This window comes from Maniola hyperantus, chromosome 12 (assembly GCF_902806685.2).
Source record: "Maniola hyperantus chromosome 12, iAphHyp1.2, whole genome shotgun sequence".
Classification (NCBI taxonomy): Eukaryota; Metazoa; Arthropoda; class Insecta; order Lepidoptera; family Nymphalidae; genus Maniola; species Maniola hyperantus.
Window position 1 is genome coordinate 10,808,682 of NC_048547.1, and position 234,402 is coordinate 11,043,083.

General features: G+C 37.5%; 10 protein-coding genes across 28 annotated transcripts; 7 read left to right on the forward strand and 3 right to left on the reverse strand.

Annotated features, from left to right (window-relative positions):
* Positions 1–2,884: 2,884 nt before the first annotated feature.
* LOC117986793 (synaptic vesicle glycoprotein 2C-like) lies at positions 2,885–22,357 on the forward strand. Of its 2 annotated transcripts, none has more exons than XM_034973660.2 (11): positions 2,885–3,233; positions 11,945–11,998; positions 13,137–13,298; positions 14,902–15,064; positions 15,643–15,764; positions 16,303–16,544; positions 17,260–17,465; positions 17,911–18,173; positions 18,973–19,132; positions 19,882–20,009; positions 20,650–22,357. In XM_034973660.2, exons 1-11 carry the CDS (start codon positions 3,230–3,232, stop codon positions 20,703–20,705), a joined length of 1,560 nt encoding a protein of 519 aa, XP_034829551.1. In that variant the 5' UTR covers positions 2,885–3,229; the 3' UTR covers positions 20,706–22,357. The 2 variants fall into 2 exon arrangements, with proteins under 2 accessions (XP_034829551.1, XP_069358382.1); XM_069502281.1 differs by lacking the exon at positions 2,885–3,233 and adding an exon at positions 11,612–11,829 and having other exon boundaries at positions 11,943–11,998.
* Positions 22,358–25,171: 2,814 nt separating this feature from the next.
* On the reverse strand, positions 25,172–29,443 carry Vps60 (vacuolar protein sorting 60). 2 transcript variants are annotated; one of them, XM_069502290.1, is made up of 6 exons: positions 29,261–29,443; positions 29,024–29,175; positions 27,933–28,098; positions 27,234–27,357; positions 26,792–26,973; positions 25,172–26,552 (listed from the first exon to the last, which is right to left on the reverse strand). In XM_069502290.1, the coding sequence occupies exons 1-5, from the start codon at positions 29,327–29,329 to the stop codon at positions 26,810–26,812; spliced, it is 675 nt and encodes a 224-aa protein (XP_069358391.1). In that variant the 5' UTR covers positions 29,330–29,443; the 3' UTR covers positions 25,172–26,552; positions 26,792–26,809. The 2 variants fall into 2 exon arrangements, with proteins under 2 accessions (XP_069358391.1, XP_069358390.1); XM_069502289.1 differs by having other exon boundaries at positions 25,172–26,973.
* A 2,218-nt stretch (positions 29,444–31,661) lies between these two features.
* LOC117986933 (thiamine pyrophosphokinase 1) lies at positions 31,662–38,147 on the forward strand. 2 transcript variants are annotated; one of them, XM_034973891.2, is made up of 7 exons: positions 31,662–32,129; positions 32,852–33,002; positions 33,902–34,068; positions 34,382–34,468; positions 34,947–35,226; positions 35,691–35,813; positions 36,506–38,147. In XM_034973891.2, the coding sequence occupies exons 1-7, from the start codon at positions 32,103–32,105 to the stop codon at positions 36,511–36,513; spliced, it is 843 nt and encodes a 280-aa protein (XP_034829782.1). In that variant the 5' UTR covers positions 31,662–32,102; the 3' UTR covers positions 36,514–38,147. The 2 variants fall into 2 exon arrangements, with proteins under 2 accessions (XP_034829782.1, XP_069358386.1); XM_069502285.1 differs by having other exon boundaries at positions 32,855–33,002.
* A 10,648-nt stretch (positions 38,148–48,795) lies between these two features.
* On the forward strand, positions 48,796–62,826 carry Vha100-2 (V-type ATPase subunit a family protein Vha100-2). Of its 2 annotated transcripts, none has more exons than XM_034973888.2 (14): positions 48,796–48,937; positions 54,552–54,728; positions 55,336–55,496; positions 55,898–56,078; positions 56,516–56,692; positions 57,343–57,555; positions 58,057–58,207; positions 58,667–59,040; positions 59,563–59,672; positions 60,067–60,194; positions 60,986–61,206; positions 61,338–61,572; positions 62,081–62,252; positions 62,589–62,826. In XM_034973888.2, the coding sequence occupies exons 1-14, from the start codon at positions 48,821–48,823 to the stop codon at positions 62,680–62,682; spliced, it is 2,511 nt and encodes an 836-aa protein (XP_034829779.1). In that variant the 5' UTR covers positions 48,796–48,820; the 3' UTR covers positions 62,683–62,826. The 2 variants fall into 2 exon arrangements, with proteins under 2 accessions (XP_034829779.1, XP_034829780.1); XM_034973889.2 differs by having other exon boundaries at positions 61,368–61,572.
* Positions 62,815–78,453, reverse strand: LOC117986927 (tetratricopeptide repeat protein 21B-like). 2 transcript variants are annotated; one of them, XM_069502260.1, is made up of 13 exons: positions 78,207–78,453; positions 72,102–72,208; positions 69,735–71,573; positions 69,359–69,644; positions 68,716–68,909; positions 68,166–68,558; positions 67,178–67,282; positions 66,647–66,818; positions 65,927–66,113; positions 65,182–65,385; positions 64,325–64,423; positions 64,021–64,139; positions 62,815–63,531 (listed from the first exon to the last, which is right to left on the reverse strand). In XM_069502260.1, the coding sequence occupies exons 1-13, from the start codon at positions 78,304–78,306 to the stop codon at positions 63,293–63,295; spliced, it is 4,044 nt and encodes a 1,347-aa protein (XP_069358361.1). In that variant the 5' UTR covers positions 78,307–78,453; the 3' UTR covers positions 62,815–63,292. The 2 variants fall into 2 exon arrangements, with proteins under 2 accessions (XP_069358361.1, XP_034829775.1); XM_034973884.2 differs by having other exon boundaries at positions 69,735–71,789; positions 72,102–72,205; positions 78,207–78,375.
* Positions 78,454–80,087: 1,634 nt separating this feature from the next.
* LOC117986928 (serine-rich adhesin for platelets) lies at positions 80,088–176,856 on the forward strand. 8 transcript variants are annotated; one of them, XR_011237394.1, is made up of 23 exons: positions 80,088–80,284; positions 124,139–124,316; positions 124,766–124,868; positions 127,260–127,381; positions 128,482–128,636; positions 130,120–130,293; positions 133,469–133,517; positions 134,156–134,320; positions 135,198–135,490; positions 135,978–136,129; positions 136,598–136,818; positions 137,623–137,959; positions 138,347–138,504; positions 138,948–139,061; positions 140,022–140,160; positions 141,020–141,226; positions 164,853–165,027; positions 167,748–167,774; positions 169,176–169,307; positions 170,684–170,803; positions 171,228–171,283; positions 172,117–172,757; positions 174,261–174,370. XR_011237394.1 is itself a non-coding variant. In XM_069502266.1 (23 exons), exons 1-23 carry the CDS (start codon positions 80,183–80,185, stop codon positions 174,267–174,269), a joined length of 3,228 nt encoding a protein of 1,075 aa, XP_069358367.1. In that variant the 5' UTR covers positions 80,088–80,182; the 3' UTR covers positions 174,270–174,404. The 8 variants fall into 8 exon arrangements, 7 of the variants coding, with proteins under 7 accessions (XP_069358367.1, XP_034829777.1, XP_069358362.1 ...); XM_069502266.1 differs by having other exon boundaries at positions 172,718–172,757; positions 174,261–174,404; XM_034973886.2 differs by lacking the exon at positions 172,117–172,757 and having other exon boundaries at positions 174,261–176,856.
* A 2,059-nt stretch (positions 176,857–178,915) lies between these two features.
* Positions 178,916–189,859, forward strand: LOC117986931 (uncharacterized). Of its 2 annotated transcripts, none has more exons than XM_069502062.1 (9): positions 178,916–179,055; positions 182,065–182,196; positions 184,802–184,945; positions 185,702–185,922; positions 186,006–186,539; positions 186,630–186,971; positions 187,508–187,748; positions 188,204–188,503; positions 188,873–189,859. In XM_069502062.1, the coding sequence occupies exons 2-9, from the start codon at positions 182,085–182,087 to the stop codon at positions 189,205–189,207; spliced, it is 2,229 nt and encodes a 742-aa protein (XP_069358163.1). In that variant the 5' UTR covers positions 178,916–179,055; positions 182,065–182,084; the 3' UTR covers positions 189,208–189,859. The 2 variants fall into 2 exon arrangements, with proteins under 2 accessions (XP_069358163.1, XP_069358164.1); XM_069502063.1 differs by lacking the exon at positions 178,916–179,055 and adding an exon at positions 179,321–179,473.
* A 520-nt stretch (positions 189,860–190,379) lies between these two features.
* LOC117986929 (exosome complex exonuclease RRP44-like) lies at positions 190,380–213,639 on the reverse strand. The gene is given in 16 exon segments (XM_034973887.2): positions 190,380–191,029; positions 191,274–191,414; positions 192,351–192,519; positions 193,323–193,543; positions 194,049–194,255; positions 194,793–194,963; positions 205,602–205,726; positions 206,084–206,339; positions 207,046–207,161; positions 207,718–207,856; positions 207,858–207,889; positions 210,063–210,336; positions 210,757–210,983; positions 211,477–211,673; positions 212,918–213,246; positions 213,452–213,639. Coding segments are annotated over 16 exon segments (3,267 nt in total). The 5' UTR covers positions 213,506–213,639; the 3' UTR covers positions 190,380–190,420.
* An 8,103-nt stretch (positions 213,640–221,742) lies between these two features.
* On the forward strand, positions 221,743–224,350 carry LOC117986935 (uncharacterized protein C15orf61 homolog). 5 transcript variants are annotated; one of them, XM_069502023.1, is made up of 4 exons: positions 221,751–221,873; positions 221,970–222,149; positions 223,326–223,509; positions 224,205–224,350. In XM_069502023.1, exons 2-4 carry the CDS (start codon positions 222,009–222,011, stop codon positions 224,330–224,332), a joined length of 453 nt encoding a protein of 150 aa, XP_069358124.1. In that variant the 5' UTR covers positions 221,751–221,873; positions 221,970–222,008; the 3' UTR covers positions 224,333–224,350. The 5 variants fall into 5 exon arrangements, with proteins under 5 accessions (XP_034829784.1, XP_034829786.1, XP_069358124.1 ...); XM_069502024.1 differs by lacking the exon at positions 221,751–221,873 and adding an exon at positions 222,769–222,944 and having other exon boundaries at positions 222,008–222,149; XM_069502025.1 differs by lacking the exon at positions 221,751–221,873 and adding an exon at positions 222,769–222,944 and having other exon boundaries at positions 222,008–222,149; positions 223,331–223,509.
* Positions 224,351–228,189: 3,839 nt separating this feature from the next.
* Positions 228,190–232,670, forward strand: LOC117986917 (odorant receptor 67c-like). Of its 2 annotated transcripts, XM_034973877.2 has the most exons (6): positions 228,190–228,814; positions 229,462–229,663; positions 230,088–230,187; positions 230,465–230,569; positions 230,904–231,065; positions 231,804–232,670. In XM_034973877.2, exons 1-6 carry the CDS (start codon positions 228,610–228,612, stop codon positions 231,861–231,863), a joined length of 834 nt encoding a protein of 277 aa, XP_034829768.2. In that variant the 5' UTR covers positions 228,190–228,609; the 3' UTR covers positions 231,864–232,670. The 2 variants fall into 2 exon arrangements, with proteins under 2 accessions (XP_034829768.2, XP_069358456.1); XM_069502355.1 differs by lacking the exon at positions 230,904–231,065.
* Positions 232,671–234,402: the final 1,732 nt, after the last annotated feature.

Consider the following 234,402-nt stretch of genomic DNA (forward strand, 5'->3'; position numbering starts at 1 on the left):
CAAATCACGATGCTCACGAGTTTTATTGATTTAGACCAAAAAGTGGCTAATAAAATAATGATGGTTATAAAGTGACGAGTGAGAGACGCGCGGGGCGTTCCCCGCCTCATACCCCGATTGCCTTCTCAATCTATCGCGGACAATAGGTACTTGTTTTATTTAAGTAGAGCTGATTTTTGAATCGCATTAGTATACCAAAAATTTTCAGACGCGAATGAACAATCCGCCCTAGTATTATTCGGAGGCGCGGAGGTACTTATAGTAAGTAGGTCAGTAGGTACCTAGGTACCTATATCAGACAAATAAAAAATTAAGTCTACGCCCATAAATCTGCCCTAACTATATCAGCTATTATAAATCCCGCAAATTGCTATTGCGCTGGAATCATGTCTAATTAACATCGAAATGACGTCATTTTCACGTCAGCCGAAATAAAAATATACCATCAGTTTGAAAATTTGCGGCCACGCGCATTAACAATTTGCGGGACTTATATAAGTAAGCTATGAAAGAATAAATACAAAAAATTGTTAAGCGAGCGCTAAAATCGGCACACTTAGTAAGTATCTACACTCAAACCCCTATAATTATGAACCTTTTTCATGATGAAAATATCTACCTACTCCGTTATTAACGAAGACCTCGATCAAAGGTCATGGCGGTAGTTAGTCTCTGGAGGTATTTAGTTTAGATAGGGGTTCGATGGAATGGAATGCTTAATATTATAATATCCAATCACGAATGTATTCCTTTTCCCTTTTAAACCATAAAATAATAAATACTTATTTAATATTTTCATAATATAACTTCAGAATAAATAAATTAAATCACACCACATTACTTACTTATCACAAAAAATTAAATGACAAATGAAAATTGAATTTATTTTTTATTTATTTCATTTTCATGTGTCTTACATCATTTAATTTTATTTGTAAACTCCATACTTCTTGCAGACAAAGTCTTCGAACAGTGCGTGTTGACAGTGATGACCATATGGATCCGAGACATGGGACTCGCTAACTAAGTATGGGCCTCATAAACGCTCAGAGCCACTCAGCGGGCGATGGTGAGAGCTATGTTTGGAGTGTTGTTATGTTTATCTATGTGATCTATTCATAGGAGAACCAGAGTGATCAACATAGCTCAACGGCTTGCAAAGCTGAAATGACAATATACCCGATATCCCCGATTTTATCGATCAGAAACCCGAGAGACGTTAGGATCCCAAAGTGCTAGAATAGCGACCTCGCACCGGAAAGGGCAGCGTTGGAAGACCCACCACTAGGTGGAAAGACGACATCAAACGCGTCGTAGGGAACCGCTGGATTCAGTGGACTTCATAGATCGGTTGAAAATGATGATGATGATGATATCCAAACTGACTGCTGTATGTTTATCATCCTAATTATTATTGTTTTCCATTTTTCATAAAATTTGCTTCACTAAAAGTCACTTCTACAATATTTTTTTAATTAATCAATTTCTACAAGGAGAACAAATCGCCTTATCGCTGTATTCATTAGTTGCTCCCAGCGCTTTTAAAGCTCGCTCCCGAGGGAGGTCTGCTCTTAAGGCTTTAATAACTTTCATGATTAAAAAGGGATTCTACAATAACAATGACTTTTATTATTTTTTACTAGCTGATTTCCGTGACTCCGCGTGAATTTGCATAAATAAAATAAAGAAATAAAAATCTTTTTTATTCAAATAAACATTTACAAGTACTTTCGAATAGTCGGATGCATCTACCACTGGTTCGGAATACATACCAGCTTCCCATCACTTTTGGGCAGGTTCGACTAGATAATATTATGTTTTCTGGCTATAGGCAACAAGGGGATCCCGCAAACGTGTTTTATTTTTTCCTATGTTACCATTTTCCTGAAAAACTACTGCTTTTAGATAAGATTTTAATATGGTTTTTAGGGTTCCGTACCTCAAAACGGAAAAAAGGAACCCTTATAGGATCATTTTGTTGTCTGCTTGTCTGCCTGCCTGTCGTGTCTGTCAAGAACTATATAGGGTACTTCCCATTGAGCTAGAATCATGAAATTTGGCAGGTAGCACACGTAAAGGGAGTCCGAAAACCGTGAATTTTTGGTTACAGACCAAAAAAAAAAATTAAAATGTGTTAAAGAACAAATTTAGTCTTTTCAACTTTTAAAGTAAGATTACTATACCAAGTGAGGTAGCATAAAGGGCTTTACTTGTACATTGTAAAACAGATTTTTATTGATTTTTTATTCATAATAGTTTTTGATTTCTCGTGCAAAATATCGAAAAAAACGACTGCAGTACGGAACCTTCCGTGCGTGAGTCTAACTCGCTCTTGACCGGTTTTTTGTATTACACAGACTCGGATATTAACTTCATGAGTTTCTTACATATTATGTTTTAAAGGCACCAGGGCACACTGGTCGCTGCCTTTCCTAGTGGGTTTTTAAAAGTTATTTCAATATTAGTATTAATACCCAACTATGTTTCGCAAGGATTTCCGACACCATTTTAAATTCGATTAAGAATAGGTACCATTTAGGTAGGTCTTCTTAATGGCAGGTTTCGGCTGCAGTTTACCTACTAAATGAGAATGTGCCAAATGTGCATACTTTAGACTGCATTTGGAGAAAAATTGCAGCAAAAGAAAGTACTTAATGTAAATATTATTATGATACTGCGATAAAATTTTGAAATGCAAAGAGTATATTATAAGGAAGGTATATAAAGGCTACGTTAGACTATTAAACAGCACTTGAAAAACATGTGCCTCTTCAATCGGATTACAGAAATAGACGTTATCATATCAAAAGTAATTAAATAAGTACAGCATTTTATGAAGTGACGAAAGCAAATACAAGAACTGAGATCTAGCTTCTGAACTTACGTAGTGACTGAGTAGTATTTAGTTACGTAAGGATTAGTTAGTAAGTATACTTAGTCGCAAGAAATGGCCTAGAAGTCATGCGAGGAGATTGATCGTGGTCACCGTTTAGATAACACGAGATGAGCGATCGACCGACCTTATCGTTATCAGTATGGAAGGAATCTTCGGTAGGAGCCGATAGCGAAGCGACATTCGCATAGAAGCCTCAGCGCGCAATACGCGACATCCTTGAGGCTTGCGTCCGCGCATTACTACCAGGGGAAACAATGCAACACCGGTAGGCGATATTATCGTGATTGATCTCAACCGGACTTTTTTTTAATAGTGAAGTGATACTTTTTAAACATGGGTGAGTTTAAGTTTTTTTTTAACTTAGGACTATTGTAATTTTGTGCAAGTTACATTCAAATTGTGTTAAAGGATAATTATGTTAAAGAAATTAATGCAGGATCGTTTTATAATAAAATGATATATTTTATCAAAAATTTAAAAATTTAGACAAGTATATTTTTTGCCAAATTTTTAGTATTAAAATCTGTAAAATGACACAAAATGACAAAAAAAACCGTGAAATATTAATAATGAGACAAAAAAAATCAGTAATATTTAACAATACGTAAAAAAATAATTAAATAATAATTTTAATAGGTTCTACCTACTATACTACCTACTTAAAAATACGAAACAAACGTCTTACTATAGTGATACATAAACGAAACGAACGCCTAATTGTGACTATTATTTATTTATGTTAAATTAAAAAAAAATATTATACTGAAAAACAAATAGGTATATACTTATAAATTAATTAGAAGGGAGTTTACCAACTGATTAATTATTATTCATGAATCTGCAAAATCATTAGTCATTACCAATCGCACTGTTGTATGGATGTGAGTTGTAAAGTCAAGTTCAGCAAGTTTGCCCGCGCACAAATATACTGACAATACCTGCGGAAAATTCACTTGTTAAGTACATAAATCGGAAGGCACACGCCTGCCACTCACGAGTGACAATGTTCAGGATTTTTCTAAAGTTCCTGCATGTTACATTTTTTTGTAAAAAATTAGTCATGGGACATCGCTCCCAAATGAGGTTTTATTTTATGAAAAAGGTGGTTATTACCACCAAGGAAATCCATACTGTACATACTAATCCATACTTAATATTATAAATGCGAAAGTTTGCCTGTCTATCTGCTAGTTTTTCACGGCTAGAGTTTGAAAAATCTATATCAACGCGGGCGATGCCGCGGGCATAATCTAGTACCTCATCATCATCATCATGATCAACCCATCGCCGGCTCACTACAGAGAACGGGTCTCCTCTCAGAGTGAGAAGGGTTTTGGCCATAGTCTACCACGCTGGCCCAGTGCGGATTGGCAGACTTTACACACCTTTGAGAACATTATGGAGAACTCTCAGTCATGCAGGTTTCCTCACGATGTTTTCCTTCACCGTTAAAGCAAGTGATATTTTAATTACTTAAAAACGCACATAACGAAAAGTTAGAGGTGCGTGCCCGGGATCGAACCCCCGACCTCCGATTGGATGGCGGACGTCCTAACCACTAGGCTGCCACAGTTTCATCTAGTACCTATTTATTTATAAATGCGAAAGTGTGACCGTACGTACTTCTGTAAGTAGGTATGAACGAAATATATTTCTTTCTTTTTAATAAACGTAGATTTATCTTTTTGTTACCTACTGAGTAGCAAATAACTGACACCTTATTAGTCACGAATTCAACGCGTGGTTTATTTTTATGAACAATTATTAACCGACTTCAAAAAAAGGAGGAGGAGGTTCTCAATTCGTCGGAATCTTTTTTTAAATGCCAAGGATAAAATATCTAGAGGAATTTCGCACGAGGAATTCGTACGTTTGTCGATATTTCGAACAATTCGATATTTTGTCCGCGCACATATCTAATGAATAGAAAATTAAAAGGAATTTAGGATGTAGGCATAATTTTATGGTCTAGCGAGATATAGCGCTACGAAACCGTGTAGAATCTAAATGCTTAGTGGGAAAATTCGTAGAACCCAGGATAGGTATAGTTAACCACGAGAGGAGTTAGCTCGGTTTGCTTCTTACCCGGCTATGATACCTTTAAACTTCTGAACATTTCGTAGTATCCCACGAAAAAGTCAGGCCACAAACGCCGCTCTGTCACTTTTCGTCGGACCAGCGTGGGCGTCATATAATATGGTTGTAATACTATTTTAACTAGTTAAATATTAAGGTATTTCATTACTCATAGATGAGGCCGTAGTGACTGTATTCCACGGAGCCAAGTATTTGTGGCTGTTTTCTTACACGCTTTTAATACTTTTACGACTGCATTTTCCGATCAAAAAGGACGTAACCGCACTTATGAATCGATAGAAACGATTCGTTTCCGTAGAATAAAGTCCTAAGGGACAATTTTTATAATTGCAACTGGATAAAAGTCCAATAAACCCCTTTATAATAACCCTAACACCCTTTACCAAAATTTCTCAATGACATTTAACGCCAGGTTTTTGGTGTTGTGCGTCTAAACGACTGCTACTTGGTCTCGCTAAACTACTAGGTAAGTACGTGTTCGTTTTTGTCTTCATAAGTTTTCTCAGATAAATAATTCGACCTAGATTCCCCCCTCCCACTATTTTACTATCAGACCGCGAGGCATCGTAAAGGTCTGCAACCCTACATAGTTGAAATTTCGCGGGCTTGTATGAAGCGATTTGCTTCCTCTTTTATTACAAACTGCTTGAATACGGAATGCCGTTCCGGCTTCCTATTTCACACTAGTTGCAATATTGCTACCTTCAAAAAAAGAGAGAATAGGCACTTTTGGGCAGGTGCGCTCTTCCTAAGGCTGCATCATCACCATCATTATGGTGTGATCGCAGGCAAGCGCAACCTAAATAGCCTAAAAAGCCATGACAAAATATTGGTGCACAATCATTATGTTAATATACATATTATAGTATAGGTATAGCATGCTATAATATATAATAGTATGCTTTCATTACAGCTGTGGTAGCCTAGTGGTTAGGACGTCCGCCTTCCAATCGGAGGTCGGGGGTTCGATCCCGGGCACGCACCTCTAACTTTTCGGAGTTATGTGCGTTTTTAAGTAATTAAAATATCACTTGCTTTAACGGTGAATGAAAACATCGTGAGGAAATGCCATGCCTAAGAGTTCTCCATAATGTTCTCAAAGGTGTGTGAAGTCTGCCAATCCGCACTTGGCCAGCGTGGTAGACTATGACCAAAACCCTTCTCACTCTGAGAGGAGACCTGTGCTCTGTAGTGAGCCGGTGATGGGTTGATCATTATGATGATGATGATGCTTTCATTCGGTTTAGTATTTTCCCAATGTTAAACCCATGGTCTAACTTATTATTCCAACCTAGTATAAACAATTGACATAGTTCTGGGTATAGGTAGGTATAAAGCAGTGATTGCCTTGTACACCGTGGACATTAAATCATTGCCTACCCACTACTTAAATGAAATGATATAGCCTTCAATGAACTTTACGACAAAATTTCTATTCAGCAGTCGAAAAGTTTCCTTAAATAAATCTGTAAGTAAATTTTTTTTTTTTTTAATTACCAACATAAGGAATGTTTAACAAATCCAATTTAGTCACAGCAAAAAACCACGAACCGTCTACTTCTTAATACATAATAATAATAATAATAGTGTTTCTATAAACAATTTGCATTGTTTATAGAAACACTTACATTACATTTTATACAAAATACACATACAATAGTCACAGATTAGCGAAAAAATAGATATCTACTTACCTAACAACACTAAAATAAATACTTAAATAAAATAAAATAAAATATCTTTATTTAACAAAAACAAGTTATTTTGGCGTCGGTTACTAGTGGTCTCCACACTAGGTTAAACCTGTGACGTGGAGACCAATAGTTCATCATCATCATGATCAACCCATCGCCGGCTCACTACAGAGCATGGGCCTCCTCTCAGAGTGAGAAGGGTTTTGGCCATAGTCTACCACGCTGGCCAAGTGCGGATTGGCAGACTTCACACACCTTTGAGAATATTATGGAGAACTCTCAGGCATGCATGTTTCCTCGCGATGTTTTCCTTCACCGCTAAAGCAAGTGACATTTTAATTACTTAAAAACGCACATTACTCCAAAAATTTAGAAGTGCGTGCCCGGGATCGAATCCACGACCTCCGATTGGAAGGCGGATGTCCTAACTACTAGGCAACAACAACGATAATTACAGTTTACTAATTCTAAGCATCCAAGCATATCCAAGTCTTTGTACAATATCCGTATTATCGAGAACCTGGATTACCTCGATATTTTATGTAATGATAAAAGCCAGTTCGATAGGCTTATTTTTTATAGGCACATAATATAAAGTCACTTACGTTTTATCTTTCCGGTGAATATCTTTTCTTTATTCATTGAAAAGTGTACAAAATATACTTACCTCCATTTCATTAAAAATATTTGATTTTTAAAATAATATCGGTAGGTACTTACTCTGAGCTCAACTAATAGAGTATTTGCAGCTTTTTCTTACCAATGTAATAAGAAAAGGACAGGCAAGCCTACTTAATTTAATTTACAGCTGTCCAGACCTGTGCAGCTGTCAAATCTCGTGACTTCAGATGCCAGTTGTGAGCCTACTTAGTTTAAATTTGTAAAGTGCTCTATAAAGCATTTAAATTTAAAATTCATTTTCCATCGTTTTTAGCTATATTAAACAGAAAAAGATGCAGATACTCTAAACGTAGTTTAAAGAAAAACCATCGCAATCAACGCCATATCTACTAATACTTACTAAGTTACTAGCGTAGGTTACGTCGCTTACCTATGTCCAGCAGTTGACGCAAACAGGCTGATGAATTGGATTGGATTGGAAGTATAGACGGAAAAGGAACCGACGATATAAAAAATATTTCTTTTCTTTTTTATATTTCTATATATTACACATACATACACACACACATAATTACAGATTTGCACACACAGAATTACAGATTTGCGCACACTAGGTATGTATAAACTTTAATTTGAAAAATTACGTTAGAGCCTATTTAGTTTTGTTAGCTCGGAAAATAAAAAATCGGCAATTTTCTAAAGTGCGGTGTGTACACGGCACTTAAGATTACACATCAGATATTTCTACATCTATAATATAAAAATTAATCACCAAATGTGCTGCTCGTCGCAAATCTCGAGAACCGCTGAACCGATTTCGCTAATTCTTTTTTAATAATATTCCTTGAAGTACGAGGATAGTTCTTATGGAGAGAAAAAATTAATTCAACCTCCCCCTCAATTTTCTAAACTCCACCCGAGCGAAGCCGGGGCGGTTCAGCTAGTACCTAATATTATTATCGAGGTACCTTACTAGAATAGTGATGTGAGATGTCCAAACTGAAGCAAACGGGAGTCGAATGCGTGGAATTATTTTACTGCGTTTACGCGATTAATCGTACCGCCGCGCCGCGCCGCGCCAGCGAGTGGGGTTGATGCATCTTTTAGTAAACAATATTTATCAAAACCAGTTTCGAAAACGGATCCTTGGCGTACTTATACTAATACAATGCCGTATAGCGACTGTGTCACTGTCACACTTATTTGCGCAGTAAAGCCAAGCTCATACTGATAACGCGCGCCGATGTTTAGACATGTCAACGAGCAATTTATTTACGAGTTTTACAACGGTAAAACCCTTCATCTTGTTTCATAAAATTGATTAATCATGACTATGAGTTCCAACAAATAATGCTACTAGTGTAATAAGATAAGATAACGGTGAGTGCTGGTTTATTTAACACTAGAATTTAGTGTGAATTAAAACTTAAATAGGAGTAGGTAATTAGGTATCTAGAGATCTTATGCTTATTTTTATTATTAGCTTTTGCCCGCGCTAACGTAACGTAAAAGAAACTCTGACTTTAAACCTGATTAATTAATAGTAATAAACCAAATATAACATTTGGTAGTAAGTAGGCACTTACCGCAAGATTTTTCATGAATAAAAATAATAATATAAAATATATGTATATTGTATAAATAATACTGAAGAACCTGAAGTTGCAATATGACGGTTTGTACAGGTCACTGTTTTTATAGAATGCGCAAGCGCACCAAGTTTAATGGAATAAGAGCCAGCGCGTGCCAGATCTTCGTTATTTTATAAAAGCTGAAAGTATATCTGCGTATTGTCTCCAACACTGGAAGGAACATTTTGTTTGGATGTTTGTTTGGATCATGGTGGCTTTGGGAGATAACAGGTAATAAAAGTGTAAAAAATCTTACGTCAGAGTATAAAGTCTATTTTTTTATTTCTTGCAGAATAGTATCTATTCGAAATCCCTTAATGCATTGCCAGTCACCTAGTATCATGGAAATCCCCAGTCAGACACCCTTAAAGTTTAAAATTTACCAATACAATACGCAGAGAAATGATCAGCTTTTATAAAATAACGAAGTTCTGGCATTTGCTGACTCTGTCTCTGTAAATAACATCATGTCTAACTATTATTTCACAATCTTATAAAACAATTCCGTTTCTAAACGAACAGCATTTTATCAGATTTGAAAACAGAAAAGATAATCTTCATATTCCAAGTGCACTTCACAAACTTCGATAGCAGATAATTTATGGTCCAAGCCGCTTTGTACTCATACCACACTTAACTGTCAAATAGTTTATCTCAATCATTGTTAGGGTTCCATATCTCCAGAGAAAAAAAGAAACCCTTAAGTACACTTTCTTCGTTGTCTGTTTATCTTTCTGTCGTGTCAAGAGTCAAGACTCGTAAAGGGAATCAAAATCTATTCGGTACTTCCCGTTGATCTAGATCCTAGAATAATGCTGGGTATTGCACAAGTAATGGGAAAAATCCGAAAACCGTGAATTTGTGGTTACACAACAAAAAATTAGGTGTTATATTTTCTTGTACGATGGTACGGAACACTATGTGTGCGAGACCGACTCGCATTGACCGGTTTTGTTTATGCCCTTGACTGAAAAACACAAAAAAAATATAAATGTTTTCCTTTCTTACCGAATAGATGTCGAAAGAAACTATTAAAATGAACCCCATGAATTGTACTTACCTTGTATTGTACCTATCCATAGTCCATACTAATATCATAAAAATGCGAAACTGTGTCTGTCTGTCTTCTGTGTTCACGGCCCATCCCTTTGATCCATTTTGACAACGAGGCAACTGTACCAAATAGATGATGTCCGCAACTTCGTCCGCGTGGATTTTCTTAGGTTTTTAAAAATCCCGGGAGAACTCTTTGATTTTTCGGGACAAAAGGTATTCGTATTTATGATATTATGTACCTTAATTACTGGTATATATAGAAGATTAGGTGTTTTGCGGAAGAAAGAATACAATAAGAGTAATGATTATTAAACTTATTTAAGTAAGTAGAACTACTCGTAAATAAATAAAATAATTTGTAAGTAAGACTACCATTAGATTTTTTTATTAAAATGTTTTATTTATTTAGTCAGTGTCCTTAGCCCGATGCTTAACTATTAAAAAACGCGTAGTATTGTGAAGATTGGAAAATAAAATTAATAATTAATCAATATTGTGACATGTCTAATAGGCTACTTGACAATTTTTTTAAGTTGGTCTTAAATGGTTAATATTTGTCCTATTATATCAAAAAAATTAACACTATATTTTTTTGCGCCCTAAAAACCGTAAAACTTTAATTTAAAAAAATATTTTTCTTAGACAGGTGAAAACACTGTCGGCCATGTTTGGCCGATAGATTATCTGTGCTCTGACGTCATGCATTTGTAAACAACAGTATAACCCCATGTTTGGCCGATAGATTATCTGTGCTCTGACGTCATGCATTTGTAAACAACAGTATAACCCTGTGGTTATACTGTTGTTTACAAATGCATGACGTCAGAGCACAGATAATCTATCGGCCAAACATGGCCGACAGTGTTTTCACCTGTCTAAGAAAAATATTTTTTTAAATTAAAGTTTTACGGTTTTTAGGGCGCAAAAAATATAGTGTTAATTTTTTTGATATAATAGGACAAATATTAACCATTTAAGACCAACTTAAAAAAATTGTCAAGTAGCCTATTCCTTAGGTATTATAATTATTATCAAACCTATAGTAGGTATCCTGAAATTAGACGTTAGATACTTAAAAATTAACTATAGTGAGTACCTACTTAATAATAATGAAACTGTAAAATCAGTAAGTACCGTCTAAAATATAAACTGAAAGTTAAGTCATTCGACTGGTTATAGTCTGTTTATAAGTAGAAGAATGTTTCTAATCCTAAGTAAGCCTACCGACCTACTTACTATTTAGTATTTACCTGTATACTTAGAGCTAGCGCGCACACCGGTGCGGCGAGTTGTAGTGCGTTTTAATATCCGTAAATTTGAATTTAAATCTATGAAAATCCGGTGCGGAATTAATTCCGCAGTCCGCCCGCTTCTATATAGTTCTATAGTTCACAGATTTTGCAGGGAAAAAACGTACGGAAATTTACCGTGATGAGCGCCTAGCTCTAAAGTGTCTAAAATTATTTTTTTGAAAATATCCTACGTGTAAAGGAAAAATCGATGCTTTATAGTTTATGCGCTGTGCTGTGGCCTATGATGAACATAACTCTGATAGAAACATGTGCGCTTGACAATCAAAAAAATGCGGGTAGATTAAATAAATTAGTTTTGACACTGTCATAGGTATTTAACCAATTTTTCGGTGACATTAAGTGAACCGTGGGTGAACCGAACCATACGTGATTAAAAATAGTACATAAATGAACAAAAGTTTCAACGTAGTTTTAGATCTATTGAAATGTAACCTTCTTTACTATTACAATTACGCGAAACCTAAAAACATGCAGGTTGAAGTTCATATGACTGTAACTAGAACTATTAGGCCAGTGTTATCAGTTAAGTACTCCACACATTGTGATAACTAACTAATCAAGTGAATGTAATAATGTTATACGTATTTATTAAGTGTTTTATATTGTAATATGTATGTGGTTTATTCGTTGTTATAGGTTTAGACTTCTTAGAACATGGGGCGGACTTCGAAGCCGCAATCTCGGCTACCGGTAAGTCTGAAACATTTTGTAAATAATATCTTTGAATAGTTTCATAATTTATCATCATCATGATCAACCCATCGCCGGCCTACTACTGAGCACGGGTCTTCTCTCACAATGAGAAAGGTTTAGACCAGAATCTGCCACGCTGGCCCCGTGCAGATTGACAGACTTCACACACCTTTGAGAACTAATGTTCTAAAAGGTGTGTAAAGAACTCTGAGGCATGCAGATTTCCTCACCTAGCTAGTGGTTAATAAGCCAACCTTCCGAATAGAAGGTCGACATTTTATTAACCACCATTCTATCACCGCTTGACATCATTTACTTTAATAATTATTATTATTAACTAAATTCTGCATTCTCCTTCAAGCCGACTGCTAAATTGCAATTAAAATACGATTGTAATGCAATTGACCCAACTGCAATATTGCAGTCTGCTTGACGCAGACTGATTGCAATTATTGGACTTAGTGTAGTCCGTCTGTCTACTTATATACAGTGTGTTTTTAAGTAGGACAGTATGATGAAGTCCAGAACCATAGAAGATGCAGGGAAACTGTCTTAGGAACTTGTGAAAACTCTTTGGTATCATAAATTTTTTGGTCACGCGTTTTGTTTTCAAAAAAATTTACGTATAGGTTCCTATATACAGTTTCCCTATATCTCCTATGGTTTTGGACTTCCCCATACTGTCCCAGACCAAAAACACACTGTACATACTTTAGATTGTTACCTACTCAGTCCCTAAGTGATGTAATTTTATATTCCATGCCTACTCTAACATGGGATTTTGGTAAGTTAGGATTTTAGTATTTTGTCTGGTGGGAGGCTTCGGCTGTAGCTATTTACCACTAAGATGGGACGCATGTATCCAGAAGATGCCATTCACTTTTGTTTTAAAGATACCCCGATTATAATTGGTAGGAAACACGGATCGCCGAATGGTATTCTAAACCTTAGCCATTTGTATGAGGTATGATGACGCAAAACGTTTCTTGCGTGTAGATGGAATATCAACGACATAAGGATGGAAACTCGCCCGACGTTTGCGGTTCGGGGGTAAAATGGTGAAGGGGGGACAAGATCGAAAAGTTCCTGAGCACTCTCCGAAATATACCCTATCAAACACCGATTTGTTATTCAGGTTTCGGGCGCTTCCATTTCTGTCTCCTGGCCATCGCGGGCCTCATCTACGCCAACACAGCCATCGGCATCACGATAGTGTCGTTCGTGTTACCGTCCGCGACATGCGACTTCCAAATGACGTCTGCTGATAAAGGCTGGCTCACAGCCGCCCCTATGTTAGGTAAGTTTCTGTACCATGATATTACACTGGTTCTTGCTGCAAACGACGAGCGCGCGTTAACTTTACTTGTGGTTACGTCGTATACACGGACATTGCGTACAATACGTGCTTTCGTGTCGGACCAATCAGTTACGAGCAAGCGCTCGCAAACGCACACATTTATTTTGCTTTACTGAAGTACTATACCGATACACTGGAATTTATAGTCAAGTCATGTGTCATATTCAACCTTAATGCATTGCATAAAGGATGAATATGAACATGTCATTGTCATCTGAACTCTGAACGGTTCCCTAAAGAAGCCTCGATCTTGACTATGAATGATTCAAGTAGTAAACACAAGCATGAAGCACGCGCACACGCCGCAAGAACTAAACCTATTTTAATGTAGTTACCTACCCCCTGAACATAAAAAGCAAGTCGAAAAAAAATTTTAGTTTACCATAGACCTCATTAAATAGCTATTTTAAAATCATTATGAGGTTTCTTAGACAGTTTTTGGAAAATAGTTACCGTTTACGAAATAATGATCGTCTAAGGATTTAGCAAGTTCTATAACTAAGGTTTCCAGCATCACTACAAATTACGGCACCATACCATAGGCGTGTTCTGTGTTCTTACATAGATTTTTTTTAAACTTTAATTAACTATGTACCTACAATAAAATAAATAGATAAGTAGGTACTTAGCATAAAATATAATGACACAAAAATAGCTGTACCTACCCTAGTAGGTACTTACCTGTCTAATTATAATCATCCCGTTATCTTCCGGGAAAAGATTGGGTGAACCCAATAATAATTTCTTGATTAGTGGCGTTTTCCCATCGAGTACTTCCCTACCTATTGTTTCAACTCAAGTGCCAATTGACTTGTTTCTTATTAATATGATTACCTATCTTCATTAATTTCTAGAACTGGATTTATTTACATCTTAGTAGATACGTTCATAACAAGCTGAGTCAACCTACTTGACTGAACTAGGATCTATGTCTGTAAACGCCGAAATACTGGCACGCTTAAATTTGCCTATGCAATCCTCAAGGTATTAGTCAAAGACCAAACTTTCGACCTTTGTTGAGCGAATTTTTTTGTAAATCGTGGAAGTTTCGAAAAATAAATAGGTACTCAATTTTATGAAATCGGTTTTTGACTTGGCTAACCTGAATTATTAGGTATAGGTAGATAGGTATAAGAATGTATTAATTGACATCCTTGACATCCTTTTCATCTCGACTTCCATGAAGATAGGGAATAACATATTACGCAAAAAGAAATCGGATCACCCACCTCCACGTAGGTATGTTTGTCCTACTCGTAGACGTAGGGTGTATTCGCAAAGCACAGTCTTCTAACGTACCAGTTCACCAAGCGACAATAAAAGAGATAAAAAGACTTCGACGACACTTTGTTAGCGTGGTATAAGATTTAGCGAACTCTAGCAATTGAATTTACTTAGTATTTTAGTTTTTAGCCATAATTAATGATAAATATATGTAACTCTGTAGGTAATTGGGCGTTGTTACAAAATTTCTTTAATTCTTTAACTAATTTTCTACAAATACATCAGTAGATATTCAGCGGGACTTAATCTTTACTTTCAGGTATGGTTATCGGTTCATACTTCTGGGGTTGCTTAGCGGACACGAAGGGCCGAAAAGTGGTGTTGGTGTCAACACTTCTACTAGATGGCTTCATCGGGATTTTATCTTCGTTCGTCCAAATTTTGCCCATTTTTATGGCGTGCAGATTTATTAATGGTTTCGCGTAAGTACCCACCAATCCTGTACCCTATACCTAGGTGCTTACCTAAATAGGTACCTAGTTACCTAATAGTAGGTATGGTAGTAGATATAAGATAATATAAAAAATACAAAACTTTTAAGGCATGGTTGCAACGTGTTGCATGAAAAAACTATTTTGAAAAGAGTGATTGAAACTTAAGTCAAGTTTCAAGTCGAAACTGGAATTTAATTTACTTAGTATTGCATGAGTAAGACGTATCTTACAGCATCGGATCTAACTAGATTTCTGCTTTCTGTTGTAAATAATCTGAACTCTAGATCGTTGACTGCGGGACCGAATAAGGGACCTGAAGACCTTCTACTGTATGACTGTGTCAATGAAGAGCACACGATGAACAGCTTTATATTATTAGGAATCTTCTAAAGACCTTTGATCTCCTTGCTCAGGCAGTTACTTGGTTAGGGGATCTGAATATCCACTTACAATAATTATTAATGATTGATGAAGATGATTAATCTACAAAGTCATGGCAAAATACGAAAATAACCAGGTCTATGATCTATCTATCTATTTAAGCATGTATCTACTTTAATTTTTAGTGTCGCGGGCGCTATGGGAATCTGCTTCCCGTACTTGGGAGAATTCCAGCAGACCAAATACAGAGAGAAGATCCTCTGCTGGATGGAAATGTTCTGGACACTCGGTGTCATCTTACTTCCATGTCAGTTTTAAATCATTTCACCTATCTATTCTTTATTATACTTACTTGTTCTTACTTCATGAAATGATCGCTTCATAAAATTGTACAGTAATTAATAACGCCAAAGAAATACCAATCTCTATCCTAAGAAAATGATAATGTAAGTACTGAAAACTGCACTAACCTCAATCTCTGCGTCGTATTCCTCATTGCTGAGGGGCACGACCCTACCGTTACCATACCTATGAGTATACCTTTATGCGAATCTTACGACACACCTCAACTAAGAGTGTGATTTTTAATATTATTAGAGTTAACGATTATTATCAGATGTTAATGATAACAATAATTGGGACCGCGCGTCGTGTACCTTCTCTTCGAGCACATGAGTAGATAAGGAAGACATGATATTCTCTAGTCACCGATCCAGTTGCTGGCTTGGGTTGATTACTCGATGTTACTTAACCAACGCAGTCTACTGATATGTACTTACTGTCACAAGTTCACCACTAGGCCACACATGTCACAACATTTCACAATATTTGGATTCATTTTGCAGTGATCGCTTGGGGCATCATTCCGATCCAGGGCATCCGCATAGAAAGTGGAGTCTTCTCATACGACTCGTGGAACTGGTTCGTGGCAGCTTGCGGGGTGCCCTCGCTCATGCTGGGCTTCTGGCTCTTCTCGTTCCCCGAGAGCCCCAAGTTCATGATGGAGTGCGGCGACTACGACGAAGCGCTCGCTGTCCTCAAGTCGATATACAAGCAGAACACCGGAGACGATCCTGATAACTACCCTGTACGTGTACCTATTATACTAAGTTTTGTTAGACAGTAGCCGTCACGTATAAACATGACTTTTCAACCTGTGCAATGGGATTGCTCCAATTTGTGCGACGGTGGGAGGCGTCGTCAATCAACCATTCAGTTCTGTCAGTCCCGCACTGTGAGAAAGTACAGCATCCATGCTCAGACACATCTCCTCAAGTGACTGTCGTGCATGCAGAGTATTTGAAGCCGAACTGCACAAAAATTTCGGGTCAATCTTTGCGTAGTGACGGTCCATTTCTACGACCAAAAGTGTTAGGTATTAAGTGATAAATAAAACTTATAGTTTAAACACTGATGTCGAAGCCACCCCAAGCTGTTTTTCCGTCTGTTCAGAAAAGGTTTAACACCTGTTCTGTTTGAAAAGGGTGGAACTCGGGCAATCAATCCAATAATTCGATAATTTGTTACTGAAGAAATACATACCTAGCCATTTTGTTGAAAGCAGCTCAGCAATTTATTTCAAGAGATGAATATTGATTTAATTTAGAAAATATGTCCTCGGTATGCTTATAGCGACGCCAAATCGCACACCGAGTCAGAGGTTACGTAGTTTACCAAATTCATTAAAAGTAATAATATTAATTAGGTACGTCCAATTGTTGGTGCTGAGCAATCAGGCCATTGTTATAGCACAGGTTATATGCAGGTACCTACTAGTTTACAACATACCATTTTAATTTCAGATTAAAAGCCTCAAAGAGAAAGTAAGAACTATATCAGTGGCGTCGCAGAGCTCACAGAAATCTGTAAGGAGTTTGAGCATGCGCAAGCCCAAGGATTTGAGACGACTGTTCAGCGAGATCTGGGTCCAGACCAAAGCGCTGTGCCGACCTCCGTACCTCAAATACACCGTTCTCACATGTCTTATCCAATTCGGATTAACTACCAGGTAAAGTGATTCATCTCAACCCATCGCCAGCACACTACCTACAGAGTACAAGACGTCTTCTCTCAGATTAAAAAAGGGTTTAGGCTATAGTCCACCACGCTTTCCAGATGCGAATTGACAGACTTCATGAACTTTCAAGAACTTTTTATTTTATTTTATTCAGATACAAGTTAGCCCCTGGCAGCAATCTCACACTATTATATATTCTGTGATGTCACCTGCGGGTAGTGATGATGCAGTCTAAGGTGCAAGCGGGCTAACCCGGAAGGTTATTAAACCCATACCCCTTTGGTTTCTACGTTGTGGGTTTTCCTGCACCATTACAGCAAGCGAAACCTATTTAAGTTAGGGAATGTAAGAGGCACTTGGCCGGTACCTTCCAAACCCCAGACTTTAAAATTTTATTTTCAAATATTGCATCTTAAAATAACTATTTACATTTCAGTTACTACACCCTCATGATCTGGTTCCCTGAGTTGTTCAACCGGTATGAAGAGTATGAACACCGTTTCCCCAACACCTCTGCGTCAGTGTGCGACGTGTCCAGCATCGTGGTGAAGGATGCCTCCAGCACCGATCCCTACGACTGCGACAAGTCGATCGACCAGAGTGTGTACATGCACACGCTCATCGTCGGCCTTGCGTGTATACCGACGTCGCTGTGGCTGCCGCTCTGTGTACATCGGCTCGGCGCTAAATTCTTCCTCAGTAAGTTTCTTCTTCTACCTCTGCGTCAGTGTGCGACGTGTCCAGCATCGTGGTGAAGGATGCCACCAGCACTGATCCCTACGACTGCGAGAAGTCGATCGACCAGAGTGTGTACATGCACACGCTCATCGTCGGCTTTGCGTGTATACCGACGTCGCTATGGCTGCCGCTCTATGTGCATTGGCTCGGTGCTAAATTCTTCCTCAGTAAGTTTCTTCTTAGATATCTAGTATCTATAAAAGAATAAGGGGAATGATTGATCTATCAACGAACAGCTCAAACTACTGGGCGGGTTGGGCTGAAATTTGGCATGCAGATAGCATGATTTTTGAAAGTTCAACCCGTAAGGGAGTAAGTAAAATAGGGGGTTAAAATTTTTGAAGTTCACGCGGACGAAGTCGTGAGCATAAGCTAGTAAATATATAAAAGAAAAAGGTGACTGACTGGTCTATCAGCGGACAGCTCAAACTACTGGACGGATCGGGCTGAAATTTGGCATGCAGATAACTATTATGACGTAGACATCCGGCAAGAGAGGATTTTGGAAAATTTAATCCCTTATGGTGTAAAACAGGGGTTTGTTTGTATATTCCACGCAGACGAAGTCACGAGCATAAGCTAGAGATGAAGTGAAATGATTATGTAGGAACCTATGATCTGATGATTACTGAGGTTCCGTACCCAAATGGTAAAAACGGAGTCCTATTAATAATATCACTCTGCTGTCTGTCTGTCTATCCGCGTGTCATGTTCTCTAGTTCGCAGACGAAATGAATTACCTGAATTTTTTTCTTTACAGTTTTCTCACTGAGCTTCGCTGGTGTAGTCACAGTGGGCCTGTACTTCGTGCAGAACTCAATCCAGAATTTGGTGCTCTCCTGTATATTTGAAGCGCTCACTTCACTGGCCATCAGTCTTGTGTTCTGTGTGCTTGTCGATCTGTTCCCTACGAATCTTAGGTGAGTGAACGATGGTCGATGATTAATAAATATTGGTGTATAATTTTTGTAGACTATTTCATCAACACAATTTAGCCTATAAGGTACGAGAGACCACATCATAGAAATCACTACTTTAAATGCCATTATACCTAAATGCGAAAGTGTGTTTCTTTGTTGGTTTGTCATTCAATCACGCTGCAACGGAGCAACGGATCGACGTGATTTTTGACCGTTAAAGACCAGCGGGGTGATTGAGAGTGACATAAGCTACTTTTTGTAGAGGAAAATCAAAGAGTTCCCACGGGATTTTAAAAACCTAAATCCACGCTGACGAAGTCGCGGGCATCAGCTACTGTTGATATATTTCTGTTAGACCGGATAATTTTAAAAATGGGTCTCATAGCTTACACATAAGACCTACTGTTCGTGAAAAGGTTTACAAAAGACAAACTGTAACACAACCACAGACCATCACCTATAGACGCCAAATCGCCCCCCCCGATCGCCAAGCTTAGGCAGTTGCTTAGCAAAAAATTCGGCCCACGCCCGTTCGATACCCTCATTCCGCACATTGTCTTGATTACGTGACTTTTGAGTCCACCAATCACAACAAAGCATTCTCCCGTGTCCCCCGCCACCATTTTACGATTTTGTTTTCATTCAAAACCTTGTATGTACTCTTGAGGTCGAATTCTCAGTGAATACAACACAGTAGGTAACATCACCAACTTTACACTATTTTAAAAGTGATGTCTTAATTTGTGCAGGGTAATGGCCGCCGCGCTATCACTGACGGCCGGTCGAGGAGGAGGTCTTATTGGCAACTTATCCTTCGGTTACCTCATAGACATCAACTGCGTTATACCCATCGTGGTCTTCTCAGCATTCCTCTTCAGTGAGTATATTAAAATTTACAGTACGGATATCATCTCTATATATAAAAATGAATCGCTGAATGTGTTGCTGATCGCAAATCTCGAGAACGGCTGAACCGATTTCGCTAATTCTTTTTTCATAATATTGCTTGAAGTACGAGGATGGTTCCTACGGAGAGAAAAATTAAAAATAATTGAATCGACTGTTAGGCGGTACGAAGTTCGCCGGAGCAGCTAGTAATAGGATAAAGGATGATACTATTGTTTTTAATCCAAATGTAATTATATCAATCCGCAATTTTTTTATTTTATCATCATCATCATCATCAACCCATATCTGGCTCACAATTGAGCACGAGCCCCCTCTCAAAGTGAGAAGGGTTTGGTCATAGTCTATCATGCTGGCCAAGTGCGGATTGGCAGACTTCACACACGTTTGAGAACATTATGGAGAACTCTCAGGAATGCAGGTTTCCTAACGATGTTTTCCTTCACCGTTACTTCCCGAATAGGAGGCCAACGTCTTAATCATTAGGCTATCAATTTTCTTATTTAGTTCTTTAGAACTAAGAATTCTTTTTAACCAACAGACTACAAAAAAGGAGGTGGTTCTCAATTCAGCCCGTTTTTTTTTTACTCAAAAATTTCTTTCTTTTTTAGTTGCTGCAATACTTTGCTTCTTCTTGCCAAAGACAGGACAAGAAGCTCTCGACTAGATCCAAACTTACTTAAAACTAGATAGTACAATTAGAAATGTCGGTGTAGAGACCATAAGTGACGTTGCTGGAGGAGCACGCTGAGGGCGTTTTAGCCCTCCAAGAGTTTACAAGCTACAACTATATGGAGAAGATGAATAAGATACGGGTGAAAAAAAAATGAAGAAGAGATACGGATAATTCTATCCACTACTTTAGATAAAAAAGTGGACTAAAGAATTTTTGGGGAAGGCGCAAGTGGGATGAGTTGTGAAGATTGCGCAAGTTGTGAGCCTTGCTACAATCTCAATAGTTGTGAATGGCTGGATCTATGGTATTCATGCCGCAATAGTGCTTTGGCGAGTAACGAAAAAGTGTTTGTTAGTCTGAGGTGATTAGGATTGTCACTGTAGCTGTTAAACAACAGCAGTCGACACCCAGAATGTCATGATCACCAGTGTGTTGGATCCACTGACATCTACTAGTATACAAGTACCCTGGACTTGCGATTGGCGACCTGTTTTTGAAGCGACTTGACGATTTTCGCTATTCTAGCACTGATAGCAGCAATGAGCGTCATGTGAGCGTACTCGGAACTAAATGGTAATGAGACATCTGTCAACATTGTGTCAACACGAAGATAATTCGACACAAAGTGCCAATTTTACTTCCCGTACGCTCGGTGGGGTGCATCGAATCGGCAAGAAAAAGGAGTGTAATTTTGTATGGCACACCTTTTCCAGCGTACTTGTATATGTCTATTACAGTGATTGGATCCTTGTCGTGGTTCATTTTAGTGTTGAAAGAACATTAGTTAAGTAGAGCATCGAAAATGAATTAACAGTGTCAAGTGTTGCACATGGTTTGATAAAAAAGTGCCACCAACCCTAGTGACGTCACAGATTCCGAAAAACAAATGTACATAATAAGATGTAAATATGTGGACTAAGTAGGTACCTATTCTTATTTATTGTCCGTTACGGCTTTTACTGTGCTAAGCGGGTTTGGGACGTAGATTTCGTGTGGGCATATATGCAAGGATATCCCATTTAGGATAAAGTTCGTCCGCGTCAAACTATCATATTCCGGTACTGATATCAACTAAGTATATGACGTCAGCAGCTACAGGAGTTGCAGCTTCTATCGCCGCGTCAAAGAAACATCATCACTACGCACCGCAATTATTTATTCGACGAAGACGGCTTGTTTGTAATGTGCGTTCGGAACAAAGGTATCTGTTCACTGAAACAACTGAAACAGAGCGAAGAGGAGATGTTAAGTAGACAAATCAGATTATTGTTTAATAAAATCTGATGGATTTGCTTAACACATTTCAGCTCCACTCCATTTCAGTGAACAGGCGCCATAGACGAGGATTCCCCGATGATTTCAAAATAGCTAATGCGGGTAGTTTGTTTGTTTGATATATCCACCGTGATTTTACGGACAAAACCCGCTTAGCAGAAGAGCCTTTAGAATATTATTTTGTCGAGTCGGGCATCGTGTCCCCAACCCTGTTACCAATTAATTACTGTTATTCAGTATTCAGCTATTGAATGTAAGATTGAGAAACAGTATTTTAGAGTTGACTGTATAATATAATAATAATTTTAATTGTCCTTAAATTATTAATTAATAATTGTTATTAAAGGTTTAATTTGCCTTCCATGAAATTAATTGTTTTATTTATTGATGTCGTTGAAACTTAAGTGTAATAAATAGTTCATAAAAAATATCGGCTTTTCTTGTTTTAAGAACGCTTTTTCCATTCCTTTTATCCGAATCATAGCGATGCTCTTTTCAAATTGTATCTTTGACGTAACTACATTGTGTAAGGTGAATATTATATTGACAGCTAGGTGAGCTAGGACAGCCACACATTTGATTGGTCGAAAACACACATCTCCGCTCCACTCCGGTTCAGTGGAAACACACCCTTAAATAGTTTTACCAGCAAGATACGATTTGAAAAGTATTATTTCGATTCAAGCGAACACGCCGGAATGAGCGTGTCGTGATGGCAATCAGGGTATGAGGCGGGGGGACGCCCCGCACACCCGCACTCGCCCGCGCTAACCCGGTGCGGTTAGCGGGGGCTGTGCGGGTGTGCGGAGTGTTCGCTTTCCGATAAAGTTAGTCCGCTAAGTATAATATGTAAGAGCAAAATGTAGCGTGTGTAAGCGGCGCGTATGTAAAACGCACACGCAGAAAATGCGACAGTCTGAAACCACTCATCAATACCCTTATTATAAATGCGAAAGTGTGTTTGTTTGTTGGTTTGTCCTTCAATGACGTCGCAGCGGTGCAACCGATTGACGTGATTTTTTGCATGGGTATAGATAAAGACCTAGACAGTGACATAAGCTACTTTATCCCGGGAAATCAGTTCTCACAGGATTTTTAAAAACCTAATTCCACGCGGACGAAATCGGGGGCATCAGATAGTAATAGAATAATTATTTGAATAATGAGATAATAATAGAGTAAGTAACAGTTTTATTAGCAAAAGTGTAATTTCTTAACGAACAAAGGTACATAGTATGTATTACACAATAAAAACTAATGTTAAGCAACAAATATTTTTATAACGGCAATTATAATAACGTAAATAGAGAAATTAAATCACATTTTAGAGTTACCTAATTTTTAAAGTTTATCAGTTACTCAGCATGTATGATTTTAACACGATAGTTTTCTATAAACTAGTTATCAAAACTACATATTTTACCCTTTAATTTCATACATTTCATTCCGACTTGAGTATATACTTTTTATGAAGAATCGATAATCAATACTTATAATAAAACTGTAACAGGTCAAATTCTGAACATTGAAGATATTTTGAAAATTTTTTTTCGAGGGCACTCTATAATCGATACTGAACCCAAAACTGTAATTTTTTTCATTTTTGTCTGTCTGTCTGTCTATCTGTCTATCTGTCTGTCTGTCTGTCTGTCTGTCCGTCTGTCTGTCTGTATCACGGCCGCGCATCACGCTGAAACTACTGAATGGATTCCAATGAAACTTGGTACGATTTGAGGTATGACCTATATGAGGAAGAATATAGGATACTTTTTATCCCGAAATTCAGCATGGTTCATGGGAGAGGGGATGAAAGTTAAAATGTATACCTACCGAGTTGTAATTCATTAACGCGTAGTCCGATTTCATTCATTCTTTTTTTGTTAGAAAGGGGATATTTTAAAAAAAAATTTACAAAAAAAATAAAAACCGACTTCGTTACATAAACACTAAAAATTGAAAAATAATTTAATTTATTACCGAATATATTATGTATACAAGAGTTAATATAGTTCCATAATAATACTTTTTGGTGCCGGTGCCAATTAGCTTTAGCTGCGCGAATCGTCTAGACTTCATATTTTTATGGGACTCCACAATGGCACCTCATTGGCACCGACCCCAAAAAATATTATTATGGAACTATATTAACTCTTGTATACATAATATATTCGGTAATAAATTAAATTATTTTTCAATTTTTAGTGTTTATGTAACGAAGTCGGTTTTTATTGTTTTGTAAAAAAAATTTATTTCACAATTTTTAGTGGCCCCATGGAATTATGCTATGACTGGTTAAAAATCTACTGTTTACTAAGCTATTACACTGATCGCGAGCAATTTACTCTTATCCGTTGAGGAGTTCCAGTATCTATCTTCGAAGATGTTCATCAGATCTTCACCAAATTGAAATGGGACCAACTTTGAAGTATACCCTTTCAAACAAAAAAGAATTTTCAAAATCGGTCCAGGCGTTTTTGAGTAATCGGGGAACATAGATAAAAAAAAAAAAAAAAAAAAAAAAAAAAAAAAAAAAAAAAAAAAAAAAAAAAAAAAAGATTCCGACGAATTGAGAACCTCCTCCTTTTTTTGAAGTCGGTTAAAAATTGTTCCGTAAATATTTCAAGGTCATTGGTTTTTAACCGACTGTCAAAAAGGAGGTGGTTCTTTTTTCTACATCGATTTTTTTTAAATCAACAAAAAAAGTTTTCGTGGTGTTCACATAAAAAATTCTGGATTCAACTCCTTAATCCTGATGCTGCAGGGTTACTGCCCGCCTGAGTTATCAAGATTCAGGAAGTGTTCATAGTGAATTCATATTGTAGGTACCAAGCAACGACTTTATTCTCAGACTTCAAGTCTCAACTCCTCAACCCTGATGATGTAGGGTACAGCACTCCTAAACTACAATGTTTCAGGAACTGCGGATGATGCAAAATTATTTTAGGTACCAAGCATAGGCTACATCATTGAACTCCTCAATCCTGATGCTGCAAAGTACTGAAGTCCTAAATCAAGGGGATTTTAGAATTTCTGATAGTGAATTGATATTTTTAAAAAAAATTAGAATCGACTGTTAGGCGGAACGAAGTTCGCCGGGTCAGCTAGTACAAAATATATGCAGAAATTATTAAGGCCTGAGTAACTATGGATAGGAATACAGAAAAAAATAAGACCCATGAAAATTCTGACAAAATAATGTATAAATTTGATCCAAGATATTAATATTATATTCGCTTATTTGCATATTCATATTTGCTTGCATTTCTCTTCTATATTAATATTTCTTAGAGCTACATACATAAAATTTGAAACTAATGAAAAAATATTGTAACTGTGCATAATATTATTATAATTAGAATAGTTAATATTAAAATTCTTAACGCAAATAGGGACAGACAAATACAGTGCTAGAGAATAAAATCTACCAGAGAATAATAATCATAGTACGCTACAGGTCGAGACAGCAATCGGGGAGGGAACGCCCCGCACATCCACACAGCCCCCGCGCTAACCCGGTGCGGGCGAGCGCGGGTGACGTGCAGGTGTGTGGGGCGTCTCCCTGCCTCATACCCCGATTACCATCTCAACCTGTCGCGGACTATAAGTATTTATTTATAGCAAAGTTTTCTTGATGACAATCATGCGCAATAATGAGGTCTAGTTAAGCATGTTTGCCTAAAACCCTAGATGATGCTTATTCACTTTTGCCTTGGTATTAAATTTTAAATTAAAATTGACCCGAAAACAAGACTTACTAACCATCCAAATCGCCTGGCAGTGCAGTTGACAATGCCGCAGGCGATCCGTCGACTAAAGAGAAAGCATAGTACTGGATAATTAGCTGAGATTCATGGAGTTTTCCCGCTGAGGCAGTTGTCTCCAATCACGCCAATCTATCCTCTAACCAATCTGCTCATAATCTACCGACTGATCGCATGATAAGGCACAACAAAAAAAATTGACCCGCCAAATGCTGCAGTATTTCATTAAAATCACTTAATCAATGCATAATCCACTAGCACCCTATTTTATAAGCCTTTATTTTATGATTTGCTGTGTCCAACTGAAGCTGATTTTTCATTAAAAATTACAAAATCCAAACAGTTCATATTTACATAGCTTTTTAACATCCAATTTAAAAGAAGTCTCCACACAAGGCAGCAATTTGGACTCACAGTGACTCCAAATTGCTCCCTTATCCAACTATTGTCTTACAGCCGTACTCAGAGTCGCTTAATCGTTACTTAAGTTTAGTTAAAACGAGACAGAGCTATATCTCTCACATAAATCTGTCTCGCTTTAACTCAATCTTAAGTAACGATTAGCGACTCTGAGTACCGCGGTTAGTATATTTTGTTATTTGACTTTTTTCTCTCACAGATTTTCTCCTATAAAACAATACATTGTTACATACAATAAATTGGGACTTTCACAAAAATACAGTTACCTTATTCTTATAATATTCTCTTTGTTGTAAAATAAGGTTAATCAAATGACATAAAAGTAGGGTAGTAAAAACTAAAAAATGTACACGATTTTTTTTAACCATGCCTGAGTGGGACACTAAAGTAAAGCAGCCTGCAGCAGGCCGAACTAGTCACGGGCATGCCATCCTTGTTGCGCACGCTGTCGGCACCCGGCATTTTTATAAAGCAATATTGAGACTTTCATGAAAATACAGAAATTCCTATAAATATTCTCTGTTGTATTAAAATAAAGTTAAACAAACAACATAAAAGTAGGGTAGTAAAAAAATAAAAAATGTACATGAAAAAAATTTTAACCACACCTCAGTAGGACACGAAAGTAAAGCATAGTTATCAACGCGTGGTCTGCGCGGGCACCTGCGGCAGGCCGAACTCGTCGACGGGCACGCCATCCTTGTTGCGCAAGCTGTCGGCGCCCGGCTCCCTGTCGGGCGCCGCAGGGGCCTTCACTACATCGTCGAGGTACGACGTGTCGTCGTCAAGGGCTATCTCGTCGCCTGAAAGTTAAGTTATAAATTGATGAAATAGGGTACATACACACAAGCATACGAATTTGTCTTGAATTTTCCAAATTTATATAATATTTATATGAGCTTTGCCTGTTTTTTTTTTTAACAGATATAGCGAGCAAACGAGCAGGCGGGTCACCTGATCTGGTCTGTCTAGGGTTTTATAATATCTTTGGTTATAATTTCAAAAAATAAACCAAGTGGCACCACACAGCGATAATACAGAAGATAGAAATACAAATTGTTACCTAGAGCATCAAGTTCAGCGGCCAATTCATCGTCATCCATTTCTGGCATGCCATATTGGCGACCTAGTGCCCCTTGCACCTCGTCCGCTTCCTCCAACATGTCGGCCAAATCATCATTTATATCCTGCAATTTAAGAATTGAAGGATAATGCAGATAGCTACATAGGCTTTGATGCATCACTCATGTGTTGTTAGTAACGATACATGTGTGATGCATTAAAGCCTATGTAGTTGGTAACAACTCGTTACCAATTCAATATAATATAGGTATATAATATAATCACAACAGTTATTGTTACTATCAGATTAGGACAAATTCCATATAAGCCCCAACCAACCAGCTGCTAACATGGATCATTTTATTCAGATACAAGTTACCCCTTGACTGCAATCTCACCTGGTGGTAAGTGATCACCCCAGGCACAACTGACGGAAACGTTTAAGTGCGGAAACCAGCCCAGAGTGAAGAAGTGATCACTCCGCAAAGATGTTTCAATAAATAGCAACTCTTGTCTCTTGTAATGACACAATAAAGTACAATTCAGCTGCCGCGGCTGCCTAAAATTCATTAAATGCCTCTCTTTCTATAGCATGAACTCTTGTCTCTCTCTCTCGTAGGTTACAAAGAGAAGCCCTCATGAAGGTAAGAACTTGACCAAGTTAGCCCAGCGTATTGAAAGATAAAAGAATACTAAATACCTCAATTTCATCAATGTTAATTTTCTTGAATTCTTTTTTCATTGAAGTAACACCATCCTTCATGGCAGAAATAGTAGTGTGGGTGTCTTTGAGGGTCTGAGTGGCATAGTTTGCCTGCTCCATGTTGAATGATTGTGCACGCAAATTGTCCAGCTGTTGTTCATACCTACAAGCATTAATGTTATTGAGACACAGGTCCTGATTAAAGATAAAACTTTATTTATTCTTTATTTATTAAAAAATCCAGCCAAGTGCGAGTCAGACTCGCGCACTGAGGGTTCCGTATTACAATCGTATTTTATCGACATTTTGCATGATAAATCAAAAACTATTATACCTAAAAATAAATAAAAATTTGTTTTAGAATGTACAAGTGAAGGCCCTTTCATATGATACCCCACTTGATATAGTTATCTTACTTCGAAAATTGAAAATATTAATAATTAGTTTATGACCACAATTTAATTTTTTTTGTGTGATGTGACCACAAATTCACGGTTTTCAGATTTTTCCCCTAAAGCCAGCTATAAGACCTACCTGCCAAATTTCATGATTCTAGGTCAACGGGAAGTACCATGTAGGTTTCTTGACAGACAGACAGACAGACAACAAAGTGATCCTATAAGGGTTCCGTTTTTCCTTTTGAGGTATGGAACCCTAAAAATAAATAAAGAACACAACTGTCCTGCCAAAAATTGGTTTAGTGTGAGCAGAACTCACACACAAAGGGTTCCATACCATCACACAAAAAATTGCATTTTTAAGTACCTATTATTTTTGTGGTGGCCATTTTGAAGTTATTTATATTTGTTGTTATAGCGGCAATAAAAATACACATTCTGTAAAAAATTTCAACTCTCGTCCTATTACAATTCAAGAGATACAACCCACTGAGAGACAGACAGACAGATGGCACCCTTCGGATACAGAACCCTAAAAATAAAAATAAACACTTTTGAAAACAATACAACTAATTGAAACTGATTTTTTTTCAAAAAAAATTGTCAGTCTCTCTGGATGGTGAGAGAATTCAAAAGATACTCCATACATCCATCCATATCTATTCAGGCGTCATCCATATACATACATACATTTTTTTCTGTTTTAACACCCTCATTGCCTTTTGTTTAACTGAGTTTTTAGAAGGACCCTCCCGCATTTTGGACATTTGCTCTTTATATTTTCTTAGTTCGGCATCTAACTTTTGAATTTTCTGCTCTATACTATCTGCTCGAGTATCAACCTGAAATCATAATTATATTTATTGCAGCGTCGGTGATTCATTCTAACAAAACTGTTGTGTAAAATAATTGAGTAGGTAAACTTACATTGCTTATGCAGTCCGCAATGCTGGGTCCTGGGGTTTTCGGTTTACCTCTACCAAATAATCTATTCATCTTGCTTTAATATAATATTGGTCAGAGAATAAACCAATGTTAATGTTTTAAACTACGAAATATATTGTAATTTGTAGAAATCACGTCAAACGCAAACCACTATCACATCCAGTGTATTACCACAGAGTACATTGAATATACGGGTATAGAGTCATCAGTCCCTATTTTTTGGTAACGCCATCTATTGAGCTAAGTTGCAACTACAGGATCTGCTATATATACTAATCCCTATAGGTACAGTATATACGCTACCTAGATAGGAACCTATATATAGGTTTTAAATTTTCTTTTATTTCTATTTTTCTATGGTTAATTTCAATAAAACACATAAATAAGGTAATAATCTTTTATTTATTTTTATAACTGGGCACACACTTTTTTTCTGTTATTACAGCAAATCGTAGTCCGAGAAACGTAGTCGGGGTTATATTAGTTAGGTACTTATAGAGCTCTTCTTTTTTCTTGTTTTATGGCTTTTTCCATCACATCCAGATCAGCACAATGCACTGTAAATCCATACTTTGCAGTTCCGAATAGCTAAAGAGGTACAAAGAAATAAAGAAAGTTGCTCGGTAGAGTTGTCAGAGTTCAAAATAAAGCACAAGTCACTTCACTATAACAGAATCACCAAAATCCAACTAACAAAGTCAAGTCGTTGGAAAATATCACATAAACACCTTGATATAATGGAAAACCTCGGAAAAAAGTGGTTGAAAATAAATAATTTTTAATAGACACAGACCACAGACTTGACAATTTGTGACTGTGCCAGTGTTTCCATATGTAAATCAAGAATTACCGTGTTGTAAGGTTAAAAATACGGTGTTTCTTGATGAAATTACGGTGGATGAGCTAAAAGAATACCGTGTAAATTACCGTGTAATTTTTAAAAAGAAAAAAAACGTTACGAATTTGCTTTTTAATTAATTATTAATATTATTCTGAGTCTGACTCTCCTAGCATAGCAATGTCTTTCCATATATTTTTTTTATTGCATTCATCCATCACATTTAAGAATTTTTACATTTCACTTCTTGCTAATTGCTTGAATAAGGACGAAAATAGATTGCCAAGATTAATAATTGATACTTTAACTGTGTGTGCGTGAGTGTGGCGATAGATTAGAAAAATAATAAGATAAGATAAGTGGGGCGATAGATTAGAAAAATAATAAGGATTTCCTTGAAATCTGCCACAATCTACCACTTTGTTAAATCGTCAGCTTTTTCTGCCAGAGTTAAAATTTAGGAGCCAAATCTGCCCAAATGGCAGAAATCTGCCACAAACGGTCACACTGCTGACCGGCCACAAAATTTACAAGTAGTGCCACCTGTTGCGCGTGGTTGGCAACAAAACTTACTACTAGTGCCATCTGTCGAGCTAAGTCTGAGTCAATGTACCCTGTGCGATTTTGTACTGTGGCTAAAATGTACTGAGTGAAAAGACCCTGTGTATTACTTTACTCTATGATCACATCACTATTTTGACAGTCATAGAAATTTTTTTTTCTGTTCCACAAATTAATAGAGGATTCTGTTCCCTTAGTGATTAGGTTTGTACTCTTTGTTCGCTAAGGATCTTAGAACCATAGTCCATAGAGGCATTGTCGAGGCTTGCCAAGCGTGTAAATGTAGCATTAGAGTATATTACATTAATTAGGTACCTATCGTATAATTCATACAGTGCGACAAGGCTCTCTTGGCGCTTGAATGACATTGACAGGGGGGCGCTGTTTGAAAACAAAGGCTTAGCATATTCATGGAATATTCAAACAAGAACAAAGGGGACACCTTAGATGAATGGGACACTGAGGAAGTTTCTAGGCTACGTTCCATAGATTATCTACTTTATTACTAGCTACCTTCGTTCGATAACATTTTCATAGATAGTGCTGAATACGCGTGCACTGCAATTTTCCTTACGTTTCTTTTCTTCCCCATACCTATAAAATCTGTGAACTATTATAATCGGTAGGGCGATTGTCTAAAACCTGCATCAATCATTATTACAAACTCAATTGTTGTGATTGGCTGAATTTGTGCGATTCTTGTTGCAACAATGCATTGTAGCCAATAGTGAGTGAGCGTCAACCAATCAGAGATGATTGCGATCATGGCATTTGTAGCTGTCATTCTCAATCGCGCAGCCAAGCGCGCACTATAATGGAATTGTAATTTAAATTGATCCTTTTTTAAGGACCTTTCATCCCGTCTCGCGGGATCCACGGGGGACCGGAGGGCTGGCAGATAGTAGATAATCTATGGCTGGCAGTTACCTCGGTCAGCATATCCTATATGTTATTGGTCTGTGGTCAGCATATTAGTCTGGGTCTGGCCATTCAACGAGGTAACGCTGCCAGCGTTCTGGGCACGTTCTGGGCACCTTTTATCTTTTATTTCTGGTCGGTGCTGGGCACCCTGCCTCGTTGCGGTGGTTTAGATGATATTTTCGATTTGTAATTTTTATGTTCTAGAATAAGTTTGGTATTTTGGTTTTTGTATTTTATATTAGAATAGAATAGAATATGTTTATCTTAATGTTTAATTATTAAACTATAATTTGAATTGTATAAGTCATGTCCACTTATCAAATGTCAATGTCAAAAACACGTCAAAAAATTAAATAGAGTGCAGACAAAAATATTTTTGTAGGTTATTTTCTTCAGTTTGTTATTTCTGGTCGCGGTGAATTTGGTAAATTTAAATAATTACCTATTAAATTTCAACTTGAATGCTTAGTTTACTTAGTACTTACATAAATTAAGAGTGAAAAAATGGCAATGAATGGTATTTTGAATAAGGTAAGTTTTTAAAAAAAATACATTAATATTTTCAAAATCCCGTGGGAACTCTTTGTTTTGCTGGGACCAAAAGTACCCTTTGCCCTTTATCTCTGTACCAAATTTCATCTGTTTAACGGGTGGACCTTGAAAAGCTAACAGACAGACACACTTTCGCATTCATAATATTGGGTATGGATTTAAGGGGAGTAAGGGGGTGCACTAACATATTAACACCCCAAATGTCAACGTCACCTGCACGCGGTGCCCCCTGCGAATCAGCGAACGAGGATATGACGACCGAAGAATGGCGGGATAACCATTCCAAATGGCTTGGGCATGGGCATTACTTCTAATGAGCAGCGCCAACAGACAAAGGCCCCCAGTTCCCGGCAGCCCTGCTATTCCCGATTACAGTAAGGTGGTGGGGAGCGGGTGGATGAGGAAGGCTGAGGACCGTATTTGGTGGCGTGCTTTTGGAAAGGCCTATGTCCAGCAGTGGACGCAAACAGGCTGATGGATTGGATTGGATTGGTACCTATAGTGAGGCGTTTCCTCCCCGATTGCCATCTCGACTAGCCGCGTACTAAGCGCGTAATATACGAGCCGCGTTAATTTGGTACTAGAAATAAATATATGTATTTATCTGTGTCGATTTTCTTGTAGGTGCCTATCTAGATTTGTAGTTGCCTATATACATAAATATGTAGGTGAAAAAATCACTAAATGTCTTCTATGTACAGCAGGGTCCCTGTGGCCACTCTTGCAGCGTGGTGAAATGTTGCAAGTGGAATGTCAATGAAATATTTGAACACCACAGTAAATATGCAGTTGTTGTTCTAAATCGCACAATAACTCAGAATGAAGAGGTGATTAAAAGGGTTTGGAATAATGGTAAGTAGGTATATTTACTAAAATACTTTTACCTATTTTTTTTTTTAAAGAATATTAGCCATGTTAAATGACTAATATTCCCCTCTCCAACTAAGTGTCAAGCTTGTGCTAGGAGTAGGTACGACAATAGTGCAACGGGCGGGGTTTGAACCGTCAACCTTTCGGTTTTCAGTCCACTCCTTTACCCGTTGAGCTTCTTCTTCTTCTTCTTCTTCGCTCTGGGCTGGTTTCCGCACTTAAACGTTTCCGTCTGTTGTGCGTGCATTGCCCCTCCCCGCTGAAGTCTTCACTCCAGCCATCCAAGCTCACTCCAGAAGCCGAGTAGACCGCCCAGGTTGCCGAGGGCTTCATGGAATGAGGTCGGGGAACCCAAATGGCGTTCGCGTTGTTGAGCTATTGAGGCTTTAAAAACCTATATTTGTATATTTTTGGTCCATTGCATTTTACCTATATTACTTAAAATTATTTAAGTATTTATATAAATCCTGCATCCAAAATGATGTACCTAGTACACTTCTTGATCAAATTACTTTTTTTAAGGTTATCCAGATTTTTTGGCCCCCTGAATACAAATCTGATCACATTTTCAAGCAAACCAGTCTAAAACTGTACTGAAATTGAGTCCTAAGTTCATGATTTTGATCACTGAATCCGAAGTTGTTTTTTCGTTCCTGTAAAATTTTATTTCGTGTAATTAAACTATACCTATAAACCTTCCTCTTGAATTACTCTATATATTGGTGCAAACCGCATTAAAATCCGTTGCGTAGTTTAAAAGATCTACGCGTTAATACAGACAGCGGGAAGTGACTTTATTATACTATGTAGATATTTTAAGATTACTACTCACTCAAGATGAAACTTTATCTTGGTTATCCAAACATAATTTAAATTTTTAGCTTTGTTAAGGATAACAGTTGATGGAGGGACAGTGCATTGGGACAGGTTTATCAACAGTTTATCAGAAAACGACCAAACGATCATGAAAATACCAGACCTAATCACAGGAGACTTTGATTCCATTACCAAAGATGTTTTGCAGAAGTATAAAAAGAAAGGTTGTAAGGTGATAGTGTGATAAATAAATATAATGAATTCATTTTTGTAAATTTTTTTATGTGCAGTTCTAATTTATATTTTTACACAATCTCTTAAATAATAAGTAAAACAAATTAACAGTAAAGTTATAGCAATCTCTTTAAGCATGGTCAAGTTAGTTCTGACATAATACTATGTGATAGAAAAAACTGTACATGTTTTGATTACACAGTCATAGTTTGTGCCCTTTTATGTATTTGAATCATAAAATTGAAAATTAAAAATTGATATTTTTTGTATTTTCTAATAACTCCTTGAAATAATTTTTGAATATGTTTTAGACGATACACACTCCAAACCAAGACAACACAGATTTCACGAAGGCGTTGATTGAGCTAAATAATTATTGTGAAGAGCATCAAACAAAGGTAAATTGTAGAGCATAGTCCAATGACTTCCAATCCAACCATCCAGATCCAACTCGGTTGGGCAGCGTTCAAGAAGCTTCGAGATGTCTTGTCCAAAATTCCTAAGTGCTTGAAGACCAAAGTCTTCGAACAGTGCTTGTTGCCAGTGATGACATATGGATCCGAGACATGGTCTCTAACTATGGGCCTCATAAGAAAGCTCAGAGTCACTCAGCGGGCGATGGAGAGAGCTATGCTTGGAGTTTCTCTACGTGATCAAATCAGAAATGAGGAGATCTGTCAAGTAGAACTAGAGTAACCAACATAGCTCAACGGGTTGCGAAGCTGAAGTGGCAATGGGCAGGGCACATAGTTCGTACAACCGATAGACGTTGGGGTCCCAAGGTGCTGGAATGGCGACCTTGCACCGGAAGACGCGGCGTTGGAAGACCCCCCACTAGGTGATGATGATCATGATACATTTTATATATAATTACAGATGGATGACGTATTAGCCATAGCACAGACTTCAGGCAGATTAGACCAAATTCTAGGCAACATAGAAACCTTGCATTTAGTCAAAGTAAATCGCCTCGTCCACCCAAAGACTAGGATCTACATAATGTCAGACGACAGTTTATCTTGGCTGCTTCAACCTGGTGATCATATCATCGACATTCCAGAAGAAAGTAGAATACGTAAAAGAGCAGGGTGCTCTTTGATACCAGTGGGGGAGCCCTGCACCAGTGTCACTACTAGTGGACTTCAGTGGAATTTGGGTAAGTACTCAGTACACCATCAAATAATAAAGTTGAAAACTAAAACCCAACTATACTAAACCCGGCCTCCCGAATAGCCACCACTAGTAACCACTAGGCTGTCGAACCCTGACTCAATAAACCAATTACAATTTATTTATTATTATATATTATTTATATACATATGTATAATATTATGTGTATTTACTTTCTTAATTAAGTACACCCCTTCCGATTTCTTTAATTTTTATAATATCCTCTTCCCTAAGCTTGCCTGGAAGAGATCGCTATTTTAGCGGTAAGGCCGCCTATTGTTAGTTAACAAACATAATATTGTTGTTAACAAACATCTTTGTTATATTTCTATTGCTTTGGTTTTGGTATACAATAAAGAATATTTAATTTTTACTTTTACTTTTACAATAATCGAGACTCTTCTGCAAACCACGACATTTTCAGCGAATAAATTTTATTCTTGGTTCTAGATAATCAAGAGCTAAAGTTCGGTAAACTGGTGAGCACGTCTAATGCCTTCGACGGATCTGAACAAGTGAAAATTAAGTGCAGTCACACATTACTGTGGACCATGAAAGTTCCCAGTTTAATAGGTGAGTAGGTTCTTCTTCGATTAATTAACATGTCTAATAGAGATATAATTTACAGTAGCTGGCAGAAAGTATTGTAGAATCGACCTTTAGAAAGAGATAGAAGCGGTTTTGCAGAGCGTTGTCTCTGTCGTTGAGACCGTCAAAACGACACACATGTATGCGTGACAGAGACAACGCTCTACAAAGCCGAAACCTCTTTCTAATAGTATAGAATATGTATAAAATATGTAACAATATTTCCTGCCGGCTACTCTAAATGAGTATTATATGTCCAAAGCATGAATGTATATATATTATGTCCAAAATTGGGCAAATAAATAAGGCGAATTCATTTATCGAATGACGTAAAGCCAAAAATGATGGTCATTAAGGTTTAAAGCTGACAACACTTGGTTAGTGTGGTCCTGCTCATGCTGGAAGGCGATCCGTGCTCTACTGAGCACGGATCGCCGCATGGATGTGGGCCGTTGATGTTTTGAGATGATAAGCATGTTGATGATGTGCTTAAAAGTTTTTTTCAGTCCCAATTGTCTATAAAGTATGGTAGTTTTTACAAAGTGTCTAGCTATCCCTTTCCTCAAAGAGCATTATGAAAGGGATAACAGTCCATGTAGACCTATCTAGAGATTGTTTACAATAGAATTGCTGGCAAATGCATTTTCGTTCATCAGTATTATCTTTGTTTGTTGCAGGCAAATAAATCCAACTCGTTTATTATTCGAGAACTTTGGCTTCGCCGAAAGCTCGTACGTTTTTTTATGTATACTCATAATATATAAGTTTTATGTATAAGTCATACTGCCAGTGCCAATATTTACTTGTATGACTGCATGATGATTTTAGCTTCTGGAATATATTATGAACTCATATTTAATTAGTAATTATTTAATAGATACTAGTTTGTGTATCAGTCCCCTGTCCCATATACACATTTTGTTGTATTTCTAGTAATTGAGCAATTAAAATGTAGGTATTAGGTAATAATATCTTGACTTTTTGTGATGTATAATACGCATTCCCTAAAACATGTAGAATATGGCTAATTCTGTTGTACATAATATTATGTTAACTAAATTGACGGGTCTATACCCTATTCGTGAAAAGAAGTTAGTACAACCCGTCGGAAGTATCTGAGAACTTGGCTTAATGACGTCATGCAACGTGCTTGCGTTGGTAACGTTACTGGCACTGGTACTGGCAACAGTACTGGTACAACTTAGTGTTCATATACCTACTCTTTTGGTACTGGGTAGGCGAAAATAGGCGAGCTGCGGAAAAGCGCGAGGGAAGCGCATTCCAGTGAGGTGCGAGATATTTCCGACGGGTAGTGCTCTCTCGTTACGTAATCGTATACAAATGATAGAGCCAAAAATCTCCGTGGGCGTTAAACATTTTGAGTTATCAACCAACGACAATTTCGAATGTTTTTTTAAAACATTTTTCAATTGAATTTCGAATGTTGAACAAATGCTGGTGATTGGTTGGTGGCTCAAAATGATTAGCGCTCATTGAGATTTTTGGCTCTTAACATACAAATGATTATGTTACAAAGAGAGAGCTATACCTATTAGCTTCTTTCTGCGGATAGGGTATAAATCTGTGGCTATCCCTTCGTAGTATACAACAGAATTTGCACCATTTGTAGCTTTTTTCCATCGTGTATTTGTGCAATATTTGTGTTATATTTCTTGCATTTCACGAGGGCGAGTGGCTCATGCTTGTGTGTAAGTCGTATCGGTATAATAAATGTACACTGAATGTGTGCGTTAGCGAGCGCTTGCTCGCGACTGATTGGTCTGACATGCACGCACACTTACGCAGTGTTCATGTATACGACGTAACCACAAGTAAAGTTCACTCGCCTTCGTGACTTCCAAGAACCATACCTATTCAGGTTGTGTTTTTATAATTATTATTGTTTTAATTCTGATTTTGGTTGTAATTATGTTTTATTCTTTATTGTACGTTTTAGTTTAGTTATCTGCTAAGAAAGGATTTTTGGAAATTCAACCCCTAAGGGCTGAAACAGGGGGTTGAAATTTGTGTAGTCCACGCGAACTAAGTCGCGAGCATAAGCTAGTCTATAATAATTATTGTTCGTCCAAATTTCAAAATCGATGTCCTGCACCACAACTTTGGTTGCGCTTTTCTACGGAAGCGAATTTTCCCGAAGCGACTTATAAAAGTGGTAATCAGTTTTTGAAATAGATACAAAATGTGCATTATTTCTCTCGCTTTTATAATATTTTTCCTGGTATGTGTTTTTAGGCTAGTGGTTTAGGTACATAAGTATCTAGGTTGTAAAAGTGATAAATAAACGGGTATTTCCAAGTTTGCAATTCTATTTTATTATTCTTTTCTAATTTTCCTTCCCAACCTTCCCAAATTCCCAACTTGAATCAAATACAAAAACGTCTCTTTGCGCTTAAGCGCGTGACTGATTTCTCATTTTTATCCATATGACATAACTATACTTCGTCCGCATCGGTTTTGGTTTTTCTAAATCCCGAGGAAGCTCTTTGATTTTCCGGATAAAAACCGGCCGAGTCAGACTCGCGCACTCTAACCCTAAAAATGGTCTATGTCCGTCTTGATTTATGCCAATAACTGCTCGTATGCTATCTCTGTAGGTATAGTACGCGACAGGTCGAGATGACGATCGGGGTGGGGACGCCCCGCCCATCCCCCGCGTTAACCCGGTGCGGGATAACGCGGGTGTGTGGGGCATCTCCCGCCTCATACCCCGATTGGCATCTCGACCTGTCTTGTACTATAGGTACCTACCCACCCATCAAAATCGGTTAAACGGATGGGCCATGACAAGGTATCAGACAGACTATTTTGTGAAAAGCTAATACCTAAACTGGCTTATGTATGTGGAATCTGGCATCAGAAGGCATAGAAATAAACACTATAATATATTTATGTAATAAATTTTCTTAAGAGGCTTAAGATAAGGCATGCCTATTTTAAATTGGGCATTAACTTAATACGGAATCCCAAAAATGCTAAATCTAGGTATGTCTACTCTCGACGTCACACAAATTTAGCACAATAATTTTACTATTTATCTATTTTTATATATAAAAGCGAAATACCACTGACTGACTAATCACGAAATCTCAGAAACTATAAAGCCTACAAACTCGAGATTTGGAAGGTAGGTTCCTTCTGGGATGTAGGTGTCAGCTAAGAAACGGTTTTGATAAAATCATCCCCTAAGGGGTGAAATCGGGGTTGGAAGGTAGTATGAAAGTCCTTTGTTTTTGAAAATCGGCATTTAGATTATCAGCTTTAAATAATGAAAACCTGTATAATTTTGGAACCCCCCTCCCCCCCCCCCCCTTGAGGGTGGTAAAATAGGGGATGAAAGTTTGTATGGATAGTTTTAATCAGTGCTAACTTGAAATTTGGAAGATAGGCTCTTTGTAAGGGGTAAGTATCAGCTAAAAAAGATATTGCTAAAATCCACTCCTATGGGGGTGAGATGGGGGTTGAAAGGTTATATGAAAGTCCTATTTTTTGAATTTAGAGATGTGAGTGGGTAAGCAAGGCCTTTTGCAGCGGGAGAGAAACCAGAAATTTTATGCGGACGAAGTCGCGGGCAACTGCTAGTAAGTTATAAGTAAATAGTAATGCAATAGATACGAGTTTATTAAACCAGCAATGTATGGTACCTATTGTTTACACAACCGCTCGACGAGGTCACGGAGGCTGCGCAGGAGTCGCCCCAGTGCTGCCAACCGCGCGATCACGAGATGCCTCCCGTCTTCCTTATCATCAGCTGATACGATAACTATAGATTCACGATTTACACTTCTACTTATTAATGGCAAATTCAAAGGACTTTCCATGTAAGTACTTTTTTAGTTTATTCTATTTTGATTAAGTGATTAACTTACCTAATCACTAAATCATTTAATTTGCTTTGACTTTAGACAGTTAAATTGAAGTCGGTACTGCTGTTTTCCGTTTTTAACTGCCAGTATCTATTTAGGTCTCCCGCAAACTAGAGATTTTTGATAAACACTGACTTTAAAATTCAATGATATGAAATCGGACAACAGTGACCCCGACCTTTTAATCTTTATTTATATATCACTAGCTGATGCCCGAGACTTCGTCCGTGTGGACTTAGAATCTTTAAATTCCCGTGGAAACTTGATGAAGCAAGCTATCTCTGTACCAAGTAGTTACGTATAGCTGTTTTTTTTAACAAAAATAGCAAGCTAACGAGCAGCCGGGTCACCCGATGTTAAGTGATTAACGCCGCTCATGAACATTTGCAGCACCGAAGGAACCGCCAATGTGTTGCCGGCCTTTCAGGAATTTGTTAGTCCGCCCCTTGAATAACCCCATGTTTTAATCTAGTGGGAACACCGCCGCGCCAAAGGAAATTGATTCCGCCACGATAAGTTGAGGTGATGCTTAGATCGTCGTCCATGTGGATTTAGTTTTTTTTAAAGCCTATGTCCTTCCCCGGGATGCAAGCTATCTCTATACCAAACGTCAAAATCATTATTCAATCATACATTTCAGATAACCGAGGTATTCAGACCTAGGATATCCTCATTCCTAACCATTGATGGTTGGAGTGTGACAGATCGAAATTGATTCTAACCCAATGATGCTACTCCGAAATACATACTTCGACACATTATTTTTCAGGGATTAAAGATTTCCTTCACTATCTTCGAGGGCGTGTATCTACACATCCTGGAAGTAACTAGGTAACTTTGAGACCTGTATAATGAAAGTCATGTACAAAGTGTCGACGGCTTAAATCCCATAAACACCATATACCTACCTAATATTATTACTAGCTTATTCCGCGTAGACTACACAAATATCAAACCCCTATTTTACCCTCTTGGGGGTTGAATTTTCAACTATCCTTTCGTAGCGGATGTCTACGTCATAATAGCTATCTACATACCAAATTTCAGCCCAATCCGTTCAGTAGTTTGAGCTATGCATTGATAGATCAGTCAGTCAGTCACCTTTGAATTTCTAAAGTTTATTGATTGACTGTCTAAAGTTTAGATAATAGTACACAATATGCAGGCCTTGAAATAGCTGTGTCTTAAGGACTTACTTAAAGCTATGTACAGTTACTTTATCTTACGTATAGGAAGCAGGAACCAGTGATTCCTAATCGTGAGGGAATCTCCAATAAAACAAAACAGTACGTTTCCGATTCCCCTGAAAGGCCCTATGAAAAAGGATCCCTGATGGGTTCGAAACTAGTCAGGCTAACGCCGACTAAATACGTTAGTAAAGCCGGTTTGTCATCAGTACCCATATTATAAATGTGAAAGTGTGTTTGATTGTTTGTTTATTGGTTTGTTGGTTTGTCCTTCAATCACGTCGTAGCAGAGCAACGGATCAACGTGATTTTTTGCATGGGTATAGTTAAAGACCTGGAGAGTGACATAGGCTACTTTTTATCCCGGGAAATCAAAGAGTTTCTACGGGATTTCCCGCGGGCATCGGCTAGTAGACCTACATATATAATTCAGCCGATCGTTTAGTCTTTAGTCTGTGGGGTACCTAATGTTAGTCAATGAGCAATTTTCGTTGATCGTGAACGAGCACGGGAGCACGGTCACAGTCACATGGCGCGGCGGCACCAACATCACAGACCTATTCAATTCAGTTTCTTCTCGCGCGTCCGTCGCGCTCAACGTATTGAGTGAATTCCAAGCTGAATACACGGACTGGTGCGTTTTTCTTTACAATTTTCCTACTTAATCATATAGCAATAAAGTTCGTTTTCAATTGGAATGTGAGTTAATTACTATTTAATTGCATTGATGTTTGAACTAAGTTATGCCCGCGCTCGTACCTATGTTATGCTATCAGTATTCTGTCGTGTGCTTTCTACAAAAAATTGCACTTCAAGCATCCTAAGGCAGTGCAATGTTATGCAGGCTATGCTTGGAGTGTAAATTTTTGATCAAGTCTAATTGGAATTTTCAATCTCGGTTTTAAGTTAAAAATATTTTGTTTTGTAAGTAAGTAAGCGCTAAGTTATTTTTCTGTTGCACAAGTCCAAAAACTAGCAAGTAGAGGTGCGATTCGTTCACATTGATATTTAAATAGATTTCTATGGTTAGGTAGTGCCTTGTTGCCTTTATGAAGTTACAATTGCGCTGCCTTAACAACGGCTAATTTAAACTTTACCTTGCTTCTTTTTATTTTATCATGTTTTCAACAACATCATAAAGATAAAATTAAGTATCGGGCCAAATGTTCAAAACAATTTATTAGGTAAGTTACACTTGTTTTGCTAAGTAGGTAGGTACCTACCGGTATTGTAGGTATAGTATACCTACCTACCTGCAGATAATATTATGCATGGTCTACGCCACAGAATACCAACGTCATAATAGTGCCTATACGTACCTAGTAACTTAGAGCAGCCATACAGGCAGCTTGAGCAGTTGACCTTTGAACAAACGCCGCAAACGAATCGTATACAGACGTGGTTCCATGTATGACAATGAAAGTAAGAATAAACCTAGTTCGCTATGCAGGCGCAATGATTCCTACACCAGCTGCTCGTGTATTGCGACTATTAGGGCCTACGCCCACAGACGGCACGGGTTGGTAGACTTCACACAGCCTTCAGAACATTATGGAAATTTTCCGGCAGTTTCCTCGCGATGTTTTCCTTCTCAATGCCCAATATCCAAAGAAATTATACTAAGTAGGCCTATAAATTCCTTAATCGGTATTATCCTACATATCTGCCATAGTTAAACTGTTTTAATTCATCATTACCAACTCATCAATGTCGAACTTACCTGTCCGAATTCAGATATCGAAAAGTCAAGTGAATCTACCGCTAGTTCTCAAGGCCACCTGTTAAGATATTTTTGTATCTAACACCTATCTGTAATCTCTGGTAATCTCCATATCTTGAAAGAGAAGTAATTCATCTTCATATGATGTCACAATCTGACATTGCTTGGAAACTCTCATTGAAGACTGATAAGTGTTATCGGCGACAGAACAGCACGTTTGACGGCAATGATTTGTTAAGATCTTACGTAAGGTCTAAGGTCTTAAACCGGTCCTAATCTTAAGGAAAATGATCTAGAAATTAATAATGTTCCGGTGGGCGCAGTATAGATACGCAAGAAATAGAGCCTAGCTAGGTAGGTAGGTATCTAGAAATTACATCGTAGTTACTTCCTTATCTACGACAAAAACAAAATGACCTTTTTGTGGCTCCAATAACGTCGGTTTTTTCTGAATTCGCTAGCAACAAACAGAATGACGATCGTAATCACGATTAATTGGCTGAAATTCTTTGTGATCGGCAAAATGCATGACTCAGAGACGCCTTTTCCACTCTAAGCGTAAAGCTTGTGCTAGGACTTAGGAGTAGGTAGGTACGACAAGTGCAACGGGCGGGGTTTGAACCGCCGACCTTTCGGATTTCAGTCCACCCTTTTAACTACACTACTAGGCTAAGGCTTTTTCTACCTAAACTACCAATAGGTACCTACGATTGAACTTAACGATAGCTAAACATAACGTAAATCCCAGTAGGCACTGAAAAAAAAAATATATATATATATATATCTTTATTTAACAAAAACACGTTATTTTGGCGTCGGTTACTAGTGGTCTCCACACTAGGTTAAACCTGTGACGTGGAGACCATATATGATTTCCTAGTGGGTTTTACTGAGGACTAGGAAAGTTTAGCGGTTAGAATATTTTATATAATATTACTAATTACAGTTACAAAGATACAAACAAATATAATATGATGATGAATGAGAGGAGTGATAAATAAATAAACAAATATCTATTTATAATATTATATGTACAATAAACAAATAGACATTTATAATATTATATTTATTGCACATTAGGTATTTAGGTAGGTTACAAAGCATAAGTAGTATAGTTTTAAATAACATATTATATTATAGCTTTTTTGCCGAAATTATTTCGGCAAATTAAATACTCTCAGCATCATTATAGTGATTAGTGATTATAATAAACGTAGGTTGTATGGCTACAAGTAGTTTTTAATCTTATCATAATAAAATACTGAACTCAGTATTCTTTGTCAGTAGGTACTCATTAAACGAAATCATGTGATAAAATGTAAGATAGAAATGCCGGTAAAATTTTTGTTAAGATTCCTCTGAATCTTTGAAATTCCTACTGTCTTTTATATACTTACCTACTCATCTTTCAATTTTCGACTTTGAACGAGAGCTTTCTTTCATGTTACTTTATCTCTTCTTCACAATCAATCAATCATCAATTAATCGTATTTTATTTGTTGTAAAAAAAATACTTACTTTTGATTGAACTGTTATCGCAATAATAAATAATCTTCTTTCATTCATCTACTCTTCTTCATCAACTGAATGATGTATCTAACTTGATAACATGGCATCATTTCCGGTTACTTTAAAAAACAACTAGACTAAAAAATCATTAATTTGATCATCATCAAAAATGACTAATGTTGTAGCCAACTCAAAACAAATATTGGGCTAAGGTTCGGCACAGTGATAAAATATGCAAACACCTGGCACAGATTAATTTCTACCGCTTTTTAGGGTTCCGTACCCGAAGGGTGCCAACGGGACCCTATTACGTCCACCAAATACCAAAATTTCAGGTTTGTCGCCTCGTTAACGAGCTAGAGACATCTGTGGCACGCGGACAGATAGACAGATAGACAGCAGAGTGAAACTAATAGGGCTCCGTTTTTACCCTTTGGATACGGAACCCTAGAAATTGCCCTAATATTTTAGTTATATTATGAAACCTATAGATTACGTAATTGTGCAATAAGTAAACATGCGATAATCTAAATAACTGCTAATGTTTGCCCATTATTTTGCCGTCATCGTATAGGTATAGTCCGCGACAGGTCGAGATGGCAATCGGGGTATAGGCGGGGGGACGCCCCGTACAGTGCACGTCACCCGCGCTCGCCCGCACCGGGTTAGCGCGGGAGCTGTGCGAGTATGCGGAGCGTTCCCTCCCCGATTGCCATTTCAACCTGTCGCGTACTATAGATACCTATCCTACCTAATCGCCTAGATTTAAGTACCTAGTACTGATTTTAGAACACTAACCAATTGTTTACCTACCTACCTACTGGTGCTTTGTTTATCGTTGAAATTTACACATTCAAATGCATCGGAATTTTCGCTTTTATACTTTGTTACCTACCATTTGCAACACTATCCATACTCATATTATAAATGCGAAAATTTGTCTGTCTGTCTGCTAGATTTTTACGGCCCAACAGTTTAACCTCCTCATTTCTAATTTGATCAAATCCATGTTACGACACGACAATATCCAAAAGGATCTGATAATCATCATCAACAACCGATAGACGTCCACTGCTGGACATCGGTCTCTTTTAGGGACTTCCACACGCCACTGTCTTGCGCCGCCTGAGTCCAGCGGCTCTCTGCGACTCGCCTTATGTCGTCCGTCCACGTACTGGGGGGTCTTCCAACGCACCTCGCACTGGAAATCGCCATTCCAGCACCTTGGGACCCCAAGGTCTATCGATTTTTCGAACTAAGTATGCGCCCTGCCCTGGCCCAATGCCACGTCTTCAGCTTCGCCACCCGCTGAGCTCTGGTTCTCCTACAGATCTCATTTCTGATTTGATCACGTAGAGTAATGCCAAGCTTAGCTCTCTCCATCGCTCGCCGAGTGATTTTGAGCTTTCTAGGAGGCCCATAGTTAACGGCCATGTCCTGGATCCATAAGTCATCACTGACAACACGCACTGTTCTAAAACTTTGGTCTTCAAGCACTGATTGATGATCTGATAATAGCTTGCTATTTTTATAGCTCATTTGTTTTTGATGTAAAAGTTAATTTAAAAAGCTTGTTTTACTAAAGGACTAGTGTAAAACAAAGGTCAGTAGGCATGTCGGAAGCGGGAAGTCATGCCGGAAGCACACTTTATGGATGGCTGGTCTGTACACGCGTGAGACCGTGGCCTTTCAAACATTGTCACACTCACATCCAATATGCATTTTATATTTATGATACCAGGAACCACCAGCTAAATTTGCTATAATCCACCAAAATGGATGTATGGTTTAACGTTCAGGATGCGATATGCACCGCCCGCCCTTCCACTACTTTAAAAGCAGGAAAATCAAGCAATATGCACTACCAACACACAACACCAGACAACTCTTCTAGAACACACTCAACGCACGTTTCACTCCGACAGCTACCATCTGGCTGATGAAAACACTCCAGTACCAATCCAATCCATCAGCCTGTTTGCGTCCATTGCTGGACGCCTTTACAAGAGCGCGCCATCAAACACGGTCCTCTGGCTTTCTCATCCGTCCACTCCACACCACCTTCAGGTTATCGGTCCAGCGAGCTGAAGTCGTCCCACACTGCGCTTACCGGTACGCGGTCTCCATTCCAGAACACGTCTGCCCCATTTGAGTGATTTTAAACGTATTTTCAGGAGTAAAAAGCGATTTGCAAGTTGTCACGACAGAGTGACTTAACAGCAAAAAATGGCATTGGCCTTGCATGAGGTTGTGATAATAATTCCTGCTTCGCTGACTGACCAAAGAGGCGTAAGAATGCCATAATAGAGTGCAACGTAGAGTTACATCGAATCATATTAAAATACACACTAGTTGAACGCCGATCATGCAGCAGTTTCCAAGCTACATATTATTAAACCCTACACAACGGATGCGAATACAATGAAATTCTACATCGCGCTACAGAAGTTTTCACGCTTGAACGATTGTACAACTTTCGACTTTGGTAAAAAAAAACAGTCTGAGCAGCAGAAATGTATCTCGAGTGATGTTGTTATTTGGCACCAAAAATATTGCAAAGACGCATTTGAATGGAGTGGAGCTGAAATTACCAAAAATTAAAAGAAGCGGATTTAGATAGAGAAATTTTCGCATGTCTAGAAAATTCAAGTTCAAGGATAGTAGGTACACGATGATGACGGTATAGTGCAGACTATAAATAGTCTTCCGGGAGAACCAAGTATACCCTCCCTGTCCCTTACATGGGATGCAGTCATCCAGTTCATCCTTGCGTCTCGGCAAAGCATAAAGCTAACAGATTACACAACGAAGATCAAAAGTCACCTGGATTTTACCTAAAGGTACTTACTTATTATAAGGTAGAGTCTGGCTAGCGAAAGAAGAGACTGGAAAAGCGCGGTAAATTTAAAAAATATATGGATGGCAGCCCCAAAATTAGTATGACAGACCTGGAATAACCTACTTTGATACTTTAGGATCGCTTAATTTATTTATGTTCTTCCAGGTCTTTCATACTAATTCCGGAGCTGTCACACTGATATTTTTTAAATTTGCCGCGCTTTTCCAGTCTCTTCTTTCGTTAGCCAGACAGGAAATGTGAAGTAATAAGTAATCTGGTAAACAAGTTTTCGTTACGAGATTCCTTGAACAATAGAGCAGCTGGTATCTGTCTACGAACGTTTGATTATTATGAGAGATTAATTCAAGCGAGATAAATCATCTTTGGCATGAGTATAACAGATTTCATTGCGGCACGGGATCTATCAAAGGGGATCCTGAAGGCCAAAGTCCCCGTTGAAATATTTAGTTGAGGTATTGTCATACACACAGTTACGGATTATCCCTAAGGCAAACTAGGCACGTGCCTAGGGGCACGAGATCACGAAGGGGCGCGTGCGATTATGTAGAGTTGGGTTTCTATGCAAAATCTTGGAGTGACCGCCTCTTCTTTGATATAGCAAAGTGTGAAGTCTTCACTCGTTCACTACGTATAATTACCAACTACCAGCTATGCAATTATAATACGTGACAGGTCGAGATGGTAATCGAGGAGGAAACGCCCCCACACCCACACAGCCCCCGCGCTAACCCGGTGGGGGTGAGCGTGGTTAAAGTGCGTGTGAGCGGGGCATCCCCCCGCCTCATATCCCGATTGACGTCTCAAGATGTCGTTGACTAAGTAAACACGATTCATCGTTCTTTCGAAATTAGTTAGTATTTTTTTATATGGCTGCTAGAGGAGCACCCATGAGATGCTTGCCTAGGGCGGTCTCGACATAATCCGCCTCTGCATACACACTTACTACCCACAGAGTAGGATTTATATACCTACCTACTACCGTCTGCCATTGAGCGCATTGCCTAACTGCGATCATCTCAATCGAAGTTGTTAGGTACATTGTTATCAAGTCTAACTTATGTACGAGTTACCTACATTGAGTTAAAAGTTAAATAAAAAAAACAAATGAAGCAATTGCTAACCTTGAGCCCTCGTGATGCAGTAAGGTGATTCGCTTGGCAATCTTGCTCTTATTCCGATAAGTATGTTAGTACCTACCTGCCTATATCTTGAACTAGAAATTGCTTTGAAGTGTACAGCGGTTGTTGACAAGGTTGCACAAGGATAAGGTATTGCAGTAGGTAATAGAATGCCCAACTCGTAAGAGGTCCTGAATCGCAAAATATTTTCTAATTAGTTTTTTCTCATGGTTTGGAGTCCAAACCTCATCAAGCTTTATTAGGCATGATTGTCGTCAAGCGCAGAGACTGACTTGACATGGTCATTTTTTTAATGCAAGATGCCTATGCATTAAAAAAACGAGTTTCTCTGAGTCTGTAGCGTTGTGTAGCGTGCGTAACCGTGTTGGTCTAAAAATCCACCAATAAATAATTTATATGAAATATTTCGAAGTTAACGATATTATGTTTCCAAGGAGAAAAACCTTTGAAGTTTGAAGCTGTTCCAGGCAGGTGCAAAAAAATTGGGCACAAAGATAAATTCCTGTTGTAGGTATAAATTATTCACATAACATTAGGTGACGCGGCTGTTTGTTTGCTCGATATTTTTATTTTAAAAAATCTTACTAACAACCTATCTAACGACTTTAGAAAAGGGAAAAGTTCTCAGTTCGAATTTTTATTTAAGTTTTTGTTGCAGAACCTTGAACAAAGGAGGCAGTGTAGTCCACCAAGATGGGGGCGATGTTCCGGAGCGAAGAGATGGCTCTGTGCCAGCTCTTCATTCAACCCGAGGCTGCGTACACCTCCGTCTCCGAGCTGGGTGAAGCTGGCAGCGTGCAGTTTAGAGATGTGAGTATTCTTCTTTTCTACCGCTAATGTGTTTAGGGTTGCCACCTGCCACTTCTTGATTTAGGTACGGATTACCAGCATCAAAAATACGAGTTAAAGATTTTTTTACTAACTTTGTTGTTTTAGTGATTTATTATATTCCAAACCTATAGCGTGCAAAACTTACTTAACTTACGACGTGGTATTGACTCCGAGTGGCCTACTTACGCAACGTTCGTTGACCTCTAGCGTCAGTCAGATGTTTTATCTAATGAAGCAAAAATCTCTAAGTTAAGCATTGAATGATACCTACTATTAGGGCATAAAAGTCGTAAACTTAAATTTCACTACCATATTTATATCTCTTTACGAAACCTGCCAATAATCTAAGCTGCCAACATAAGTTACGAAACTTCATCTTATTTGGAGCTGACACATTTTTAGAGTTCCGTACCTCAAAAGGAAAAACGGAACCAGCTTATATGATCACTTTGTTGTCTGTCTGTCTGTCTGTCTGTCTGTCTGTCAAGAAACCTACAGGGTAAGTACTACCCGTTGACCTAGAATCACGAAATTTAGCAGGTAGGTAGGTCTTATAGCTGACATTCGGGGAAAAATCTGAAAACCGTGAATTTGTGGTTACATCACAAAAAAAAATTAATTATGGTCATGAACTAAAAATTAAGTAGTATTTTCAATTTTCAAAGTAAGATAACGTCTATATCAAGTGGGTCATAACTATATCATATGAAAAGCCGTTAACTGTGCATTTTAAAACAGATTTTTATTTATTTTAACCGACCCCAAAAAATATTATTATGGAACTATATTAACTCTTGTATACATAATATATTCGGTAATAAATTTAATTATTTTTCAATTTTTAGTGTTTGTGTATCGAAGTTGGTTTTTATTTTTTTTGTAAAAAAAAATTATTTCACTATTTTTAGTGGCCCCATGGTATTAAAATATGCTATGCCTGGTTAAAAATCTACTGTTTACTAAGCTATTACTCTAAGCTCAATTTACTCTTATCCGTTGAGGAGTTCCATTATCTATCTTCGAAGATGTTCATCAGACCTTCACCAAATTTAAATGGGACCAACTTTAAAGTATACCCTTTCAAACAAAAAAAGATTTTTCAAAATCGGTCCAGGCGTCTTCGAGTAATCCGGCAACATACATTAAAAAAAAAAAGATTCCGACGAATTGAGAACCTCCTCCTTTTTTTGAAGTCGGTTAAAAACAGATTTTTATTTATTTTTATGCATCATAGTTTTTGATTTATCGCAAAATGTCGAAAAAATACGACTGCAGTACGGAACCCTCCGTGCGCGAGCTTGACTCGCACTTAGCCAGTTTTTTAATAATATGACATCAGCAGTGCAGATATTAATTAATTAAATATTCGCTTTAGTCCCCAGCCCAGTATGTGAGTAAATAGATCTCATTTGGCATTGAATTCTGCGAGCACTTTCCTTATCTTAGTTACCTGTTCTAGAGACTTCACTATTTATTTGGTCTTTGGTTGTCAAAACTAAATTGCTTAAAAACACTCAGATTTAGCAAAAAATACTTTTCTGTATCTATGATACTTGTAGCTTTTAAATAAAAAATAAACCAATTTCGCGTTTAGTTTGGTAGCTTTTTTGTTACTAGTAACATTTCTAGACCGTTATTAAAAACTATTTTTAACCGACTTCAAAAAAAGGAGGAGGTTCTCAATTCGTCGGAATCTTTTTTTTAATTTATTTTATCATTTTGATTCGTTAAAAATGTTTGTAGGCCGAAAGTAATGTACATCGGCCTTTAGAATGACATTTCGCATTTGTAATTTTGTAGAGCGTTGTCTGCGTCACTTATACCTAGGAAGTTTAGGAACTTAAATTTTGAAAAATTGTCTTGGTAGCTTAGGTCAGTGCGGCGGCACCTGATAAATTATGGTAAATTTCAGAATTCATTCGACATTGCAATAACCTCGATTGATAAAGTCAGTTAGCCATAACTTATTCAAAATCCTCTAATCTTTTATCGTTTTGTATTTTGTGTCTTGTTTCTTGTACCTTTATTTGTATTTAAATTTATTATTAATCATCTAGTTAGTGTAAGTGGCACTGCCGTTCTAATAAGATATAAAAATAAATAATAAATAAATAAATAACGTTGAATAGCAATTAGGTTATGAATGAAAAGGTTTGTGTACCATTGGCTGATGCCTTATCAATAAAGCCTTCAACAGAATAATTATAATATGAATACAATTAAATTACTTGATATTTTTAGGGTTCCGTACCTCAAAAGGAAAAACGGATCCCTTATAGGATCACTTTGTTGTCTGTCTGTCTGTCAAGAAACCTACAGGGTACTTCCCATTGACCTAGAATTGAAATTTGGCAGGTAGGTAGATCTTATAGCTGACATTTGGGGAAAAATCTGAAAACCGTGAATTTAGGGTTAGATCACACACAAAAAATTAAATTGTGGTCATGAACTAATAATTAATATTTTCAACTTTCGAAGTAGTGACTATATCAAGTGGGGTATTATATGAAAGGGCCTTCACTTGTACATTCTAAAACAAATTTTTATTTATTTTTATGCATCATAGTTTTTGAATTATAGTGCAAAATGTCGAAAAAATACGACTGTAGTACGGAACCCTCATTGCGCGAGCCTGACTCGCACTTGGCCGGTTTTTTTTAAAATAATATTATCAACTCATGCAATGAAGGTTTGCGTTTTGTCACTAGTTCGCCTTGTGCTACTATAAGAGCATCCCGACAGCTGCTAGCGGCCACAGCGAGAGGTTGACCCTGGAGAAACGGGATCCGTCGTCGGACCAAAAAAACCGGCCAAGTGCGAGTCGAACTCACGCACGACGGATTCTATACCATCCATACTAATACTAATATTATAAATGCGAAAGTGTGTCTGTCTGTCTGTCTGTCTGCTAGCTTTTCACGGCCCAACCGTTCAACCGATTTTGATGAAATTTGGTACAGAGTTAGCTTATATCCCGGGGAAGGACATAGGCTACTTTTCATCCCGGAAAATTTATGAGTAGGTACTCACGGGATTTTTAAACAACTAAATCCACGCGTACGAAGTCGCGGGCATCAGCTAGTTATCTATAAAAACGGCAAAAAAATCACGTTTTTTGTATGGGAGCCCTTTAAATATTTACTTTATTCTACTTTTTATTATTTGTTGTTATAGCGGCATTAGAAATACACATCTGTGAAAATTTCAACTAACTATCACCGTTTATGAGATACAGTCTTGTGACAGACGGACAGGCGGACCGACAGACGGACGGACAGCGGAGTCTTAGTAATAGGGTCCCGTTTTACCATTTGGGTACGGAACCCTAAAAACAGCTTCGAATGATTAAATAAATTCCACCGCCAGAGTGGTTTGCTCGGGTTTGAAACCTTCAATATTGTTAAAACGTCTTTTATTATAAATTATTTTTAAACAGCGATTTATAGTACTTAGTTGTGTATTTTTACGATTACGTCAACTGGCGTGAAAAATTATTGAAAGCGTTTTTTTCCCATTATCATTGCGCATGTTACAGTAGGTAGGTACCTACCTGATTTGTTACACGGAAAAATACCAAGGGCTTGTATTTATCTACGCAGGACGCGATTTAAACCTAGAAAGGGAAAGGAGGATTGGCATTTTTGTATCGACCCTGGCCTGATAACCAATAGAGTTCTAATGTATTTTAGTTTATTGCTTATTATATGATGTCTGCGACTTCGTCTGCGTGAAATCATGATTTCTAAAAATACCGTAGGAACTCTTTGATTTTCCGGGCTAAACGTAGCCGTCCCCAGGATGTAAGCTAACTCTGTACCAAATTTTATCAAAATTGGTTAAATTGTTGGGGCGTGTAAAGCTAGCAGACAGACAGACTGACAGACAGACAGACAGACTGACAGACAGACAGACAGACAGACGCGCACTTTCGCATTTATGATATTATTATGGATAACCTACAGTTACTGTAACGCAACAGTTTATCTCAAGAAACCACCGGGTATGTACCTACAGTCGAGGACATAAAAAGTTATATTTTTGTGACGATTTTTTAAATTGATGAAAATTCAATAAACAATAGAGAATTGCATGCTGTGCTGCATTTTTCGTCAGTTTATCACTTGGTTAATTAATCTTAGAGTAATATTAATTCCACACGGAAGAAGTCCCGGGCAAAGGATAGTAGTAGTAGACACCAATAAAATAATAATGGCAATTGTGAACGTTCTGAATACCTACGTTGAAAATTGCTTTCTGATACTACCTAATGTTATTATTCGTTGTACCTATTGTATAATATTACGCTAAATGCGTACTAATATTTTCTTTTTCAGCGATTACTCATGTTCTACTACTGGGTAGGTATACGTTCTACACTGCACCACAAGCCAACGAAATGAATGCTAATAATATTCTTTGTAATTACCTTTTGTTTTACCTTCTGGCTAAGTACACTTTATGGGAGGTAAATTAGCCATAAAACTCATAGCATATAAATTGCGAAATTAGAATCAAATCACTGTAGTATTTCCACTTAGGTACCTATCTGTCTAGTTATTTGATTTAACTTGAGGATTATGACTCTTGCTTTGTTATTCATTATGATCTAGATCGGAGGTCTGGGGTTCGATCCCGGGCACGCACCTCTAACTTTTCGGAGTTATGTGCGTTTTGATCAATTAAATATCACTTGCTTTAACGGTGAAGGAAAATATCGTGAGGAAACCTGCATGCCTGAGAGTTCTCCATAATGTTCTCAAAGGTGTGTGAAGTCTACCAATCCGCACATGGCCAGCGTGGTAGACTATGGCCAAAACCCTTCTCACTCTGAGAGGAGACCGGTGCTATGTAGTGTGCCGGCGATGGGTTGATCATGATAATGATGATCATGATCTAGATAACGAAATATCCAAAACGTAAAATGAAAAACTTTGTCCTACCTAACAGATTCATTTAACAGGACTAATGAATATGAATATAAAATGGCGATAATAACGGTCGAGGACTTAGATATTGCACCTATATTTAATGGACTTGATAACATACCTACCTATTAGTAAAAATGTAAAAAGCTAAGTCCAGGTCAAAATGTATACCTAGGTACTTAGAAGTTAGAACGCAACTGCGCACTATGTTGCACAGAAGGCTCACTCTGCAAAGATGTTTAAATAAGTAGCGACTCTTGTTAAAACGCAATAAAGTGCAATTCAGCTCGCACAACACTACGGCCTAAAATTAAACAAACGCCTCTCTTTCTATCACCCGCCCTGCTATAGGTAGATTTAGATTTAGATTTATTCATTTATTGCATGATTGTAAGTATAAGAGAGATGTTACATAGATTATTAAGTAGATACATGTCACAATCTGCCATGCAAATTGCAATGGCGTACAATATTAAAGTAAAAAAATACATTATAATTTAAGTATAATCATTGCATACAATAGAAAATTTCATAATTGTACGTTTGCTACTACATCAAAACTCATTAAGGATGAACAAAATTGTCGCGGGTACCACATTTAATAAAATATTAGTATCCTCTTCGCCATTTTAAACAGTTTTTCACAATATCTCTATCTCTTATTTCAGCTAAATGCCGAAGTGAACGCCTTCCAACGAAAATTCGTGAACGAAGTGCGTCGTTGCGATGAGATGGAGCGCAAGCTGCGGTACATCGAAGCGGAGGTGCATAAGGACAAAGTGCCAGTGCCACAGGTCAAGGATATGCCCCGTGCGCCCAACCCTAGAGAGATCATTGATTTGGAGGTAGGTCTCTTAGAATAGCATACATCGTAGCTTGGACCGCCGCGCTGGCCGCCGGTTTTATAATAGTATGTAGTTGAAAACGCATAGTAAATAAAAGCCGGTGATCTTTGCAACGATGCAGTCATATAAGTTACCAACTTTAGCTATACATGAAAAATGGAAATGAAATCATATTTAGAAACAGAGTGTATGAAATCACAGGTTGATCGACTAATACTTTGAAGCTTGGATCCAGTGCTAAATCCCACTTCTGATACAAAACCCAAACCTTCCTTTGCGCACATCTCGTAGCTAAGCTGTATTAAGGAAACCTAACCTAAACAAATTAAAGCCCTAGATGATCTCAAAGAACTGTTGGATAAGCTACCAACGATATTAACTAATTTTACCAAAAAATAATAAATTTTAAAGCATTTCCATACGATATGCTAATTCAGGTCCTAAGACTTTTTTTTACGTGTAGAATTTTAGTCTCTTGAGACATACCTACTAAATGTCTTCATATACCTGCAGTCTACACGTCAAATCCAAATCTTTAAATGGATTGTAACCAGAAATATGGACGGCATTGCGTCTATATTCAAAATATTGTCTTTCCCATTTTCAGGCACACTTGGAAAAGACCGAAAATGAAATCCTCGAGTTGTCGCACAACGCCATCAACTTGAAACAAAATTATTTAGAGCTGACAGAATTGAAACATGTTCTCGAAAAAACCGAAGCTTTTTTTGCTGCCCAAGAGGAAATAGGAATGGATTCCCTGACCAAGTGAGTAAACGTTCCTTACTTTCCTTAGAAGGAATAAGAGATTGGTTATATTATGATATATTTTTTCAGTTTGTTATAGACACACTCTTGCAAAGCACGATGACGCCTGATGGAAAGTGATGACATCGCCTAAGATGGCTTCCTGCGACTCTATATTGTTGTACCTATACTACTACTTACTACTATAACACTTAGTAAAGCATTCTTCCAACACTGCAATAACCGGTGCGAGGTTGCCATTTAAGCACCTTGGGAGTTGGGACCCAACCCAAGGTGCTGGAATGGCGATCTCGCACCGCACATCTATCGGTTCCAACTTTGAACCATTTACTCCACACGTTGCCACTTCAGCTTCGCAATTCGTTAAGATGTGACTGTAATCACTCTTAATGGTATTTTAGGTCGCTGATATCGGATGAAGCTGGCCAGCAAGCCGCCACACGTGGTCGTTTAGGCTTCGTGGCCGGCGTGGTCCAGCGCGAGCGAGTGCCGGCCTTCGAACGAATGCTGTGGCGTATTTCACGTGGAAACGTGTTCCTGCGCCGCGCCGAGCTTGATAAGCCTCTTGAAGATCCCAACACTGTAAGTTCCTTTTTATGCACAATTTACATTCTTAAGTAAGAATTTTGGTAATATGCTTCAGATTTAGAGAGGTTTTCCAAAAAATGTAGATACCTACATTCGGTTTTGCACAATTAATCAGTTGTTTAGTAAAATAAACAGTTTTTAAGTAATAAACTAAAATATAAATTCATGTTATTACAATTTTTAAATCGAGTCCATGCAGCAAAGTTTTTCTGATTCCAATTTTAACTGGAATTTTAGTAATATGATCAGCACCAATTGTCTATACTTAATACCAAACTTGTGATTTATTATGTGGTTTCCTTTTGAGTTTCAATTAATTTGCATTGCAATTTTTAACTGTCATTACGAGGCACTTCTGTATTGGGGTATTTGCCTGTTTATATTTTGAAACAATAACAACGTTGTAGCCATTCTTTTTTTCCATATCCCAGGGTAACGAGATCTACAAGACGGTTTTTGTCGCGTTCTTCCAAGGAGAACAACTCAAGTCTCGGATCAAGAAGGTGTGCTCCGGCTTCCACGCGTCGCTGTACCCGTGCCCGCCCTCTAACACCGAGCGACAGGATATGGTCAAGGGTGTCCGGACTCGTCTCGAGGATCTTAACATGGTATGCCCCACAACCCAGAACTCATTGTTAAAGGAGATCTTTTCAAGTTTCGGCGTCCACGCGTCGCTGTACCCGTGTCCATCTCCCAACACCGGGCAACAGGACATGGCCAAGAGTGTTCGAACTCGTTTCGGGGATCTCAAGCCTCAACATGATATGCTCCACAACTCATTGTTAAAAGAGAGCAACTTGAGTATCGTATCAAAAAGGTATACTCTGGCTTCCATGCGTAGACAGCGATACGGCAACACTACGGGTTCGGACAAACCCGTGCCCGCTCTCTAATATACTTAGCGACAGGCCACGGTCAAGGGTGTGTGGCATCGCCTCAAAGAACAAAACTCCATATCACTCCATGTAGGTGTACTCCACAAGTCATTGATAAAGAAGAACAATTTTTTTGATTCATTATAGGCAAACGCTTAACCACGATCACACTTGATGTAAAGTGAAGATGTGGCTTAAGGTGGGACACGTTTACCTAGAAGATGCCTATTCACTCTTGTTTTAAAGATACCCGGATTGTTATTGGTAGGAAACACAGACTGGTGGAGAAATCAAATATCGCATCAAAATGGTGTGGCTCAAGAATACAGCTTGGCTTCTGTCGGATGTCCCATCATCTCATGGAATTTTATATTTAATTACAGGTGCTGAATCAAACTCGTGACCACAGACAGCGCGTGCTGGTGAGCGTGGCCAAGGAGCTGGCGAGCTGGTCCATCATGGTGCGCAAGATGAAGGCCATCTATCACACGCTCAACCTGTTCAACATGGACGTCACAAAAAAGTGCCTCATCGGCGAGTGCTGGGTGCCCACTGCGGACTTGCCCAACGTGCAGAAGGCTTTGGCGGATGGATCTGTGAGTTTAGACGTAGACTTTTATTTAACCTTGAAGGTGCTTTGTTCTGCTACGAAACATGAAATCTCTCCATGGATCGAGCAAAAGTTATAAAAATTTTCTATAGCTAAGTTAGCGGTGTCACATCCCCGCGCATTGGAGAGCACATAAAGCTCTTGCACCTGATCTCTCTCCGGTCGTGTCGGATTGCCGTCCCATTGGACTATGAGAATGAGGGAATAAACATTGCATACTTATGTGTCACTTGTGAACGCTTTTGGCGTAACACGCAAGACAGTCGTAAAATCAGCAACACCAGGTAAATTTACAATGCAATGCCAGCTTCTAAGAAATTGTTTATCGCTTCCCTGCAGATCTAACATGCGCCCCGCGAGAAAATTTTGTCTACGCATTATCTCGTGTTTTTTCATACAAATAAGACGAGTAAATGCGTAGACAAAATTTTCTCGTGGTGCGCATATTAGGCGTGCTGGATAACTCTATTTTGTTTGCAAATTTCAGAACGCTTGCGGAAGTTCAATCCCATCTTTTCTGAACTGCATCGAATCCGACGAGATCCCGCCCACGTTCAACCGCACCAACCGTTTCACGCGCGGATTCCAAAACCTCATCGATGCTTACGGTGTTGCTTCCTACAGGGAATGCAATCCAGGTATGGAAAAGCGATCATAACCGAGCCTTGTATACGTTAGGCCATGTTTTGAGGAACTTGGACTAACATGTTAAAGGGTTTGACATTTAGAAATCCCCGGGGGGATTAGCACGAAAATTGTGATTGACCTACAATTAAATTCATGCTTGTTTTTAATAATTGTTTTTCCTTGCTAATTAGTCGCGATCTGTGGTCTCTCGAAATTGTATTATTGACAAACTAGCGCTGTCAGCATAACAACTTTCTATGGAATAAAAGTCTTGTGCAAGAATTGCGAACTTAGTCTAATAAGACCCTTGAGAGTTGAGCTACAAAAAGTTGATTCAGTACGCTTGCCCAACATTTATTAGAGCCAAACACTAAATCCCTGCACTTAAAGTAAAGTCAAGCAGTAAGTACTACTCGATTTATAGTAATACTTTCACTCACCCTTTAAAAGTATTCTCTTTTCTCTTCCAGCACTCTACACCATTATAACATTCCCATTCCTATTCGCTGTGATGTTCGGAGACTTGGGCCACGGCTTGATCATGGCACTGTTCGGCTTCTGGATGGTCATCAAAGAGAAGTCCCTCTCCGCTAAGAAATCCACCAACGAAATCTGGAATATTTTCTTCGCCGGTCGCTACATCATTTTACTTATGGGCTGTTTCTCCATGTACACTGGGCTCGTGTATAATGACATATTCTCCAAATCGATGAACATCTTCCAATCGTCGTGGTTCTCTCCATACGATGACCACACTCTAGAAAATAATAAGGCCTTCACACTGGATCCTAAAGACTCGTATATTGACACGCCGTACTTCATCGGTATTGATCCTATATGGCAGGTAATTATTTCACGATGAATATTATAATAGAATAGAAAAGTTTTTTATTCAATGAACTTTTACAAAGTGCGTTTGTGTTGCTTTTTCCTGCCGAGTAGAAACCAGCGATAAACTCGGCGGCTTCCCGTTTAAAAACTACGATGCCGAGCGGTGTAAGTGACTTCGGCGTTATTTTGGATGGATAAATCTTTATTTCATAAAAGTTACAATTCCATACTATTACGGCAAGTAGGTATAAGCTTTAGAGCCTTAGTGATTACGGGCTCTGATCACCGATACGATACGCACAAGGCGCAAAAGTCGAGCGCAAGCATTCTTCAATACTGAAAATTCAGTCAGTTCAGTCGAATCAGTCGGTCGAAAAAGCTGATGACTTTAAACGTCGGCATACTTCTGCTAACGCATTTCTTTGCCATCTACTAACGTCGCAATACGCACTCAGTAAGAAAAATTGCATAGCGATTATCTTTGTTCTGTGGTATTACAAGAGCAAGATGAATAAACGTTTTCTATTTTTTTCAGACTGCCGAAAACAAAATCATTTTCCTGAACTCGTACAAAATGAAACTGTCCATCATTTTTGGTGTCGTCCATATGATCTTTGGGGTCTGCATGAGTGTCGTTAATTACAAGTGAGTGTGCTTTATTGATATACCTTATTAATAATTAATTAATCATTTTAAAGAGTCGGATAGATTAGAGATTTGAAATGCACATCAGGAACATCGAAAATGTTGTCGATATTCAGATTTCTCTACATTTTTGATCGTAGACAAGATTTGACTAAATAAAAATTTTGTAACAAATCTGGTTATAAAAGCAATATTATTTATGTGTTAAAAGATACCGTTTTTGCATAACGTCAACTGATAGATGTCCATTGTCCACTGCGGGATATTGGTCTCTGGGATTTAAACATCGCGGTCTTGTGGTCGTCCAGTACCTTGCGATTTTCTTTTATTAATTAATTATATTAATGTTAATAATAGAAGAACCAAGAATATTAATAAAATAAAAATTTAACAGCTTCTTCAAGCGTCGCTATTCAATCTTGCTGGAGTTTCTACCACAAGTGGTGTTCCTGCTCCTGCTCTTCTTATACATGGTGTTCATGATGTTCTTCAAATGGGTTGCCTACAGCACTTTCTCTAAGGGTAAGTTAATTTTTTAACTTTGTTCAGAATCAGATCTCGCCAGCCTACATTGAGTATGGGTTTTTCTCAGATTGAGTAGGGATTAGGTAGTCCACCAGGTTGGCCAAATATGAATAGGGATTTTGCACACCTTTGAGGACACTATGCAGAAGGCTTGCAGCTTTCCGTACGATATTTTCCTTCACCGTTAAAGCAAGTGATAAATGCTTAAAACGCACATAACTCCGAAAAGTTAGACCGACGTCAACCAGTAGATTAAATCACAAAGTTATTCTATTACCCAAATGTAGAAAATGTAACCCAAGATTGATCGTTATCATTTATATTGTACATATGTATTGTAAACACGCACAACAGACGGAAACGTTTAAGTGCGGAAACCAGCCCAGAATGAAGAAGAAGAAGAATGTATTGTAAATAGAATCTTTGAAAAGAGCAACCGCAGAGTTTCTTGCGGGTTCTTTTCGGTAAAAAGGGCGTTCGGAACCAGATAGATTCTTTTGGCGATTCAAAAACACCTGTAAAACCTTATTTGCAAAATCATTTTATTTTTAGGGTTCCGTACCCAAGGGTGCCAGCGGGACCCTACCACTTAGCCTCTGCTATCAGTCAGCGTTAGCGGGCTGTATCTAGATTCTCGTAAACATAATAGGAAAAGAGTTGAAATTTTCATGGAATTTAAAAAATGCCATGAAAATTTAAAAAATTAAAAACTGTTATTTCTGGTAAGACAGTACGGAACACTTTATGTGCCCGTCTACCTCGCACTTGACCGATTTTTATATCCACAGAACAAGCGTACACGCAAGGCTGCGCACCATCCGTGCTAATTCTCTTCATCAACATGATGCTGTTCTCAAGTACTGCGCCGGAGGAGGGCTGCAATGAGTTTATGTTCGAAGGCCAGGGCACCATCCAGCGCGTGTTCGTTCTCATCGCGCTCTGCTGTATACCGGTCATGCTGCTGGGCAAGCCCTTATACCTTCTGGCGGCTAAGAAGAAACAAGTTAAGGTTGGTATTCTTTTACCATCCAGATTTTTTTAATTGCGTGATTCGTGCAGGCTTACGCTTGAAAAGAATCATGCTTAAAAATTGACATCACTTTACGTACTAAAAACCTTCCCAAAACTTGACAATTTTAGCCTCAGCAATCTAACGGTAACGTGACCCAGGGTATCGAACTGCAAGAACAGACCGACATCGGCGATGCGCAGCCCAAGCCTCAGCCGGCATCTACCGGCGGCCACGACCATGATGAGGAGCCCTTCAGCGAGATCATGATCCACCAAGGCATCCACACGATAGAATACGTGCTCAGTACCATCTCCCATACGGCCTCCTACCTTCGGTTGTGGGCCTTATCTCTTGCTCACGCAGGTAAATGCTGTTTTTGCTAGATTATTTTCATAGTAGCTTTTTAGGAATTTAAAACAAAATTTGGTCGGACCACGTTACGACAAATTCGTCGAGTTGTCTTCTCAAAAAAGTATTACATATAAAAATATGTAAACATAAAAAGTATAGTATATTCATAACTATAAGATTTTTTATATATATATAAATCCTCTACACTACTACACCTGGCATCGTGTAGGCTTTCTTTTTTTTGTGTATAAAAAATTGACCTGGGCATATTTGAAACTAGCCCTCTTCCCCGAATTGAGTCTAATTAGTTCCTAGATTTTTTATATAATTACAAGAGACTTGCGCTTATTAAGTCATGTTTAATGTAAAGCAATGATGAGGTCTAAAAAGCGCGCTCGCCTAGAAGATGCATATTCAATCTTGCCTTGAAGATACGTAAGTTGTAACACGGATACTGAAAGGATGCTCCATTACTTAGCGGTACTCGTACTTCGTAACATATTGTTTTATTTCTTCACAGAGTTATCGGAAGTGCTGTGGAGCATGGTGCTGAGCTTCGGGCTCAAAGACCACGACTACGTGGGCGCCATCAAACTGTATGTGGCGTTCTTCTTCTGGGCCTTCTTCACGCTCGCCATCCTCGTCATGATGGAGGGCCTCTCTGCGTTCTTGCACACATTGCGTTTGCATTGGTAAGCACATTTATTTATATTTAACGACCAAACGGCCACAGTGTCGACGGAGGCAACTACGCAGTAGATATTATAATGCCCAAGTTTACACACAGGTGTACTTTTAACTCCTCACTCTCATAGTCCGATGGGACGGCAATGCGATACGATCGGAGAGTTCAGGCGCCGAAATAACGGGATCAAACCGAGAGTTCCCTCGCTCTAGTTCACTCACATCGGTCTATGAGAACCCAGAATACAGATTGACCTGAATTTTTAAAGTCGAGAAAAAGCCAGTTTATATTAGTGAACCCCCATATTGGTTACTTTTAATTAATTCAATATATTTACTTTCAGGGTGGAGTTCATGAGTAAATTCTACGCGGGTCTGGGTTACATCTTCCAGCCATTCTGCTTCAAGACAATCCTCGAACAAGAGGATGATGAATAAATTCATTATAAGTGATTACATATTTTAAAAAAATCTTACGTAGATTGCAACAGTATTGGCATATGATTTGTATGCAAAATAGGTGCAAAGGTCACAATATGCAATTATGCATAGTCGTTACATAAATAAATATTTGTGCATTTTTTTGAATGTTTTATTTTGACTACTCTAATCAGTAATGGAGTCTGTACATATAAATATTTAAAAAAAATATTGCTAAGGTGACATTATTCGAGTAATTTATGAGCTATTTTTTGCATTTACAAATTAATCAATAGGTTTATAAACTCGTACCAATGCAGAGATTATTCAAAAATGGTGGTTTAAATATTTTCAACTCACTTACACACTAAACATGTGAATAGTGTGAGTAAGATGGAATGATTATCGCCACTTCGTTTCGATTCGTTTCTTTATCGGCACAAGTTACATACTTTTTTTATTTGTGCTTATGTATGGACAAAAATGTTATGAAAAACCGCTATCTTAAATGCAATAACTAGAAGAACTTCAAATAAATTCAATTATTAATAACCTTTCACTGTACCAAAATATGGTATTAAAGAAGAGAAAAAGAGTAAATTGATAAAATAGGTTATAGATCTCAAACCTATGTCCTTAAGTTAGTTTTCGCCTTCTCCAATATTTCCTTTTTAAGTTTCGGATATTCCGGGTGAATCTTCAAGATGTGTCGACTAACCACTATACATTCAGGGTACTTCTTCAGCTTCAAATATGCGTAGGCCAGTTTGTAACCGATAGCTAAGTCGTTCTTGCCCGTGTGTACCCACGCGTTATCGTAGTTGTGCGCTGCGCTTTTATAGTTTTGATCCTTTTCTGATAGGAAACCTAAAATAAAATGTATGTTTAACATACTACTACTAATATTATAAATGTGAAAAATTTTATGTGTTTGTCGTTCAATGACATCGCAACGGGGCAACGAATCGACGTTTGGATGAATATAGTAAGACCTGGAGAGTGGCATAAAGTACTGTCAGCTACTTTTTATTTCGGGATATCAGAGTTCTCACGGGTTTTAAAAACCTAAATCCACGCTTTTACGATAGAGATTGAATAGCTAAAGACTTTATAAAGAACTGCGCATCGCCAGAGATGTGGCGGGACGAGATCTCAGATCTGTCAAAAATGTTTTTTGCACCGCCAGCCTCGTGACACTAACGTCTGCTAATATTTTGGCATTTTTTAAATTATCTTGCTTCTTGGCACGATAGTTTTGGTGAGCCGATTTAACTGGCTTATTTTTCTTGTCACCGCATTTTTAGAAAAGCCACAACTTTGAACTATAAAATTTGATTTCAGTAATTGAAGACTTACCTAAGTATTGATATGCCGCTGCGCAGGAATTGTTGTGATTCAGAACTTTAGTAAGAATTTCTTTCGCGGCCTCCGTCCGACCAGAACTTATTTGACTATCCGCTACTTCTAACCAGCACCTAAAATGAATTATGACGAATATTATGGTCAACTAAATTGATTGGAAATAGGAATACTAGTGCCACCTTCACTTTCTTTACAACTTCGAAAGGACAGCATTTTTAGTCCTGCCTGTTTATTTGTGCTGAACTAAATTAGCACCAATTTTCTGAACCTTTTTTAGCTAATAATTGGTAATACTTACTTCTCCAGACCATCAGCTTTTTCTGGTGTCCAAGGAATGGATGATATGGTTCTTTTGAGTATATTCTTAGCTCGAGTTGGCTGTTTCATAATGTTGTACCTGAAATATTAAAGGCATTTCAATAAATTAAAAGAATGAACATACCATACGTGTATTCATCGCCCAGGATCGAACCGATCCCCCGAATATGAAGCCGAGGACGTCTTAAACACTAGGTTATCGCCGCTTCCTAAGTGCTAAGTGGCTAATGGCCGAAATCAAATCGATAACTTGTAATTTAGCAACGTTGTTAAGTCATGTTGTATGTTTTTTTTTGACAAATAACAATGCTGTTAAGCAACTTATCGGATGACTAGCTTAGTCTCGCGACTTCGTCCGCGTGGACTACACAAACTTCAAACCCCTATTTCACCCCCTTAGGGATTGAATTTTCAAAAATCCTTTCTTAGGGAATGCCTACGTCATAATAGCTATCTGCATGTCAAATTTCAGCCCGATCCGTCCAGTAGTTTAAGCTGTGCGTTGATAGATCAGTCAGACAGTCAATCCTTTTATATATTTATAACTAGCTTATGCTCGCGACTTCGTCCGCGTGGACTACACAAACTTCAACCCCCTATTTCAAAAATCCTTTCTTAGCGGATGCCTACGTCATAATAGCTATCTGCATGTCAAATTTCAGCCCGATCCGTCCAGTAGTTTAAGCTGTACGTTGATAGATCAGTCAGTCAGTCAATCCTTTTATATATTTATAATTTCAGATTTCAGATGATTGATTTGATTTCGAAGTGATATAATTAGGTATTATCTACTTTTCATCCTGGAATTTGAAACTTATCAGAAATTGGAATACTCACGCATTTGCTATGGCAAGAATAAGATACGGGTCATCTTGATAGCCGTCCTCGGTGGCTAGGGGCAAGATGTCTTGTAAAACTTTGTCCGCTTGCGATTTGTGCTTAGTGGCCAGTTGCAGGAGGGCTTGTAGTGATTTACGATCTGTGTGCGCTACTTCTGCTAGAAGCTTCTCCGCCGTTCTTAGCGCCAGAAGACGTGTATCGCTGGAAAAAGTATACTTATCTGATATTATGATCGAATATAGGGTTGCGTTTATAGCAAAATTTAAAAATTTTAGCAGACCGGGCTCACTCGAACGCACTCCTTCCTTCAAAAGATAAGTATCTTTTATAAGAGAGAGAGAGAGGAAGATAGATAAGTACTTTTACGCAATAGAAAGGGAAGAAACTCAAAACTGACCAATCTATGTAAAGTTCATAAAATGACTGACAGTCTCCTCCTGAAGAAACAAGTCCTGGATTGATCACAACTCTGGCTGTGGGGCCGCTACCCCGGTACCTATTTTTCTTATTTTGAGTGTTTCTCTTGTATAAAGTTTTTATAGAACAAAACAATTAGCAAAATCCTAATCGTTACAGTAGCCCAAAAGTAGTAACTTCAAATAAACCTGGACCTGGCGCTTATTTGAATATGGTAAATTAATTACTAGCTCCTGACCTTCAATTGAGAAAACTTATTTTTAAAGAAATACAAAAGTCATCAAAAACGTTAAACTAGAAAATGTAAATAATAGTAAATACGTACGAGTCATCGTTTGCAGTCAAGCTATCTTGTAAAGTATCAGGAGCATGTTGCGAAAGGCACAACAGTACCATCCTTTTCGCCGCGTTTTGTCCCCAAAGAGGCGAACGTCGCGCTTGGTTTAGTTGACGTAAGGCTGCATTCACTTTTCCCTCGTACGTGGAGTACAGACCCAGACAGTATGAGTAACCTGATAAAGTTGGATACGTAAAGTATACCAAAGAAACCAGAAAAAATTATGTGTTTAATTCTTTAAGTCCCATCCCCAAAAGTCAAATGTATCCTGTTGAGTTAACAGCTTTACTATAATTTTTTATAATTATATTATTATTAGTGCTACGGCGTTACAGAGTGTGACTGTCTCCAGAACTCCAGTATGCAAGCTTCCTTCCTCACTATCAATTTTCATCAAGATCAGTTCAGCTGTTTAGCTTTGAAAATAACACAAACCGATGGACAAATATATTTAGCATTTATAATCCATACTAATATTATAAATGCGAAAGTGTGTCTGTCTGTCTGTCTGCTAGCTTTTCACGGCTCAACCGTTCAATCGATTTTGACGAAATTTGGTACAGAGGTAGCTTGCAACCCGGGGCATAGGCTACTTTTTATCCCGGAAAATTTAAGAGTTCCTACGGGATTTTGAAAAACCTAAATCCACGCGTACGAAGTCGCGGGCATCAGCTAGTATTGATATAAATCATTGTGTAGGTCGCTTACCGGGATCATCTTGATTGTCCAAGCTATTTTTGGCCGTGTCCAGCGTCTGTTCCACGTCACTCAGCTTGCCGCGCCTCCACTGCACTTCGATGAGCTGCGCGAGCGCCTCCCAGCTCGTCGCCTTCACAGACAATATTTGCTCCAAGTGACGTTGGGCCGTCTCGAAATCAACCTGTACAATGAAAAAAAATATACTTTATTAGCTAAGCGGGGGCCTTCTCTCAAGTAGAATTTGCGAAACAGTAAAGGGTGGAATTTCCAAAAATCTTGAAACATGTACTTTTTCATTTTTGACCGGAAGACCAAATACTAAAGACATAATAAATAATTGAACTACGGAACAATAAAAATTACGGACTTTAACACAAACTTTTATCCTTTATTAAACCCCCTTGAGGTATATAGAAAAATCCTTTCGTAGACCCAAAGCACACCGATGGAGTGGAATTGTTATAATGAGAATAAGCAAACTGACGCAGACTGAGCCCCTGACCAATCTTGAAAAAGTTAAAACATTAATAAGTTATTTACCTTACGGAAAGCTAAATCTGCCATCATTACTGCAGCTGATTCGTTATTTGGGTCTGTGTTGAGGAGAACAGCGCATGTTTGCTCACATCTTTCTGGATTGTTCATCTAAAATTATGTTTTTTTTCAAACTTATTAACAGGAAGTTATAACAAAAAAGTACCAAACCAGATTTAGATCTGGTTCATCATCATCATCATCATCAACCAATAGACGTCCACTGTTGGACATAGGTCTCTTGTAGGGACTTCCACACGCCACGGTCTTGCGCCGCCTGCATCCAGCGGCTCCCTGCGACACGTCTGATGTCGTCCGTCCACCTAGTGGGGGGTCTTCCAACGCTGCGTCTTCCGGTGCGAGGTCGCCATTCTAGCACCTTGGGACCCCAACGTCTACCGGTTGTACGAACTATGTGCCCTGCCCATTGCCACTTCAGCTTCGCAACCCGTTGAGCTATGTCGGTTACTCTAGTTCTCCTACGGATCTCCTCATTTCTGATTTGATCACGTAGAGAAACTCCAAGCAAAGCTCTCTCCATCGCCCGCTGAGTGACTCTGAGCTTTCTTATGAGGCCCATAGCTGTTAGCGACCATGTCTCGGATATGTGCGGATATGTCATCACTGGCAACACGCACTGTTTGAAAACTTTGGTCTTCAAGCACTGAGGAATTTCGGACAAGAAGACATCTCGAAGCTTCCTGAACGCTGCCCAACCGAGTTGGATTCGGCGGTTGACCTTTTTCTCGAAATTGGACCTACCCAACTGGATTGTGTGTCCTAGGTATATATACTCGTCTACAATTTAGAGTGCAGAGCTTTCAACGATTACTGGGTGGGGCCGGACATAAGCATTGGACATGATTTTCGTCTTACTCATGTTAATTTTTTAATTTTTTTTTTTTAAATGAACATGAGTAGATCTGGTTACACTGCACTTATTATTAAGAACATTTGCGAATAGAAACAATATATACATAAAACAAAGTTTTACCTGAGCATATAATTTTGCCAACGCCAATAAAGTGGTCGGATCTCTCGGACAATGTATCAAAGCCTCTGAATACAAATTAGCCGCAACTGCCGGCTCTTTCACTGACTTAACTTTAGCTAAAGAGCACAGTATACTTGACAACTGCCTTTTCTCTTCCTCTAAATCACCCCTCGAGTCTATTTCAACTCTTTTTACAACAGCCATTTGTAACTCTTTCGCTTCGGTTACAATTAGATTTGTGTTTCCCGCGGCAGGATTCTTTAAGTCTCTTGCTTTTGCTTGTGTCAGTAGAAACCGTATACGCCTTTTGAAAGATGGTATGTCTTTTTCTTTGTTATAGAGTTGGTTTAATTCCGACGATATATTTGAATCAACTTTGTCGTATTGTTTAAGCTGGAAACAGATCGTATTATAACAACTTTTGGCCTTGTTTATAGCAATCACAGTAGAGCCGTAAGGTGCTTACCCATTAGATATTAATTTAAAAGTTAAGTAAGTAGTTACTTAATAAATTGATTTGACTTTTATGTCACAATTCTCCTAAACTTACCTTAATAAGAAGTTCTAAATACTCAAACTTAAGTTCATCGTCGTTCAACAATCTGATAGCGTTTTCATAATGTTGCATTGCTTTGTCGTACTCGTGCATTTTGACCAAAGCTAACCCCAATTTTTTGACTAACTGAATATTCTTAGGGTTTCCTTTGAGTGCAGTTTCATAAGATTCTGCTGCCTGTATAGGTTCTGAAATAGTAACGATCTGTTAACAGTATACCTACAATACGTATAACGGTTAATCGTAGTTTTGATATGATAATTGACAGATAGAGCTAAAACAGCGTGTAAGTTTTCATTTATTTCGGACTATTTAGGTTTTGCAAGTACATAAAATCAAATAATTCTTTACATCAGAGTTAGTTCGTTCAATCGTTCGTTTCCGATATAGTTCAGCAATAGCGCATCACTAGACGTCATTTCAAAATAAAGTCACGTGATCAGTACTGCCATATTTGTTATTGTTAGTTTTCAATTCTATTGGCATGGACTGTAGTCCATATCACCTCTTCTCTTTAATGCTTCGCTTTGTTTAATTGGTCTATGCATATCCATATCTAACAATAGACATAAGTATACACTGAGACTTTCGTGGGAACTAGTGCAGAATAAATTGAGAATCTATAAGTTTTACATACCATGAATTGACATAAAGGCATCACCCATCATAGTATGCGCATCTGTCATTGGATGGTTGTTTACTATATCTTTATAGCATGAAGTAAACATTGCTCGGTCATTTTTCTCCTTTAGATAGATGTGCGCCATTTTACTGTGAGCTTGGAAGTAGTAGGGTTGTCCCGCTTTCACTTCATTGAGGATTTCGATTGCATTATCAACATCGCCTTTGTTCAAAGTCAAGTCTGCACGCGCTATAAGTAATCGGCTTTCTTCGGATGTATACGAAATTTCTTGTATCGCTTCCTGCAAAACATTATCAATTGTATTATGCTAATTGAAGGGGAAAAAATACTCAGATTAATGTTTTTAAGATACTTAATTAGAAAGACTTACTTGCATTGTTTTTCCTGCTTCACCGAACTGGCCTAATGTTGTCTGTAGTTCAATTATTTGTAAGTACAATGTAGCTTTGTCTATTATATTCAGATCAGATTCTTGCTGTCTACTCACACTACTCTTGCTCGTAAGTATTTGAAGACTTGTGACGAAGCTTGACAGTGCGTCTTGCAGTTGATTCATGTTTTTCAAAATTATCCCATTCAGGAAATGATACATTACACTATCCCGTATTTTAAAGTTGTAACTCAAACACATTTCCAAGGTTTGAGTTGCTTTTGAAAATGCACCTTGTTGAATGAAGATCTGAGCTAACAGGACCTGGCTTCCAGCATGAGTGTTATCAAGGTCACCTATCTGCTGAGCCAATGTTTGGGCTTCAGTCGAATATCCAAACAGAAATTTCAGCTTCGCTAATTCGTACAAAGCTGGTATCAATCCAGGACAAGATTTACATACTGTGCTTAACAGATTAAAACAGCTTGCTACCAAAGCATTGTTCCCTTCTTGAGAGTACAAGATATATCCAATGATTATAAATGGCTTCTTTGGTAAATGTTTCTTGTATTCTTTATATACCTCCAACAGAAAATCTGGGTCCAGATTTTTGATATACAATAAACTGTATGGATACCGAGCCGCTGATGATATTTGCGTGTCAATTGCATTATTGAGAAATGTTATGGCATTAGAATTCTTACTATTCAATTGTGCTGATAGTAAGTATAGTATGGGAAATTTTTGGGTCCCCTGCATTTCAAATAACAATTCAACCTGTTGTGCAATCTGATCTGTTGGACCATTATCAAACATTTGACATAGAGTTAGTCCACATAGAGCAGTTATAGAGTTACTGTCAATTTTGCTGGCCGCTTTGAAGAAACTCAAGGAATCTTTGTACTTTCCCTGTAGAATACACTGATAACCAACTTCGCTCAAAAAATCCACATTATTTGAATACATTTCGGATGCATATTGAGCAAATTTAAACACCTGAGATAGAACTGCACTTGACCTCCCACATACTTTAGAAAACACTTGTGCTATGTAGTAAAATTGATAGCCATTGCTGGTTTCCTCATTCTCTAGTACAGTAAAAAATGTATTCAGTTGATCTACTGCTTCAATATAGTCGGAATTTTTACAAAGTGCAATAAATATTCTAATTTTTAATGCCTCTAAATTTGTGGGTTCTAAAGAAAGGACTCTTTCAAGTGTATCATATACAGCCTCCCACCTAGAAGCTGCAAATTCATTTTTCAATTTCTCTGTAAGGGGCACTACTTGACCAGGATTATTGACTATAAGTTTATCCAACAATAGATTACAGGCATTAGAATCTTTGGCGAAATATCTATATTTTGCCAGACCCAAAATGGCTTCAATATGTCGGTCACTTTTTTGAAGAGCTAACTCTAAACAATCCAGAATGTATGATTGTACTTCACCAATATTCATATACATGTCATTCCAGCCTTTTAAAATGATTGCTTCTAAATTATTAGGATCCTTTCTTAGTGACTTATTGATATATTCAGAAGCTTTTTCATACTTCTCTGCCAGTGACAAAAATAAACCAGCATAATAGAATGATGATGAGTTAGCTTGCTTCTTTTCCTCTTTCAGTTTTGATTCTAAGCTATACAATTCTTCTCTTTCATAACTATTCAATAATTTGTGACCATAGATGAGAGCCATTACAATAGCAAATTGTAATTTTTTATCAGACTGCAATGGTGATAAATCATTTATGCCTTTTTGTACTTGTCCTTCTAGTATATTGGCCAAGCAGTGATAAAATAAAAATTCAGCATTTTCAGCAAATTTTGTTGACGCCTCCTGGGATATTTTCTTTGATTTTCCATAACATTTTTCCCGTAAATAATAATGTACGTTACACCTATACCACATAAGATCCATTTTGGACTAATCTAACTCTAATTTAACTTGCAGATTCTTGTATTTATTTAAGTTTTCTTCATAAAATTTAGCAAGGAAATGACATTTGCATATCACATCCAAGCTGTTATCTGAGGCATAAGTAAAGGCATGCTGTAAAATAATTATATTACATTACCACCAAGTATTACATATAAGTAATATAAAAAATCAATTAAATTGTACATAAGTACTTATACTAGATGATGTCTGTTTGAATTAGATTTTTTTAAAATACTGTAGGAAGTGGGAACTGATTTTCGGGAATAAAAAGTAGCCTATGTCTGTCTCCAAGATGCAAGATCTCTGAACCTAATTTTCTCCAAATTATAAAACAGATAAGCATGAAAAAGTAACAGACATAATAATAGACAGACACACTTTTGTATTTTTGATATTAGTATGGATTTTAATAGTGATTATTACCTCAGCTAATAATTTGCCAACACCTTTCCCTTGAAACTCTTTTGGTACATTTGTGTGGAGGAGCGTTATTGTCTTGCCTTGCTTCTCATATTCTATTGTCGCCTCTGCTGTCAAATAAATGTACAGTTTAATTAATTAGGTTTTGTTTATATTACAGGTGAGTATAATTTATTTATTGAGCACTTTGTTGCACATAAAAATAGCACAGCAAAGAAACATGCATTCATCATCATCATGATCAACCCATCACCAGCTCACTACAGAGCACGGGTCTCCTCTCAGAGTGAAAAGGGTTTTGGCCATAATCTACCACGCTGGCCATGTGCGGATTGGTAGACTTCACACACCTTTGAGAACATTGTGGAGAACTCTCATGCAGGTTTCCTCACGATGTTTTCCTTCACAGTTAAAGCAAGTGATATTCGTAAAAGTTAGAGGTGCGTGCTCGGGATCGAACCCCCGACCTCTGATTAGAAGGCGGACGTCCTAACCACAAGGCTATCACAGCTTAATACATTAAAGAAGCATAAATCTAAAAATGTACTTAGTTTTATAATTAGTAAAATATACATTAAAAACACAAGAGATTTGGTTCAAATTGGTTCACAAATTGATGCAATAGAAGCTAGAATGTACTCTTATTATACCCATCGAACCAATCGAACATAGTAGAAATATTAAATGAGAACCAATTTAGTGATGACTGAACATATAGGATCAAGAAGAAACAACAAGGATAGTTTGGTGAAAGCTGAGATATAAATAAATAAATAATCTATTGTTTCACCAAACTAACAGCCAAAATTAGGTTGAGCCAGTGATGCCTAAAATAAGTTGTACACCTGTGTTATAGGCATTAGTGCTCTCCCCTTACAGACTATAATATTAAAAACAATATGTTAAACTAGCTGATGCCCATGACTTCGTCCGCGTGGAATTAGGTTTTTAAAAATCCTGTGGGAACTCTTTGATTTTCCAGGATAAAAAGTAGCCTATGTCACTCTCTAACTATACCCATGCAAAAAAATCACGTCAATCCGTTGCACTGTTGCGACGTGATTGAAGGACAAACCAACAAGTAGAGCCTCAATAACTCAACGGGTACAGGAGTGAACTGAAAACCGAAAGGTCGACGGTTCAAACCCCGCCCGTTGCACTATTGTCGTACCTACTCCTAGCACAAGCTTTACGCTTAGTTGGAGAGGAAAGGGGAACATTTAACATGGCTAATATTCTTTAAAAAAAAACCAATAAACCAACAAACAAACACACTGTCATAGAGGTCATAGATTTATGAGTAGATTTAGACTTTTGGTTACTATGACTACTGTCTAATGTTATTAGGTTGTCACAAAAATAAAAAGTCGTAATTAATTTATAAAATTGGTTTCTTGTATTTAATAATATAGAATGCACTGATGTACTCGTAATCCACTGCTGATACTCTGCTCCATCTTATATAAGAGGTTATGAATATAATTGTGACTAAAAAGAAACGTGATTAAAAAGAAAAAAAATGAGTCATCACGTGCACATAGAGCCATTGAAACGTGAAAATTACGATACATGGAGGATCCATGCAAAAGCGCTATTGTCGAAACTTGGCCTTTGGAGATATGTTTCCAATAAAATTGTAAAACCATCCCAAGACGGTGATGAGTTAAATAAATATTTAGAAAAAGAAGGATTAGCTTTAGCCGAGCTACTACTAATAATATCACCCAGCGAATTAAAGCAAGTAAAAAATTGTCAAACAAGCAAAGATGTTTGGAATACGCTTGAAAGCATATATTATAGCAAAGGTCCTGCAAGAAAAGCAAGTCTATTAAAAGAGTTAATATTGAGGAAGATGAAAGATGATGATAATATTGTCGATCACTTGAATAAATTTATGGATATCGTCGATAAGCTAGCACATATGGACATACCAATTAACAAAGATCTACTTAGCATAATGATGCTGTATAGCTTACCTCAATCTTTTGAAAATTTTAGAATTGCAATAGAATCTAGGGATGATCTACCAGATCCAGACAACTTGAAAATAAAGATAATTGAAGAAGCTGAAGCAAGAAAAAATATAGCTAGTACGAGTGAACAAAACTCTGAACAAGAGGCGCTATATAGTAGACAACGTGGCAAAAATAAGAAACATATTGTTAAATGTTTCAAATGCAAAAAGAAAGGGCATAAAGCTAATGAATGCTGGTCAAAAGTGGACCAAGGTAATAAAAATAATGCAAATCTATGTTGTTCAGAAGAAACATGCCTAAATACGTATGATAATAAAGAAAAAATGAAGAAGTGGTGTCTTGACAGCGGCTGTACGTCACATATGAGTCATGAATCGGAAAGATTCATTAATATGGATAAAGCTGATAACAAAACGTTAAGGTTAGCATCAGAAAACTGTCTTGCAAAAATCGAAGGACGTGGTCCAGCAAAACTTTACATTAATAAAATACCAGATCTAAAACTAACTGAAGCCTTGTACGTTCCGTCGCTGACCACAAACCTAATGTCAGTTGGAAAGATAACTGATAAAGGTGGAACAGTCTTATTTAAACAAAAAAATGCTACTGTGATGCGAAATAATAAAATTCTGTTAAAGGCAGAGAGGCACACAGACGGTTTATACTACGTTAAAGAAAACTTAGAAGAGAAAGCTAATTACTGTGAAGCAAGTAACATGCAGCAATGGCATAGAAAGTTAGCACATCTTAATGAAGGACAAATGCGAATAGCACTTGATAAGAAAATTATGGAAGGCTTAAAATTCAATATAAGTGACACAGTTAAAGACTGTGAAGTCTGTGCTAAAGGCAAAGCAACAAAACTGCCGTTTAATGTATCTAAAAATGAGCAACGAACAAATGAAAGATTACAAATTGTGCATACTGATGTATGTGGTCCCATGAGACAGCTATCGAAGGGGGGTTCCAAATACTTCATCACATTTACAGATGATTATTCAAGGTATACAAGAGTATATACAATGAAAACTAAGGATGAAGCTTTAACAAAATTTAAGGAATTCAAAAATGAGGCTGAAAGATTTACAAAAAATAAGATAGTATGTTTACAAAGTGACAATGGGACAGAATACATTAACAATAATTTTGACAAATATTTAAAAGATAATGGCATCAAAAGGAGACTTTCCGCACCATACACGCCAGAACAGAATGGCTTAGCAGAAAGAAAAAATAGGACATTGCTTGATAAAGCTAGATGTATGTTGATAGACGCTAATATGAATGAAGTTTTTTGGGCTGAAGCTATTAATACAGCTAACTACTTGGCAAACCGTAGTCCTTGCACAAGTATTGATAACGCGACTCCATTTGAAAAATGGGTGGAGAGAGTTCCGTCTGTGAGACATTTTCACATATTCGGAACTAAGGCGTTTGTACTTAAAAAAGGAAAGAAAAACGGAAAATTTGAAGCCAGAGCGACACCTGGAATTTTCGTAGGATATTCGGAAAATCACAAGGCATACCGGATTTTCAACCCAAAAACAGACAATGTAATGATTAGCAGAGATGTCAAAGTACTAGACAAAATGTATTATGAAAACGAGAACAAAGAAGAACGAAAACAAGATGTAGTTGATAAAAATGAAATAGAAATTCCTGAAAAAGAAAATGTACAAAACAATGAAGGTTTGAAAGAACATGAAATTGATGAATCAGAACCGGAATTGAACAATGATGAAATATTTGTTGATGCAACTACAGAAGTAGATGAAATAGATCATGAAATGTGTACAGATAATGAAGTCGAACCGACTAGTTCTACTGATAAAAGACAGAGAAACCCACCAGCATGGCATCAAGATTATGACATGGATGCTGAACAATCATTCCTCTGTGAAATAGACGAGAACAATGATGAATGGGAAGATGCAATAATAAGCGAGATTGAATCTCATCTTAAAAATAATACTTGGAAAGTTGTACACAGGAATGAAAGCAAGAATTTAATAGATAGTAAAATGATTTTAAAATATAAGTACAATGCAATGGGAGAAATAGATAGACGAAAAGCACGACTTGTGGCGCGTGGGTTTAATCAGAAAGAAGGAGTTGATTACACTGAAACATTTGCCCCTGTTGCGAAAATGAGTACTGTTAGACTACTTATTGCACATGCAATTGAAAATAAAATGAAATTATCCCAACTAGACGTGTGCACTGCATTTTTAAACGGCGATATAGATGAACAAATTTATATGAAGAAGCCGAAAAATCTGGATAAATATTTAAAAAATATAGTTACACACGGAAAAGACAAAGAGTTGATTAGAAAAGCAAAAGAAATGCTGCTAGATATAAATAGATATAAAAATAATGGGATATGTCAACTAAACAAAGCCATATATGGTTTGAAACAGGCAGGAAGACAATGGTTCTTAAAGTTACATGAGAAATTGTTGGAAATCGGATTTAAGAATTCTTCAGCGGATCCTTGCTTGTATATATTAGAAAAAGGAGGAGAAAAGCTATTTGCAAACATTTATGTGGATGACTTAATACTAGCATATAAATCAGAAATGTTGTTACGAGAAGTCAAAACAAAACTGCAAAAAGCTTTTGAGTTAAGAGATATGGGTTCACTCCATCATTGCCTGGGCATACAATTCACCCATGTAGGGGGAGAAATGACATTGTCACAGGAGAATTATATTGATAAGTTAATAAATAAATTTAACATGGCTGAATGTAAGCCAGTGTCAACGCCCATGGAGGCTGGTCTGAAATTGGAGAAGGGTAAAGGAGAAACAGAGATGGAGAATATACCATACCAAATGTTAATTGGATCTCTAATGTACCTCGCTGTAGCCACAAGACCAGATATAATGTTTGCTGTTAGTTATTTGAGCCAATACAATACATGTTTTGATAATACACATTGGCAAGCTGCAAAAAGGGTGATTCGTTATTTAAAAGGAACGAAGAGTGTAAGCATCAAATATAAAAAATCAGGAATGGCATTAACAGGCATGGCTGACGCTGACTGGGCGGCATGTACCGTTGACTGTCGTTCATATACTGGTTATATTTTTAAGTATGGCGGTGGCCTAATCAGTTATGCAACAAAGAAACAAAGAGTAGTGGCTTTGTCAACAGCAGAAGCCGAATATATGGCAATGACAGAAGCAACTAAGGAAGCTTTACACTTGAAATATCTATTGGAAGATATTGGAGTTTTTCAACAAACTGTTCCGATCTACAATGATAATTTGGCTGCACAGATGTTAGCCAACAATCTAATGACTGGTAAGAGATCGAAACATATCAGTATAAAGGAACATTTTATACGGGATTGTGTCCAAAAGAAATTAGTAACCATCCGTTACAAGGACACAGAAAATATGGAGGCAGACCTTTTTACAAAGGCATTACCACAACCAAAGTTGTTAAAGCTTCTCAAGATGATAGGAGTCACTCAGACCCCAAGGTCATCGTGAGGGGGAGTGTCATAGAGGTCATAGATTTATGAGTAGATTTAGACTTTTGGTTACTATGACTACTGTCTAATGTTATTAGGTTGTCACAAAAATAAAAAGTCGTAATTAATTTATAAAATTGGTTTCTTGTATTTAATAATATAGAATGCACTGATGTACTCGTAATCCACTGCTGATACTCTGCTCCATCTTATATAAGACACACTTTCGCATTTATAATAAGGGTACTAATTCTCAGCGTCTATTCACACACTTCTAACTTATAGAGTTAGTGTGTTTTAAGCAATAATTAAGTTTCAGTTGATTTAACAGTAAAGGAAAACATCGTGGGGAAACATGCATGGCTGAGTGTTCTCCATATTGTCCTCAAAGGTGTATCAACTATCAAGTCTGCTAATCTGCACTTGGCCAGCGTGGTAGGTTAATAGTCAAACCCTTCTCATTTAGAGCAGATCGTGCTCAGTAGTGAGCTGGCGATATGTTGACAATGATTATGATGAAGTAGGTACCTAGTAGAGGTAGGTATTTGAAACTTGGGGTCTTTTACTGAAACACTATTTCTTTGTTTTAATTAAAGATCTTCGTTAGTGATAATATCACAGGATAATATAAATTAAAAACCTGATAATGCGTACCGCTTTGCAGAGTTACCACAAACTGTTGCCTAGCAACATTGTTGACAACCTTCAACGCTTGCGTGGAGAAGGCTCGGAGTCGTGTTATCATCCCCGACATGGAACTGATATGCAAAACACTGTAAAATGGTTAAGCTTTATGAAACTACGCCGAATCTTTACTAGAATTTATTTTTAGAATTTATTTTAGTAAATAAACTATAAAGCCCTATATCAATTAATCACAATGTTCAAGGCACTTCAAGGTGTTATCATCTTGTCGGATTGACAATGACATGTTTTTATTTTGACATTGACAACAATCGGTGTTTTAATCCTGACGATACGGATTCGACCAACATACTTATCGTGTCGGACCACTAATCGTTTGAAAGGATAACTCTACAGAAGGCTCCTTGCTCTCTTCCAGTTTGACAACCCACCGGAATTAGAACCTAAAGTATTACATACTTAAGTTTTTTTTTTTTTACAACGAGATGTTATTAAATATTGTCCAGTAGAAACGTTCCACCTTATATGATCAGCATGATGTTAGCAGTTAGATATCTGCAATTTTCTTAAGCGAACTCAACTTTAGAATTCAGTGTGAATTAACTGTTATATTATTATAATTACTTAACTAATAAAACCTTTCTGAAAGCATATAGTTAAATCACATAGGTAGTGAAAAAATATATTAAAACCAGATCAGTGGGTATGTAGTCTTTGAGATAATCGCCGACATAGGTAGGTACATATCATTTATACATATTAACATATCATAGTACTTATTATAGGTACATATTATGTAACATAATATTACATACGGATCGAATAGTTAACCTCCTTTTTTGAAGTCGGTTAAAAATGTGCCTGTTTAATTATTTAATTGGTAGGTAGGCCACCCAGAGTTAGGACTCATCCAAGCATCTCAGACAATCACCAGCAGCGTATTTGAAATACCCAGTTAGCTTGACTGGTTTACGAGCTAACTTACAAATTACAATGGCTATTACTAATAACAATGACTTTGTTTTTCAAGAATTAAGTAAACAAACAGTTTTGCGTAACTTAAGTCAGGGTGCGACAGGTTCGCTTTGAAGCCCCACATAGTTATTGCAAAGGGCGCGTGAAGATGTGCCTACCTATGATATGGCATGAGTCAGTCAACAGCTGGGCAAGGTCCGGCTGCCGGCGGCGGTGCGCGCGCGCCGGTCCCGCCAGACCACTGAATGTATTATAGCATAGCACGTCGCAGTCGCACATCAGGCGCAGTGCGCGCTACGCGCCCGTTCACCCACCCACCGGCTGGTAGCAGGTGGCGTTGACCGCGAATATTTAACTTCGATCACATGTGAACCTTAGTAAGGTCGTTATCAGAACATTACATAAATAAATAAGTAACAACATTAGTTTCTATCTACTTGTCATTCTCATTACATAGGGAATTATTTTTAAAGTTACTTTCACTAAATTAAAATGCCCCTCTAGTATTTATAAACAAAATATATCGCATTATTACATTGATTAATAAAATTATTATATTAAGTAGTTTGCTAACGTATTAATTTTTATAGAGTAACTGATAAAGTTTTAGTTATCCTACTTAGTTCCGTTATGTCAACTCCAATTAGGATAAGTAAGTAAGCTTACAGCAATAGGACCATTTTGGCGGTATATTCTTCAGTGAGTTAATCGCTTAAAAAAGTAGCGCCAAAAGTCCTTATTCAACTGTATTAGCCGTTAGGTCCGAAACCAAACATAAGAAACTTTTTATGAAACTAGCAGGTACCTACAATCAATTTTAATATCATCAATTTATACCTTACTCATCTACCTAGTAGGTATACAATAGTAGTAAAAACAAATTATTATAATATGTTTTGTTAATTAAATAAATAGGACGTGTGGAGTGTAATGAAGTGAATACAATAAATATTAATACTCAGTGACAGATGTGAAATTGTTTCTAATTTGTGTGTCGTGGGAGCAGGCTTATGGGGCAATGTGTGTCCCGGGACCATCCGGGCCCGTACGCGTTCTCGCGTCATTATGACGCAGAAAGCGTTGCGAGCAGCATCAGCGGGAGCACGCGCAGAGTAAGTAGACTCGTGTATTTGTATAATATCCTGATAGAGGGCTTATGGGGCAATTTGTGTCCCGGAAATATTCGGACGCGTGCTCGTTCAGCCCCCCAATTGCGTAAGAATAACCATTTCATGGCTATCGCAATCGTCAAGAAATTCTGCCATTTGATTGGTTGATTCGCTGTTTACATTTTTTCACAGCCAATCAAAGGGCAGAATTCTTGACGATTGCGATAGCCATGAAATGGTTATTCTTACACAATTGGGGGGCTGGACTCATTATAGCAAAGAAAGCCTCGCGAGCAGCACCAGTGGGAGCACGCGCAGGGGGTCCCCAGCAGTGTAAGTACAGTCATGTATAGTTTGTATATCCTGATAGCAGGATTAAGGGGCAATCTGTATGTTTGTTCTACGAGTAAGTGGGACTGGATGCATCCTTTCGTCGCATGACGTAGAGAGCCTTGAAAAGTTTTGTTAGCTGTTAGCAGGATCACGCAAAGGGTGAAGTAGAAGTGTCCTGAATCCTAATACTTAAGGGTATGGACTTTATGGAGTAATATGTGTCCCAGGCTCATCCAGGACCGTAAGCGAGCTCTAAATTTCAGGGATTTCTCTTATTTTTGATTTAGGTACGTAACTAGGTACCCAGTGGCGTGCACAGTGTTTGAAGCCAGGGTAAGCATTAGTTAGGTAGGAACCTATTTACTGGCAGGTCATAATGAAAAATATGCGTTGAGCCATTACGACTAGGGTAAGCAGTGCATTTATGCCTCTATGACCTGCACGCCACTGTAGGTACCTACCTACGTAAATCGAAAAAATACGATGAAACCAGAAAAAAGTATTGAACTCTGAAATTACCTACCATTAATTTATTTCAAAGCAAACAACTAGAGGTATTACGATTCCTTAAACGCTCTATCCATTTCGATTTGGAAAAAGCAGTTTCTCTATTTTGCATAAAAGACTTATTATAGTCTAACGGTCTAACCTATAAAGTATTCACTTCGAGATGATCTTTCTAAAGCTTGCCAACAAAGGAACCAGTTTACAGCTTCGCGATTAGATCATCTTAAGCTGATCGAAAGAATGTTTTTATTATGAGTCACATACGTACGTAGTGCAATATCAATAAATGTACCTATTACTTAGGTACTATATTATAAAATTCGGGACTACAAACAAGCCTGTTATTTAACTTAAGTAGGTACCTACATTTAACCCAACATGTAGGTATGAAATTAGAGAAACTAATTTACCAACTTCACGTTATCATCATCATCATGATCAACTCATCGCAGGATCATTAATGAGCACGGTTCTCCTCTTACTGCTCTACGTTTTTGACACATTACAACTATGTGTTGTAATGTGTCAAAAACGTAGAGCAGTAAGTCTGTGGTCCAAAACTACCATACAATTTTTGTCAAATAAGGTTGCTGGGTTGCTGTAACTTAACTAAGTACAGATCACAGATAGATTAAACATTGCTTTATCGATATTTAATCTATTAGGTACAGATTAGGTAGGTACTTACTCTACTTATTTGTTAACAGTTCAGTGAGCTCTAAGAAAGATCCTTTTACACAATACGATAGTTAGCGATTATTCTGAGGATAATAATATATCTACGACTTTTTCAGTCTTCCATAGGGGTCGACCTTGGATAGACAAAGTATTAATATTATTATTTATAGATATAGGTACAGTAAGTACTATATTATAGACCAAGACTACAGACTATTCGTACAAACTTTCTTTATATACCCCGCGGCGATTAATCTGTAGATTTTGAGTAAAAACATGTAATTTCTAGAAGTTTATGTAGAGTCTACACTAGAGAGATTAAAGGGAATACAAACATGACATGGTAGGTAGAGATGGCAATGGGGTGAGAACGCGTCGCACACCTCGATTGTCATCTCGACCTACAGTGTACTATGGAAGAAGACCAATAAGATTGCAATTAGCCGAAAGTAGATCATAGGATGGCTGTGATAGCCTTGTGGTTAGGACGTTCGCCTCCTATTCGGGAGGTCGGGAATCAATCTTCGAACTTTTCGGAGTTAGGTGCATTTTTAAGAAATTAAATATCATTCGCTTTAACGGTGAAGGAAAACATCGTGAAGAAACCTGCATGCCTGGGAGTTCTACATCATGTTCTCAAAGGCGTGTGAAGTCTGCCAATCCGCACATCGCTAGCGTGGTGGACTATGGCCGAACCCTTCTCATACTGAGAGGAGACCCGTGCTCTGTAGTGAGCCGGCGATGGCTTGATCATGATGATGATGATCATAGGCCAGGCAATTATTATTGTTTTCTGCCATCTGCCTGATGATGAAATTCTTGATGAATAATGTGTACCTACCTTCATACTTGTTTTAGGTACCTACCTAATGAATATGATTTAAAAGGAACTACAAGCGGATTCATGAAAATTGAAATATACTTTCATGGGCGGATTATCTCATGGACTTCTCATGGGCAAAGTGACGCCTGGTTCAATCCAAAAATAGGTATAATATTTATGTATATGTAGGTATAGGTAGGTACTATATTATGCAGGCTAGTTAGAAAAATTAATTAGTTATTAGGTTAATTTCGACTTCACCACGTCTGTTCAGAATGATTCTAATTTCTACTTACCACTGGTAAATCAAAGCTTATGAAAAAGATTAAAAATGATAGTGGTAGCTAGCTACATTTTAACCTTTAGCAAATAGAACTGATGGCCTTTAAATAGGTATTCTTAACTAGGTATTTTATCTATGTGGAATCGGTTGGATGCGCTGCAGACAACCTTGTATTTAATAAAATATCGTTCTAGATCTTCGGGGCTTTCGAATCGTGACAAGGGATGAATGGAGCTTTGTTCAATACCCCTAGTATGAGTTATTTATAGATTTCGAAATGAAACTCGATACCTCACGATTTCGGAGGAACTGGTCATTGAATGTATTATTATAGAGTATACATCTACATAAAAGCCCTAAGCGACGAAGATTAGTAGATAACTGCATTAAAACATTTTTTTAAATACAAACAGCGAGAAAACGCGCAGGCGGGTTACCTGATTTTAAGTAATTACCGCCGCCCATTAACATTTGCAGCACCACCGGAACCGCCAACGCGTTGCCGGCTTTTCAGGAATTTATTGTTCAAGAATAACCCCATGTCCTCTTAAGTCTTAAGTCCATAATGATAATTATTCAAATAAGTAATAACAAAATTATATCATGGAGCTTTTAGGTAAACTCGCATGGAATTTACTGCGTTAGGTCATATTGTTAGGTTATTGGTGCAATTTACTGTACAAAAACCAACATTTTTTTACAGGTACCTGTACTATAAACTTTCACTAAAGGTACATACTACAAAATACGGATAAGCTAGATGATTTTATGAACGATACTCGTGCGCAGTTACAATTTTACAATTAAACTTGCGTACGATTGTTGCGCGATGGTCACAATGGGGGGCAGTGACCCGATTATCCCCCTTCAATCGTAGCGTAGTGTAAGGTTAACAGTTTACCAGTTTGGCACCGTAGTGCCGTAACTGTATGATATTTGTAGAGGTACCTACCTACCTATTTTATCCACCTAATTTTACGCGATCTAGAAAATGTCATCATGGGCGTGCAGACTAAAGTTTTTGCCATACTTCTTTTATTGAAAGCTTTTTCTGACAGTAGGTACTATTGAAGCTTTAGCATCTCAAGAAGACTATGGAAAAAATAGTCTACTAGGTATAGTACGCGACATAATATAGTACTTTACTTAGGTATTTTCCTTATTGAGTAGGTAGATAACATAATGGTGTTAGGTATAAGTCCCGCAAATTGCTATTGCGCTGGAACCATGTCTCATTAACATCGAAATGACGTCATTTTGACGTCAGCCTAAGTTAAATTATACCATCAGCTCGAAACTTCAGTCTAGTGCTGACGTAACTAAAATGGCGGCCACGCGCATTAGCAATTAGCAACCTATACCTATATCTTCATATATATGTCGCAGGTATTACCTACAATAGAGAGAATAAAAGAGTAAAAGTGGAATTATAATTTACGAACCCCATAGATGGTGCCTATCTCTTAAAACTTAAAAGTCGATAGGTTGAAACGAATCGGAAATAGGCAGAAAATATGTAGGTAGTTCCGAAAAATAATGTCTGGGCATTTGGGAACAGAATCTCAATGTGCAAATTTTCTTTTCAGTAAGGTAGGTTCCTAAGTAATCAATTTTATTTTTTGTTGTTGTTTTCACGGCCTCCTTGGCGAAGTGATGAGTGCTGTGTCTTATTAGTTAGTGGGAGGTCCCGGGTTCGATTCCCGGCAGGGGAAATTTGGAATTTGTATTATTTCTATATTTTCTCTGGTCTGGTCTGGTGGGAGGCTTCGGCCGTGGCTATAGTTACCATCATACCGGTGATCAACGTAACGTTAGGTAACTTGAGTCGAATAAGCTCTTGATTGAACTGTTTTTGAATAAAAATAATGGTTAGACGTTATGAAATTCTCACGAATCTTTATTGTATTGTGTATTCCGTTACATGAATTCGCCAGTATAGCGAAATACATTGTTAGTCATAATACTCGATTTGGTGTAATAACCGTTAATGCTTACCGAATTATAATCGGAAACATTTTTCTTAGAATGTTTTTATTAGCAGGTGTATATCGTAGCTTTAGTTTTAAGTTTGCGTAATATTTATCACCACTATATCTTACAAATCCAACAACAGACAGTCAAAAAGAGTAATAATTACTACTTATCTCTATATATAAAAATGTGTTGCTGATCGCAAATCTCGAGAACAGCTGAACCGATTTCGCTAATTCTTTTTAATAATATTCCTTGAAGTAGGTACGAGGATAGTTCTTACAGAAAGAAAAATTTAAAAAAAAATCTGAAAAAGAATCGACTGTTAGGCGGTACGAAGTTCGCCGGGGCAGCTAGTTTTGAATAAATTATTTGAATTTTGAACTTTTATGGAACTTGTAACAAAACGTCGAGGCTTTGACATCACGGGCAGACGTCAAATATTCCTAACTACATTAGGATAGGTAGCTTATGAATCGCCTATTTTTCTTTGATTTCACGTCACATCACGGCTTATGTGTGACATATCGTTGATTCAAGATCAATCATCAAACCGAGAGTTCTCTCACTCTAGTTCACTCTGGCTCTAGTTTAAAGTTTGTGGCTCTAGTTGACAAATCAACGGGGAAACGTCGTGATTTGACATCTCACATCTCGCCTTCTTTGCTTTATTTTTCGATCTGTACTAAAATACCTCCTTATCTCTCATTTGGCGTTAACAGTTGTATTCGAAACAATATTTTTTTTTTCTTTGATGTTTCCTTAGCGGCAGGTGTCATCAACATTTAAAAGCTTAAAGCCACACTTTAGCTATAGTTTGAAGCTTTTTGTCAAATGGACAGGAAAGAGACGTGGAAACGTAGTAATTTCACATCACGCCTGCTTTCCTTTATTTTGTTCCCTAAACTCATTTGACACTCTATTTGACTGAAGATTGGATGCTCACTGGCATTTTCCCTATTGCCTGAACTTCTAGTCAGCCGAACCTCTAATTTTTAGCAGCAGGCTTCGAGAGTCGAGATGCTTACTGATAGCTTAGTGCGTCCGAATACATTTGATTTTGAACATATCAGCCGAGTCAGCCCGAGTGCCATGTTAAATTTTAAGAAAAAAAATTAATACGGCAGTAAAACAAAATTAATAGTGGCATGACTGGCATGAAATTAGTTTCGTGACATTAATCTCGACATGCATGAAAGTGATTTCGTAATGTATAATTCCGCTTTAGGTACGACTTGTTTCGGATATTTATTAGTTCCATTATGTCTGTCTTCCATCGGGCGCTTTCTTTAACTCCTGATGTATGCGGTTTGCTACTCTAGAGTAGAGGGTCTATAACTCAATAGCTTAATCTAGCTTACGAGTAAAGTTACAGTGAGTTGACGAGTGTTACGTAGTAATTACGTTTATGTTTTCACATCGCGATCGTCACGGGTTGGAGCTGGTTTCCAACTCGATGCTTCCTTTAATCACAGGTTACAAATGTGATTTCTTTGTGGTTTTTCTATTTTATTCAGTCAAATATAGCTTACAATCAGGTGGAATTTCTTAAAATCCTTGCTTAGTAGAGATCTACTTTATAAAGGGTAGTGGGTCAGGGTACCCTATATAAAGTAGATCTCTACTAAGAAAGAAAGAAGAAGGAGAAGGGATGTGGGATCCCTGATGGATAAGATCCGAAATAAGGAAATCCATATTAGCCCGGTCTCTGCTCTGACATTACCCAACCATACGCAAGCTAAAGCTGCACTGGGCTGGTTATGCTTGTCACAGGGGCGATGGTAAATGGACCTGAAAAGACAAAGTCGAGACTAAGCGTGGGGCGGTTCTGTGGACTAACTATGTAAAGAGAGTGGTGATAAGCGACTGGAGAAAGGATGGGTGAGGTGTCGGTGTTGGGAAGGCATACATTCAACAGTGGGCATCCGTTGTCCGATTTCCAACAGATGTTTCAAAAAAGGTCTTTTACATCTGTCAAATCTTGCGAAATATACCTAGGTACCTACTCACAGTTTTGTAGAGTGGTGAAACTCAAAGGTTCTAGAAACAAAGCTGAACGTAGTAGTAAAGTTAAATCTTTCGATTTCATTTAGAACTACGTAAACTTTCATTGGCTTCATATTGACATCCGTTGCAGGAGTAATAATTAAATTCTCAAACTAAATTAATTGATAGAGGACTCCGCTCTAGTTTTCATTTTAATATCTACCGGACTTTATGTACCTATCTATCAAAGTTTATCTACCTACGAAAGATAAATTGGTTCGTTATTAATGCCAAATTATAATTAAAGGTTGTGTGAGAACCTGTTTTCAAGGAAAACGAATGTTTCTAAAACTGTGCCAAGGGAGGTTATTGAACATATTTCCCCCGCAAATTCAAAAGTTATGACAGATAGAAACAAATACCTAATTAATAATTTTAAGAAAGAAAAAATTCCTACTTATAATCTATACTAATATTATAAAGAGGTAATGTCGTTAAGTTTGTTTGTAGGGGGTAATCTCTGGAACTACTGAACCGATTTTGAAAATTCTTTCACCAATAGAAAGCTACATTATTCCTGAGTGACATAGGCTATATTATATACACGCGGACGAACGCGGGGATCAGCTAGTAATTTATATATGTAAGCGTACGCAGACAGGAAGGCATAATCCGTTTATCCTGGTTTAACTACCCTAAAACAGCCACTCTATATCTACAGTAAATATTTGTCTGTCCATAGTCTATCCACCCCGGACGAAAAATAACACACACAAGGTAGACACAAGTGGATAGACAGACCTTACGTTTCCGAGTTTACATCTTAGAGTGGCTGTTTTACGGTAAATAAACGCAAGAACTCGAAATTTGAAACGAAGAGGTAGCCATTAAAATATGAAAGAAGAGAAGGAAATGAAATGAAAAAAAGGAGAAACCTACTTAAACTTATACTTAGTAAAAGTTACTGACATAAATGAACGAACGAATCACGAAGGCAATGGGCCAGCCTTATTAGCTCTGGAAATCAATGGACGATGGCTGTTGGTCGTCGGGATCCCTAAGTGGCGACCCCGTACCGGAAAATAGTGCGTAAACCAATAGTTGATCCCCCAAGTTTGACAGACGACAATGGACAACCACTGGACATTAGTCACTGGACGTCCATCGAAGTCATTTTTTTTTAAATATCATGTATGAACGTAGATGTTCATTGTAATTGCAGATTTATTTCCGCGTCTTTGGTTTCACTGAAATGATCTTTGTAAACCTCAGTTTTAGACACTTGGCCTTGTACTTTCAAAAAGTAAGCAGGTATCCATTTTAAATAACAATTGGTTTCAACAAAAATGCCTGAAACTCTATTGTTGTAATACCTACAATAACAATCAAACAAATTTCATTAAAATCGTAACTTTTGTAGATGTGAGAGGCTGATAAGTAGATAATTCTCTAGACTGTTAACAAATCTGTTGCTCACCCCAAATTATTGTAATTTCGTCTGTTTACATAAGAGTTGATTGTTGCTTATTAAATTTATTTCATCAAGATAATTGTATACCTACCTACTGTATTATTTGTTTTTCATATTAGGCTACTAAATAGTGTAGGTACTAAACTAAGGTGAAGAGCTAAGCCTACCTCATTGCCGCCTACTTCGTTTATTTAAAGTTACAATAAATGTAGCAGTGGAGCAGATTATTCTATTCCTAAACTCATCTTAATTGCCTAAGCCATGCTGGAACAGGAGCAATTAAATATTTATCAATCATCAAAGCGCTATCCTGGGTGGTCAAGTAAACTTCTTTCTTGGACTTACAATCGGCCTCCGATTGTAGTTGTTGTAGATGTATAATATAACTACCTAATAATGCATATAATAAATACCTAATAAATCATCTATTGATACCTATTCTGTATAGAAGTAGTAGCATAATATTATGGTAGTAGTAGGTACGCTAGGTCAACACCAAAATTCAAACACCAACAAAAATCTTTTAAACAACTTGGACGCGAGTATATTATTTTAACTTTGCTGCTTTTACAAGCTGTTAAAATTTGAAGTTGAAACCCTTACAAAATAGAATAAAAACACTGCAGTTAGGGCACTGTTTATTTATAGATTTAGGCTTTATCATAGAACATCATATAAAAAAATCGATTTGTCTCATTTCGTCTACATGCTAGAACCCTGTGACACGCGGACAGACAGACAGACAGACGACACACAGACAGCAGAGTGACATTAGTAGGGCTTCGTTTTTACCCTTTGGGTACGGACCCCTAACAAAACATATTATATTATGCACATAGTTTTTAAAACAATGTCATCATGGCAAAAAAAAATTCAGTACTCACAATAGGCTTATGGTACTTTTTGTCCTGTTTACTTGAGATAAAATCTGCCACTCCCATAACATGTGAACCATGCGAAACTTTCGCCTTTGTGCTGGATTAATTCACCTTTGTATTTATATGCGAATGCGGTTACTACGAAATAAAAAAAAAGTTATGTTTTGCTATGTGGATATTGTTACCTGAGACTTTCACGGGTGTAATCGGATACGTTTGGGAATCGGCTACGTATTGGCGAAGAGGAGATTTATTAATGTTTCTCATACTTTCCAGTTTCAATTCACATAACGAATCCAACAGTATCATGAAATATTACCTATTGTTTCATCGTTATTTAATATTAATGAAATTGCTGCACATGAGTATAATTCGTAGGTACTAGGTAGTGTAAATTACGTGATTGTTGTCCCTACCGAATATTTCATTTTTATATTATCCTATAGCGGCAATAGAAATGCACATTCTGAAAATTTCAACTCTCTACCTAGTACCTATTACGATTCACGAGGTACAGCCGACAGACCGACCGACGGACTGACAGCGGAGTCTTAGTAATAGTACTTAGTATACTAATATATATTCTGTGAGATAGGGTCCCGTTGGCATCCTTCGGGTACGGAGCCCTAAAACTACGATCATTAAAAATACTTTAACCACCATTATTTATGTTTAATTTAATTTTTTTTATTAATTTTTGTTATTAAACAAGTTTATGTCTATAAGGACTTCGTCACTTACCATCAGGTGAGATTGCAGTCAAGGGCTAACTTGTATCTGAATAAAATAAAATAAACCGGACACACAAAGCCGAAATGTCATTCTAAAGACCGATGTACCTACATTACTTTCTGCCGCGTACTCTGTACCTACTGTACAAACTCTTATCTGACTTGCAGTTATCGTAGCAAATTTAGAATGCCGAAGAGCAAGTAACAAACCTATGGCATGCACTTTCATCCGAAGCAGAAATATTTCACTGAATTTGAAAAATAATTCAATTCGATTTCTGTGCTTCATTTCTACTTTCTACACCATAGATTTATGTGTTTTAGATAGCTGACCTGTTTTAGCTCATCAATAACTCGTCGAGGAATTATTTTTTAATCAAAAACGTAATTTTGAAACCGTTATTCGGTCAGACAAATGATACTTTATCTATTGCTTATGCGTTGTTTGAAAGCTTAGTACACATATACACCCAAAGCGTGTTGGCGGCGAGTTGTGACTTGTGACGGAAACTGAATGGGAGACCCTTACACTGAATGCGCGCGTATGTGTGCAATAGAAGATGTATGAAGACGAAACTGCACCAGCGCGGCATCTACGCGAGCCCCCATAGTATTGTCAGGCCCTAAAATATAAAAGCAGGACTCGGTGCCAGATTTAACATTAACTTAATTTTTTTAACATTGTATTTTCCTGTAGTAAAGAAAAACTCGATTACCTATTTTAATTAGTGCTGGAAATATAACGAAGTTATGTAAGTAAAGTTAACAGAAGCTGTATCTTTCCTTTAGCGTATTTTTACAGTTTTTTAGCTTTTAGCTTTAGCGTTTAGTTTTAGATATAGGTAACTAAAGCTTACAGCTATCTACCTATAAGCGAGTATATCATCACAAACATAGTGATACATTGGGGTTAGTGGTACCTATATACCTTTGTAACCAAAAGTTCTATGTATTTTAAAGTATAAAACGAGTACATACCACATTAATTTTTGTTTTTATTTGTCGATATTTCAACTCAATTGCACGGGTCGTGGTCACGACGGGACCACGACCCGTGCAATTGCAATTGGGTTGAAATATCGACAAATAAAAACAAAAATTAATCGTGGTATGTACCCGTTTTATACATTAAAATATGTTGTTAAACCACGAAATAAGCTTAAAATCAAAAGTTCTATGGTCTTCAAGGTGTGTGAAATCTGCCAATCCGCACTTAACTAGCGTGATGGGACTAAACCACTTCTCATTCGGTGAACCAATCTTAACCATCGATGATGGTTTTACAACTTCTAGAAGCTGCGTTGTACCTATGCGTTTTTTTGGGCATCGCGCCACACGAGTAGTCCTACTCTGTGATCGCGCTGTTACCGGCGCGTTCTGTGTGTCAAGTCTTTATATAGTTTTTCCAAGGTTCTGCTCACGACTAGCGGGACGGGTCGTGAGTCGTGATGATATTGTAGATTGTTTGCTCATTGTAGAAGCGTTATTGTGCCTAGTTTAGCAATCATTGTAGATGCACGGTGTATTGAATGTAATTTGTGTAATAGAGAAGAAACAAATTTAAAAAAAATACCGGCCAAGTGCGAGTCATACTCGCGCACCGATGGTTCCGTACTAAAATCGTATTTTTTCGACATTTTGTAGGATAAATCCAAAATTATTTGCATAAAAATAAATAAAAATCTGTTTTAGAATGTACAGGTAAATGCCCTTTTATATGCTACCCCATTATTTGTTCATGAACAAATTCACGGTTTTCGGATTTTCCCCCTTACGTGTGCTATAAGATCTATATTATATACCTGTTAAATTTCATGATTCTAGATCAACGGGAAGTACCCTCTAGGTTTCTGGACAGGCAGACAAACGAAGTGATCCTATAAGGGTTCCGTTTTTCCTTTTGAGGTACGGAACCCTAAAAAATAACCAAACAGCTACTTATCAAACGAAAATAATTAGATTAAGGTACCTACCATATCAAAATTGATCGATTCTTATATTTTTGTTGCTGTTTCTATTTAACTAAGTAGGTATTAAGAAAGAGTTTAAACACTTACAAAAAAACTAATTTAAAACTTTTATTGCAAGAATTGGAATACTTAGTTTTTATAAGGTGCCTACCTACAATTAGGTGAAAAGTCAGCATTAAGCAAACTCGTAGTAAGATATCCATACTAATATTATAAATGCGAAAGTGTGTCTGTCTGTCTGTCTGCTAGCCTTTCACGGCCCATCCGTTCAACCGATTTTTACGAAATTGAGTACAGATATAGCTATCTCTGTACCAAATTTCGTCAATTCGGCAGACAGACAGACGGACAGAGAGACAGACAGACACTTTCGCATTTAAAATATTAGTATGGATAGATACGTCTTTCACAGTTGAATTCTAAACCTTTTGAATGAAATATGATTTCCACGGAATTGTTAGTTTTGCAAGAACTAATGTTATTCGTGCGGGCCGGCCGTCTTAATTATGATAGCTTGATCATTTATGACACCAGCCACCGCAAAACAAACACTATTAACACGTCTATTATTTTATCATGTAAAATGAAACGACTTTACCGAATGGCTCGTATATAAAATGAAAATTAGCTGTTTATATCGCGGTTTAATCCAATCCCATAATGAGCTGACCTGTAACTCACCTCGGGTGTCGAGTTTCTAGACCTAGTGCTAAGAGGTTTATGACTTAGGGCCTATACAGACGACGTCTATTTGACGATCAGATACGCGCTAATCTTTGACGTCTTGGTGGAAGCAGCAGGTAACAATCTGCTGCCTTATATTGACTGAAACCTGCGTGAAACATCATGAGCTGGTCTTTCACTAAGCGCGGAAGCTATCGATGCGATGCTTAGCGAGACAGCGTGCCCGGTATAAAACGCACCCTGAACCCAGGCTCTAATCTAGTGTCTTTTTGCGCAGGGAGCGCACCAACACACAGCTTAAACTAGGACGGATCGGGCTGAAATTTTGCATGCAGATAGCTATTACGTCGTAGACATCCGCTAAGAAAGGATTTTTGAAAATTCAACCCCTAAGGGGGTAAAATAGGGGTTCGAATTTCGTGTAGTCCACGCGGACGAAGTTGCGGGCATAAGCTAGTTATAGTACCTACTTATAATTTAGTGAAAAAAAACCTGCGTTTTTAACTGACTTCCAAAAAAGGAGGAGGTTCTCAATTCGGTGCGTTCTATACTTACTCATTGTCGTCGTATGCACTGTGCATGTACAATGTACATAGGCCCTTAGGTTTTGAAAATTGCCTTTGTGTTAAGAATTGTATAGGTGTTTTATTTTAATGCTTAGTTAGCTTTTCTTGGTTAATGGTTTTCTGTTGTGTCAATGAAAGAAGTAGGTACAACTTTTGAAGTTTACACTTACCTGCAATACTTATTAATGAAATTAGTACTTTATATTATTTCTAGGTGTCAATTTTCGCAATATTAATTATGTACTAGCTGATGCCCGCGACTTCATGAGCGTGGATTTAGGTTTTTAAAAAGAATAAATAATCAATATTTTGGAACGCTAGGATTCGGGTCTTAGGAGCGATGGTCGCTGAAGCCGGAAAATGTAGACCGTGAACAAACTAAAGTGCCTAAAGTACGCGACAGGCTGAGATGGCAATCGGGGTGTGGACGCGCCGCACAACCGCCGCGCTAACCCGGTGTGGGATAGCACAGGCGACGTGCGGGTGTGCGCGGCGACTCCCCGCCTCATAAACCGATTGCCATCTCCACCTGTCGCTTACTATAGTGTGGAGTGTGAACTCTCTAGTAAGATGGGCCGACCGACGATATAAAGACATGAGGAAGGACCGGGTGTGGTGGCGCTCTATGGGAAAGAGGAGTCAGCGGGCTGAAATAATTAGGCTCTGAATAAAGTTGGGCAAATTTTCACCTGCAGATTTTGTAAATCTTGATACTTACTTAAGTAAATACTTACTCGTATAAAAAATTACAGTTGGCGTGAAAAAAGAGTACTGACCTTGAACTGTAATTTGCCTAAGTATAGATCTATATCTATTAGTGGTAGTGGGAATCTATTAGGGTAAGTGAGACGCAACGGCAGGAGTTTCATTGCCACTCGATTGATTCGCCAGTCAACTTTTCATTTCTCGCACTGTGTGATAGAACAGTACGTATACCTAAGCCTTTTACCTATGCGCAGACACTGTAAAACAGAGATTATTAATTACTCCTAGGTGCTGTTAAACCATAGTAAGTAGTAAACTTGCTAATAGAATTTTTATAATACCAATACCCAGGCCATAATCGACGTCATGGTGCTCGTGGCCTTAATACGAATAGCTTAGACCTGTTAGCTGATAGTCGATACCGCTATACAATAACGATAAAATGCATCTTTTGTTACATCGCCGATGTCCGAGGTCGCCACCTGTTTTGTAAATTGCGGATAGTGCTTAAAATTTACACAATCTAGGTACTCCAGAGTTGTTGCGGATGCCAATATTTTGATATGCGGATATCATTCATGCTAATTTTCCGCTTTCGCGGATGCGGATGCGAATATCCGTACCACCCCTGTTGTACATTTTTTGATTGGTCAGTTAGCGGACGAAGATATCAACTAGCAAACACGCGCGAGGCACGCGCCACTCTGGCCCGCCCACTTTCTTTGCAGGTTACTTGTTGCAAATATATGAATCCGCATCCGTAAAAGCTCCGCATCAATTGATGCGGAGGCGGATGTCGGATTCGATGCGAATGTTTTCCGCATTTGCGGAAAAACCGGCGAGGTGCGAGTCAGTCTCCCACACCGAGGGTTCTCTCTAGAGAATCTACTACAGGTCCTTCTCTGAGATTAACCGAGGACGGACGGACAAACGGACGGACATGGCGAAACTATACGGGTTCCTTGTTTACTACGGAACCCTAAAAATTTACATACATCATCAATAAATAGGTAAATCAGCATTCTCTTCATAATATTAGTTTGCTCAATTGCACAAAAAGCGCAGTTAGACTTTCACTGTAATCATGCAGAATGCATTGTTCGAGAACTGAAATGAATCGTATTGTCAACCGGGGACAAAAAGGCAAACACAACATTCCGTTTCCAATCTTCCGTATTCGCGCAGACTGCAATTATTTACGTACATTACGTACAATTAATGACTTGGTTGCTATAGAAGCTGAAGGGCTTTAAAAGCGTTTGAAATAATTGCTGCTAAACGGCTTACCTATCGTTAAATGTTTTTTTTTCAAATCCTTATAAAACACAAAAATATATGTCCGTTATAGACTTTGAAATCATCCAACCGATGTGCCCCAAACCGGTTTCATTAGAGAGGCAATAATGCGATGATGGTTTTAGACCACTAAAACTATGCATTAGGCACATTCTTCCGGTAATAAATATAATAATAATAAATCATTTATTGTTTCACTAAAAATTACAGCGAAGATTAGGTTAAGCCACCGATGGTTAAGATAAATTGTACACTCGTGTTATAGGCATCAGTGCTCTCCCCTTACAGACTAGAATATTAAAAACAATAAACGAATGAAAAATATTATTCACTAGTTGAGAATTTTATTCTGACTTTATAGCAACTCCAATGTTATTATTTTGTAAATGCCAAAGAAAAATCAGTACGAATGTATTAAATTACCGGTAGCTCTGTAACATTTCGTCTGATAGAACTTTGGGAAGTTTGGAAGCTCGTGGATCGTCAGAGAGTTGATCATACTATCATTCTATCCTGAAAAGTTACACACTAATTAAATGTTAGGTACTTAATAACATTAAGGTACACTGAAAAGAAAGAAACTTAATAGGTATGAAAGAAAAATAAAATTTTCATTGAAAAAAAAAGAAATTAGAATCAGCTTTCAGAGATTCAAGATAATATACCTAGGTAGCTAAGTATACCCCTGATAGCGTGCTTTACCCTTATCGGTAACATCCAACGTATATTTAAGTTAAATTACAAGACTGAACACCTAGCTCGGAGATGATGTTAAAGATTAAGAGAAAGCTCTGTGCAGTTATGCATACCTGGTAATATAGCAGATGCGCTTATCATTTACATTCCTGCTGGCGATGAGGTGAAATCGATTTAAATAACAAGTTTTAGATAAATTATGGTTTTAGAATTCAAAGATCAGTGAGGTGTTCCAAAACTCTAGTTTCCTACGGTAACGGTGAGTTATCGGTTGCCATAATAACGTCGCTGAAACATTCTATTGAAACAAGATGACGCGATTTCAGAGAGCGTCTTCTAAATTCTAGCACTGTAACTTGGTGCAAGAACTCTCTTTCTAGGGATGAAATCACAGAGCTTTGTGACGTTATCCTAGAAAAGCTAAGGTTAGATAAGGTGACTACACACCAAACCCTACTACAGGAATCGTGTATGAGAATTATTGAGAACAATAAAAACCCGCCAGTATAAGCTTCCAACCGGCGCGGCGCGGGCGCGGCGCGGCGGTTGTGCGTTCTCTGTGCAACGATATAAAACCCGAGCCTTTGAAAACTACAATTATGTAGTTACAGAATATAAGTACTTTTACTTAGTATTTTGGTACAGGGACGTTTACGCATAGACAAAGTTTTACACTACTAATTAGGTAAGTAGGTGATTTAAATAATTCGCAAAATCGATAAACAAACACACTGAAAAATAAAAAATAAATCACGAATCTTTCCTAGTACTAAGTGCATTTCTCGAGCTTAACTTTATTAGGATACGAGTGGTCTAGAATTATTTATTTTTATTTTCAGTACCTAGAAAGGTTTACAGGCTGCTTGAAGTTTAAACTACAAATTGAATCAGCCTCATAAAAAGCTGGTCTATTGCATCAGGCGACCATTAACTGTTTCCTCGTAGACGCTGATAGCCTGTGCACTAGCTAAGTGCATTATAAACTTCGCAGAGTAATGTTGCAAGCTAAATTGTATGTACCTAAGTATATTTTGTGGATCCAGAAAATTTTTACACGTCTTACGTCTCAGTGTAGGTCTACCTACCTAATATATTTTACTCTTACTTGATAGAAAATTTCTTCATTATTAAAAAAAAGTAAAACGTCAATCGGCTCTTTTTGGTACGGTACAAAATATGCTAGCAATTTCCAATACGACAATAACAACAATTGCTAGACTGTTGTATGTACTAGCAATATTCAATGTACTCTATGGTGTACACTTATCTAGCACAAATAAGATGGTTTTCAGGCACTTTTCAGGTCTACGCAGTGGTCAACGTGATACCTATTCTAATTTTAAAGGTTGAATGCGCATTAATTCTTTTCAAAAGTTTAAAAACGGAACAAGATCGTGTTCGGTCGAATTGGCGCGAATGAAAATTTATGTGGATGTTTTCATAGGATACCATAACAGCGACAGAGTTAGTGAGATTAACGACTTACCCTGACTTTTCATCCCGTTCTTGTGCCAAGAGCAAGTACCGAACGGGCGCCCTCCCGCGATTCGGCCCATATTATAACCGAGAGGTTGGTGGGAGGTGGAGGGTTGTCCCATATACCGTCCTTGTGTTTTTAATGATCTCAATAGTCAGTTTCATGTTCAATGATGTACTTAGTTAAAGTCTTGCCTTAACTTTAATTGGCCTACTGTATATTTATAAATAAAAAAATATTTTAACCAAATGCAATCTTAACGATCAAATCAATTTTAAAGTTATGTGACAATTAAGTAGGTAATATTTTTCCCAATTTATAAAAAGCAGATAAAACGTAATTTTCCAGTTTGCAGTCGAATGTATAACGTAGACACGGTTGTCAGTTTAATGTTTATGTTACCGACCACTGCATGAAACGGCACTGCCCATTCATGGCGATAAAAAGAAACTTGTTCATCGCAATTGAATTGTGGCTATAATTAAAATTCGCGTATTTATGGTCTTGCCACATGTAACAGGAGTTGTTGCTCAAAGTATTTTTAAGATTTATACGCAAGCAATACGCACCACCACCACGCAGCACCACACAAATCCCAAAACACACTCGATGTGTTTTGGGGTTTTCCTGTATGTTTAGCAGTGGGAGGGCGGGCGGTGCATGTCGCATGCGTTGCACCATACAGATTTGATCGGTTTCAGCGGATTATAGCAAATTAAGCTTTTGGTTCATCCTATATCATGGATTTCCGCAAAGTAACCCCTGCTTCTATACAACATTAGACTGAATCATCACTTACCACCAGGTGAGATTGCAGTCAAAGGCTAAATTTACGTGTATCTGCATTAAAAAAACACAAGTGTCTACCTACTATATAGTTATGTAACATAAAATTTAAAAAGCATGAAATAAAAATTAAAAACACCCCGACACAAAAACCTCTAGAAAATAATATGTATTGGCCCTAAATAAATTAAAAGATTGACCTATAATGATGTGCCGAGTTTCTTGCTGGTTCTTCTCGGTAGGAAAGGTATTCCGAACCAGTGGTAGATGCATTTGACGATTCAAAATATGTACTTGTAAAAGTTTAATTGAATAAAAAATATTTTTATTTATTTATTTATCTAACTTTATGTAGTAGCTTAGTGTGGTAGCATCTTATTAGACCCAGGTTCTTTAACAACTTGCAAGCCCTTTCACTGACGACTTCTAGGTGCTTTTACTGTCCGTTATATAAAATTGCAATATATGATAGTAGGTACAGTTACCTACAGCTACATTATACCTAATCATACCTCATCATGATCAAGATCAAGCCACCGCCGGCTCACTACAGAGCACGGGTTTCCTTTCAGAGTGAGAAGGGTTTTGGCCATAGTCTACCACACTGGTCATGTGCGGATTGGTAGACTTCACACGCCGAACATTATGGAGAACTCTCAGGTATGCAGGTATCCTCACGATGTTTTCTTTCACGGTTAAAGCAAGTGACATTTAATAGGCTACTTGACTCTTTTTTTAAGTTGGTCTTAAATGGTTAATATTTGTCCTATTATATCAAAAAAATTAACACTATATTTTTTTGCGCCCTAATAACCGTAAAACTTTAATTTAAAAATATTTTTTTCTTAGACAGGTGAAAACACTGGTCGGCCATGTTTGGCCGATAGATTATCTGTGCTCTGACGTCATGCATTTGTAAACAACAGCATAACCTCCCAAAGTTTAATAAACATGACTTCTATACTAGTTTACATGAAAAATATAGTAATTATCGTTATTGTATCATCCGAGAAAGTAAAAAACGATAAAGACCACAGGAAAGTTGTGGATTAGAGTGCCCAGTGAAATAAAAAATGCTTAAAGGGATCCTATATGACTAACGACTTCAACCCAAATTTATTTTTGCAAAGATCACTTTGTTGTAAGTCTTACTTAATAACTTATTCAATTTATAAAGAGAAAACGATATTTTTTTACGTTTACTATGAGTTTTTAGAAATACATAAAAACTAGCTTATGCACGTGACTTCGCCCGCGTCGACTTCATAAATTTCAAACCTCCATTTAACCCACTCAGGGGTGGAATTTCAAAAAATCCTTTCCTAGTGGATACCTTCTCTTTACCTACAAAGAACACACCCACCAAATTTCATGTATCTAGGACCAGCTGTTTAGGCTGTGCGTTGATATATAAGTTAGTCAGGACTCTAAATTTTATATATATGGATACTACGTTAGTCCCCGCGTGACATAGGGATGACATTTCTTTGTTTACATATTTAATGACGTCACATCATGGCTGACAGCGTTTTCTGCGTTTCAAATAAAAATAAAAACTGTATTTTTTTAAATTGGATTTATATATCCATCCTGCGTTTTTAATAATTGTGATTGATATATTTCGTTGTCTTAAGCAAAATACTATAATAAATAATCATTTATTGGACGAAATTAGATATGAGTCAAGTAGCCTATTACTTAAAACGCACATAACTCCGAAAAGTTAGAGGTGTGGGCCCGGAATCGAACGCGCCGACCTCCGATTAGAAGGCGAACGTCGTAACCACTAGGCTATCACAGCTTTTTAGGGTTCCGTACCTCAAAAGGAAAAACGGAACCCTTATAGGATCACTTTGTTGTCTGTCTGTCTGTCTGTCCGTCTGTCAAGAAACCTTCAGGGTACTTCCCGTTGACCTAGAATCATGAAATTTGGCAGGTAGGTAGATCTTATAGCTGACATTTGGGGAAAAATCTGAAAACCGTGAATTTAGGGTTAGATCACACAAAAAAAATTAAATTGTGCTCATGAACTAATAATTAGTATTTTCAACTTTCGAAGTGAGTGACTATATCAAGTGAAAGTTCTTCACCTGTACATTCTAAAACAGATTTTTATTAATTTTTATGCATCATAGTTTTTGAATTATCGTGCAAAATGTCGAAATAATACGACTGTAGTACGGAACCCTCATTGCGCGAGCCTGACTCGCACTTGGCCGGTTTTTTCATCTCTCATACCTCATACAATGTGAAAATTTTAAGAGGCTGTAAAAATGTAGCCTATCTAATAAAAAATTCACACTTACATTTTTTATGGTTTTATTGTAGGTCATAAGAAATTATATTGTTTTGAGGCAGAGAAACGACGTTTTATGATTTTTAAATTTTAAATGTTTACGTGATTTTATTAAAGGTTACAAGTAAAATAAAAATTTCGCTTAGCAAAATTTCAGAACGCGAAAGTCAATTATTATTGTTTTACCTTCAGGTAGTATTATTTTGACGGCCTTTGGCCCCTTGTATAATGTAAAGTTGTAACACAAAATACAATCTTATTCCACATTCTCGAAGTAGGTAACGTACTCGTACGTCTTAGATACTGAATATTAAGTAGGTACCTACTTTAAACATTGAATTTTTTTTCGTTATCTTATTATTTAGCGGCTAATTAACGAAAGGAAGTTTAACCAGTAACAAAAAACTGGTCAAGTGTGAGTCAGACCCGCGCATCGATGGTTCCGTACTACAGCCGTAATTTTTCAACATTTAACGATAAATCAAAAACTATTATGCATGAAAATAAATAAAAATCTGTTTTAGAATTCCCCATATGATACCCCACTTGGTACCTTAAGTAATCTTACTTTGAAAGTTGAAAATACTACTTAATTATTAGTTCACAAATCACAGCACATTTAAATACCTATATTTTTTGTGATGTACCTAACCACAAATTCACGGTTGTCGGATATTTTCCTTTACTTGTGCTATAAGACCTACCTAGTAGGTACCTACCTGCAAAATTCATATAGGTTTTCTTGCCAGAAATGACAGACGGACAGACAGACAACAAAGTAATCCTATAAGGGTTCCTTTTTTCCGTTTGAGGTACGGAACCCTAAAAACGATTAGATACGGTAGCGTTTTTATTTAACTTTATATTTATCAAAGGCTGAAGCCTGAAATACATATTAAGTTAACACTGGTTAGCATAATTTTAAATAAGAATTAGGTAAGTAGGTACCTATATAAGTTAATTACGGATGGAATATATATGAAATTTTTTAGCTCTGTGCCTTTCGTCAAGACCAGTCAGGGTTCAGTCGTAAAAATGTAGTTAACAAAGTTACAGATAGGTAGACATATTATTATACTTTCGCATTTCTAATAGGTACTAGGCTGAGATCTATACAGCGCACTTTGACTTTGCTCTGACAAGATTGAGTTAAAACAAGACAGATTTATGTAAGATACCTATATACATCTGTCTCGTTTTAACTAAGCAAAGTCAGAGTGCGCTCTATAGACCTCGCCCTTAGTATGGGTTGCCTACGCATGTAGGTGATCTAGATTCTAGAACCTAGCTTTTGACAAAGACTTTGACAATGACTTCTGCTAGTTTTATTGCAATGGCATGCTGATGGATTATACTTGTTACTTGGCATAGGATTTAGCGTTTGCCAAGGTGGCAATTGGCATGCATTACTTTGAGGAAGGTTGAGGTAGCGATAGCATCTCTGTACCTATAGTACGCAGCAGGTCGAGATGCCAATCGGGGAGGTAACGCCCAGCACACCCGCACAACCCCCGTGCTAACCTGGTGCGGTAGAGCACGGGTGACGTGCGGGTGTGCATTCCCCCGCCTCACACCCCGATTGCCATCTCAACCTGTCGCAAACTATAAAATGTAGGCAGATAAAAAATGACAACGATTCTTTCGAGATGTGGTGTTGGCGACGCATGCTCAACATAATATCGTGGGCTCAAGATAGAACCAACGTCTTAATACTTAACAAACTAAAAATAAAAATAAGGCTATCTAACATCTGTCTGCGGAGGACCCTCGAGTTCTTCGGTCACATCGCAAGAAAAGACGCCATCAATATTGAAAAACTCATGGTCACTGGGAAGATCGAAGGAAAGAGACCCCGCGGACGTAGCCCGAGCCAGAGACGTTGGTCAGACCATATAAAAGAGGCGGTCGACATAGCTATCTGCGATGCAATCCACAGAGAGAAACAGAGGAAAATGGAAAACATCGTAGCAAAGATTATATCAAAGGGGAGCCACGATCCTCAAAACTGAGGAAGCGACGCAGGAAGAAGAAAGTCGACAACCCTGCGGTGCCTGCTGCGGCCTTTGCATACATAACCGGTCCGAGGTGTTACAGAATAATTGAACAGCCTTTTTATCTTTGTTTGATTTCAATACATTCCTGAGTAACACCTACGTAAATATGATAATATTAGGTACTAGATGATACCCGCGACTTCGTCCGCGTGGATTTAGGTTTTTGAAAATCCCGTGGGAGCTCTTTAATTTTCCGGGATAAAAAGTAGCCTATGTCCTTCCCCGGGATACAAACTATCTCTGTACCAAATTTAGTCAAAATCGGTTGACCCGTGAAAAGCTAGCAGACAGACAGACAGACACACACTTTCGCATTTATAATATTAGCTTGGATGGATGTACCTAGTACGTAAGCAGGTATATCTGTATATGTAATAACACTAGTTTAAAAATTGTAAATTACTTGTCCTATTCGCAGTTTTTGTACAAGCTTACTCTAAGTCTAATATTATGTGCATAATATTATGAAAAATGAATGAAAAACTGAAAAATTATATACATGCAATATAGCATTAATAATCAAGGGCGAGCATGAAAATAACTGTTTGAATCACTACCCACATTATAATTTATAAAATACTAGCGACCCGCCCCGGCTTCGCATGGGTGCAATGTAGATACTAATGTGGTGTCATTGAGGTGTCATTGCCTCGGAAACTCTCAAATGAGAGGATTTTTTTCAGACCTAATTCACATTATTTCAATCTCTCTAGGGATCTCAGATTTTTGAGAATTAAACTATAGCTATAAACCTTCCTCTTGAATCACTCTTTCTGTTGGTGAAAACCGCAATAAAATCCGTTGCGTAGTTTAAAAGATCTACGCGTTCATACATACATACAGACAGCGGGAAGCGACTTTATTTTATACTATGTGTATGTAAATATGTGCGGGCGTGGACGAAGTCGCGGGTATTAGGCATAGTATCTATTTTAGGAGTATTAGGTAGGTTATTGTGTTTGATGTTTATGTAAAGCCTTATTACTTCAGTCTCTAGCCTTGAACTTTACAGTGAGTGCGAACTGGTGCAAACTGGTTCTATTGCAGCTGCAACTTTGTATGACAATCATTATTTCAAAGTTAAGCCGCGTTTCAATAATGTTAGTAGGTACTTGCGAGCAAGTTACTTGCATTAGAAACATGTTTGCCAGAACTTGCGTAAAAGCTTCACAAGCAAGTGTTTTCGAAGGAGCTTTCAAGGCAGTTTATTTCTCACTTTCATAACATTTATCACATGCAAGTTTTGCTTACAAGTTAAAAAACTACCGACATGGAACCTGCAGCTTATGTAGGACGTAGGTGTATAGTATAGTGTGTATAGTGTAGGTATATATTATGTTTATAATTTTAGAAAGAAAATTTTCTAAAGAATACCCAATCTCTTTTCAAAGAGATTGGGGTGTGTGGGATTTCTACCCACTAAAACCCCCTCGATGACCATCCTCAGCGCATATTAAGAGGCTTCCGAACTCTTACAAACGTGCGCTGGAGCCTCTCCTGCACGACACCCACTGGGCTCATCCTGGAGGAATGACTCCAGGAGGACTGAGGACTCCACTCCAGATAAAGTCAAAGTCAAAGTCAAATGATTTATTCAAAATAGGTGATAAATTACTCTTTTTGATGGTCAGATGTTGGATTTTTACGATATAGTGGTGATAATTATTACGCAAAACTTAAAACTAAAGCTACGAGGGTTCCAAACGCGCCCAGGTCTGAGGAGAGCCCACAACAAACTCAGCCGGGTATTCTTTTTATTAACACCACTTTACAAAATTATTGAAACTTATTAGAACTATCACAAGCCGTTAAGCAACTCATTCCCAAGCTTGCTTATCATTTAAATAATCCTTTACTTTGAATACTTCCCTTTATATTGATACTTAGATAGCATACTTGCCGCCTCTGTCGTGTAGGAAAGTTTTCTATTTTATAACTAGTATTTTATCAGAATATTGTACACGCTATGCCCACGCATTCTTGTGGTCACGGTTTTGTGGAATAAAGAAGGTTACAGCAAGGAAATTAACATCATTTATATCATTCACGGCACTATAATTCTGGTGTCATACATAATTCTCCTAAACTGGTGACCCCTGACAAGGACGCGTGTGAAAAGAGGTAATACGTTTCCACTACTCAAGCTGCAAGCTGCTTATATTATGTATACCTGTGACTTACGTGCCAATGCACGTAAGTCACTTGCGTAATGGCAAGTAGCTATGTAAATGAAATAAATCGATTACCTAGACCAAGAACAATACTAATGTTACCTCGTTTCACAGTACATTGACAATGGCCTTATTATGTTTGCCCTTGAACTTTATTTACTTACTTACTTACCTATTAGGTCCAAAGCCAATTTACGTTGACAGAGTTCATGTTTACTAGTGACTGTTACATGAAATTGGTATTGGTACCAATTCCATATAGGTACCGACTTATATAGCCGTGATAGCCCAGTGGTTAAGACGTCCGCCTCCTATCCGGGAGGTCGAAGATTCGATCCCGAGTAACTACACACGACTAACTTTTCGGAAAACCATCCTGAGAAAACCTGCGTGTTTGACAGTTCTTCATAATGATTTCAAAGATGAGTGAAGTCTGCCGATCCGCACTTGGCTAGCGTAGCGGACTATGTCCTGAACGGTTCCCATTCTGAGAGGAGACCTGTGCTCAGTAACATGCCGGTGACGGAGGATCATGATGATGGTAACGACGAATTCCATTGTCTACAAAATTGTACCTAGTTAATTGTGTCCACAATCTCTAAAACGAATGAAAGCATCTGTTTATCAAAATCATGTAAATATCAAGTGACTGACTAACTGACTGACTGATTATCAACGCACAGCTCAAACTACTGGACGGATCGGGCTGAAATTTGGCATGCAGCTTTTATGACGTGAGCATAGAAAGGATTAGGATTAGGATAAGAAAGGATTTTTGAAAATTCAACCTCTAAGGGGGTGAAATAGAGGTTTGAAATTTGTGTAGTCCACGCGGACGAAGTCGCGACCATAAGCTAGTCGTAAAGAAATACGATTAGGGTACGGATCGAATTCAGAGCATTCTTCTTGAAGTCGGTAAAAAATAGAAAATGACGTAGACGTAGATAGGTAGACGTTGACTTCCGAGCAACAAGTTGCTTTAACCACGCTCCCATTGGAATGTAGTCGTAGAGGGAATGACCGCAAAGTGCGTGCAAGCTTATTATGTAGGACACTAGATAATGCCCGCGACTTAGTCCCCTTACTTACTTACTAACCCTTTCTTAGTGGATGTCAAAGTCATAATAGCTATCTGCATGCCAAATTTCAGCCTGATCCGTCCAGTAGTTTGAGCTGTGCGTTGATAGATCAGTCAGTCAGTCAGTTACCTTTCCTTGATGATATTATCAATTTGTAAAAAAGCTTGACAGTTTGAATAGAACGTGATCTTTGTGGTACAACCAACGCAACTACTCCCAACGGAATGTGGTCACGCGGGACTGGAATGGCCGTGGATGGTGGACCCCAGCCACGTCATTACGCAAACACGCACAGATGCATCTCAACTTTGTAATCTGAGGCTAGGGCTGCCACAACTGTAAGGCAAACTTCAGCCAATTTTAACAGACACGTAACCGAATCACGGCGTTACAGAACAAAATGTCAAAGAAGACCATTTTAACGAATGTATGTAACGATATCCAAGTCCAAGTCCCGCAAAGTATCGAGCTGATGGTATATTTTTACTTAAATATACGTCGAATGACGTCATAATGACGTCATTTCGATGTTAATGAGACATGGTTCCAGCGCAATAGCAATTTGAGGGACTTATAAGTTAAATAAATAAATAAATAAATAAATAGTTTTGAAAATCAACACCTAAGTTGATAGCGTTCGACAATCTCCGTGGCTCAGTGGTGAACGTTGTGGTCTTATAAGTGGGAGGTCTTGGGGTCGATGCCCGACAGGGGCAATTACAGAATTTAATTACTAAATTGTCTCGTGTCTGGTCGGATCTGGTCTGTCTTCTGCCGTGGCTAGTTACCACGTACCACCGTACCGCCAACTATTTAGAGTTTCGGTATGATACCGTGTAGAAACTAGAAACCAATAAGGGTATTTCGTTATTCAAGACGCCCCAAAAACCTTCCAAAGTCACCATAAAAGAAACCAGTAGCCTGAATCAGCACTGTAGCCCCGGTCCTCCTCCTACGACGACGCGACGGTCAGTCTTTAGTCCGCCGCTGAAATACAATGTAACTTTATAAGTAACGGAGATTAGGAAGTTCCGGCTCTTATTAGGTACGTATCACTCGTAGCTTTAGTTTTTAAGTTCGTGTAAAAATTATCACTACTATATCATCTTACAAATGCAACGACTGACTTTGAAAAAGTGTAATTCATTACTATTTTAAGTAAACCATTTGATTTGATTTGATAGCGGAAACCCTATATTCCACGGTGCATTTTTTGTAACTTCTCTGGATGAGTCAATTTAAAAGTTGCGGTATGTGAACCTGACTGTTCTTATTTGATAGTTAAATGTAATTAAGAGTTTTTATTGATAAAATACCACACCTGACTTGGCAAATGTATAATATAATAGTCCAGAGATATGGGAAACCACCACCGATTCCACACACAATACCAAAGAAGTCGATAATAAGCCTAGTATGTAATGACAAACTTTAAGGAAATCGTGCATTTTAATAATTTTTATACTGCTATGTCGGCTAATATTTACATGGCATAGATAAAAATAAATCTTAAATGTAGTGATTAGAGTACAGTATTGAATGATCTGTCTTCAAGAGTGTGTTAGGAATTATGAAGAGAAGGAAACGCATATTGCAAATAACCAAGGCTGTCTTTATGCAGCGAAGCCTTTGAAGTTTTTCTTAGAATTGCACAATTTTGATGGAAGACAGCATGACGTGGATAAAACTAGTGTACTTATTTAGAAAATTGAATAATCTAAGTATGTAATATAATAATATAAAATAAAAAGTGCATATAAAAAGAAAGAAAGAAAGCAGATACAGCCCATTAGGTACTAGGGACCAATCTCGTGAACTTACGAGCGGAAAATCGGTCTCGACTCTCGGTGCTTTACTTTAGCGTCTTTCTGCCTAGATTTCATTATACCTACGTCACATGCGAAATTCCGTGCGCGGATTTTCGCTAGATTTGACCCTAGCTTTGCAATATATGGTCTAGTTTAGCTGCAGACTGCAGTGCTGTAGTATTTACTGTAGAACAGAAATGTGAGTTGTGACCTACCATAACATGTACCTATTTACCTACTTATGTACCTAATTTCAATAATTACATCAGAGATCCATAATACCATACTAGATAAAGAGAAACTACAGCACGCGGCAGAAAGTAATGTACATCGACCTTTAGAAGGAGATAGCATATTTGTAGAGCATTGTCTCTGTCGTTGAGACCGACAAAACGTCTTAAAAATATGAGTGACAGGGACAGCGCTCTATAAAGCCGAAATGTTATTCTAATGGTCGATGTACATTACTTTCTGCCGCGTACTGTAGTCGGGCTTACGTCGACTAACCACGTGACTACAGCCCGAACTATCTACATATATATTTTATAATCAGAGGTCCAATTTTTACACAGCACTCCTCTTTGATTTTTCGAGATAAAATTTTTCAATTCCGTCCTCTCCCTGAAGGCAAGGGGAATGCTCAAAAATGGCAGTTGAGTTGCAAAACAGTTAACAGGTAGACAACACTTTCGCATTTATAATATTAGGTACCTACTTAGTTATTGATTTTGTACAGCTCATTTGCATGCTAGTAGATTCGTAGTTTCAATGAAATGTAAGCCTTGACACCAAACAGAGGACATTCTACGCAAGAAGCAACAATACAAAGATTCATTCGTCACAGAATTGTTGTGAGATGCTACACAATGCACCCGTTTCCGTATCTGTTGTTTAATAGTCAATAAAAACACTAGCTTCTGTCGGCGACTATAGTAACGACAGATATAACGCTCTACGTAACCGCTATCTCTTTCTAAAAGTCGATGTACAATATTTCTTGCCGGCTACTGTACAAGCATCTATCTGCAATTATCGATTTACTTATATACAAACAAACCACTAATAAATAAATACTTTAGTGCGATTTCGTCCTTCGCTTATGCAAGCTATTCAAGCTAACGGGAGTGTTTTATGAGAATTAAGAATATAAAACACTCCTAATAGCTTAATAGCTAGAACTTAATAGCTTCTGCAAGCAAAGTCACTTTAAATGGTTTTGCAATTTTTCAGTAGAGCACAATTTCATTTGCACTATGGTTATCCAAGCTATGTATATGGTAGACAAAGAGCGTATAGTGAACGTGTTCAACTCCCAAGTGCCTTGACACAGATTGACAACAATCTACTTCATTCATACCTAGGTATAGCCTATAGTACTATCCTTCACCATCCCCATACACAGCCAATATGCTTCCCCTGTTCGATACCTTCTTCTTCTTCTTTATCAGCCTTTACTTATCCATTGTTGGACATAGGCCTTCTCATGCGCAAATCATTTATCCCAGTGTTGGGCGAGTCCCGTTCTTCCAGTTTATTTAAATAGAGAAAGGGAGCAGACGGATCACCTGATGTTAAATGATTATCACCGCCCATGAACATTTGCAGCACCTGAGGAACTGCCGATGCGTTGCCGGCCTTCAGGAATTTGTTGGTCCGCCCCTTGAATAACCCCATGTTGTGTGGCACGCGATGCAGTTGTAGAAAAAGGAGGGTGGAATGAGGTCAAGAAATTTTCCCGCAAGTGTGGTGGTATCATTAGACCAACAAAATGGTTGTCTTCTATCGTTTCTTTTTCCCGGTAGATACGTGATCTTCATTCAAGTCGCAAATGGATCTGTCGGTCTTCTGTGGTCCTACAAAGTCTACAGATATGCTCTGCCCATCTCCATTTCTGCAACTTTCCTGATATTGCCGTTCCATCTTGCTAAGGAGCAGTTACATTACGTTTGCTAATACGTAGCACTCCGTTCGACTTCAATATCCATTGATCGACACTAACCAACCCATTAGCATCAACCTAAATACCTACCATTCCACCTATTCACAACCACTTTATTATTTTTCTTTTATGATTAATGAGTCCAAAATGATACAGCATTTCAACTCAAAAACAAGAATTAATATAGGAGTCATGAACTCATTAAATATTAATACGCGTCTACTCATAAGTAAGTATGCCTAACCTTACGACCATAATATTACGAATGGAATTCTAATCATACTTTCCCAAGATTTCTATGAAAGAAAAGCCTCATAAAACCATTTTACCGGAAAGAACGTGAGAATAAACGTTTAACTCGATTTCCTTGAGCAAATAACTTGCCAACTACATTGCATATTTGCTATACCCAAGAAATTCTCAGGAAGAAAGGAACTCTGAAAGAAATTTCTTCAATGTGCATTTACGAAGCCTCACGGAGTAATTTCAAGTATTCCGCAGTGCATGACCCGCGACGTTTTATCATCAAGTAACCTTACCGGCTAAGTAAATGTCAAAACAGTGGAGAATTGGGAGAATTTCTCAAGGGTGACATGCGCAATGGAGGCTCGATCAATGCACCCCGGGGGCCGGGGGTGCGCGCGCTACCCTGCCTCAACTAGGCTATCTACGCAGTTCGCCACTAAAAATACCATCCGTTTGACCGAACTCGCTTATCGTTCGCCCTTGAGAAAAAAAAAACATTCGTGAATTTGCCATATTTTCCAAACAATGTCTTACGAGATTTAGTGCCCAAAAAATCCTCATTGAAAACAAACAGTACGATCATTAGACACGATTTAGCTAGTTAAGGACACCTACTCACCCGTGCGTACTCCGTGCAGTTGATGTTCAGTTGGTTCTCCGTCGCGTGAGTCATAGGATTATCCCACTCTGCTAGATTTGCTTTGTTAATTGATACCAGAATTAGTGGCTTGAGTGACAGTGCTTTCGGATGACGCTGGTGCGGCTGATCCTGACCCCTTGGATGAACGGGTATAGGGACCCGGCTTAGGGAGGCCAACCAGCGGACCAGCGGAAGGGATGGATGACTGCAGCATCTTCTATGACGACGACGGTGAAGCTCAGTGCGATATGGTGAGTATTTGTTACCTAATAGAGCAATTTTTGTTAAACAGTTAAATCATAACTACTTTATTGTTATTTTATCATTCATAATCCTCAGATTTTTTGAAAATATAATCATTCACCGATCATTTCATGTTATGATAGTTCAATGTTATATAACAACGAAAAGAGCATTCGCGAAATTTTCACAAAATGGACGTCCCATTTCGCCATGGTGCAATATCTACTCCGCTGCTTTCGCGTTATTAGCATACGTCAGTGTATTTTTTTGCTATGTGCTTTTGGATCTTTGTGATTCTACTTTTGGATTTTTCTCAAGTATTATTAATTATTAGGACTTTTTTAACTATTCTATATTTGTGTCTTCAAGAAGTAAGTATTATTTTCCGTTGGGTATTTAAGTTAGCTACAGAGATAGAGATGTTTTCTTTTACTTAACTGCAATGTTATGGGTATTTCAATGGTAAATGACACAGCCATAAAGTAAGTGATAATGCAACCTAAACTGGAAACACTTTAATCTGGAAAAGTTGTTCTTAAGAGTTGAATGACAATCTTAAAGTATCTGGTTTATTGTGTCTTAGTTATGCAGTCCAAAACCTGAATAGAGGTGTATCATTGAAACCTGTATTATAATGCATGTTAATAGTAACATGTATGACTTGCACAACATTTCTTACGACTACAAGGGAAGTGAAAGTGGTAAAGGCATCATGTTATCAATCGCTAGTACTAAGCGTTCACCCACGTCTGCTATTGTACTTGTACAATTACAATTCTCTATGCCTTAAGGTCATTCAGGTCCCGTTAATAAACAATACTAAAATAGTCTGTAGGTACTTTTAGCCATAGTGCATTGAGTTATGTTTAATAGCAGAAGCAAATCTGGGGACATAATCAGGAATGACGTAGATTAGAGGGCATGACCTTCTGCCATTTTATTTATAACCACGCTAACTGTTAGACTACTTTTATATAAGAAATACTCAGTTTGCTTCTCTTCACTTGAATCTACATTCTAAACCTTACACAGAGAGCCAGCGCATGCCAAACCTTCGTTATTTTAAAGAAGTTAAAAGTTTCACTGCATTTTATCCCCAACACAGGGAGGACCGGTCAGCGACTATGAACTTTCAGTTTTTATAAAATAACGATGGCTTAACGAACGAAATAACGAACGCTGGCTTTTAGTCCATTAGGATTCTTAGGAATAACAACGATTTAAGACTGCAGGTTTTTGAGCTGTTATATCGATAACAATATTTTGATTATTTTGAAAATATCAATAGATTTTTCAACACTGCCTATTCCCTACCGTTTGCTAGTAAAATCTAGAGTTTCTTTTCTTTCTGTCCGCGTTAAGCTTCTTTGATCTTTCCTGTGAGGCTTTTCTATAGTGCTCCGATCTTTCCTTGCGTAATAAAATAATCCAAAATTGTAAGCATTGTTTAAGCAAAAAGATTTGCAAGAAGCTCGTTCTCCAAACTCGTTCTCGAATAAAAAACATTCTCAATAGTAGGTAGGTATTTTAACAAATACTAATTCGTTAGTCGTAATTTCGTAAACATGATGTTTCTTTTTAGAAAGGCTTTTTAATATAAGATTTAGTGATACAGAAGAACCAAATGAAGCACAGTGTAATTTTGATGGCTGAACAATCAAGCATCCCAATTAAGTATATTAATAATTCTTGTTATTAAAATGTTTGATTTTAAAGGAAGGTAACAGGTTTGGGCTTGAACTCTATATTGTCTCCCAAAAACGAAGAAAATAGATCTTTTTGTTTAATATATACAAATAAATACTAAATTTCTCAGTGGTTAAAAAAGTAGATGAAGAAGGAAGGTCTAGCGACTAGACAGTAAAGTACTTGACCTTGAACTTCAAAGGTTCCGCTTTAGCCATTTAGCCACGAAACATCAGCAAAAATAATAATATAACGAGTATATGGGTGTATGATGGATACCTATCAACTTATGAATGGTATTAAACGAATCGAATAATATTAGTTTTTATACGTTTACACTTACATAACTTCAAGCATAAAAATCCAAACCATTTCGTAATGAAATTGCTAACATAAATGAATTCCTAACACGATTTAAACTGAGTTTATTTTCCGTTATCATCAACACACAATGATCACAATGATCATTGATCACGGAATTATTATTGAAACCGTTATTTTTTATCATTCGTAAAATGATTTTATGATTAGGTACACTTCTCATGAATGGAAATTCACAATATTACTATTTATATTTTGAACGATAGCGTTAAATTAAATTTTGCGAAAATGTAAGAGAGCATTCACTTTTATAAAGAGGCAGGTTAGAGACGCAAAAGTCACAAGCGCCGAATGTAATGCAATTTATTGGGTACACATCAATGGGTACCGTAATAGGTAGGCACTTTAGGAGGAACAAAATGCGATTTATTAGGTAGGAATAATATACGAATATGATTTGAGCGCGACGTAGCTCAAGATCAAATGAGTGATATTATGACGTCTTTTTATTCCAAGTTGACCCCCCTACACTACATACCTAGTCAATACGGCGACCCAGGATCAAAATTCAAAGATCACGAATCACGATCGATCCATTAAGTACTTAATATAAAAAGAATCTTTGAATTTTGAGCACGGATTGTAATTCGTAACCTGGGTTGACTGTGTATCGAGACACCTTAGATGGTCTCCACATCACGTGGACACATCACTTGAATGGTCACCACATTGAGTGGTGGTCTCCACATCAGAAACTAGATGTCGCCACAGGGCCATCAACCTCTCGCCATAGATCCTAAATTACGCTAACGAAGTTTTCTCTACCCAACACTAGGTATGTTATACATAATATATGCAATTACCAGGATACATTAGTCATCAGCATTACTTGTATCCGTACCGGAGTGCATTAGTTTACTTATAGTCCATGGAACCGGATAGATAAAAATATCATAATCATCATCAACACATCGTCGGCTCACTCTGACCACGGGTCTTCTCTCAGAATTAGAATGTCCATGCCATAGTCTGCCACGCAAACCAAGTGTGGAATGGCAGACTTCACACACATTTGAGCAAATTGTTGAACTCTCAGCTTTGCAGGTTTCCTGACAATGTTTTTTTCACCGTTTAAAGCAAGTTTTAGTTAATATAACTAACTCCTGACTAGGAGACCGACGTCTTAACCAGTAGCCTATCACCTCTCAAAGTATAGCTATTAGCGATTACAAAAGGTAATTAAAATTAAGCCTAAGGTTTGTATGAAGCGAGTTGCTACTGAGTACCGGCTGCACTTCCTGCTTGTACTGTATGCGACGTAATGAGGACGCTTATATCCAGGACACGCGATGCGGATGGAAAAGCGCTGACCTATTATTATATTACGGGCTTACTGTGGGTTCTCTTTGACCTAGACCGCCTTTTATTGTAGCATGTCAACGCGCTATAAAATTCCCTGAGTCAGGGACGGGAAAAAACTTTAAAACTTAAAATTAGAATGGTTCAATTGAAAATATCCATCACGATTCGTCACGAAGTTGTGGACCGGTATTTCTAGATTTTCGATTTTGTGTGAACTTCGAACATAATATTCGTTTGATACATTCATATCGACTGTTCGGCGGACAACAATATTTGGTAAGTGAATACCGAAAACAAATATTCAAAGAGGACAAAAGTATTCGGCGGGAAAATATTCAAATTATTAATTTATGACTTATGGGCTGCGATGCTTTAGATAAAATGATAACTTATATCAATACCACTACGTATCAGTCATTAAATAGATACTCTCTGAAACTACATCACTTAACATATAACACGAAAGTGAAATCATTCACACCCAAAGTTGTCATCGATAAAAACACTTTTGAATATAAAGCGCGTAAATACGGTACATAGAAAATTCCTATAATACCTACCTAGAAGATAACAGGATCTGTGATATAGTGTATGTCTGTGTCTTCCAAGAGTGCATATTGTCATTTGTCAGATGACTCATGATCACTGTAACCCTCCTAAGAAGGCCCAGGAGTATCCCTACATAATCAAATCAGAAATGAGGAGATCCGTAAGAGAACCGGAGTAAACGACAAAACTCAACTAATCGAAGCTGAAGTGGCAATGGGTGGACACAAAGTTCAAAGAACCGATAGACGTTGGAGTCCCAACTCCCAACGCCAGTGAAAGATTCATTGCCTATTGAAGTGAGATTGCAACGTCATTCTACATACGTCCATCGTGATAAATGATCCCCAACGGTACTGGCAATCAGCGCTGATGAGGCGGCTCATTAGCTGCAAAACATGATGGCTATCAGTCTGCAAGGGTCTAATTTGTGTTATTATTCATTAATTTGCGATGTGTATTCTATTATGATTTCATTCAACATTAGCAATAAACTTAGTAATACGGAAAGGGATACAGAATGGGTAATTTCCATGGTAAAATTATTGCTTTCAGTTGGATGAATATGCGCTGGAAATGGGAAAATATAAAAATGTGGAAGTGTCAATAAAAGATGTGCTTATTACAAAAAATTAATTATTTAAATCTATATCCACACTAATATCATAAATGCGAAAGTATGTCTATCTGTCTGTTTGTCTGCACGTTTAAGTAATTTTTGACTTTTGAAAAACGACCATCATCTATGTAGTGTTAAATAAGTTGACATTTATAGAACCATAGAATTATGTATTCTGGTAGAGGCCTTTCGATACAGGTCCTTGATACTGGCAAGAAGGGCTTAGCCACTGTTGTACAGGAATATATTACGTAACAAATGTAAGTAAAGGCATTAATTATTTATTTCATTTATTAAAGTTTGATGATCTTTGGCAGAAGTCTCAGGTTAGTAAACATAAGGTAAAAGAGCTAAAGGAACTTTGGGGAAGAACTTGATAAAAAGCTACTCGTAAAAGTTTGTAAAGTGGAACCTTCTGCTTTAATTGTGGGTTTACATATTGCTTAAGAATAGAGAAAGTCTTCGTTAATAATACCTATTTGAAGAAATATTACTTAATAAAAAAGCGAAATAGATATTAAATTAATCCAATGAACAAAATAGAGTAAATATGGGCACATTTCGCACGTCAATGTAACCTAGTATCAAAGTAACATTCATTCTACAAATACCAAAAGTAGAAAGTAGACATTTCATAGCACTGGATCAAATTACTTGACACGGGATCGCTCGCTTTGAACTGGTAGATAGGTGCCTAGATGTAGTAAGATGAACGTGGTGAACGGAGCTTGGCCTTTGAGTATACCTAACACAGAAATGTGGAACAAATTGCTTACACCTTTATTTACTACGGTTTCCAGGTAACCATTGAGAACTTGAGAAGGCTGTGAACTTTTAGTTAAACTATTTATTAGACAAGCTAGGTGTTGTGACTTGTGGTAATAGGCACGCAGGGCACTATATAAGCAAATTCAAAAAAAATCCTAAAAGGCATCACATTGGCGGTTCCTCTGGTGCTGTAAATGTCCATGGGCATTAATCACTTAACATCAGATTACCCGCCTGCTCATTTGCTCGCTATTTGTATATAGATATATATATATTTTGAATTACTTCTGGGTACAGAACCCTAAAAACTTCTCCTAAATCGCTTCACAAAAGTCGCTTAAATTCATTTATTATCTATTCATAACCTTTTAGTACATAACAGAGAGTAGGTATATACCTACTAAGTAAGGAAATAACGCGTTCCGATACCCATTGGCTTACAACTTACAAGGCATTTGAAGGGCTGCCATTATCACGCCATTGTAAACGGGTTACCCAGAAACGTCAATCAGAACTAAAATGCAATATTCTTTCACCTGATATTTCTACTTGTATTTTATGCTCTAGTAAATTCTTTCACATGATATCTATTCCTGATAGTATTTCTTTCACTCTATACTTATAGATACTGATTACAGGTAGCTACTATTGTCTCGCTTACCTTATTTGCCATCTAGGATACCTACTTTTTCTAAAGATAAATGTCTTCACTAACAGGGTGTTGAATATTAACTCTACAGGTCTCAATATAGCCTTGTTTATTTCAATTTCTTAACTATATTATATACCTAGGTCTTTTTTAAGTATCTTTTTTTGTACTACTATCAAAAATTTTATTTCAACTATTCCTATGTACCTACCTGTAGATATGCTTCGTTAGAAATTAAAAAGGAGTATTAATCGATGTATTGATGTATTGTACTATTGATTGATGATTTAAAAATCGATTAAAAATCCTTCACTTATGTAACGAAATGCCTATTCAACTATAATATGTAAATACATATTTTGTAGTTTGCATCTATATCTAAGTAGTAAATATAATTCAATAGTCAACAGAATGCAATAAGGAGAAAACACGACGTCTATTGCAGATACCGTATGAAGCAATAAAACATTATATCGAATGTAAACAATGATGGTATATCATTACGAATTTCACACGTAGTCAGACTTCATGTTCGACTCATACCAAACAGTATAGTTTCACCATTACTTCTACTTCCTTACGCTGGCAAATCAAAACAATTGGTTGCAGTTAACTACATAAGCTGTGATAGCCTAGTGGTTAGGACGTCCGCCTTCCAATCGGAGGTCGGGGGTTCGATTCCCGGCACGCACCTCTAACTTTTCGGAGTTATGTGCGTTTATAATTAATTAAATATCACTTGATTTAACGGTGAAGGAAAACATCGTGAGGAAACCTGCATGCCTGAGAGTTCTCCATAATGTTCTCAAAGGTGTGTGAAGTCTACCAATCCGCACATGGCCAGCGTGGTAGACTATGGCCAAACCCTTCACACTCTGAGAGGAGACCCGTGCTCTGTAGTGAGCCGGCGATGGGTTGATCATGATGATGATGAACTACATATACGGCCTACATAATACTAAACAGATAGAAATACTTAAAAATGTATTTAACTAAAAACAATGTGGTAACCGGTATTTTGTTATACGTATCTATAGTACGCGACAAGTCGAGATGGCAATCGGGGGCTGTGCAGGTGTGCAGGGCGTCCCCACCCCGTTTGCCATCTCGACCTGTCACATACTATTGACCTATCCTGGATTTTCAACAAAACGATACCATAGCTAGATAGGTACTTAAGATTAATAGACATCTAGTCTATTTGTTTGATTTCCTAACTAGGCTATATTTTAAACTTTTAGTGAACTATTATTATGAGCGTAGGTAGTCATATATTTTAAAGACCTTCAGGCAGCATCACTAGTTCACTTCCTATTAATACAATTTACAAAAACTCCACTTAGAAAATCACGATACAAACACAACCTTTGTTGAGTTTCTGTAATGATATTTGGTACCTTCAAAAACTTATAGTATTTTATCTGTTTTGCTTATAAGTGTATTCCTGTAGGAGTCTTTTGAATGAAAGGCATGTGTGGTATTCACTAACGGTCAGTATCAATTTATTACAGCTATACCCAAACCCGTTATAGGGCCTGCGCAATCTTAGGACTGGTTATAAAGAATATCAAGCGCTGATGGGAGAAAATTATTGTCTTTTAAATAATAAATACACGTAATAGGTAGGTAGACATAACGTTGATTTTTCATTTCTTAAAAAAATACTGCTGGCTTATTAATATCGGATAATTAAACACACGTTGCTTGATCGAATAAATTGTATACCTACCTACTTGTTCAAATATAAACATTTGATGACATTAAAATAAAGATCGGATTTATAAAAATTCGTCGTGATTTACGAGTACTAAGATAGGTATCCCGAGGTTGAGTGCAGAGTCATAGATAACAGAACTTACTTCTGTTATCTATGGGTACAGTCCATCTTTGAGCTCTCCGATGCAAATTGCCACAGACAGACAGATTCAAATTCAAATTCAAATGTCTTTATTGTGAATATGGGTAAACAGTGCAGATATTATAAAAGAAAAAGGTACAGCCAAATTCTGCCTATTAGCATGCAATATGTTATGACTTATAATATACCTAACAACGTGTACATAGTTTTGATAAAATTAGTCACATTAAATAGGTACTTAGTCACAAAAAAATACAAATTTAAATGATAACTAAAATTTCTCTACAAGGTAATCAATTAATCGAGTAATATGTCTTTTCTAACAATAGTTTTTTTTAATTTTATCTTAAATAAAGGAAGTTCTCACATACAAGACAATCTCGATCTTCATCTTCGCTAAGTCTAAATTCATAACCTTAGAACATTGCAATAAATTACGTTAATAGACTCATACAGATTTGCTTCATGCTGTCCAACTTTCATTGATCGTGAAATGTGATCCTAGATAATCGTAACTACAATGATTTGTAACAACTTTCGCTTCTTCTGTTACAATCGTGATCATTATTCGTGCCCATGAAAGGGCTCCATTTGAATGATCTCGAGCGTCACATTAAATGGACTAAGAGCCTGTGAGGGCCAGGCCAGACCTTCGTTATTTTATAAACGCTGAATGTTTCTTTGCGCATTGTCCCCAACGCAGAGAGGAACCATCAGTGCATATGAAGTTTGGAACCCCCTGCCAGACACCCTTAAAATGCATGACGTGATTTCTAATACTATTCCAAATAAAATATAAAAAAATCATTAAGTACTTATCTTTATACTTTCACGAAAAATTTGTTACCTGATCTGTCGAAGCGTAGTGGTGAAGATTTTTGAAACCTATCTGTTATCCCCAAAAGTCACCATTATCTAAACTTCATAGTCGCTGATTGTTCCTCCCTGTGTCGGGGACAATACGCAGAGAAACTTTCAGCTTTTATAAAATAACGAAGGTCTGGACCTCACAGGCTCTAAGTCTAAAACTTTGACAGGCCGTGAAGCCTTTTGTGTGTGACTGAACAAAACAACGTCAATGCTTTTACATCGACAAAAGGTTCGATCAAAGCTCTGCACTACCATTCGAGCAGGTTTCCTGCCTGATTACGCTATGTGCAGACTTACAAAGCCTTTTATGCGTAGCTTTGTCTACATAGCTTCAGAGATTGCATAAACGACCTATCTATATACTCTTTTTTACAAGAATCCAAAAAGGCCGATTAAAAAGGCGAGCTCATTTTAAAAACATTTCTATTTTTAGGGTTCCGTACCTCAAAAGGAAAAACGGAACCCTTATAGGATAACTTTGTTGTCTATCCTATATGGGTTCCGTTTTCCTTTTGAGGTACGGAACCCTAAAAATGATAGATAAATGTAACTAAACGTTCACAATACAATGTAAGCGGCTTACCACAAGCTACAGCTTTTGTTTAACGTTCCTTTAACCTTGGTATATTTGAGCCTTACCTATTTCAGCTGATTATCATCACCGCGCTAAGCGGGGACTCTTCGTGACCTTTATTTAGAGCTTCCTTATGAATTTACTTAGTTTCGGTTTGTTAACAACCGGTTTCAAGTCATCACATGTGTTTTTTGTATAACTTATTATGCATTATGTTAAAATTTTAAACAGTATTTATACCTATATGAATTAAGTACCTATTAGCTCTGATCAGCTAATCTTTTATTATAGGTAGGTACTCGTAGAAAAACTAGTTTTCGTTCGCGTGATAGGTAAAATAGTCTTTATCAATCGGGGATAATGCTAAAAAAATCGGGGATAAAAGCTAAACTATTGTTGAAAGAATTTTCAAAATATTTAGTTTCGGAGATTACCTCCTACGTATTATCTCTAACAATCACACATTAATATCTAGATATACTTAACTAGACAAAATATATTGACGTGAAATTCTATGAAATATTCTATTCAGTGCAGAATCATAGTAAGTAATCCAGCAGAAAATATCTACGAAAAGGAAAAGCTGATTAAAAACTGGCCGAGTTGAGAACCACCTCCATTTTGGAACTCGGTTTAACATACCTAATACCTATAAGGTTCATTTGCCATTTGGTTAAAAAATGTCGTAGGTAGGTACTTAATTTATCCAAAAATTGGTTTTTGAAAGTAAAAGTCTGTTACGCAATCCTTAACTTTTAAGACATTCTCAGAAGTAGACATGTCTGTCTAGATAACGACTTTCGCAGACCAGATTTTTTACTTTACATAAGTAATTTAAGTAACCCGAGCTTTTTCAATAATTATAGTGAAATGTTGAAGTCGTACAGCCCTGAATTAAATTATTATTTTTAATAGGAATAATAACATAATTATTCTTCTAATTATTAGATGAATGCACAAACGCCCTTAGTCCGCCACTGGTGAAGTACTTGTACCTAGATGTATATTTTTAAATGTAAAGTTCACCAGTAGAGCTTTTTTTTATTGGGTAGGAGGAAATCCTCATGGATGCCAATTGACATGGCCGACTTCACTAAGATTCTCTCAGCGACCTACGGACTAAAACCTCCTCCCTTCGCTCGCCGCCCTTCCCGGTACTGCAATACGCGTAACATAGCGGTAGAGGTTCTTACAAAATTACACGGATCCACTGAGTCACTTTTTAAACAATATAATGTTCTCCTCTCACCTTTCAAGAACAGTTGCGATGTTTTGACCTGTGACTGTGAAGCAATACCATTGCGCGAGCTATAGCTGCAAACACCATTACTGTATATAAAGTTGCGTCGGAACAGAAGGCGATCGAAGTCCATACTTTTTATATAATATTGCCCGCGACTTCGTCCACTTGGATTTAGGTTTTTAAAAATCCCATGGGAACTCTTCGATTTTCCTAGATAAATGTAGGCTATATCCTTCCCCGGGATGGAAGCTATCTCTGTACCAAATTTCATCACAATCGGTTGAATGGATAGGCCGTGAAAGGCTAGCAGACAAACAGACAGACAGGCACACTTTCGCATTTATAAGTAGTATTGGTATGGACATGGATTACTAGACCGCATTCCGTTAGAAAAAATATTTTGTTCTTGTTAAAAACATAGTCTGTCGCTTGCACTGGCACAGTAGTTACTCACCTACCTACGCTTCGATTAGTCGATCATCGCACCAGTATCCATAATGCATACCAACTACCACGGCCCCGGTTCAAGAGGGTGATTCGCTAACTCAGTGTTCAACACTAATCAAACTCATTTGACATTTATTTATAATCCATTGAAGATTTTCCAGAAAAGATTTTCGTAGTGGCAAGTTGGCAACACGTTACACCATAATAATTATTATGCTTGTGAATGAGTAGTGAGTAGGTACATATTACATAGATAGTAGCACCGAAAATTAATTATCATGATATCTCCCACGAAGGCTTCGAGTCAGATAGTATCAGTACAATTTGCATTGCTCTGTTCTCACGTCGATATTGAGTAATCACCAAGTTTTTGTTTCATCACAAGAGCAAGTTGCGAACCGGACACACTGGTGTTTTTCTTTCGTTTAATTAAAGGATGAATTACCTATCTAATTATTGTGTAATAATTGTATGTGAGTTAGTAAATGATGCTAGAACTCTATCTCAAAAGTTCGAAAGGAAAATATTATCATTATACCGGTTAAATGGACATTTTGGACCACAGGTGGAGGTAATTCTTTGTTATTTCATAGATGATAGATTATGACTCTACATCAGCTGATCGGAATCAGTTTGACTATGTCAATGCTTGTGGTTTCGGACTGCATCGAAGTCTTAAAACAATTTCGCGGGATCTACAGAAGGAGGCAAATCAAACCCAGATTTATCGTAACTTTTAGATATGAATTAGGTAACTTTCCTGAATTCTAATCACATCTTTTTTGAAAGCTGAGCTTTCGCAGCACTATCAAGACAAAAACCATCAAACTTTTATATGGAATGTCAATGATCTGATTGAGTAGGTACCTATGCTACATAACAGGTTACGGAAGTAAATTGTGCTTACAATATTTTACGTGCCTCCCGTAGAAATGCGATATTAAATTCGGTAGATATATCTACTAAGCTAAGGTTTATATTCGTAGGATTTTTACGAGCTACTATCGCTACATTAATCTTTAATGCTATGTAAATTATTTTGTTCTGTATTTGGCCCAAAGCCGCTGTATATGGGGTCGGCACCCGGCGATCTCTTATGGGAATACACGAGGACGGACTTCGTAATGCGTTAGAATACAAAACTAGTGACTGGACTACGTATATTATGAGCTTTTGTTTATTTAACTTCTACTGTACAACGCTAAAGAAACAGATAAAATATAAAACAGTTTTGGACTTCTAAGCCCCATGAGAATTTTTCACACGATAGACGAGAAGACTTATTGTCAGAAAGTTTTATAAAATAAGTAGTAGATAGATAGATACGTGGGTATAGTGTACTCTTTATTTATAGACTGTAAAAAAATTAAGTAAAAAAGCGAAAAAGAACAGACGTAAAGAAGTAAGATACGAACAGACACAATTCTGCCTCTCAAGAAATTTGCACCAAAATTTAGCGGCTGAAAGTAATGTACTTTGTAGAGCACTGCAGTCTCGTTGAGACCAACAAAACGTCATACAGGTATGAGTGACAAAGACAACGCTCTACAAAGCCGAAATGTCATTCTAAAGGCCGATATTACTTTCGGCCGCGTACTGTAGCAAGCTATTCAAAGCACGAGTATTAGATGAGAATCGCATTAGATATTCAAAGTAGGTACATTTTAGTGCATTGGGTTGTTAATGCGGCCGTTTACCGACAATATTTCTAGTGAATACACTAGAAACTAATCATGAGGTCCCAGGTTCGATTCAAGTCCCGGATCGGCAAATAATTTAGTTTTTTCTATCAAGAAATTCTCAGCCGGGGCCCAAAATTGGGAAGTTGAGGGTGAATGTAAATACCTATACGCTGATCTTACCGGCGACGGGCGAATGGTCTCTCTCCTGAACATTTTTTAATCACTACTTAGGTTTAGGCTTTTATTGCTTTACTAGTTTATGCTCGCGACTTCGCCCTCGTGGACTACACAAACTTCAAACCCCTATTTCACCTCCCTAGGGGTTGAATTTTCAAAAACCCTTTCGTAGCGTATGCCCCTACGTCATAATAGCTAGCTGCATGCCAAATTTCAGCCCGATTCGTCCAGTAGTTTGAGCTGTGCGTTGATATATCAGTCAGTCAGTTAGTCAGTCAGTCAGTCACCTTTTCCTTTCATATACATATTTAGATAGCTGTAGTCTGATTAATTCGCACGTTGAAATATTTTTTAATCACTACTTATGGTTTATGCTTTTATTGCTTTATTTTCGAAGAAAAAACAGTTCCACAATCTCGCAGGATATAGAACACCGGTCTTAGGCTACAAAAACGTTTTTTTCAACCGACATAACATCCGCTAATAAAAATTAAAACTTGGTAATGTGACCGCCCAGACCTTGAGAAATTACATGTTATAAAATAGAAAATACTTTTCTCATAACAGTGCCCTAAGTATGAGATTTTACTTCTCACCAATTTTGATAGTAATCGAGAGTCGAAACAAAATAACGTCAAAGTAAAATGCACCTAAAGCATCGAGAATTAAAGTAAAAAATTCAGTACCATTGATTTTGTGAGATCTATAAAAGCCTACATATCAAAAAATTATTAACAGGGTCACTCTGAGTCGAAGGGTGCAAAGAAGAGGGAGAAAAGTGCAAGCGGTAACGGCAACAAGCCAACCCGAGGCGTCGCCACGTCTTTCGGCTTTCGACGCCGTCCCGCCAGCACCTCGCGCGCCGACGACAACGCGCGCCGGAAACAAAAGTCTCACGACAAGAATGGAAATGGAGGTACGATATACCTACAGTTTTTAGGGTTCCATAGTTGACAAGGAAGCCTTATAGTTTCGCCATGTGCGTCCGTCCGCGGCTTAGCTCAGAGTACTAGAAAGCTGTAATTTGGTTTGAGGTCTGGGTAGGTAGTACCTCCCTGGAAAATTGGAAATAGGCCAGGAAAATTAAAAAAAAAATAGTGTTATCCATATCCATACTAATATTATAAATGCGAGAGTGTGTCTGTCTGTCTGTCTGCTAGCCTTTCACGGCCCATCCGTTCAACCGATTTTGACGAAATTTGGTACAGCGATAGCTTATATCCCGGGGAAGGACATAGGCTACAATTTATCCCGGAAAATCAAAGAGTTTCCACGGGATTTTTATAAATCTAATTCCACGCGGATGAAGTCGCGGGCATCAGCTAGTTTCATATACAATGATACGAAACCCTGTCTCCTGTACAGGTTCTACGGAAGATCTTCGCCCAGAAGAGGTGTTGTCCGGCCGTTCGACGCCCCTCGCTCGGCCGAGGAAGGAGATTTCGGGGCAGCCACTTCGTACAAATAGGTAAATTTTGTTTTTCGTATGCGTATGTAAACTAAAAAGATTTGTATGATTTACAGTAATAGCTGTACCTGCTGCCATGAAACAGATTAGATAGAGAGCCAGCGCGTGCCAGACCTTCGTTATTTTATAAAAGCTGAAAGTTTCTTTGCGTTTTAGCATTTAAACTATCGTGAGTGATTTCCATTATATATAGTATATTTCTACTATATACTCACGTTTCCAGTCGACGTTAGCCCGACTAATTTCTCTGCGTATTGTCCCCAACACTGGGAGGAACGTTTGTTTGGATGTCTGTTTGGATCATGGTGGCTTTGGGAGATAACAGGTAATAAAGGTGTACAAAATCTTACGTCAAAATCTATTTTTTTTTCTTTAGAATGGTATTAGAAATCACATAATGCATAGCCAGCCACTTAGTGTCGTGGCAACCCCCTGCCAGACACCCTTAAACTTTTAAACTTTAAGGGTGTCTGGTATGGGGTTTCCATGATGACTTAATTATTAATTAAATTATTTTATTGAACTAGACTATACTTTGACGTAAGATTTTCTACGCCTTTATTACCTGTTATCTCCCAAAGCCACCATGATCCCAACAGGCATTCAAACAAACGTTCCTCCCAGCTGGGGACAATACGCAGAGAAACTTTCAGCTTTTATAAAATTAACGAAGGTCTAGCACGCGCTGGCTCTTAGTCCATTACGTATGTAAAACAAAATATGATCTAAGAAGAGTAAAAGTTTTATAATAAAATTGCATTTGATTAGGTAACAGGAAGTAGAAAGTCAGTCAAGAAGTGACATGATACATTATAAACAAAAGGAAATCTACATCCTATCACTTTCGTTACGCTGCTGGTGGGTAAAAAACGTAAACAGGTATTCATAATGTTTGAACACACCCTAAACTACCACAAAATTCAAATAACTTTGAATTTATTATCCATTATTATATTTGAATTTATTATAGCATCTCAGGTAAGGATATAGGCTACTTTTATCCCTGAAAATCAAAGAGTTCCCACGAGAATTTTAAAAACGTATAATATATCCACGCGGATGAAGTCGCGGGCATCATCTATTTTGTACTACTGGTACAAGTAGGTACCTAGTAGTAATTTTGGATAGGCATCCCTTACAATAGTGAACCAGGGGCAATAGTTTAGATACATAGGTATTCGGTATTAGGTACCTATATGTAACTTTGAAAAATAGAAATGACTAAGACAGTCAAAGACAAGACTAGTTATTAAATCAGTCGTAACTTTCCTGCACTAAAACTATTTATTATTGCATAGGATTAATTACTTGATTGACGTTCGCTAATCTTAGTTGAAATTGAAAGTAAGTAAGTAGGTATAGCTATATACTTTCATATGCCTTGGAATTTTCATGAGGTACCTAATTGGTATTATGTTAATAGAAGATAAGAAGACGGGTATTCCGGCTAGTTTCGCTGATTAATCCAATTTAATTTAAATGAACTTCTCTTTGATTGACATATCATTTAAAAGCAAAATTTTAAGGAAATATTTACTAGTGGAAACCATATAATTTATTCAATGGTGGAAACATGTTTTGCATTACAAAACTAAACCTTAGAATTTCTTTAATGCCAATTAGTTCTTGAGAAAAGTTGCTACTATATTTTGAGTAGGCGTTAAATCTTCATTTTTTCCTCGTATGTGCTCCTTCGATATTGTACCCACCTAATGAGCATAACCGAATCCGAATCCCTTATCTAAATATATAAAAGGAAAAGGCGACTGACTGACTGAATGACTGACTGATCTATCTACGCACAGCTCAAACCATTGGACGGATCGGGCTGAAATTTGGTATGCAGATAGCTATTAAGTATGACGTAGACATCCGCTAAGAAAGGGTTTTTGAAAATTCAACATCCAAGGGTTTGAAATTTGTGTAGTCCACGCGGACGAAGACGCGAGCATAAGCTAATCAAAATACCTACCTATATAAAAGGAAAAGGTGACTGACTGACTGACTGATCTATCAACGCACAGCTGAAACTACTAAACAGATCGGGCTGAAATTTGGCATGCAGATAGCTATTATGCCGTAGGTATACGCTAAGAAAGGATTTTTGAAAATTCAACCCCTAAGGGGGTGAAATATGGGTTTGAAATTTGTGTAGTCCACGCGGACGAAGTCGCGAGCATAAGCTAGTTCAATTCATAAACCATAACTGTGAAAGTGTGAATTTAGTATAGGGACGGTCCACTGTTTCAGTTTCTCTGGAGGTAGGTAGTAAGCACCTTCCTACCTAATGCATCATAAAAAATGAATAGCACTTTTGTGCTCTTAATTTCGCCTAGCATTACTTTTCATAACATTCTTGTTTGAGTTTGACATGCCTCCTTAATTCCCTAGGTTCGGTTTCAGGCAACCGCACAGCAAGACAGCCAAGGTGGCCGACGTGAATGTGCCCGCTGGGGAGGCCTTCAGCGCACCAGTTAAGGATAAGGAGACCGCCATCAATAATAATACGTTAGGTTTGTATTCTCTTGTACAGTTCTTGCAATTCACGAAGGCAAGTGGACTTTACTTGTGATTACGTCGGATACACGCATTGCATAAGTGTGCGTGCATGTCGGACCAATCAGTCGCGAGCAAGCGCTCGCAAACGCACACATTCAGTGTACGTTACTTATACCGGTACGACTGAGCCACTCGCCTTCGTGAATTGCAAGAACTGAAACTGATAAAAGATTCCAAGAGCCAACGCGTGCCAGACCTTCGTTATTTTATAAAAGCTGAAAGTTTATCTGCGCATTGTCCCCAACACAGGGAGAAACGATCAGCGACTATGATAAAGTTTGGGTCATGGTAGCTTTGGGAGATAACAGGTAACAAAGGTGTATAAAATCTTTCATCAAAGTATAAAGTGCAATTTTTTATATTTCCAAACTTCATAGTCGCTGATCGTTTCTCCCTGTATTGGGAACAATACGCAAAGAAACTTTCCGCTTTTTAAAATAACGAAGGTCTGGCACGCGCTGGCTCTTAGTCCATTATAAATTGAGTTACATCAGAACAGCCAGTTTATTTACATGTTTCCTTGTCGGAAAACTATATTCAGAGACCTATTGTTCTACAAACATGGTGCCTATCATTAAATCAGCTTATCTTGTAGGTGCATAAAATTTCGATAGCTTTATTCGGCTTACACAATAGACAATGTAAAATCAAAATGTCAAGGAAAAAGTACCTATAGTACGCGACAGGTTGAGATGGCAATCGGGGCTGAAACGTCCGGCATACTACCCGATCCGTAGCTCTGTTGTGGCGTGATTGAAGGAAAACCCGCCAAACCAATAAACCAACAAACAAACGTGCTTTCGCTGGTGATTGCTTTTTTTTATTTTAGCGCTTGGCTGCAATCAGACCTGCTGACAAGTGATGATGCAGCCTAAGATGGAGCGCGTTTGCCTTAAAGATGCCTATTCACTCTTGACTTTAAGGAAATTGAAGGTACCTATGTTAAAAGTGGAGGGGAAAATTGATACCGGAAGGGCGTTCGAGGTAGCAAAGGTACGAGGAGGCAAATTCTGAAGAAAATACACAATAAATGAATTGAACTTTCCGCTTGCAGATAAGAAAAGTACAAATCAATACAACTTGCCACTCCTGGCCACCCAAGTGTCGTCCACGGGCGTGACCAACATCGTGGGCGTCGCCGGCGTGCCCAAACCGGTCACCAAGCAGACTGTTATACTCACCTATCAGCCGCAGCAGTATCCGCACCAAGTGAGTGCTATTAGCCTTTTACCTATGTCGTGACGCTCTTGACAGAGCGGTCATGGTCGTAGCTGCAGTGCCGTGGCACGCTTAACAATGCGTCTCCATTCCTCTCTGATAACTGCCTTCTTTGTGGACTCATGTAAGAGGACTCACTTGGTCTGTCCATCTCATGGGCGATCTACCACGAGATCTGGTGTCTTACTCTTCCTTGAACTCCTAGACGTTTCATGGAGACATCATTGCGTCTTGATACGTAACCAAAGAAAGTGAGAATGCGAGCCCGTATACCGTAGAGCACAGGCGCTGTTTGATGCCGTGTTATGCGAGAATGGACTTGTTGGTACGAATTAGATCCATTAAGTCGGTACTTTTAGGATGATTTTATAAGATGAGTAAGCTCTTCTAAAATCTAAATAATTTTAAATACATATCAAAAATTGTCTCGGATCCATATGTCATCATTCGAGACATGGTCGCTAACTCTGGGCTTCATAAGAAAGCTCAGAGTCACTCAGCGGGCGATGAAGAGAGCTATGTTTGGAATTTCTCTACGCGTGATCAAATTAGAAATGAGGAGATCCGTAGAGTAACCGACATAGCTCAACGGGTTGCGAAGCTGAAGTGGCAATGTACAGGGCACATGGTTCGTAAAACCGATGGACATTGGGGTCCCAGGGTGCTAGAATGGCGACCTCGCACCGGAAGGCGCAGTGTTGGAAGACCCCCCCACTAGGTGGAGGGACAACATCAGACGAGTCGCTGGGAGCCGCTGGACTCAGGCGGCGCAAGACCGTGGCGTGTGGAAGTCCCTACAAGAGACCTATGTCCAGCAGTGGACGTCTATCAGTTGATAATGATGATGATAATTATAAATTGCGGAACCGTCAAGATTCGTACCTGCGTCTCCTCTGGGTATAGCACCCGTTGCACCCTTCCTACTAGGCCAGCCAGGGTTCACTTTATTCATAAGTACTAAGTGACTGTAGGAGCGGTCAATCAGCTGCTCTTTCGTGTTAAATGCATCCTCGATCGGCAATAAAGAAAAGAAATGTAAAAATAAACCTTACTTCAGTAAACCCTAAAACTCAATTTTAAATAAGTAGGACCAGTTCTGCTCTTCGCGCCTGTCTATCTGAACCACGGAGGGGAAAACTCCCTGATCTGAACGAACCCTGATAAACTGCCATTTCTCCTCCGTGCTGCCATAGGTACCCTCATAGATAACAGAAGTTCTGTTATCTATGGATACCCTAATCAGTTTCTACATTGGATTGTAAAATGCTAAATCGTTTTAAAGTCATTAGGTACGGCTTTTATCAGTAGGGCGGGAACTAGCTATGACCACACACTCTATCCCATAAGCAAACCTATGTCTTAGAAATTATAATTTACCAAATTAACCTAGCCGGGAATCAAACTCAGGGTTTCCAAATAGCAATCACGCTACTACTGAGTCAGGTCATAAAAAAGTTACCTATTTAACTTTCAGGACATAAGGAAGCCGCCAAGAGCGGGAGATCAGTCTGGTTCTAGAGCTACCTCAACTCCTCGTCAAGTCCTAGACGCTCAGAAGCCTCCTGGAAAGTACACCTTCCAAACTAACCAGCTGCCCCGACCTCAATATCCATCTGTGAAGAACATTGATTCTAAAAGTGCAAAACAAGTGAGTACTTACTATCTACCTAGCGTTTTAGCATTTTATCACCTATGGAAATTATAATAGTTAAACTATCTGATAATAATAAAATATGTAAAACAGTACTAAGTATGCTACGTAGGACCAAATTAAAAACCTTGGACCTACGTAGGTATACTAGTACGCGACAGGTCGAGATGGCAATCGGGGAGGGACCGTCCCGCACACCCACACAGTCCCCGCGCGAATCCAGTGCGGACGATCGCGGGTGACTTGCGGGTGTGCGGGGCGTCCCTCAGACTCATACCCCGATTGCCATCTCGACCTGTCGCGGACTATACATACTTAGCATATCTACACTAATATTATAAAGAGGAAAACTTTGTTTGTTTGTTTGTTTGTTTGTTTGTTTGTACTGAATAGGCTCAAAAACTACTGGACCGATTTTAAAAATTCTTTCACCATTCGAAAGCTACATTATCCACGAGTAACATAGGCTATATTTTATTTTGGAAAAAAATAGGGTTCCGTAAGATATTTGGGTTTTTCGGACACAAGGTGTAAAAAATCAACCAGAAAAGTTACTTATTTTGCGTACGCTGCCTAAACTATAAAAGATAGAACCATAAAATGTTCTAATTAATTGTAGATCTTATAAATATCTACAAAAAAGTCCGCGACACACTATACCCATCTATGTCGAGTGAGGCACAGCAACCATTTTTTTATTTTAAAATCTTGAATTTTTTTTGGACTACATTTAAACGCGTTTATTTTACTCATGCTATTAATCCTTATCAAAATAAATGATTTCATCACTAAGAACAGTTTATGGAGATAATATTTGGTCTTTGAATGATTAAAATTGGACGTTTGGTTTTGAAGTTATGGCGAAATTAAAATATTACGATTTCTGCTGCACGGCCCGTTGTATTATATAAAGAGGTAATATCGTTAAGTTTGTTTGTAGGGGGTAATCTTTAGAACTACTGAACCGATTTTAAAAATTCTTTCACCAGTAGAAAGCTACATTATTCCTGAGTGACATAGGCTATACGGGATCTTTAAAAACCTAAATCTACGCGGGCGAAGCCGCGGGGATCAGCTAGTATTATATAAAGAGGTAATGTCGTTAAGTTTGTTTGTAGGGGGTAATCTTTAGAACTACTGAACCGATTTTAAAAATTCTTTCACCAGTAGAAAGCTACATTATTCCTGAGTGACATAGGCTATACGGGATCTTTAAAAACCTAAATCTACGCGGGCGAAGCCGCGGGGATCAGCTAGTAGTTTATAAAAACATCGGTTTTTCAAAATTCACACTTTTTGGCGATAACTCAAAAACTGCTTTTAAAGTTTAGCCACTTTTACACAAAAACGGCAGATATAGGTATTCTCCTTGTTTTTGACCTAAAGCTGTAATGCAATGTGTACCTACTTGCAGTTCCCTATTTGGCACGAAAGCAATTTATTCGTAGGTAGTTTGCTTTGCTAAGAAACTTTATAAGGTGCCAATTCTAACACTATCCTGAAATCAGGTTAGGGCCTGGCGGCGCACTACGATGAAAAAATCAAAATTCAAAAACTGAGCTTTAGGAAGATTGAAAGAAAATAGAAACTTGTAAGAAAATAAAATTTTTTTATTTTTCAATAATTCATTCAAGTAGATAAATATCTACTTTGAAATAACTAGGAATTTAATAACGACATAATTATAGCCCTAAAAAAAGAATGTTTTACTTTCCTCAGACAATATTTACGTCTTTTTTACTTTCGTTGACCACTACCTTTGTAAACTCATCAAGAATTCTCTTTTACTCAACATACATGTCTGATAAGCGATTTTATATTCTAAATAGCTGTCCAAAAGATATATTTTTCTATGAAGTCTGAAGTGGGTCATCCTTCGTCTATTTCAGGGCTGTTGGTTTTGAAACCGAGTGCCGTTGGCTTAAAATATCACTCACTGCAGTATGCATTCACGTGTAACACACGGGATAATACACTCCAGATTTTAATTTGTACGAAAAATTCTATTACCCATCAAATCTAGTTTTCTAGTCTTATAGCACACTTAAGGGAAAAAATCCGAACACCGTGAATTTGTTGTTACCTACTTGAAACAAAAAAAAAATTTAAAATGTGTGTACCATGAATTAGTATTTTCAAGGAAAGGTTACTATACAACATGGGGTTATTCAAGAGGCGGACCAACAAATTCCTAAAAGGCCGGCAACGCATCGGCGATTCCTCTGGTGCTGCAAATTCATGGGCGGCGGTAATCACTTAACATCAGGTGACCCGCCTGCTCTATTGCTCGCTATCTCTATTAAAAGAAAATACCAATTGGGGTATCATATGAAAGGGCTTTACCTGTACATACATTCTAAAACAGCTTTTATTTATTTTTATGCATATTAGATTTTGATTTATCGTGCAAAATGTCGAAAAAATACGACTGAGTACGGAATCCTCGCCTCGGTGCGCGAGTCTGACTCGCACTTGGCCGGTTTTTTGCTATATACTTAAGTACCAACAATTTTAACTTCACTTTTTTATTGATATTTAATATAGAAAACAAACTGATTTAGACATAGGTAGGTACTTATTAATATTATGTTCTTTTTATTACCAATTCATTAAAAACGAAAACGAAAGAATTAAAACATTTACATAATTATGAGTAAAATTAAAAAGAGATTGTTAGCGTATCGTAATTAAATTGCGTAAATATTCCTCGTTATTTAGCAACTTAATAACTTCTGTTGTAGTAATTAATTGTCCGTATATTTTAAGTAACTTCAGAATATGGTAGAGTTCGTTTTAATCAGCACGTCTTATAAGTAACATTCCTTTAAATCTGTTAACTAAACCACGTTGTTATAATTTTGTATAATTACCTGAGCACGTTCCTACACATGAAACATAGATCTGAGTGATGTCAAAGTGAGTGGTTTGATATATCTTAAGACAAATCTCGCGATATTGTTCTCGTTTATTTTGCTATCTCTACGCTAAAGGGATATTTCGCTAACGTGTTTTGACGTTGAGAAGTCTCCTCGTGTTTTGAAAAATGTTTTTTGAATATTTAAAATGGTTAATAACTTAATATCCATTTTGATAAATAATAACTTTTACATAATGGTGTTTAAAGTAGAGTGAAAGTGATACGTGTAATATTAGTGTTTTTTGTAATTTTCAGGTAGTCAACAACACAAGGAAGGCCGGTGCTGTCGACGGATGGAGAGAAGGTACGATTTTATAATATTTAAAGATTATAAGTTAGGCAAAATCTCTCTGTAAAAGAATTTATTGCACAAATTAAACAATTCAGCGGTGGAAGCAATGATGACATGCCTACCTATCAGATTAAATCGGAATTTTCAGCAATTTTTTTTTAAAGAGATCGAGATAAGTATCACATGATTGCCCTGGAGTAGAGTAGGTAATCTTGGAGTAGCGTAATTTTGTTAAAATTGTTTAAATGTTTTCGATAAAAATCGAAATGTATTGCAACCACAGTTTATCCTCTTGGTTAACTGCATTAACTGTGTTCAATTGGTTCCTTCCTAATGACTTTAAGGTGGTTTTAGAACATCTAAACACTTTCAACAAATGCAGCAAATTATCAGTACCTACCTTATTATTACAAATCGTTGTTTCTATTTTCACCAAAGATTTTTGCGGACAATATATCATCATGTGACTCTTTTTGCAACATGTAGAACATTAAGGCAGGCAGGTAAAAGAATGATCATTGTTGTCATCGCCCGCCAAGAGACATCCACTGCTGGCCATGGGTCTCCTGTAAGTTGTAGGGATTCCACAGGTTTTGCGCCAACTAGCCGTAATCTTCTACCAGTCATTAAACATGAGATATTTTTACTAGGAGCAGGATCAGCAGTGTCATCGGACTCAGGGGTGTGGACAGGTGGTGAGGGTGGGGAGTTGTCTCCACGCTCACGGCGCCGGCCCCGCAACCTGGAGATGGTGATGCGTGGCTCACACAGCTTCCATCTACGAGAGCTGCAAGTTGCCGACTTGGATATAATGGGTGAGCTCCCTATACACTATATGCTTGTTAGGAGCCGGTGCAGTAATAGCAGACGACAGTCTGACTTCGGGCTTCAGGGGTGTGCTTCAGATGGCGAGGGGGAGAGCTATCCCTTGTTGCAGAGCTGGTCCCGTAACTTGGTGATGGTGATGCTCACATAGCTTCCACCTGCGGAACTGCAAGTTATTGACTTAAAAATATCCAGAGGAAGAAGGAGCACCCCAAAATAATGAGACTCCCTTTCTTCCTAGCGTGCCTTCACCTTACGTAACTAGAAAAATTACAACAATCAAGACTTAAAAATTATAAAAGCAAGACCGCTTTAGATAAAGATCTTCTGCTCTTTTAAAAACATTAGCATAAGTTTCTAGGATATTCTTCGGAAGTTGCGTTCTAGCTAGTTTTCCTAAAATCACGTCATCAAAATTTTCCAAGAATGGTTCAAAATCTCACATGGTGGAAGCAATGATGATTTGTCATTAAAATTCAACTCAAATTGTGTGTGGTTTACAGGCAAGCAGGTCGTTATGGTATAAAGAGTAGGCACTACCTACTAGACAGTAAAAAAGGGATGCTCTTCTGGAATCACTTCTGAAGTCTTCTAAGTTACCTGTGAATTCACAGATCCATTATGATAGCTTATTGGTACCGACATAAACTTAAGTCTACGTAAGAGACTACAGTCAGATAGTAGTATATATTATGATCATCATCATCATCATCAACCAATAGACGTCCACTGCTGGACATAGGTCTCATGTAGGGACTTCCACACGCCACGGTCTTGCGCCGCCTGGATCCAGCGGCTCCCTGCGACTCGTCTGATGTCGTCCGTCTAATATTATGATACGTGACAAAAATTATATTGTTGTTTCAGATGAGGCGGTAGTAACCGGGCACGCGGTAATACCTCTACCGAAGTTGCCCAGTTCATTCAACGATGAATCGTCACCGGAGTCTGAACCAATACCCACATACATGCCAACGTCACCCATTGTTCCTAAACCCACACCCATACCAGAACCCAGCCAAAGACAAAACTCACCTATGTCCACTTTAGAACGCTATAGAAATAGAACTAGGCCCAGTAGGATTCAAACTAATCTTGAGTACAAAGATGAAGAGAAGTTCGTATTGGATAGAGCACAACCCGAAATACTTAATAAACAAGTAAGTAAATATCAAGCTAGCATTAAGTTATCGAAGCCCACTTTAGAACGCTATATAGAAATAGAACTAGGCCCAGTAGGATTCAAACTAATCTTGAGTACAAAGATGAAGAGAAGTTCGTATTGGATAGAGCACAACCCGAAATACTTAATAAGCAGGTAAATAAATATCAAGCTAGTATTAAGTTAGCAAAGTCCACCTTAGAACGCTATAGAACTAGGCCCAGTAGGGTTTAAATTACTAATCTTGAATAAGTATAAAGATGAAGAGAACTTCGTATTTGATAGAGCACAATTATTTTTAGGAACGGATATTTTGTTTATTATTATTTTGTTTACTCGATGAAACTACCTAATGACAAAGACAGCATAAATTAATTAATTAATTAAAGGAATGGATGAATCAAAATAGAAATGACCACTGTAGTCTAGTGTAAATAGTAGAAAGAAAAGAGGAATGGAAATTATGAAGAACTTATTTCTTTCAGAAATCATTTATCAAATCGTCAAGCGGTGTAGCATCGCCAGCCACCGTGGACTCTAGTAAGGAATCTAGTCCATCTTGCAAAAGTGAAGCTAGCAACTTTGGCAACAGCAGTGCTTGGCAAAGCCACGCCGCCGGCGAAGCAATGGCTACAAGGTAAAAACAAACTCTTCTGTCATAAAATTTTAAGTTTGTCTGTGTAGCTATATGTGCGCGTATCACATAAAACAGTTTAGTTGTGACAAAACTTTCGCCGTTAAAAAATTTCTCTTTCAATATGAAATAATCTGCCTGTTTATCTGTCTGCGCATCACGTAAAATTCACTGGACCTATAACAGTAATTCCTCATAATTAAATATACCCGGCTTAGTTTGTTATGGGCCTCTTGTGAGACCAGAGTGCATTTTGAACCCTTGTTATTTTAGTTTCTGCTTTCCGTGCCTAATTAATTAACACTATGACATCAATTATCTTACAAATTCAACAATTGCAAATTTATCAAAAAGTGTTCAATGGTAGATAACCATTTACCTATTTAGAATAAAATATGACTTTAATAATATTGACCAACTTAAAATTAGTTAATTAAATTAATTCAATGTATTCTCTTTACATCACCACAGATCCCAAGACGACGTATCAATCGCGCTTAGTGTGTCAAGTTGCGAAGACGACAAATCCAAACTATTAGAAACAAAGGAAGTCGATGTAGAAGTTAAAAGGATTGAACCAAAAGTTCCAACAAAGACCATAGTTATTGCGGTTGAGCCGCCCGTGCCGCATCCTTTACTCATGAAATCGCTTACTCTGAGCCAACATGACGTCCTTCGAGGAACTATGATGGGTAATTACTTGTTTTGTCTTATCCTTCTGATATAAATACAATCTATTCAGTGATCCACAATATTTTAGCGTTTAAACTATCGCGAGTGATTTCTATTACACGTATATCACACACCGGCTTTACTCACGTGTTTAATCGCCGTTAGCCCGACTAGTTTCGAACCCATCCGGGGTCCTTTTTTACAGGGACTCGGTCCGCGCACGCGTCGCGGTTGAGACTGCGTCCCGTTTGTCCTTCAATCACGTTGAAACGGAGCAACGGCGTTATTTTTTGCCGTAAAAAAGACCCCGGATGGGTTCGAAGCTAGTCGGGCTAACGTCGACTAAACACGTGAGTAAAGCCGGTGTGTGATATATGTATGATCCACAATATATTGGAAAACTAGCGTTTCCCCCCGGATTTGCATGGATATAGGTATACTAAGAAGAAAGTGAGAGTGTATTGAGATTTGCATATAAAAATACCGTCAGAGTTTTCAACTTTTTTGTCAGGTTTTCCTAACATTTTCTTTCATACAAACCTTGTCCTCATATCAAAATACAACAACAAAAATTAGAAAAATTGGTCGAGCCTAAGCCGTTATCAAGTGATGATCTTTCATACAAATACAGCTATTGATTTTTATACAAATTAAAAAAGTCTCAGATTGGTAAGTTTTATTAATCTGTGGCGTGTATACAAAGTGCTATCTCATCTCGAATACATATTATGTACTTTATATTCCACCAGCTGAAAATTATAGCTTGCAACAAATGTCAAGTATTCTTGTACTGCAAAATTATAGTTTGATTTATTCCGCAACAGGTTCAATGACAAGTTCAAACTACAGCACGACAAGCACATGCACAAACCAGAGTGTGGAGCATAACTTGACGCTAACTCTAGAAGAATCCAAATTTGATATATCTGCTCTGGAAACGTCAACACAAAGTCTGCTTGATGATGAAACGTCTCCCGCCGATAGCCTGATCTCATCCACAAGCACGAGTGATTCCAATAACGATTTGCATATTGAGAGGGACCCTCCGTCCATATCGAGCGCGTATCAAACTGCGAACACTAAAACTAGAACTCCAGAACCAATTGTAGAGGAAGATGATAGAGTTGATGGCGAGATTCTACAACCAGTAAAGGAAGGGAGGTGAGTTTTGGAAAACGTTATAGTTTAAATAAGACCTCTGCCAAGTTAATTGAAATTATAATTTCTATTCTTACTTCAAATATTGAAAATGTTTAATTATTAGTTCATGACCACAATTTTTTTTGTGTGATGTAACCCTAAATTTACGGTTTTCAGATTTTTTTCCCTAATGTCTGCTATAACACCTACCTATCTGCCAAATTTCATGATTCTAGGGCAACGAAAAGTACCCGGTGGGTTAATTGACAGACCGACAGACACACAGACAGACAGACAGACAACAAAGTGATCCTATAAGGGTTCCGTTTTTCCTTTTGAGGTACGGAACCCTAAAAATTGAAGTAACGTTTCGTACGAATTGATATGAATACAACAATATCTTGGCAGTAGTGTCAGCGGCGGCAGCGGTGACAGCGGCGGCAGCAAGAACATCACTCCACCCTCACCAGGCACTCCTACCCATGCTTCTGGATCCCTGTCCCTCTCCGACGGACGAGACTTCTTCGACGATGAAATTGCCGATCAACCCGCATTACTGTTTAGAAGTAAGTCAAACTCACAATGAACAAAAAGAGGGCGGAGGGCCGTTTGTGGTGGTGGGCTCTTGGGAAGGCCTATGTCCAGCAGTGGACGCAAATATAGTAATTGGCTGATTAAAACTTGAGATTTTTATGACCCTTGTAAATTTTTTATCAGTATATTCATCAGATATGGTTTGTCTAGAGCTTGAAAAATCAGACTTTCATGTGCTTCAACAAAATGAAGATATAAAAATGATATACCTACTAATCTACCTGAAAATTATGTTTTTTTAAGTTTGGGATGCACGAGTAAAGTCCAACTTTCAAATGCTGCACCTAATTCAGTAGTTTTAGATTCAAGTGACTATTTAAACTTCTAAAGCAATAAGTAAACAATTAAATGTAAACATTTAAATTTTCAATGTGCTAAGTACATATTATTTTAAAGTAGTTTCTTTATTGTGCAGAAAACAACCACGGGAGTCCATCAGTCAAAAGGGCCGATTCGGATCCAACTAAAAACCTAAGAAAATCAAGAGATCACGTCTTGTCAAGCCCACAAGCTCAACGGAGTCGAAAATGTAAGTTTTCCCACAAAAAACCCCCTTATTTACTTAATTTAATTTCTCTTGCCAAAAAAAAATTTAACAAGCAGAATGACAAAGATAACAATCAGAAGTTTTTGATGTTTTTTAAAATTCAATAGATTTGGCATTGTTTGTTGAACTACAAGATATTTAGTTCCACTTCAATTCAGCTACAAAAATCTGAATTGAAAAGAAATCATTATCATCATTATTAACCCATCGCCAGCCTACTACAGATCACGAGTTTCCTCTCAGAGTGAGAAGGGTTTTGGCCATAGTCTATTACGCTGGCCAAGTGCTGCGAATCACACACCTTTGAGAGCATTATGTAGAAGTTTCGGGCATGCCAGTTTCCTCACGATGTTTTCCTTCACCGTTAAAGCAAGTGATATTTTAGTACTCCGCATATAGGTAACTCCGAAAAGTTAGAGGTGCCAGCCTGAGATCGAACCCCGACCTCCGATTGGGAGTCGAACGTCCTAGCTACTAGGCTATTATAGCTTTGGCAAAAGAAATATGGTATTGAAAAACCGGCCAGGTGCGAGTCAGACTCGCGCACATTTTTTCGACATTTTACACGATAAATCAAAAACTATTCAGCATAATAATAAATAAAAATCTGTTTTAGAATGTACAGGTAAAGCACTTTCATATGATACCCCATTTGGTATAGTTATCTTACTTTGAAAATTGAAAATACTAATTATTTGTTCACGAACACATTTTTTTTTGTGATGTAAACACAAATTCACGATTCCGGATTTATTCCTTTACTTGTGCTGTAAGACCTACATACCTGCCAAATTTCATGTTTCTAAGTCAATGGGAAGTACCCTATAGGTTTTCCTGAAAGACGACAGACGGACAGACAGACAGACAATGAAGTGGTCCTAAAAGGTTTTTTTCTTTTGAGGTAGGGAACCCTAAAAATCTAAACCCAGCTTACCTCAACAGGTGTAGGTCGCAACCCGGCAACAGAGAGGACGGCATCCTTAGACACTCTGTCAAGCCTCGCTTCTGATGATCTTATGATGGATAACGACTTAGCACAATCCATCACCAGCCTGCAAAGCGTTGACGATTATATTGAGCGGTAAGCTGTAGTTTTCTTGATTTTTTGCATTAGAAGTAAAAAACACTGTCATCATCATCATCATCATCACAGATATTACACAAGTGAACACGTTTTACATATTCCACAGTGACTGTCACCAACTTCCGAGAGCATCATAATATTCAAATTCTATCTTAACGATAATGGCTACAAGTGGGTCCATTAATTATTCTACTATTATTAGTTTTGACACTACATTTTTATAAATAATTTCGTTACATAAAAATTATATAAAATGTGGTAATGTTTTCTGGCTGACGAAATGGTAAGATTTCTTTTTGATTGAAAGCATGATTTAACTTCTTTGATGTTTATCGCTGTGAACTATCAATTTAACAATTGTTTGCATTTGGGTAAAATAGACGAGTCATGTTTTGTACTTCTATAATCTTGAGTAAGGTCGACAAGACGTGTTGAGTGGTGATAACTATCGCAAGCCTACAACAATAGTATAGTTTGTAATTTTCGTAAAATACTGCTTAAATTGAAATCAATATACTTCACTACATAAATCTATTCTCATATCTAACCATTAGCTGTGAAATGTTTTCGTCTAGAGCAAAAGTGTAAAGATTTATTTCTCCCATATCCGATCCCGCGAGATTTTTTCAAATTCCTTTCTTATAGTATTCAATCTTCCCAACTCATCATCTCAATCCAGTAGGCCACCATGCTGGTCAAGTGTGGATTGGCAGACTTCACATATCTTTGAAAATACATATATTCGAATTATCTCCTCCAAATGTCATCAGTAAAATAAGTCCGACTGCTGAAGGTAGTCCTCATATCTAAATACGTATAATATCAGTCACTCAAGCTCTTTTATTTCGTTACACAGGCTCGACAGCTCCCTCCGCAGTGGCCTCAACTCGCTAGACGAGAGGCAACTCCACCAGGAACTGTCGAGCTCGAAGACTGCCATCCGACAGTGGAGTCAACTGCTGGAGAAGAACAACTTGCTGGACATGCAGCTAGCTGCGATGGCGCAAGGGAAGATCGCTGCTGACTCGCTCACCGGGAGCACGACAAGTCTTAGCAACTTAGGGTGAGTTATATTATATTATCTATCTATCTATATGTATTTCGAAATAAAGACCAATCAGGAAGACACTGACGAAAAGAAACGGATTATGGTTCAAGTAACAGTGCAGCGTTGGAAGATCTCCACTAACACAGTGTACGGTTGACATCAAACACATTGCAAGGAGCCACTGAATTCTGGCGGCGGGGCAAGACTAGCGTGTGGAAGTCCTTACACGAGACCTAGGTATATGCAGCAGTGCACAATCACATCTATCAGCTAATAATGATGATGATGATGATGAACAGAAAATCAATTTCCATCTGGTACTACAGTCTTATCCTATCAGAAGTGCCTTTTGTAAGCCTACATTAAGTACTGAATATAGCATACTATATCAGGTAAATCAATTATTTTTTATTCAAGTTAATGTCTAGAACTTGCTAGGAAAAAAGTATCAAAAAAGCTGTGTGGAAGCAGCATATTACTTTGTAGATATGGAACGGATGTGACGGTGCTAAAAGATGCAACTATACGAATATTAAAAGTTAATAAACTGAACAAAACTAAGTTCGGTAGTAGAAAGTCAATTTCAGAACAACCACGATCACATTTCGTACTATTAATAGGTACGAGTACATATGAAAATCATTCGGATTAATGACGACAGATAAGAAACAAGTGCTACTTAGCCCGAATACCTAATTACGTTAGAACATCTTCAAAACAAAATAATGCTACATGGTCAATTAATATGCTAATAAAAAATTTAGGCATCTATTGTGGCTAATTCCATTGTACACAATCTCTAAACTAAACTAAAATGTCACGCCTAAATCTGTTGCTATCCCTTTCATAATGTTGCTTGCGGAAAAGGATGGCACTAGATTTAGACCTGTTAATTTAGTTTAGTTTAGAGATTGTGTACTAGAGAATCGGCCCCATTGTTTCACTTAAAATAGACATTTTACTCAAGACTTCCAACATAGCGGCGAATCGAAAGAACATAAATATTATACAGAGTAATCTAAAAAAAAAATTGTAGAAAATTAACTGATATTAATTGTATTTACAATACTTATAGCATTTGTACGAAATATAAATGTGTCCCCGAACACAAAATGATGTCAAAATATCCGCATCGAATTTAGAACCAGATTCTCCTTTTTTGGAGTAGATTCAAGAACTTCATAACCAAATTCAACGTGTATGGTACGTAGATGCTAGGTTGATCGACACTACAGTTAAAGCAATAAAAAGTCAAAGTAAGTATAATTAAGTCTTTGAGTATTCTCTAATTACTGACTGGAAACGCAGCACATTATTCTGTAAGCGAAACCAGAGTGAACGACGAAACAGTGGAAAATAATGTTTGCCTGTTTAGTCATGATCATAAGCATTGTCAGTGAATTGTATGTATGTTTGTTTGTTGAAAATATCAAACAAAAGATAGCAACAAGAGATTCTACGAATATCGTCAAACATTGACAAATAACAATCGCCGTTATCTTTCCAATTATTTACAAATGCCTTGAGAAATAAATTCATAACTATAATATGGACAACGTTTATAGCATAAGAGTTCCCGTGTAATTGGGTGTTGAAAATTTGATTGGCCTGGCATGGCGTTAAAGTATTATTAATCTTTAATTGCAACAAAATTTCATATTTCAAAAAAGCACAGCACTAAAATATTTAAAACCAGGTTTCTTGGCATCTTATTCAAACATCCCACTTAGGTACGGCAAACTTCGCGTCAGTGAAAGTTCCAATGAACAGACAAAAACTTGAACTTTCTTTTAGTGCTCATTGTCACATCTTTATGCAATTTAGCATAACAAATGCTTAAACTCTGGAGAAGAGTATGGATTACTTTTGCCGTGAAAAAGTCTTGGGCACACGGGAAAACAAAATAATATTCTACGCAGATGAAACCGTGGGTAAAAATTTGTCTAATATAAAGATAGGTAACTCTGCAACATCAGTATAACCAGAACAAAATCTTAAATTATGGACCGATGCACAGACGTACCTATCATCGTGGATGAGACGCGTAGCGTTGTTATATACATATCTAATATGTTATATTTTTTGCACCATCCCACGTTTGTGCCTTAAATTAAAATACTTGTGAAATAAAATAAAGTGGCTACCTAGTAAGTATATTTTTTGTCGATATTTCTAGCTTGTTATATATAGGTCTTAATTACAGGCCAGAAGAACCAGATTGTGGCATTCCGATACAAATTACGTATTCTCAATATACTTGTGAATTGTTAGGGACAAGATTCGGTCTTAAAATAGATATTGAGGATGTCTGCTTTGTTTCAAACACACAGACCAGTGGAAAGGTCATAACGCAAGGGTGAGTCATGGCCACTTTAGTTACGTATATTTATAACTTGTTTGATAAAAGACGTTTGTTTTCCTAAAAATTCAAAACAAAGTTTATGTGCAACGTGATTCGCGATAATCGCAGAACCTACATATAACATAAGTGTTGCTACGATTTACATAAAGTATTAGACGTTGCACTCCTGTTTACTTTGTGTCGGAGCAATATCCATTTACAAATCACCATAACGACCATAACTTAATTCAAAAAAGCTCCTTTTCTAAGTGCAATAAGGTATATCCCAAAGAAAGACGGCATCGCTTAATGCCAAGGTCTACCGCTTTTTAAGCCATATCAACTCGATACAAGAATGTCTGCCTATTCGCCAACGCGTTTTTAATGGTTAACGACCATTCCTCGGTAAACAAAGCGGTTGAGTTTGAACTGGAATTTGCAACCACATTTGCAACGAATGTTTACACAGTTACGCGTTTAAATTTCTGTTTTGCGTGATTGTTAAGTGAATATTCGCGTTTTTTTTTTGCTGACTTGTGCATTATAATGATCAGAATTTATCGAAAGCTGTTTTGGCGACATTCGGTACTTACTAATATGCTGGCTTGTTCGACAGTGATCTATTGTTCTGATAATCAAACCCTAGAATTTAAAAGACTGGGTGTCTTGAGCGTACATTTTGATTGACGGTTTCCTTAAACGGAAATAAATAACGAAGAATTCCATTATGAGTAGGTATACAAGGTTTGCTGGCTTTTATTTCTGTTAAGTTATATTGTGATTCACTAAGTAGGTACTTGGAGAATCTCCTTTCGATCTTACCTTGCCTGCATCGTTGTGGGATGGAATGACATTGCAGAATTTAGTACACCTCTGAGCTACATGAGTAAATTCGGAGATACCTTATTAGTGTTCTGTGCTTTAAATTGTGGAAGATGCATTCTCCTGTTTAAAATCTTTAAGTTAGTCACTAACTAATTGTTAGTGTCATAGACAATGTAGGTATAGTATTTTGGCGGCCTCATAATTATGAGGTCTACATTATTTTATACTATTCGAAAACCCATAAATATTTTTGGCGTCAGTCTAGCAATAGCTGATCGCGATAATTTCATGGTTGAAAATACCATTGTATAGCAAATTATCGCTTTGTTTATGGCTACAAATACAGAACAAAGGTACATAAACGTTGTAGCCTGTAGGCAGTGGCGTGCAGGTCATAGAGGCATAAATGCACTGCTTACCCCAGTTGTAATGGCTCAATGCATATTTTTCATTATGACCTGCCAGTAAATAGGTTCATACCTAACTAATGCTTACCCTGGCTAAAAACACTGTGCACGCCACTGCCTGTAGGTCACAATCCTAAAACTGTGGGTATTCGTTTGACCTCCATCGCAATCGGCAACAATAGCAATTACACAACAATAGGATATATGTATTTGTTCCCTAGCGTCTTGAGGACGATGCGAATTTCTAGTACGTGAACAACGATTGAATTCAGTGCTCTGAAATATGTAATTGTGTACTATAAGAACACTTGAAACTTGTTTTAGATGTAACAATTATTTGCATAATCAGCTTATTAGTTATAATAAATTTGTCTGTCTTCTTCTTCTTCTTCTTCTTCTAGTGCCATCTCTTACCAGATGTTGGCAATCATTAAGGCTCGATTTTGTTCACCGCGTTCAGAACACCAGAAGAGCCGCTTACAAGTCCAGCAGAACAAGTGCCTACGCATGATCGTAGGAGCGCCGAGGTACGTGAGGAATGATGTCATTCATCGCGACCTCAAGACGCCCACCGTGGAGGAGTACGTCCGTACACTTGCGCGGCGTATGTTTGCGCGCGCGGATTACGGACCTTACACACACCTTCACGGCATCGCTCCGCTGACCATTCGACCACCGACCGGGCGTCCTCTGCCTCGGGAACTCCTACGACCGCCACCACTAGCGTGGCACGCAGGAGATCCTAGCGATGATGATGACGACGCGAGACCCACCGGATATGACACTATCTCCGCGCGCGATGGCCAGCCTATCGTCTGCAGCGCGGAGATCTCCACCGGACCAGACACCACCCCCGTGCGCGACGGCGAATCTATCGCCCGCAGCGCGGGGAACGCAACCAGCCACGAGGCCCCAAGCCAAGATGGCGGGCCCTAGCCAGTGAAATTCCGGCTAGAAGACCAACACCGGGGTAACATGAATACCCCGCGCCCTACCCGGGTAAGGAGGCTACGCCTCGAGGCCCGTACCCCCGGTTGGCCGAAGGCCAAGCGGGGGTACGAAGCGGGAGAAGACCCTGTCGTCGTCGTGTTCACCGCTGCTCCAAACAGTGACCTTGTACTCATGTTAAACCACTGGCAAAGGTTCTTAAGCCAGGATGTTCGTCAGGCCAGGTCTATGTTTGCTTTTTGTCTTGCTCTGTGTTATAAGCTGTAGCAGGTCATATTTTAGAGTTGCGCGAATTTGTTTGTATCCATAATTTAAATAATAGAATGCCTATTTGAAATAATAGAATACCAATTATTTATTATCGATTTGAATTACGTACTTATCTACAAAAAATTTACTTATTTCACCTTTCGCTTACTTACTATGGACAAGTCTAACTAGTTTCTCTCAAAAACCACCTCCTATTTTTTTATTGATATTTGTATCATTACGACATGGACCTACTGACCAAATTTCATTTTCTTATTTATTAGTTGAATTAGAATTTTTATTTATACATCTAAGGATGACTTAATAAATATTCATGATATTGACGCTTTTATATTTTAGTCTAGAATCTAGACTCTTAATATAAACATGGTAGGTATTTATCCTTTCAATAATATCTTGCGAATTATGAAAAAAAAAAAAACATAACTTTAAGTACAAGAAATTGCTCAGTTTATAGAACAGAAAAAATAAATCATTGACATTTTTAATTAATTTATCGGAATGGACATTTAGTAATTTGTGTTTCGCAAAAGAAATTTCACGTCTCTTGCCCCGATTTTCAAGGTAAATTTTACGGTGAACTCTGGTGTTGAAAGGTCCTTGCACCATGAGGTAATCAGATGAAGCGAAGCAGCTGGTTTTTAGTGCTAATAGACATGCCAACTTCGAACTCCAACAGCTAAGGTTGGCACCTCACTGTTGACCTAATCGCGTGGCCTGACAAAGCCCAAGACCAATTCTTTTACCGGGTGGGAATGTGTCAGCAGCTAGTCCATAGTCTGCCACGCTGGCCCAGTGCTGATTGGCAGACTTCACACAAAGAACAGACATACAGAAAACACTAAGGAGAGCTCTCAGGCATGCAGGTTTCTTAACAATGTTTTCTTCTAATGTTAAAGCATTTTAACATTAGTTATATAAATGTCTAAAGAGCACTTTTTATACGCCCATCATCATTCACCACCACCATCATCAGATATTGATTCAACCAAGCATTTAGCTTGTTTTTTTGTGATTCCCTGCTTGGGGCATCTCCTTTCAATCTCAACTTTGGATTGTGTAATGAAATGCGTGCAGGACTGATGCCTGGACTCTGGAGTTGGTATGGTAAAACTTAAAACTTTAAAAGCTTGTAAGCTGCAACCCAAACTCGCTTTAGTCCTCCCTTAGAAGTTATATACTACGCTATTGTTGGAACGGGTGCGCAGCTGAGTGCCGACTTGCGGGCACATCTATAGATGGCTTTTGCCTCGGTTCCATCTCGTCCGCCTGCGCCCGCGTGCCAGTGATGCCAGTCTTTGATGAGTCGCGCGCGCGTTCGTACGCTGCAACCACGGTTACAGTTAAAGCCACCACGTGTTCCACTACGAACTTATCCCCGATACGCCGGTCATTGAACGCCGAAATACAATCGAAAAGGTATTAGTGTAACTGGATTAACATTTTCATTCTATGACCATTCATATGTTCTTCAGTGCGTACCCGGTAACAACATAGGTCACAGTGCAGCCACTAATTCGATTAGGCAAATCACGTTTGTCGTTTCTTATAATTATATTACCTTCGATATACCGGCAAGTGTGTGCTAAATATTATCACTAATGTCGGAATGAATTCAATTGAGTTCGTTGCCATTTTAACTAGTTGCCATTATCAACTTTTGGAATTGCATATAGTTCTGATAACGTATCATTTCCCTTTGTAACGTTATTAGAGGCAGTTTTATCATCAACATGACGATTGGGATATTCACAAAAATCAATAGTGTTTTCTTATCTATTGATTAATTTAGCATTTGTCAATATAATCGGCTTATTCCTTCCTAATCCTATAACATGTAAAATTATTTCTTTTCTATTCAATTCTACGTCAATAAATATAGCTACCTACCTACCTACCTACCTATGCCTTTTGATTTTTATTCGAACTTACCATGAAAATATTATGTCTGGAAGTAGGTAAACTATATTGGTGACCTATTTGCGATCTGTATTTGCGAACAGAAGCATTTATAAATGAACGTCGTTGGATAAACGAAATCATCTGGCTACGGACGGATAACGGAGATAAAAATGGGGTACCATTTTTTACATTTTATATTTTGGTAGGTATACCAAAATAACACAATATATTTCAGTTGAGGAACTTAAATTGAGACGCATTAATTATTATTAGTCAATAGTAGATCTCCAGTAGATACTTTAATCACTTCCTGTGCTGTGCAGCATTTCGAACAGCTGTTGAGTAACAGATGGTGTGTCTTTAAAGAATTCCTTGTGTTCGGATTTATTTACGTCCGCCTCTTATTTTCTAAGGACATAATGGCTAACAAAAGGGCCAGTATAAAAAGAGGTCGCTTTATTTTTTCTATATTCGGAGCTTACGAGTTCAATTTTGAAAGCACGTGCGTGAACTATTTAGATAGATAGGGCTTTTTAAAAACCACAAGGCTCCCGCGACTTTCACGAGAATTTAATTAAGTAGGTTTTTAAAAACCCCTGGGAACTCTGATTTTGCAGAATAAAAAGTATAATAATTAATAAGCTATGTCTGTCTTCGAGATGCACGTTATCTCTGTGCCATACCTACATCGACATCGGTTGAAAGCGGATGGGTCGTGAATAACAAACAAACAAACTCCTACAGAGTATACAAACACATTTTCGCATTTACAATTCAGTATGGATTGTCTAATTCATAGAAGAAGGAAGTGATACAATCTGTATAGTACCTACCAATCTGAAATCTGTTTGCGTTTCTTTTACAGTCCTTTAGGTACGACCTTTTGCACTCTAGTGCTTGTGTGAATTTCGAGTTTCTGATCCAGCTATACCTACCTATTTCAGGTTTCAGTGCAGTGATAAAAATCATTTTTGTGTATAAGACTTGTTTGACTAAGTATTATATTTTTGAACTGTTTCAATCGGTCCAGTGAGTTTTACATGAAACGCGCAGAAATAAAATATAATAGAGGCATTACAAATTTAAAATAGTAGAAATTGCTATTTCTAGCATTGATTTCACTGTTTAAGTATTTTATACCTATTGCGTCTGGAAAATATACTTACTGCAAAAACACTTAGGTCTACGCTTCGTCTAGTTTCCGCGGTTTTTACTCGTAAGTAATACCATCTAGGTATAAAACTTACCCCAAGATATCAATTTCATTGTACTTACAGTCAGAGTTTTGTGACGTGATGTGACCATTGCCTTATTAACTTATGTATCTCACTTTCCATCACGTATGATTGTGGTCAAGTGTTTGCCTATAAAAAAATAAAAATGTATAGTCTATTTTTTTATCTCGGAGACCAAAATGACGTTTCGTGTGTTGCCTGTTTTTACGGCTCTTTAATAGTGATGTGGTGTAATCGATACTTACCGATAAAATACTTGTAGGTTTTCTTGTGAGATATGTAATGAGACAATAAAATGTGTTGAAAGGGCTGATTCGCTATTTATGAGTTTGACATAGGTAGGTACTATTGAAAAATTCTTTAGGTGAATTATTTTTATATTTTTTGTTACTTAAGTTTTTTAAATAATATTTTGTGATTAGTGCTACTTTTTAAAACTCCTAATTACAAATTTCGTATGTTTATTTTACTCGTTATGCACGAAATATTATTTTATTAACGATTTTAATCTGAACCGGAACCATGACGACCACACTATTTTTGTTAAGCTGGTAGGTATGATTAATTTAAGTTTGACATTTCTAGCTATCATTTTGGTCTCTGGGATTAAAAAATAGACTATATAAGATATATCATACGAGTATGGATGAGTAGCCATCCTAGGCCATTCCCTACTTAATTTTTTTTAATATCCCTTTTCATATCCTAATTATTTTAGAACAAAATGCTTTTAGAGCAAATTGAAGAAAAACAATAGATATTTCGTTAAACTTTGATAAATTAACTACTATCTGACAGTTTGTTTGTTGCTCGGTAACCAGTAGGTACCTACGAATAATATAATAATTAATGTTCTTCTTTTTTCCATTAGTCAGTCTTGAATGTGCTTCCGAGCTTTCAACTCGGGCTTTTACCGCTAAGCACTCTTCCAGTGTTGTCGAAAAGTGCGTTACCATAGCAATATTGAATAGCTTTGCTAAAAACCCTGCTTTGGTTTTTTCTTGGTAGGTACCATCGGGAATCGGTTCATTGACTCTTAAACAGATAAATTTCTTTTTAAAAAAGTTTTCTGCTTTAGTACTAATAATGTAAGGGCTAGGCTAATGTGAAAAGTTCAATCTTACTAATTCTGAGTGATTTTAATAAAATGATTTGTGGCATTTCATAATAAATGTGAAAAATTAGGTTTTTAATTTTATAAAGTAGTTTGGTAAGCTTTTTCTGAAAATATTGTGTAAGTTTACTATTATTTGTTTATGAAAATATTTTTTTACTAAAAATGTTACAAATATATACTAGTTAAAATATCGCTATATGTATATATTTAATATACGGTTATAAATATACTTGCCGTATCTATGATTATTTTAACTTGTGTCATCAGGAGTTTTAGATACTTATGAAGTTACTAGCTTATGCTCGCGACTTCATCCGCGTGGACTACACAAATTTCATATCCTATTTCACCCCCTTAGGGGTTGAATTTCCAAAAATCCTTTCTTAGCGGATGCCTACCTGCAAAAGATTTCCCACTGACCACCGCCTATAGACGCCTAATAGCCAGACACCCCGATCGCCAAGCTTAGGCAGTTGCTTAGCATAAAAGTTGGCCCACGCTCGTTCGGTACCCCCATCCCTCATTCCGCACATTGTCTTGATCACGTGACTTTTGAGTCCACCAATCACAACAAAGCATTCCCCCCTGTCCTCCGCCAACATTTTACGATTTTGTTTTATATTTAAAACCTTATTTTTTTAACCTGATTTAAAACCTCCTTACGATTCGTTTGATGTCGTCTGTTCACAGTGTAAATGTTATCTATCAAAGAATTTTACGAAATTACATAACCTTCGACATCCGTATTATAAAAACTGTGCTAAATTATAATTAAAATCAATTAACATCGCAACTAAAAGCCATTTACCTAATTTATCAGTTTTAATTTTTGATTACGAAATTAACATTAACATAAAATTAACGGCTTCTTTAATTTCTTTACTCCACTTTTTGATTCGGAATTAACTTTGCCACCCACTTTTTGTGTTTCGTAACGTGAAAATTAATTAATTTGTTTATTAATTAATAACTTTATATTCGATTATCAGATGAACTCTCTCTTTGCGTCGTAAACCCATATTTTTCTTAGGGTATGTAGGTAGATATGGCACATATCGCCAACAGCCCTGAATCTTTGGCCATTTTTCGCATGTCACAGAAGGATCTTTCGACTCCCAGCTCCTAACTCACACCATCAAAATTAATGTAACTAACCCACTGCCACTCAGCAATTAGAGCTAGGTTCGTCAATTACTTTAGTTTATTGCTAATTCCTACTTTTTCTTGGATTTTATCGATCAAAAAATACATTTTCTTTAAATTCTCTCATCTTGCTATAGCACTAAGAATGGCTGGTCCACAAACATGTTTAAATTTGGGTGCATAGACTAGTCTCGCTATCAATGCCCATGTTTCATCATTTTATTAAAATGTTTTGTTGGTGTGAAGACTACAAAGACCTAAGTCTTACAATGCGAAACAATTCAAAGGTCAAAGTATCAATTATAGAGAAATCAACTGACAATAAGTTTAAGCAGCGTGGTTTCACGTAATTTTATATTATTATTGAATTTAATCAACTTCGAAATCGTACAAAGTGGTGTAAACAGATAGGTACCTACGATGACAAATTACATCGGAACTGATAACTTATCTCCAAGGTAATGAGATGAGCCATTTCTCATATCTATTGGACTTACTAGAAATTTTATCTAAAACTTTACTATTGGTAGGAAGTATTTAGGTATAATATCTTTGTTTCCTTTTATGGAAAACTATTTAGGTGTACCTATAGCTAACTAGATGCCCTTTCCTATAAAATCCTTTGATATTTCGGTTTTAAATTAAAGACCTGGGTAGTGACTGTAACTCTCCAAGTTTTTACTTTATTCATGCGAAAAATCTCTTCGATTCGTTGCTCTGTTGCGGTATGATTGAAGGACAAACCTACATACAACCACGCTTTGGCATTTAATATTAGTATCATCTATCGTTGACAATATTGGACAAACCGTTAAAACTCGCATTTATGTTCATCATTATATTATTATTATTCATGAAATATCTTGGCTTAGATACTTAAACCCATTTATCTTAGCCGATGCCTCCTACTTAAAAAAATCTCTCTACTTCATCTGCATGACCGAGATCTTTTTGGTTCTTAATTTTAATGATCCTCGTATGAATGGAGTCATCAAAATAAGACTTTCTTTTTTATGGATTTAGAAAATATTTTTAATATTCCTCATTCGGTAGCAATAGCATTTTTTTATATTAATTAAAACAACCATTAAAACAGCATTGGCATCGTTACAATCGATTCTTGCCATTAATATGTTATGTAACTTAAATGTATTTAGAGGGTAGGTCGTGAAAAAACTTACTGTCACGTAGATTTTGTCATATCTACCAGTTGCCACTGTAGGTACCTACTCGTACCTACCTATTTTAGCAATTAGTAGGCAATTACCTCTAGTAAGTTCGTAAAGTTGGTTAAAAACAAAAAGTATAGCTATTTAGGAGACCGTTTTTTAAGACCAGTAATTAAAATAACGAACAGTTATTTTTAAAATCGCTGTTTAAATCCACTAAGAATTCAAATATTTAAGTAGGTCTTTTTTTCTTATCAGTAATTTTCATACTTCTAATGACGCCACTACGGACATGAAAGTAACTTAATTTTGTGGTTTGCGTTATGTTCTGACTTTGATAGATCAGAATTTCAGTGTTAAAAAGTGAGAATAGTGAATCAGTGCTGTGATGACGATGGAACGGATCAGTGTTGTCTCGGAGAAGGAGGCGCCAGTCAAAGGGATCGTGGCACAAGTTGTCACTATGCTAAACGGCCAGGCACAAAGGTATGAACTGATTTCAATTTCTAATCTAAAAGCTATCATTGACTTCGCGTCGAGGTTATGAACTAAGAGCCAGCGCGTGCCAGACCTTCGTTAGTTTATAAAAATCAAAAGTTTCTCTGCGTGTTGTCCCCAACACAGGGAGGTACAACTATGAAGTTTGGATCATGGTGGCTTTGGGAGATAACAAGTAATAAAGGTGTAAAAAATCTTACGTCAAAGTATAAAGTCAATTTATTTTTTATTTTTTTCGGAATAGTATTACAAATCACAGTATACAATAACCTAAACAAGGTTAAAGCCATCGAATTATAACGCTGTTGAAACATTTCTCGTTATGTTTTTTTACAATAGGTATGTATTTGTAGTACTTACTATTATATCACAGTGCAAATGATTCAAGTAACTATTTGAATAAATACCGAATATTAGCATCATTAATCATGCATTTTAATTCTTGAGTTACCCGTTAAGTAAATTATGTAATACAAGCACCACAGGTGTATACATAAGCCTACCCAGTACCCGGCAACCCGCGTAACCGAATACCTAAATGACCTGAGTGGCCCCAAAAGATACCTACATTTGTCTTAATTTTTAGAGCTCCGTAGTAAAATGAGGAACCCTTGTAGTTTCGTCCAGTCCGTCTTCCGTCTGTGAATTCTTTGAGTTGAGAGAGATTTTTTTTAAATAAAAGCACAGAACATATAATAATACTTACGTGTCTCAGAGCTGTATTAGCACAGTTATAATATTATAGATCCCTGTTATCGCTACTGGGGCATAAGTATTTAATTTTTGAAATAGTAGATGTTTCACGAATCTCCTGAACATGAAAAATGAGATTCGAACAAAAAATTGGTGTACCCTTTGAGTGATGTGAGTATTTTTAAATCAACTAGATCTATTAGATTCTTACACAGTTTGTGAAAAAAACGTTACCGTTCAAGAAGTGGTAGATGCATCCGACTATTCGAAAGTACTTGAATGAAAAAGTTGAAAATGAAAAAATTGAAAAGAAAGTTTATTTGAATGAAAAAGATTTTTTTTAAATGATGACCGAAATTTTAAGCAACTACCCGCGCGACCACGTACCTACTAAACCTACAGTTCGTTTCAGGTGGTAAAAATACCGCTGAAAAACAGTTCAAATGATGTAGGTGTATGCGCAAGGGAATAGAGTAGAAAGGATTTACACAGATTGGTCCAATGACATCCATACTGCCAAACTAATATTATAAATGCGAAAGTGTGTCTGTCTGTCTGTCTCTCCGTGCGTCTGTCTGTCTGTCCGTCTGTCTGTCTGTCTGTCTGTCTGTCTGTCTGCAAGCTTTTCACGGCCCAACAGTGTAACCGATTGTGATGAAATTTGGTATAGAGTTTAGCTTACATCCCGGGGAAGGACATAGGCTACTTTTTATCCCGGAAAAGCAAAGATTTTTAAAAACCTAAATCCACGCGGACGAAGTCGCGGGCATCACCTAGTTAATGATATTACACGAAAAGTGCACTTCATGTCTGGGATGTCGTTCCAGCACTTTGTGGCAAGATAGGTATTTAAAACTTCCAAGAAATGCTGCAGACCTATGATGGACGCACTATCGTCATATAAGTCCAAAACTAAGTTCACACCATACTAACTTTTGTAACAGTTACATACGGTTGAGCTTTGATAACATCGCATAGTAAAATGCCTATAGTTTATACGAATGTGGCTGTACTACACTACTCTTATTTAGCTGACCGAAATCTGTTACTGGTTAGATGTCTCTTTAAAATTATGTATCACCGTAGGTATGTCTATTTATCTTTAAATCTAACCTCTGACAACATTCCGAGTCCTCGATACATAATATATGTACTAGTTAATTAACGATTACGTTGAAGCACATTGATAGGAATTATTTTTGTATCCGAGCAAAAAGTTTTATATGCCATGATTGAATACTGAGAGTCTTAAGAAATAAATGGCATTTCACACTTCCAAGCGTTTAACGCACATGCAATCATCAATGCAGCTACGTAGTAGACTAATACTGGAATTCATAGTCAAGATAGGGGCTTCTTTAGGGGACCATTCATACGACATGTGTCATTCAATCTGTCATCTGAATGGTCCCATAAAGAAGCCCATATCTTGACTATGAATTCCAGTGTAGTAGGTAACTGTCATATACCGCAAGGTTAACTTACTAATTTATTTTAATGTAATGTGTAACTTAATATACTAAATACTAAACCGAATATTCTGTGAAAAATAAATTAAAAAAAAACTAAACAGTTAAGAACGTCCCTTGTTAATCGTATTAACAAAAAAATATTTAAAACATTTGATCAAACTTGAAAATATCCAAAATAATTAGGTAACGTTTAAGTGAAAGACAAATAATGATAAATAGCATAACAAAATCACAGTGAATTAGAAATACCTATGTAGAAATGGTTCGGAATGCCTTGCAAAATAAAATCAATCAACATATTAGGTATATCCTAAATAATTATAGTTAAGTATTCGTTATTTAGGTATGGTGCTTCGATGCAGTGCAAACCGATGCTGCACCGTCTGATTGTAATCCTGTCCTTAATTCGACCAGTGCAGCGTTCGGAAATAAATCATAGTATCCGTGATTACCGATTATAGTTACCTACCTATCTCAGACAGAGATGGTACTGGTTACCATCTTACATGCACCAATTAAAATGATGAACGCACACAATAAACGCTACCACGAAGCATACCAGTGTGACGACGCCTTCAGTGACCGTTATGCAATCGGATGAGTTCAACATAATCTTCAGCTCAAAATTAAAAACACCGAGTAGATTGGCGACTGTGGAGATTAACCGTTACATGGCCTGATGTTTTTGTACTTGAATGATGTATCACTTTTAACAACTATTATAGCGTCATCTAATGTAATGAATCGATACTATACTATCATCTAATTATATAATCATTTTAAGGATTAGGCGAATTATGTAAAGGTGTAAAAGTGCTAGAGCTGAGTATGGACACTAGAGTTGTCAAATCGCGAAGACTGCGGCCTGATAATGATCAGATTTACGCCCAACACCATATTTTGCACTTTTTCGTCGTGTACAGATGGGACTAAAAGTTGTAAAGTAACATTAGATTCATCATAGAGCTTGATTATTATAATAAAATACCTCTTCACGAATTACTATAGACTTGATAGATGACCGTGACTTCGCGTGGATTAAGATTTTCAAAACCTTTGATTTTCCGAGATAAAATGTAGTCTATACTTCAATTCAGGGTATAAGCCAAATAAGCTATCTTCTTTCATAGTGTATTTCAGCCAAATAAGTTCAGCCATTGTGGTGTGAAGGAGTAAGAATCATCCAAACTTTCGCATTTACCTACAATATCTGTAGGACTTCAATCTTAAAATAGGTAAGCAACATACAATTTGGTAATATTTAAAGATTCCGACGAATTGGGAGCCTCCTCCTTTTTTAAAGTCGAGTTGAAATGGTTTCTGTGTGTATTTAAAGTTTCACATTATCGTGTTCCTATACTGAGCCCGCACAAGTGTGAATACATTATGTGTTTCGACCCTTCTATATATTTTGTCGCGTCCCCTTCATATCTCTCCCTAAATTGTTTTAAATGTTTTCTCCAAGAGTTTGATTGTGGCTTTCAGTTTGAGATCAAAGTAATCTCCCAGTAGAGGATCAGCCCGTTCTTTATTTATATGTTCTTACTAGCTTATGCTCGCGACTTTGTCCGCGTGGGCTATAGTGGGCTGTGAGCCTATGAATATGAGCAGGCCTCACATATTCAAAACCACAAACGCGTCACCATGTAGCATAGTGTAGATATGACTGCTGTACGAAGGCTCCTTCTGTACGAATCCTACCAAATATAATTCTCCCTTTTCCCTACCTACTTTAAAATCAAAATATAAGAATCATAAATTTCCAATATAAATATAGAGCATAGATCCATATTATGGTGCTGGTATAGCCACAGTTTTATCAACGTCATTCTTCTTCGTCGTAGCACTCTTGGCAGAGCGGTCGTGGTATTCACGAAGCAACGTCTTTGAGGGCAGATGTTATACGCCTCACGAGCATTCGCCCTGCTGGCCGACAGCCTGGTACACTCGCGCAAAGAACCGCCCACATATTATTATTGGTACACACAAAATATTTCGAAATACTTACATAGGTAGGTACCTATATGCCAAATTGTTACCGTTACTCGTTAAACCTTGATTTTACCGTTGCTGAGGTAATCCGAACGTATAGAGTTACCGGCTTTCAAAATATTGGAAAACAATAACCGCAAGCGCAAGGAAATATGAGTTTTGTAAACCGACATACATGGACATACCAATATGACGCAAACCTAAATGAAGCAACGAAAGCTAAGCACTGCTTGATTGTCCAGACTTAAAAATAGCCCTGACTGACTTTATGAACCCCCAGCCCAAACCCTTGGAGCTAGAAAAGAGGCATATGTCTAACAATAAATGCTAATAAAGAAGAAGAACAAGAAGAAGAAGCTCGCTGATAACTAACATTTAACTTAACAAGACTTCTAGCCCAACTTCATCAAGTTTAGTTAAATAGTGGTGTTGATTCTCCGCGCTTGTCTTTCTCTAAACTAAATTTAGCCTATCTGCATCTTTTTCTTTTTAATATTGTTAAAAAAGGACGGAACATGAATTTTAAATTTAAAGACTCAAAATTTTAGTGTACTTTAAATATGTAATAGGCTTGCGACTGGCAGCTAAAGTCACGAGGTTTGACAGCTCTAAATTAAGTTTAAAAGTGTGAAACTGTGTTTGTCCTTATCTGGATGCGAATACTCTAAAATTTAGGTGTGCTCAGAATCAGTACCATTGTAAAGCTGTCCCTTTTAAGCAGATGACATTCGCGATTTTCAAAAAGGAGAGATACACAGAATGTATAACTAAATCATGGTTAAATGCTAGGTGAAATCTAAATATTTGTATAAAACGATAAGCTGATTGAATGACTGCTGATCTATCAACGCGCAGCTTAAACTACTGGACCGATTGGGCTGAAATTTGGCATGCAGATAGCTATAGAGTCGCGAGCATAAGCTAGTTAGGCATAAAGACGTTAAGAAAATGTTAGTGCTTGCTATACCGTTGTTTCTGAGTCAGTTATAAATGAAAGCAGGCTTTTTATCTTTGCGATATAGAACCTACTTTATTTTAGTACTGTGGTATACTCGACACGCGTTGTAGTTTGTACCGTTAATTTTGAAGTGGATTTTATTACGACAGTCTCGCTTGGCCAGCAACATTGTCACACGCTTCGTGGTCACGAACAAAAACCGGCCATGTGCGAATCGGGCCTCGATGTTAGGGTTCCGTAAATATCAACAATTTTTTTAAGCGGTAATTAAGACGTCCGCCTCGTCCTGCGAGATTGGGGGTTCGATCCCGGGAAACCTCTAATCTTTCGGAGATATGTGCGTTTAATTAAGGAATTAAATATCACTTACTTTAACGGTGAAGGAAAATATCGTGAGGAAAGCTTCATGCCTGAGAGTTCTCAAAGGTGTGTGAAGTCTGCCAATCCGCACTTGGTCAGCGTGGTATGACTAAACCCTTCTCGTTCTGATAGGAGACTCATGTGTTCAGTAATGTCACATGAGTCTCCTATCAGAATTGTATTGTAAAGGTAGTTTATTATAGGATCAAATTAACAGACTTTTTAGGGTAAAATACCCTATTCAACTTCAACACAGCGTCTTCGCCGGCGAAGTCGAGGCCCCGATTTCTTACGTCACTTGGCTATGGGCCCTTCACGTTTCGAGGGCGTGCGGACAAATCAAGTCAGTCCGACACACCATTCGTCCTAACGTCATCCTAAACCGAGGTTCAAGTCTCACATGAGGCGCCCTTAAGACGAAGTTCCCCTCCGATGTTGTCGAGCCCTAGGCCTCAAACTCGAACTTGTCTCGCCCAACCTCCGGTGATGCTGTAACAAGCAGTACCTAGTATAACACACAGTCTGAAAGAAAGAAAAAACTGTACGTGACGCGACATTAAATAGACTCAAACTAAATATCATTGTCGATAGTTTAATGCTAAAATATGTAGGCAATCAACATCATATTCACCGTAATCCATCGCCGGCCCACTACTGAGAACGCTTTTTAGAATGAGAAGAGTTTACGCCCTGTTTAAGTGAACAGACAGCAGAGTAACATTAATCTACGTTTTTCTCTTCGGGTACGGAACCCTAAAAACCCGAAACCCCAATACGTCTAGCTGTTATTTAGGTTCAGTCGCCGTAGACGCTAGGTGCAAATATGATTCGCTTCTGCTTATTATAATGATGCCGACTTGGTTGTGGGCTTCTTCTCAAAGCAGGGCGCGCATCCTCGTTCGTAACTTTAGTTTAATGTTGACAAAAATCTTCGTCTCCATCGCTCAGTTAATGAATGATATCTAACTAACTAACTTTTAAAATTCTGACGTAAAATAATTTTGGATTTGCATTATCGTGACAGTACTTTCAGTAGGTACAATTACATATTGCATGATATAAGACAATAGATTATGTTTACCAGGCATGAGGCAAACTATCGTCAACAATAATAGCTAATTAATAGGTGAATAGGTAGAGCACGGCAGTTAGACTTTACTGCAAATAAACAGCACTAGCAGAATATGATGCACGTAATAATACTATGCAACTGGTTGTGTGATTTCACAAAGCTATTGTTACACGCGTATCTCGAGGATCATCATTGAACTATGAGTCAGCTGGAGCAGGGCTGGAATTATTGAACGGCTCGGCGCATGCGCGATGGACGTATTCGGAGCAGTCGAATACGCCGGCACCGGCGACCCTGGACAAAATAAACAATCGTTTCCAATCCGTGACACTGACCTACAAGTTCCTTGACAACCAAGCCATATCAATGATAATTAAGGATAATGCCTTTAGTGTAATCCGTGAAGGTGCTAATGAAATAAAGACGTTTTTGCCAAGTCACTCCTTGTGCGGAACGATGGCAGTGAACTCGTGTGTTTCCAAGACTCGTGAGCAAAAGAAAGTGTTTTGTAAGAAGCAGCGAGCGTGACGTAGTGTGACGCCGCTACTTAGTAGTTTTGTTCGACGTTCAGTTGTTCCGACACACCTGGCTGCGTCAGTAGTCGACATGCCCCTGTTGGCAAACTAAAAGCGATCACCGGTGACAGGCGCACGGGCAATTTGGGACGTTGACACGTGAAGCAGATTCAAACTTAAACGTCAACGAATCCAGAAATCGGAGGAATATGTAGGTGGCATTTGCAACACCTGCTTACTTCTCAATTAAAGCGCCAGGTGGTTTGAAACAGAGTGTAACAAAAGAAATCTGTGCAATGGTTGTGATCCGTTCGGCGTGAATGGATAGGGTCGTCGCGAGATCTGATTTTTCCGGGCGAGCTGGCGGTGGCACCGGCGGCGGCGATAGCGCGAGCGCGCAAACTTCAGTCGGCCGAGTGCGTGCGCGCCGTGAAATTCTCTCGCAATGCGTCCTGCATCATCCGTGCCCACCGCAGGCCAGATCCTGGGAGCAAGGCGTCTGAAGACCGACCTTCACGTTGCAGAACCAGCCGGACGGTCCTCGAGCCCAGCTCCCAGTCTGCGCAGTCAAAGGGCCAAGCAATACAGGTGTAGTTACAAAATAATCTATGAGTTGCGTGTCATATTATTATGGTTTCATAAAACTAATTCTTTATATTGCTCTTTTGTTGACGCGTTATCCGTGTTTATTGAAAATAAATTCACAATTTACATTTTTTTTATATTATAATAAATTGTATTCGATTGCTTAATCCAATCGTACCTATATCAGATTTCCCAAACGTTTATCAGTGTAACGAATGTCTTTATCATTTGATATTGTATCCGCGAGTATATCTGATCTAGGGATGACAGTTTCCTACAGTACTTAGATAATACTTTATAGAATTGTCTATATTAATAAAGTATTGAGAATAATAAAACCTGTTGCTTTGTATGTTGACTGGTCGATGTTAACGCAACGCAAGGCCAAATTGGAATTTTTGCACGTTTTTCGTGCGAACTGCTTCGACGGCTAACTTAAAATTAATTGCTTATTATCAAATGAAACATCAAGGACTTTTCCCACGTTAAAAATTATTATGTAGCCATTTTTAAAAATCTTGTATTTTACAATATATTATATTATCTATACTTATAATTATAAACAATAAAGTTATACAATAAAGTTTTCTGATTGTGGCCGCAAATACGTTGAACCAACAACAAATCTAGAAACTGTGGCATAAATGTTTAAAATTTTGCAAGTTTAGACCGCTTATGGGCTATTAAAATTACGAAATTGCACTGTTTCATCTATTTCCTTCACGCTCTATTGCTTCTTGTCGTAATGGAATAAATGTAATGTTTTGCTTTAACTTATCTTTTGAGGAAACCTAAAGAAACATGCATGATACCTTATGGCAGTAAACACTTCAGCTGACTTGTCATAGCCGCTATTGTTGTAAGTAGGTCGGAATCTACTATTTTATTAATAACTAGCTTATTCCCGCGACTTCGACCGCGTGGACTACACAAATTTCTAGCCCCTATTTTACCCCCTTAGTGGTTGTATTTTCAAGAATTCTTTCTTAGCGGATGTCTACATCATAACAGCTCTTTGCATGCTAAATTTCAGTCCGATTCGTCCAGTAGTTTGAGCTGTGCGTTGATAGACAGTCAGTCTCAGTCAGATTTTCCCTTTATATGTATAGATTACATCTAAGATGAAGCAACAAGGTCTTCTACTATTACAATATTTTCTCGTTATACATCAGTACCTGAAATTGATATTATATTACTCAATTTCAAGTGTTTATCCTGAAATTATTTCCATGTCAAATATCGATCCAAAATGATAAGTTATAACAGGTGAATTTAATCAACGCTCAAGTCATTGTTTTTGAAATTGAGTTTTATCCGTTGTTATCTGATAACAGACAATTTGTTAGCATACACATTTTAATAAAAAGCAGCATTCAATTTCTCGAACTCAATAAAAACAAAATATAAATTTAAATCACATGATTCCTTACTTCTAATTATTCAAAACAGCACTTGTATTTGGATTTATTTAGTATAGTTTTCAACAAACCTCAAACAGTTGTCAGCCCAATTAAGCACAATTTGTTTCACGAATATCACGTAGTCCTACCCTCCTCACACCTACCTACTACGAACGAAGCACGAATTCAATCTTCACGGAAGCAAAAACTCTTATACTTACATAATTATTAATATTGATAAGTATGGGTTATACTTAAATATTTTCCAAAATCAAAGCAGAAATCTGATAAGGTAAACCTACTAAGCCAGTCTACTGTCTAATGAAGGTCATAGTAGACATCTAAACAGATGCTTTCTTTCTTTTCTAATATTATGTTTATACTGATTCAAGACTAGTCATTGCCATTTCTTAGTCTGTCGTTGCATATAAAACTAGATCTGCAGCAACTAGGTTTTTTTATATCGTGCTCTTGTTGCTCATGGCCACATCCTACCATCCAACTTGAATTTCTTAGCTCCAATATGAAACTTAATTCGTGCGAAATAAGTTCTTAGGTAAAATCTAAATATTATCGCGCTTCAATATAGAAAATCACTGAATTTTAGATAGAATAAAACTGTCCATGTATTACATAATGGGTAGGTACAATTTAAATGCTCACCAAAATATTTTTTAGACCCTAAGACTAAGTATCAAGTAAAATATGTTAACTTCAAATAAAATAACCCCTCTCTTTACCGAAGTGCCTAAAGAACAACGCTTTAAGTTCCAAAATAATTATACACTCATCAGAATAATTATTGAACGTGTTGTATTTATATTCTTTTTGCCTACCAAAATGGATAAATGCTCACCAAGATTTGGTGAGCATTTATCTTGTTTCCCTGAAATCAAAATGACAGTTCTTAGTTAATAGATTTAGTGTAATCAAATTATATAATATTACATAATTTATAAAGCTTGTAAAATCTAAATATTCAAAATAAAGTTGAACATAACACAAGCTAATGTTGATTCTGTTGCCTCTCAGTTACAATTAAAAATAAAATTAGGTCGTTCCACTTCGCAAATTAGCCTTCTAACTGACGCGACACGCCCTGCGATATGATATGTTTATAGGACTGTAGTTTATTCTGCCCATTTGAATTAATGTAATTTTTTGCCTTACGAAGAAGACAATAAATTGATGAAATGAACGATTATCAGATTCTTATTACCAAGAAATATAATGAACATGTCTGCAAAACTAGAAACAAATTGAAAAGTCGTCGTCTTGAAAAAAAATAGACTTTGTATTTGACGTGAGATTTTATACACCTTTATTATCTGTTATCTCCCAAAGCCACCATGATTCAAACAAACGTTCCTTCCAGTGTTGAGGACGATACGTAGAGAAACTTTCAGATTTTATACAAAATGGAAGGTCTGGCACGCGCTGGCTCTCTCTCTACTATACTAGGTGAATTTAGTGAAGTAAATTGTATTCATAAAACTTCCTGCGTAACTTATTGAAATCCCTACAAATGCTCAAAATGGGAAAACAAATGCTTAAAATGGGAAAACAAATGCTCAAAATGAGAAAGAGGAACCAATTCCAATTTTAGAAACATAACTTAAACAGTAGTGCACTTGCACCAACCCACGTAATAATATTATAACATCAACCCGACGACTACTTTATGCTCTAAAGAACAAGTTTTGTCCTTGCCTTGTATGCTAATCCAAACTAAGGCCAAGTCGATCTGACTATTGCGGCTTCCCTAGTAACTAGTACCTTGTGACGTTCATTGAACTGAAAAATAATGATTTGCCCTGTCTATAGAAATTTTAAATGAGAGCGCCAGGCCAGCCAACGCGAACGCTTCAATCAGACCTACATTATAATGTGATCAATTGCCTGTGACTCAAACAAAGTGTTTGCAACAAATCATCACGAACGCACGCGGCATATACCTACGTAAAATCACGGTGACTGATTACGTATAGTACGCGACAGGTCGAGGTTGTAATCAGATTGTCATCTCAACCTGTCACCTACCAATAAATCTTTAGATATCCGATATCCACTTTAACAGCTTCAATTTATTGTAATCGCAGCGATCTAAAGTTACATCCAACTGTCAAGAACAGCTTCTGCATGCTGCAGCAATATTTTAGAGTTTTTTTGCGACGCAACGTAATGTCACAATAATAGGTAGGGGTTAATGAAGAATACGGTATTTTACACCAAACGAGAAAAAATCTAAAAATGTATAAACAAGATATATAGTATTGGCGATCGAAAAATGTTAATTTCAGTTTATAAAATTATATAATGAATTTTATAATTCATTTGATTAAGATTTCATTTATTTATTTCTACAAAATATTCTAAACGCACGAAGATGATGATGCCATGATGAATTCCGACTGTGACGTCACATGGATTGAAGTTGTACAGTTGTTTACCAATCCGTGTGACGTCATGATAGCTCATGAATGTAAAAAGATGGCGGGTAGCGTTTTCGCGGCGAAATTTGAAATGGAAAATTTAAATGCATTTTTATAGCACTTATTGATTGAATCACTTTAGGATCATACATATATATACTTTTCAAAAAAGGGTAAAATACCCTATTAGAGGGAGGTGTGCGCCGCTTTGACGATCGGTACAGGAAAAAATTACAGATTATGCTGAATTGTGCAAAAATTTACGTGTCACAATTTACTGAAACATAATATCTCTGTTTGTCTCCAGGGCCAGTCTTCCCGTCCGCACAGCTCGTCTGCTGCAACGCTCGCGCACGCAGACGCCGTCCGACGCCGGCGTCAGCGACGGCAGCACGTCGCCCGCGCCCGCCCCGTCCTCGCTACTACAGGATGTCGTCGACATCAAGACTTTGCTTTTGCAACTCAAGCGGGTCCTACAGGAGGTCGGTTACCTACTAAGCTACTCTGCATGAATTATTCCGTTACGGCCGAAGCACTGCAGTACCATTTAATTATCTATTGTTAATAGCATCTTACGAATTTTATTAAGTATCTGGCTGTTTTGTGACTTTGCTACAAGGACAAATACCTATAAAACTCAAGATGCTCTTAGCTTTAAGATGCCTTTTCAGTGTTCGAGATTGTCTTTTTATTATTTTGATAAAGTTTAGATTTTCCACATCCATTTTGCCATTTTACAGGTCTAGTTTTTTAATTCATAATCTTTTGACAAATAATAATCTTATTAAGTTATTGCATCTCTCGTAGATCCATCACCTATATAATTATAGTCAATAAATTTTAGGTGGGTGGTAAGCAGGTAATCTATAATGAAATTTTGTTTGTTTTTTCTGGTGTTTTAGTTAAAAATATAGATTCCTGTGGCAAGGATTCATTTCAAAACAAATTCTTTGCCCAATTAGACAAGTATAATAAAACTTTATGCTTAGAAACACACTCGTTTGTGAAAGCTTACCAGAGTCCAGAACGTAGAAACATAAAAAAGCTGTGTGTAAAAAAAGTATAAAGGTATTGACATAAATTGGATTTACGAATAGAACAAAGAACACTCAGTAATTATTACTTTTTACAGTCTTACAAGTGCAGACGGCGTTAAGATTTTTTATGAGTTTAGAAATTTCCACTAGGTTCGAATTCAGTTACGTTTTGATGTGTAAAAATTAGAAATCAAAATTAAAATGGCGTGTCTAGCCTGATCGTGATATAACAAATATTAGGCATAAAAATCATTATTAATGCCACGGCTTCCTCATATTTGTGTTTTGTTTCTAATTGAGATTTTCTAAAACATTGATTTTATTGTTCTAGTATAATAATCCGTCAAAAGACTAAAAGGATTAATTTAATTCCATAAGCGCAGCTCTCGTTAGAATTTCGCGTTTTAATTATAAACATTGCTAATGAGTTCACTCAAATGTATCCTAAGCGAAGCGTAATTAAAATTATTTGGAACAGATGCTACTTTCTGCAATCCTGTACAAAAGTGCGAGTGCAATATTATTATAATCATTTGTTTTACCTAGAGAAAGTTGAGATTCCTACTTTATTACGTTTTTGATTCGTTTAGATGCACAAGGCCAAACGCAAAATGCCCAAATTAAAATTGTAGCGTTTTGCGATAATCAAAGATTGATTTCGCAAAATACCAAACAGGCATAACACCAAAATCGCAAAACGCCAAAATAGAAATGTTTGGAAATATTAACGTTTTGATTTAGTAAGTATAATAGAAATATAGACATTAATGCCCAAACTTTACTGCGATGTTTTTAAATTAAAATTTAGAGAAAGGAGCAAATTCAAATTCAAACATTTTAAATGACTTGCTTTGATGAAATAAGAGCCAATTCACGCACATAATGGATCCGCATAATATTTTATTACTTTCGTAATAAAGGAAGATAATATTGTAGAAATCATAAAGTCATTAAAAAGATCCGTAATTTGATTGTGACATGCATTATATTCTAATCAAGTGGAACTGTATAATTAGTAAGAGTATCTAACGTTTTATTAACAGTTAGTAACGAGTAGGTACTAATACATAATGCTAATCAATTCAGATCTTAACTCGTTCAAAGACAATCATGGGAAAATTACTTGTTCCATGTGGGTAGTGCTTTAGATGATTGAACCTTGATTTTGTAATAAACTCACGTAGCTGGTCTGATCATAGCTTTTTATGATTTGCAACAAAAAGGCGTAGTCAGTCACGACTTTTATCAAAAATTATACATTACATTAGTCTTAACTCTTATGGTTCAACTAGCATATTATGCTCGCGACTTCGTTCGCGTGGACTGCACAAATTTCAAACCCCCTTAGGTGTTGAATTTTCAAAAATCCTTTCTTAGCGGATGCCTACGTCATAATAGCTACCCGCATACCAAATTTCGGCCCAATCCGTTCAGTAGTTTGAGCTGTGCGTTGATAGATCAGTCAGTCAGTCAGTCAGTCACCTTTTCCTTTTATATATTTAGATTATTATTTACCTACATGCTGTGGAAATGATGAACGAAGGCAATTTTCATTTCGTAAAGGTTAAGATCTAAAATATACCTACCGTTATTTTTACAACTTACTTAACTTGGTAGAATTAGAATTAGAGTTTGCTCCTTCTCATGATTTGATTGGATTGTCAGTCTCATGTGATTTCCAATTATTCTTTAGTTAGCTATACCTACCAGCTACTACTGATAACTAGATCGACTTGGTGAAGATTAAGCAAGCAGAAACCTATCCTTAAAGTTTTTCTTATTGTATTCAATATTTAACTGGTCAAACTTCCTTGAATTTCTGAATCTCTTTCCTATCTTCAATTTCGATAATTGATAAAGGGTTTATAATTTTTTTTTATAAAAGGGTTTATTAAATTAAAAGAAAGGGTGACAATCCAATATTATTAAAACCAGAGCAGATGCAAAATATGACTCACCTACTCTTATACCTAGACTAACTCTACTTACTTTAAGTTTTTCATGTGAATGGCATTTAATTACTACACGGTCTTTTCTTTATTATGAATTTCTACTGTGAATGCTGATTTTCTATTTGTTTTTGCTTATATTGCACATTTGTTTTGTTTTGTGTTGTAACTGTTTATGTTTTCGTTGCATTGCCTTGTTTGCCGCACGCATCGCAGCCCGGGGAGGAGCATCATTCGATGAGTGTAAGTAACCAACTCAGTATGATGAGTCTGGCTCTTTTATTTAAATTACTATTACTGCTTGAACTTTAAACCGGTTGAAATACCTGGTCAGCCGTTAGGGGCGTGTGCATACATGAGACCTACTGGTAAAATGAGTAGATATTGAGATAGGTAACTAATATCATGAAGTAGGTGTACTTACTTATTTATTTTTTGTTTTTATGTAAGGAATAATAAATATTTTTTTATATGATAGTTCTTATTAATTTTCTTTGCTTCATAATATGGTTCGGTTCAAAGTTCTGTAAAGGAGAAAATTAAAAGTTCACCGACTTTTGCAGAGATGCGCGTGTTTAAGTGGCTTTGGCGGCAATAAGTGTGTTAACCACCCTCCACATAACACAGGCTTTCAGAACAAAGGAACAACACGACACAAACTTTCTTCTATACTGATATGAAAGAAGAGGCTTTCGTGTCCCAATTTCTAGGTCTTATATATGTAAGACAACTAGTGTCTCTTATGCTACGTCTGCGACTTTAGCACCGCCGCGCCGGTTTGGAATAAAGATTATTTTGAGAAGAGCCAGCAAGAAACTCAGTAGTTGCTCTTTTTAATGCATACACAGGGCCCTCTTTCCCACTGGGTACTATGGGAACATGCCCAGGGCCCACGATCGATAGGGGCCCACTAGTCCCTGCCAGATCACCAAACTATAACCGACCGACCGATATTTTTTTACCGAAAATCTAGAACGTGACTCTACTTTCTTTGCCTATTCTAAGAAAATAGTACCTACTCTGTCAAGATCATAGGGGCCCCATTATTCTAATGTGCCCATGGCCTCCAATAGGATAAAGATGGCTCTGTACATACACCATCTTTAGGGCAACTGGTGAGCTAAGCCGGTTGCTTCCACGCATTTCGGCACTAAGGAAGTCATCGATTGTATGATAGCCTCGACTTAATAAGTGTGTTTTATACAATGTTTTTGTGTAATGGCAAAGCTATTTGTAAATAAGTATGTAGTTACAAATGTATCCGTTAGTCCATTGCTGTATTGCGTTTATTCATCTAGTAATACCCAATTGACTGCTGTAAGCGGTTCTGCGAATGAGTCAATTTACGCATTCAAGTTTAACGGACCTTAAAGCAGTGTAGATCCTCGCAGCGAGTTTTCACGCACGCCAGCTAAAACGCAAACATTTATCATGTTTATTGTACTAATTATACGAAAACATTGCTACTCTCTTTTACATCATCATGGCTAGGATACTCAGCTACGTGGGTACTAGGTACCCATTTAAATAGGTGCTTACTTTTGTTTGGAAAACATTATTGAAATAGTGTATAAAACACCCTTACCTCACCTCTGATCAACATCAACAAAATCAGTATATAATGAGGGTACTTCTATATTGCAGAGTGAAACTCTCGACCCGTTGCTGGCGGCGTGCGCGGAGAGCCCCGCGCGCGGCAACGGGCGCCGCCCCCCCGCCTCGCCGCTGCACCCCGACGCCTGCGCTGAAATGCGACGACAGATAGTCTACCTGCAGGTAATAAGACGAGATACCTCCGATGAAAGACGCCCAAGCACGTCCTTAACGACCTCGACAATGTAATTAAGATCAACAATGCATCCTAAGTATCTTGTAGGCCAATACACATCCACGACGTCTTCACGTCTGACGACGTCCCCATTTCTAACATCAATCGAACGTGGACTCACGCCATGGTCTCGGTGGTGTACGGACTAGTCAAATTTAACCAACCCACGTGCCCCAACCACATGAGTAGATTATCTACTCATGTATCCCAAGTCCCAACGCCATCTTGAGCCGTGGTCTGAACCTCACAGAAGGCGGCCTTAAGACGTTGCCCCCCGATCTCTTCGAGTTTCAGGGTGCTCAGGGCTCACCCTCAGACCTGGCTTCTGTATACCTAACAGTGTCCAACCGGAGGTTCGGTTGTGTTCTAAATTTCAATTTTTAGCTGGAGGTTATTTCATTAATTCTATATGGAACAGCTTCTGGTTCTATATGGAACAGATCTAAAACCAAATCTATATTATGTCAGCAGCAGATACGAACAATTAGTCACTGTGCACTAGGTTTATAGGTCGCTTAGTTTAAACGCTAATTGAAGCGAGTTTCTATACTGTCATCAATCAACTATAATTAAACACCACACCCTAGCGGTAGCGTCGGACGCAAGTGAAACAAACCTAATAAATACTATGCACTATATAATGATATTATTCGTAAAGCATTTAAAAAATGAGAGTAGTTTCGTTTGCACCTATCATTTTCTAGCTAGAAGAGTGTACGTTTACGGGTGGGCATTGTGCAAGTGTTCTTTGGAAAAATTGATACCGTTCTCCGCGTCGCGTTGCATTGGCATGATCTGCGCAGTGGGTTATATATTATATCGATCTACCTGTTCGGTTTATTTTTGATGAATTTGTATGCCTACCTAGACATAACTTGGTATTATTTAAATGATATGATAAGCGCGCTTACAAAAATTCTGCAAAATTTTGTGATTTTTGGAAGCTTAAATAAAAACACGATTGAATTCAATCTCCTCTGAAAAAAAATTGAAAACTGCTCTAAATTTTGATTTTTTAATTTTAATCGGAAAAAGTAATTAAGTAGGTATAAATGTTTCCGTTTTTTTAATATTATGAGGATTATAGCAAATTCCAAAAACTTCATCTAATTTGTAAGTGGCCCTACCGCGGTTGTTTGACAGCTACAATGTCACGATCGCAATCATCTCTGATTGGTTAATGCTCGCTCACTATTGGCCACAATGCATTGTTGCAACAAGAATCGCACAAATTCAGCCAATCAGAACAATTGAGATTGTAATAATGATTGATGCAGGTTTTAGACAATCGCCCTATGTAATAGGTGTATTGTATCGCTTCCAGGGTCAACTAGAAGAGCGCGACCGGCTGGTGCGGGTGCTGCAGCAGCAGATGCTACGCATGGCAGAGAGCCACGAGCCGCGCAGCGACGACACCTGCAACGTCGCCACGCAGACTGATAGGGTAAGTGTACCTACCCACTTACGAATTCAAACTTGTATCTTAACATTTTGAAGTAAAGCCTTTTTACGGATGTTTGTGATTAGGACCAAAGTGGTAAAAAGTGAATCAACCGAAACGAACGCTTTCATATTTTACGTCGGAGCCTTAATAGCTCAACTGGTAAAGGAGTGGACTGAAAACTGAAAGGTCGACGGTTCAAACCCCGCCCGTTGCACTATTGTCGTACCTACTCCTAGAACAAGCCTGACGCTTAGTTGGAGAGGAAAGGGGAATATTAGTCATTAGCAGTTATCATGGCTAATATTCTTTTAAAAAAAAGTGAAAAAAAATTGTAATCTTCATCAGCTCACTCTTATAGCACTTTATAAAATGTTATTAATCAATTGTATCTTATGAGGCATTTATGAGACGTTTAATATTTCAGTTGCGGCCGCCGATCGGCACCACACTAGCGAGTTCTGAAAATTCCGGTTTAGTGAGGTAACCTGTTTAAAATTATTATAATAATTATTATCTATTTATCATTAGTTCCCGAAATATTTAGTGTCATTTGCTTTATAATTATCATGCTAAACCCATAACTAGTCCTCTATTTATCCATTCATTCCGTATGATATACCTTTATCTATTTAGCCTTATTTCTTCCGCATTCTATTTTAGATGATGTATAATTGATTTATACAGTTCGAAAGCATTTCTTCATCAGTATAAAACATGATTTAAGTTGTTGTATCACACTGTCACTGAATTCAAGTCATCTTTATATACTTACGTAAAGTACGCGGCAGAAAGTAATGTACATCGACCTTTAGAAGGAGATAGCAGATTTGTAGAGCGTTGTCTCTGTCGTTGAGACCGACAAAACGTCAAATATAGATATGAGTGACAAAGACAACGCTCTACAAAGCCGAATCGTCATTCTAAAGGCCAGAAACAGCTGAAAACGGCAAGCGGCGCAAGTATGCCTCTCTTATAGAGAGTTTCATTTTTGTGCCGTTTGCCGTGGAGACCCTGGGGCCATGGAGTCTTAGTGCAAAAAAAAATTTTACGAGACATTTCACCGCGATTAATAGCCTCATCTGGTGACAGAAGGGCTGGCTCATTTTTTGCGCAACGGATCAGCCTGGCTGTCCAGCGCGGAAATGCAGCCAGTATTCTTGGCACCATTCCACGCGGTCATGATTTATATAGTAATTAGATAAGGCTAGCTTTAAGTTTTATTGTAAAATTCTAAAGGCCGATGTACATTACTTTCGGCCGCGTACTGTAGTTCCCTTTCATAGTTTCTACGACTCATGTATTTGTTGTTTTAGGTTATACTTCGCTTCGGTACAATCACTGAAATCATTATTACACATGTTGCACACATCAATTTTCGTAATTTACATAACGTATACCCCCTCATATTGTTCATCGAAATGTAAGGAAAAATTCACTTCGATAGCAAAATATTCGATGTCTAAAATCCAATGCCTTGCAACTCATTCACGAAGTTCAAAATGGGTTATGTCTTTCAGAGATTACATGAATAAGAAAATGACATTCACACCCACTTCCATGTGCAGAATCACTCTTATTTTAACACCATATTTTACTGGTATCTTCATTTAAATTTATTTCATAAACATAGCATTATTATCATAAAACATTTATGTAGGCAAAAATGTTTCTACCTCTTAATATATTCCGTTAGTTACTTTTTCTTAATTATGTTCTGTCACTAACCTTGGGGTCAACAAAAATAAGCCTAATTTTTTTTTAATTCATTCAATCCTAAATTATAATTTGAATTTTCGCCGCACCGTTTCCCCTTCAGTCATTTTTGTAATCATACCGTTCTAATTCCCTCACATGCTGCTTTCGATTCGATTTGGATTTGATAAATTGAAAATGTTTGGATTTTGATGGGAGCAGTTTTCACTTGGGTGGTTCGAGGGTTCGTCCGTCGGATCAGGTAGCGTGGATCGACTGCTTGCTCGCTCTTTGCCTGTTGTGCTCAATCAATGTGCTGTGCTTGCTGCATCTTTTGTACAAAAGCTCTGAAGACGTTCTTATTGCTGACATAGACATGGACGAATATTGTCACAGTTACCTCACATTACCTAAGTGATTTGTTAAATAGCATGATTGTGTGTCTTTGAATTGAGTGTCTTTGAATGATCGGGTCTAACTCTAACCTTTGCCTTATAACGTTTTATTTAGGGAACCACACTATAAAATGTCTATTGAGATTTTCTTGAATCTGTGGTGTCCATCCAGTTCGCAATTAAATAAAGCTATACAATAAATTTCAAGCGGCCTCCGCATGATTTCGATACACTAGTAATATCAATATATTTATATTTTTTTATATTTACCTTTGTTCAAGGGATATTATATTATATTCATATTACAATGCTAAAAATAATTTTGTACATTTTGAACTAAATATTTTTCAAAATTTGCGATACGCTTTTTATACATACTTAATAGAAATGAATTATCAATTAAGTACAATATATAAAATAATACCTATGTATTATGTATTCCAATATAAGGTACAAATGAAATGAATATATTATTTTTCTTATTCTTATGCTAGGTATAATACCTACATAATGTACATAATAAACCTACGCACAATACATACCCATTCACTTTCTTCAGTCTGTGACCCATATGTGAACCCTATAGTTATGATAGGATTTTTGTATTTGTGTGTTGTGATTTGTCCGTACTTAGTAGTGTGGTTTTATGTTACTGACAATTTGCATCTAATCTGTGACTTACCTTGATTATGAGATTGTATATGTGTTACACGCTGCCACACCAGAACGTAAAGGTGAGAAAATTAATAAAAACACCACAATTAAAACATAAACTACTTGAACACAAAACATATTTTGTAGATATATAGAAAATATTAAGAGAAGTTTCTCTAACGCACTCTCCATAGTAGGTACGCGACAGGTCAAGATGGCAATCGGCGTGGGGACGCCCCGCTCACCCGCACAGTCCCAGCGCTAGCCCGGTGTGGTATATCGCGGGTAACGTGCGGGTGTGTGGGGCGTCCCCCCGACTCATACCCCGATTGCCATCTCATATTAATCAAAAATACATTCTATAAATACCTAAATATCTAAAATTCTGTAAAAATGTGTAGTTTCAAAGTTACACGGGTTCATAGATTTGTATGTAAACCTTTGAGCCCATATAACTTTAAAATTACACATTTTTACAGAAATCTGGAAAACCACAGACACACATATTAATTTCTAGAACGTGTCTACTCATAAAGTTTAATTTGTTAATATTCAACTGAAAACCAAACTACGTTTGTCTGGCCTCTGGAACACTTTACGAAAAAACTCCTCTTAAAACTAAGCTCTTTGTATGATTTTGAAACTAATCATAACGATGACAATATAAAACATAGCGATAAAATAACATTCTAATAAATTTTCTTTTGTACGCACAGTTGGAATGAACAAGCTAGTGGGAAGAAGCTGCCGTCGTATAGTGAAGCACAAAAGACAAAGAGGCCTGTCTCCAACGGGACCGTGAAATGTCAGTGCGGTGCGAGGAAAGTGAACGGTGTGACCAACGACGACAACAGACTGACTGACAAAAGAACGGACTCGGTTCAGCTTAAGTCAAATAGTCGAGTCGGATCCAAATACCTTCAAGCCTTAGCCACCAATACAGAAAGTAGAAGATACATCAAACGCGACTCTTCGGTAGGCGAGAAGTCTGAGCGGAAGAACCTCTATTCGGGTCGATCCCGATCCATAGAGAACTTCCACAACCAGCACTATCTGACAACTGAGCCGTTGCTATCCAAAACTGCCGTAATAGAAGAATTTTCGATCAAACATCATACATCGTATGGTGACTTGTACAACGGAAGGATAAGTAGCAAGGAAAGCGTGAACGGCAACAGACACAGTCCAAGTTTGAACGGTCAATCGACGGACACGGATTACAGTTCCGACGGGGGATACAAGTCCCTTCCCTCGTCGATAAACTATAATGGTTGTTCGCCCAAAAAGGTGAGCGGCATACCTCGGAGGTCCATTGAACAAAGACTAGTTTCCCCAAAACAGGTCAGAGCAAGCGCAATTTAAATCCACACATCGACTTCATCGTGATTGACTACATTGCAGGCCAATATAATGATCACCAGTATATTAAGATGAGTAACGAAACGAACCTCGGTGAAGTCGATGGGATAACTGTGATGTTTTGTAAACTTGTGTAAGGTTCTCGGGATCATGATAGACGACTGAGTTGTTCTCATGACGAGATTTAAGTTGCTTAATTTCGATTTCACGATGAATACGTGAACTAACTTATACGACGATGTGTTAATTCAGGGTATAAGCTATATCCATTTCTAAATCAAATCGGTTCAGTCATGGTGGCGAGAAGGAGTAACAAACAAACTTTCATATTTATAATATCAGCAAAGTATGTAACTTATTCTCGAGAATCAGACACAGCTGTGCCATCGTCGAATGCTATAGCCTATAACAGTCAAAAAAACGCTAGTGCTGCCTGTTCGCATTTAAATTAAGTACTCGCGAGGCTTAAATTAAGATTTTACTTTTGGATGCCAAATTATAATCTTAATATCTTTAAGATTTACTACTATATTCAGAATTGAATATATCCATTTTGAATGATTGACATGAAATGTTTATTGTTTCGTTTCGTAGCAGATTGCTTTGCGCAATTTTTTTTTTGTTTTTTTTTATTACAATAAGCTATCTATTTGACCCCTGCTGTACATTACAGTTAGCGGATTAACTCGACAAGGAGCTATTTTTTGTAGAGTTTAATTTACAAATTTGTATACAGGCGGTAAAAAGTTATCTTAGATTTTCTATTGTAGACATAATAGTAGATGAAGCTGTAAGATGTGATAAGGGTGGCTGTAAGTACTTGACTTTAATTTCTGTCATCCATACCTTTGAATTTGTTGATGAATTGTATAGTTTCAAAGAGTTTCTCAGAATCTGTAATTTATACCTTTTCCCATACAAAGTTTAGACACAGGAATAGTTAGGTATCAAATAGGTGCAAACTAACACGCTTATAAGGCATTTTTATATCCCCAATGTCATTTTGAAAGCATTTGTCTAATGGATTTTAATGTTAAATGTATTTTAGTGTTTTGAATATAGTGAAATTGTAATCTTCCATAATTGAACTTTAATGTTAACTTAATCACTGACCGGATCTCTTGTAACAATTGAAGTAGACACGCCTAACTTATGATTAAGAAATTTACTACTTATTACATCAATTATATTTGTGATCATAATGAGTTGAATTAAGATTTCGTTATTACTTATTGAGTTTTGTATTTTGATTTCTATATTAAATGTAATATTATTCAGTTATAAGTTTATGGATTAGATTGCTCTACCTAGTACATATAGAAAACATTATAAAAACATGCCAATGCACCTATTTATAATTATCCAATTTTTCAATAAACTTTATACTGGAAAGCCGGCGATAGTCGCAATGTTCATGGGTGGTGGTAATCACTAAGCATCGGATGACTGGCTTGCTCGTTATTTAGGTATACATATATTTTTAAAAAACATTATTAAGTAATTATGATTGAAGAAAGGCCGATGTTGATTAACCAGCTTCGTTACCAGCATACAGATTATTAGAAATGGAAAGAGACAGAATGATTCGTCCTAAGTACTAAATAGAATCTATCAAATACGGGACGACTCGTGTAAAGAGTTCAATAGGAGGGTTTCAGCATCGGCTCGATATTCTCATGTAAATAAGAGAAAACCAGTGTTACAAGAGCTCTGGCAGGTCGTAACCCAGCGAAATGCGAAAGCATAACATCCTATATTGATACCTAGTGTTATCGTACTATAGCGTCATGCATACGCATACAATTGTGTACTTAAGCTACTTATGTCGGTTCATTGCGTTATATCGCTCCTCTATTAGTTATATAAGTCAAAGCCCACTAGCTTTAGTAACAAAATATTATAATAATTAATTTAAAAATCGATATTTGTTTCAATAAATAACTTTAATTTTGACATCGTTTTTTATTTCATTAAAAAATCGTGCGGATGGGCAGACCTCACACACCTTTGAGAACATTATGGAGAACTCTCAGGCATGCAGGTTTCCTGATTCCTCACGATGTTTTCCTTCACCGTCAAAGCAAGTGATATATAATAATTGCTTAAAACGCACATAAGTCCGAAAAGTTACAGTCGAGTGCCCGGGATCAAACCCTGACCCACCGTATAAGAGGCCGACGTCTTAACCACTAGGCTATCACCGCTTCTTACCTATACAAAGCTACAAAAAAGCTAAAACTCAGACTAAAAAATCCTTAAATTGATGAAAAGATGACGTACGAATACCTACGGTTTGTGTCTACGTAGCTAGGAGCATCGGAAAAGTAAAGTAAGTACCTAATAACTATGTTATAATACTCTGACTCTGAGTAGACCAATTGACCATATCAGTACTCTTATTATAAATGCGAAAGTGTGTTTGTTTGTTGGTTTGTCCTTCAATCACGTCGCAACGGATTGACGTGATTTTTTGCCTGGGTATAGATAAAGACCTGGCGAGTAACATAGGCTACTTTTTATCCCGGAAAATCAAAGAGTTCCTACGTGATTTTTAAAAAACTTATATTCACGCGAATTCGCGGGCATCAGCTAGTTAACTAATACATTCTTATTTCTGCTGTGAATGTAATGTTCCGAACGCAAATTACATAATCTACAATATTATAACGATTATGCATACGTGAGGAACCTACTTAAACAAATTACTTCTCATTTTATCTCTTTGTGTTGACCTACTTTACTTATTAGGCAGATATCTACCAAATTGTTATAAAGAGCCAGTGCGTGCCAGACCTTCGTTATTTTATAAAAGCTGAAAGTTTCTTTGCATATTGTACCCAACACAGGGAGGAATGATCAGCGACGATGATGAAGTTTGGACCATGATGTCTTTGGGAGATAACAAAGGTGTAAAAAATCTTACGTCAAGGCAGTTATAAAGTCTACTTAATTATATTTTTATATTTTCTTCGGAAAAATAAATAAGAAATCACGTCATGCATTGCCAGACACTTAGTGTAGTGGCAACCCCCTGCCAGACACCCTTAAACTTTAACAATTTATTAAACTGTAATAAATTGTTAAAGTTTACGGGTGCTCCCAAAGCCACCATGATCCAAACTTCACAGTCGCTGATCGTTCCTCCCTGTGTTGGGGACAAGACGCAGATAAACTTTCAGCTTTTATAAAATAACGAAATTCTGGCACGCGCTCGCTCTTAGTCCATTAATATTATTATTAATACCTACTTTACCGCATTTTGTTTTCAATGAAAGTCGTTAAGTTTAACAATTTTAAAACTTTTCTATCTACCTATATACTTATACGATAATAGTAGGTACCTACCTATTTATGTCAGAACAAAATTATCTAATGTCTGAATTCCGTGGATTTTGGTAATTCTTCTACCCTACATATTATCGATAGGTATAAATAATTGCGATAAACAAAATTGGAAAAGGTTTTATGGCAAAGTATACTGGTATTGGTACTTATAGGTACCAAAGGAATGAGTATCTGGTACACCTATCAACCGTGGGTAAATCATGCTTGATTATTCCTTTCTCAGTGAGTAAGTTTCAATGGTTTTACCCCGATGATGTAGCAAGAGGACGTAAGTTTCTACCATGTCATCTTGTTGATGCCCACTCTCGATCTTGAACCTTGGACAAGGCGCGATAACGCAAGCATACACGCGGATAGGGTTGCCAGGTCGCCAAACCTAATAGCCGGACAGACAAGCCAGTTTGGCTGGACATTTGGGTAGAAAGGCCGGACACCCTACATTACTGAGGATTTTGAGTCTTAGTATTAATAGGTACGACAAAAAAAATGTGTGTAAAACCTAACAAAACCTAACAAAAGCCGGACAAGCCAGACACCGTTTATTTTGGCCGGACACGCAATCAAAAAGCCTACCAATGTCCGGCTTTATCCGGACGCCTGGCAACCCTACACGCGGATAGTCGGCCGGTCACTACCCACACTCCGCCGTCCGCATGCGGTTGTGTGACACAGAATTGGTGTCAAAACAAAGTAATGTTTATTCGTGTTTTGTTCAGCAATTTCTTACCAGTTCCTATTTGTGTTTTTTTTCCTCTTATTTAGGCCGTGTTCACTATTAAAGATATTGGATGTTCCTATAATTTGAAGGTAAGTTAATTTCACTGTTTAAAATCGATTTGTTCGTGAGGTTGAGATAGTGAAAATAAATATAATTAAAACGTTTGCACAATTTGAAAATAACGAAATTTTTTGATAAAATACACGCACCTACTATTTTAGAGTGTTTAAAAGTATACCTACTGAGGAAAGTGGCAGATTTAGATGTACTTACTTAGAGATAAGTAGTTTAGCGACATAAAATGAAAATAACGAAAATTTTTTCAAGAAATATACGTACCTCTAACTACTTAAGTAGAAACTATTTGAAAGACTTTAAAAGCATAATGAAGAATTGACGGATATAGACCGTACCTACATGAATAAGGTACCTATGCAATTATACAGTATATTGATTGACCTATTGATGTGAAGAAGTCGATTAACAAAAAAGCCTGCAACCAACATAGTACGTATTCAATTCTTTATGTTGCAAGATCATAGTCGTAACTTGCTCAATATTGCATGAAGAGTTAACTAGGTTAGCCTGAAACATTTAATTAGGAGCGTATAATTAATCTAAGCGTATAATATTACGGTGTACAATTTTTTGAATTATGTAAATAGGTACATTTTAGGTACATGTAGTCTTTGACTTTATGGATTGGATTTTAAGATATAGTCTAAATAGGTATGTAAAAGCAAAAGCTGACTGACTGACTGACTGATCTATCGACACACAGCTCAAACTACTGGATAGATCGAGCTGAAATTTGGCATGCAGATAGCTATTATAATACAGACATCCGCTAAGAAGATTTTTGAAAATTCAGTTCCTAAAAATAGGGATTTGAAATTTGTGTAGTCCACGCGGACGAAGTTGCGGGCATTGCTAGTATAAGATAAAGTAGTGTGTGAGCACAAACAGGTATCAAAACAGTCTATTCACGTGTGATATTATTAATTACCTTACCTACGGCTCGGGTTTGAAGCTCACACTCGTGCTTTAATAACCCCTATTATGCAACAGTTACATGAACTAGGTACCTACCTACCTGGTACTTCATAAAATTATTTTACATAAGGAATCATGTCTACATTAAGAGGAAACAAGTGAAAGAAAAGTGGATGGTGGTAACAATCTGCGAAACAGCAACTACAAACTTATTATTAACTATCACTACGTAACCGTAATAAACCTAAATGAAAAACAGATCAATTTTTAAAAATCCGCCATCTAGAGAAGGTCACATCTTGTGCCAAGTTATCCACCAACCCACTAGTAATAGTTTACATCATCTAACTATTGTCCTCTACCGTGAAACCTTGTTAAAGTCATAGGTTACGAACAGAACTTATCAAGCAAATGTCACGCATTAAAGCTATCGCTCTGCCTCTATGCTAGTTTGATTATTTAATGATATCGGCGTGCATAGTAAAAGGCACATCGTAAAACTGCTGTTAATATAGATATCAATCGTGCTGATAAGGTTATTGCTAAGGTCAGGTCAATATAAAGTAATCTTGAACCGTTATACCATACCTACCTACATACACCTACAGAACATACAGAATCACCTTATTTGAAAGTAAGTACATCAATGAAGCTTGATACCAGGCACGTTACTAGGTCAATAATATTGTTTATGCTGTTGCATAACTATTGAGGTTATTAAAACACAAAGTGCGAGTTTATAAAGCAAGCCGTAGGCGAGTTTCTTAATAGTCCCACACCGGAGTTTTAGGCTGAGATCTATAGAGCGCACTTAGACTTTGCTCAGACTTATGATTGAGTTAAAACGAGACAGATTTATGTGAGAGTTATAGCTCTGTCTCGTTTTAACTCTATCTTAATTCTGAGCTATGTCAGAGTGCGCTCTATAGATCTCACCCTTAATACCTAGTTTCACACACTAGGAACTACTATATACTATTCTTATATCTTTAAATCCAATCTATAATGGCAGTCTGTTATCACTTGCAATTTGTACTGCATGTGCCTATAAAAGTACAAAAATACACTAACTTGGCTCGGTAAAACCATGAGAGAATCATTAATTTTCAACAATGTTATTGTTTACGTAACCAAAACGGCAACAAAGGTTATTAAACTTTCTAAAACCAATTTTATCTACCGTCGTCCATCACGAGTCGCGATAAAACGATAGGTAACTACATAAGTAGGTAGTACAACCTACTCAATCTAAATAATATATAAAAGGAAAAGGTGACTGACTGACTGACTAACTGATCTATCAACGCACAGCTCAAACTACTGGACGAATCGGGCTGAAATTTGGCATGCAGATAGCTATTATGACGAAGGCATCCGCTAAGAAAGGATTTTTCAAAATTCAACCCCTAAGGGGGTGAAATAGGGGTTTAAAATTTGTGTAGTCCACGCGGACGAAGTCGCGAGCATAAGCTAGTTACTAATAAAAATAATAAATGTATTTATATCTACACGATATCTTACCTTAGTTACTTGAACTTTAATCTAAAAATATTTTTATTTTAAACTCAGGCTAGGTCCAGAACTTCAGACATTCAATAAAATAATATAGGTATTGATGCGATACGGTATTTTTAATAACTTAATTTACACCACATCTCTTATACACCACTACATCATACCCGCGAATTCATTCGCGTGGATTTAGGTTTTTTAAAAACCCGTGAGAAGTCTTTGATTTTTCCGGGGCGACCAAAGTAGCCTATTTCCGTCCCCAGGATGTAACAACTGCCACTACTACTAGGTATCCTACCATACTGTACCTAAGTAGTTAAAGGTAGAAGATTACCTTGATGTCTAATAAAATGCTTTATCAATAGGTATTCATAAACAAAAACAGATAACTATTTCGGTAAGTACCTACCTACATGCTAAAGCATTCATCATATTATATCTATGGTCGAGTTGTAGGCTAGTAAATAGCTAGTGAAAGTATTTAGAGATTTCTCTTAGAAGCTGTTAGTATCTAGACTATTTTTACTATACATGTTACCTACAGTAACTTTAGCGGTAAAGGGAGCATTTTATTTATTTCTGTTATTAATCAGTTGCAGTGAATGTATTCGAGATGGTGCGAGGCAACCGTGGCCTGCGCATGCGGCTACGAGAGCAGATCTTTACCTACTGTGCGTTTTGCATAGCGGTCTCCGCGCTGCCCGCACTGGCCTTATCTTACGTTGGTACGCAATTTAACTTTTAAGGCCGACCGCACATTGGAGTTTGGATGCGTTTTCATGCGACTTTGACGCACGAATAATCGCAACCTTCCAAGTAGGTACTGTGGGAGCGCGCGAATAGGTATTTAGTGCATTTAGTGTATTTAGTGCGAGTTAGTAGGTATGTAGTACAAAAACCCATCCAAAGAGCGATTAGCCTTAAGTACACAATTGGGGCCGATTCTCTTGTACACAATCTCTAAACTAAACTAAATTAACAGATCTAAATATAGTGCTATCCTTTTCCGCAAGCAACATTATGAAAGGGATAGCAATAGATTTAGACGTGCCATTTTAGTTTAGTTTAGAGATTGTGTACAACTGAATTAGCCACATTGTATAATTAAAAAAAATATGGGACCACCACGGAAACATCCCCTGTTGATTAAAAAAAAATCAAATCGGTCAAGAAACCTCGAAAAAATCGATGTACATACATTAAAAAAACCGGGCGAGTTGAGAACCACCTCCTTTTTGGAAGTCGGTTAAAAATAGAATTGTAGAAAATAATTTTTAAACTTGGTATATCAAAAATTGCGGAACTGGCAGGACAGGAACTTGCCTACCTGGAAATACCCTGGGTACCTATCCCTGCCGATTCCGCAATTTTTAAAAATTATTTAGAAATTTCTTTCAAGTGTAGGTAAAGAGGCTGTCATAAAAATTATAAAAAGATGTAGAAAATTCATTACCTACTTTTATGGACACAAATGTTTGCGGGAAAGTGAGATCATGATGTGATTCTAAGAAGAGAATTATCTTAAAGGTACAGATTATTCACAAAAAAATCGGCGGGGACAGAAATAATTTTTCATTCCTGCTTATCCCCAAATTCAAAATCGGGGACATACAGGATTTTTTGTTTCTGTTTGGCCCCACGTGGGGACAGACAAGAATCACTCTTAAAACTCCAAATAGTATCTAACAAATTAATGACATTATTCAACGGGCATTGACTCACGACATCGCGTCGATAACATTATTTAGATAAGACCGTAAGTTGCTTCTCGTTTGATAACCGGGCTTGGTACAATTCAGTTCCAATATCGAAAACTAACCTATAAGCGTCCACCACGCAGTCTTATATTTAAATTATAACTAGCAACCCGCCCCGGCTTCGCATGGGGGCAATGTAGATACTAATGTGGTGCCGTTGAGGTGTCATTGCCTCGGAAACTCTCAAATGAGAGATTTTTTTTCCGACCTAATTCACATTATTTCGATTTCTCTAGGGATCTCTAATTTTTTGAGAATTAAACTATAGCTATAAACCTTCCTCTTGAATCACTCTATCTATTGGTGAAAACCACATTAAAATCCGTTGCGTAGTTTAAAAGATCTACGCGTTCATACATACAGACAGCGGGAAGCGACTTCATTTTATACTATGTAGACATATACATATATTTAAAATATAGTATTTGTAAATATTTTATTTATAACATTGAGAAACTCAAATAGCAGAACGACAACAAACAGCAGAATCAATAAAAATAATAATCAATCAAAATGTAGTCATCATTACTAATTGGTTTCAACGAATATTATTATCTATTTTGGTACCGTCATATACCTACATCATTTAAAAAATTGCTAAACTTATAACTCTCTAGAGCGTAGCGAAACCAATAATGAATCTACGTCTCTCCCCTTACCGATATGAAGGTTCATATCGATTTGGCCCCAGTCTGTTTACATTCAGTAAAATATTTTGCTCCACATACCTAATCTATCATTAAAAGGAAAAGCTGACTGACTGACTGATCTATCAACGCACAGCTCAAACCACTGGACGGATCGAGCTGAAATTTGGCATGCAGAAAGCTATTATGACGTAGGGATCCGCTAAGGAAGGATTTTAAAAAATTCAACCCCTAAGGGGGTAAAATAGGGGTTTGAAGTTTATGTAGTCCACGCGGACGAAGTCGCGAGCAAAAACTAGTGAGTATATATAATTGTTACTAAATTACTTGGTTGCTAAATTATATCAGTGACCATTAAATAGTGTTTGTGTAATTGTAACACATAATTCCTGATAACAGTCAAAATTGTTACAATAGACAAATGTTACTTATTAAGTTATTAAATTCGAGGTCAAATATTTTCGTCATTTTCGGTTATTTTACATTCAAAAAACAAAAAGAAAGAAAATCTTTATTGGAAACAATTTCTGCACAAAACTGAACCCTACCTACGCAAAATACGTTAAACAAATATATTATATGTGGATATATGTCGTATATATTTGGTTTTGGTATATGATTTTATTTCAATCAGGTTTACGTTCCCATGATAACTATCTGAACTCCAAGTTTTAACAACTCAATCATGATGCTGCCTCTTTTAAACCCTGAGGAGTAGAGTAGGTAATTCTTGAGGCAATGATAATATGATTTGCCGCTTGTGATTGTACATATACCTATTGTGAGTTTGTGGGTACCAAATATAGACTTGATAGTATACTGTGTTCCAGACTCGTCAATCATGATGCTACAAAAATTGTTTAGCTCAAAAGTTTTCATGTTACTCAACTCATGTTACTACTGTAACTCAATTGAAACTGTTTCAGTGGTACGAATAAGTAAACATTTATGGTTGAAGCTGCTGTCGAGCAGATATCCTAGTCTCGAGTTCATCAGAACGGACACGGTACGATCCTTGTTGGACACACATAGAAACCAGGGCATAATCAATGTGTTACTATGTATAAAAGGTACGTAAGATTGGAGCTAGGCTGCCTTTTCACGAGGAATGGACTATAATGCCTAGGAAAGGGCGTAAGAACGACACTAATTGTCGACAATAAAAATTGCTTTACCACCGCTAGGTTGAATGACGTTTGCTGATCATAAAACTACAAGATCTATTTTTGCTTACATTTATAAAAATAGTATCAATGAATTTTTAACTTAACGGAAGTTGTTATCGAAAATGGTAAAGCAGTTTTACGGTCAACTATACAATATTATGTCAATCCCACCATTAGGATGCTTTTATTATATAGTGAACAGTTTTCCAGAATAGCTAAGATTATATAAGTAGTAATAGTAAGCTAGTAAGTAACACACATCCCTATAAGAATCCTCATACATCCCTTGCCGAACTGCAGCCTAAAGCTACTTAAGATATACCAATAATAAACCTAAAGTATAAAATATAAATATAATTAATAATTAGTGGAGCCAAGTGCCCTGCACGTATTGTTGAGGGATATCTCGGCGTCCAATAAAATAGTGAACTGTATTACACTTTATCTTTTATTATTTAAGAGAACAATTAGTAAATGAATTAAGACACAGAATCGTCTGACGTGGTCACTTTGTAGTCGTGTATATAAAAGTAAATGTGTGGTCCGCTAGTCGTACGCGGTCGCGTAACACGCGAGCCGTTGCCGACGCGCGACCTTCTCAACGCGGCCGGATAACCGCGGCTATCCTGAACAGCTTATTAATTTCACAATCTTTTTTAGGTGCGTTAGATGTCGAGGAGATAAAAAATGCACTGACGCAACATGTGATTGATCGTCGGGATCACAAAGGAGAGTTATTGTTCCCCAGATTAAGGCAATGTCTGGTATCAAGTTGGGGGAACTATGCGTGGGATGCCAATATACCATTCAGACTCGAAAACCATGTCGTCATGGCCACCGGCGTTCACCGAGGTCGTCCAGTATCTGACAGTAACATTCAGGTAATAGCCTTCTATTAAAATTAATCTTTTTTGAATATAAAACCCTTGTATATTTCTACTGCCACACGAACATTATGTTTCAGGATTATGTCAGCGAAATTATATCTAAATACTTCCCAAGCGACCAACCGCCGTGGCAGTATATAATTATACCCTGCGTCTCCATTGAACCAAAGTATTACATTTTAGTTCGAGTCCATCATCTACTTCTGACTGGCAAGAAATCTCTTAACATCGGCGATTTACTACTGGTACGGGACACGACGCCGAGCCGGATATTCGACCAAAGTGAATACTACAAGGAAAGCCCATTGGCAAAACTATTTCCAAAGCCATCTTCGATCCTGGAACTTTGGGATAAGATGAACGAAAATTTGTCTAACATTTGGAACGAATTCATATTTGAATATGATCCTACAGAAAGTACGCACTCGATGAAAAGTTTGCCTGGAATATTTCATGTCGCGGGTATTGTACTAATATCTGCAGCTAACGCTTTAAGAGATGTTACTAAAAAACGTTCAGAAGAAAGGGACCCACAGTTAGCAAGAAATACTGGCGTATTTTTATCCGCCGTACTACGTGAATGCACGAGGAGAAATTTAACAATACCCAAGGTGCGCCAAACACACTAAATTGTATTTAAGTTTTTATTTAATCCTAAGCGATATTCTCTGACAATATTAATAAAGCACTATAATTTTTAGGTGGTCATATCACCGCTCGTAACATTCGATCCACGGAAGTGGCCCCGAAAATTTTTTGAGACAACATATTCAACCACTCGAATGTTTCTAAGGTTACCGGCTTCCATTCGGGATGAGGTTTTGGCACTGAATGATCTCCGAACGACGGGACAAGTGAGGCACGTAAATACATTGACTTGGAAGTACGGAGACATTGGACTATTGTGGGTAAAAGCAACGGTAGAAGCATTGCTAGGCCTCATTGAGATATATCGAGCTCCGGCAAATTTTTGGACTGTCACTATATCCGCAGATGATGGGAAACGACACTTACTGCAGACAGTTTCTTTATGCGGAAGAAAGGTAGATATCAAGATTTAAATTCATTCGTATACGTTTAGACACAACGTCAAAAATGCAAAATGCCGAAAGCCGTAAAACGATACTTAGAATGCTAAATTTGCATTATGCCATAACGTGAAATACCGTATCGTGCAACACCAAAGCGCATAAATAATACATGAAATGCGATTTGGCATGTGAAAGAAAAATACGATAACAGGCGCGGTTTTGCATCTCCTGCTAACTTCAATTTTTTAAAGCTAGCCTTAATTAATTACTGTACAAATCATGCCCGCGTAAAATATGTAGTGCCAAGAAAACTGGCTGCATTTTCGCGCTGAACAATGAGGCAAAAAATGAGCCAGTTCTGTCACTAGAATGGCAAATTACGGGAAAACGAAACGTCTCGTAAGAATCTCGTGGCCAAACCATTTTCATTCTGAGAGAGGAGACCGGCTCAGTACTGAGTCGGCGATTGGTTGATTATGATGATGATGATGATAATAATAATAGTGAGAGGCGATAGCAAATAGGTATCATGGCACCTTACCTTACAGGTGACGTCGTGGTCGCGCCCCGTGTCCCGGGCCGGTGTAGAGCGCGCGGCGCGAGCGTTGGGAGTGTCCACCACAGACTTGGCCTTGTTCGCCGCCACGGAGGCCCTGCGTGCTTTCTTCGAGCAAGCTCAGAGCGACACCCCTGACTCCATACTCATCACGGCCAGGGCTGCTTCTGAGAGATTCCTTTACACATTCGCCGAAGGCAATGGGAAGGATTATAAAAAGTCGCAGACAGGAGGTAGGTACAACTTGTGCTAAACCACTGTATTTATGCTAAGTTATTTTTGACTAGCGGCCGGCCCGCCCCGACTTCATAGCTTAATGTACATTTGAAATGGTGAAAGAATTTTTCAAATAGGTTTAGTGGTCATAACTCATTACCAGTTGAGAGTGAAGACGGTGCATTAAAATTTAAAATAAATCATGCGTCTTTAGTGTTGTCTATTGAATCAATCAGGGAGCAAATTATTCGCTATTGTATCGCACATCATGAATTTGTTTCAATCTGTGAAAACAACACGGTTTCAGCGCTGCTGTCACCCGTGTCACTGAACATATACTTTATTAATATTTAGGTTACTTACCAATAGCATCTTTATTTTTAATATTATTAAAATTTACTCACTTTTTAAGAAGTTTTCACACTGTCACTCAATCCACCATAAGCTTATGAGCTTGCATTTGTTTTTACAGGCATGGTTTGCTTGTCCCTTCCCGTGGGTGCTACTCCACGACGCATAGCAGCAGTAGTAGACGAAGCTTGTAAGCGTCAAGGACTACTTGCCGCTGGCTGGGCAGCCCAAGCTCGAAGCGGAGCTCTCACAAGATCAGTACCTTCACCTCTGGCAAGACTCACGATGAATGTATTGTCTCGAAAGTTCGCCGTTTCTTATGCTGAAATAAACGCTCCAGTGGACAAGAGGGAGCGGACAACGATGTGGAACAAGACTATAGATTACGTAATTTATTGGAGACCACCCCAAGCCAATATAAGTGAGTACCTAGTACTTATCCGTCATCATCATTATCAGCCGATAGACGTCCACAGCTGGACACAGGTGTCTTGTAGGAACTTCCACATGGCACGCCCTTGCACCGCCTGAACCCAGTTCGCCTGTTTACTTACCTACCTCAACTTAATTAAAATAGAATATAAACCATTTTTCCAAAAAACTTTTATAAATTGCTTATGAAGTCATATGAATAGTTAGGAACACCCTTTCTTCTGAGAATAACTAGCAAGTTTGGCAGTAAAAAAGTCATTCTTAGCAATTAGCGTGACTACGGAATCTTATTTTAGGCGTGTTTGATGTACTTGGCCAGTAATTATCACAAAAATAAACATTTCCAATGCAATTTCAGGTATGTCACTGACAGTGATTCAGTACGCAGACACCGTCCGTTTAGCCGTCATGGCGGACGCACGGTTGGCTCCTGTGCATACAGTACCCACCGCGCGCTGGTCGGTCGCCATCGACAATCTCGTGAGCAAAGTCGACCAGGAAATCGTTCGAATTGCCGCGCAAGCGCAACACATTCCACGAATAATTCAAACTGATGTATGTGTCGAGGACGTTCAGAAAGCCAGTCAAGAAACTGAAGAAAGCATGCAAGGAACTAGTCCAAGCTCTCTTAAACCACCCAGCCCTGTTGCGTATAGTCCACCGCCTGAACGCAAACGTGTTATTGAAAAGTGAACTTTATTGTCAGTGTAATATTGACACAAATTGTATAAATATAAAATTTGAGTCGGCTGACGTTTGTTTGGGTAGAGAAAATATAATACATATTATCTGTTTAGATTAGACAATGTGCAGTGATCGTACCTAACATAAAACGAAGTATAAGTTATTTGACATCTAAAGGAATGATTTGACAAGATATGAATAATTGTAGCTAATATCTATAGTAAGTTAATCTCGAGACAATTATATTGCAAAAGCAATCACTACTTCTAACGTATATACATATCTACCGACACTTGTTATACTGTTTGTCAGTTTGGATTTGATTTATTTGAATTTGTTATAGTCCGTACAAAAGTACTTTTCACGCGCCATTTTAACTCTATGGGTCAACTGTCACGTTCACCTTTAAAGTAAGGACTAAAATCGCACTTTTGACATGAAATTTGACACATAAAGTTAAAATGGCGTGTGAGGAGTTAAATTTTACGTGTTACACACTCTTTCTTTTTGACATACGCTTATTAAGATTTTTGTAATAATGATCCGTATTTTTGAGTCATGGTTATGTGATACAATTTATAATAGGTGAAAAGAAAAAAAAACAGAAAAGTGCTGCTATATGAAATATACTCTTGTATAATAATAAATATTTAATGCACTGCGTTGTTCTATTATTTTAACCCATATCAAGAAATAGCCGGCAAGACATATTGTACCTCGACCTTTAGAATAAGATGTTGGCCTTGGAGAGCGTTGTCTCTGTCACTCATACATATGTGACATTTTATCGGTCTTAACGACAGAGATAACGCTCTACGAAATCGCTATCTCTTTCTAAAGGTCGATGTACATTATTTTCTGCCGCGTACTGTACAATATTTCCTGCCGGGTATTGTAAATAAATTTGTGCAATAGCATTTGCTATGACAGCAGCCTATGTCTAATCAATTTAGTTCCCTGGTTGGTCAGCTTCTACGGATCTCCTCACTTCTGATTTGATCACGTAGAGGAACTATACCTCGAAGACATCGCCCGCTGAATGAGTGACTGGGTAAGTCCCATTTGTTCTATAGAACTTGACGTCATCGGGCAAAATGAGACAATTTTATCCAAATTTGTTCCATAGGTAGACAACTCTATCATTCCATTCAAATCTAGCTAAAATAAAAATTCAATAAAAATTAACTTACACAATATTTATTTCTTTACAACTAGTTATGTCTTATTTTTTAGATTTCTTCTTTTTACTCTTAGTATCTACCGTCTCCTTTCTCTTTTTCTCCGAATCGTCACTTTCCGTTATATCTACGATTTCAACGTCTGTTGCCTCTTGTTTATCCTCTGAGCCATCTTTGTTTTTAGATTTCTTCTTTTTACTCTTAGTATCTACTGTATCTTTTCTCTTTTTCTCCGTTAAGACGCTCCCAGTTATATTTACAATTTCGACATCCATTTCCTCTTGTTCATCCTGTTGGTCGTCTTTATTTTTAGATTTCTTCTTTCTCTTTTTCTCCGGTTGGACACTTTCTGTTATATTTACAATTTCTACGTCAGTTGCATTTCGTTCACCCTCTGTGCCATCTTTATTTTTAGATTTCTTCTTTCTCTTTTTTTCCGATTGGGCACTCTCAGTTTCATTTACAATTTCGACATCCATCGACTCTTGTTTACTCTGCGAATCCTCTTTAACGTAACTAACGCCGGGTATATACGGTGTTACTAGTTGAAAAACTAGTTTTCTGTGTTGTAAATTCGAGCTGTCGAGAGTAAGTCTCACTGTGAGTTCGTCAAAGGTTTTGAGCACGGTGCCGCCACATATCTGTACGTTTTCCTGTAATATACACTTGATTGTACTCATTGCTGTACGTAGAAATACTCTTTAGTATTAGATGTATACCCATTAAAAATTAGGTGGAAAAATCGTTTTGACGAAAAGTGAAACAAACCAATAAGCAATGAAACGATGAAATGAACAGTCAGCGCGTATTGTTATGTAAGAGTGAGCGATATGAAATAGAAAATAATCGATTAAAATAAAAATCCATTATTTTTCCAAAAAAATTTGAGAAACTTACCTCTTCATTGTAGACGAATTTATCAGATGGCAAATAGAGCGGTCCCTCGAGGCCGTACTTGGGAATCAACACTTGCAGCGCGTTCCGTTTGACCGCCAGCACTACCGCCGCTTCGATCTCTTCGCGATTCTTGAACAGAATCTAGAATAGAATATAATTTAAATCGACCTGATTGACCTGAGAAGGTTTGTAACGCCGACCTTATGTTGCTTTACAAAAAATCTTAATAGACCATGTACATCAAACGTCGTAAATAAAGTTGGATTCGTCACTTTAATAAAAGGAACTATGCAACATGGCAAGACAAGTTCTCGGCAAAATTTCAGTTAAGAGGCATGGCCTAAATTGGCGTTATACGGTTCTGACGGATGTCGCGGGGATATGGACGGACATGGAACGAAGTCAAGGATGCAGTTAAAACCGCTCGGGGATGAAATACTGTATTTGCCCTCTACCCCATATAGAATTCTTGCCTGTAAGAAATGTATGTCGTAGAGAGTGGTGTGTTTGTATGGACTAGTGGAGGAGGACCTCCACCATGTTTTGTGAGAGTGTGCAGTGTACGAGGATCTCCGGTGCACTCTTCTGGACGGGGTCGATCGCGAAGAAGAGGGTGCAGTCTATCACCAAGATCTCGTCGCCTCGGGAAGTTAGAGGGGGAGCAATGGCACAAGATGCGGAGCAGCTTGATCGCGAGCCAGGGGCCTCACTATCACCATTGTATGAAAATGTCAAAATATTATTGAACCGGGAAACACGCTAAGAGCAAGTACCGAGGGCCCCCCTCGAGCGTTTCGGCCCATATAACCAAGAGGTCAGACCGTCGCAGAACCGACGGCCGATGGGGCAGACTTTTTCTGGAGTGGAGACCGCGTACCGGTAAGCGCAGCGTGGTAGGACCCCCAGTCCGCTGGACCGATGACCTGAAAAAGGTGGTGGGGAGCGGATGGATGAGGAAGGCGGAGGACCGTGTTTGGTGGCGCGCTCTTGGAAAGGCCTATGTTCAGCAGTAGACGCAAACAGGCTGATGGATTGGAACCAAGAGGTTGGTTAGGGACATATAAACACATTACTCACGTGAGTGTTGAGCGCCACAGACGCGCGGCCGGCGTACTGCGCCTGTCGGTGGCGGTAGTTGAGGTTGTCGCACAGAGCACCTGCGTGTTTGGTATCGAGCAGCGTCGCGTGCGTCACGTCTGCGCCGATACACGCGGCCAGTAGGCGGTGCACTATGACGTCTGCGTATCTGGTAAGTGATAACAAATAACAACGACGATAGAGTAAAAAAACTCTTTGTTATACAAAAAACACTTAAAAGTTAAAGACATGAATAGACGCTAACTATTGCCTATCCACGGAAAGAAGTTAGTGTAATGCTCTATCTGTTAGGTACGTAATCCCATACAAATGGTGGAGTCAAAAATCTCAGTGGGCGTTAACCATTTTGATTCACCAACTAATCACAAACATGTTTTCTAAATCCAATCCGATCCATCAGTCCGTTTTGCGTCCACTGCTGGACATAGGCCTTTCCAAGAGCGCGCCACCAAACACGGTCCTCCGCCTTCCTCATCCATCCGCTCCCCACCGGCCACCACCTTCTTCAGGTCATCGGTCCAGCGGGCTGGGGGTCGTCCCACACTGCGCTTACCGGTACGCGGTCTCCACTCCAGAAGACGTCTGCCCCATCGGCCGTCGGTTCTGCGACAGAGGCCTGCCCATTGCCACTTCAGCCCGCTAATCCTTTGAGCTACGTCGGTAGCTTTTGTTCTTCTGCGAATTTCCTCGTTCCGGATTTTATTGCTGAGAGTGATAACCAACATAGCTCGCTCCATAGCGCGCTGAGCGGCTTTTAGTTTGAGGACGAGGCCAACTGTCAGTGTCCACGTTTCCGCTCCATACGTCTCCGTACGTAAATTCAATTAGAAAACATAGTTTCGTTTGTCTGAGAGTGGCGTATAGTACTAGTAGTAGTCACGGTTAAAGTCTTCCACAAGACCATTTTGCCGCCATAGATATTTAGTTAAAAATTAAATAACAACAACTGACCTTCGTATAGGAGACGTAAAGTGCGTATAAATGGGGCACGCAAGCCCGTAGTGGTAGAACTCGTCTTGAGTCTTGGTGCCGCTCGAGAAGTACACCGCTTGCTGCATGCAGCGCGTCGCCATTATACGCAGCAGCGTGTTGAAGAACGGCCGGCCGGGTATCACCGCTTCGTTCAGGGATTTTGAGAAGGCTTTGTTCGTTGAAACGTCTAATTCGAAACCCTGTAGATCGAACATTTCGCTTTTAAAGGGGTTAAAGTATGAAGTTGTCTTTTTAACATAATCGCCACAGTTTTGCGTAAAAAAATAAAAAAGGAAAAAATCTAGAGAAAATCATAGATTTTTTTAAAGGCATATCTAAAATTGATCATACACGGCTTTCCTGTGATCTAGCTGTCTTGAGAAAGGTCTATTTGTAAAGCAGGTTTACTGAGCTTACCTCTTATCTTGCAGTCATGAGGAAAGTGTAGCTGTAAAGGAGGTTCATCGAGTTACCTGTTGTCTAGCGGCTTTGAGGAAGGTGTAGCTGTAGAGGAGGTTTATTGAGCTTGCCTGTTACATAGCGGCCTTGAGGAAAGTGTGGAAGTTGGCAGGCGGCGGCGCGGGTTGTCTGCACAACAGTGCACACTGCGGGAATTCGGCTGCCAATTGTTCTGCGATGTCCACGTTACCTGTTGTCTAGCAACCTTGAGGAAAGTATACCTTAGAAGAGGTTTATTGTGCTTACCTGTTGTCTAGCAGCCTTGAGGAAAGTGTGGAAGTTGGCAGGCGGAGGCGCAGGATGTCTGCGCAACAGCGCACACTGCGGGAATTCAGCCGCCAGGTGTTCTGCAACGCTCACGTTCGCAAGTAACATGAACTCTTCCACCATCGAGTTCGTGTCTACGATCTTCTTTGCTTGCACTTCTACCGGGTCGTGTGTTTCAGAGTCCACCTGGAGTTTGGATATTGTTAATTCCATAGTGAAAAAAAATTGAAATCCATGAATAAATTACTGAGAAATTTATTATTATTGTTATTAAAGCCACCACTCAATTGCATAGTTTTTAAATCCCATGTGTGCTCTCGCGCTATTTTTTTTCTTACGTCATATATATAATGCTTAGCTTACTTGGAACCGTATCTAGGGCGAGGCGTTGTCGAGGCGCTTCTGCTTCAGCTTCTTGGGCAGCGCGTTGAGAGTGCGCAGCGAGGCCGCTACCTCATCCTTGCGGGATCTCTCGTCTATCGCTATTTGTGCTTCCTCGTACGTCATCGCGGCACGAGATTGATAAATATACCTACGGCGGTGCGGCCCTTTGACGATACTTATCTTTTATAAGAGATAAAGAAAGACAGAGAGAGAGAGGGAGAAGGTGGGGAAAGAGAGGGAGAGGGTGAGGCAGAGGCAGGGAGATGGAGGGCGAGGAAGAGAGAGAAACCGTCGAAATATTTTTTTTTGCTTACGTCGTGTACCTAATGTTTAGCTTACTTGGAACCGTATCTCGGGTGAGGCGAGCAGCAAGGCGCCGTTGTCGAGGCGCTTCTGCTTCAGTTTCTTGGCCAGCGCGTTGAGAGTGCGCAGCGAGGCCGCTATCTCGTCCTTGCGGGATTTCTCGTCTATCGCTATTTGTGCTTCTTCGTACGTCATCGCGGCATGAGACTGGAAGTTTTCAGGGAGACAATGGATATTATCATCATCAACCAATCGCCGGCTCATTACTGAGCTCGGGTCTCCTCTCGAAATGAAAAGGGTAGTATACAAGGCTGGCCCAGTATTGGTAGACTACACACACCTTTGAGAACATTATGTAGAACTCTCAAGTATGCCGGTTTCCCCAGATGTTTTCCTTCAACGCATAGCAAGTGTCCTGCCCGTCGCCACTTCAGCTTCACAACCAGTCGCACAGTTCACAATAGTCATGAAACTTGTAACCAAATGCAGGCAGGCGTCAAAATGTAGGCTATGAAGTATGTGACATGAGCCGTCGTAGCAGTGTGGCAAAGAGTTTGGATTCACGTCATCCCAGTGCCAAAAATCTAATATTTGACAGATGACGATCAAACCGAGAGCTCACTTAGGCCTCGTTTACGGAGACGCGGGGCGTCGCGCGTTGCGATGGGCGGCGCGACCCGCACAGAATTTAAACATATGGCGTTGTATGAGTGCGTTTTCGGAGTAGCAATTTTATACGCGTTTGTTTGAGATGGAGCGTTTTTTGCGGCCGAGCCCACGGATGGCATCGACGCGTCTCACGCGGCGTTCATCGTGGCGGCGCACGTGGCGGCAATTCTCGATGAAGCGATGCCCGAAGCGGAATCTTCTGACAGTCTTTATTTGGAAATCACATAACGCAGACGCGCCCGCCGCGTGCAACGCCACGGGCACAGCGGCGGGCACCGCCAGTCTTCCCGCCTCGCATCTCTATGAACAACATCGTATGTCAATACATATGTTTGTTATTACGCGTGCGATGATCCGTGCCGTTTCACGCGCCGCCTCACCGTAAACAAAAAAAACGTACGACGCGCCGCGAGACGCCACGCCACACGCGATGCGCGGCGCCCCGCGTCTCTGTAAACGAGGCCTTACTGTAGTTCACTCTGCCGTTGAGATGTCATTATTATGACTTAGACTTAAAATAATAAACAAACTAGAAATAAATATAAAAACCAATCATATCAATTTTCTAGCGTACTGTAAGGGTGGTAAATTGGGCGGAATAGAAATATACCCGGATACGGAATAATCTACCACCTTACAAAGATTAGAGGAAAATAATAATTTACTTTACTTACTTGATCTATCTACCTAGTAAAGAATAGAAGCTAGCCGTCGACTCCCTTGTAATGTATATGAGGTGTTATAAATGAAATTTGCTAGATGTTAGGCAAAATTGTTTTTAATGTAACTTTTACCGGGGTCGCTTAATACATAGTGATGGCTAATAATGCTTAGTTATTCTAGCTTAATGCCAAGACTTAATTTAGATACATTAGAATGCCTTAGGTAGATAGTACATAAAATCTATGTTTTAAATTTAAGATGCCATTGGCATGGAATAGACAATGACACAGTAAAATTCATAAAATTGTTTCAAAATAAAAGCTCAGTAGTAAAGACAGGGTTCTTACTGTACACATACACTAAGAAGGTTCACTAAACTGTTCCAGGATACAAACATTTGCTTACTTGTAGGTGCGAAGACTGCAAGGTAGCTGGACGGCATCGGCCAAGCTCCCAAAACTCGATTTAACTTGATTCTTCACAACCGAAATGTTTCATTACAAAGATTTTCACCAAGTCTTATCCATAGAATTAAGTTGCCAACGTGAATGTGCAAAAGAAATAAATACGGAAAACGAAAGCGAAATACGAAAACCGAAAACTAAAAACGGAAACGCAAACGGAAACGCAAACGGAAACGCAAACGGAAACCCTGTAACAAAGAAAAAACAAGATTATAATTTGTGCTGTGTGAAAATTTCGACACGTGGAATTTTCCCGATCAAACACAACTCACCTATTGAACTCCTGGCCACCAATGGTTTTCAGGAGTCCACCCACAACCCATTATCCTCATTTATTTGGGAAGGTAAAATAACTGGAACTGAAAGGGAAAATCATGAAATTAGGATTTTCTCTAACCAAACCGCCATTTTGTCGAATCCACATTACTTGATTTTTCACTCACCATAATTGATGAAACATTGAAATACGTTAGGATGACTAAATTTATAACTATTGTATTTTCCCAGGCGAAGCCATGGGCGAAAAAGAGTGAGATTTTCCTGGAACGAAAAAATTCGTCTTCACATGTTGACTCCAGAAAAATTCTAAATCTCACCAATCGGTGTTGCCAGACGCAACCCGAGTGTGGCCGCTCTCATTTAGTTTGATCATGAAGCCAATTCATTTTTGAATATTTGCGGAACCTAAGGATATATTATAAGAACCGTTTTGTTAATGACTTAACAATAAACAAATGATATTATGGTTTTATTTAATTATTTTGTTTTATTTTTACGACAATTGACAACGAAGCAAACGCCATCTATTGTGGCTCGAATGAACTCTGAACATCGACCCACGCGTAGTTCTGCACCTTGATGCTAGGTGGCACCAACATACTTTGAACAAAATTGATTTTTATTAAAAGCGAAACGCTAGTTAGTAGTTCAAAATTTACAACGTCACAATACTTCCCCTCCTACGAAAAGGTTCAACAGGTTGAACCACGCTGCCCTCAGCGTCATCCAACAACTACTAACAATTTGCCTGAAACAAACAAAAAAAACACAGAAGTTACGCGTGAACGCACATCTACTACTAACAAGGAAAATTGTCTAACAAAATAAATATACTGAAAACAGTGTAAGGTTTTATACATTATACTTAACTACACAACCCTAACTTCTAAAAAGAATATATACAAAAAACTTCATGGTGTCTAAGACACTTGAGTGGAAACATCTTGGCATCATTCTTCAGCTGACTGATAGAATGCGTCTAGGCCTACGGTGGTTCACTCTTTTAAACTACCATCTTAATATTTGTTACTCAACAAATACGGAAAAACTGGTTGTGAACGGGTCCATCTGATATGGCAACCGTTCTCTATCCCATTCGGAAAAATAAAACCGAATCAAAATCGGAATATGAGAAAAAAAACGAAATAACTCTCCTAGAAAATAGATCTCGGAACAGAATCGGAAAAAATAACAGAAATGATCCATTATCTAGAAGGAAAACGAAAACAAAACACAAAACCCCCCCTTTTCGTTATCCCCAAAGTACGATATTTGCATTTTTACTTTCTCAACCGGTTGGTCTACCACAAGCATTCCAATCATCACATATTCATCCCTACATACATCCACTACATTCCTCCTCAACTGAACCATGGTAATGTAACTGTTAACTCAGAACATCACTACACTCATACAAATTCCTAATTGAATATTGATAACTTAAATATTCAAACAGTTTAGACCAAACTAAGTAATGGCAAATATCTACTTCTTAATATCCTTAATATGCCAAGTGCCTATTGGGTGGTTGTCAGCTACTCTAACTAGTTCGTAAACCAAAGGTGACAAAACCTTGACAACCCTGCACTTTTCATACTTAGGTGCCAGCTTAGCTGCGAAAAAATTTGTAGCGTCGCTTTGTGGATAGGTCTTTTTCCACACTATATCCCCAACAGAATAGCTTGCAGACCTACGCCTTAAGTTGTAATGCGTTGCATACTCTGCATGAGCCTGAAACAAATTTCTCCTAACCTGACCAAATATGTCCTCCAAAGATCCAAACTTTCCTGCGTATTCCTCCCTTGGAATTCCGGCCTCGTACTCCTTATCCGTGTCCTTATAGAAGGAACCATTTAAGACCGGTTCTCTAGCGTGGACAAGGAAGAACGGGGAGAATCCAGTGGATTCATTAACCGCACTGTTTATGGCGAACTGGACCTTGTACAGGTTTTCGTCCCAGGACCTGTGGTTATCTTTCACAAAAGCGGCTACAGCAGTCATAACAACCTTATTGTACCTCTCAACAAGGTTAACTTGCGGAGTGTACAGTGGTGTGTAGTGTAATTTCGGAATATTATAACGCTTAATGAGATTACGGAATTCAGATCCTGTAAATTGGGACCCATTGTCCACAATCACAGTCTCTGGAACACTATGGTTCAAAAATACAAAATTCTCTAGCGCTTTAACAACAGCGGCACCTGTGGCACGCCGTAACGGAAACAACATTGTATATTTCGAAAAACAACACGTCACCACAAAAAGAAATGTAAATCCTGATTTAGACCTAGGCAAAGGTCCGACTAAATCAGCCGAAATGACCTGAAAAGGTCTCTCGCAGACTTTAGGCTTCCCTAGCAGACCTGGAGTGGCTGATGTCGTGTGTTTATACGCAGAGCAAGTATCACAATTCTTAACGTACTCAACCACGTCCTTATACATACCACGCCAAAAATATCTGAGGGATAATCTGCGATGAGTTTTGAACACACCAAAATGACCTGCAGTTGCATCTGCATGGTTTTGTTGCATAATTCTAAGGATGTCGTTCTTGTGGACTACCTCTTTCCAGTCGAACTCACTGAGAAGCTGGTATTTACATTTACTGTAACGATATAGTTTATCGTTCAAAATACAAAAATTCGGAAAATTTGCTGGATTGATTTTACAGCCATTAAATGTTTTGTCATACCAGTCATCTACCAAAACTTGTTGACTAGAGTTATCATTACGATCACCAACTACATCTACGTGTATGAGTCTCGACAAGGTATCCGGAACTACATTATCACAACCCTTCCTATGTTCGATAACAAAATTATACTGTGATAATCTACAACCCCATCTGGCGAGTCGTCCTGAGGGATTTTCTAAATTTAAGAACCACTTTAGGGATGCATGGTCTGTGATAATTGTGACTGGCTTGGAACCAAAATAAGCCTGAAATTTCTCCACTGCAAAAATCACAGCTAGAGCCTCGCGTTCCGTCGCGCTGTAATTCCTTTCGTTTTTATTTAGGCTCCTACTGACATACGCAATGGGATGATCGCAACCATCGGTTTCTTGCGTTAGCATACCGCCAACACCATATGCAGAAGCATCACAATGTATTTTGAATGGTTTTTCAAAATTCGGTACCGCAAGAACAGGTGCGGTTACCAACGCATTCTTCAATGTATTAAATGCTACCTCTGCCTGTTCGCTCCACTCAAATTTAGGTGCGTTCTTTCCTTTACTCGTTAGTCTATTGAGTGGTGCAGCGATGGTTGAAAAATTCCTAATAAAGCGCCTGTACCAAGAACAAGTGCCTAGGAAAATCTTTACCTCCTGTGCAGTTTTTGGGGTCGGAAAGTTCAAAACTGCGGCAACTTTTCCAGGATCTGTGCGTAAACCAAATTCATCCACTATATACCCTAAATATTTCAAAGAGTTTCTAAAAAAATTACATTTATCAAAATTTATGGATAGTTGAGCCATTTTTAGTTTATCCAGAACTCTGTTTAATAAAATTAAATGGGTTTCAAAATCAGCAGAACAAATAACAATATCATCTATATAACAAAATACTATTCCATTTTCAATATCACTACAAAAATTTTGATTAAATAACTGGTCCATTAACCTCTGCTGTCGTGCTGGTGCACCGCATAGGCCAAACGGCATGACTTTAAATTTGAATAACCCTCTACCAGGAACTGTAAAACTGGTTTTTTCCTGAGAGTCGTCAGCTAACGGAATTTGCCAGAAACTTGAACTTAAATCAATCGATGATAAAAACCTTGCCTCTTTCAAGCTATCTAGAATTTGTGGAATGTACGGTATTGAGTATGAATCCCCCTTTGTCACTGAATTTAATTTCCTGCAATCTAGGCAAAATCTCCAGTCTCCATTTGCCTTTTTCACTAAAATTGCTGGGTTATTCCAAGGGCTTTCACTCGGAGTAACTACGTCCATTTCCAGCATCCTATCTAACTCTTTACTTAAAGCTTCCTTCTTTTCGGGAGAAAGTGGATATTGTTTTATTTTTATTGGCAAGGCATCACCGGTGTCAATAACATGTTCAATTAATTTTGTTCTACCCAATCCAATTTTCTCTGAAGAAATATCTAAAAATTTATTTACTACAGACTGGGCTAATTCTTTCTGTTGAGATGATAAGTTTTCAAAAGAAGTGATGGTATGAATTTGTTTATTATCAATCGCACAAATATTGTAAAATTGAGAAGGTGCCTTAATTAATTCTAAATTATCAAAAATGCCAGGGGCTAACTGAAATGTTTTCCAAAAGTCACAGCCAAAAATAACATCCGCTATTATAGAGGGTACTACAAAAAATTTTATTATGTGAGTTACGGAATTATAAGTAATCGGAATAAACATATAACCCATGCAATCAAGTTTGTCTCCATTTGCCACTGAAAATGTGGTATCAATACTGCTATGCAATTTATAACCGAATCTCAAAAAAACCTTGTGCGCCTGGTTACCCAAAATTGACGCGCAAGCACCGGAATCTAGTAAACCTGTAATCTCAAAACCGTCAACAAAAACCTTTAAATGTGGCCTAAAGTCTCGTTTATCCACTGAATACAGAACTGTGTCAGGTAAAAGGGATGTTTTGTTGTTAATGACCAAGTTCTTTACTTGTGTCTCTGCACAGTTCTTACTAATTAGTTTTTTGAATTTTTGTCCGGAGCGGGTTTACTAATCGCCTTTTTACTACAACTTGGACATGTCTTTACTGTAAAGTTCTGACGTCCACACGAAAAACATCTAATAAATTTCGGAACTGTCCTGCAAAATTTAAAGGAATGGTTACCCTTGCCGCACTTGTAACATAGTTGTTTATTTGTTTTCGTAAAATTAATGCCTTTACTTGTATCAACCTTAGGTGCAGGTGTGACTGAAAGTGTGTTTATCTGTTTTGTCACTTGTTTGTAAGCAAACTCTGAACTTAAAGTTGCCTTACTGTTAGTAGGCTCAGAAAATAAGGCGGAACGCTGCCTCGCAGCCTCTAGTTTGCGACACTTTTCCTTCAACATTGCGACAGACTTAATGTCAACAAGAGCTAATTGTTCTGAGTAAAAAGGGCGAATATTATGTAATAAAATTTGTAACTTTTGTTCTTCGGAAAGTGGTGTTGACAACCTTGAAAACATGCAAAACATTACAGCGAAATAGATAGACACAGGTTCTTCAGAGCCTTGTGTTCTTGCTCGAATTTCACCTAGCAACCTGTAGTCATAATCTACTGCATCAAATTCCTCTAAAAATAAAGTTTTCAATTCTGACCAAGACGAAACTTGACATTTGTTGCCTCTGTACCATAACAATGCTCGGCCTGTAAAAAGATGAAATGCAGAAACAAATAATTTTCCATCTGAAACGCCATAAGATCTTTTATATTCCTCAACGCGTTCGATGAAACTGCGCGGATCACCCTGTCCGTTGAAATTTAACTTCCACTTGGCAACATTTTTATCACCAGTGCAGTCAACGGCGGTACTCTCGGAATCCAGTGATTCGTCGTGAGACGACTCATTGTCAGCATCTAATCTGGAAATCAAACTCTGCAACTTTGTATGTAATTCACTCTTCCTACTTATTAAGCTGAGTTCGGAACACTGTATTCTCAAAATTCTAAAGTACAAATGTGAAGCTAAAGCTTTAGACCTACAGAGGGCATGTCTATCTTTAGTGTCAGAACACTTTTTTAATAAATCTTCTAAGTCTTGAAGTTTTTTAGTAATAACCCCTAACTCACTTTCAGAAGTGAAATCCGTCTCTAAAATTGATTCAGAAGGAATTTCCTGAATTAATTGTTTTAACTGTTTCTTTAAACCTAGCACTGTAGGTGCTGGAGTTTCGGAACGAATGGATACCTCATAACACAATTCGTCCTTCAAAAGTGAATGAAACTGGGCAAAAGTCTGTTCCATTGTGTTAAGTCAAAACACATTTAACAAAATATCGAGCTTGTGTAACTGTCTATGTTTAGCCTTATACAAATTGGTTAAACACAAACACAAAAGAAGTTATTTAAACTATTAAATATACACAAGCAAAATACACAACAAAAACAATATTCTTAAGTCTATCCTAACCTATTTTATCAATTATGTTCCTATTCCAAAATATTGTTAATAATACAAGCACATATTATTACTATAGTAAACAAAATATAACAAAATAAAACTTCCCAAAATTGAATAAATGATTGTAAGGTGCAGTATCACCTTTATGAGTACACAGTGTGTTACAACCTTTACAATTACAAAAGTAAACAGGCAACAAAGTTGCAATGAACTCTTACTAGCATATTATCTTTCAAAAAAACAAAGAGATTGTGCAATGGTTTGATGGCTGTTACTTTACACTTTTAACACATAACCTAAAATACAACAAAATCTGTTTCTAAATGTCACTTTAAACTACCAGCATTCAATTAAACTTAACATGTTTTGTGTGTGAAGTAGCTTTTATCATAACCTTAACACAGCTCTAAACAAAATTTCAACAAAAATAATGAAGTATCAAGTCACTGAAAAAAAATTGTTCATAACTTCATACTTGAACTTAATGTAATCTCTGAATATAGTTTATATATTTAGTTTCACAAGTTGTAACTCTTAGTATTTATAAATGTATGTGTGTAACTAGTTAACGGCACATAGCGTTTCAAAACTTTAATTATACTAAGTTACCGGAATTTTCAAACATAAGATGTACTTACTATTGAAAGCAATACCCAACAACAACTCAGTTAAGCAATGTTTATTACTAAACTGAAGGCAAACATTCACTTATACACCTCAAAGGTAAGTCAAATAACATAATTGAACGGCATAAACACCATTTATAATGTGTTAATTAAATAAGAAAAAACCACTGTTGGACTATACTCAGAAAATTACTTAAACTATCAAACAAAATTTCTAACTATTAGTTATTATTTAGTTAGTTAACCATAAAAAACAGCTTAGTGCTCTTTGCAATGTGTCACTACTTAGAAAATTGTACAATCAGCGGAGTACATTTCATAAAATTTACAAAATTTCTCAAAATATACAGAAATAACTATATAAAAAAAACGTTCGGGCGCCATTTGTAAGGGTGGTAAATTGGGCGGAATAGAAATATACCCGGATACGGAATAATCTACCACCTTACAAAGATTAGAGGAAAATAATAATTTACTTTACTTACTTGATCTATCTACCTAGTAAAGAATAGAAGCTAGCCGTCGACTCCCTTGTAATGTATATGAGGTGTTATAAATGAAATTTGCTAGATGTTAGGCAAAATTGTTTTTAATGTAACTTTTACCGGGGTCGCTTAATACATAGTGATGGCTAATAATGCTTAGTTATTCTAGCTTAATGCCAAGACTTAATTTAGATACATTAGAATGCCTTAGGTAGATAGTACATAAAATCTATGTTTTAAATTTAAGATGCCATTGGCATGGAATAGACAATGACACAGTAAAATTCATAAAATTGTTTCAAAATAAAAGCTCAGTAGTAAAGACAGGGTTCTTACTGTACACATACACTAAGAAGGTTCACTAAACTGTTCCAGGATACAAACATTTGCTTACTTGTAGGTGCGAAGACTGCAAGGTAGCTGGACGGCATCGGCCAAGCTCCCAAAACTCGATTTAACTTGATTCTTCACAACCGAAATGTTTCATTACAAAGATTTTCACCAAGTCTTATCCATAGAATTAAGTTGCCAACGTGAATGTGCAAAAGAAATAAATACGGAAAACGAAAGCGAAATACGAAAACCGAAAACTAAAAACGGAAACGCAAACGGAAACGCAAACGGAAACGCAAACGGAAACCCTGTAACAAAGAAAAAACAAGATTATAATTTGTGCTGTGTGAAAATTTCGACACGTGGAATTTTCCCGATCAAACACAACTCACCTATTGAACTCCTGGCCACCAATGGTTTTCAGGAGTCCACCCACAACCCATTATCCTCATTTATTTGGGAAGGTAAAATAACTGGAACTGAAAGGGAAAATCATGAAATTAGGATTTTCTCTAACCAAACCGCCATTTTGTCGAATCCACATTACTTGATTTTTCACTCACCATAATTGATGAAACATTGAAATACGTTAGGATGACTAAATTTATAACTATTGTATTTTCCCAGGCGAAGCCATGGGCGAAAAAGAGTGAGATTTTCCTGGAACGAAAAAATTCGTCTTCACATGTTGACTCCAGAAAAAATTCTAAATCTCACCAATCGGTGTTGCCAGACGCAACCCGAGTGTGGCCGCTCTCATTTAGTTTGATCATGAAGCCAATTCATTTTTGAATATTTGCGGAACCTAAGGATATATTATAAGAACCGTTTTGTTAATGACTTAACAATAAACAAATGATATTATGGTTTTATTTAATTATTTTGTTTTATTTTTACGACAATTGACAACGAAGCAAACGCCATCTATTGTGGCTCGAATGAACTCTGAACATCGACCCACGCGTAGTTCTGCACCTTGATGCTAGGTGGCACCAACATACTTTGAACAAAATTGATTTTTATTAAAAGCGAAACGCTAGTTAGTAGTTCAAAATTTACAACGTCACAGTACATTCAAAGTCCTTGAATGTTTTGTCGTTTTGTATTTTGTCTTTTTGTGTTTGTATTTAAATTATCATTGATCATCTAGTTAGTATAAGAGGTACTGCCGTTCCAATTACATGTAAAATAATTAAATAATAATAAATAACATAACAGTAGTATTAGGTACCTTTATAACACTTTTGTGGAATTTGGTGGACAAGACATTGGCGTTTTCGTCGATTTCCCAAACGCAAGAGAACGCTAAACGCTCCTCGCCGCCGCGCAACGAACATAGGTTGGAACTAAGCAAATCTGAAATTATTATATAAATAAACCGTTTTATATAGCTTCATCATCATCATCATCATGCTCAACCGCCGCTCGATCGCCGGCTCATTACTAAACATTGGTGCTGATTCTGAGCACAGCTAAAATTTAGAGTATTGGAATCCTTTTCTTACTAATGTAATATGAAAAGAACAGACACAGTTAAAATTTAGAGTCTTTAAATGTAAAATTAATGTTCCGTCCTTTTTTAGCAATATTAAAAAGAAAATGATGCAGATACTCTAAATTTCGTTTAGAGAAAGACAAGAGAATCGGCGCCATTGGTCTATCAAACACAGTGGAAACACACTTTAACACTGTATAATCGAAAAAAATATTTACCAGGAACCATATCAATCCTTTTACCGACCAAATAAACAGTCGTCGATCGTGCTGCCGCCTCCTTATCCAGCGCAGTGTTAGGTCTGACGAAGTAAGTGACGTCAGCGATATGTACTCCCACATCATACTTCTTAAGGCCGTCTTTAGTCAGAGTGGGAAGCGGCCGCGCGTGCAGAGCGTCATCAATATCGGTACAGCCGGGAGGGTCGACCGAGCAAACGCATATCGAACGGAGATCCACGCGTTTTTTTATCTCCTAGAACAATGTAGAATTTTCCATTTTTTTATCAGTACAAATATTATAAATGCGAAAGTGTGTTTTTTTTTTTAATTTGTTTTAGTTGAGTGTTTTTTTTTAATTAATTTAGTTTTTTTTAATTAAAAATTTAATTAAAAAAATCAACAACTAAACAAATTAAAAATAAAATTTGTTTAGTTGTTGGTTTATTGGTTTGTCCTTCAATCACGTCGCAATGGAGCAACGGATCAGCGCAGTTTTCAGCATGGGTAATCATACCTGGAGAGCTTAGACTACTTTTTGTCCCTTAAAATCAAAGAGTTCCCACAGGATTTTTAAAAACCTAAATCCACGCGGACGAAGTCGCGGGCAACAAACAATAAACAAACACACTTTCGCACATTTATAATATGGGTAGTGCTATTACTCACGATAATTTAAACGCTAAAATATTGTTATCTATATATTATATAAAAGAAAAAGGTGACTGACTGACTGACTGACTGATCTATCAACGCACAGCTCAAACTACTGGACAGATCGGGCTGAAATTTAGCATGTACATAGCTATTATGACGTAGGCGTCCGCTAAGAAAGGATTTTTGAAAATTCAACCCCTAAGGGGGTAACATAGGGGTTTGAAATTTGTGTAGTCCAAGCGAACGAAGTCGCGGGCATAAGCTAGTTATTATTATAAGCAAAGGTATTGAAAAGTCATAGTTACCTCCTCAGGAATAGTCCAATCGTTTGGCGGCAAGCAAGCGAGCACGGCCTCGCTGAACCGCGCATGCGGGACGTCGTGTTCCAGTAATATTACTTCGTTTTCCGCGTCCTTGTCGCCTGAAAAGTCGAAATATAATCGATTGTTTTCGATTGTTCAATTGTTACTTACACAGGTCTGGGACGATTGAATTGATATTCAATCGATTTTCGATTTTTCCATTGTTTTTCGTATTACAATTGTTTTTCGATAGTCGATTTTTTTAAAATGTTTTTGTCAAGATGAATAAATCGACAATGTATTGTTCAGTTGTTCGATTGTTTTTTTTTTTGTATTTTGTATAAATCGCCCATCGCTAATTTCAGCTACCGATACTAAAATACTAACATATTGCCGCCGTTCATGCCTTAGGTCAGGGGATTATTATCCAGTGGAATTCTATATTTTCTATATTTATAATTAATACATATCATAAATGCGGATATCTGTCTGTCTGTCTGTCTTTTACCTTTTCATGGGCCAAAATCAATTTTGACGAAATTTTGTACAGACAACTGTCTTGCATCCTGGAAACACAGACTTTTATCCTCGAAAAATCAAAAAGTTTAGGTGCAAAAACTTAAGTCCATGCGGTAGACGTCGGTGGCATAATCTAGTATTTTAAAATTTTCTTACCAATAAGCCCCAAAGATCTCACGAAGTGGCCCAAAGGGTATCGACTGTTCCTAGGCCAGGAGTCTAAAGCAACTACAATCCGTTGCGACACCAGTATATCGCTTTGACGCGTCTCGATACGCACTCTTGGTATGCGTTTTTTCAGCTGGTGTGAACAAGTGACGCGTTGCACCTGTTTTGAAAAAAAAAAATATCATCATCACTATCAACCGATAGACATCCTACTGGAAATAGATCTCTTTTATCGCCGTCTGAATCCAGCGGCTCAGATGCGTCTAGTTTGACGTCGTCTGTCTACTTAGTGGAAGGTCTTCCAGCGCTGCGCTTTCTGGTCGGCATTCTCCCATTGGAGAATCCCATTCGCCCCGCCTAATGCCACTTCAGTTTCGCTATCCGTTGAGCTATGTGGTTACTCTAGTTCTGGTTTTTAAATATATAAGTTTGAATAATAAAGGCGCGACCATTTTTTGCGCAAGGAATCAACCTGGCTGCTCAGCGAGATGATTTACCAACCCTCCATCAAAAGAGGCCATTATCTAGGGTGTAATCAGATAATACAAACTGAGCTACTTGGACTAAGGCACAATGTACACCCATAGAGTGGAGTGGAGCCGAGGCTCAAAGATTTATACACAAATCTTTGAACCCTTGTTACTTTAAAACTAGATTTTGTACGGAAAGTTGAAAAAAATCACTGATTTTGATTGGTTAATATATTCAAAGGAGAGGCAAACTACATTTGTATGCATATAAACTTCTCTCAATAACAACTTAAATTAAGCTTTTTTAACTGTATAACTTGCGCTTGCTTAAAATAATGCAGGCAGCGCGCGGTAAACTCTGACAAAGCGCGCGCAGTGCCTGCGTGTTTTGTTTTCAGCATACTTATTGCAACCCTATATATAAGGACATAAAGCTAAAACTAAGTTTTAAAATAGGCTCGGTTTAACTCCACTCTGTTTGTATGCATTTGTCCTAAGACTCAGATTCTAGAGCTTTCCAAACATTCTTATTTACACTTTATACAGTAGATGTTCTCAATAGAGAACACACTCGAAAAACGAAACATTACAAAACACATTTTCAAGTTCACCAAATAGCACAAAAATAACAATATTCGCAAGGCAATAATCTTTTAAAAAAAACAAATCGAACTACACAAAAAATATGTAGTCAAAAAAATATAACACAGTTTCTCAGCTATTAAATATATTTAAAATATTAATCATTCAAATCTATACAAAATGCACAGGTAAATAATAACTAAAAAAATGTAATTAAAAAGACTATAAAATTAAAGTATTTGTTGTAATAGAAGTGCATTTACTGCTTGGAACAGATATCAATGGCTACTTTCCAAGTTTCCAAGCATGGCTGGACGCTTGCCCATTCAATATTAAAATGCGACAATTTAATTTTAAATATTGTGTATATATAGCAACAATATAAATAATATTAAAACGTTACATTTATAATTATAGATTGGAATTCTTTGTATAGTTTTATACCATTCATTTTTCTTTGTATTATTATCATGCAATGTGACTCACACGCCTCCACCTATTGTACTTTGATGGTAGGTACTATACCAGAAAGCTTTGTCAACAACAACTGCACAAAGTTTCAACTCAATAACGATGCATGAACGCATAACAAACGAACAAACACACAAACATTAACTTTTACATATGTATGGATTACACGTCACGTAGCAATCTGGCGTGCAAAAAAAAAATCATTCCATCCATTCCATTCAGTCCCTTCGCCCAATATCCATACTAATATTATAAATGCGAAAGTGTGTCTGTCTGTCTGTCTGCTAGCTTTTCACGGCTCAACCGTTCAACCGATTTTGACGAAATTTGGTACAGGGATAGCTTGCATCCCGGGGAAGGACAGGCTACTTTTTATCCTGGAAAATTGAAATTTTCACAGGATTTTTAAAAACCTAAATCCACGCGGGCGAAGTCGCGGGCTTCAGCTAGTTGACAATATTTGGTACAGAGAAAGCTTGTACCTGAGAGACGGATATATTATAGACTAAGTACTTTTTATTTTGGAAAAGTCCTTGGCATTTTTTAAAACATAAATCCATGCTGACAAAAGCAAAGGCATCATCTAGTTTAATAATAGTAAGTGTAAATGTTTAAAATAGTCCGCGACAGACTGAGATGGTAATCGGGGTGTGAGGGGGGCGGGGGCTCCGCACACCCGCACGTCACCCGCGCTCACCCACACGGGGTAAGCGTGGCGTGTGCGGGGTGTTCCCTCCCCGATATTGGTCTTTCGCGTACTATATGTTTCGCAATATTAAAAACACAGAAAAGCTTATCAAAAATACATACCAGGAAACTTGCTAGGCAGCAATATACCACAATACTGTCTCCACTTCCTCTTAATGATTCCAACAACTTTCCCCGTAGGAGTTATATCATCATCTGCAGTATCAACCTTGGGTTTGATCAATGTGGAGTCTTCAAGAAAATCTCCCGGATCTTCCACTTTGTCTTCTAGAACTATGTCACTAGGTTTGCTCCACTCCTCTTTGGGCAATATTTCTATGGCCACTATGTCTCCATCTATTGCCCTGTTTATACCTATATGGCCTTGCAAAAGAACCTAAAACATAGGTTTATAGTTCTATTTTTATCTAATCTATATCTAAATATATAAAAGGATTGACTGACTGATCTATCAACGCACAGCTCAAACTACTGGACGGATCAGGCTGAAATTTGGCATGTAGATAGCTATTATGGTGTAGACATCTGCTAAGAAAGGATTTTTGAAAATTCAATCCCTAAAGGAGTAAAACAGGGGTTTTTTAAAAAAAAATAGCTTGTCACTCAGGAATAGTGTACCTTTCTAATGGTGAAAAAATTAAGTCCTCAATAGCATTCTCAAAAGTGTGTGGAATATCAATCTGCACTGGCCAGCATGGTGGACTATGGTCTACACCTTTCTCGTTCTGAGACCCACGTTCAGTAGTGAGCCGGCGATGGGTTACGATGATGATTATTGGACATTATTGTTACTTACAGGTTTCTCGTGGCCACTAACAGAAGCTGTCCCTTCCAAGAAGTTATCCCTGGAAGCATGGAAAGTCCCTTGACTCAGCTTCCCATTCCTTATGCCTGCGTGGATCTGACTCAGCGTCAAATGTGCTGGATACAGGGCATCTTTGGTGCAACTTTCTGGTATAACATTCTTGGACAGCTTGTCTACTAGTCCCACAAAGCCATTTACATTTTCAATGTAGTCCTTTACTAAAAACATGTTATTACTAATTGTCTGTAGTTGAGGAGCTCTTAAACAAAGTGTAAGGTCCTGGGTTCTAATTTGGGAATTTACAATTTCCATATTGGCTCTGGTTTGATATGGCAGGAGGCTTCAGAAATAGCTGGTAACTACATTTTACAAAAGGGATAAAAACTGAACAAAGTAGCATTAACAGGTTTTCGACAACCTTCTGGTGTACTGGTGAGCACCATGGTTCATGAGTGGGAGCTCCTGGGTAACATTTCTGTGCCCACACAGGAATGTAATTTGGGGATTTACAAGTTTGACAACTGGCTTTTGGGAGAGTTTTCCATAACATTCTCAATGTGAATAGAATAGAATAGAATGTTTTTTTTATTCATTTGTGCATGACTATGAAGTCTGCCAATTTGCACTTGGCCAAAACTGACAATTCGAAAAACATAATCTGTTGGTGAAAAGGATTATTTTTAGAATATGACGTAATTTGATAATACATACCAGAGCAGCACACAATGCCCTCTTCTTGAGCGATTTTCCTGTTATTCTCATCATCAGTCATCAGGACTATCTGTGGGAACTGTCCCGCTACATTGTTAATGGAGAGATGCGAGGAGTACCACCCCGCAGCTTTGCGAATGGCCCTGTCATTGCGGTCATTCTGCTTTTCACCAGGATTTCGTTCCACATATGTATCTCTATATGGACAAAAGAGACAATCTAAATATATAAAAGGGAAAGGTGACTGACTGACTGATCTATCAACGTACAGCTCCAACTACTGGACGGATCGGGCTGAAATTTGGCATGCAGATAGCTATTATGAAGTAGGCATCTGCTAAGAAAGGATTTTTGAAAATTCAAGCCCTAAGGGGGTCAAATAGGGGTTTGAAATTTGTATAGTCCACGCGGACGAAGTCGCAAGCATAAGCTAGTTGTTTATATGATTTGATACTAGCTTACAGAAATTGTTATCAAATGATACAGGCTCAAGACCCAACCGTTCTAAAACCCCTGTACCACTCAAGGTTTTTTTTATAGAGTTTATAGTCTATAGAGCACATAAAACAAGTAGTTGGTCACATGATATGGACTTAAAAAAACGGCCAAGTGCGAGTCAGGCTCGCGCAATGAGGGTTTCGTAATTCAGTCGTATTTTTTCGACATTTTGCATGATAACTCAAAAACTATGATGCATAAAAATAAATAAAAATCAGTTTTAGAATGCACAGGTCAGCATAATGTCTGGCATCATAGGGACTCAGTTTGCGCACGCGTCGCGGTTGAGACTGCGTCCCTATAAAAAATAATTCAAAAACTATGATGCATATAAATAAATAAAAATCTGTTTAAGAATGCACAGGTGAAGACCTTTCATATGATACCCCACTTGATATAGTTACCTTACTTCGAAAATTGAAAACACTAATTATTATTTTATGACCACAAATTATTATTTTTTGTGTGATGTAACCACAAATTCACGGTTTTCAGATTTTTCCCCTAATACCAGCTATAAGACCCACCTTCCTGCCAAATTTCATGATTCTAGGTCAACGGGAAAGTACCCTGTAGGTTTCTTGACAGACAGACGGACAGACAGACAGACAGACAACAAAGTGATCCTATAAGGGTTCCGTTTTTCCTTTTGAGGTACGGAACCCTAAAAATCCCTAACATAAATATTACCTTCTACTTAAACACCTACAAAAATTATTGCAGTCTAACTTATTAAATACTAGCTTGTGCTCGCGACTTCGCGCGGGTGGACTACACAAATTTCAAACCCCTATATTACCCCCTCAGGCGTTGAGTTTTCGTAGGTTTTAGTAGGTTTCTTGACAGACAGACAGACAGACAACAAAGTGATGCTATAAGGGTTCCGTATTTCCTTTTGAGGTACGGAACCCTAAAAATGTTGATACAATGTAGTAATATTTACTTATGATGTTCGTTAACGAAGGAGTAAAACTTCCTCTTCTTATTCCCGATGATCTCAAGTAATCTTTGGAATATTGCAGTATTCTGGTGCTTCACTTCTCCTAGCACGGTTTGTAAAATTATTACATTTTTCAAAGCGTCTTCTTCTAATACGTCTATCTGGTGCAATATCACATTAGTATCTAGCACTAAATAATGGTTATAGTCAAACAGAGCACAGATAGATTCTGGTTTTGCCTCCAAAACGTAGTCGTCGTCTTTTTGCGGACAAACGTTGCACGCAGCCGAACCGCATAGCAGGTCATCACGCAAGTAATGTTCTCTGACAATCTAAAATAGTCAATTAATGCCATAATTATTATAATAATTACAGAAAATTAAACTATAAGCTACAGTTGCTCAACTCCAATTTTTGAATGCGGGACAGTACCAAGCAACTTTTGTTCTATTTTAACGATTTATCAGTCTAAGTTCACGATATTATTCCTGTATTAAATGAATCATTAAAGTCCATACTCAAAAACCATAACCTCACCTTCAAAACATTGCCGCGTTTTGTTTTAGTAAGAAATGTTTTAGTCGTCCACATTTTATAGTTTCGATGAAAAGTAACATTAAATAATCAGTTAATCTAGTGGTTTTTAATGAGATTTATTGATAAAACAACTTATAGTAAAACCGAGAAAACCCTAAATGTAAACAAAACAAGACAGTGACACTGATAAAAATCACAGACCAGTAAAATCGTATCTCTATTCTCTATGGTAAAATCACAGGTGACCATAGATTATCTACTATATACTAGAAATAGATGTGCGACTCTAGATTTCTTTTTCAAAGTTACGCGTGTACTCACATCAAGAGGGCACTAAAAGCGCGCTAGGCGTGCGAGAGCGCGAAAATTTAAATGCTATTTAAATGTACTTTACTAGAATATTTTATATTTTTAAACACGTTTTAAATAAACATTAATAATTCCATTAACGTTTGTTTAAAACATGTTTAAAAATATATATTACAAGACTATGACTCTTTGAGCTACTTAATTATAACTATATTATAGAAAGAAAAAGGTTTTAAGGTTTTGTAAATATTTATTATCATAAATTCGTAACTAGGTAGATACATAAAATACAATAGAATAGAAAACAATACGAAGTGTATGTAAACACTATAAAATACATACCCAAATTCAAGACCCGCAAGATTGTGAAATAATTACTATTCAAATTTAACATTTTCGGTTATTTACTTTTAATAATTTTCAAATTATTACCACAATTGGTGTATTTGTGTAGTCAGAAAACAATAAAATAATTGTTATATGAGCCAAAGATAATTAACATAAAGCTAGCTTTAAGTTTTATTGTAATATTAAAAATAAAAAAAATTAACATAAATTATATTAAATAAAATTCCCTGTAAATAAACTGTAAAATAATAAACATAAATTATACTAAATCAAGTAATCAATAAAACCAATCTACTAGATTGATTTTATTGATGGGAATTTATGTTTACTAGCTTATGCCCGCGATTTCGTTCGCGTGGACTACACAAATTTTGAACCCCTGTTTCACACACTTAGAGTTGATCTTTAACAATGAGATTTTAACATATGAGCTTAATAAAATATGTCATACTGCAAATTGCAAAAATATTAACTACAAAACTTTATAGACACTTCAAAACTGACAGAGTTTCATACAAACTTCAAACCCCTATTTTATCCCTTCAGGGGTTGAATTTTGAAAAATCCTTTCTTAGCGGACGCCTACGTTATAATAGCTATCTGCATGCCGAATTTCAGCGTGATCCGTCCAGTAGTTTGAGCTGTGCGTTGATAGATCAGTCAGTCAGTCAGTCAGTCAGTCACCTTTTCCTTTTATATATAGATTATATTATATTTGACTAGTGCCACAAAGGCAGTAATATTAAAAACATAATTACACAAATTAATCACACAGGATTGGCAAGAGTCTGTGATCAATCTACAATTAACAATTTAATCCCCCATATTTGTTAAAAGGAATACAAAACAATTTACTAAAGAAAACAATTTAGTAAAGACTGCCAAACGGATATAGCTTCTGTTAGATATTGATGCAGAAGATGACTTACGAATGTGCAATAGTTGACAGAAGCTTGAATGATTCCCCTTATCTAAATATATAAAAGGAAAGGGTGACTGACTGACTGACTGACCTATCAACGCACAGCTCAAATTACTGGACGGATCGGGCTGAAATTTGGCATGCAGATAGCTATTTTGAAGTAGGCATCCGCTAAGAAAGGGTTTTTGAAAATTCAACCCCTAAGGGGGTGAAATAGGGGGTTGAAACTTGTGAAGTCCACGCGGACAAAGTCGCGAGCATAAGCTAGTTTTATCAAACGAAGTCTGTAATTCAACTACTGATTTCATTAGATTGCATAAAATAGATTATTTACCTTTATGTGTTTGATAATATCTCAACGCCTGAATTTTTATGCTATCATTTTCAGTATCTGAATTTTTACCTTTTAAAATTTTATTTACATTATTGCACCAGCTGTGAATAATCAATTTGATCACAAAATTTATTATATAATTTTTCAAATTGACTTTGTGTGTATCACATGTTAAAAAATCAAAACTTGTACTCTGATCAACTAATAATTTTATCATTTGACTTTTGCCACTTTTCCCAGGATCATTTTTTAACATGCTTTTACTATTTTTATTATATTTCTCACACAATTTGAAAAGTTACGCGAGGGTCGGTAAAGAGATCTCCTTGTGATATCGATAGAATGTATGTATTCATCTGCTTGAGGTGGGGTGGTGTCACACAATTCATTATTGCATTTTATACAAGATTTACACACATTCCTTTTTAGCTTTTTTATGACAAACCCTGTCACATACTTTTTAGTTTCAGAGATTATTAATTTGTCTCCAATTTCTGAACTACTATCTGCCAAATTTTCTATACTTAGATCTGTATCCATTGGCTCATTGCTCATCGGGGGCTCTTTGATGTCATTTTCTATCAAAAGACAATCTAAATTTTGTAACATTTTGTTAGGATCTTCCTCACAGTTAGCCCCTAATGAGTGACTTGAATTTAAATTATTTACAAGTAATGTTTTGTAATACTTTCAAACTGCTGGCAGGTAGGGTTTGTGTTTCTAGCCCCGTGGCTCCTCACAGAGGAGAAAAAGTTTTCCACAGGATCTTGGTTAAAACAGCGCGTTAACAAACTAGTTACATTATGTTTTTCATTTAGATATAGCCACAATTCTTTCATAACTTTAATATTGTGGATCCAATTTTTAATTGATGGAACCTGTTCATAACGAATACTTACTGTTCCATCTTTTTTTTTTGTTTCCATCTTAAATCGCATTGATTTTAATATTGGCACACTTTCATCCCATAATTTAAAATGGTCAGAGTTCATTTTCAAACAATTTTTATATATTTTATGGGTCTTTTTATAAGACCCTCCATTAAAGGAGTCAAAAAGACGATCAAATAATAGCAGCAAGTCGGCTGTGTCAGCACACTCTTGTGGTAGTAAATTATTTTCTGAAAAAGAAAAAAGATTAAAAATTAAATACTTAAATAAATACTTAAATATATTTTTTTATACATAAATGTCAGGCCACATTTACATGGATTTGTAGCTGATGCTCGCGACTTCACCCGCGTGGATTTAGGTTTCTTAAAATCTATGAACTCTATGATTTTCAGAGAAAAAAGTAGTGTCCTTCCCTAAGAAGTTATTTGTATACCAAACGTCAAAATTGGGTGGGCTGTGGGTCGATTTCATAAAACCGGCATCAATCATTATTACAATCTCAGTTGTTGTGATTGGCTGAATTTGTGCGATTCTTGTTGCAACAATGCATTGTAGCCAATAGTGAGCTGGCGTCAACCATTTATAATATTAGTATGGAGTTGTGGATGTTTTAAAGTTGCACTATCATCACATTACAGATGTAAAATAGCGCCATATATGTTGCTAATAAATAATTATTGAGAATAAGATTAGTCCTTGCTAGTCAAGTAGTACCAAAGTCTGATGAATTAATTCTAAAGTGAAGAAGGTCTTCAAATATCAGGTCTTTAAAAGTTTCAGAACATTAACAGTACTTACTTGCACAAAATCGTAGCGCTCCTGATACACGCTGACTAAAAACTTGTGCAGCATGTTTTACTTTCATCTTCGGAATTTTCTCTATGAGTACATGAGCTTCTGTTAACTTGTTGCACATTCGTAAGTCATCTTCTCCTGCATCAATATCTAACAGAAGCTTTAAATGTATCCATTTAGCAGTCTTTACTTCGTCCTCCTGTGTGAATCTTAATTCTTTTGTCAGTAAATTGTTTCGTATTCCTTTTAACAAATGTGGGGGATCAAATAAGGGGAATATATTATTATTTTCTACAGCAAAACTACTATCCCTAGGCTCGTTGCCTAATCTAAGACAATCTACTTTAGTCTCTTTTATCAGCTCATTTATAACTTTGTTGTTAATTGTAGATTGATCACAGACAGTTGAGACGACAGCCAATCCTGTTTGATTAATTTGTGTAATTATGTTTTTAATACACCTTTTTAATATTACTGCCTTTGTGGCACTTTTGCAAAACAAATAGCAAATTGGCTGTTTGAACTTAGCTTTTAGCCCCTTTATCATGAATACCAAAACATGGTCAGCAATATTCTCTGTAATTTCATTTCCCCCAAAATCTTCAAATCCGATTACTTGATCGAATGCTGTATTGAAATGTAGGGATGGAGACAAAGACATTTCATCAAAGATTAATACACATAATCGTTGCTCCATCCCCAATTTGTCTGCCGCATTTTTCAAAAGTTTAATTATCGCAGGGTTTAAGCCTGGTTTAATTGTTATTTGTTTAAGGACATCCAGTAATGTTCGTTTTGATGGCAAAGTTAACATTTTTCTCAAAAAGTTATAGCCTTTTGGACTTTTCTTATATATCGAGAGTGACATTAATTTTTCTGCATGATTAAATCTTCTTCCACGGCTTTTTTTGTTATGCTGTGTTAATTGCATTTTTACAAGTGTTTGAGCAGGCATAGGTAAGTATTTTAGAACCTTGTTAAATAATTTTGTTTTTGACATTTTTTTTGCTATCTTTACTTGGTTTCTTTGTTCGAATAATTTATTTTTCAAATTAACTATTTTCCTTAACAATTTCTGAACTTTGAGATTCACATGTCTTTGACCAGCTTTTCCTGAAAAAAAAAAGGTGTTTTTATTAAGTATACATTAACTATTAGACAATTTTCAATACTCTATTCTTGTTAAAATCTTGTTAAACAGTAAAGATTTTTTATCTCTTATTTAATTAAATTAAATTAAATTTATTGGATATTATTACATATTAAATTACATATAAGGAACACAAAAAATACTTATAATACAGATAAAAACAAGTAATAACAATTAAGTAGACCTAGGTCTAGTGGGGTGCCAGCCAGGTAACCTCCCAGTGTGTATGTGTGTATGTGTATTATTTGTTGTTTATGGCCACAACTTACTAGTAATTATTTTTTTCTGAATCTGAGTTTGAGAATATCCTGCTTGGATGTTGTGAACCACAGATGGGGTACTTTGAGCGACCGATTGATTATGTGTAGAACTTTCTGGTTGATTTATTGTATTAGCATCTAGACTTGAATCAATGGCACCTGAAATATGCAAAATAGAGTTTTAGAAGAAGTGTTTATGTTATAATTATTAGTTATACATAGTTAGTTTCTGTCTGCAACTTCATTAGGAGATTTCAGTTTTGAAGATTCCATAGAAACATTTGTACTTATTACATTTGATACCAAGTGGGGTATCCCGTAGCGCTGCCAAGTAGATTTTTTTGATATTAACAATAAACCTCTACAGTTTTGCGGCTTGTTAAGAAAAGTGATCTGTTTTACTCTTGTGTATTACAGAACCCTATGTGCTGTGTCCAACTCGCACTTGGCCAGTTATTTTCTACATAGCAGTTCTTGATTTATCGTGCAAAACGTCGAAAAATACGACTGAAGTATGGGACCCTCTGTGCACAAGTCTGACCCACACTTGGCCAGTGTTTTCAAGCTTCTACAATCTGTGCTTTGACCTATTATTGACATGTCAATCAATGTAATTTCTCAAAATCCTCTCTACTGTAATAACTAATAAATAAAACTCACCAAGGTTAAGAGAAGGAAATGCTGTCTTTGCTAGTCTTTTACTGTGATGGTATAAAAAACGATCTTCAAAGTGGTGATTGCAAATTCGATAATTCGTATATATTTCATCATCAGTCTTGCTTTCTAAATCTTGTCCTACTATCTCTTTCCATTGTTGAAATCGTTTCAAAGAGGAGTGGCCAGGTTTTGGAAAGTGATGCAAAACATCTGAAAAAGTAGTAACATAAAATATGCAATATATTATTGTATTATCTATACTTATTGTACTTATTTACTTAATCTCTATAATATATATATAAAAATGAATCACTGAATGTGTTGCTAAGCGCAAATTTCGAGAACAGCTGAACCGATTTCGCTAATTCTTTTTTTATAATATTCCTTGAAGTACGAGGATGGTTTTTATGGAATTGCCCGAAATCGACTAGGCGGTAAGACGTTCGCTGGGGCAGCTAGTAAAATATAAAAAAACCATAGTCATTAAAGTTCAAAATAATATCTAATGTTGTACCTACGTACCTACACTTAATTACAAAACAAAAAATGTACAGAATTAGTAGTCAATAATCCTTACCAATATTATAAATGCAAAAGTATGTCAGGCTGTCTGTCTGCTAGCTTTTCACAGTCAATTTGTGTAACCGTTTATGATAAAAGTTAGAAGGTACAGAGAAGCTTGCATCCAGGTAAGGACATAGGCTACTTTTGCCTCGGAAAATCAAACAGTTCCCATGGGATTCTTTAAAACGCTAAACCAACGTAGACAAAGTGGCGGGCATCATCTATTTGGTGAAGAGATAGCTTGCATCGGAGACGGTTGTAGGCTACTTTTATCACGGAAAATTGGACTTCTCACGGGATTTCTAAAATGGTTTTTTGGATGATATCCACGTGGACGAAATCGCAGGAATTATTTAGTATCATGATAAAATACCTAATGTACTAATGGAGCATAGAGTTTGACTCGTTTAAGAGATTTGTGTTAGATTACAAGTGAGCTGATTTTAAACTTACCGAATTGCTCACATCCGAACACACATCGAGATCTCCGTGGCATTTTCCCTGCACAAATCTATCGACAGAAAATCTTTTCACAAAGCAAAAACAAGTCCGTAATCCGTAGCCGTGGTCAATCGTTCAGGCATGAATCGAGTCCGTAAATCAATCCTTAGGTAGTTATCGAGGTGGTTAAAGGAAACACAGAGTCCAGTAAACAAAGCAGGGTCAGATAAATTTATCAGAAATAGAAATATTTAGAACCGCACAAACAACAATACACGAAAACATGAAAAGTTTTGAACTTCAACGGTGACCAGGGTTGCCAGATATTTACCAATTGAATTCGCCCGTTTTTTTTTTTTTTTTAATAGATATAGCGAGCAAGCGAGCAGGCGGGTCACCTGATGTTAAGTGATTACCGCCGCCCATGAACATTTGCAGCACCAGAGGAGCCGCCGATGCGTTGCCGGCCTTTAGGAATTTGTTTTAGGATTTTGCCTGCTGAGTAGCCTAAAATCGCCCGTTTCTATCTTCCAGGGGCCCTACCGCGGTTGTTTGACAGCTACAATGTTACGATCACAATCATCTCTGATTGGTTAATGCTCGCTCACTATTGGCTACAATGCATTGTTGCAACAAGGATTGCACAAATTCAGCCAATCAGAACAATTGAGATTGTAATAATGATTGATACCGGTTTTAGACAATCGCCCTACTGGTAGCCTAAATGGTTACTGGTAGCCAATCGGGATTTTTGGGCGCCGATTGGCCCGCCGAGGTAGCCTAAATGGCGGTAATTCGCCTAATCTGGCACCACTGACGGTGACTGTGGCTGTCCAAATGTTTGTAATTTAAAATTACAACAATGTGCCCGCCATCTATTTACGTCTTTTATTAACTGTTATCTATTTGTTTAGCCGTACTCGCGCTTAGATGGCACCACAAGCGAATTTCAATTTGCGATTTTTTAATGTTCTGGAGTTGCACCCCTATGCAGGTGACACTGAAAATATACAATTTTTTTTAAACTAGTTTTACGGCTCAGGGTTCTAGCTTTTGTGATACTAAAAATGTACAAAAATGACAAATACCTACCACTGACAAACCACAGATTAGCTTTTTTTAATTTATTTTTCCGGATGGCCTCTCTCAGATCGTGCTCTCAGATTAGCCAAACCCATAGATTATCTACTATATTACCAGCAGAGAGCTAACCTTGGATGAATAAATCTCTATGCCTGCCTCCCTGCCCGGCAAAAAGGGGGCAAAAACCACGGATGATAGAACATAACCAAAGAATTTGCAAGTACTACTACGTAGTACAACTATTCCTATGTCGATGAACATAACACAGTCTATAGGTAGGTATAACTCTCGATAACTCTACAAAGACCACAGACTAACGCACCACCGGTTCTTCACCAATGAAGTCAAGAGTCGACCCGACACCGATCAGCGACTAATTGGCGGTCAAGTTGGTGCGTCTGTTAGTAGCCTAATTTTGTCTATGATTTGTTTCTGTTAGGTTTAGTAATATAGTAGATAATCTATGGTTAGGTTGGCAGATAACCATATACATTTGTTCTTGGTTCTGAGTATATCTCTCGAGTATATGGAGAATTTTACGTCAAAAACAGATGTTAATTGTCAAACTATCAATCAAAATAAAAGGAATTGGGAATTCCCATCTAAGGAGAAAACGAAACAAAAAGTTGTTTGAATTAAAGATTTCTACTTGTTAGTGCTTGTTAGGTATAAAATACATTAAGTGTGCATTTAAACGAGCTATAATTATTAAAAGCAAATTATTCACAATAACCTAAACAAGTTTACGTAATTATATTATAGGTTAGGAAACTATGTGAAGAGAAATATTGATAAAACACGATGTTTTTAGGTTTATTTAGAAGAAGGAACATTATTACACCTTCCTTAGCTTACTTCTCATCCAAACCTACGTCTTCAGAAGTATTGACGGCTTATTTAACACAGTGTAATGAGCCTCCATGGACATCCTATTTTGTTAAGGTAAACCTATCTGCATCTAGTTTTACTATCTTACCTCTACCAGATATAAAATTGCATACTCCTTACTTGAATTCTGAAAACTTCTCATACGTGTGTGTGTGGTATAAAAGTAAGTACGATGTAATACTAAGTAAATGTCTTTGGACACCCAAAATTCCTACTTCTAGAGTTGAGACCTGCCTTTACCAGAGCTGTTGATCGGTTCTGAATCGAGACCATTCCACTCAATTTTCCATGTTAGGGACAAAACTGCCTCTTAGTGAGAAGCTGTGATCGTCACACTAAGTTAATTGGCAAAAGTGGTATTATGGAACTGTGCATATTAGCTAATGGTGAGAGAATTATTAGCCAATTAACAGTAGATTAACCAATCAGAGGTGATTGTGAACGTCACACTATACTTTAGCTGTCAAACTACGACGTTAGGCTGGTGTTTTGGCAGCCTATCCCCACAGACCTGCACATTGATGTCATAAACTTCAAACTGTACCTAGGTACAGTAACTACAACTGTAAGAATCAGTGAAAAAGACTTACTGCTCTAGATCAGTAAGTCTTTTTCACAGATTCTTAGTTGTAGTTCCCATCTTAATAGTGGTTTGATTCACCATGTCTGGTAGGAGGCTCCGGCTGCGGCTACCACCCTACTGGCAAAGCTGTGCTGCCAAGCGATTTAATGTTCCCTTACAATGACGCGTAGAAACCTATCAGGGCTATGGGCTTAATGAAATTGCCGTACCCCTTCTAAAGTTCAAAGCCCACTTTCATCTTAAACTGCATCATCACTTACAATCAGGTAAGACAGCAGCCAAGGCCTAACTTATATTTAAATTTAAAAAAAAGAACATCAATACTCCTTTAAGAATGAAAAGGATTTTGACATAGCCTACCAGTCTAGACTTCACACACCTTTGATAACATTTTGGAGAACTCTCAGGCATGCAGGTTTCGTCACAATGTTTTCATTCACTGTTAAAGCAAGTGATATTAAATTGCTTAAAACACACAACTCCAAAGATTTAGAGGTGATTGCGCAGGACCCTCGATTAGGAGACAGTCTTAATCACTAGGCTATCAGTTTCACTAGCAAGCCAACAGTGGTTTAATTAGATAAGGGTAAACTTGGATTGTAGAATAGAAAAAAATATAACTAAAATTAGTATTTAATTTGTTGTAGTATAGAAGTGTAAAAAATGATCAGTTTGGTATGTCAAATTTCAACTGGAAAGTTGGAAAGTCAAACTATCAAATATTAAGAACTGGATGCTACCCATACATCAAATACCATTGTTCCAGAAAACAGGCAGAAAACTTGGAAGCGTCTGATAGATTTATGAGAGTTATTAAAGTCATTAATTTAGGTGAGCATTTTAATCTACTATTCACTATCTGAAATATTTATTTCTTCTTCTTTTCTTAATATATGGCTTTTTCAGTGCCATGTCAGCTATTTAATTCTTGGGACAGCACATAAATTCCTACCTACATAAGTACCTCAATTAATAATATTTTTATTACTTAGTTCTGAGTTTCTAATCAAATAGTATAACTTATTTTATTTTGACATATAGATCTTTCCGATTAGTTTGAACCAGAAATACATAAAAGTTCTGCTTAAAAATTATAAAAAAAAATTATTTAAACTAGACTAATGATAACAATGAAGTGCTTAATTATTTTTTACCAACATTTATAAATCAGTGCTTGTGCATATACTTACACATTAGATTCTGCTTACTACAAAGTCAGAGAAAAATCTGTAGAATAGAATAGAATAGAATGTTTTTTTATTCATGTAAACTTTTTAAAAGTGCTTATGAATAGTCAGGTTTAATTTACCACTGGTTCGGAATGCCGTGTGTGTTTCACTTTAAGGCTGAAATTTATAGAGCTCATACTTTGCTGAAACAGACTTATATAATATTATCTCTGCATAAATCTGTCTCATATTAACTCCCACAATGCTGATGATGATCTATAGATCTCAGCCTTAAAGACTGACTATAGTACCTAGTATGTTTAATCAAGTGAAGCTGATTCAATATTCCCTTTTCAGGTATTCCTTGTCTGCTCTATGGCCTTGCAGCGACACAGTTGATTCGACATACTGAGGTTGTGCACACATCTAAGGGGCCTGTTACTATTTATTTTTTGTTACCAGAAGATAAGGGATCGAGTTACTAAATAAATGTATATAATTCAGATTAGTTTAATTTATTATAATCTAGATATAATAACTTTTCCCGACACAACTTATAAAAGTGGTAGACTTTTATAAGTTGTGTCGGGAAAAGTGTAACCCGCCGACTAAAACCGAATATAGACCAATGAAACATGTTACACTTACAGACCTAAGACCCATTACGCACGGTCGACTAGTCGTCCGGCAACTCGGTAGACGGCGATCGTTAGAATCTCTAATTTATAATATACTAGACTAGCTTACGCCCGAGACTTCGTCCGCGTTGACTACATAATTTTAGAACCCCTATTTTACCCCCTTAGGAGTTGAATTTTCAAAAAACTCTTTCTTAGCGGATGCTTTCGTCATAATAGCTATCTGCATGCCAAATTTCAGCCAGATCCGTCCAATAGTTTGAGCTGTGCGTTGATAGATCAGTCAGTCAGTCAGTCACCTTTTCCTTTTATATATTTAGATGATGCCCGCGACTTCGTCCGCGTGGATTTAGGTTTTTAAAAATCTCGTGAGAACTCTTTAATTTTCCGGGATAAAAAGTCTATGTTCTTCCCCGGGATGTAAGCTAACTCTGTATCAAATTTCATCAAAATCGATTGAACTGTTACAGACAGACAGACACACTTTCGCATTTATAATATTAGTATAGATGGACGTCGCCGTGTGAATGCGCACGAACACCATGAAGTTGCGGCGACTGCGTGCGTGCACGGCGATAATTTCCATAAATAAAATTTACAGATTCTAACGCACGAGTTGCGGCATAGTGAATTGAATAAACAATATATAACTCCCAGTTAGGTAACTTACAACCACAGGTTTCAATAATACCTATCTACCATGATACTTACTGAATTTCAATATAAATGGGAATCATTATTTTATTAAATCATGTGAATGCACCAAATGTGCATCAGTAATGGGTGATTAAAGTTATGATGAACAGGAATGGAATTATTAACCTATTACTAGTTAACTAATGAGAAACTAGTTGACCGGCCCGGTTTGGCACGAATAGGTTTACCTATTCCATGGATACAATACCTATTGTGATATATTACAATATCTACATCTTTTCTCATGAAATGTTCTAAATGCTATAAAACCCACCAGCCGGTACAACCGTTATGAAGTAGGCTTGTTGCAAAATCGGACTCCGCTCTGCTTTCCTAACTGGTGCAGTGGTAGACTCTTTATATACCTAATATCATAAGTGGCACGTCATGAAAAAAACCGACCAAGTGCGAGTGAGACTCGCGCACCGAGGGTTCCGTATCCACTGTAGTAGATACGGAACCCTCGGTGCTTTCAGAATTCAGAACTTTTAAGAAAAAGTTCTGAATTACTTCACTTCGCCCGCCGACCGATCGCAGACGACCGCAGCCCGCACGGTGCAGCGAGCTGCGGGACCCGCAAACAACCGCGCACTCCGCGGGAGTAAATCGCGTCGTGAAAATTGCTATCTACATTTCCATGTATTTCGTGTGCCCACGAGTGTTGCGGTCCCGCAGCCGCGGCAGGCGCGGGTGAAAACCGCTCTCTGATTTTCTAGCGTAACGGTTCCTTTTTTCCTTTTGAGGTACCTACCAAAAAAATTGGTAAATTCATTTGAGGTAACCCTAAAAATTGGTAAATTCATTTCATTTCATTTCAATCAATGCAGTTCCTGAAATCCTATATATAGTAGAGCTAGGTACCTTGCATCATCGGGGTTGAAGAGTTGGGACTTGGAGTCCAATCATGAAGTCGTTGCTACTTGCTTGATATTTATCTACAATATTAATTTACTATGAAGACTTCCTGAATCTTCATAACTCAGTCGGGCAGTAACCCTGCAGTGTCAGGATTGAGGAGTTTGATCCAGATTTTTTTATGAGACCACCTCGAAAACGTCTTCTATTTGCAAATCGGTTCATACATTTTTATTGAAACGAGCCGAATTGAGAACCACCTCCTTTTTGGAAGTCGGTTAAAAAGTTCCAAATTGCCTTTCTTGTCCAAGTTTGAAGGTATAATCCCCCGGGAATTTACTTACCCACTCAGTTCCCTCGAAACTTCCAACCATAATACCTAGTAGGATTATATTTTAATTGATTGAAAAACTTACGTACGGAGTACGGACATACGTACGTAAATAATAAAGCCGTTTTTATTCGAGACAATTATTATTTTAATTTGTATTGTACAGATAATATGAAGGTATCATATAATATTAAGGATATAAAAATCTGCTACATGCGTATTTTATTTCAAACACTAAGCGTATTTCAGTTAATTCTTACGAATTTTCAGTTATGGCAACGAAAATTCTTAAGATTTTTTTCACTAAAAATGATTTTGACCACGACTGTCCATATATCGGTCTTTTCAAATATCACCCACAGATGAGAGTATTTCTTATGTTGAACGGAATTTTCTTTCATAACGCCGATTCTTACATAAGGTTATGTTTTTGTTCTGATAACTTAATATTCTTATAGATACGTAGGTACTACGAAAATAAAAATTTGTATGTTCGTATCTTATACATTCGTACTGTCGTACATCATCCGATTGTTTCTACTATAAAGAACCGGGGTAGGCATTTGAATTTATTTTATACTTTTAGGGGAAGAAAGGGCAAGGCGGGGTACTTAAGATAAGGTCAATTCTAAAACTGTAACGTGAAATTTTATATCAAAGTACAAGGGACATTATCTACATCGCTGTCGCTGTTTTCTATTTGGTTTTGGTTAGTTGACATAAATAAAATTGACATAAAATATTGATATAATTATGGGTACCTAGTGATTATGATTAACTCGACTTCACCCCATTTTGACTCTTCGTTACAGGTTAAAAAAAACACTAAAAATCTGTGCATATTACTGAAGATAACACGTTCGTAGTAGTTAGAAAAAACTGTAACAAATTAATTTAAAAAAAAAATTTTTTTTCGCATATACACGTTCTAACTTCTATTATATTCGTAATAGGTCACTAGGCCAACTGACTGGCCTCATGGTGGGGCATCATATGAGATGAAAGATGATCGTGATTTTTCAATTAGAAAACTAGATAAGGACTTCCTTCCTCTAGGTTTTAAGTACCTACCTACAACCTGTCGGAAATATCTGAGCACCTCGCTGGAATGCGCATCCCCTAGCGCTTCCCCGCAGCTCGCCCATTACCACCTAACACATAACACTACGCTACGTAAACACCACGTTCTACCAGTCCCGTTGCCAGTACCAGTGCCAGTACCGTTGTCAACCCAAGCACGTTGCTTGACGTCATTAAGCCAGGTTCTCAGATATTTCCGACAGGTTGTACGTGATAATTGACACAAAATTTTGGAAAATAACTAGTTCTTCCGATATTGGGTTATATTTTAGGATTCTTGAAAAATCGGGTCTGCCCGGTTATATTCTATACCTACCTACTATGTATATTATTAACATTATTTAAGCGTTTAACGGCGTGAGTACAGCCGGGTGTAAGATATGTATATTATTATCATTAGTCTTTACTTTCTTAAACTACAGCAACTTTATAAAACCATAATACCAAACCTTAATCTTGTTACGTTTTATGTTTACAGATTCGTTTGGCCTCTGTTAGTTACCTCATTGGCACTAGTAGCGACGGCTTTTGAATTGATGTTTATTTACCACGGGGTTGCTACGAAGGATTATTCATTTGCCACTGAATCTTTTTGCTATTTTATTACTTTATTTACAGTTCCCATTGTTAACACTAGTTTACTTGTTAATAGAAGAAAGCTCGTTGACCTGCTTTATTCTATGGACAGAGACTTTCAGTACATTTGCAGTTTAGAGTCAAAATACAGGTAGGTACGGGAAACTACTATTATTTTGATGTAATTTTTAGGGTTCCGTACCCAAAGAGTGTCAACGAGACTCTATTACTCCCATAGGCCTCAGATGTCCGTCTGTATGTCAACAGGCTGTATTTCATGAATCCGTTATAAGTAGAAAGTTGAAATTTTCACATTTATATTTTGTTGTTATAGGTATCTACTAACTATTATATGCATTGTTATTTTTTAGAAAAATATTGGTATAATATATTATATTAATTCCATCAGTGTTATCTACCTTTACCTATAAAGTAAAATTAATGTATAAATATAAACTTACCTGATATTTTGTAATGCAAGAATAAGATTTCTCTTACGTTACTTCTTTTAAATTTCAGAAACACTTTTCTCAAAGGACAACTGCTGATTTGGCAACTGTGTATATCGTGGTTTGGTTTCACCCTGATGATCTCCTTTATGTATTTCTGCAGAACATTAGCAATCCTTTTGTATCAAAGTTTATTTGCGACTCAAACTGAGTACCTCATTAGGCCTTTGATGTTTCCTTTTTGGCTTCCGAATGACGACCCTTTCCGTACTCCTAACTACGAAGTGTTTCTGTCTCTTCAAATATTCGTCAGTGCGGTAGTTGTCCCACAGGCATTCTGCGGTAAGTTTGTGTAATGCAGTGCGAGTTATTTTACTGAGCTACTGAGCTTTACTTACTCCTCTGCATTATACCTACCTACTGCAGTGACTGCGTTACTAGTCACTGTGGTATAAGAACGGTAGTGATTGGATGTAAATCGCCCTCCCGTGCACAGGCTAGGAAACCTTTCAGAGAGATTTTATCATCAACCCCCATCGACATCAAGATATTTGAAACTGGGCGTACCTTATTAGTACCTAATATAATAGAGTAGGTATCACTATCAACACATCGCCGGCTCACTACTGAGCACGGATCTCCTCATAGAACGAGAAGAGTTTTATCATAGTCTACCATGCTGGCCAAGTGCGGATTAGCAGACTTCACACATCTTTGAGAAGATTTATGGTGAACTCTCAGGCATGCAGGTTTTCGTCACGATGTTTTCGTTCACCGTTAAAGCAAGTGATATTTAATTGCTTATATTAGGTAGGTATATACCTACTCAATATTAAATTATAAGTTATACTTACGAAGAAATAAAAAGGAATAACATATTATTAGGTGCTTATGATTGAAAGCTAGACCCTAGCGCTTGTAAAGAAGCCAACGTAAAAAATACAATAATTTCTGATTAAGTATTCTTATTTATGATTCTTATGTTTCAGTTTATGTGTATATCCTATTCCATATTTTGCTGCATTACTATTACTTGATGAGTATGATAATCTATGACTGCGAAGTGCTTTTCAATGACCTCGACCCCAGCGTGGTGGAACTCTCTAAATATGACCCTCGACGAATCGAAGTGCAATTTGCCCTTAGCAGTAGAATGAGGAGGATTGTTAAATGGCATAATTTGGTTATTAAGTAAGTTAAGCACACCCCCGACAATCTGTACAAGTGAACTGACTCATTTACCTACCTATTACTACTTACTACCGGAACACCGGCCTGCCCGCACACGATTTGTGTGTATGGGTCACGGTAGGGCTGATGTCTGAGTGAAGCCAATCGAGCGGAACAAGGATAACGCTATACGGCAACATCAGTGCTTCTAACGTGATTTGTAGAAGTATTGGTTACTAGCTGATAGTATTCAAGGGTCCATATAACACGATTTCAATCGGCTTTCTCTTCAGAATTGGGAAGGAAATTAAATGGCATCCATATTGCATACTACTTTTTTGATTCACTTACCTACTATTATTTCTTTAGGTAGGAATTTATTTACTATCTTGGATAAATAACAAATAGGTATTATCTATTAAAAATAACATAATAAATTCGACAGATCTATCGAAACAGTTTCATCAGTCTGCGGTCCTCCACTAGTCTACCAAGTGATGTTCAGCTCACTTCCCATTTGCTTGATGGCCTACCAAGTAGCTGATGTAAGTAGACTACTTTGCAAGTACCTACTTAGATTTAATAGTAGGGACTGGAGTTAATAGGAAGGTAGATACTAAACAGGATTCCATACTATGGTATAGAACCCTAAGATCACTTCGTTGTGCGTCTGCTCATCCGAGTGTTCTGATTTTGATATTTGATACTCAATACCAAGGCCGGATTGCTAGTCCATCTTTTATCATTTGGAAAGTTACACTACAGCATCTGAGTACCGTAAAATATTGTCCCTAAAAACTCTGTATTTTCACTGTATTTCAGTCGTTGGACCATGGGAAATTCAATATCATCTTTGCAATGTTTTGCGTTGCAACTTGCGTGCAGCTTTGGATACCGTGTTACCTCGGGACACTATTTAGAGACAAAGTAAGGTTTCGTCTATATTACTTTCTATCTAATTAAATAAATAGATATTCTATATTATTAGATAAATATTCTAGGTAGGTATAGTAGTGCGAAAGCGTATTCGCGCGGTCCCATAGTAAAATAGCAAAAGGGGATCTAAGTAGATCAAATAGTTCTGCACTCTTCAAAATATATCCTGAATACCGTCAGATAGGCCACCATGTCCCGATGAACTTTGGAGCTGAGAATTGAACAGCGCTTGATCGCCGATGAGTGTTCTAGCGTGATGATCCACAAATCCAGTGCATCTCTCGTGCATTTTCTTCATTTCTCACCTCTTCACCTCCACCTTCAGGCCTTCGCCGTGGGCGATGCGCTTTGGAATAGCGGCTGGCACGCGACGCCGCTGGGGCGGCTACTGCGCAATGACATCACGCTGGTCATCATGCGCTCGCAGAGGCCTCTCAGCATCAAGTTCACGGGCTTGCCCAATCTCGATCTAGAAACTTTCTGCTCGGTTTGTATTTTCAACGACGTCCATTGCTGGATATAGGTATCTTGTAGGGACTTCCACACGCCACGGTCTTGCGCCTCCTGAATCCAGCGGCTCCCTGCGACTCGTCTGATGTCGACCGTCCACCTAGGAGGGGTCTTCCAACGCTGCGTCTTTCGGTGCAAGGTCGCTATTCCAGCACCTTGGGACCCCAACGTCTATCGGTTTTACAAACATACTCGTAGTTCGTTGGGCATTTGGCCCAAGTCCAACCAGGGTCGGAGTTTTCGATTGATGGCATTCGCGTTGTTACGAAAAAATCTCGATCAGTACCTCAGTACCCTTACTATAAATGCGAAAGTGTGTTTGTTTGTAGGTTTGTCCTTCGATCACGGCGCAACGGTGCAACGGATTGACGTGATTTTTTACATGGGTATAACTACTCGTACTGCTTGCATGGGTATAGATAAAGACATGGAGAGTGACATAGGCTACTTTTTATCCCGGAAAATAAAAGAGTTCCCACGGGATTTAAAAAACCTAATTCCAAGCGGATATAGTCGCGGGCATCACCTAGTTGTGTATACCTACCTATTTAAATGTTGGAATTTGTATTATTTACACTGAATTTACTATTATTTACTAAGTATTTTTCAATAAATTAGCTAAGGTATATTTCCCCGTGACTGTAGGTACCTATGTACATATTATCATAACGATAGCTAACGTATAGAATTAACACAGTTTCTTGTACATTTTCAGATAATGAGCACAGCATACTCGTATTTCAACTTACTGCGCCGGTATAGTAGAGATGTCTAATAAGTAGAGAGGATAAAACGACTTACACTCAGTTGCACAAAACTCTTCATTAGTTGAATGCAGCATTAGTTATTTATTAGCAGCTAATGAAATTTTTATTTTTATGGCGTTGCACAAAAAAATTTGGGTAAAATTGGTGCCTTTTTAAGGTTCCGTACCTCAAAAGGAAAAAAGAAACTCTTATAGAGTCACTTCGTTGTCTGTCTGTTCGTCTGTCAGTCTAACCGTCGGTCGTGTCTGTCAAGAAAACCTATAGGGTACTTCCCGTTGACCTAGAATCATTAATTGTTATTGGTTTTTGGTTTGTCCTTCAATCACGTCACAACGGAGCAACGTGATTTTTGCATGGGTATAGTGTAAGACTTGGAGAGTGACATAGGCTACTTTTCATCCTGAAAAATCAAAGAGTTCCTAAGTACGGGATTTGTAAAACCTAAATCCACGAGTACGAAGTTGCGGGCATCAGCTAGTGAAAAATAAAATTAAAATGTGCTCATGAACAAATAATTACCTAGTATTTTCAATTTTCAAAGTAAGATAACTATACCAAGTAGAGTACCTATCATATGAAAGAAGTTTACCTGTACATTCTAAAACAGATTTTTGTTTTATGTTTTTGATTTATCGTACAAAATATCGAAAAAATACCCGTGCTCGGTGCGCAAGTCTGACTCACACTTGGCCGGTTTTTTTTAGGTAAGGCTATCATTAGGCCATGCTCATAGACGTCGATACAATAAAATTGTATAAGATTACTAGGAACTTGAATATCTTAAGCAGATTATGTTACCTAGTATGTACCAAATCTATGCCAATAAATAAAATTTAAGTATCTATCTGTGTGTGATTTAAAATAACTGCCTCTTATTCATCATCATCATTATTAACCCAGTGCCGGCCCACCATTGAACTCAAGTCTCTTCTCGGAATCAATGCGAGATACGAGATAAGAACGACCTTTACCCATCTGATAACTGGGTTAAGGGTATTTTAACCGACTCCAAAAAATAACGTGGTTCTCAATTCGGCCCGTTTTTTTCTATGTCTTTACACAGTACAGTAGGTACTTACACCTTATTTTTAATTTATTTTTTTATTCAGATACAAGTTAGCCCTTGACTGCAATCTCACCTGGTGGTAAGTGACTATGCAGTCTAAGATGGAAGCGGGCTAACCTGGAAGGGGTATGGCAGTTTTATAATAAACCCATGCCCTTTGGGTTTCTACACGGCATCGTACCGGAACGCTAAATCGCTTGGCGGCACGGCTTTGCCGGTAGGGTGGTAACTAGCCACGGCCGAAGCCTCCCACCAGACCAGACCAGAAATTTAGAAATTATAAAATTCCAAATCCCTGCCAGGGTTCGAACCCGGGACCTCCCACTAATAAATAATTCAACAAACGAAATTTGCTAATGGTCCCATAAAAATTCTGGATTCAATTAATGAATTTTTCTGCGTTACTGCCTGTCTAAGTTATGAAGATTATGAATTATCTAAATATATAAAAAGAAAAGCTGACTGACTGACTGATAGATCACGCACAGATCAAAGTACTAAATCGATGGGGCTGAAATGCATGCAGATAGCTATTATGACGTAGACATCCGCTAAGAAAGGTTTTTTGAAAATTCAACCCTTTAGGGCTAAAATGGGGGTTTGAAGATTGTGTAGTCCACACGGACGAAGTCGTGGGCATATACCTATTATAGTATATTGTAAGTACCAAGCATCGATTTCTAAATCGTTGGTACCAAGCCACGACTTCGTGATAAGACTCCATGTCTCTCTCTCAACACTTCGACCGTGATGATGCAGGGTACAGTCCTAGTTCTAAACCATAGGAATTCAGGAAATGTTCCTGGTGTTATAATATTTTAAACCTATTATAGAAACGGCATAGATACGCACTATACGGTGAGAACATTGCATTGTTTCGACTACTAGCCATTGAAAATTGGAACCTAAAAAGCTAAAACTGTAAACAGAGGTTCCCTTTACAATATAGACAAGGAATAGACAAGAAATTCCCACGGGATAATTAATATTAAAGAAGGTTTTTTGGTTAATATGTAAGTATATTTCTTTAAAGTTGTCTTTAGACTAGAGACTTTCAAAGACGTGAAAGTAGCTAATTACAATCACTAAAAATGATTTTCAGGATTTTTCTGAATTCCCCGGGATAGGATAAAAAGTGTTAAGTATATAGGTAAGTACTACTTTATCAATCATCGTTCAATGCTATCAGCTACTATTATACGTATGGATAAGCCAAAACTATACTTGTACCTACCTGCATACTTGTTTCTTTCATAAGCTGTTGGTTCTAACTTCTAAGTTCTTTCGCACGACTTATCCGTCTAAATATGCATGCTGTAGCCGCCTATAATTTGAATTATACAATAACTTAGCACCTAGGATTTGAATAATGCAATTTTTTGTATGATTCTGTTGGTAGTTCAATAAAAATATAAAAATAAAATACGTAGGTAGCCTACTGCAAGATAATACAACCTATAATATCACTTGAGAATTAAATC

Coding starts and splice junctions, on each gene's coding strand:
- LOC117986917 (XM_034973877.2), top strand. CDS start 228,610: ATGATCTCCTTTATGTATTTCTGCAGAACATTAGCAATCCTTTTGTAT. Junction 228,815..229,461: donor TGTCCCACAGGCATTCTGCG/GTAAGTTTGTGT, acceptor CTTATGTTTCAG/TTTATGTGTATATCCTATTC. Junction 231,066..231,803: donor ATCTAGAAACTTTCTGCTCG/GTTTGTATTTTC, acceptor GTACATTTTCAG/ATAATGAGCACAGCATACTC.
- LOC117986933 (XM_034973891.2), top strand. CDS start 32,103: ATGGCAATGAATGGTATTTTGAATAAG. Junction 34,069..34,381: donor ATAAAAAGAAAGGTTGTAAG/GTGATAGTGTGA, acceptor AATATGTTTTAG/ACGATACACACTCCAAACCA. Junction 34,469..34,946: donor GTGAAGAGCATCAAACAAAG/GTAAATTGTAGA, acceptor ATATAATTACAG/ATGGATGACGTATTAGCCAT.
- Vps60 (XM_069502290.1), bottom strand. CDS start 29,329: ATGAATAGATTATTTGGTAGAGGTAAACCGAAAACCCCAGGACCCAGC. Junction 28,099..29,023: donor GTGTTAAAACAGAAAAAAAT/GTATGTATGTAT, acceptor TAATGCTTGTAG/GTATGAACAACAGCTGGACA. Junction 27,358..27,932: donor TTAACATTGATGAAATTGAG/GTATTTAGTATT, acceptor CTTAAATTGCAG/GATATAAATGATGATTTGGC.
- Vha100-2 (XM_034973888.2), top strand. CDS start 48,821: ATGGGGGCGATGTTCCGGAGCGAAGAGATGGCTCTGTGCCAGCTCTTC. Junction 59,673..60,066: donor ATGAGTGTCGTTAATTACAA/GTGAGTGTGCTT, acceptor AAAATTTAACAG/CTTCTTCAAGCGTCGCTATT. Junction 61,573..62,080: donor CTTATCTCTTGCTCACGCAG/GTAAATGCTGTT, acceptor ATTTCTTCACAG/AGTTATCGGAAGTGCTGTGG.
- LOC117986935 (XM_034973893.2), top strand. CDS start 222,009: ATGTTTTTAGGTTTATTTAGAAGAAGGAACATTATTACACCTTCCTTA. Junction 222,150..223,325: donor GGACATCCTATTTTGTTAAG/GTAAACCTATCT, acceptor AATTTGTTGTAG/TATAGAAGTGTAAAAAATGA. Junction 223,510..224,204: donor TATTAAAGTCATTAATTTAG/GTGAGCATTTTA, acceptor TTCCCTTTTCAG/GTATTCCTTGTCTGCTCTAT.
- LOC117986793 (XM_069502281.1), top strand. CDS start 11,696: ATGAACAAAAGTTTCAACGTAGTTTTAGATCTATTGAAATGTAACCTT. Junction 16,545..17,259: donor ACGATCCTGATAACTACCCT/GTACGTGTACCT, acceptor TTTTAATTTCAG/ATTAAAAGCCTCAAAGAGAA. Junction 18,174..18,972: donor CGGCGCTAAATTCTTCCTCA/GTAAGTTTCTTC, acceptor TTTTCTTTACAG/TTTTCTCACTGAGCTTCGCT.
- LOC117986931 (XM_069502062.1), top strand. CDS start 182,085: ATGGTGCGAGGCAACCGTGGCCTGCGCATGCGGCTACGAGAGCAGATC. Junction 185,923..186,005: donor TATCTGACAGTAACATTCAG/GTAATAGCCTTC, acceptor ATTATGTTTCAG/GATTATGTCAGCGAAATTAT. Junction 188,504..188,872: donor ACCACCCCAAGCCAATATAA/GTGAGTACCTAG, acceptor ATGCAATTTCAG/GTATGTCACTGACAGTGATT.
- LOC117986927 (XM_069502260.1), bottom strand. CDS start 78,306: ATGTCGGGGATGATAACACGACTCCGAGCCTTCTCCACGCAAGCGTTG. Junction 68,910..69,358: donor TGCCTTTATGTCAATTCATG/GTATGTAAAACT, acceptor TTACTATTTCAG/AACCTATACAGGCAGCAGAA. Junction 65,386..65,926: donor TTGACTGCAAACGATGACTC/GTACGTATTTAC, acceptor TACTTTTTCCAG/CGATACACGTCTTCTGGCGC.
- LOC117986928 (XM_034973886.2), top strand. CDS start 80,183: ATGGGGCAATGTGTGTCCCGGGACCATCCGGGCCCGTACGCGTTCTCG. Junction 138,505..138,947: donor ACCCGCATTACTGTTTAGAA/GTAAGTCAAACT, acceptor TTTATTGTGCAG/AAAACAACCACGGGAGTCCA. Junction 170,804..171,227: donor TCGCCACGCAGACTGATAGG/GTAAGTGTACCT, acceptor TTAATATTTCAG/TTGCGGCCGCCGATCGGCAC.